The following is a 269,202-nucleotide window of genomic DNA, read 5'->3' on the forward strand; positions in this document are numbered from 1 at the left end:
AATGGATGTGCCAGTTGTTGGCAGTTGATGTCGCTGTCGCTGTCGCTGCTGATGTTGCTGTGTGGCAAGAGCGACCACAAAAATGGCAACTGTGTGTTTCGAGTGTTCGCTGTTCTGACTGTGTGTGTATGCGTGTGTGTGTGTGTTGTGTGGCTGCTGCCACTTGAAGGACAACACGCGACTCAGTTCAGCTACAACAGCAACAGCAATAGCAACAGCAACTGCCACTCGACGTGCATCCTTTACAAAATCAAAAGTGTGGAAATTTTTGACGAGTCGAGCAATAAACATTGAAATATGCTGCAGTTTACACTTGCCCCCACCTCTCCACTTCACTCGATACCACTTTCCCTACCCCCTTTTTTTTGCTGTAGCCTGTGGCAGTAGCAGCTGCTTCCATTGGAAGCTGCAACAACGCATTGGTCAGCTGCTGCTGCTGCTACAATACGCCTCAAATTTCGACCGTGGCGCCAGAATGTCAACATTTGTTTCAAATTCCACATTTTCCATATAATTTCCATGCATAATCTATTTACAGCTCTAATCTTATCAATCAGCACAACACCGCATCCTCGCTCTCTAATCACAGCAACCGAAACATGCCATGATTATAGGGCTTAGGTCGAGACCTCACTTTTAGTTTCAGTTCGAGTTCCAGTTCCAAGTTCATCATCATTGCGGAAACTGTTGCTCAGTTTATGTCCTTGGCCATTAATCAAACTATTAGCTGTAAATTGCACTGCACTCTGTGTGGACACACCCCTTTTTTTATGGGGGAGTTGTAGTTCGGAAAACCCCTGGCCAAAAGATTTTATTCAATTTTCTACGGCACTGACTGAACTTATTTATGGATGTGCTTCGATGTTCTGTGCCTGAGCTGCTAGCTGAGCGAACATACGCGATAATCACGATAATGCGTCCTGTAATCAACTAATAAGGCTCATGTCAAGGCAAGGACAACCCCACATTAAGCCCGAGAGACCCCTCCATAACAGCGTTTCCTTCTTTGGGGTGTTCTCAAAATTGAATTTAACGCGCAATATTTTGTGCATTTTCCATGTTGTTGTTTCGGGGTGTTGTCTCTGTTGTGTGTGTTGTGTGTTTTGCTGGGGTGTTGCCGAAAATGCAATTCATGTGTTTCGCGGCAAAGTTGCGAGTGAAATTTATGACTTTCATAGGCCTTGGCTATTGAGAGAGGTTTTTAGTATTCAGTGCCCTGCACTCTATATACCCGATGTATTTGGTTTTTGCCACTTCTCGAGGGGTGCAACGAACCAGAGTGAGTGGAGTGAGTTGGATGTATTTAGTATGCGGGGGTTACGCTATCAGCTCATAACACATGTCACGAAAAACAAGCCAGCATCGACTGCACGGTGTATTCCAAACACACACAAGCACACCCCACTCTCCACGCTCTCCTTTAGTTGGTAAGGACCATCAACATGCCTAAGTGAGTGTCAGCCATAAAGCTATAAGCTGTAATTAAGCCGTCCTTATCAATAGTGAAAATATTGTAGCATATTGGATTACACCATAGATAACATTGTCGAGGAGAAGAGCTTCTAGAGTTACGCCTGCAAATTTTGTATTATCACGTAAATATACCGAAAAAAATACAGTAATATACCGAAATGTAATCGAGGAGAAGAGCTTTTAGAGCCACGCATGTCATTTTTGTATTATCACTTAAATATACCGAAATAATATACCAACCAATACTGAAATATACCGAAATCTATATTTGATATTTGCATAAGAACAAAATCTGTATTCTTCATTTTATTCTAATTCAACTAATAAAAGTTAAAAAAGCTCTCAGACAAAAAAGCATTTCATTAGGTACAATTTGAATTTTAATATTTAGATGATTCAGATACTATAAAAATACGTTGTTTTATGATGTTTCCCCACAAGCCATAACTTTGATTAAAGCTGTGAGCATAGGTCAGTTTATCTATCATCTTGCTTTTTGATGAACATCTTAATTCAATTCATTAACTGCATTTAATTTTCTTTTCAACATTTTAATGATTCAAACATTTAAATAGCTATAATTCCTAAGCAACACAACGCAGCTTTCCATCAAAATCAAAATAATTCTTATAAAAGACACAAAAATTTATTACAACCAAAAAAAAAACGTTCTTTAATCTTTTGAAACGAAACAAAAGAATTTATTTTGTATTTATTTGATGTGAAATATATGTATGTATGCAAACGTACTACAATTAAGAACTGTCTGAAAGAATTCAATGACTTTCTATGTTTGGAAGACACATCACATCAACTTTCCATAGTTCCAAGTCATAAAAACAAATTATTCCTTTGTGTGTTGTACTCTGTATGTTGTGTGTTGTGTTGTGTTGTGTTGTGTTGTGTATGTGTGTGTCTGTCTGTAATACATTTACATGGGCTGACCACTGGAGTCGGGGTCTTATCAAAACGAAAATTTGTACACTGATAAGACGTACAAGCGAAGCGGCAGCAAACAGCGAGACAACAAATGGAACTTACAGGCACCAGAGGTAAAGACACGGTCATTGGAATACGCTCGTCTATTCAAATGAGCGCCAGCCGGCGGCTCGGGTCCGGCGCAGAAATTAGGAAAGGTATTAAGATAAAACAAAAAAGAAAAAGGAACCAAAAACAGAGAAGTGACTGACTGACTGGCGGCCGTAACAAAATGAGAGAAAGACTGAGAAAACACGCCTCGAAATGGCGACCTCGGCATTGGGTTTGGCTCCGAGAGAAGATACGTAAGTGTGTGTGTGTGTGTGTGTGTGTGTGTGGTGTGCTGGGCAGCTGTGTGTGCGCCGTCGATTGCATTGGCGCCATGTTTATCTAATTTGGGGACATTTATGCATAGCATTCCGCGCGGTTGTTTATAGGTTCGGTTAAACCTGCACTGATAACAGCCCCAGCCGCAGTCACAGTCCCTGACTCCGACTTCGACACCGACTCCGACTCTCTCATCAAGTCTTTTGGACTGGCCACAAACTATTGCGGACCGGTTGCCGCTGTCGCTGAGTCAGCAGACTTTGACTTCGATTTTAACTCTGCGTCGGCGCAACGTCCCAACAATAAAAAGACAAAAAAAAAAAAAACAAAAAAAACTGTAGCGTCGTTCGACAATTAAAGCGAACCGTCGGCATCGTCATTTTGGTATTGCTCTGGGTGTATTTTTAGTTCTCTTTTCTTTCTGTATCTGTATCTGTTGCTCTGTGTTTCGGTTGTTTCCACGTTTTTATTGAGGCATTTTTACCTAAAGTCCTGCGCCTTATCTTTGGAATGTAACTTAAACTTTAAGGATTATTGCCTACAATAAATTTGCGACTCGCAGTTTGCCTTTTAAATCTGTAAGTCAATACACCAGCCCCCTACCTCGGGTTCCTTTGGTTTTGGGGACACAGCTTGTCTTTCATCATTAGCGCTAATTAAAAGTGTATAAACTTTCACTGTGAAGCCTTCTAGGCTGTTTTGTGCCACGTGCCTGTTGCACGCTCACCTGGCGCCCCCCAAAAAAAAACACTAATGAGCAAGGATTCTCTTTCAATGAGGAGACTGTCAAACGATGCGTGATTTATGGCACACAATTGAGGGGTCAGAAGTCACAGCAACAACAACAACAACAACTAACAACAAAGCATCCAAGTGGAAGCTGGAGAGGATGTGCCCTGTGTGCACACACTTGACTGACCTACGCCCAGTCTCTGGTTAGAATCGCAACAGCCGCAGCGTGGCAACGCCTTCTCCCAGGCATTTGACCAGCAACCAGCAAGAAGTCGAAAGAGGCAGCGAGGCGTGCTTGATGCGATGACGCGACACAACGACACTTTTTCCTTCTTTTCTTTTTATGCGGTTGTCAAAAATATACTTTTATTGCCACCAAAATGACAACACTTAGAGCAAAGAGCCAAGAGCCAAAGCGCAAGTTCCACTCAACTGTGGGTGTTGACGGCAACGCTCGCTCATTCAAATCTTCCGCTTGATTAGGCGTCAATTCGCATAAAGCAGAAAAAAAAAGAGAAGATGAGAACCCCGCATATAAAGTGGGCGTTGCTGCGCCCTGCAATTATGTAATGTTTGACTGCGAATGCGATTGCGACTGCGAAAGAACTATTATGTATTATTTTGGGACCTAAGGGTTGCACATTGCCGCTTCAACGCATTCGCAAGTCACAATTGCTAAAAAGGATTCAAAGCATTTAAACGGCAACACGCGACGTGGAATCATGGATTTTTTTGCATTGAACTTCCAGTAAATTTGACAGAATTGTTACATTTGCCAGCCGCATTAAACTTAATGACAATATGCCACTGATAATTGAACGACCTGCAGCGACACATCCTTCTCCTTCCCTTCTGCTTGCCTTACATATGTATCTGGTTGTGGGCTAAGCCCAGGCAACAGTTCAGCCCTGGACTGGGTTGAAAAAAGGGTTGTCAAGTCGCCGGCTAAGCCCCAAGTTCGCAATCCTAAAAACCGAAATGATTTTGCTTCTGGCAAGCCAAACGGTTTATCTTTGGCATTATGTTTTATTATTACGCTCCTGCTACAGTTCTTCTCTTTCTCTCTTCCTCCTTCTCTGGCAGGCAGCTCAGCTCATTGCTGCCCGAGGGACAAAATTTCCCCCAATCGCCAACGTTTATGGTACGTTCAGCATCTTTTGCCTTTGCATACCCAACTTTTTCTTATTCCCATTTACTGTTTTTTCTTTCTTTTTTGCAAGCCACATTTCTGCTCTACACTCACAAAATTGTTGAAAACTAGCCGCATTAATAGAAGGAAGTTTTTGTCATGGTTTCAATGTTAGTTAACTTCGTTTTTCACAAAACAGAGACATTAAAATAAAAGATGGCTAGAAAAATTAATAATTACTATATTTCTTAATAATTCAAAGTGAATTTCTGAAATTTAAATTCTTAGGAAAATTGTAAAAATACTCGCTATCTTAAACTGTCTCTCGTTACGTTAAAAAGCGTTAATAATAAAATTAAATTTAGTTGTTGAACTGTATTCTCAATCAATATATCGATTCTTTAAAGAGAACTGTATTAACAAGAACGGTAAAAAGTAGAAGAAAATACTATCTGAATTTAATTAGCTGTTGAACTTTTTTAACAATCAATATATCTAATACTTAATTTACAAATAAGAAATTCAAATACAGATATTTTCACATTTCATTTCCCGCTCATCACTTGACTTCTATCGTTCTATTAATCTAATGCTATAGAAAGTGTGTTTTTAAAGTACAACAATCAATTAATCTTCAAAATACTGTACACAAAGAACTAGAATAGTTTCTCAAATCAAGTCTGCAAACTTTGCAGCGCATTAAAATAGTCGCTTAGGCCCAACAACGCCATTCTTGTTTCTGCATTGTTCTTATTTTAACAAATTGTTGTTGTTGTAGTTGCTATTGTTATTGTCGATGTTGTTGTTGTTATTTTTGTTGTAGCTGCGCACTTTTGTTCACCATTTTTGCTTTGGCCAACGCGTCGCTGCTTTTGCTTTTACTGCTCTGCATAAATTTCCCCTCAAGAATTGTCGTTGCTGCTGGGTTAGGGTTTGCTTCTGGGTCTTATGCTGAGTTTAGCTGGGGTTTGGGTGAAGCAACACACACACACACACACTTGTATAATAGCTCTGGGCGATGGCGCGTCGAGTCGCAGGTGCCAGCAACAGCAACAGCAACGTTAGCGACGGCTTCGAAAGGGTAGCAGCGACAAGTGCAATGGGGGCAGGTGGCCAAAAGGGTGATTCCCAGTAAAGAATAGAAGAATGGGAAAGAGAAGACTGCTGTTGCAACTTGTCTAGCAGCAACGTTTGTTGTGTGTTTTGCCTGACAACAACAACAAGCAAGCGCTTGCCGCCATTTTTAATATGGCGCACAGCAAACACACCACATCAACACACACACACACACAGAGTAACACCCACACAGTTGTAGAGTGTTATACCTCAACTTGAAGGTAGAAAAATGAGCTGCCCTTTGCCATCCGCCCGCTGCCTTTTCCTTTTATGGCTCCTCTGTTGGATTTGCATATAAAACATTTGCAAATGTATGCGCGCGCACACACACGCACACGCACACCCACATAAACCTACAAACACACTCACAGATATCGCATATGGTATTTGCATTTGCTTCGAGGGCTGCGGCTACTGTTGTAGGAATAGGGAGGGGAAAAGAGCTCTGTGTACGCTTTACCGTCATATAAATTTTCGATTGATATGCAAACTTAAAAGGAACCGCAAAAATTATGCTCCACTGAGCTGGTTGGACTACGGAGCTCCATCTGCCACACACACACACACACACACCCGTATATGGGTGTATGTTGGAGTGTGTCTGTGTGTGTGTATGAGTGTTAGTACAGAAAAACGCTACCGAGGGATGTTTAGCAAATACGTAAGTTAAATATTCTTTGAGAACCATACATTAAAAAAAATTGGAAGAGCAATTGCTTAAAATTGATCACAAATACAAATTCTTCTAAATTGTAAATATTTCAGAAATTGGAATTATCTTAAAACAAAGGTAATTTAATTTGCGAGCAACTACTGTATAATTATTATGCAGTAATAAATATTTTCATGAAGCCTGTTATTAAAATTCAGTACTTGTTTTTATACCCGCTACCCATAGGGTAAAAGGGTATTATAACTTTGTGCCGGCAGGAAATGTATGTAACAGGTAGAAGGAGGCATCTCCGACCCTATAAAGTATATATATTCTTGATCAGCGTCAACAGCCGAGACGATATAGCCATGTCCGTCTGTCCGTCTGTCCGTCTGTGTGTCTGTCCGTCTGTCCGTATGAAACACTGGATCTCAGAGACTATAAGAGATAGAGCTATAATTTATTTTCGACAGCATTTGTTATGTTTGCACGCAGATCAAGTTTGTTTCAAATTTCAGACCCCTAGTAAGTGGGCGTTTTTGCCCATACAAAAGTATTTCTTTAACTTCCACAATTTTTATCTGATCGCAACCAAATTTTCGGGAATAATAACTACTATAGTAGTTATTGTATATACCAACTCTAGCTTTAAAATTACGCTTGTTATTCGATTTTTTTGATTTGCGGGGGCGGAAGTGGGCGTGGCAAAAATTTGAAACAAACTTGATCTGCGTGCAAACATAACAAATGCTGTCGAAAATAAATTATAGCTCTATCTCTTATAGTCTCTGAGATCCAGTGCTTCATACGGACGGACGGACAGACTCACATGGCTAGATCGTCTCGGCTGTTGACGCTGATCAAGAATATATATACTTTATAGGATCGGAGATGCCTCGTTCTACCTGTTTCATACATTTCCTGCCGGCACAAAGTTATAATACCCTTCTACCCTATGGGTAGCGGGTATAAACAGTTGTAATCCTAAAAATATAGATAAGTTACATATTTAACTATTAATTAAGATTACCACTTTATATTATTATAACACATTAAAATATAATGACTACAAATTCAGCACTAAATATGTTGTTTCAGGATTACTAAACAAAGTATAAATTAGTATTAGCGAATTTGATTGCCCAAATACACGAGTCGGTAAAAACAATCAATTTAAAGTATTCAAAAAGTGAGATTAAGTGAATAATGAATTGGAAGAGGTTATGCAATGGCAAGTGCTGCCCTCGCATATAGACAAAACTTTAGCAAATAACTGTGTAATCCCGAGTATGTACGTGTATTAATGTGGGAGTAGTTGTCAGTGTATGTGTATTGTATGTGTGTATGTGTGTGTGTGTGGCCACGTTATAAAAATTCAACGAGCTGCTGCTAAGGCAGCCCGCCAATGGAGCAGCTTAGTCCAACGCTATACAAATAGCTCTCTGGTTGGGTTTTGAATGCTGCTGAATAAAATGTGGCCAAAGAGCGGGGATATTGAGCTGGGTGAGGAGGGGAGGCCAAGTGGAATACCGAAGCTCGCCCTAAAGCATCAATGGGAGCTGGAAACCAAAGCCCCGCTTAAACATTTAACAAACTGCAGGTCAAAAGCTGCACTGGCCGCGTTTGACTGACGTTTGACTGTTTTGCCATTTTTGTTGCAAATGTTGTTGCTGTAACAGTTATTGTTGCTGTTATAATAATTGTTGTTGTTGTTGCTGTTATTTTCTGGCCATGCATATTTCAATAGATTTGACGCATTGAACACAGAAACCAATGAAATATATTTCCAATCAAATTGAAATGCAAACATGTCAATGCTGTCGATGTTGCAGCAATGCATGTGGCAAGTGCCAATGTGGCAATGTGGAAATGTGGATGCCGCACATTCGTATGCTGCCAATGCCGAAAATTGGAATTGAAAAAGTCATGACAACCAAAATTGCATGCTCTGTGACTTTGAATGACAGATGAGCTGCTGCTGCTGCTGCCATTCGAGTTGCTGTTGCAGCAAGCATAGCAACAACTGCAACAATAACTACGACAACAACAGCAGCAACAAAAACAATGGGACGCAACTAAAACGACGATGGCAACAACAGCAAATGCAGCAAAGCGTCAACAATGAAAATGTCGCGTTCGCGTTTGCCAACAAGAAAGAAAAAAGATACGAAAACAATGACAGCTGCAAAATGGCAGTTCGCAATAACAACAACGCGAGCAACAACAACAACAACAGCAACATTGTGTGCGGGCGTTTGCTGGCTGGAAACTTAATTCAAAATCAACAATAACAACTGACAACAACAATGAAATGAAACAACTGCCAATCGCAAAGCCGAAATTTGCTTACACTGACCAAAATTGTGGATAACTTTTGCAATTTGAATCAAATCAAATCTAAATATTTGAGTGAAATGAATAACATGAATAATCTTTCATAGCAACTCTATTGGATGAGATGTAAATTAATGTTGTCTTGCAATACTGTATGTAATATATTGATGTAAAGTTCATTTTAATTCAACAAATTAATAAATTGTCTTAACAAATAAAAAAAATTAAATTAGTTAGAATGGAAAATGGAAATGGAATGGACAAATATTTTTTATAAATCTTGCTTAAATGATTTTGCTGTAAAATGAAAACTAGTTTTTATAGAATGCTGGTATGTGAAACATAATTTTAGATAAACGTAATCACTTTAGAAATAATATTTCCTAATTTTAACACACTTGTTTAATATTTCAATATTTGCTTAATATGAAAATATCCTTGTTGCGTTACAAGCTAAGCGTATTAGCTAATAGTGTCTAGGTGTTGTAAGTTGATACTCAACCTGTTCTGGCAGACGGAAACGGAAGTGGCAGCCAACGCCAAAGACGCTCGCGACAAATGGCGGTCGCAACAAACTGCGTACAAGAGGCAGCTGTATGAATGAATGAATGAGTGAGTGAGTGAATGAATGCATGACTAGATGACTGGCTAACGAACTGAGTGGTTGACAGAATGAATGAATGACGCTGTTGATGTTGTTGTCGGCCTTTTGGGCTGTTGCCTGCCTGCCTGCTTGCTGCCTTTGGCTCAACTGACTAACTAACTGACTGACTGCTGTTTCCGCTTTTTACGTTCATTGCCTCTGCCACAATTTTAATTTTCCTAATGGATATCGATCCCAGTCGTCGGTCGCCCAACAACAACAGCAACAACAACAACAGGCGGAACAACAATAACAGAGTCCTCGACGTCGTCGTCGACGTCGCTGGCAAAAAGGATAATAGACTTCTTTATTGTGCATGCGACTCTATAAAAGTCAACTCTGGACTTTGTTGTGTGTGGCGCTGCTCAGGTCTACGGACTGTGGACTATGGGGCGGACTGCCTACAACGAGACTGACACACAAACTGAAGCTTACACACAGACACACACACACAGAGTCAAGCACACCTCAACAACCTCACACAATAAATAAATGCTACGTCATGCAGCGAAAACAGTTGCCAACTCTCTCTCTCTCTCCCTATCTTTCTTCCTTAACTTTCTTAGTCTATTCATTTTTGAAGTCCTAGCTTTGCTCTTTAAAGCACACACATTGAAAATTAGATTTTGCAGCACGCCTATAAAAACCAAACTGACCATAAGAGTTCACATTAACCCACTCTCTTTCATTCTGCTCTACAATTTTCGAAGCTGTCCGCCCGACAAGTGCGAAAATTAAATGAACCGCAAGTCGAAGACCCAGAATTTCACATGCTGTTGATGAGCTCCAGCTAGAAGCATTCTCCTCTGCTCCTCGTCTCTTTTTGCCGCGTTTTCCCTCCGACTGACTTGCCATATTGCCTCATGTTTGCGTAGGTGTTTTGCGTGTTTCTATTTGCATAAATTTTCGCTATTTGCTTTGGCTTGGCAAACGTGACGGGGCCAAAAGATCCAAGCCAAGTGAGCTAGGGCCAGACCACGCTACTGCTGCTGCTGCCACAGCTGCCACAGTCAGAGATTGATACTAGGAAACTAACAGCGGTAGTAGAAGCTGCTGGGCAGAATGCCGACGACTCGTATTTGAAATTGAAATTGGAATTTGGAATTTGCATTTCGTTTGGTTCGGGTTAGACAACAAAATAAAACGGGTTTCAATGGTTGTTGTTGTTGTTTCTTTTGATAAACAGTCACATTTTATGCTAAATATTAGCAAACACTCACACTTACACCCGCACTAGCACTCACATTCATATTCGTATTCATTCTCCTACCCAATTCTATCTGCCACTTTGACGCTCTGTTTCAGTTAAGTATAATAAAGCATACCTCAAAATCACAACAGCTTTAAATTAACAGATCACTGGTAATCAAAGCAAAAACATTTAAACGATTCAACTAAAAGAATTCTAAACAATCGTTCCCTCAATTATAATTATAAATATACGCAATTTGCTTTAAAAAAATCTGTCAGCATTCTTAACAATTCAATAAGTATATCTAGAATATTATATAAATTTACTGGCAAATTGATATATTCGAGAAAAAAAAACATTTGTAGCTGATGTTTTCAGTTGACGGACTTTGGCTTAGACTTAACCTTATTTATTGACTGATTAGCAAGCTGTTTCCATTAAAACCCTTCATTTAAGATATCTGTAGAAAAACTTGCAATAAATTCAAAGATATATGCAGGTAATTATAAAGCTTTTAAATATGATTTAAATGGTTCACTTACCGGTGCAGTAAAGAATCTGGAAAAATAGAAGAAAAACATTTAATTGGAATAACAAGCAATTATAAGGAATTCGATCCCAAATCAGTTTGGCATTGAGCAAAGCTGTCCAAGTTTTAAAGAGAACGCTTTAACTATGCAGGAAGCACAACAAAACCTATACACACAGTACATCGTAGAGCAACGTCTTATCGGAAAGAGAGCAATATTGTATTGTATGTTGTCTAGAGTAACTGACAACCAACAGGACTGCCAAATTGACTACTGATTGGACGACGCCTCAGTTGTTGGGCAGCAAAGCAGCAAAGCAGCAGCTGCTAACCTTAAGCTGTCCATGCCACATGAGGCAACATGGAGGCAATCAATAGCTGAACCTGACTGTGGCAAACACACGAGAAGCAATCAAAGTGCAAGACAGTTCAGATTTACAATGGGCGCAAACAAAATGTTAGTTCTGTCCGACATTTCTAATTAACTAGTTAAGAGCAGAAGCTGTCAGTCAAGGGAGCAATTCAACTTGTTACAAAGTCAACTTGCAGCTGCAATTGATAGACGTTTCCATTTTTAAGTGCAACTTGAATATCGTTATATTGTTATAGTAGGGCAAAAAGAGACGTGATGCTACGCTCTTGGGGAAGGTGGAATACAAAAGCAGGTGGAGCTTACATTGTTTGATATTAAATTATATGAATAGAATTTGGCAATCTAAAATTTGATTCGAAATGTTTCTAATTAGAATTTAACCTTAAAATTCTTAAATATATTTATACTTTTTAAGATATTCAAGCAGATGTAAATATAATTTAAAATAAATGTTTTATGGTTTTTATAATAACTTAAAACTAAACAAAATAGAATTGAACATTCCGACTCTATATTAATAATATATATCTTAAATCGAAAGCCCTTCTCTATTAAATGTAGTATTAAATACTAGATTTTAAAATAAATAAGATATATCTTAAAAAATCTCAAAAATTTAGAAATTTCCAATGGAAAAAGTCTATTAGAAATAAGAAATTGATGTTCATTTTAAATTTATGAGTGACATTATTATTAATTCGATGGATTTGGAAAATATGAGCGGACTGAAAACAACAATAAATGTTTGCGAAGCTTTTTTAAAGTATACTTTAAATAATTCAAAAAGGTATTCTATGGAAAGAAAGCTTATCAAAAAATAAGCAATTCTTGTTTATTTAAAGGTTCCAGGGAAATAGAAAGCAGAAGTAAGAGTAACTTAAATCAAAGGCAACAGGGAGACAAAAGCAAAAGCGATAGATTCACCAACAAGTTGAAAACATTTCATTAAGTGACAAAATATAAGGGGAATATGCAGTGGGAGGAAGAGTGGGAGAGGAGAGGTTTGGATTGTGGCTACTATGGCTTGAGTGACATGTCCTAAATTTGAAAATGCGCTGCTTCCCATCATCATCGCCGCCAACGCTGTAGTCGACGTCGTTGTTGCTCGTCCAGACTTTTACCGGCATTTCAATTAACCCAATTAATGGACGGGACCTAATTAAATTTTGAAATCATGCTGCCTTCCACACACACACAGACACAACAGCAACAGCAACAGCAACATGGCCAGACATCAGTCAGCTGTTTTTGCTGTTGGCCAGCTGCGTGTGAGCGAGGGTGTGTGTGTGTGTGTGTGTGTAAAGGAGATGGCGCGAAAGCTTTTACAGTTGCGGCAACGATGCCTCACAGTGCGATACGTGTAGCTAGTGTATGTGTGAGCGACTGTGTGTGTGTGTGTGTGTGTAAGCATGTACTAATGTCAGCGTCTGGCTAACTGCGAATGCGACTACGACTGAAGCGAAGTGGCCCAAGCGGAGCTGATGACCTTGATTACAACATGACGAGCCCTTCACCTCCTGCCACACCTCCTCCCCCGCCTCCCATCGCATTTGACGACGTCTATTTCTTCTACATCTCTCTCACTCTCTGTCTGCTCTGCTCATCCACAGCGGAAGCAGCGGCAAATAAAAACGGTAAAAATAATGGCAACTGGGGAACAGCAGTCAGCAGTCGGCGAGCCAGACAACCAACTGCCAACTGGCAACTGGCAAACTGTAAGCGGGCAACTGGCATCGTCGCCACATACAACAAATCATGAGGCAAAGCTGGTGAACTGGGTGCCAAGTCAACGAACTGCTAACCGCAACAAAACACACACACACACACACGTGGTGTGCAGACATACACATTTTGTGGGCGGTGCGGCAGGCGTGGCAGATGTCATTAAAATTGCAACAGAGCCTTGAACGTAGACAACAAGCCTAAGCACAAGTACCCAAGTATACTACAAAATCAAAAGATCAATAATTATTATGATGTTGCTACGAGGCCAAAAGACGACGTTGCCACAGCAAAAGCAAAAGCAACTGCAGCAGTAGCAGCATCAGTTGAAGTTGTAGCTGTAGTTGTAGTTGTAGTTGTAGTCGTTGCCACAGCCGCAGCCAAGAGTCAAGACAAGGTGCGGCTGTGGCTGCCAAAAACTTCGACAAGCGCATTACACAGCCAACAATTGCAGCCAACAAGCAGTAGAAGCAACCAGAGTTGAGGGGAGGAGGAGTTGCGCACCCAGCACGAAAGGGGAGAGCGGAGCGGGTTGGCAGACGAGCGGCATTTGCTTACAAGTGCAACCATTTTGTAGTACAAACTTCGAAAACCAAAAGCGAAATTGGCAAAACAAAGGCAAAAGACAGCCAGGCAGGCAGGCAGCAGGCAGCAAAAGGATCGAAGAAAGCAAAAGGGGTGCAAAGAGGTGAGGGAGCAGCGACGGGGGACGCAGCAAGGCAAGGGTGCGCTGACTGCCTCCATTTGCCTGTGGATTGCCAAAACGTAGCGACGGCAAAATGTTGCAACACACACACACGCACACACACACACACACATCGAGTTTTACTACAGCTGGGCTGCCGCCACAGTGGGGCGACTCATGCGCAGTGGCGCCAACCGATTGGCCCGCTTGGACGCCATTTAGAAAACGTGTTGAGCGAGACGGCATGCGGCAAAGTGTGCGAGCAGTGCAGCCAAACACCTGTTCCTATATGCGCTACAAACTGCTGTGACTGTGGTTGCTGCTGCTGCTGTCGCTGCTGTTGCTGTCGCTGCTCGGCTGCTGCTTCTGATTCTGCTGCTGTTTTCGAAGCTCGAGACGCGCCCCAGACCCAACACAAAAAGGCCAAACCGGTTGCAACTGCTGCAGCGACGTCGCGAAGTCAAAGCACTAGCTGCACTGCTCACACACATCCGACTAGCCGGAGGCGTGTGAAGAGTGCAAAGCGTGGCCAACCAACGAGGGGGTAGCTGCGTTGACGTTGCGCGACGTCGACGTCGGCAGAGCGCACGACACGACACGAACGATGACGACGACAACGACGAGCGACGAGGCGTGTGCATGTGCATGTGTGTGTGTGTGAGTGTGTGCCTGTAAGTTTGCCTGTGAATCCGAAAGATACACACAGTCAGCCGGTTTAGTCGTTCAGCAGTCGCAGCGTCGTCAGCATCGCTAGATACGCGTTCCGTATATTATTGTAGTCGTCGTTGTCGTCGTCGTCGTCGTTGTTGTTGCTGCTGTTGTGCGTTACGTTAAGCAACAACAACATCAGCACACACACACACACACCCTAACAATTGTCGGTTGTCGTCATCGGTAACTGCCGTCGCATTCGCATTCGTCGTCGTCGCTGTCGTTTTGTTTGAGAATTGAGAAACCAAAACGGTTTTTTGGGCCGTCGCCTTTTTGGATACGAGATAACCGAGGAAACTCTGCGAAAACTCCCTACCTATGGCGTTAATACATTTACCTGTTCGCGTGTGTTCCCAACTGTGACAACAACAACAACAACCAACATCACCAACCAACAACAGCAACCAACAACAAGCCACATCCAGCAGCTGCAACCACAATCTCAACCACATCGTAGGCTCAGCTTAAGTCCCCCCCGACAAAAGAGTGCGTGCAAGAAAGTAAAGTAAAGCAACAAAAAAAGCTAACAAGAAAATAAGAAATATATCTCGCTATATACCGCAACAAGATACAAAAGTATCTCAAGCTAACTAAACTGTATCTGTACAAAAAGTGCCTTAAAGCCGTAGTCGCAAACGCAATCGCATTCACATTCGACGGAGTCGCAGCGTCGGATCCAAATTGTTGGGAGAACAGAAAACGTAGCAACAACACTTTTTTGCTCAAATGCACAAAAATCATTTGCGCGATTTTTGAGTTAACGACTTTTTTGAGTTTTTGTTCCGATTAATTTCTCAATTGTGTTTTGGGTGGTTGCCGGTCTATAAGCCAAATATATGGTAATGGCAGAGATTGGTGGCCATTTGGCTCACCAGCTACCATTGCACAATCATAATCACAATCACAATCAAACTGGATTACAGCCATCGCTGGTGATGAATCATCACCTGGATTTGGATTGTCACGGCCATGATGTGATAAGTAAGTACAACAACAACAAAAATTACTACCTTCTCCCCATATACGTGTATATATGTAGTATAGAGTATGGCAGATATAATCTCAAAGTGCCCATAAATCGGTTCATGCATCACATTCTAATTGCCCCCAGAACAGCCGTCGGTATTTCCCACGTCTCTTTCTCGGTTCAAATAAAAACCAGTTTACAAATCACAGAAGCCGGCACAAATATCGCAAAATCTAAATGAGAAACTATAGTAAAGATCAAGTGGAAGATACAATATATAATACTTGTTATAATACACTTAACAAAACTTTCTAATTAAAAACAATAGACACCACTTTGTTTTGAAAGACCAAACACTTTGAAAAACATTTTCAGTAAGTCCGAAATATCTTTAAACCTTTTCTGAATATTGTGTGGTTTTTAATACTTAATCAGATCACATATTTGTTTAAGTACCACTTATATTCACTCTCACCTAACGTTCAGATGATTACGACAATTATTTTGCGATAGAAAATCTTTGTAGTTTATCGAGGCGTATCTAAAAGCTAATCCGTAATTATAGCGATCATCACTGAACAATCGAATCATTTAACTGGGGCAAACGAACTCAATTACTCACATTACGGCTAACTATTATATATAGTCATAGAGATAGAACCTCCACTCATCACATCTCGTATCATATGCGACTAATAAAGCTATTTAAACGAGTTAATGACTTATTTATTGTCATTGTCGCGGTAAAAAACAAATTAGACAGAAAACAACGAAAATTTGCAAATTAAATTGCCATTAACCTTTCGAAAAATTAACAAAAAAAAAAGAGAGATCAAAGTTAAAAAAGTTAATATAATCAGAAAATTGACAAGTAAAAGCAATTCGTTCAACTGTAAAATAAAAAAGACTCATCCATATTTTGTGGAATTGTCACATAATCAAATACAGAAAAAAAACATAAATTTGTTGACATTAAAGGCTAATAAAATGACAAAAGGCGTTAAACATTTTGATTGCTTAGTTTGTCTAACAAATAGACAACTCAGTTTAAGTTGTTTTTTTTTGTTAGTTTGTTTATAAGGTGAAACACTTGTGGCATTTAGGAAGAAATCTTAGCAATTTAAAGTTGATAATTTAGGTCAAGGCTAGCATTGTAATCGAAGTTTAAGTTCTCTTTAAAGTAATCTACATTTAAATTGTACCTCATTATTGCTTTATCAATATTAAAAATACTAAAATGGATAATAATCAAAGCTTTAATCTGAATTTCTTCGAGGTTAAAACAATTATCTTGAATGCAATTTAAAGTCAAAAGTTAATTTTGTGAATTCACAATTTATTTCCAAGCTTGAGAGAATAATTAAGATTTATATTTAAATATACTTTATTTGCGTGCACTGATTAAAATTATAAAAGATAATTGGAACGTATTAAGAAACAAATTATTGTTGATTTATGCCATCTCCCAGGAAGCCATAACTCGCATAATGCATCTTAAAGATACAAATGCATAACCATATATCAGATATATTGAATTTTAAGTACTCGACGAGAACTTAAAGCCCTCGTATCTGACAATTACACTTGAGATGCAGTCGGAAGATTATATGGCAACAAAAAGCTGCTTTAATGGTTCCTTTTTTGGAAGGTCAACCAAAAAACCCTTAGACTTATTGTTTTGTTTTTGGGCATTGTGGCGGCATTAACGTTTTAAATTATAGCTGTATTTTATTTTAAAGTAGAATATAATTTTTGTGCCAGCCGCCCAATTAATGGTTGAATGACATTTTAATGCGCCCCGTGCAATTAAAGTGCGCGAATGCAAAAAGTAAATTTATCGCATGCGATAAATGCATCAATTTTGCAACTGACAAATTTTTTTTGGCTAGCCCGGAAAAATGTTGACCATATTTTCATACCACTGAATTTCTAAATTATTTTCATGCATTTTTAAATGCTTGCCAGCCAGTCCATGAGTTAACCAAAAGTGTCATTAAAAAATGTTCATGTGTGTGTTATGAATGCGGCAAAATATATTTTATTTAAATTTTATTTGACGCTAAATTGTGACAAATGTTAGCTGCCAATTTTCTAACCAGACAAAAGACCGCAAAAACATGCAGAAAAAAAAACAAGTAAAAATGTTGTACGTTAGACGAGAATACACGACTAACGTATACTCAGTGTCATTGCTATCAAATTCTACAAACAAGGCATTAACTTTGAGGAAACAGAAAGTAGACAACATTTGGTTGATTGATTTAAAAGCTAAAAGTTTATTATTTTCCCTCAAAATCTTAATATTTTAAAGTGTAGAAGCAACTGCAGAATACAGAAAGACAGTTGCACAAAAAACTAGAGAAAGACGAAAAATCATAATCATAAACACGTTGTTCATGCAGTACATACTGAATAATAAATGAGCCAAAAACACCAGCAACGACTCTAGTGAGTGCTGTAGATACATTTGTATCTAATAGACAGTGGCTGGATGTTAGCTGAAATTGTAACTGCAACTGTCCAAAATGCAGCCGCATTGTAATTTCAATTTTAATTAGTTTGCACTGCGCACACACTAAATATTTAATGCAACTAAATTTTAATTTAAAAACTTTGCCAAAAACTAAAAGTTTGTGCACGAAACCAAAAAAGAGGTTGCCGAGAGAGGGGAATAAATTGAAACTTGCGCACAGAAAACTAACAAAACTGAAGGCAAAAACTTATTGCTCGCTCGTCTCGAGTTGTGAGTATTTCAGATTTTGTTTTTTTTTTTTCTTTAGTTGAATAATATTTGAAATGAAAACAATTTCAGTTGCCGTATTTTATTTTCATTTTCAATTTTTGTTTTTCAACTCGTCTGTTTGTCTGTCTGTCCGAGTGTTGCTTTTGTTGGTTTGTTGATTTTGTGCGCCTGTAAACATTTTAATGAGTTTTTCATGTCACAGGCCCATTGGCTTTCCCCACAGCTAACCCCTCCCCCCTCTATGGTTAGCTCGCTCGCTCGCTCGCAATATAACCGGGCACACACACATGTCGTTGCTAACTTCTCAAGTAGTCGTTAAATTAATTAAATATAGTAGAAGGAAATACACAAAAGCCGCTCGAGTTGAAGTTTTGTTTACACAAAGCGACACTTTTTTTCGTCATTTGTTATTTTTTGCTCGGCTCGAGTGGAGTTTGCCAATCTTCAAATGAAGCAGAAAATAGTAAACCGAAATTAAGTGCGTTGTGATGATATCTATGTTATATATTGGATTTATGAAAGAATACTCTTCGAAGGGGATTTATGAAGGAATGAAAGTAGAAATATAAGTTTGACTGTATTAAATAACTTTTGTTGTACTTTTACAAGTTCTAAAATGATTTTAGTCACAAAAAATATGAGTTGAAACCTTTAACTTATTTCATTTTATTCTTTTGTTTATTTTGAAAAGAATTCTAATCACACAATTCTGGATTAATAACTAAAACAAGCGTTCAAATAACGTACAAATTTTGTTGCATACTTTGTGACAAAAAACAGTTTTGTTATTCGTTATGTTATTGGCAGATTTCCCCTCGTTCTTGCCACTCTTGATCTGGTTTTGCCGGACGTCTAATAAAATCCATGGTTTTTATGCCAAACTCGTTAAAAATTGACAATTATTTGCGGTCATAAAAATCAAAACGATTTTCATTTTATAGTTTGAGGCCAATTGGCCTCAAAAATCTGCATGCATCGCGATGCTGTGTGTGAGTGTGTGTGTGTGTGTGTAAATTTGTTTACCATAATTTAATTAAAATTAATTAGATTTAAATGATTCGCAAGCTAATTTAAATTTGTGAATTGTAAAAAAAACTTTGGCAGCAGCAACAACAAACAACAAAAACGTTAACAAGTTTTGAAAGTTAATTGTGAAAAATTGACTGGGCAAATGTGCAGACAACAACAAGAAGCAAGAAGAAGCAAAAGCTAAAATAATTTTACAAATAATCGGTTAAATGACAAAAACAACATCAGCAGAGCTAAAGAGAAATGTGACTTTAAATGTTTTGGCCATAAAAGGCAAAGTTGTTTTTTTTTCGGCGAAGCTGTTGGAGAATGGCACAAAGCTTACGGATGAGATTGCGAGATAGAAACGGACAGCTAGATGGATAGATTAACTACATATATAGTAGTAGTAGGGTGGCTGGTTATATTTATAAAGTGTCTGAGCGTGTGACAGTCATAAAGCTTCGTGAAAGGCGAATGGGTAACAGATTGCCTCTCGTGGCCATAAATGTTCTACACACATCATTAATCGTACATAATTTGATTTTGTTCAAGATACGAAAAAGTCTCTAAGAGCTACTTATAAAATACTAAATGCATACAAGCTTCTTGATTACCTCTTCTTCTTTTTTTGCTGAAATTCAAGTCACACTTTAATATGAGCTGCTGTGTGTTGAAGGCTAGTGGAGCAAAAGTGAAATAAATCGATTTGCATTCAAACAACTTATAGAGATTGTTGTTTAATTTTTCATTTCAACAATTTACTGCCTTTCGAATATTAGCAATCCATAATTAAATTTCTCTGCACTTTAAATTTAGTTTTGAAATTGTGCTTTTAAGCTTAAATTTAATTTTCTGTTTGCTCATCTACTTCGTAAACTCAATTTTCACATAGATTTCAAATTGTAATTCCAACTAATTTGCTTCCTCTCTGTATGCCAATTTTAGCCCCTTCCTTTTTTATTATCATTCGATAACTCATTATCATTTTTACGTTGGCTAATCAGTAAAGCAAATGGGCAAAAATGTTTGCTGCTGTTTTGATTTTGTTGTTTAATTTTGCTCATCTGTGAACGGAAATTCCAGGCATAATTTTCTAATTTCACAAGTCAAACGGACGCTCCAAGAGCTGTTAATTAAAGACAGGCTACAGACGGAGGAGCTACGAAAACAAACAAAACAAATCTCGAGCAGCATTTACCTGAAATCAAAATCAAATTCTACTTTTGCGTATCTCCTCCAACTGTCTCACTGTCTGACTGTCTGTCAGACGCCTGTTCGAAGTCCCTTTCAACACACAGACTGAGAAATACATGCGACAAATGCATTTCAAATGTGACAACAGGCGCAGGCGCACAGCTGTCTTTCGGGGTTCTCAAATTGTGGTTCGGAATCTGGGTCCGGTATTTATTTCGTTTTTGTTTTTGTTTTAGTCCCCCGTATCAAGCGCAGCCCGCACAGGTTTCAGGCTAACACACAAGTATATATATATATTGATCTAGTGCGGGACCCAAGTGCAAAATCAGATAAGCTTCGTTCAGGGTTCTCAGTGTGTTTTTTTGGAATTTATGATTTGCGCCTAAATAACTTTATCACCCTATGCAGACAGCCTGACAGCGGGAGCAGGAACACACAGAGCAACAGTAACAGCAACATGAACAGAAACTGGAGCGGGAACGGGAACGGGAGCGGGAATGGGAATGGGAAATACACAGTGGACAGTCGACAGTCGACATAGTCAGACACAGGACAAGAATACCTAATATCGGGCCGGAAACCCGAAAAAGCAAACCCATAAAATATAGACGAAATTTTTAGCGAGTGGCGCATAAATTTTGTCATGTGGGGTGTGCCAAAGGAGACCATTTCAATGCCCTATAATCAAAAAGGGTTAACGCTGCAAATATATTTCACACATTGTTTATATTTATGTCAGTCGAACATGACAAAATTAAAATGCCAGAAAAGTTAGCTTTAAATATATGGCTGTGCGATTAATTGAAGAATTTTTGGCAGGAACTTAGGAAAGTATAACAAACTTTATTAATGCAAGAATTTTTGCATAAACTAAGAAAAGTATAACGAACTTAAATGATGAAAAAAACATTTAGAAAATAAATGCAATGAAAGTGTTGGATTAGCTTTATTTGGAATATGAGCATTAATAAGAAGAACTTTTAAAGTCAAATTAAGTAAAGTTAAATATGAAATATAAATAAAATTAATAATATTCTCATGCAAGAATTTATAGCAAGACTTTTTAGTTTGAAGAAAGAACTGCAAAATTTAATAAAATTAACAAATATTCTTATTTACACATTAAAGAGTATCTCTTAGACGAATATTGAATTGTAAAGTCCCTTGTTGTTTGAATGTTGAATTCCAAGTTGTAAAATATTTAATGCATAAGCTCGAAAGCTGCAGTTTAACTCGCTGTATCCGACAGATAGTACGCAGCTTAAAGACCAAATGGTGTTGTGGCCTAATTACAGCGCGTGTGTTCAAGTGCGAGTTCGAGTGGAGTCGCTGTCTGACCTGGGGGCCCGGGCCTGGGCCACTGGGCATATTAAAGCAGACTAAAGCGGACTATTAAAGTGCAATTAAAAGTGTGAGCTCTTAAAGTTCAGTCAAGGTGTCAGCGCTTGTCAAGCGCGCTCAGCTACTGTTTACCAACCAGGCAAAACCGAATATTAAATTTCAAAAAGAATAAAGAGACAGAGACTGAAAGAAGAAAACAAAATTAAAGAGAGCGAGCGCAGGGCAGGGCAAGACTGAGACTGAGGAACTTGCAATTTGAGCGAGTTGCACATAAATCAACTGATAAATAATGCCAAAATTGGTTTTGCCTGGCCAGGGCTTGTTGCATGCCACGCCCGTTTATCGCGTGTGCTTTTTGAATGGCCAGCAACAGAAACAGAAACAGAACCGAATGAGAACCAGAGTCACAGTCACAGTCGCAGTCGCAGTCAGAGAATCAACCACCAAAGCGAAACTCCACAGAGCCGTTGCGTTGAGTCTCTCCAGGCGCTCATTAAACGGCGCCTTTTGGCGTCGCATTTCCCGCTGGGATTTTCGGGGGGCGCATGTTAGTTTTGGGCTGCCGTTTCAACTGGGCTTGGAACACCCGCTGCCCCATATCACACCTCTCTACTTCGTGTGTGTGTTGGTGTGTGTGTGTGTTGTGAGTGCTCAGGTGCATTCGTCTGACTGTCAGTTGGCCAGCAATGGAGCTCTGCGTCACTGTGTATTGCTGGCGTGTTGCATGCAACGCGCCACAACGCTTTAATGGCGTCGTTTTTAAAGCTCTTTTGGGGGGCGCCTCGCAGCACATATATCTGTCTCTCTCTCTCACACTTGCGCTCGCGCTCGCGTTCTCTTGCCTCACTTTTTACGAGTGTCATTTTTATAACCCGCTTTTAATGACTAATTAAGCATGAGACAATAAAAACAAAACAAAAAACAGTAACTGAAACAATAACAAGAGAGCAATAACTTCCAACAGGATGCAACTACAACGCATTCTCAATGTTAGATTCTTTCAAAACGAGAGCAAATTCCGAGATTTGGTTACATCAAATAAAAATAGAGCAAAAGTCGCCGACAAGTCGCCAATGTGACGATTGAGAGACGCCACCGGCTCAATTGATGGCGTCAGCTAAAGTACTCCAAATCGAAAGAAGAACTAAATTTGTAAGCGACACTTGTATGAAGTGGCAGCAGGACTTGCCTTATATAGGCATATAGAGCAGATATATCGCATTACACATCAACTACTTTTCCGCATCGAACGAGAGAGAGAGAGAGAGACATTTAGCATGTCGCTTGTTTGTATTGAGAGCTCTTAATCTCAAGTATCGTCTGGATATTCCAGCCAGCCAGACGAGAGGCTATCAACAGGTTGACCGCCCCTCACAAGCACTCTCTCTTTCTCTCTCACACACACTCTCGTTTCCTTACTCGCTCTCTCCGACCGCTTGCTGTGATGATGTCGAACATCGGAGGGTCGCGCCGCGGGGCAACTCATTCAAAAATTAGATGACGACGTTGCGGTCTGGAGACTGGAATTGAAGAACGAGCGTAGACCGTAGACCGTAGACCGTAGACAGAGGCTGGCAGACAGTAGCCTAGTCTGGCTAATTACCGTTACCTGCAAAATATTTTGACTTGCAGCGAGGATATGTATATCGTTATATGCCTGACTGCCTACCTGCAACTACTATAAATGTGGCTCATTATGTCAAATTGAAATGTTGCCAGACATCAAACTGGCCAAACAAGTTGCACATCTCAATGTTGCCAACTTTGGTTTATGTGACACTATTATTTCGACCATGGTTTATTACTGTTTCCCCTTCCCCTTCCCCAAAACAAGACAATAATTTGTTGTCATTTCGTACACAACACAAAAAACCAGAATTAATCAAATCAAATAATTTGTGAGCGAATAACGAAACAACGTCACAATTATGAAACATAAATCAATGCAAAAACAGAATGCTAAACTCTTTAAACTGGTTTCAACAAATTTACACAAAACTTGTTGTCAACTAGTTATGGCTATTGAGAGCTTGTCGAAATATGAATTCGTTTTAATAATATTTATGATATTGCCAGCGTACAGAATTTCCGAATATTGCAGCTAGTTAATAAAAGAAATAGTTATAAATATATCAGCAGATAAATCAACATCAAAGTTGAAGTTTATTATTCATCTGTGTAGATTTAACAGAATTAATTCAATTCAAAATTCAAGATTCTCCGTTCATACTCTTAGGAATTTAAAGCAAAACTTTTAATTTCATTTAAAAATTGAAATGGAAATACTTTTTATTGGCTTTAATATTTTATTAAAATATCAGAATATATGAATATTTTTGTTGGCAGAAATTTTAAAGTTATTTTAATGCAAATGGAAATTAATAACTTACGCATCAAATTTAAAAAAAGCCCTGTGAACATAATTTGTACACATGTTTTCTTCATATGTTGAGGCTGCTAAAATTCTAGTGTTGGCATTGGTAGCTTGACCATCTGTGGTTATGCCTACTGGTAACAAAATGTAGCTCATTATGTCAAATTGAAATGTTGCCAACGAAGTGTGAAACTCGCTGAACAAGTTGCAGTTGGTAGGATATATAGGGTAAAAAGGGGATTCGTCTTTAGTTTTCAGTCTTTAGTCGTGCCGAAGAAGTTCCCCCTCAGCAACGTTTTGTCGCCTAAGTGGGCAGCAATAAGTCTTCGAAGCCAAGGCAGAAGACAACGTTGTTGTCGATGATTACGACCACACAACGCCAATGAATCATAGCATCAGGTGTGAGTGTGTGCCTAGTGCACAACGCAGCAGAAGTGAGTGCAGTGTGGAGACCTCGAGCAGGACCATAAAGCAGGCCTACTTAAAACGCCATAAAACCAGCAATTTATATACCTTCATTGACCAGTTTGCCGGCATCACAGTCAGAGTCAGAGTGAGACTCAAACTCTGACTAAAACTGAGACTGAGACTGAGACAGAGACTTGCAGTTGGACTCGAGTTGCTGCTGTTGCTGCTAGCAATCAACGCCGCAGATCCGGGGACAGTTCAGGAACAGTTCGAACATGCCGCAGCGGTGCAATGCTCCTTTGAAATTCAAATTTTATGAAGCTCATTAAATATAAATTTGTCGTTCGTTCGTTCGTTTGGCGGTGTCCAAAGATGCAGATGCCAAGAGGGAGAGAGAGAGACAGAGAGGCAACGACAACAACAACGACGATTGCAGGCAGCCACAAGGCATGTCAACAGCAACAACAACAACAACAGCAACATCAACCGAGATCTGTGGCTCTCGCTTGTATACGACACCCAAATAAAATAATATAAATTAATTAACAAAACGAAGCCGAAATGAAGTTAAAATTTGCATGAACAACGCGCAGCCTTTGGCGGCCTTCCTTTATTTTGTGAGCCTGACTCCAAATGAATATTTTGATCGGCAACTTTAGACTTTAGACCATTTCTGCTGCTTCGTTGCGTTCCGTTCCGTTGCGTTGCGTGCGCGTAATCGACCAGCTTCAACTTTATGCACATATAAATATTCACAACATATATACGTATAGTATATATATATATATATTGTAGTTACTCTCAAGCCAAGGCATATAAAAGGACCACAACGAGATGCCAGAACTGAGAATGACTATAAGATGACGGCGTTAAATGGTCAGCGCGATCTTCACCAGCCATAAAGCAGCGGCGGCCTCTTTTAATGAGGTCTTAAGTTTTTATAACGGTGCACACACACACACACACACAGACAGTCGTACTCATACGCACTGCGCAATGTGCATAGGAATGTGGCTTTAAGGCACACCTCAACTCTCAATGCGAGGGCCAAGTGAGCAAAGCAAATGCTTAAAGGCATCTCTAGAGATGAGCACTCGAACGCATGCTTAAATTTAAGTATAAGCAAAAGTTCTTAAAAGCTTAACAAAGTTGGTAAAAAAAAAATGTTGAAAGTGTGAAAGAACAAATAAGGGCTTGTAAAAAAAAGAAAAAAAATATTTAAAGTTATGCTGAGGAGTTGTTGGTGTAAAATTTAAATAATCAGGAATATCTTACTTTAAATATTATATTATATTATATTATTATTTTCAATTATCATATAAGAATGATAAAGTTATGCAGAAAATAAATAACTCTAAAATCATTCACATTAAGCTTAAAGTTCTGTCTTTATAAGATGGTTTTTTTTATACTACTAAATTTGTATAAAAAGTTCAGCATTTTAAACACATTTCGAGTAAATATGTTCTTTAAATGAACAGAATATTTTTCAAGAAATTTACTTATATTATTGTTTACTAATTGAAACCAAAACTTAATAGGAAGTACTTTAAAAAAGAGAAATATGTATAATAATATTCAAGCCTATTCTAACGAAGTTAATCTTGAACTGCAGTCAATTTAAGCTTCCTTTGCTCCACACATTTCACATCATTAATTAAATCCCATCCTGCTGTTGATTTGCTCCTCTCTAGCTGCAGCTTTTTGTAGAATTTCCAGCATTCAAGTGATATTTTGCCGACTGCTGCAAGTATGTTGCTAACGCATGTTGCACGCTGCACGTGTAGTCGATGGAAGGGGGGATTGGGGGACTGGGGATAAGTGGGGGCTCTGAACAGGACAATGCAAGAACAGCAAAAGCAACACAAAGAAACAACAACAACAATCGCAAGTGCAAAAGGTGCGCGCATGCGCAACAAAAAACAACAACAACGACAACACAACTTGAACATCCCCGAAGCCCGAAATGCAAACAAGACAAACGTAGTTGCTGTTGTTGTTGTTGTTGTTGCTGCCACAGACAGCCAAGAGTTTGCTGGAAGGAAGGAGCTGCCCGAGAGAGAAGAGAGGAGAGCTAGGCTAGAGAGGGGCGGGGAGTGGGAACGAAAGGGAGCTGCTTCGCTTGCCTGGCCATGTTTGCGCAATATTTGCGACAAATAAAGCATAAAAACTGTTAAAGTTCACACGCGTCAGGTCAAATATTTACACAAGCCGCCTGCCATCGAGAGCAAAAACAACAATTGCAAACACACCAATAGCAACAACAACAGCAACAGCAACAACAGCAAACAAACTGTAATGCAACAATGTGCCACACGCAAATCCACACAACAAAATCTTAAACTCACATAATCTTGGCCAAAAAGCAAAACTGTTTTGCTAATTAGTCGAAAAAAAATGGAAAAAGAACACGGCAAATGCCAAACGCATTTATGATAACAGCAAAGCAAAAACTGCAAAACTAGTTGAATATGTAAATTCGTTTATATTTAGTTTTATTTCTTTTTTGTGGGGCGTCTGAGCTGTCAGCATTTGCAACATGTTGCATGCGGCCTTAAAAGGTTAAACTGCATTTTGATTTCCAATTTGGATATCGAATTTGTATTTGAATTTCAATTTGTTGTTTAGCTTTAATTGCTTTTCTTTATACACCGCGCAACATTCGCTGTGATGTGACGCGCGACTTTTTCGAGGCAAGTTTTCGACGTTCAACTTGAAGTTGAAGTTGAAGTCGAGTTGACGTTAATTTGACACTTTTTGACTCTTTACTGACGCTGAGCCGTCAGTCTACAAAAATTGGATTCGAATTGAATCGATGGCTTTCTCTCTGTGAACCTTTCTTGTAGCTTGTGTTTTATTGTTGACTGTCTTTTTTTGTTGTTGTTGTTAGGGATTCCGATCGTTGGTTTATTTCAAGGCGCCTTTTTTTTTGGCCATGGGCGACACTTGTGTTAAAACACCATAAATAAATGTCGCGCGCTTATCAAACAGAGACACACACACATACACACACACTCACAGAGTACACACCCAGTGGGATCCTTGCGTCGGCGGTTGGGCCAAGACAAATGCGTTGTCAACGCAACCTGCCTAATAACCCATCATGATCATCACTTAGCCCGCGTGTCCAAGATTCTCTCTCGCTCTCTACTTTGTTGCCGTACAATCGAGCCGGTTGTACAAGAAGCTCAGAGGAGCTCAGGCTCCGACACTATCGCGTCTTGTCATCTGTCTGCGCGCCAAGCAACACGCAACACGGCAACAGCCACAGCAACAACAACAGCAACAACAGCAACAACAGCAACAACAACAACAACGGCAACAATCTGTGGCAGCATTCTGAGCCGCAGTCGAGAAGAACTCGGTCGGTTGCAGTTGCCTCGTCTCGACTCGTCGGCATTTTGTTTCACACACACACACTCACAAAAAGGTCATTTCCGTTGCTGCTGCTGCTGCTTGCAACACCACTCAAATATCTCCCAGTGTATGTGTGTGTGTGTGTGTGTGTGTGTGTGTCTTTTGGCTGGCATAAATTGTGTTGCAGGCCCATGTCCATTTTGAGTCCAGGCACTCTTTGATGTCGCGGCATTGGCAGCTTCTGCCGCGCTGCTGCTTGCTGCATGTCTCGTATTCAAATTTGGCTTCAATAAAACGACAGCCAACAACTACAGCAACAACAGCAACCACAACAACAACAACGATCGGCCAATACGAAAATCAAACACTTCAAAGTGTCTACAGCCGGCGGCTTCTTTTGGTTTCTTCTCCGCTGCTTTTTTCATCTCCACTCTCTGTTTTTTTTTTTTTGGTTTTTTGTTTTATTATTTCTTTAGTTTTATTTTTTTTTTGATTTTGGAATCGATTGAATTGATCGAGCCGATTGATTCGAATTCGAAGCCAACTGTTCAGTTCTGTTATATTTATATTGACTGCGCTTGGGATTACACACATTCATTGGAGAGTTTGAACGCCACGCGCGTGACACGAACAAATCTGTCTATCAATCAAATTGGTATACAAATAAAGCTTAAAGTTAACTAAAAAGAGCAGAAAAGAGTCTCAATATTCGGCACACGAATAGCTATGCTCAAATTGTTGCAAAAATAGCTCAAGAGTTATGCGAAATTTAATATCTTAATAGCTAGAGGTTGAGGTTCAAATTGTGTCTAGCCCAAAAGAACAACAATAAGAAATAACATTTTGGATAATAACAATAAAAGAAAACAACAAAAAAGATATTTAAAATTTCAATAAATTCTGAGTTTCTCAAATTGCTTCCTTATTAGGCTTTAAATTTTAGCTTACATTCGCATCTCTGGCTTGTAATATCCCAATTAACAAACAAAACAATAACAAAAATTAAGAATCTTCTAATCATAAGAAATCATTTATTTTTTAATTGTCAATCCAATCACTTATTATTAAACCGTCGCTGTCATCTCTAGTTTCTAGATTCCAATATCAAACAAAATAAATCCTAATCTCATCACTTATATTTTCATTTTGAGATAAGTTTCAATAGAATAAAATCTCGAATTTTAAAAAAATTTTTAAAAAATTCTGAACATTTTTAAATGATTTCAAAATGAAGCTCACGTTGTCATCTCTAGTTTTACAATTTACTCTTTCGCTTCATCTGTTTCACGGCCTGTATTTGTTTTGTTATTGCTGTGTGTTCCCCCAACCGAAATGCTCTTTGGTGTTTTGTGTAATTAATTAGGCAAATTTATATGTACAAACATACATACATATTTATGTTGTATGTAGTATGTAGGTACAATGTATATTTATGGAGCGGTCTGTTGTTTTTGATGTGGCCCATAGCAAAATGAAGATTACGTTGTCATTGTCAAAGCAACTGCACTTAATTAAGCCAACTTAAGACACACAATCAGCACGATTGGGGACTGCAGAAACCCCAAAATTGCAATACACAGAAAGAGAGTGAAAGATAAGAGAGAGAGAGAGAGAGAGAGAGAGAGAGCGGGAGTGGAGGAGGCTTGGACACAGACAGATATAGAGGGACCACATAATTGATAGGATCCAGCAAGCAGAGACAGACAAACAAATCAAAAACCACAAAGCTTCCTTCCACACAAAAACCCAATGACCAGCTGGACAGACAGAGAGACAGATGAACACCGAAAGGGAAGTAACCCAAACCCAGCCCACGCAAGCACAGCAAAACAATGACCAACGAATGTTGCCTAATCAGTGGAGAACGTCCAAAAGGACCGAGCTGAATGGATGGACAGAGAGAGATAGAGGAAGAGAGAGAGAGACGGAAAGGGAGGAGGATGAAGGCTGCGTTCGCTTCGTACTATCTACAAAATTGATGAGTCTGTCAAAATGTGAATTCGAGAAATCGAAATCAGCGGTCGATTCCGTGCATTCGGCACGTGTTCCCAAGCGCTGCTTGCTTGTCATCATTAATTTTTTAAGCGTTTCGCTTTGCAGGCCAACTCAAAACGAAAAAAAAAAAACAAAAACAGGTAAACCATCAAGGAGAGGAAAAAATCGGTTCGTTTTATTCCTGGAAAAATGACAAATTTTCGTAGAAGTCACGCGGCAGCAATCACGAGAAATTTTGATAGTTTTGCCGTCGAATATATAGTGTGGGGGCGACTTGTTGTGTAGCTTGTATCTTCGGTGTCGCTCGTCGCATTTTTATGAGCATGTGAAATTCCTAGTTTTCGGCGGCGGCACTTGCTTTTCAACTGTCAGTGGCTGCGCTTTGTATTTCATTCAACAAATGCGCCATAAATCAAAAGGTAGCTGCTGCAGACTCCACACAAGTTACACACACATACACACAGACCCCAATCAGGCAGAAGACCCGAAGCAGACTTAAACAGTAGTTGCTTTTGAAATCGCGCGCATATCCGCAGAGCTTCCATAATTTTTTCATACCTCAACTGGGTGCTGCGTACTGAGTGCGCTGGTCTCTCCTCGTTTTCGTTTTCGCTCTCGCTCTGGCATTTGTATCTTATCGATGCTTTGCATTTTGCATGTTGCTGTTGTCGACAACAACAACATGGCTGCAAAAGCGATACTGCCAACAGAAAGCACAAGGAGCAAAGACTGAGCACAGCCATTGCCATTGCTGAAGACAACAAAAAAAAACTGGTTAGCTCTGCTTGCATTTACTCTTCGTTTTTTTGCGAGTTTCGATTTGGACCTTTTGAAAGATTGCCGACTGTGATAAGCCAGCTGCCGGTTAGCTGCACATCTCATACCATTTTGGCCACATTTTCGATGGGCGTTCATTATTTTGCCATGATATGTTTATTGCGAAATCCGTCAAGCTAGACACAGCACAGCTTATAACTATCCATCAAGCAAGCAAACACTTTCCTTTTTCCTCTCCAACTTCTTACACGAACGAAACGCGTGTAATTAGATAAAAACGCTTAAACGCGCCAGATACACGTTATCAAATCTATGTGCTGTTAGTTAGCAGCCAATCTTGAGATACTTTTAGCTTCATGTTGTCTATGTATTTACAACGACAAATTGCTACCTTAAGTAGAAATATCTTCTGGCTTTTTTTATCCAATTAAAAATTGGCAATAAGGAAAAAAAGGTTCAAGTATGGTACAACCATTAAACAATTTAATAACAAACCAAGCATAAAAATTCAACTTAAAGCCAAGATCACAGCGAGAGCAAACAGCAATGACATTGGACAAAAAACAAACACAACGTGTTGTCAGTTGTTGCTGTTGTCAGTTGTTTAATTGAAAAATTTATAGCCAAAAAATGGCAAAGACATGGAAAAATGACACGCAGCTTGCAAATGCTGCAAAATGTTGCAAAATGCTGTGCTGAAGCATTGCTCGTTAAAAGTGAAAAAGCCGCAACAGCCGCATGTGCCACACCTCATACACCCTCGCTTTGCCTCCTCCTCTGTCTCTTTCCCATTTTTGGATCTACACTCTCAGACGCACACACATACGCGTTGCCGCAGTGGCAAGGAAAAATTCATAGACGACAAACACGGAACGAAAATTGCATTTTTGCCGCCACCATCTGTCCATCCGTCCGTCTGTCTGTCTGTCCCAAAGTGTGCCGCAAAAAGCGCCGAAAAACGAAAAATCGCGCAAACCACGACGCGCCAAATGCCAAAGCCATCCCCCGCAGTAGCAACAACCCCCAAACAGTTTTTCGGGGGTCGGTTTTGGGACACACAACATGCAAAAGATACGCCGCAAAAGCGGAAAGACCCCCGAAAAACTCCCCAGCAAAAAAAAGATACAAACACAGCGGCAACGTTGGAGTTGCGCTTAAATTCCCATTACGACTCGTAATGGCTGCGGTGTGTGTGTGTATGGGTGTGGGTATTGGGGGTGTTGGAGAGGGGAGCAAAAGAAAAATGAAAACGCAGTGCGCAGGATCATTAAGGCAGACAAACACCAACACACACACATACAAGCGCACGCAGGCAACAAAACAATGAATGCGAAATGTTAGTCAGCAAAAGATACGCAGCCTGGAAATTTATACAAAAGAAGCTGTCCAAAAGCAACAACAACAACAACAACAATCAGAACAGTAAACAGTTCAAGCAATAACAACAACGAGGAAGAAGAAAAATGGTGGCCACGCACACACAACAATAACAAGAACAGAATCAGCAACAACAACACATGACTGACTATATAGGGTAGCTTTATAGGCAATGCGAAATGCGAGCGAAAGCGAGATCGCACTCATTTTGGCGCCTGAGTGTGAGCGCAACAGCAATGTGAACAGAAAAAAGCGCACATGCCACGCAAAAAGGCAAAGGCAAAGGCTGAGGCTGGAGAGCTTCAAGTATGAAGCTTTGAGCTTGAGGGCTGCTAACGAAGGCCGACTGCTATGGGAGTGTGAGACATGACAGAAGAGAGCGGAGGAGTGAGAGAGCGAAGAGCGAACGCAGTGTACATGGAAGTAAATGCTGGCGTCTGAAGTGCTTGGAAGCATGAAAGCAACAAATACACACAAGCAAAACGAGAAACACAGGCGAAAAAAAACTCGCCAAAAACGAAAAAAGAAAGAAGACAAAAACAACTATAACAACAACAACAGCGGAGGCAAAGAAAAAGGAACAACAACGAACAGCAGCAACTTGTCTGCTCCGCCTTTATAAATAATTCATGTGCAGAGGCTGCGAGTGCGAAAGATACGCAAGATACACACACACTATTACATTTATATGTATGTGCGTATACAGCAGCCGCTGGCTGATATACAAATACAACAAACTGCGATACGCAGCCACGTTTAAAGATACAAAGAGGAAACAGCCACAAAGCTTCGTGTGTGTTTCTCTCACTCCTCGTCTGTGTTTGTAAGTGTGCTGATGGGGCGGGGACGAGGGGCCTCAACGAAACATTTAAAACGTGCTAAACGCGCGTCAAAGTTTTTCTTAATTTTTCAACAGGCTAAAACTTTTTCCTGTTGCAAAAGTTCTTTTTACGTTTTTTTTTTTCTTGTTTCGTTTGCCCTGCCATGGATTACAGCCCCACACACAGACACACTCACATACATTCATACAGAGTACTACAAGGTGGAGGCTGTAAAGAGAAGGTAACGAGGAGGAAGCGAGAGGGCGCGAACTGGCTCTCGTACATAATGTGGCAATGATTGCATTGATTTTTTCTGCTATTCGCGAGAGAGGACAAGAGATTTGGAGACGGGGACGACGCTCGAAAACTTTTACCCCAAGTTGCAACTTAAATACTTGAAAACTGTGCGCGTCGCTTGGCAGATTTATGAATTTTTCAAATGTTTTTCGACAAAAGTTTTTGTTGTTCTTGGATCGACCCCCCTGCTGCCGTGGATTATTTGGTTTCAGTTTTGTTAATTAGCGCCATCTTTGTTTTCGTACTTACTTGTTTATATTTGCTTACAGTTATTTTCGGAGGCCGCATAATTGGCAAAGAAGAAAGAAAGTGCAGCGCCAGCTAAAATACACTTTAAGCGTTATGCAGACGCTTTGCATTTGCCGTCGGCAATAAAGCACATTATCACAATTCACAACACAAATCACTATATATTTAAACACATTATTTATAAAAGAAATTGGTTATTTTGCTACGTTTGCCGCGCGCGATCGCATTTTTTCACCTAACAGTGCGTGGAGCTGTCAACTTAACAGTGGTGTTAGAAAAAGCTTTACAGCTGATGTTTAAATGTAAAGCGAGTGCCATAGTAGCGAGCTTAACAACTGCAGTCATAGCAATGAGCTTATCAACGGTATTCAAGCAGCTGTAATTAAAATTTCAAATCTAAATGCATTTCTAACGGATATTTCCATTTTTATCATTGCAGAAAAACAACGTTTATCACATTGCGTGGGCTGTGGTGGGCAAATACACGATCAGTATATATTGCGAGTCGCACCCGATCTGGAATGGCATGCGGCGTGCTTAAAGTGCCAGGAATGCAGGCAATTTCTGGACGAAAGCTGTACGTGTTTTGTGCGCGATGGCAAAACCTATTGCAAGCGTGATTATGTTAGGTAAGTCCACAAGAAAATCAATTAAAAATTAAATTAAAATTGCCGCAAATACACTTCTCGACATTCCTAAGCATGTTGTAATCGGAATAATTAGTTGACACTGACAATTTCAAATACCCTGCTACACGCTCCATTGAGCTGCTGATCATGCGCTTGGCCTTTTTCAACACAAAACGCTTGTTGGCCATGTTAATTAGATGGAGCATGCCAACGGTTATTGTGCCAACCAGTTGTTGGGGGAGGCTGAGATTCTTGGCAACAGCTGTCGCTCTCACGGGTTTCATCATTTTTGCGCTAAACTGTGTCTATGACGCGCGCAATGAGGTTTGAATAGTCAGTTGACTCTATTGAAGTGGATATGCCAAGTCTAGCCAAACTACTTGTATTTTGTGGTATTTGCCAGGCAAATCTTTGAATAATTGATTAGCACGTGCATGGCTATAAATTAACACTTTACTTGCACAAATGATTGATGTTCGCAGCGCTGCGGCTGCTGCCGTCGTTCTTGCTGCTGCTGTTGATATTTTATTTTTATTTATTTTTGTATTTGTATTTGTATTGGTTTTTTTTATGTTATTCAATAGCCATAAACAAGAGGCGGTCAGCACTTGAACTTATTCAAGGCTATTTACAATACAATACATTCACATTGCCAGCTAATCATGAGACTAAAATTCACTCTCTATATACATATTTGTATTTATTGCAGGTTATTTGGTACAAAATGTGATAAATGCGGTAACTCCTTTAGCAAAAATGATTTTGTGATGCGAGCCAAAACGAAAATCTTTCACATCGAGTGTTTTCGTTGTTCAGCGTGTGCCCGACAATTGCTGCCAGGTAAATACTTCATCTCATCGCAATTTTTCCCTCTTTCCTTGGATAAACAATAATATTGATATTGGTTTCCCCTTTTTTTAGGTGATGAGTTCGCGTTACGCGACGCGGGCGCATTGTATTGCAAGGAGGATCACGATGTGCTGGAGAAATCATCGCAGAGTAGTCTAACATCATCATCGGTGGAGAGCAACAACAACATTAGCAGTAGTAACAACAATAATACAAATCTTAGCAATAATAACCATTCCAGCGAATTGGGTTCAATGTCAGGTGAGTGACATCAACATCTACTTTAAGCCAAGCTCACCTTACGACTACCAAATAACATGGCATACAAGGCCTATATTCATCTCTCATTTAATTGACTCAAGTGCCTTTTAAGTTGTCACTTGAGTTCGAGTTCGACTTCGACTTCGACTTCTCGTCTTGACATCGACTTGAAGAGCGTTTTATTATCCCATTGTTTATACTCTCAACTTTCGAGAATCTTGTAGGTTACCTTTAAGGGAGGATTTCTTAGGGATGTTTAGGTGATAAAGATTAAGAAACTCTTTACTTGACTTAAATGGAGTCTAACAATTTATTTGAACCTGAAACTTGATTATAGAAAATACTTGGAATTTCTTCAGAAAAGAATGAAAGAAATAATCACATTTTATTCATATTTATAGTTACAAATTAGCTATTTCTAAAGGATTGTTTAGCAAGGTTTCAAGATTTGCTTTAACATAACATAAATTTTCAATATTATTATTATTATTTCTTTTCTATCTTTCTTATAAATTCTATTCACTGAAAGTTATTCCGCTTTAGTTGAATCTTTTTTCTTCTCCTCAAAGTTGCAAGGACCTTCGCCAAAAAGTTCTTGCAACTTTATCAAAATACTATCCATAAACATTCAGTATTTTCAATCACCAGCAATAAGTTGCACCTGTCAAAAAACGCAGTCAACGCTGCTTGGCTAGTTTCCAAGACATAAAACTATTGCCAATTAGCGTTAATTGCGAAAAACGACGACGACGACGACGACGGTTAACAGTGCTCATTGTTGTGGCCTAGTTATTCGCATAGATTGCAATTGCATCCTAATTAGGCTAAATAGCTTTTCACTCAATGAGATAGTGAGATAAGGAGAGAGAGAGAGAGCATGAGAGAGTGGGTCGGCAGGTACAAAGGGTTGCGGTCGTGTTTTATTCTTAGAAAAACAGCGTTACATCCTTGTAAGCGATACGAGAGTCAATAGAAATCGGCAAACGTCAAACGTCAAACAATGTACGACAATTGTCAAACCATATCGTCAACATAATCTCATTGTTTAACCTGAAGAAGACGCAAGAGTGGAGAGGAGACGCTGCAGTCGTCGAACAAGCCAACAGACCTTATCAACATGCGGCGGTGTTGTCAAAGTCAATGAAGCTCGTGTGCGGGCTCCAAGCGAACACACCGATAGAGAACAACAAGTGTGTGTGTGGGGGGAGGTAGTGAGAAAGAGCGAGTGAGAGGGAGACTCTAGGTGCCTAATAGTTTGACGGCGAATTCGCAAAAAGGTGTCAGGGGAAGGGGCAGGGGCAGGGGCAAACAATATACTCGGCATTGCACTGAAGCATTCAAGCGGGCAAACATTGACAACTTCTTGGGAATTTTTCGTTTTCGTGCTTAGGAGTGAATCAAGTTTTGGGTTCTCTCCTCCGTCTCCGCCTCCGACTACGATCGGAGCGGATCTTCGATCTCTTGCAGCGCCTGATCAATCAGCTTCTTTCCGCCCGTGACTGCCATTCATAGGTTTTGCTTGCTGCCTGCCCACTTGTTGTTGTGCCTCTGTTTGCTCTCTACTCGAATGCGGCACGCAGCGATGCCTGCGTCAACCTCAACCTCAAGTGTGTTTGCCAAACTGCGGGCCTTTGAAGTCAAGTTCCCTCTGTGGAATCTCCATTCGCAGTTTCCCAACTAATTCTCTTGGTTGCTTCTTGACTTGAGAAGTTTCCTAAGTCATATTACAACTTCCTTTTCGCTTTTGAAATTCCTTTTAAAAATATGAACTAATATTAGTTCTTTCCTTTCCTTTGCCTTTATTAGTTCCTTGAGAAGTTATCGATCAGATAATTTCCCTAATTTACTAGTCAGTATTTCTCCTTCTAATTCTCTTCAAAATACTACCTTGATATTCTCCAAGCTCGCTGAGAAATTTCATAATCTTTGGAGATTAGATTCTCTTGTTTGTTTCCCAAGCGTGAAAATTTCTTACATATAGTTTTTTTTTATTATTTATTTATAACGAAATAATAAGCTAGTTATACATTCAATTATCCTTTGAAGGCTTTATTTTATTGATTTCGTCAGCACAATTTTCATACTTTGTACTTCTTTCTCTACTGGAAAAATAGGAAAAACAATGTTTACGTCAAGTTCGTGGCCTCTTTGATCTTTGCAAGCGCATCTCTTTAATTTGTATAAAAGTTTTTGGCAATTTGGCATGACTGACACAGCGACAGACACAACTGTTTACAATATGTTTTTGTCAATATTTTGGAAGGCGGCTGCACCTTCAAACGAAACACCGCACCTACGATGAAAGATATCGCGATCGAGATCGATCTGCTTATATATTTGTTGGTGACTGGCGCTGCTTTTCATTCATCGATGTGATCAAAAAAATTAGATAACGATAACAACTTGTCGCGAGTGTTGTGAAACACGACTTAATTACGAGCCCCAAAAAAAAAAACTAAAGACAAAAAACAAAAACAAGAACTTGAAGACTGGAATCACGCATGAATTTTACCCGTGCCGCCGTCGAACATTCCAATTACCGCCTCAGGGAGGCTGACAAAAGAAGGGGGAATCTATTTTTGGGGTGACATTGGAATTTTCAACTCATTGAGCGAAAATTTATCATTGCAACTTCAAAGCGTGTGCGAAAATAGCAAAAATGATTGCGAATCCATTGGCAACAATGCTTTAACTCTCAATTCTCTCTCTCTTGCAGATTCTGGCAGTGAATCGGGCTCACATAAAAGTATTAGGGAAAAGCGTCCCTCGGGTCCATCGGATGGCAAACCGACGCGAGTGCGCACCGTGCTCAATGAAAAGCAGCTGCATACACTGAGGTAAGTTTCTACTCTCCTCTGTTAAATAATGAAAAACTTAACAAGAATATATATGTATATTATAGAACCTGCTACAATGCTAATCCGCGACCTGATGCGCTCATGAAGGAGCAGCTGGTTGAGATGACAGGACTTTCGCCGCGTGTCATCCGCGTGTGGTTCCAGAACAAGCGCTGCAAGGACAAAAAGAAGACCATTCAAATGAAACTGCAAATGCAACAGGAGAAGGTATGCATAATTTATTAGACTGCATTAATAGTAGATATTAATATTTTTGTATATTTTTATATACTTCAGGAGGGTCGCAAGCTCGGCTATGGCGCCATGCAGGGCATCCCCATGATTGCCAGCTCGCCGGTGCGACATGATTCGCCTCTCAATCTGCAGGGTTTGGACGTGCAGACATATCAACCGCCATGGAAAGCCTTAAGCGATTTTGCCCTGCACGCCGATCTCGATAGCAATGGGGCCATCAATACGCATACGCCCGCATTTCAGCAACTGGTCAATCAGGTAAGAACAACAACTTCAAACACTTTTTGATAAGAAAGGGGGAATTCTAAGAGAACTTAATTATTTTATGAACGAGAGAGTCGATGGCCTTAGCAGCTAGCATTCCCTTCTTTTAGTTAATATATTTTTTGGTATAATAATTAACATGTAAATAAATAAATAATATAAACGAGAAATATCCTAGGTAAAGGCAATAACTACTTCAATATTAAACACAATAGGTATTTGAAGAGAACTTTGATTATTTTGTAATAAACAAAATACGTTTTAATATTCAACTATCCCAAAATGTGTTAAAACATTTGTGTAAGTGATTTAATATAAATACATTTATAATAATTGGAAATGTGCTAACATTCTCATTACCTCATTACGAACACAAAATTAACACTTGAAACGTTTTGAAAGCGAACACTGGCGCCATCTAGCGCTCATTGCTCAACAGCTGTTGCATTTTACACTCCAATCATTGATGAAAAGCTTCCTACAAAATGCAACAAATGTGGGAAGATAGATATGATCATAAATGTACATATATGTATATGTTAGGCTTATATAACAAGTATGTACTATTTAACATCATCATGGGAACTTTTTTTTAAATAACAAACTTATAGCGATTTAATTAAAAAGTTGTGTTGCTTGTTATCTTTGCATTACAGATGCATGGCTATGATTTGAATGGAATGCCGGTGCTGCCGCCGCATCCGCCGCAGGGACCACACCCACCACCGCCGGGTCAGCAAATGAATGGGCCGCCCGGGGGCAGCAGCATGGACTCGGGCATAACGTCGCACCATCATCCGGATAGCACAGACTCGTACGTGACCTACCTGGAGAGCGATGACAGTATGCAAGGCAGTCCATAGGCATAACATGTCTATGTCACGAAAACAAAACAGATCGAATCTAATCTCAGCTTCTTTTGTTGCTCCAGAATCCAAGCTGGCGCTGACGCCATCGTCCTCGTCATCGGCATCGGCAGCCACATCGATCTCATCGCCGCCATCATCAACAGCTGCTGCCGGTGGTGGTCTTGGCGGTGGTCTAGTGGGCGTGGGCGTGGGCATGGGCGTTGGAGTGGGCGTGGGTCTAGGTGTGGGAGGTAATGGCGGTGTTGGTGGTGGTGGCAATCAGTCGGCAACGGAGCAACTCATGCAAATGCTGCAAAAAGTAACCGGCTCGCCAGCCTCAGTGCTCTGAGCGCAAGCGAAACTTTGTCAGCTGACAGCAACAGCAGCAGCGACAGCGATACAGCTGCAGTTACAGTTACAGTTACAGATAGAGATACAAATGCAGATGCGGATGCAGATACATTTGTAGTTGCAGCTGCTGTAAAACAGCTTGCGGGCTTTTGTGCAATGTTGGCGCAATTTTACTCGTCTCGTTACGTTTTTAATTTTTTATTATGTTGTTGATTCGGTGCCAAAAATAGTCTGTAGGCCATTGGCTGGCTTTAAACTGGGTTCTCCTCCTCCTCCTACTTCTGCCCCTCCCTCTCCACCCGCCCTACACACAGCCCCACGGCGCCCTGCTCGGCAGCAGAAACGGAGACAGTTGCAAGTTTCATTTTTTTGCTGTTTCTTTGTTATGTAATATACACAATTTTTGTTGTTCATTTTTCGAATTAAATTAATTACACAAAACCAGAAGTAAAAACAACAAAAAAAAAATACAAAATGCTCATACACTTGAAAAGTTTTAACAATAATTTCGCATTAAAAAAAAAAAAAAAGAAAACAACAAAAAAGCTCGTCAAGTAGGGAATTTCATTAAACACACAAAAATTGTACATAACTTTTATATATATAGAAACAAAAACAAATCATATACATATATTTTCATTAAAAATGCAAACAAAAAAACCTAAATGAAAGCAACAAAAAAAAAAAGAAACACAAAATTCATATGCATACATAAAAAATGGAAATGAAAAAACGAGAAAATTGACTATAAAAACAAAATAAAAGAAAACGCAAAAAACCAGAACCTCGTGTGTATTATATGGTATATATATCCCTTTATATATATACGACAAAAGTAAACTATAAAACCGCACTTGGCAAAGAGTTGTAAATCGAATTAATACAAAACAAAAAAAGAAACTACGTTAAGTTCATTAAATTGTATTGTATTGCATTGCGAATGAAAAAGAAAAAAGAAAACATGGAAACTTATATAAGTGAGAAACTGTAACTAAATCTAGACTTATTTGTTAGTTTTTTAATATATATACAAATATATATGTGTATATATATATTTCCATTAACACAAACAAAAAAAAAAAAAATAGTAAATAAAACGAATGCAAACTGTAAGGCAGCGAACGTACCAAGGATGTTTATAAATTGTTTCGTGAAACAACTAATGTATTTTCAATAATATTTAACTAATATTAATAATAAACAGTGCATAAGTAATTTTAGTAACTATAGAAAATGTTTAAATGAAATTACAAACGAAAATAAATAACAAAAATCATCACACTCTGACGTTGTTTTTCTTATACACAATTTGAATCTGAAATTTTACGCGCGCAGCACATTATCCTTACACTTACCAGTGCTGCCATTTAGAAACCCTGCGTAAGCGCAGCCACCTTAAGTTGGTTCGCATTTGCATCAACAGCCTACTTCACGTGAGTCAAAAATTGCGCACAGCCTACTTTACACGAGTTAAAAATTGCGCAGTCTACTTTGAACATTTTGGAATCAATCAACATTATTTAATGCATTTTCTGTCATAATTTTTAACTATTATTTCGTAGAAATTCTAATTTTTTAACCAACCAAATTTTTTACAAATTTATAATAAGACCAATCAGAAGTCAATCTAGTATTATTTTCTGCGTGTAGTTGTATTTTTAAATTTGAGGATAACGGTCACACTGGTTATAGGCACGTAAATAAATTATAGTCTTGTTTTGGACTGTTTTTAAATTATTTTCAATTAAATTGAAAGAAACATGTCTATAGCTAAACGTGTGCAGGTATGTTTGCAAGCAAACATTTCATAAACAATATCAATAGAAATTAATTGATGTTTACCTACAGCAATGGGCCACATTTGCCAGACAATGGCACATTTACGATTGCACTTGGCAAAATCCTTTCGAGTCCGCTCGGCTGGTCAAGACACATTTGATGGGTCTGCACAAGCCCATCTATCATCCAATGAGTAAGTTGAACACAAAACCAAGTTTCATTATAATAGTTTTAAGTGAAAACGCGTGAAAATACGTTGTTCATTTTACGCGCGTTACGTCACGAGTGTCGCGTGTTTTTGTTGCTGTCATTGTGAAGCCGGTCGAAGTGAAATGCAAGTTGAGAAGATTTCCACAAGTTGCAGCAAGTCTAGGTTAGCTTTAAATAGCCATTGTTTTCCACAATCAAGTCTAAATCCCAAAACATAAATTGCAGATGATTGCGGCGATCATGTGGTGCTTATTAACACCAAGGAAATAGCGCTACCTGGCGACGAGTGGGTGAAGCGCGTCTATTTCCATCACACAGGCTATCCAGGTGGCGCTTCGTGGACACTTGCCTGGCAACTCCACGAAAAGGATCCCACTATGGTCATGAAGAAGGCCGTGTACAATTCAATGACTGGCAATCTGCAGCGTCGACACACAATGCAACGTTTGCATCTATTTGCCGATGATAAAGTGCCTGAGGAGATTTTGGCGAATGTCACTAATCAAATACGCACACCACGCACTGTGCCGCAACGACTAGATCATATTGATAAGGAAACGCTGGAGAACTTCCCCGCAATTATGGATTATCCCAAAGATTATGTGTTGCGTTAAAACTGTATTTATTAAGCAAAATATATAAATGGAAAAAATATTCATAAATCGTGAAGGCGCGATAATTACTTTCACAAAGCACAGGGTGTCTCCGATAGAAGTTTGGATTTACTGATAAAGCTATCGATATATTGTTTCAGCCGGCTTGTCAGTAGACAGTGTGACCAATGGTTGTATAAGTTTAGCTTTTAACAATATTTGCTTGAAAAATAGCGTTTGCGGTTGAATTCTTTCAAAAATAACGAATTTTGCTGAAAACCTGTTTACATTTGTATTGTGTGACAAATTGGTGTAGACGCGTTAATATCAGTAAGCTGTCTAAGGTTTACGGGTATATTTGGTATATTTTGCGATTTTTGATAAAAGTTGCGGTCACGCTCAATTTTTGCATCACTCACACAAACTTGAACTTGTGATTGTGTGTGATCTCATTACTTGCAGTTTTTAAGCGTTGTTCCGCGCCAAACAGCTGGTAACGTTGCATTAATTAATCTATTAACCACAAGCCTACATTATTGGTTGTGGGCAACGCCTTTTATCTTATCGCACCACTCGAAATAAAAAGCATAAACGTTTGCCTTTTGTTTGCAGTCTTTCGACGAAACTTGTGCACAACACAACAGCCGGCAATTCATCATAATAGTTTGTCATTAGTACCGATTTATACGCTACAACAACGCCGAAATATGGGACGTTTGGGTAAAGTTGATCCTAGCAGCTACTCGCAACCAGAGCTGATAACCACCGAGCACAGCGCCATCAATTGGCAGGTGGACTTTACTAACACTAAGTTGAGAGGCAGCGTTCTGCACAAATTCAATGTGCTGAGCAATGAGCTGGACAAGATCGTAAGTAGTTGAGCTAACACTTGAATGTCGATATCTCTATCTGCTTTATATCTGTTATCGTAAACAAATTGTATTTAATTGCACATTGCCGATTTTTGCCTGATTTGATTTTGTATTCTATTTAAGCTTCCATTAAAACTTCAATTAATTTTTTAGTTGTTGGATGTGCGCGATATTGAGGTGAAGAACGCCACGTTGTTAGCTGGCGGCACTGAAGTGCCCATCAGCTACTTCATCAGCGATCCCGTGGCCGATATCGGCCAAAAGCTGACGCTGGAGTTGCCAGCCGGCACAGCAAAGGGCAGGTGAGTGCGATAAGTAATCTTTATGATAATTGTAAATAATCCATGCTTATCCTTATCAGTTTAAGCGTACGCATTGATTACGAGACCGCAAACAATGCCAGTGCCCTGCAATGGCTGAGTCCCGCCCAGACGCTGGGTAAACAGCATCCCTATATGTTTTCCCAATGCCAATCGATACATGCGCGCTCTGTCATTCCTTGCCAGGATACGCCTGCTGTCAAGTTCAGCTACGATGCGGTTGTTGAGCATCCCAGCGAGCTGACGGCGCTGATGAGCGCCATCATTGACAAACAGGAGGCGGGCAAGACTCACTTTAAGCAAACGGTGCCTGTACCAGCATATTTGGTGGCCATTGCCATTGGAAAGCTGGTGTCACGTCCACTGGGCGAGAATTCAAATGTGTGGGCTGAGGAGGGCATTGTTGATGCTTGCGCCCAGGAGTTTTCGGAAACATCGACTATGTTAAAGACCGCCTCGGATTTGTGCGGTCCTTATGTGTGGAAACAATACGATTTGCTGGTGATGCCTCCGTCCTTTCCCTATGGTGGCATGGAGAATCCTTGCCTGACTTTTGTCACACCCACTTTGCTAGCTGGCGACAAGTCGCTGGCTGATGTGGTGGCCCATGAGATTGCGCACAGCTGGACGGGTAATCTGGTGACCAATAAGAATTTTGAGCACTTCTGGCTTAACGAGGGCTTCACGGTGTTTGTCGAGTCCAAGATTATGGGTCGTTTAGAGGGCGACAAGGAGCTGGACTTTAGGATGCTGAGCAATCTTATCGAACTGCAAGAGTGTGTAAGTACCTAATGATGTTTAAGCTACTTTTGTGTGAATTTAAATTCCATTTCGCTTGCAGTTGCGTTCACAACTCTCTGGTACACCCGAACTGACCAAATTGGTGGTCGATTTGAGTAACTGTGGACCCGATGATGCATTCTCGCAGGTGCCTTATTACAAGGGCTCCACATTCTTACGGTATTTGGAAGATCTGTTTGGCGGTCCTTCAGTTTTTGAACCTTTTCTACGAGACTATCTGAAGAAGTACGCTTACAAATCGATTGACACCAATGACTTTAAGGAAGCGATCTACGACTACTTCAAGGATTCAGAGCAAAAGGACAAGCTGAGCGTTGTCGACTGGGACTTGTGGTTAAAGGGCGAGGGCATGCCACCCATTATTCCCAAGTATGTGCAGCTTAGATCACATTTTATAGAACTGGAGAATTAATAATTACTTTATAGATTCGATGAAACGCTGGCAAATGTCATCAAGGATTTGTCGAATTTGTGGAGCACCCAGACCGTTGAGCAATTGGCCAACAACCCTGAACTGAAGAAACCTATTTCGGTGCATCAACAGATTGCTTTCTTGGGCAAACTGATTGAGAGCAAGGACATTGTTGAGCTAAACGCCCAAAAGATTGATCTGCTGGAGAGCACCTACAATCTGAAGCAATCGAAAAACGCAGAGTTGCGTTTCCGCATCAACCGTTTGATTATTCGTGCTCGTCTAATTGATCGCCTTAATGATATCATTGATTTCGCCAACTCCAATTATCGCATGAAGTTCTGTCGCCCCATCTATCGTGATTTGGCTGCTTGGCCTGAAGCTAAGCCCAAGGCTGTGGAGAACTTCCTGAAAGTAAAGGATGAAATGATGGCAATGTGCTCGTCGCAAGTCGAAAAAGACTTGGGCTTGAAATCGGCATAAAGTTAATGTTGTATAGACACGGATATCATTTTGAGAATAATACCTGCATTTTTGAGAATTTAAAATTAAAAGAGAAAGAAAATTTGTTAGTACTCGTATTTCATTCTTGAATTATTTGTTTTTATTAAAAAATAAGCAAAACTACGTTTATAACAAGTTGATTTCCATTTCCATGCTCATTGTATGCAACCCACTCTATTCCCCTCTGCTTTCTCTTGATGTGAAATTGCCTTCCGTTTGCTTGATTCGTTTTTTTTTTTTGGGTGTTTTTGAATTTTGCATTCGAATTGTCGAAAAATTTGTGAATCGCTTTTTGTGCAATTGGCCCAAAGCGTTGCCAATTATTTATAATTTCTTCATATTTTTTTAGCCCAGTTTCGTGGCCTTCTAACATTTATTATTTTTGTACAACTAACCAAATTGTTGTTTACGTTTTGTTTTGTTTTTTATGTTTGCTTCAATTTACGAGTCCTAGGCGACAATTTGTTGTTATACATTTAACTTAAAGGTTGTTTAATCTTCAACATTCTTCATCGCTTCTTTTTCTCTTGTCATACAATTTGTTCTTGTCTTGGTTTTAAATTCTTTAAATTTCTGCTCGTAATTTACGTTGTTTTTTTTTTTATACACACACACACAGATATTAAATTAATTATTGTTGTTGCTTGCGGTTTTTGTTTTCGTTTTCCAACTTTACGTTTTGCTTTGTTGTATTTTGTTTTTGTTTTTTTTTTTGTTTTTAAACTAATCAACAATTTGTTTTGTTTCTGCGATCCAAAATGCAACCTCAACTTTTTATCTATCGCTGACATTTATAGTGGACAAAAATGTGAGTTTTTTAGTTGTGGTTTTACTATCATCATATAAATTTCATTTTCTTGTTGCTTTTGTTCTTTTTGTTGCTGTTGTTGTTGTTGAGGAATAAAAAGTATCACGCACTAGAATTATCATTGGAACGGGACGTGGATGGACCGGCACCCAGATCATCGCCTACGACGAATGTGGGACTCTGGCGGGACGTTGACGCAACCGGTTGGTAATGATAGCCCTCGCGATAACGCTGATTCGGTTTAATGCGTGCGGTTTGTGTGTGACCCAATGTTGGACGCTGGTTCAGCTCATTGGGTCGTTTGGCTGCAAGTGGATGAAAGCAATAAGTTCATAGATATTCTGAACAATTTCATAACAATTTAACGGTTAACAAAGCTGTTATTTAAAAATAAAATTGGTCAAGGAAAAAAGAACTCTTTAAGTCGATCCGGGGTATCTATATAGTATATCTGCATAACTCACCAGGTATATAAGGCTTTTGATTATAGGACGATTGTTGTTGGTTATATGCATCGGCCGCCGTTGCATTGCCGTTGGTTTGGCTGCTGTGCTGATACTGCGCCAGGCTGTGATTCGACTCAGGCTGCAACTGCAGATCGGTGCTATTAATGGGACTCATCGGCGTCATCTCGCGATCCTCGATGAACAGCTCGCTGGCATCGTCGGGCACCTGTCGATACTGCGACCAGGGCCACGAGGCGATGCCCGACAGCAGTAGCGCCTCCAAGGCGCATATATAGCCAATCAGCTAAAAGATAATATATATAAATCCTAGAATATATATTTCACATATTTTATTTGCTTACGCCTGTCGCTAGGAGCGTGTCCCTGGAGTGCTTGGATACCCATGTGTACTCAGTCGCATACAGCACCATGTGGACGAGGAGCGTGGAGCTCAAAATAAATATTAAACCAATGCTCAGGTACATCCACGTATTCTAAGCAAAAATAATTAAATATTTTAATTCACTTATTGTTAAAGTAATTCAAAAAAAGGTTTCATATTTGGATACTAAGCATTGCATTATATTCTTAATTAAATAAAAATAAATATTCCAATTTATTTTTAGTGAGCTTATTAAAAGTTCTGACTTAATAAAATATATAGTATTATAAACCAAGTAAGTCAATGAAAAAACTAGATATCCAAATGTGATAAATAATAATAATATGTATGTATGTATATGTAATAATATATAATATAATAAATGAGCAAATTATAATAATTTTCACCTTTGTAATTGATTGTTTTATTTTCTTTTTTAAGAGTTTTTGAAGTTGGAATTATTTTATAAATTTCATTATTGTTAATAATATATAAGAGTATGTTTTGTATATTGCAAAAATACGTCAAAGTTAGTCCAATACTAATCAAACAGAATGATGGTCAAATCAGAGCAACATTTTTTTTAAGGTTTAAATGTCAATAAATAATGCTTTAGACATATTCCTAACTTGTTCATTCCATAAATTACAAAAAGAAAACATTCATCAGGAATTCTCATATTCAATTGAAATGAACAATAATCTAGTATAGACTATCTTTCTTTATTCCAGCTTACCACTTTCGTCCAGTTGAATGGGAACATTAGCGCTATATGCGATATATCGAGAAAGATCATGAGGCATGTGATGAGTAGCGAGAAGAGCGCACAGAAGACCATCAGCCTCAGGCGTCCGATGAGTGGCAGTAGAAAGAGGCCAACCTGGACTGTGCCCGCGGAGCATTCGCAGGCCAGGCAGACGGCCGAGGATAACTGCAAAAGTGTAAAAAAAAAGAATTTAATAATACCTTATATGTTATGTATACGAGTATAGTCCACAACAATGATTGACTCGAACGTACCACCAATAGTATGCGCACAATCCCTGTAGGCGTTTTCAAGTGTTGCGGATCACAGTGTAGGGCAACGCCCCATGGCAGCGGCGTTTGTTGTTGCTGTTTGTAGTTGGCATGGGAATCCCATGAGGTGCATGTGCCCAATGGCGATTCAAGGGATAGCGAGAGCTCGCCGGCCCTGCTGCCAGCTATTTCAAAGTCCTGCTCATCGTCCAGCTGACAGCAGACCGGCTCCAGCTCCAGCTCACGTATCTCGTCCAGCAGCAGTTCTATCTCGTCCGTGCCATATAGATCAGATACAGACGGTATATAACGTTGGGGTTGTTGCATCGCCCGTTGCGGGATGTGTCCCACATCACCGTTGCGTCTCCTGGGCGTGCAAAATTTGATGCCTCCAGCGGCGCTGACTCTTCTTTACGTCACCTTTATTTCACCTGCTCCGTTTTGCAATTTTCTCTATCTCTCACTCGTATATCTCTCCGTTTCGTTTTCGACTGCTTCTGCAATAGGTTAACAAGAAAAATATGCCATCAGTTAAGAGCAGTTAGTTCTCCCTTGTCGCTCATTAGTCGTTCCCATGTTCACATAACCATAATCGTAATTTGATATGAACTGTCACTCATACGCCGCGTATGCCAATCAGCTTTCACTTCATGGAAGTGTCAGGGCTTGTCAGCTATGACAACAAAGTTGCATAAATAAAAGCTGATTTAAGGCAAACATCAAAATTGGATTACAATTGTGAAAAACGAACAAAATCCGTGATTAGTTTTTTAAGAAATATTATGAAATATAATATTAAACATTTATTTACTCAACTGTCGTTTTTTACTTTTTATTATTATAATTTTAGGACACTTTAATACAAATCTACAACAAAATCCTGAAGTTTCAATTTATTGAAGTTTAATATTTATTTTTATGCACTAAAATAAGCTTTCAAGTAATAAGCAATACGAAGTAACTTTTATTGAGTACTGGACTCAATATAAACAAATATTAAGAGATTTTTTTTATGAAACTTGACGAGTTAAATGTCAAAACTCCATTAAAAGATCTTAAATTTAGAAATTAATTTACTTAATTGAATTGATTATTGACTGGAAGTTCGCTTAGTGATTATTGATTTAAACGTAAGCAAACAAAAAAAAAAAACATAACTGCAAAGCGACTGAGAACACAGCTACAATTAATTGCCACGACTTAACCAACATGGCGTATACTTAATGGCCATGCAAAGAGCATTTCGATGGCGGTCTGTGCACGTGCACGCCTTTTCCGAGCATTCAATTTAATTACGTGTGATTCGGAATGCGATATGCGAGTTGTCGTGAGTTGTGAGACGTGAATGTTGCTGCCAACTCGAAATGAAATCAATTTGATTTCCCCGACTGTAATTCGAATTGCCCCTGCGCGTATGCAATGCTTTTTTTAAGAATACGTTTTTTATGTCACACGCCCAGGCAATTAACACAGATACAAGAGCATGCCATATGAGAGTGTGTGTGTGTGTGTTTGAGATGCCTGCATGAAAGCGATTCCATGGAGAATATAGTGTACATATCGAAAGTCAGGCTGCATTTCCTTGAGTTGTCATAATCAGGACATACAAATGAAGGTGGCTGTCGTTGCTGCTGTTATTACAGTTACAGTTATTGTTCGTGTTGTTGTTGCTGTAGTTTGAGCAGGACAAGGACTCGTTTGCTAGCAGCAGGACAACAAACAGGCAGGCAACTGCAGCTGGCCAGTCAACCTGTGGATAGAAGACGCAAAGTGAAGATGCCACAGGCAGCTGTGTTCCTGCCTGACAGATTTCTGCCTCACTGCACATATGTCTACATGTAACTCGTTCTCTTTCTGTCTTTCTCTCTCTCTCCCTAAGTTTGCTGTCTCTCTCGTTGTCGACAGTCGACAGGCAATGTAACCATTTGTGCTCTCATTCGTGTTATTTTTATGTGAAGTTCTTGCTGCTATTGCTGCTGTTGCTGTTGCTGCTTCTGCTGTCGCCGTTGTCCTTGCTCCAGTTTGCGCGCGAGGTTGTCGCAGCTTCCCCGCTCTCTTCCCCTCTTTCTCTCTCTTTCTGTCCTTCTCTATATGCTTATCTAAGGCTGTTATCGCTGCACATCTGTAGCTGAACTGAGCTGAGCTGCAGCCAAAGCTTCAAGTGTCTAATGAGTGCGCTCTGGTTTCAGCACATCATCTTCATCCTCAACAAGCGGTTCTCCTCCTTTGCCTCCATCTCGACCTGGACGTGTGCTATCTATCGTGGCATCTGCTGCTTATGCCGTTAAGCTCTTCACTGTCAAACAATAGAACCAGCTCGCTCTTAGTCCTCTCAACCCTTCTTCTGGCTTCTTGTTACCCATTTGAAATCAATTATGCTCATCTGCATATAAACCGATTTGGACCTGGCTTCCAGTCGAAAAAGTTCCCCTTTCTCCTTCCATGCCCACGTAACGGAAGTGCTTCGCATGTAAATTTATTGTCAATCCCTTCTGCTTGTATTTGCTTCATAGTTGAAGCCTGTTACAGTCTTGTGTATGGGGCGTCGTCGTTGTCGTTGTCGTTGGGTTTGATGGAGGTGCCAACGTTTGCTGCATTTCCTATTTATGAACATGCATAGACAATGACCTGACACTCCTCTTGGCCTGCCTTAGAAGCACTCCTCGTGGCTTTATATTACATAAGCCTAGATATATTCATAACGGATACTTGGCTGCTCGAGCAGCTGCTGCTTTTTGTTGCACTCAATGGACTATGATGTGTGTGTGTGTGTGTATGTGTGGGTTTCAGTGTACTGCATTGGCAAATAACTTTTAATAGAATTTCTAATTGGCTGGACTTGGGCATGCTTCACACTTGTGTGTACATTGAAGCACTCAGTTGTTCGCATTAATAATACCTACATATGTATATTGCTTCTATGTGTATGTATTCTGTTTTAAATCAATGTTATTGAATGTGAATTCTATTGTACTTTAAGTGAATATTGTACACATTGAATTTCCACTTTTCCGCTTGAAGAACTTCATTTAAGGAAAACTATTGGGCCTTAAAATTAGTTTGGAAATTGATAATCACTGAGCAAAAAGCAATAGACAATTCACAGTTTTAAGTTTGTGAGTTATCGATGTATGTAAATATATTTTATTTGCTGTCAGTGATGTTTACCATCAATTACTTGAAACATACTTATAAGGAATATTAAAATGGGAAGCTAAATATGGAATCATTTAATGTGTTAATACCGAAGTTGTTTTCGATGTATGCCTTCTAATTACTAGAAGTAAATGCAACCGAATCCACTTCTTCTTCGAATATTGGAAGAATAGAATATTAGAATATTATTCTATTGGCTGATAAAATATTTACTGAACCAGAACTGATTTTCTACCAACATTTAAGATAAGATATATTTGACCATTGGCCATTACTCTCTACCAATGTAAACACCACTAGCTCCATTTTACAATTGAATGCAAATATGTGACACTAGTCCCTTTATATAAGTTATTATTATTATATTTTGTGCTTGAGATGTTTAAGAATACCGACTAGCCAGCATATGTATGTTCCTTAATATTGATTTTTGATTCGACCTTACAAATATTTAAAAAGAATCCTGCGTAAATATAAATTTAAAACATATATAATTTATTTTATTTAATTAAATAATTATTTATAAATACATGTTATTTTTGTAAATATAGATTTAAAACATATATAATTTATTTTATTTAATTAAATAATTATTGATAAATACATGTCTTCAATAAAAAAATATAACATCCTCATAACATACATCTTATCAATAATATCATTATTGAATTTCATTTAATTCGCAAGCATAAAGCGGTAAACTCGCGCTAACGATAAATTCGTTCTGCTTAAATCGATTGCCCATGCTTCGATGTTTGATCATTGTTATGATAAATGTTTATTTTATGCAATCGAGAATATAATATTCCACACACACAGACACAGACCGAGAGCAAAATTGCATTTTTCGAAAGGCGATTTAGACTTGAGTATCTGATTATGTTCTCGCTGATGCTGATGATGATAATGATGATGGCCTGACCGACCTGGGACAGCACCACTTATCATATATATAGACGCCTATATATAGAGCACTCATATCACCGTTGCGCCATGTGGCCAATGAGGCAGCATAAAATGTGCTGTCGAGCAAAATGCTGCTGCGATTTATGCCGGGCCAGGCGGCGACTTTTGCCCTGCAAGTTGCGTATATAAATTTGTGCTAAAATATTGGAATTTTATGTTGTTTTGGGCGAACTGTTGTTCGGTCTGGCCTGCAGACAACTTGACTCTCGTCCTCAATTCGATGGCCGTGCTCAATGGCGACACGCTCTATGCGGCAGTGAAGCAGTGGCAATGGAGCAGTGGCAGTGGCAGTTGCAGAAAGCTAAGCTGCCAGTTGCTGTTTCGGATTTTGCCTTTGGCTTTTGGCTTATTATGCCCGGCGCTGGCTGCCCTGGTGCGGAATTATCGATTACGAATGAATATTTCATTAGCAGACATGCAGAACAGGCTTTGGGGGCAAATCGTTTGCTACCTTAATACGCTCGGCTATGCTATGCTCTTTGCTATGCTCTTTGCTTATGCTGACTTCATTGGCTTCCATTTTCGGTGATGGTTCCGGGTCGAGACATTTCATGCCATTCAATTAAAACGCAGCGTACTTATGTACGTGTTTTTTGCGTCCATCTCCTCTTCGCATTTGCAAATGCATTTGCCAAGTTTTTACTTAATGCATAATTCCATTTTTTTCCGTTCCTTCTTTATAATAATTACCAGCAACTGGGTAATTAATGCGCCATCGCGTTGGATGGTGCCAAATGAGCAGCTAGGCGACCAACTACAGGTCAGTGAGAGGCAGGGGCAAAGTTGGAGCTCAAATCAGGTTAATAGGCGTATTCATTATAAAGCCATAGAAAAGCGGCGGGTTCTATTTGAATTTTGGTATTATATTGCCAGAGAATGAAGTTTTTGATTTTTAAGAAGTTTTGTGCCTACCGTAAGTATAGCAAACATTGCTAGCGAGCATTGTGAAAAACTTATGATTTATAATGGAATATTTTAAACAAAATAAAACAAGTCCAAGAATATGATATTATAAAGTATTTATATTATAATAGACTAAATTATGTAAAATATGTAGAAAATAAACATCTGCCTAACTCCAAATAAATAAAGGAAATTACAATTTATTAGTAATTTCTTAGTTTAAAACTTTAGAAACATTTGAAATCTGTACACGCAAAATTATACTATATTATTATTTATTGCCAAGTCTACTACTCACATAAATGGATTAAATTTTATGATAGCTCGAACAAGAGAATGTTAAACGTGGAATAATTTTTTCATAATACTTCTAAAGAACTTTTTATATCCACCTTTTTAAATTTTACAAAAACATTTTGATTAATGTAGTAAACTTTAAATGCGAATGCCATTGATTCATTTTTTAGTGCAATTTTTGTATCAAAAGAATTTTTGAAAGTGTTAGTGCTCGATACTGAAGGTAAGTTGTGGCTTGTTGTTCATCAAATAAATGTAAGATGCTAATAAGGTCTGCAATTTAATAGCGAGAGAGCCTTAAACTTAGTTCGTGTTGACGCAAAAAGTATCAAGTAAGTACTCCCAAGGCACATTGAACATCTAGCTTAATTACAAGTTTTCTCTCCCTTGTGTCGAATACGAAATTCAGGCATTTATTCGTGAAATTCTGGCCTGTTGTCTCCACAGATTTTCTGTATCGCAGGGAAGGGAATAATACTTATTAACAAACTCATGACAGATCTATTAGGGACTCATTACCCACTCACGCATGTTCACGCATTCTCACTCGTTGTGCCCAACCTCTCTCTTTCTCTCACACTCACACTCTCACTCTCTCTTTCTCTCTCGCTTCGCTCTCTCATTTCATCTGCTTGTTAAATCCCGTATAAAGGTGTTTAGAAATAATTATATAGGCAGCTTTCGGGCGCAGATGTTGGCGCTTACGTAAGCTCCTAAAGGGATATTTAGCCACTGGGTAAGCGACTGTATATATGAGTGTGTGTGTGTGTGTATGTGTGTGTGAGTGTTTTATGCATATCATTGTTTTATGTGTGTTTATGCGCGTCTCTCGTTCTCTGTCTGAAATAAACACCTCTGCGCCTCAGCAGTGGCGTAAAGGCCGAAGCTTGTCCGCTCTGCTTGCTCCCCAGACACGTGAGCTTCTCGCCCATAAGTTTATACTGTGTATACATATATACTATATATATGTATAAAGTAGACCTCGCCATGTCATGGACATGAATGCCGCGACACGCAATCCCCACAAGTCCCAGAACTGCCCCCCGCAACAAAACTCCACGGCCGCATCGCGTTTTCACTTTTGTTAGAAATCTTCGTTTTGGCCTTTTTGTTATTTTTTTTTATTTTACACTACATAAACAGGGGCATTAAATGTGAATGTGAGTTGTGAATTGTGGATTGGGAGTGAACGCAAATTATGGACACAGCTGCGAGAATTCCAGCAGCAAGCGTTTGACCACGTCGTGGTCCCAATTTGCACCCCTCTCAAAAGTGGGTGACGAAGGCGGTGCAACAACCTCGTTTGTAGCCATAGTATTTGATTGCTGCATGCAGCACGCGAATGACCTTGAACCAGTTTCATTTCTAATACGGGCTTGTTGTGTAGCACAGGGGGATGATGTAGCGTAGCAGGCCAACTTAAATGAGAGTATTAATAATGACCAAGAGCCTAAATGCAACTTAATTGCAGACACAAGTGGTCAGTGTAATTGTGTAAGTATTTTAGTGTGGGTGTGTGTCATCCGATTGTAGGAATGTGCGTGCGTTTGTGAGTGGGAGGAGAAAGTATATATATGTGTGTGTGTGTGTGTGGCAGCTACTATGACAGCAACTAAAAATAAACAAATGAGCCAGCGACTGTGAGTTGGAGTTGAATTTGTAAGCAAGTCTTCGCGAGCCTGTGAACTATGAGCTATGAACTGTGAACTGTGAACTGTGAACTGGAACTAACCAGCTAGCTCATGCGACTGCGTGGAGAGAGAGAAAAAGAGTACAATAAGAGCTAGAATGAGAAAGAGAGAGAGAGAGAGAGAGAGTGCGAGCTTAGCATACTAAGCGGAGAGCGAAAAGGCTGCAGCTGCTGCTTTTGCTCTGCTGTTGTTGTAAAGGATTTCAAGGAAGTAAAATTGCTGCAGACAGGAGTTTGCACAGTTTGCTCTCCTCCACCCCTTCTGCCTAATTCATCCCCCTCGCAGCCCGCCTGTAACTTCCTGTTCTTTTGTACGTCTGTATGGCTGTGTGTGTGTGTGTGTGTGTGTGTGTTCGAGCATTTTGTTTGTTAGAAAACACGTTGGGCCTGGCCTATGTACCACAACTGCCGCCTCGCTTCAGCGCTTCCCACTCTTTTATTTAACTTTTCATTTTGCTCCAGCCCTGCCATCGCTGCAGCCCTAAACCTACTGCCTGATCCCACTCCATCAATGCTTCCTCTGCTTTCTTTCTCCTATTCCTAACTCCTACTCCATGCTCTCCACTTCCTCCTTCCTTCCCGCTACTTCAAAGTGTTATATTGACATTTGGCTACAATTTGAGCTGTCCAAAACATAATGATTTATGCTGTTCTGCATATGTACACACACACACACACACATACATAGACACGCAAACACAACTAATGTATATATGTGTGTGCCATGTAATCGTTGCTCTATTTTTGGGCAACGCTGCAAACCATGCTATGCGTTTTTTTTTTTTTGTTGGATTGTGGGTGTTTCGTTCGCATTTCGTGTATATAACTAGTTAAAATAAATTTTTTGCGTTTTTTTTTCTGTTTTATTCGCATTGCTTTTTCATTTTCATTTTCATTTCGTTTTTCTTTTTGCACTTGACCCACCTTTTTTTTGCTTGTAGTTTTATTTTCAACTGCTGTGTGTGAGATTGTGGGTTTTTGTGTGTGTGTAAAATGCGCGGCACGTTCCAAAAATGACAAGTTTCTATTTCGGTTTCGATATTTCTATTGCTTTGACAAGGGCACAACGGGAAATCTATGAAAATGGCCTTTTTATATGCTTTTAAATGTTGACTGTGTGCGAGAGCTTGTGTGTTTAACGTGTATGTGTGTGTTTGTGTGTTGGTGTTGGTGTGGGTGTGCTTGCGTTAGCTATGCTCGTCAAGTTTTATGTCAGTTCATTCATCGGCCAAATTTCGGGCACAGGACGCAGGCTGTTGTCGCCTCTGCATGTGTGTGAATGTGTGTACTGTGAGTGTTCTATGTGTGTGTGTGTGTTTGTGTGTTTGTGTGCGTGCCTGCTGCTGCCAATGTCAGATTTGTATTTCAGCGTAGTCGCTTCGCCTGCCTGCATATTTTCATTTTCATTTCGAAGCTTTTCCTTTTCCCTTTTCGTTGTTGCTTTTAATTTGCATTAAGCACTTGCAATTATTGGATTTTCCTTTTGCTTTCGATTATTCAATTTGTAATTCGCATTTTCTCTTTAATTTCTTTTTTTCGTACTTTGTGCAGTGTTGTGTTGTGTGTTTTATTTGTATTTCGTATTTTTCACACACGCAGCGGGCACACAAAAATCATTATTCGGTGCGCCCAAAAGTATGCAACGTTTTTCAGTGCTGTCTTTTCGGGCCATGCTGCTTTCAACATTTGCTTACACACACATGCACATAACACATAGAAAGACGCACTCACGGACACAAGCACACAGGCTCACAGGCTGTGGCGCACACACATACACCCATATACACAATAGGCAGAGATAGCCTAGGCAGCAGACACACGCGTTCGTTCGCGGCACGTTCTGCCTTTTGGGTGTGAGGTCGGAGCGCGACAACGACGACAACAACGACAACAACGACGACGACGACGTGCAACGCAAAGTAGCAGCAGCAGCGGCAACAACAGCAGCAACAACAACAACAACAGCGACAACAAGCCACGGGCAGCGAGGAAAATTGCCTTAAAGAATTATCGAGTTGGCCACGAAAAATTGACGACAACCGACAACGTTGACAGCCAGCACAAGACTGAGAGCCAAATTACCAATGAACCGCTGTAGCTTGCAGCTGAGACCCAAAGCTAAAGAGAGTAGGAATGAATGATACTGAGAGAGAGCGCAATCCTTTGCAGAATTCGACTGGTTCCGGAACTTGGTAATCGTTTTGCTGTGCGGGCAAATTAAAAGACATGCATTGTGTCGATTTACTAATACTCTGCATATTTTTATGTATTCAGTTTTCATACAAACATTACTACCATACCAAACTTCATTTAAATTATATAGAGCTTGTCGATCTAACCCGCAGATTTGGCCGCGAATGTGTTATTATTGCAAGTCTATACCAAAACGCATTCTCATTTGTTACTATTTCTGAAGCTGACTACTACGAGCACTGGCTCTGTGATCTTTGACTATCTTGTTGAGATTTGCTTTAATAACTGACGTCTTTAACATTTAAACGTAGATCTATTGTTTGCTATTTTTACATTTAAACTCTTTGGATAGGTAATTTGTGGCCCTGAAAAGGGCCTTTTACTTTAGGTGTGTAGGTTGTGCAAAGAAATCGAATTACTTCGAGCTCGTGTACTTGGTGACAGCCTTGGTTCCCTCACTGACAGCGTGCTTGGCCAATTCTCCGGGCAGCAAGAGACGGACAGCGGTTTGGATTTCCCGACTGGTGATAGTCGACCGCTTGTTGTAGTGAGCCAAACGGGAGGCCTCGGCAGCAATGCGCTCGAAAATGTCGTTCACAAAGCTGTTCATGATGCTCATTGCCTTCGATGAGATACCGGTGTCAGGATGGACCTGCTTCAGCACTTTGTAGATGTAGATGGCATAGCTTTCCTTCCTCTTGCGCTTCTTCTTCTTGTCGTTCTTGGTGATATTCTTCTGCGCTTTGCCAGCCTTCTTGGCTGCCTTTCCACTAGTCTTGGGCGGCATTTTTCAAATTCACTTTAAAAATTCACTTCACTGATATTTTGCTAGAGATCCAAAACACGTCCAATTTATACTTTTATTGTAGCAACGCTTTCCGTTAGACGAGCTCTCAACGCGACCGGTTTTCAGCAGCAGCTGTCATCCCTTAACGGAACGAGTAGGTAGCTGGAAAAAGTATAAATAGCTGGCAATGGTTGCATGTGGCAACAATATTCGAGTTTTGTGTGTGAAACAGTGAAATAACAAATAATAATAAAAATGTCTGGTCGTGGTAAAGGTGGCAAAGTTAAGGGAAAGGCAAAGTCTCGTTCCAACCGCGCTGGTCTTCAGTTCCCCGTTGGCCGTATTCACCGTCTGCTTCGCAAGGGCAACTATGCCGAGCGTGTTGGTGCTGGTGCTCCTGTGTACTTGGCTGCTGTGATGGAGTACTTGGCCGCTGAAGTTTTGGAGTTGGCTGGTAACGCAGCCCGTGACAACAAGAAGACTAGGATTATCCCTCGTCATCTGCAATTGGCCATCCGCAACGATGAGGAGTTGAACAAACTGCTTTCGGGTGTCACCATTGCCCAGGGCGGTGTTTTGCCTAATATTCAGGCTGTTCTCTTGCCCAAGAAGACCGAAAAGAAGGCTTAAATTCAAATTCAAACTCGCATATAACACAAATCAACCAAAACCCAAAACGTCCTTTTCAGGACGACCACAAATTTACTAAAGAGAATAATTTTTCTAATATACAAAAATAATTGTATTTTTATTCATTCATTCAGAAATTAAATATTGAGTACTTCACTTGAGCAAAGTATATGCGTGGCACACGAGGTACAGTTGCGTCAAAAATGATTTTCAAATTTCGATCTTTACATGAGCAAAGTATCTGCTCTGTGCAAGAGGTACAGTTGTGTCAAAAAGTATTTCAATATTTTGATCTTCACATGGACAAAGTATCTGCAGTGTACTCGAGGTACAGTCGTGTCAAAAAGTATTTTACAACACGCTGCATCAGTAAATTATATTCTTATTTCAGCCGTTTTTTTTTAAATATTAACATCTCACAAATGAACAAATTTATTTATTTGTATCTTAGAATTAAATTCTACAGAATAACAGGGGCAATCTGGATGAATTTAAGGGAGTTATTCTCTAACGTTAATCAAAATATAGTCTTTCGTTCTTTATTTTTAACAATAAATACATATTGATTTTCTTCTCTTTTGGTTAATTTTTTGGTGGTCCTGAAAAGGACCGATTGATGTGGGTTTTAAGTTTGTATTTTGTAGTAGATACAAATTTTCTTAGCCGCCGAAACCGTACAGAGTGCGGCCTTGCCTCTTCAGAGCGTACAAACATCCATGGCTGTGACTGTCTTCCTCTTGGCGTGTTCGGTGTATGTGACTGCATCACGGATAACGTTTTCCAAGAAAACCTTCAGCACACCACGAGTTTCCTCATAAATAAGACCAGAGATGCGCTTCACACCGCCACGACGAGCTAGACGACGGATAGCTGGCTTCGTGATACCCTGGATGTTATCACGCAACACTTTGCGATGACGCTTGGCGCCACCTTTTCCCAAGCCCTTGCCACCTTTACCACGACCAGTCATTTTTCACTTTTAATATTTTACTTAACACTCACCGAAGTCAGAAAGATACTGTTGTTCGGTCCAACTCAAACGCCTCTATTTATACTCAAAGATACGAAAACCAGAAAGAGTCAGCAATATGTATCTACGTGCTGCTCGCACGCTGGCACGCTAGCACGCTGGCATGGCAACAGCCCGATCGCTCGTTCTCGTTCTCGCTCGGCAACCCACCACCAGTTTTACTATAAATACGAGAGCCGAATCGCTTCGTTCGATTATTGTGTTTTAACATTTGCTGTGTGAAGTAAAAATTGTGAAATAAAAATGGCTCGTACTAAGCAGACTGCTCGTAAATCGACCGGAGGCAAGGCGCCTCGTAAGCAGCTGGCAACTAAGGCCGCTCGTAAGAGTGCGCCAGCCACCGGCGGTGTGAAGAAGCCTCATCGTTATCGCCCCGGAACTGTTGCCCTGCGTGAGATCCGTCGTTACCAGAAGAGCACAGAGTTGCTGATCCGCAAGCTGCCTTTCCAGCGCTTGGTGCGTGAAATTGCTCAGGATTTCAAGACCGATCTGCGTTTCCAGAGCTCTGCTGTGATGGCACTGCAGGAAGCTAGTGAAGCCTACTTGGTTGGCCTGTTCGAAGATACTAACTTGTGCGCTATCCATGCCAAGCGTGTCACCATCATGCCGAAAGATATTCAGCTGGCCAGACGTATTCGTGGCGAACGTGCTTAAATTGTGACAACGTTGTGCGTTGTGCTTGTCAAGCATCAAATTATCAAACAATCGGTCCTTTTCAGGACCACAATTTTATTGAAAGAAGATTTACATTTTTCTTTAACTACTTTAGTATTATATTAAAATAATGTACAAATTAAAAATAAATAAATAAGGGCGTGCTTAGTGAATCTCAGATACTATTGTATCTACATTTATGTATATTAAATAAAATTTAGTTACAAAATATAGCTGTCGCTGTTATGCTGTCGAAATATGTTTTTATTTGCCAAACAATACTGCATAGAAAGATACACTTCAAACAAGTGACAATTTCTCTAGAAGATACATTTCACAAAATAATTTAATAACTTATTATAGATTAGTGTATATGAATAAAATAATACATTTAAATTAACAATATTAAGAATAATAATACGAGGATTTAAATATTTATTAAATTTCTTTTGCATTACACTCTTCATACGTTGAATGTTATGTGCATATGAATGTACTTACTTTGTACTCTCTAATGGTAAAGACGGTTTTATACGAATGAAATGCATATTTAAATGATAGAATTTTGTAGATATTGTACAAATCGTTAAGAAAATTATATTAAATAAGTAGTATATTTAAAAATTCTATTTTTTACATTTATTTAGATTTTTTCATGTCAATTTTCAATAGCTTCTAACTCTATGAGGTCGCTTGGTTTTCACTGTACATGGTCAAGTTTGAACCAAAATTAAAAATACGAGCAATAAATTATATTTATATTAAATAATACATTTAACAACATAATTGTCCAAAGAACTTGTTTTCAGATTCAAATATTGTATTTTTATTGTTTTTATATTTATAAATTGAGTTTTTAGAAGATAATTGTTTTTGTGTAGACACAAAGTTGAATTTAAGGTGAAATTTTAAACACAGTGAGTAATTGAAGTTGAATGCAATTAATTTTATTTGGTTGTTCGAATATTTAAGAAAATATTTCGATACATAATTATTAAAATATCAAACTATTAACTATAGTAAATATTAAATGAAGAATAGGTTAATGGCAAACTTGTTTGGCGGAAACGTTCACCGCTGTAAACATTCGCGTTGCGCCTTTCTACTCGATTCTCACAAAATCGGGTGACCAACCAAATTCAACCACCAACTGTAAATTCCGTTAAAATTGATTTTAGTGTGAAAGTAAAGCAAAACAAAGTGAAGTGAAATATGTCAGACTCCGCAGTTGCAACATCCGCATCTCCTGTGGCTGCCCCGCCAGCGACACCCGCAGCCGAGAAGAAGGTGGCTGCCAAGAAAGCAGCATCTGCATCGAAAGTGAAGAAGCCGGCAGTTCCTCCATCACATCCTCCAACTCAGCAAATGGTGGACGCATCAATCCTGAACCTAAAGGAGCGTGGTGGCTCGTCGCTTATGGCAATCAAGAAGTACATCAGTGCCACATACAAGTGCGACGCCCAGAAATTGGCACCATTCATTAAGAAGTACCTGAAGAGCGCTGTTGCCAGTGGAAAACTTATCCAAGCTAAAGGCAAGGGCGCATCTGGTTCATTCAAATTGTCTGCATCTGCCAAAAAGGAGCCGAAGCCAAAAGCCAAGTCTGCCTCAGCGGAGAAGAAACCGAAGAAGGTCGCTGCATCAGCAGCAGCAGCTAAGAAGAAGGCTGCCGGCACCAAGGCGAAGAAAGCAGCTGGGTCCGCTGAGAAGAAACCAAGCAAAGCTGTAGCAACCAAGAAGACCGCTGAAAAGAAGAAGGCTGAGAAAGCAAAGGCTAAGGAGGCCAAGAAGAGTGGTACAGTAAAAGCCAAGCCCACAACAGCAAAGGCGGCGGCCAAGTCGAGTGCTGCAAAGCCAAAAGCACCAAAGCCCAAGACTGCAACTGCCAAGCCGAAGCCAAAGAAGGCAGCAGCGGCAGCATCGCCAAAGAAAGCCGCAGTGGCTGCTAAGAAACCCAAGGCAAAAACTGCAGCTGCAGCCAAGAAATAAGAGAGCACTAGGACATTGAAGATTGTCGTGCACAAGTTTCAAGACTATGAAATTTGTTATTTAACAAAGCCCTTTTCAGGGCTACTAATTTTATATCAAAAGAGAAATGAGTTTTCAAGTTATGTAACATTACGAGATGACTTTTACGACTATAACAGAATCGTATTTTTAACACAAAGCATAATTTAAGCATGAGCCAGGTAGCTAAATCCATAAAGCAACAAAAGTAATATAAGAAACTCAACCTATCGACAACACGCAATACCTCTGTAGTGCCTCCACACTTATGAAGTTCTCTGTTCGCATTAAACCAAAAAAGTACAGTCCCGTCTCGGTTGAAAATTTGTAAATGCTGGTATAACGCCGTTTTTTTAGGTATACCTTCATTATTCACTATTATTTATATTAATATTTTTTTATATTTCAATTTCAACTCTTTGGATAGGTAATTTGTGGCCCTGAAAAGGGCCTTTTACTTTAGGTGTGTAGGTTGTGCAAAGAAATCGAATTACTTCGAGCTCGTGTACTTGGTGACAGCCTTGGTTCCCTCACTGACAGCGTGCTTGGCCAATTCTCCGGGCAGCAAGAGACGGACAGCGGTTTGGATTTCCCGACTGGTGATAGTCGACCGCTTGTTGTAGTGAGCCAAACGGGAGGCCTCGGCAGCAATGCGCTCGAAAATGTCGTTCACAAAGCTGTTCATGATGCTCATTGCCTTCGATGAGATACCGGTGTCAGGATGGACCTGCTTCAGCACTTTGTAGATGTAGATGGCATAGCTTTCCTTCCTCTTGCGCTTCTTCTTCTTGTCGTTCTTGGTGATATTCTTCTGCGCTTTGCCAGCCTTCTTGGCTGCCTTTCCACTAGTCTTGGGCGGCATTTTTCAAATTCACTTTAAAAATTCACTTCACTGATATTTTGCTAGAGATCCAAAACACGTCCAATTTATACTTTTATTGTAGCAACGCTTTCCGTTAGACGAGCTCTCAACGCGACCGGTTTTCAGCAGCAGCTGTCATCCCTTAACGGAACGAGTAGGTAGCTGGAAAAAGTATAAATAGCTGGCAATGGTTGCATGTGGCAACAATATTCGAGTTTTGTGTGTGAAACAGTGAAATAACAAATAATAATAAAAATGTCTGGTCGTGGTAAAGGTGGCAAAGTTAAGGGAAAGGCAAAGTCTCGTTCCAACCGCGCTGGTCTTCAGTTCCCCGTTGGCCGTATTCACCGTCTGCTTCGCAAGGGCAACTATGCCGAGCGTGTTGGTGCTGGTGCTCCTGTGTACTTGGCTGCTGTGATGGAGTACTTGGCCGCTGAAGTTTTGGAGTTGGCTGGTAACGCAGCCCGTGACAACAAGAAGACTAGGATTATCCCTCGTCATCTGCAATTGGCCATCCGCAACGATGAGGAGTTGAACAAACTGCTTTCGGGTGTCACCATTGCCCAGGGCGGTGTTTTGCCTAATATTCAGGCTGTTCTCTTGCCCAAGAAGACCGAAAAGAAGGCTTAAATTCAAATTCAAACTCGCATATAACACAAATCAACCAAAACCCAAAACGTCCTTTTCAGGACGACCACAAATTTACTAAAGAGAATAATTTTTCTAATATACAAAAATAATTGTATTTTTATTCATTCATTCAGAAATTAAATATTGAGTACTTCACTTGAGCAAAGTATATGCGTGGCACACGAGGTACAGTTGCGTCAAAAATGATTTTCAAATTTCGATCTTTACATGAGCAAAGTATCTGCTCTGTGCAAGAGGTACAGTTGTGTCAAAAAGTATTTCAATATTTTGATCTTCACATGGACAAAGTATCTGCAGTGTACTCGAGGTACAGTCGTGTCAAAAGTATTTTACAACACGCTGCATCAGTAAATTATATTCTTATTTCAGCCGTTTTTTAAATATTAACATCTCACAAATGAACAAATTTATTTATTTGTATCTTAGAATTAAATTCTACAGAATAACGGGCAATCTGGATGAATTTAAGGGAGTTATTCTCTAACGTTAATCAAAATATAGTCTTTCGTTCTTTATTTTTAACAATAAATACATATTGATTTTCTTCTCTTTTGGTTAATTTTTTGGTGGTCCTGAAAAGGACCGATTGATGTGGGTTTTAAGTTTGTATTTTGTAGTAGATACAAATTTTCTTAGCCGCCGAAACCGTACAGAGTGCGGCCTTGCCTCTTCAGAGCGTACACAACATCCATGGCTGTGACTGTCTTCCTCTTGGCGTGTTCGGTGTATGTGACTGCATCACGGATAACGTTTTCCAAGAAAACCTTCAGCACACCACGAGTTTCTTCATAAATAAGACCAGAGATACGCTTCACACCGCCACGACGAGCTAGACGACGGATAGCTGGCTTCGTGATACCCTGGATGTTATCACGCAACACTTTGCGATGACGCTTTGCGCCACCTTTTCCCAAGCCCTTGCCACCTTTACCACGACCAGTCATTTTTCACTTTTAATATTTTACTTAACACTCACCGAAGTCAGAAAGATACTGTTGTTCGGTCCAACTCAAACGCCTCTATTTATACTCAAAGATACGAAAACCAGAAAGAGTCAGCAATATGTATCTACGTGCTGCTCGCACGCTGGCACGCTAGCACGCTGGCATGGCAACAGCCCGATCGCTCGTTCTCGTTCTCGCTCGGCAACCCACCACCAGTTTTACTATAAATACGAGAGCCGAATCGCTTCGTTCGATTATTGTGTTTTAACATTTGCTGTGTGAAGTAAAAATTGTGAAATAAGAATGGCTCGTACTAAGCAGACTGCTCGTAAATCGACCGGAGGCAAGGCGCCTCGTAAGCAGCTGGCAACTAAGGCCGCTCGTAAGAGTGCGCCAGCCACCGGCGGTGTGAAGAAGCCTCATCGTTATCGCCCCGGAACTGTTGCCCTGCGTGAGATCCGTCGTTACCAGAAGAGCACAGAGTTGCTGATCCGCAAGCTGCCTTTCCAGCGCTTGGTGCGTGAAATTGCTCAGGATTTCAAGACCGATCTGCGTTTCCAGAGCTCTGCTGTGATGGCACTGCAGGAAGCTAGTGAAGCCTACTTGGTTGGCCTGTTCGAAGATACTAACTTGTGCGCTATCCATGCCAAGCGTGTCACCATCATGCCGAAAGATATTCAGCTGGCCAGACGTATTCGTGGCGAACGTGCTTAAATTGTGACAACGTTGTGCGTTGTGCTTGTCAAGCATCAAATTATCAAACAATCGGTCCTTTTCAGGACCACAATTTTATTGAAAGAAGATTTACATTTTTCTTTAACTACTTTAGTATTATATTAAAATAATGTACAAATTAAAAATAAATAAATAAGGGCGTGCTTAGTGAATCTCAGATACTATTGTATCTACATTTATGTATATTAAATAAAATTTAGTTACAAAATATAGCCGTCGCTGTTATGCTGTCGAAATGTGGTTTTATTTGCCAAACAATACTGCATAGAAAGATACACTTCAAACAAGTGACAATTTCTCTAGAAGATACATTTCACAAAATAATTTAATAACTTATTATAGATTAGTGTATATGAATAAAATAATACATTTAAATTAACAATATTAAGAATAATAATACGAGGACGTAAATATTTATTAAATTTCTTTTGCATTACACTCTTCATACGTTGAATGTTATGTGCATATGAATGTACTTACTTTGTACTCTCTAATGGTAAAGACGGTTTTATACGAATGAAATGCATATTTAAATGATAGAATTTTGTAGATATTGTACAAATCGTTAAGAAAATTATATTAAATAAGTAATATATTTAAAAATTCTATTTTTTACATTTATTTAGATTTTTTCATGTCAATTTTCAATAGCTTCTAACTCTATGAGGTCGCTTGGTTTTCACTGTACATGGTCAAGTTTGAACCAAAATTAAAAATATGAGCAATAAATTATATTTATATTAAATAATACATTTAACAACATAATTGTCCAAAGAACTTGTTTTCAGATTCAAATATTGTATTTTTATTGTTTTTATATTTATAAATTGAGTTTTTAGAAGATAATTGTTTTTGTGTAGACACAAAGTTGAATTTAAGGTGAAATTTTAAACACAGTGAGTAATTGAAGTTGAATGCAATTAATTTTATTTGGTTGTTCGAATATTTAAGAAAATATTTCGATACATAATTATTAAAATATCAAACTATTAACTATAGTAAATATTAAATGAAGAATAGGTTAATGGCAAACTTGTTTGGCGGAAACGTTCACCGCTGTAAACATTCGCGTTGCGCCTTTCTACTCGATTCTCACAAAATCGGGTGACCAACCAAATTCAACCACCAACTGTAAATTCCGTTAAAATTGATTTTAGTGTGAAAGTAAAGCAAAACAAAGTGAAGTGAAATATGTCAGACTCCGCAGTTGCAACATCCGCATCTCCTGTGGCTGCCCCGCCAGCGACACCCGCAGCCGAGAAGAAGGTGGCTGCCAAGAAAGCAGCATCTGCATCGAAAGTGAAGAAGCCGGCAGTTCCTCCATCACATCCTCCAACTCAGCAAATGGTGGACGCATCAATCCTGAACCTAAAGGAGCGTGGTGGCTCGTCGCTTATGGCAATCAAGAAGTACATCAGTGCCACATACAAGTGCGACGCCCAGAAATTGGCACCATTCATTAAGAAGTACCTGAAGAGCGCTGTTGCCAGTGGAAAACTTATCCAAGCTAAAGGCAAGGGCGCATCTGGTTCGTTCAAATTGTCTGCATCTGCCAAAAAGGAGCCGAAGCCAAAAGCCAAGGCTGCCTCAGTAGAGAAGAAACCGAAGAAGGTCACTGCATCAGCAGCAGCAGCTAAGAAGAAGACTGCCGGCACCAAGGCGAAGAAAGCAGCTGGGTCCGCTGAGAAGAAACCAAGCAAAGCTGTAGCAACCAAGAAGACCGCTGAAAAGAAGAAGGCTGAGAAAGCAAAGGCTAAGGAGGCCAAGAAGAGTGGTACAGTAAAAGCCAAGCCCACAACAGCAAAGGCGGCGGCCAAGTCGAGTGCTGCAAAGCCAAAAGCACCAAAGCCCAAGACTGCAACTGCCAAGCCGAAGCCAAAGAAGGCAGCAGCGGCAGCATCGCCAAAGAAAGCCGCAGTGGCTGCTAAGAAACCCAAGGCAAAACTGCAGCTGCAGCCAAGAAATAAGAGAGCACTAGGACATTGAAGATTGTCGTGCACAAGTTTCAAGACTATGAAATTTGTTATTTAACAAAGCCCTTTTCAGGGCTACTAATTTTATATCAAAAGAGAAATGAGTTTTCAAGTTATGTAACATTACGAGATGACTTTTACGACTATAACAGAATCGTATTTTTAACACAAAGCATAATTTAAACATGAGCCAGGTAGCTAAATCCATAAAGCAACAAAAGTAATATAAGAAACTCAACCTATCGACAACACGCAATACCTCTGTAGTGCCTCCACACTTATGAAGTTCTCTGTTCGCATTAAACCAAAAAAGTACAGTCCCGTCTCGGTTGAAAATTTGTAAATGCTGGTATAACGCCGTTTTTTTAGGTATACCTTCATTATTCACTATTATTTATATTAATATTTTTTATATTTAAATTTCAGCTCTTTGGATAGGTAATTTGTGGCCCTGAAAAGGGCCTTTTACTTTAGGTGTGTAGGTTGTGCAAAGAAATCGAATTACTTCGAGCTCGTGTACTTGGTGACAGCCTTGGTTCCCTCACTGACAGCGTGCTTGGCCAATTCTCCGGGCAGCAAGAGACGGACAGCGGTTTGGATTTCCCGACTGGTGATAGTCGACCGCTTGTTGTAGTGAGCCAAACGGGAGGCCTCGGCAGCAATGCGCTCGAAAATGTCGTTCACAAAGCTGTTCATGATGCTCATTGCCTTCGATGAGATACCGGTGTCAGGATGGACCTGCTTCAGCACTTTGTAGATGTAGATGGCATAGCTTTCCTTCCTCTTGCGCTTCTTCTTCTTGTCGTTCTTGGTGATATTCTTCTGCGCTTTGCCAGCCTTCTTGGCTGCCTTTCCACTAGTCTTGGGCGGCATTTTTCAAATTCACTTTAAAAATTCACTTCACTGATATTTTGCTAGAGATCCAAAACACGTCCAATTTATACTTTTATTGTAGCAACGCTTTCCGTTAGACGAGCTCTCAACGCGACCGGTTTTCAGCAGCAGCTGTCATCCCTTAACGGAACGAGTAGGTAGCTGGAAAAAGTATAAATAGCTGGCAATGGTTGCATGTGGCAACAATATTCGAGTTTTGTGTGTGAAACAGTGAAATAACAAATAATAATAAAAATGTCTGGTCGTGGTAAAGGTGGCAAAGTTAAGGGAAAGGCAAAGTCTCGTTCCAACCGCGCTGGTCTTCAGTTCCCCGTTGGCCGTATTCACCGTCTGCTTCGCAAGGGCAACTATGCCGAGCGTGTTGGTGCTGGTGCTCCTGTGTACTTGGCTGCTGTGATGGAGTACTTGGCCGCTGAAGTTTTGGAGTTGGCTGGTAACGCAGCCCGTGACAACAAGAAGACTAGGATTATCCCTCGTCATCTGCAATTGGCCATCCGCAACGATGAGGAGTTGAACAAACTGCTTTCGGGTGTCACCATTGCCCAGGGCGGTGTTTTGCCTAATATTCAGGCTGTTCTCTTGCCCAAGAAGACCGAAAAGAAGGCTTAAATTCAAATTCAAACTCGCATATAACACAAATCAACAAAACCCAAAACGTCCTTTTCAGGACGACCACAAATTTACTAAAGAGAATAATTTTTCTAATATACAAAAATAATTGTATTTTTATTCATTCATTCAGAAATTAAATATTGAGTACTTCACTTGAGCAAAGTATATGCGTGGCACACGAGGTACAGTTGCGTCAAAAATGATTTTCAAATTTCGATCTTTACATGAGCAAAGTATCTGCTCTGTGCAAGAGGTACAGTTGTGTCAAAAAGTATTTCAATATTTTGATCTTCACATGGACAAAGTATCTGCAGTGTACTCGAGGTACAGTCGTGTCAAAAGTATTTTACAACACGCTGCATCAGTAAATTATATTCTTATTTCAGCCGTTTTTTAAATATTAACATCTCACAAATGAACAAATTTATTTATTTGTATCTTAGAATTAAATTCTACAGAATAACAGGGGCAATCTGGATGAATTTAAGGGAGTTATTCTCTAACGTTAATCAAAATATAGTCTTTCGTTCTTTATTTTTAACAATAAATACATATTGATTTTCTTCTCTTTTGGTTAATTTTTTGGTGGTCCTGAAAAGGACCGATTGATGTGGGTTTTAAGTTTGTATTTTGTAGTAGATACAAATTTTCTTAGCCGCCGAAACCGTACAGAGTGCGGCCTTGCCTCTTCAGAGCGTACACAACATCCATGGCTGTGACTGTCTTCCTCTTGGCGTGTTCGGTGTATGTGACTGCATCACGGATAACGTTTTCCAAGAAAACCTTCAGCACACCACGAGTTTCTTCATAAATAAGACCAGAGATACGCTTCACACCGCCACGACGAGCTAGACGACGGATAGCTGGCTTCGTGATACCCTGGATGTTATCACGCAACACTTTGCGATGACGCTTTGCGCCACCTTTTCCCAAGCCCTTGCCACCTTTACCACGACCAGTCATTTTTCACTTTTAATATTTTACTTAACACTCACCGAAGTCAGAAAGATACTGTTGTTCGGTCCAACTCAAACGCCTCTATTTATACTCAAAGATACGAAAACCAGAAAGAGTCAGCAATATGTATCTACGTGCTGCTCGCACGCTGGCACGCTAGCACGCTGGCATGGCAACAGCCCGATCGCTCGTTCTCGTTCTCGCTCGGCAACCCACCACCAGTTTTACTATAAATACGAGAGCCGAATCGCTTCGTTCGATTATTGTGTTTTAACATTTGCTGTGTGAAGTAAAATTGTGAAATAAAATGGCTCGTACTAAGCAGACTGCTCGTAAATCGACCGGAGGCAAGGCGCCTCGTAAGCAGCTGGCAACTAAGGCCGCTCGTAAGAGTGCGCCAGCCACCGGCGGTGTGAAGAAGCCTCATCGTTATCGCCCCGGAACTGTTGCCCTGCGTGAGATCCGTCGTTACCAGAAGAGCACAGAGTTGCTGATCCGCAAGCTGCCTTTCCAGCGCTTGGTGCGTGAAATTGCTCAGGATTTCAAGACCGATCTGCGTTTCCAGAGCTCTGCTGTGATGGCACTGCAGGAAGCTAGTGAAGCCTACTTGGTTGGCCTGTTCGAAGATACTAACTTGTGCGCTATCCATGCCAAGCGTGTCACCATCATGCCGAAAGATATTCAGCTGGCCAGACGTATTCGTGGCGAACGTGCTTAAATTGTGACAACGTTGTGCGTTGTGCTTGTCAAGCATCAAATTATCAAACAATCGGTCCTTTTCAGGACCACAATTTTATTGAAAGAAGATTTACATTTTTCTTTAATTAGTTTAGTATTATATTAAAATGTACAAATTAAAAATAAATAAGGGCGTGCTTAGTGAATCTCAGATACTATTGTATCTACATTTATATTAAATAAAATTTAGTTAAAAATATAGCCGTCGCTGTTATGCTGTCGAAATGTGGTTTTATTTGCCAAACAATACTGCATAGAAAGATACACTTCAAACCAGTGACAATTTCTCTAGAAAATACATTTCACAAAATAATTTAATAACTTATTATAGATCAATGTACATGAATAAAAAAATACATTTAAATTAACAATATTAAGAATATTAATACGAGGACGTAAATATTTATTAAATTTCTTTTGCAATACACTCTTCACACGTTGAATGTTATGTACATATGAATGTACTTACTTTGTACTCTCTAATGGTAAAGACGGTTATATACGAATGAAATGCATATTTAAATGATAGAATTTTGTAGATATTGATTGTACAAATCGTTAAGAAAATTATATTAAATAAGTAATATATTTAAAAATTCCATTTTTTACATTTATTTAGATTTTTCCATATCAATTTTCAATAGCTTCTAACTCTATGAGGTCGCTTGGTTTTCACTGTACATGGTCAAGTTTGAACTAAAATTAAAAATATGAGCAATATATTATATTTATATTAAATAATACATTTAACAACATAATTGTTTAAAGAACTTGTTTTCAGATTCAAATATTGTATTTTTATTGTTTTTATATTTATAAATTGAGTTTTTAGATGATAATTGTTTTTGTGTAGACACAAAGTTGAATTTAAGGTGAAATTTTAAACACAGTGAGTAATTGTAGATGAATGCAATTAATTTTATTTGGTTGTTCGAATATTTAAGCAAATATTTCGATACATAACTTTTGAAATATCAAACTATTAACTATAGTAAATATTAAATGAAGAATAGGTTAATGGCAAACTTGTTTGACGGAAACGTTCACCGCTGTAAACATTCGCGTTGCGCCTTTCTACTCGATTCTCACAAAATCGGGTGACCAACCAAATTCATCCACCAACTGTAAATTCTGTTAAAATTGATTTTAGTGTGAAAGTAAAGCAAAACAAAGTGAAGTGAAATATGTCAGACTCCGCAGTTGCAACATCCGCATCTCCTGTGGCTGCCCCGCCAGCGACACCCGCAGCCGAGAAGAAGGTGGCTGCCAAGAAAGCAGCATCTGCATCGAAAGTGAAGAAGCCGGCAGTTCCTCCATCACATCCTCCAACTCAGCAAATGGTGGACGCATCAATCCTGAACCTAAAGGAGCGTGGTGGCTCGTCGCTTATGGCAATCAAGAAGTACATCAGTGCCACATACAAGTGCGACGCCCAGAAATTGGCACCATTCATTAAGAAGTACCTGAAGAGCGCTGTTGCCAGTGGAAAACTTATCCAAGCTAAAGGCAAGGGCGCATCTGGTTCGTTCAAATTGTCTGCATCTGCCAAAAAGGAGCCGAAGCCAAAAGCCAAGGCTGCCTCAGTAGAGAAGAAACCGAAGAAGGTCACTGCATCAGCAGCAGCAGCTAAGAAGAAGACTGCCGGCACCAAGGCGAAGAAAGCAGCTGGGTCCGCTGAGAAGAAACCAAGCAAAGCTGTAGCAACCAAGAAGACCGCTGAAAAGAAGAAGGCTGAGAAAGCAAAGGCTAAGGAGGCCAAGAAGAGTGGTACAGTAAAAGCCAAGCCCACAACAGCAAAGGCGGCGGCCAAGTCGAGTGCTGCAAAGCCAAAAGCACCAAAGCCCAAGACTGCAACTGCCAAGCCGAAGCCAAAGAAGGCAGCAGCGGCAGCATCGCCAAAGAAAGCCGCAGTGGCTGCTAAGAAACCCAAGGCAAAACTGCAGCTGCAGCCAAGAAATAAGAGAGCACTAGGACATTGAAGATTGTCGTGCACAAGTTTCAAGACTATGAAATTTGTTATTTAACAAAGCCCTTTTCAGGGCTACTAATTTTATATCAAAAGAGAAATGAGTTTTCAAGTTATGTAACATTACGAGATGACTTTTACGACTATAACAGAATCGTATTTTTAACACAAAGCATAATTTAAACATGAGCCAGGTAGCTAAATCCATAAAGCAACAAAAGTAATATAAGAAACTCAACCTTTCGACAACACGCAATACCTCTGTAGTGCTTCCTCATTTATGAAGTTCTCTGTTCGCATTAAACCAAAAAAGTACAGTCCCGTCTCGGTTGAAAATTTGTAAATGCTGGTATAACGCCGTATTTTTAGGTATACCTTCATTATTCACTATTATTAATATTAATATTTTTTATATTTAAATTTCAGCTCTTTGGATAGGTAATTTGTGGCCCTGAAAAGGGCCTTTTACTTTAGGTGTGTAGGTTGTGCAAAGAAATCGAATTACTTCGAGCTCGTGTACTTGGTGACAGCCTTGGTTCCCTCACTGACAGCGTGCTTGGCCAATTCTCCGGGCAGCAAGAGACGGACAGCGGTTTGGATTTCCCGACTGGTGATAGTCGACCGCTTGTTGTAGTGAGCCAAACGGGAGGCCTCGGCAGCAATGCGCTCGAAAATGTCGTTCACAAAGCTGTTCATGATGCTCATTGCCTTCGATGAGATACCGGTGTCAGGATGGACCTGCTTCAGCACTTTGTAGATGTAGATGGCATAGCTTTCCTTCCTCTTGCGCTTCTTCTTCTTGTCGTTCTTGGTGATATTCTTCTGCGCTTTGCCAGCCTTCTTGGCTGCCTTTCCACTAGTCTTGGGCGGCATTTTTCAAATTCACTTTAAAAATTCACTTCACTGATATTTTGCTAGAGATCCAAAACACGTCCAATTTATACTTTTATTGTAGCAACGCTTTCCGTTAGACGAGCTCTCAACGCGACCGGTTTTCAGCAGCAGCTGTCATCCCTTAACGGAACGAGTAGGTAGCTGGAAAAAGTATAAATAGCTGGCAATGGTTGCATGTGGCAACAATATTCGAGTTTTGTGTGTGAAACAGTGAAATAACAAATAATAATAAAAATGTCTGGTCGTGGTAAAGGTGGCAAAGTTAAGGGAAAGGCAAAGTCTCGTTCCAACCGCGCTGGTCTTCAGTTCCCCGTTGGCCGTATTCACCGTCTGCTTCGCAAGGGCAACTATGCCGAGCGTGTTGGTGCTGGTGCTCCTGTGTACTTGGCTGCTGTGATGGAGTACTTGGCCGCTGAAGTTTTGGAGTTGGCTGGTAACGCAGCCCGTGACAACAAGAAGACTAGGATTATCCCTCGTCATCTGCAATTGGCCATCCGCAACGATGAGGAGTTGAACAAACTGCTTTCGGGTGTCACCATTGCCCAGGGCGGTGTTTTGCCTAATATTCAGGCTGTTCTCTTGCCCAAGAAGACCGAAAAGAAGGCTTAAATTCAAATTCAAACTCGCATATAACACAAATCAACCAAAACCCAAAACGTCCTTTTCAGGACGACCACAAATTTACTAAAGAGAATAATTTTTCTAATATACAAAAATAATTGTATTTTTATTCATTCATTCAGAAATTAAATATTGAGTACTTCACTTGAGCAAAGTATATGCGTGGCACACGAGGTACAGTTGCGTCAAAAATGATTTTCAAATTTCGATCTTTACATGAGCAAAGTATCTGCTCTGTGCAAGAGGTACAGTTGTGTCAAAAAGTATTTCAATATTTTGATCTTCACATGGACAAAGTATCTGCAGTGTACTCGAGGTACAGTCGTGTCAAAAGTATTTTACAACACGCTGCATCAGTAAATTATATTCTTATTTCAGCCGTTTTTTAAATATTAACATCTCACAAATGAACAAATTTATTTATTTGTATCTTAGAATTAAATTCTACAGAATAACAGGGGCAATCTGGATGAATTTAAGGGAGTTATTCTCTAACGTTAATCAAAATATAGTCTTTCGTTCTTTATTTTTAACAATAAATACATATTGATTTTCTTCTCTTTTGGTTAATTTTTTGGTGGTCCTGAAAAGGACCGATTGATGTGGGTTTTAAGTTTGTATTTTGTAGTAGATACAAATTTTCTTAGCCGCCGAAACCGTACAGAGTGCGGCCTTGCCTCTTCAGAGCGTACACAACATCCATGGCTGTGACTGTCTTCCTCTTGGCGTGTTCGGTGTATGTGACTGCATCACGGATAACGTTTTCCAAGAAAACCTTCAGCACACCACGAGTTTCTTCATAAATAAGACCAGAGATACGCTTCACACCGCCACGACGAGCTAGACGACGGATAGCTGGCTTCGTGATACCCTGGATGTTATCACGCAACACTTTGCGATGACGCTTTGCGCCACCTTTTCCCAAGCCCTTGCCACCTTTACCACGACCAGTCATTTTTCACTTTTAATATTTTACTTAACACTCACCGAAGTCAGAAAGATACTGTTGTTCGGTCCAACTCAAACGCCTCTATTTATACTCAAAGATACGAAAACCAGAAAGAGTCAGCAATATGTATCTACGTGCTGCTCGCACGCTGGCACGCTAGCACGCTGGCATGGCAACAGCCCGATCGCTCGTTCTCGTTCTCGCTCGGCAACCCACCACCAGTTTTACTATAAATACGAGAGCCGAATCGCTTCGTTCGATTATTGTGTTTTAACATTTGCTGTGTGAAGTAAAATTGTGAAATAAAATGGCTCGTACTAAGCAGACTGCTCGTAAATCGACCGGAGGCAAGGCGCCTCGTAAGCAGCTGGCAACTAAGGCCGCTCGTAAGAGTGCGCCAGCCACCGGCGGTGTGAAGAAGCCTCATCGTTATCGCCCCGGAACTGTTGCCCTGCGTGAGATCCGTCGTTACCAGAAGAGCACAGAGTTGCTGATCCGCAAGCTGCCTTTCCAGCGCTTGGTGCGTGAAATTGCTCAGGATTTCAAGACCGATCTGCGTTTCCAGAGCTCTGCTGTGATGGCACTGCAGGAAGCTAGTGAAGCCTACTTGGTTGGCCTGTTCGAAGATACTAACTTGTGCGCTATCCATGCCAAGCGTGTCACCATCATGCCGAAAGATATTCAGCTGGCCAGACGTATTCGTGGCGAACGTGCTTAAATTGTGACAACGTTGTGCGTTGTGCTTGTCAAGCATCAAATTATCAAACAATCGGTCCTTTTCAGGACCACAATTTTATTGAAAGAAGATTTACATTTTTCTTTAACTACTTTAGTATTATATTAAAATAATGTACAAATTAAAAATAAATAAATAAGGGCGTGCTTAGTGAATCTCAGATACTATTGTATCTACATTTATGTATATTAAATAAAATTTAGTTACAAAATATAGCCGTCGCTGTTATGCTGTCGAAATGTGGTTTTATTTGCCAAACAATACTGCATAGAAAGATACACTTCAAACAAGTGACAATTTCTCTAGAAGATACATTTCACAAAATAATTTAATAACTTATTATAGATTAGTGTATATGAATAAAATAATACATTTAAATTAACAATATTAAGAATAATAATACGAGGACGTAAATATTTATTAAATTTCTTTTGCATTACACTCTTCATACGTTGAATGTTATGTGCATATGAATGTACTTACTTTGTACTCTCTAATGGTAAAGACGGTTTTATACGAATGAAATGCATATTTAAATGATAGAATTTTGTAGATATTGTACAAATCGTTAAGAAAATTATATTAAATAAGTAATATATTTAAAAATTCTATTTTTTACATTTATTTAGATTTTTTCATGTCAATTTTCAATAGCTTCTAACTCTATGAGGTCGCTTGGTTTTCACTGTACATGGTCAAGTTTGAACCAAAATTAAAAATATGAGCAATAAATTATATTTATATTAAATAATACATTTAACAACATAATTGTCCAAAGAACTTGTTTTCAGATTCAAATATTGTATTTTTATTGTTTTTATATTTATAAATTGAGTTTTTAGAAGATAATTGTTTTTGTGTAGACACAAAGTTGAATTTAAGGTGAAATTTTAAACACAGTGAGTAATTGAAGTTGAATGCAATTAATTTTATTTGGTTGTTCGAATATTTAAGAAAATATTTCGATACATAATTATTAAAATATCAAACTATTAACTATAGTAAATATTAAATGAAGAATAGGTTAATGGCAAACTTGTTTGGCGGAAACGTTCACCGCTGTAAACATTCGCGTTGCGCCTTTCTACTCGATTCTCACAAAATCGGGTGACCAACCAAATTCAACCACCAACTGTAAATTCTGTTAAAATTGATTTTAGTGTGAAAGTAAAGCAAAACAAAGTGAAGTGAAATATGTCAGACTCCGCAGTTGCAACATCCGCATCTCCTGTGGCTGCCCCGCCAGCGACACCCGCAGCCGAGAAGAAGGTGGCTGCCAAGAAAGCAGCATCTGCATCGAAAGTGAAGAAGCCGGCAGTTCCTCCATCACATCCTCCAACTCAGCAAATGGTGGACGCATCAATCCTGAACCTAAAGGAGCGTGGTGGCTCGTCGCTTATGGCAATCAAGAAGTACATCAGTGCCACATACAAGTGCGACGCCCAGAAATTGGCACCATTCATTAAGAAGTACCTGAAGAGCGCTGTTGCCAGTGGAAAACTTATCCAAGCTAAAGGCAAGGGCGCATCTGGTTCGTTCAAATTGTCTGCATCTGCCAAAAAGGAGCCGAAGCCAAAAGCCAAGGCTGCCTCAGTAGAGAAGAAACCGAAGAAGGTCACTGCATCAGCAGCAGCAGCTAAGAAGAAGACTGCCGGCACCAAGGCGAAGAAAGCAGCTGGGTCCGCTGAGAAGAAACCAAGCAAAGCTGTAGCAACCAAGAAGACCGCTGAAAAGAAGAAGGCTGAGAAAGCAAAGGCTAAGGAGGCCAAGAAGAGTGGTACAGTAAAAGCCAAGCCCACAACAGCAAAGGCGGCGGCCAAGTCGAGTGCTGCAAAGCCAAAAGCACCAAAGCCCAAGACTGCAACTGCCAAGCCGAAGCCAAAGAAGGCAGCAGCGGCAGCATCGCCAAAGAAAGCCGCAGTGGCTGCTAAGAAACCCAAGGCAAAACTGCAGCTGCAGCCAAGAAATAAGAGAGCACTAGGACATTGAAGATTGTCGTGCACAAGTTTCAAGACTATGAAATTTGTTATTTAACAAAGCCCTTTTCAGGGCTACTAATTTTATATCAAAAGAGAAATGAGTTTTCAAGTTATGTAACATTACGAGATGACTTTTACGACTATAACAGAATCGTATTTTTAACACAAAGCATAATTTAAGCATGAGCCAGGTAGCTAAATCCATAAAGCAACAAAAGTAATATAAGAAACTCAACCTTTCGACAACACGCAATACCTCTGTAGTGCTTCCTCATTTATGAAGTTCTCTGTTCGCATTAAACCAAAAAAGTACAGTCCCGTCTCGGTTGAAAATTTGTAAATGCTGGTATAACGCCGTTTTTTTAGGTATACCTTCATTATTCACTATTATTTATATTAATATTTTTTTATATTTAAATTTCAACTCTTTGGATAGGTAATTTGTGGCCCTGAAAAGGGCCTTTTACTTTAGGTGTGTAGGTTGTGCAAAGAAATCGAATTACTTCGAGCTCGTGTACTTGGTGACAGCCTTGGTTCCCTCACTGACAGCGTGCTTGGCCAATTCTCCGGGCAGCAAGAGACGGACAGCGGTTTGGATTTCCCGACTGGTGATAGTCGACCGCTTGTTGTAGTGAGCCAAACGGGAGGCCTCGGCAGCAATGCGCTCGAAAATGTCGTTCACAAAGCTGTTCATGATGCTCATTGCCTTCGATGAGATACCGGTGTCAGGATGGACCTGCTTCAGCACTTTGTAGATGTAGATGGCATAGCTTTCCTTCCTCTTGCGCTTCTTCTTCTTGTCGTTCTTGGTGATATTCTTCTGCGCTTTGCCAGCCTTCTTGGCTGCCTTTCCACTAGTCTTGGGCGGCATTTTTCAAATTCACTTTAAAAATTCACTTCACTGATATTTTGCTAGAGATCCAAAACACGTCCAATTTATACTTTTATTGTAGCAACGCTTTCCGTTAGACGAGCTCTCAACGCGACCGGTTTTCAGCAGCAGCTGTCATCCCTTAACGGAACGAGTAGGTAGCTGGAAAAAGTATAAATAGCTGGCAATGGTTGCATGTGGCAACAATATTCGAGTTTTGTGTGTGAAACAGTGAAATAACAAATAATAATAAAAATGTCTGGTCGTGGTAAAGGTGGCAAAGTTAAGGGAAAGGCAAAGTCTCGTTCCAACCGCGCTGGTCTTCAGTTCCCCGTTGGCCGTATTCACCGTCTGCTTCGCAAGGGCAACTATGCCGAGCGTGTTGGTGCTGGTGCTCCTGTGTACTTGGCTGCTGTGATGGAGTACTTGGCCGCTGAAGTTTTGGAGTTGGCTGGTAACGCAGCCCGTGACAACAAGAAGACTAGGATTATCCCTCGTCATCTGCAATTGGCCATCCGCAACGATGAGGAGTTGAACAAACTGCTTTCGGGTGTCACCATTGCCCAGGGCGGTGTTTTGCCTAATATTCAGGCTGTTCTCTTGCCCAAGAAGACCGAAAAGAAGGCTTAAATTCAAATTCAAACTCGCATATAACACAAATCAACAAAACCCAAAACGTCCTTTTCAGGACGACCACAAATTTACTAAAGAGAATAATTTTTCTAATATACAAAAATAATTGTATTTTTATTCATTCATTCAGAAATTAAATATTGAGTACTTCACTTGAGCAAAGTATATGCGTGGCACACGAGGTACAGTTGCGTCAAAATGATTTTCAAATTTCGATCTTTACATGAGCAAAGTATCTGCTCTGTGCAAGAGGTACAGTTGTGTCAAAAAGTATTTCAATATTTTGATCTTCACATGGACAAAGTATCTGCAGTGTACTCGAGGTACAGTCGTGTCAAAAGTATTTTACAACACGCTGCATCAGTAAATTATATTCTTATTTCAGCCGTTTTTTAAATATTAACATCTCACAAATGAACAAATTTATTTATTTGTATCTTAGAATTAAATTCTACAGAATAACAGGGGCAATCTGGATGAATTTAAGGGAGTTATTCTCTAACGTTAATCAAAATATAGTCTTTCGTTCTTTATTTTTAACAATAAATACATATTGATTTTCTTCTCTTTTGGTTAATTTTTTGGTGGTCCTGAAAAGGACCGATTGATGTGGGTTTTAAGTTTGTATTTTGTAGTAGATACAAATTTTCTTAGCCGCCGAAACCGTACAGAGTGCGGCCTTGCCTCTTCAGAGCGTACACAACATCCATGGCTGTGACTGTCTTCCTCTTGGCGTGTTCGGTGTATGTGACTGCATCACGGATAACGTTTTCCAAGAAAACCTTCAGCACACCACGAGTTTCTTCATAAATAAGACCAGAGATACGCTTCACACCGCCACGACGAGCTAGACGACGGATAGCTGGCTTCGTGATACCCTGGATGTTATCACGCAACACTTTGCGATGACGCTTTGCGCCACCTTTTCCCAAGCCCTTGCCACCTTTACCACGACCAGTCATTTTTCACTTTTAATATTTTACTTAACACTCACCGAAGTCAGAAAGATACTGTTGTTCGGTCCAACTCAAACGCCTCTATTTATACTCAAAGATACGAAAACCAGAAAGAGTCAGCAATATGTATCTACGTGCTGCTCGCACGCTGGCACGCTAGCACGCTGGCATGGCAACAGCCCGATCGCTCGTTCTCGTTCTCGCTCGGCAACCCACCACCAGTTTTACTATAAATACGAGAGCCGAATCGCTTCGTTCGATTATTGTGTTTTAACATTTGCTGTGTGAAGTAAAATTGTGAAATAAAATGGCTCGTACTAAGCAGACTGCTCGTAAATCGACCGGAGGCAAGGCGCCTCGTAAGCAGCTGGCAACTAAGGCCGCTCGTAAGAGTGCGCCAGCCACCGGCGGTGTGAAGAAGCCTCATCGTTATCGCCCCGGAACTGTTGCCCTGCGTGAGATCCGTCGTTACCAGAAGAGCACAGAGTTGCTGATCCGCAAGCTGCCTTTCCAGCGCTTGGTGCGTGAAATTGCTCAGGATTTCAAGACCGATCTGCGTTTCCAGAGCTCTGCTGTGATGGCACTGCAGGAAGCTAGTGAAGCCTACTTGGTTGGCCTGTTCGAAGATACTAACTTGTGCGCTATCCATGCCAAGCGTGTCACCATCATGCCGAAAGATATTCAGCTGGCCAGACGTATTCGTGGCGAACGTGCTTAAATTGTGACAACGTTGTGCGTTGTGCTTGTCAAGCATCAAATTATCAAACAATCGGTCCTTTTCAGGACCACAATTTTATTGAAAGAAGATTTACATTTTTCTTTAATTACTTTAGTATTATATTAAAATGTACAAATTAAAAATAAATAAGGGCGTGCTTAGTGAATCTCAGATACTATTGTATCTACATTTATATTAAATAAAATTTAGTTAAAAAATATAGCCGTCGCTGTTATGCTGTCGAAATGTGGTTTTATTTGCCAAACAATACTGCATAGAAAGATACACTTCAAACCAGTGACAATTTCTCTAGAAGATACATTTCACAAAATAATTTAATAACTTATTATAGATCAATGTATATGAATAAAATAATACATTTAAATTAACAATATTAAGAATAATAATACGAGGACGTAAATATTTATTAAATTTCTTTTGCAATACACTCTTCACACGTTGAATGTTATGTACATATGAATGTACTTACTTTGTACTCTCTAATGGTAAAGACGGTTTTATACGAATGAAATGCATATTTAAATGATAGAATTTTGTAGATATTATTGTACAAATCGTTAAGAAAATTATATTAAATAAGTAATATATTTAAAAATTCCATTTTTTACATTTATTTAGATTTTTCCATATCAATTTTCAATAGCTTCTAACTCTATGAGGTCGCTTGGTTTTCACTGTACATGGTCAAGTTTGAACTAAAATTAAAAATATGAGCAATATATTATATTTATATTAAATAATACATTTAACAACATAATTGTTTAAAGAACTTGTTTTCAGATTCAAATATTGTATTTTTATTGTTTTTATATTTATAAATTGAGTTTTTAGATGATAATTGTTTTTGTGTAGACACAAAGTTGAATTTAAGGTGAAATTTTAAACACAGTGAGTAATTGTAGATGAATGCAATTAATTTTATTTGGTTGTTCGAATATTTAAGCAAATATTTCGATACATAACTTTTGAAATATCAAACTATTAACTATAGTAAATATTAAATGAAGAATAGGTTAATGGCAAACTTGTTTGACGGAAACGTTCACCGCTGTAAACATTCGCGTTGCGCCTTTCTACTCGATTCTCACAAAATCGGGTGACCAACCAAATTCATCCACCAACTGTAAATTCTGTTAAAATTGATTTTAGTGTGAAAGTAAAGCAAAACAAAGTGAAGTGAAATATGTCAGACTCCGCAGTTGCAACATCCGCATCTCCTGTGGCTGCCCCGCCAGCGACACCCGCAGCCGAGAAGAAGGTGGCTGCCAAGAAAGCAGCATCTGCATCGAAAGTGAAGAAGCCGGCAGTTCCTCCATCACATCCTCCAACTCAGCAAATGGTGGACGCATCAATCCTGAACCTAAAGGAGCGTGGTGGCTCGTCGCTTATGGCAATCAAGAAGTACATCAGTGCCACATACAAGTGCGACGCCCAGAAATTGGCACCATTCATTAAGAAGTACCTGAAGAGCGCTGTTGCCAGTGGAAAACTTATCCAAGCTAAAGGCAAGGGCGCATCTGGTTCGTTCAAATTGTCTGCATCTGCCAAAAAGGAGCCGAAGCCAAAAGCCAAGGCTGCCTCAGTAGAGAAGAAACCGAAGAAGGTCACTGCATCAGCAGCAGCAGCTAAGAAGAAGACTGCCGGCACCAAGGCGAAGAAAGCAGCTGGGTCCGCTGAGAAGAAACCAAGCAAAGCTGTAGCAACCAAGAAGACCGCTGAAAAGAAGAAGGCTGAGAAAGCAAAGGCTAAGGAGGCCAAGAAGAGTGGTACAGTAAAAGCCAAGCCCACAACAGCAAAGGCGGCGGCCAAGTCGAGTGCTGCAAAGCCAAAAGCACCAAAGCCCAAGACTGCAACTGCCAAGCCGAAGCCAAAGAAGGCAGCAGCGGCAGCATCGCCAAAGAAAGCCGCAGTGGCTGCTAAGAAACCCAAGGCAAAACTGCAGCTGCAGCCAAGAAATAAGAGAGCACTAGGACATTGAAGATTGTCGTGCACAAGTTTCAAGACTATGAAATTTGTTATTTAACAAAGCCCTTTTCAGGGCTACTAATTTTATATCAAAAGAGAAATGAGTTTTCAAGTTATGTAACATTACGAGATGACTTTTACGACTATAACAGAATCGTATTTTTAACACAAAGCATAATTTAAAGCATGAGCCAGGTAGCTAAATCCATAAAGCAACAAAAGTAATATAAGAAACTCAACCTTTCGACAACACGCAATACCTCTGTAGTGCTTCCTCATTTATGAAGTTCTCTGTTCGCATTAAACCAAAAAAGTACAGTCCCGTCTCGGTTGAAAATTTGTAAATGCTGGTATAACGCCGTATTTTTAGGTATACCTTCATTATTCACTATTATTAATATTAATATTTTTTATATTTAAATTTCAGCTCTTTGGATAGGTAATTTGTGGCCCTGAAAAGGGCCTTTTACTTTAGGTGTGTAGGTTGTGCAAAGAAATCGAATTACTTCGAGCTCGTGTACTTGGTGACAGCCTTGGTTCCCTCACTGACAGCGTGCTTGGCCAATTCTCCGGGCAGCAAGAGACGGACAGCGGTTTGGATTTCCCGACTGGTGATAGTCGACCGCTTGTTGTAGTGAGCCAAACGGGAGGCCTCGGCAGCAATGCGCTCGAAAATGTCGTTCACAAAGCTGTTCATGATGCTCATTGCCTTCGATGAGATACCGGTGTCAGGATGGACCTGCTTCAGCACTTTGTAGATGTAGATGGCATAGCTTTCCTTCCTCTTGCGCTTCTTCTTCTTGTCGTTCTTGGTGATATTCTTCTGCGCTTTGCCAGCCTTCTTGGCTGCCTTTCCACTAGTCTTGGGCGGCATTTTTCAAATTCACTTTAAAAATTCACTTCACTGATATTTTGCTAGAGATCCAAAACACGTCCAATTTATACTTTTATTGTAGCAACGCTTTCCGTTAGACGAGCTCTCAACGCGACCGGTTTTCAGCAGCAGCTGTCATCCCTTAACGGAACGAGTAGGTAGCTGGAAAAAGTATAAATAGCTGGCAATGGTTGCATGTGGCAACAATATTCGAGTTTTGTGTGTGAAACAGTGAAATAACAAATAATAATAAAAATGTCTGGTCGTGGTAAAGGTGGCAAAGTTAAGGGAAAGGCAAAGTCTCGTTCCAACCGCGCTGGTCTTCAGTTCCCCGTTGGCCGTATTCACCGTCTGCTTCGCAAGGGCAACTATGCCGAGCGTGTTGGTGCTGGTGCTCCTGTGTACTTGGCTGCTGTGATGGAGTACTTGGCCGCTGAAGTTTTGGAGTTGGCTGGTAACGCAGCCCGTGACAACAAGAAGACTAGGATTATCCCTCGTCATCTGCAATTGGCCATCCGCAACGATGAGGAGTTGAACAAACTGCTTTCGGGTGTCACCATTGCCCAGGGCGGTGTTTTGCCTAATATTCAGGCTGTTCTCTTGCCCAAGAAGACCGAAAAGAAGGCTTAAATTCAAATTCAAACTCGCATATAACACAAATCAACCAAAACCCAAAACGTCCTTTTCAGGACGACCACAAATTTACTAAAGAGAATAATTTTTCTAATATACAAAAATAATTGTATTTTTATTCATTCATTCAGAAATTAAATATTGAGTACTTCACTTGAGCAAAGTATATGCGTGGCACACGAGGTACAGTTGCGTCAAAATGATTTTCAAATTTCGATCTTTACATGAGCAAAGTATCTGCTCTGTGCAAGAGGTACAGTTGTGTCAAAAAGTATTTCAATATTTTGATCTTCACATGGACAAAGTATCTGCAGTGTACTCGAGGTACAGTCGTGTCAAAAGTATTTTACAACACGCTGCATCAGTAAATTATATTCTTATTTCAGCCGTTTTTTAAATATTAACATCTCACAAATGAACAAATTTATTTATTTGTATCTTAGAATTAAATTCTACAGAATAACAGGGGCAATCTGGATGAATTTAAGGGAGTTATTCTCTAACGTTAATCAAAATATAGTCTTTCGTTCTTTATTTTTAACAATAAATACATATTGATTTTCTTCTCTTTTGGTTAATTTTTTGGTGGTCCTGAAAAGGACCGATTGATGTGGGTTTTAAGTTTGTATTTTGTAGTAGATACAAATTTTCTTAGCCGCCGAAACCGTACAGAGTGCGGCCTTGCCTCTTCAGAGCGTACACAACATCCATGGCTGTGACTGTCTTCCTCTTGGCGTGTTCGGTGTATGTGACTGCATCACGGATAACGTTTTCCAAGAAAACCTTCAGCACACCACGAGTTTCTTCATAAATAAGACCAGAGATACGCTTCACACCGCCACGACGAGCTAGACGACGGATAGCTGGCTTCGTGATACCCTGGATGTTATCACGCAACACTTTGCGATGACGCTTTGCGCCACCTTTTCCCAAGCCCTTGCCACCTTTACCACGACCAGTCATTTTTCACTTTTAATATTTTACTTAACACTCACCGAAGTCAGAAAGATACTGTTGTTCGGTCCAACTCAAACGCCTCTATTTATACTCAAAGATACGAAAACCAGAAAGAGTCAGCAATATGTATCTACGTGCTGCTCGCACGCTGGCACGCTAGCACGCTGGCATGGCAACAGCCCGATCGCTCGTTCTCGTTCTCGCTCGGCAACCCACCACCAGTTTTACTATAAATACGAGAGCCGAATCGCTTCGTTCGATTATTGTGTTTTAACATTTGCTGTGTGAAGTAAAAATTGTGAAATAAAAATGGCTCGTACTAAGCAGACTGCTCGTAAATCGACCGGAGGCAAGGCGCCTCGTAAGCAGCTGGCAACTAAGGCCGCTCGTAAGAGTGCGCCAGCCACCGGCGGTGTGAAGAAGCCTCATCGTTATCGCCCCGGAACTGTTGCCCTGCGTGAGATCCGTCGTTACCAGAAGAGCACAGAGTTGCTGATCCGCAAGCTGCCTTTCCAGCGCTTGGTGCGTGAAATTGCTCAGGATTTCAAGACCGATCTGCGTTTCCAGAGCTCTGCTGTGATGGCACTGCAGGAAGCTAGTGAAGCCTACTTGGTTGGCCTGTTCGAAGATACTAACTTGTGCGCTATCCATGCCAAGCGTGTCACCATCATGCCGAAAGATATTCAGCTGGCCAGACGTATTCGTGGCGAACGTGCTTAAATTGTGACAACGTTGTGCGTTGTGCTTGTCAAGCATCAAATTATCAAACAATCGGTCCTTTTCAGGACCACAATTTTATTGAAAGAAGATTTACATTTTTCTTTAATTAGTTTAGTATTATATTAAAATGTACAAATTAAAAATAAATAAGGGCGTGCTTAGTGAATCTCAGATACTATTGTATCTACATTTATATTAAATAAAATTTAGTTAAAAAATATAGCCGTCGCTGTTATGCTGTCGAAATGTGGTTTTATTTGCCAAACAATACTGCATAGAAAGATACACTTCAAACCAGTGACAATTTCTCTAGAAATACATTTCACAAAATAATTTAATAACTTATTATAGATCAATGTACATGAATAAAAAAATACATTTAAATTAACAATATTAAGAATATTAATACGAGGACGTAAATATTTATTAAATTTCTTTTGCAATACACTCTTCACACGTTGAATGTTATGTACATATGAATGTACTTACTTTGTACTCTCTAATGGTAAAGATGGTTATATACGAATGAAATGCATATTTAAATGATAGAATTTTGTAGATATTGATTGTACAAATCGTTAAGAAAATTATATTAAATAAGTAATATATTTAAAAATTCCATTTTTTACATTTATTTAGATTTTTCCATATCAATTTTCAATAGCTTCTAACTCTATGAGGTCGCTTGGTTTTCACTGTACATGGTCAAGTTTGAACTAAAATTAAAAATATGAGCAATATATTATATTTATATTAAATAATACATTTAACAACATAATTGTTTAAAGAACTTGTTTTCAGATTCAAATATTGTATTTTTATTGTTTTTATATTTATAAATTGAGTTTTTAGATGATAATTGTTTTTGTGTAGACACAAAGTTGAATTTAAGGTGAAATTTTAAACACAGTGAGTAATTGTAGATGAATGCAATTAATTTTATTTGGTTGTTCGAATATTTAAGCAAATATTTCGATACATAACTTTTGAAATATCAAACTATTAACTATAGTAAATATTAAATGAAGAATAGGTTAATGGCAAACTTGTTTGACGGAAACGTTCACCGCTGTAAACATTCGCGTTGCGCCTTTCTACTCGATTCTCACAAAATCGGGTGACCAACCAAATTCATCCACCAACTGTAAATTCTGTTAAAATTGATTTTAGTGTGAAAGTAAAGCAAAACAAAGTGAAGTGAAATATGTCAGACTCCGCAGTTGCAACATCCGCATCTCCTGTGGCTGCCCCGCCAGCGACACCCGCAGCCGAGAAGAAGGTGGCTGCCAAGAAAGCAGCATCTGCATCGAAAGTGAAGAAGCCGGCAGTTCCTCCATCACATCCTCCAACTCAGCAAATGGTGGACGCATCAATCCTGAACCTAAAGGAGCGTGGTGGCTCGTCGCTTATGGCAATCAAGAAGTACATCAGTGCCACATACAAGTGCGACGCCCAGAAATTGGCACCATTCATTAAGAAGTACCTGAAGAGCGCTGTTGCCAGTGGAAAACTTATCCAAGCTAAAGGCAAGGGCGCATCTGGTTCGTTCAAATTGTCTGCATCTGCCAAAAAGGAGCCGAAGCCAAAAGCCAAGGCTGCCTCAGTAGAGAAGAAACCGAAGAAGGTCACTGCATCAGCAGCAGCAGCTAAGAAGAAGACTGCCGGCACCAAGGCGAAGAAAGCAGCTGGGTCCGCTGAGAAGAAACCAAGCAAAGCTGTAGCAACCAAGAAGACCGCTGAAAAGAAGAAGGCTGAGAAAGCAAAGGCTAAGGAGGCCAAGAAGAGTGGTACAGTAAAAGCCAAGCCCACAACAGCAAAGGCGGCGGCCAAGTCGAGTGCTGCAAAGCCAAAAGCACCAAAGCCCAAGACTGCAACTGCCAAGCCGAAGCCAAAGAAGGCAGCAGCGGCAGCATCGCCAAAGAAAGCCGCAGTGGCTGCTAAGAAACCCAAGGCAAAACTGCAGCTGCAGCCAAGAAATAAGAGAGCACTAGGACATTGAAGATTGTCGTGCACAAGTTTCAAGACTATGAAATTTGTTATTTAACAAAGCCCTTTTCAGGGCTACTAATTTTATATCAAAAGAGAAATGAGTTTTCAAGTTATGTAACATTACGAGATGACTTTTACGACTATAACAGAATCGTATTTTTAACACAAAGCATAATTTAAACATGAGCCAGGTAGCTAAATCCATAAAGCAACAAAAGTAATATAAGAAACTCAACCTTTCGACAACACGCAATACCTCTGTAGTGCTTCCTCATTTATGAAGTTCTCTGTTCGCATTAAACCAAAAAAGTACAGTCCCGTCTCGGTTGAAAATTTGTAAATGCTGGTATAACGCCGTTTTTTTAGGTATACCTTCATTATTCACTATTATTTATATTAATATTTTTTATATTTAAATTTCAGCTCTTTGGATAGGTAATTTGTGGCCCTGAAAAGGGCCTTTTACTTTAGGTGTGTAGGTTGTGCAAAGAAATCGAATTACTTCGAGCTCGTGTACTTGGTGACAGCCTTGGTTCCCTCACTGACAGCGTGCTTGGCCAATTCTCCGGGCAGCAAGAGACGGACAGCGGTTTGGATTTCCCGACTGGTGATAGTCGACCGCTTGTTGTAGTGAGCCAAACGGGAGGCCTCGGCAGCAATGCGCTCGAAAATGTCGTTCACAAAGCTGTTCATGATGCTCATTGCCTTCGATGAGATACCGGTGTCAGGATGGACCTGCTTCAGCACTTTGTAGATGTAGATGGCATAGCTTTCCTTCCTCTTGCGCTTCTTCTTCTTGTCGTTCTTGGTGATATTCTTCTGCGCTTTGCCAGCCTTCTTGGCTGCCTTTCCACTAGTCTTGGGCGGCATTTTTCAAATTCACTTTAAAAATTCACTTCACTGATATTTTGCTAGAGATCCAAAACACGTCCAATTTATACTTTTATTGTAGCAACGCTTTCCGTTAGACGAGCTCTCAACGCGACCGGTTTTCAGCAGCAGCTGTCATCCCTTAACGGAACGAGTAGGTAGCTGGAAAAAGTATAAATAGCTGGCAATGGTTGCATGTGGCAACAATATTCGAGTTTTGTGTGTGAAACAGTGAAATAACAAATAATAATAAAATGTCTGGTCGTGGTAAAGGTGGCAAAGTTAAGGGAAAGGCAAAGTCTCGTTCCAACCGCGCTGGTCTTCAGTTCCCCGTTGGCCGTATTCACCGTCTGCTTCGCAAGGGCAACTATGCCGAGCGTGTTGGTGCTGGTGCTCCTGTGTACTTGGCTGCTGTGATGGAGTACTTGGCCGCTGAAGTTTTGGAGTTGGCTGGTAACGCAGCCCGTGACAACAAGAAGACTAGGATTATCCCTCGTCATCTGCAATTGGCCATCCGCAACGATGAGGAGTTGAACAAACTGCTTTCGGGTGTCACCATTGCCCAGGGCGGTGTTTTGCCTAATATTCAGGCTGTTCTCTTGCCCAAGAAGACCGAAAAGAAGGCTTAAATTCAAATTCAAACTCGCATATAACACAAATCAACCAAAACCCAAAACGTCCTTTTCAGGACGACCACAAATTTACTAAAGAGAATAATTTTTCTAATATACAAAAATAATTGTATTTTTATTCATTCATTCAGAAATTAAATATTGAGTACTTCACTTGAGCAAAGTATATGCGTGGCACACGAGGTACAGTTGCGTCAAAATGATTTTCAAATTTCGATCTTTACATGAGCAAAGTATCTGCTCTGTGCAAGAGGTACAGTTGTGTCAAAAAGTATTTCAATATTTTGATCTTCACATGGACAAAGTATCTGCAGTGTACTCGAGGTACAGTCGTGTCAAAAGTATTTTACAACACGCTGCATCAGTAAATTATATTCTTATTTCAGCCGTTTTTTAAATATTAACATCTCACAAATGAACAAATTTATTTATTTGTATCTTAGAATTAAATTCTACAGAATAACAGGGGCAATCTGGATGAATTTAAGGGAGTTATTCTCTAACGTTAATCAAAATATAGTCTTTCGTTCTTTATTTTTAACAATAAATACATATTGATTTTCTTCTCTTTTGGTTAATTTTTTGGTGGTCCTGAAAAGGACCGATTGATGTGGGTTTTAAGTTTGTATTTTGTAGTAGATACAAATTTTCTTAGCCGCCGAAACCGTACAGAGTGCGGCCTTGCCTCTTCAGAGCGTACACAACATCCATGGCTGTGACTGTCTTCCTCTTGGCGTGTTCGGTGTATGTGACTGCATCACGGATAACGTTTTCCAAGAAAACCTTCAGCACACCACGAGTTTCTTCATAAATAAGACCAGAGATACGCTTCACACCGCCACGACGAGCTAGACGACGGATAGCTGGCTTCGTGATACCCTGGATGTTATCACGCAACACTTTGCGATGACGCTTTGCGCCACCTTTTCCCAAGCCCTTGCCACCTTTACCACGACCAGTCATTTTTCACTTTTAATATTTTACTTAACACTCACCGAAGTCAGAAAGATACTGTTGTTCGGTCCAACTCAAACGCCTCTATTTATACTCAAAGATACGAAAACCAGAAAGAGTCAGCAATATGTATCTACGTGCTGCTCGCACGCTGGCACGCTAGCACGCTGGCATGGCAACAGCCCGATCGCTCGTTCTCGTTCTCGCTCGGCAACCCACCACCAGTTTTACTATAAATACGAGAGCCGAATCGCTTCGTTCGATTATTGTGTTTTAACATTTGCTGTGTGAAGTAAAATTGTGAAATAAAATGGCTCGTACTAAGCAGACTGCTCGTAAATCGACCGGAGGCAAGGCGCCTCGTAAGCAGCTGGCAACTAAGGCCGCTCGTAAGAGTGCGCCAGCCACCGGCGGTGTGAAGAAGCCTCATCGTTATCGCCCCGGAACTGTTGCCCTGCGTGAGATCCGTCGTTACCAGAAGAGCACAGAGTTGCTGATCCGCAAGCTGCCTTTCCAGCGCTTGGTGCGTGAAATTGCTCAGGATTTCAAGACCGATCTGCGTTTCCAGAGCTCTGCTGTGATGGCACTGCAGGAAGCTAGTGAAGCCTACTTGGTTGGCCTGTTCGAAGATACTAACTTGTGCGCTATCCATGCCAAGCGTGTCACCATCATGCCGAAAGATATTCAGCTGGCCAGACGTATTCGTGGCGAACGTGCTTAAATTGTGACAACGTTGTGCGTTGTGCTTGTCAAGCATCAAATTATCAAACAATCGGTCCTTTTCAGGACCACAATTTTATTGAAAGAAGATTTACATTTTTCTTTAATTAGTTTAGTATTATATTAAAATGTACAAATTAAAAATAAATAAGGGCGTGCTTAGTGAATCTCAGATACTATTGTATCTACATTTATATTAAATAAAATTTAGTTAAAAAATATAGCCGTCGCTGTTATGCTGTCGAAATGTGGTTTTATTTGCCAAACAATACTGCATAGAAAGATACACTTCAAACCAGTGACAATTTCTCTAGAAAATACATTTCACAAAATAATTTAATAACTTATTATAGATCAATGTACATGAATAAAAAATACATTTAAATTAACAATATTAAGAATATTAATACGAGGACGTAAATATTTATTAAATTTCTTTTGCAATACACTCTTCACACGTTGAATGTTATGTACATATGAATGTACTTACTTTGTACTCTCTAATGGTAAAGACGGTTATATACGAATGAAATGCATATTTAAATGATAGAATTTTGTAGATATTGATTGTACAAATCGTTAAGAAAATTATATTAAATAAGTAATATATTTAAAAATTCCATTTTTTACATTTATTTAGATTTTTCCATATCAATTTTCAATAGCTTCTAACTCTATGAGGTCGCTTGGTTTTCACTGTACATGGTCAAGTTTGAACTAAAATTAAAAATATGAGCAATATATTATATTTATATTAAATAATACATTTAACAACATAATTGTTTAAAGAACTTGTTTTCAGATTCAAATATTGTATTTTTATTGTTTTTATATTTATAAATTGAGTTTTTAGATGATAATTGTTTTTGTGTAGACACAAAGTTGAATTTAAGGTGAAATTTTAAACACAGTGAGTAATTGTAGATGAATGCAATTAATTTTATTTGGTTGTTCGAATATTTAAGCAAATATTTCGATACATAACTTTTGAAATATCAAACTATTAACTATAGTAAATATTAAATGAAGAATAGGTTAATGGCAAACTTGTTTGACGGAAACGTTCACCGCTGTAAACATTCGCGTTGCGCCTTTCTACTCGATTCTCACAAAATCGGGTGACCAACCAAATTCATCCACCAACTGTAAATTCTGTTAAAATTGATTTTAGTGTGAAAGTAAAGCAAAACAAAGTGAAGTGAAATATGTCAGACTCCGCAGTTGCAACATCCGCATCTCCTGTGGCTGCCCCGCCAGCGACACCCGCAGCCGAGAAGAAGGTGGCTGCCAAGAAAGCAGCATCTGCATCGAAAGTGAAGAAGCCGGCAGTTCCTCCATCACATCCTCCAACTCAGCAAATGGTGGACGCATCAATCCTGAACCTAAAGGAGCGTGGTGGCTCGTCGCTTATGGCAATCAAGAAGTACATCAGTGCCACATACAAGTGCGACGCCCAGAAATTGGCACCATTCATTAAGAAGTACCTGAAGAGCGCTGTTGCCAGTGGAAAACTTATCCAAGCTAAAGGCAAGGGCGCATCTGGTTCGTTCAAATTGTCTGCATCTGCCAAAAAAGGAGCCGAAGCCAAAAGCCAAGGCTGCCTCAGTAGAGAAGAAACCGAAGAAGGTCACTGCATCAGCAGCAGCAGCTAAGAAGAAGACTGCCGGCACCAAGGCGAAGAAAGCAGCTGGGTCCGCTGAGAAGAAACCAAGCAAAGCTGTAGCAACCAAGAAGACCGCTGAAAAGAAGAAGGCTGAGAAAGCAAAGGCTAAGGAGGCCAAGAAGAGTGGTACAGTAAAAGCCAAGCCCACAACAGCAAAGGCGGCGGCCAAGTCGAGTGCTGCAAAGCCAAAAGCACCAAAGCCCAAGACTGCAACTGCCAAGCCGAAGCCAAAGAAGGCAGCAGCGGCAGCATCGCCAAAGAAAGCCGCAGTGGCTGCTAAGAAACCCAAGGCAAAAACTGCAGCTGCAGCCAAGAAATAAGAGAGCACTAGGACATTGAAGATTGTCGTGCACAAGTTTCAAGACTATGAAATTTGTTATTTAACAAAGCCCTTTTCAGGGCTACTAATTTTATATCAAAAGAGAAATGAGTTTTCAAGTTATGTAACATTACGAGATGACTTTTACGACTATAACAGAATCGTATTTTTAACACAAAGCATAATTTAAACATGAGCCAGGTAGCTAAATCCATAAAGCAACAAAAGTAATATAAGAAACTCAACCTTTCGACAACACGCAATACCTCTGTAGTGCTTCCTCATTTATGAAGTTCTCTGTTCGCATTAAACCAAAAAAAGTACAGTCCCGTCTCGGTTGAAAATTTGTAAATGCTGGTATAACGCCGTATTTTTAGGTATACCTTCATTATTCACTATTATTAATATTAATATTTTTTATATTTAAATTTCAGCTCTTTGGATAGGTAATTTGTGGCCCTGAAAAGGGCCTTTTACTTTAGGTGTGTAGGTTGTGCAAAGAAATCGAATTACTTCGAGCTCGTGTACTTGGTGACAGCCTTGGTTCCCTCACTGACAGCGTGCTTGGCCAATTCTCCGGGCAGCAAGAGACGGACAGCGGTTTGGATTTCCCGACTGGTGATAGTCGACCGCTTGTTGTAGTGAGCCAAACGGGAGGCCTCGGCAGCAATGCGCTCGAAAATGTCGTTCACAAAGCTGTTCATGATGCTCATTGCCTTCGATGAGATACCGGTGTCAGGATGGACCTGCTTCAGCACTTTGTAGATGTAGATGGCATAGCTTTCCTTCCTCTTGCGCTTCTTCTTCTTGTCGTTCTTGGTGATATTCTTCTGCGCTTTGCCAGCCTTCTTGGCTGCCTTTCCACTAGTCTTGGGCGGCATTTTTCAAATTCACTTTAAAAATTCACTTCACTGATATTTTGCTAGAGATCCAAAACACGTCCAATTTATACTTTTATTGTAGCAACGCTTTCCGTTAGACGAGCTCTCAACGCGACCGGTTTTCAGCAGCAGCTGTCATCCCTTAACGGAACGAGTAGGTAGCTGGAAAAAGTATAAATAGCTGGCAATGGTTGCATGTGGCAACAATATTCGAGTTTTGTGTGTGAAACAGTGAAATAACAAATAATAATAAAATGTCTGGTCGTGGTAAAGGTGGCAAAGTTAAGGGAAAGGCAAAGTCTCGTTCCAACCGCGCTGGTCTTCAGTTCCCCGTTGGCCGTATTCACCGTCTGCTTCGCAAGGGCAACTATGCCGAGCGTGTTGGTGCTGGTGCTCCTGTGTACTTGGCTGCTGTGATGGAGTACTTGGCCGCTGAAGTTTTGGAGTTGGCTGGTAACGCAGCCCGTGACAACAAGAAGACTAGGATTATCCCTCGTCATCTGCAATTGGCCATCCGCAACGATGAGGAGTTGAACAAACTGCTTTCGGGTGTCACCATTGCCCAGGGCGGTGTTTTGCCTAATATTCAGGCTGTTCTCTTGCCCAAGAAGACCGAAAAGAAGGCTTAAATTCAAATTCAAACTCGCATATAACACAAATCAACAAAACCCAAAACGTCCTTTTCAGGACGACCACAAATTTACTAAAGAGAATAATTTTTCTAATATACAAAAATAATTGTATTTTTATTCATTCATTCAGAAATTAAATATTGAGTACTTCACTTGAGCAAAGTATATGCGTGGCACACGAGGTACAGTTGCGTCAAAATGATTTTCAAATTTCGATCTTTACATGAGCAAAGTATCTGCTCTGTGCAAGAGGTACAGTTGTGTCAAAAAGTATTTCAATATTTTGATCTTCACATGGACAAAGTATCTGCAGTGTACTCGAGGTACAGTCGTGTCAAAAGTATTTTACAACACGCTGCATCAGTAAATTATATTCTTATTTCAGCCGTTTTTTAAATATTAACATCTCACAAATGAACAAATTTATTTATTTGTATCTTAGAATTAAATTCTACAGAATAACAGGGGCAATCTGGATGAATTTAAGGGAGTTATTCTCTAACGTTAATCAAAATATAGTCTTTCGTTCTTTATTTTTAACAATAAATACATATTGATTTTCTTCTCTTTTGGTTAATTTTTTGGTGGTCCTGAAAAGGACCGATTGATGTGGGTTTTAAGTTTGTATTTTGTAGTAGATACAAATTTTCTTAGCCGCCGAAACCGTACAGAGTGCGGCCTTGCCTCTTCAGAGCGTACACAACATCCATGGCTGTGACTGTCTTCCTCTTGGCGTGTTCGGTGTATGTGACTGCATCACGGATAACGTTTTCCAAGAAAACCTTCAGCACACCACGAGTTTCTTCATAAATAAGACCAGAGATACGCTTCACACCGCCACGACGAGCTAGACGACGGATAGCTGGCTTCGTGATACCCTGGATGTTATCACGCAACACTTTGCGATGACGCTTTGCGCCACCTTTTCCCAAGCCCTTGCCACCTTTACCACGACCAGTCATTTTTCACTTTTAATATTTTACTTAACACTCACCGAAGTCAGAAAGATACTGTTGTTCGGTCCAACTCAAACGCCTCTATTTATACTCAAAGATACGAAAACCAGAAAGAGTCAGCAATATGTATCTACGTGCTGCTCGCACGCTGGCACGCTAGCACGCTGGCATGGCAACAGCCCGATCGCTCGTTCTCGTTCTCGCTCGGCAACCCACCACCAGTTTTACTATAAATACGAGAGCCGAATCGCTTCGTTCGATTATTGTGTTTTAACATTTGCTGTGTGAAGTAAAATTGTGAAATAAAATGGCTCGTACTAAGCAGACTGCTCGTAAATCGACCGGAGGCAAGGCGCCTCGTAAGCAGCTGGCAACTAAGGCCGCTCGTAAGAGTGCGCCAGCCACCGGCGGTGTGAAGAAGCCTCATCGTTATCGCCCCGGAACTGTTGCCCTGCGTGAGATCCGTCGTTACCAGAAGAGCACAGAGTTGCTGATCCGCAAGCTGCCTTTCCAGCGCTTGGTGCGTGAAATTGCTCAGGATTTCAAGACCGATCTGCGTTTCCAGAGCTCTGCTGTGATGGCACTGCAGGAAGCTAGTGAAGCCTACTTGGTTGGCCTGTTCGAAGATACTAACTTGTGCGCTATCCATGCCAAGCGTGTCACCATCATGCCGAAAGATATTCAGCTGGCCAGACGTATTCGTGGCGAACGTGCTTAAATTGTGACAACGTTGTGCGTTGTGCTTGTCAAGCATCAAATTATCAAACAATCGGTCCTTTTCAGGACCACAATTTTATTGAAAGAAGATTTACATTTTTCTTTAATTAGTTTAGTATTATATTAAAATGTACAAATTAAAAATAAATAAGGGCGTGCTTAGTGAATCTCAGATACTATTGTATCTACATTTATATTAAATAAAATTTAGTTAAAAAATATAGCCGTCGCTGTTATGCTGTCGAAATGTGGTTTTATTTGCCAAACAATACTGCATAGAAAGATACACTTCAAACCAGTGACAATTTCTCTAGAAAATACATTTCACAAAATAATTTAATAACTTATTATAGATCAATGTACATGAATAAAAAATACATTTAAATTAACAATATTAAGAATATTAATACGAGGACGTAAATATTTATTAAATTTCTTTTGCAATACACTCTTCACACGTTGAATGTTATGTACATATGAATGTACTTACTTTGTACTCTCTAATGGTAAAGACGGTTTTATACGAATGAAATGCATATTTAAATGATAGAATTTTGTAGATATTGATTGTACAAATCGTTAAGAAAATTATATTAAATAAGTAATATATTTAAAAATTCCATTTTTTACATTTATTTAGATTTTTCCATATCAATTTTCAATAGCTTCTAACTCTATGAGGTCGCTTGGTTTTCACTGTACATGGTCAAGTTTGAACTAAAATTAAAAATATGAGCAATATATTATATTTATATTAAATAATACATTTAACAACATAATTGTTTAAAGAACTTGTTTTCAGATTCAAATATTGTATTTTTATTGTTTTTATATTTATAAATTGAGTTTTTAGATGATAATTGTTTTTGTGTAGACACAAAGTTGAATTTAAGGTGAAATTTTAAACACAGTGAGTAATTGTAGATGAATGCAATTAATTTTATTTGGTTGTTCGAATATTTAAGCAAATATTTCGATACATAACTTTTGAAATATCAAACTATTAACTATAGTAAATATTAAATGAAGAATAGGTTAATGGCAAACTTGTTTGACGGAAACGTTCACCGCTGTAAACATTCGCGTTGCGCCTTTCTACTCGATTCTCACAAAATCGGGTGACCAACCAAATTCATCCACCAACTGTAAATTCTGTTAAAATTGATTTTAGTGTGAAAGTAAAGCAAAACAAAGTGAAGTGAAATATGTCAGACTCCGCAGTTGCAACATCCGCATCTCCTGTGGCTGCCCCGCCAGCGACACCCGCAGCCGAGAAGAAGGTGGCTGCCAAGAAAGCAGCATCTGCATCGAAAGTGAAGAAGCCGGCAGTTCCTCCATCACATCCTCCAACTCAGCAAATGGTGGACGCATCAATCCTGAACCTAAAGGAGCGTGGTGGCTCGTCGCTTATGGCAATCAAGAAGTACATCAGTGCCACATACAAGTGCGACGCCCAGAAATTGGCACCATTCATTAAGAAGTACCTGAAGAGCGCTGTTGCCAGTGGAAAACTTATCCAAGCTAAAGGCAAGGGCGCATCTGGTTCGTTCAAATTGTCTGCATCTGCCAAAAAGGAGCCGAAGCCAAAAGCCAAGGCTGCCTCAGTAGAGAAGAAACCGAAGAAGGTCACTGCATCAGCAGCAGCAGCTAAGAAGAAGACTGCCGGCACCAAGGCGAAGAAAGCAGCTGGGTCCGCTGAGAAGAAACCAAGCAAAGCTGTAGCAACCAAGAAGACCGCTGAAAAGAAGAAGGCTGAGAAAGCAAAGGCTAAGGAGGCCAAGAAGAGTGGTACAGTAAAAGCCAAGCCCACAACAGCAAAGGCGGCGGCCAAGTCGAGTGCTGCAAAGCCAAAAGCACCAAAGCCCAAGACTGCAACTGCCAAGCCGAAGCCAAAGAAGGCAGCAGCGGCAGCATCGCCAAAGAAAGCCGCAGTGGCTGCTAAGAAACCCAAGGCAAAACTGCAGCTGCAGCCAAGAAATAAGAGAGCACTAGGACATTGAAGATTGTCGTGCACAAGTTTCAAGACTATGAAATTTGTTATTTAACAAAGCCCTTTTCAGGGCTACTAATTTTATATCAAAAGAGAAATGAGTTTTCAAGTTATGTAACATTACGAGATGACTTTTACGACTATAACAGAATCGTATTTTTAACACAAAGCATAATTTAAACATGAGCCAGGTAGCTAAATCCATAAAGCAACAAAAGTAATATAAGAAACTCAACCTTTCGACAACACGCAATACCTCTGTAGTGCTTCCTCATTTATGAAGTTCTCTGTTCGCATTAAACCAAAAAAGTACAGTCCCGTCTCGGTTGAAAATTTGTAAATGCTGGTATAACGCCGTATTTTTAGGTATACCTTCATTATTCACTATTATTAATATTAATATTTTTTATATTTAAATTTCAGCTCTTTGGATAGGTAATTTGTGGCCCTGAAAAGGGCCTTTTACTTTAGGTGTGTAGGTTGTGCAAAGAAATCGAATTACTTCGAGCTCGTGTACTTGGTGACAGCCTTGGTTCCCTCACTGACAGCGTGCTTGGCCAATTCTCCGGGCAGCAAGAGACGGACAGCGGTTTGGATTTCCCGACTGGTGATAGTCGACCGCTTGTTGTAGTGAGCCAAACGGGAGGCCTCGGCAGCAATGCGCTCGAAAATGTCGTTCACAAAGCTGTTCATGATGCTCATTGCCTTCGATGAGATACCGGTGTCAGGATGGACCTGCTTCAGCACTTTGTAGATGTAGATGGCATAGCTTTCCTTCCTCTTGCGCTTCTTCTTCTTGTCGTTCTTGGTGATATTCTTCTGCGCTTTGCCAGCCTTCTTGGCTGCCTTTCCACTAGTCTTGGGCGGCATTTTTCAAATTCACTTTAAAAATTCACTTCACTGATATTTTGCTAGAGATCCAAAACACGTCCAATTTATACTTTTATTGTAGCAACGCTTTCCGTTAGACGAGCTCTCAACGCGACCGGTTTTCAGCAGCAGCTGTCATCCCTTAACGGAACGAGTAGGTAGCTGGAAAAAGTATAAATAGCTGGCAATGGTTGCATGTGGCAACAATATTCGAGTTTTGTGTGTGAAACAGTGAAATAACAAATAATAATAAAATGTCTGGTCGTGGTAAAGGTGGCAAAGTTAAGGGAAAGGCAAAGTCTCGTTCCAACCGCGCTGGTCTTCAGTTCCCCGTTGGCCGTATTCACCGTCTGCTTCGCAAGGGCAACTATGCCGAGCGTGTTGGTGCTGGTGCTCCTGTGTACTTGGCTGCTGTGATGGAGTACTTGGCCGCTGAAGTTTTGGAGTTGGCTGGTAACGCAGCCCGTGACAACAAGAAGACTAGGATTATCCCTCGTCATCTGCAATTGGCCATCCGCAACGATGAGGAGTTGAACAAACTGCTTTCGGGTGTCACCATTGCCCAGGGCGGTGTTTTGCCTAATATTCAGGCTGTTCTCTTGCCCAAGAAGACCGAAAAGAAGGCTTAAATTCAAATTCAAACTCGCATATAACACAAATCAACAAAACCCAAAACGTCCTTTTCAGGACGACCACAAATTTACTAAAGAGAATAATTTTTCTAATATACAAAAATAATTGTATTTTTATTCATTCATTCAGAAATTAAATATTGAGTACTTCACTTGAGCAAAGTATATGCGTGGCACACGAGGTACAGTTGCGTCAAAATGATTTTCAAATTTCGATCTTTACATGAGCAAAGTATCTGCTCTGTGCAAGAGGTACAGTTGTGTCAAAAAGTATTTCAATATTTTGATCTTCACATGGACAAAGTATCTGCAGTGTACTCGAGGTACAGTCGTGTCAAAAGTATTTTACAACACGCTGCATCAGTAAATTATATTCTTATTTCAGCCGTTTTTTTTTAAATATTAACATCTCACAAATGAACAAATTTATTTATTTGTATCTTAGAATTAAATTCTACAGAATAACAGGGGCAATCTGGATGAATTTAAGGGAGTTATTCTCTAACGTTAATCAAAATATAGTCTTTCGTTCTTTATTTTTAACAATAAATACATATTGATTTTCTTCTCTTTTGGTTAATTTTTTGGTGGTCCTGAAAAGGACCGATTGATGTGGGTTTTAAGTTTGTATTTTGTAGTAGATACAAATTTTCTTAGCCGCCGAAACCGTACAGAGTGCGGCCTTGCCTCTTCAGAGCGTACACAACATCCATGGCTGTGACTGTCTTCCTCTTGGCGTGTTCGGTGTATGTGACTGCATCACGGATAACGTTTTCCAAGAAAACCTTCAGCACACCACGAGTTTCTTCATAAATAAGACCAGAGATACGCTTCACACCGCCACGACGAGCTAGACGACGGATAGCTGGCTTCGTGATACCCTGGATGTTATCACGCAACACTTTGCGATGACGCTTTGCGCCACCTTTTCCCAAGCCCTTGCCACCTTTACCACGACCAGTCATTTTTCACTTTTAATATTTTACTTAACACTCACCGAAGTCAGAAAGATACTGTTGTTCGGTCCAACTCAAACGCCTCTATTTATACTCAAAGATACGAAAACCAGAAAGAGTCAGCAATATGTATCTACGTGCTGCTCGCACGCTGGCACGCTAGCACGCTGGCATGGCAACAGCCCGATCGCTCGTTCTCGTTCTCGCTCGGCAACCCACCACCAGTTTTACTATAAATACGAGAGCCGAATCGCTTCGTTCGATTATTGTGTTTTAACATTTGCTGTGTGAAGTAAAATTGTGAAATAAAATGGCTCGTACTAAGCAGACTGCTCGTAAATCGACCGGAGGCAAGGCGCCTCGTAAGCAGCTGGCAACTAAGGCCGCTCGTAAGAGTGCGCCAGCCACCGGCGGTGTGAAGAAGCCTCATCGTTATCGCCCCGGAACTGTTGCCCTGCGTGAGATCCGTCGTTACCAGAAGAGCACAGAGTTGCTGATCCGCAAGCTGCCTTTCCAGCGCTTGGTGCGTGAAATTGCTCAGGATTTCAAGACCGATCTGCGTTTCCAGAGCTCTGCTGTGATGGCACTGCAGGAAGCTAGTGAAGCCTACTTGGTTGGCCTGTTCGAAGATACTAACTTGTGCGCTATCCATGCCAAGCGTGTCACCATCATGCCGAAAGATATTCAGCTGGCCAGACGTATTCGTGGCGAACGTGCTTAAATTGTGACAACGTTGTGCGTTGTGCTTGTCAAGCATCAAATTATCAAACAATCGGTCCTTTTCAGGACCACAATTTTATTGAAAGAAGATTTACATTTTTCTTTAATTACTTTAGTATTATATTAAAATAATGTACAAATTAAAAAAAATAAATAAGGGCGTGCTTAGTGAATCTCAGATACTATTGTATCTACATTTTTATATTAAATAAAATTTAGTTACAAAATATAGCCGTCGCTGTTATGCTGTCGAAATGTGGTTTTATTTGCCAAACAATACTGCATAGAAAGATACACTTCAAACCAGTGACAATTTCTCTAGAAGATACATTTCACAAAATAATTTAATAACTTATTATAGATCAATGTATATGAATAAAATAATACATTTAAATTAACAATATTAAGAATAATAATACGAGGACGTAAATATTTATTAAATTTCTTTTGCATTACACTCTTCATACGTTGAATGTTATGTGCATATGAATGTACTTACTTTGTACTCTCTAATGGTAAAGACGGTTTTATACGAATGAAATGCATATTTAAATGATAGAATTTTGTAGATATTGTACAAATCGTTAAGAAAATTATATTAAATAAGTAATATATTTAAAAATTCCATTTTTACATTTATTTAGATTTTTCATATCAATTTTCAATAGCTTCTAACTCTATGAGGTCGCTTGGTTTTCACTGTACATGGTCAAGTTTGAACCAAAATTAAAAATATGAGCAATAAATTATATTTATATTAAATAATACATTTAACAACATAATTGTTTAAAGAACTTGTTTTCAGATTCAAATATTGTATTTTTATTGTTTTTATATTTATAAATTGAGTTTTTAGAAGATAATTGTTTTTGTGTAGACACAAAGTTGAATTTAAGGTGAAATTTTAAACACAGTGAGTAATTGAAGATGAATGCAATTAATTTTATTTGGTTGTTCGAATATTTAAGAAAATATTTCGATACATAATTATTAAAATATCAAACTATTAACTATAGTAAATATTAAATGAAGAATAGGTTAATGGCAAACTTGTTTGGCGGAAACGTTCACCGCTGTAAACATTCGCGTTGCGCCTTTCTACTCGATTCTCACAAAATCGGGTGACCAACCAAATTCAACCACCAACTGTAAATTCTGTTAAAATTGATTTTAGTGTGAAAGTAAAGCAAAACAAAGTGAAGTGAAATATGTCAGACTCCGCAGTTGCAACATCCGCATCTCCTGTGGCTGCCCCGCCAGCGACACCCGCAGCCGAGAAGAAGGTGGCTGCCAAGAAAGCAGCATCTGCATCGAAAGTGAAGAAGCCGGCAGTTCCTCCATCACATCCTCCAACTCAGCAAATGGTGGACGCATCAATCCTGAACCTAAAGGAGCGTGGTGGCTCGTCGCTTATGGCAATCAAGAAGTACATCAGTGCCACATACAAGTGCGACGCCCAGAAATTGGCACCATTCATTAAGAAGTACCTGAAGAGCGCTGTTGCCAGTGGAAAACTTATCCAAGCTAAAGGCAAGGGCGCATCTGGTTCGTTCAAATTGTCTGCATCTGCCAAAAAGGAGCCGAAGCCAAAAGCCAAGGCTGCCTCAGTAGAGAAGAAACCGAAGAAGGTCACTGCATCAGCAGCAGCAGCTAAGAAGAAGACTGCCGGCACCAAGGCGAAGAAAGCAGCTGGGTCCGCTGAGAAGAAACCAAGCAAAGCTGTAGCAACCAAGAAGACCGCTGAAAAGAAGAAGGCTGAGAAAGCAAAGGCTAAGGAGGCCAAGAAGAGTGGTACAGTAAAAGCCAAGCCCACAACAGCAAAGGCGGCGGCCAAGTCGAGTGCTGCAAAGCCAAAAGCACCAAAGCCCAAGACTGCAACTGCCAAGCCGAAGCCAAAGAAGGCAGCAGCGGCAGCATCGCCAAAGAAAGCCGCAGTGGCTGCTAAGAAACCCAAGGCAAAAACTGCAGCTGCAGCCAAGAAATAAGAGAGCACTAGGACATTGAAGATTGTCGTGCACAAGTTTCAAGACTATGAAATTTGTTATTTAACAAAGCCCTTTTCAGGGCTACTAATTTTATATCAAAAGAGAAATGAGTTTTCAAGTTATGTAACATTACGAGATGACTTTTACGACTATAACAGAATCGTATTTTTAACACAAAGCATAATTTAAGCATGAGCCAGGTAGCTAAATCCATAAAGCAACAAAAGTAATATAAGAAACTCAACCTATCGACAACACGCAATACCTCTGTAGTGCCTCCACACTTATGAAGTTCTCTGTTCGCATTAAACCAAAAAAGTACAGTCCCGTCTCGGTTGAAAATTTGTAAATGCTGGTATAACGCCGTTTTTTTAGGTATACCTTCATTATTCACTATTATTTATATTAATATTTTTTTATATTTCAATTTCAACTCTTTGGATAGGTAATTTGTGGCCCTGAAAAGGGCCTTTTACTTTAGGTGTGTAGGTTGTGCAAAGAAATCGAATTACTTCGAGCTCGTGTACTTGGTGACAGCCTTGGTTCCCTCACTGACAGCGTGCTTGGCCAATTCTCCGGGCAGCAAGAGACGGACAGCGGTTTGGATTTCCCGACTGGTGATAGTCGACCGCTTGTTGTAGTGAGCCAAACGGGAGGCCTCGGCAGCAATGCGCTCGAAAATGTCGTTCACAAAGCTGTTCATGATGCTCATTGCCTTCGATGAGATACCGGTGTCAGGATGGACCTGCTTCAGCACTTTGTAGATGTAGATGGCATAGCTTTCCTTCCTCTTGCGCTTCTTCTTCTTGTCGTTCTTGGTGATATTCTTCTGCGCTTTGCCAGCCTTCTTGGCTGCCTTTCCACTAGTCTTGGGCGGCATTTTTCAAATTCACTTTAAAAATTCACTTCACTGATATTTTGCTAGAGATCCAAAACACGTCCAATTTATACTTTTATTGTAGCAACGCTTTCCGTTAGACGAGCTCTCAACGCGACCGGTTTTCAGCAGCAGCTGTCATCCCTTAACGGAACGAGTAGGTAGCTGGAAAAAGTATAAATAGCTGGCAATGGTTGCATGTGGCAACAATATTCGAGTTTTGTGTGTGAAACAGTGAAATAACAAATAATAATAAAATGTCTGGTCGTGGTAAAGGTGGCAAAGTTAAGGGAAAGGCAAAGTCTCGTTCCAACCGCGCTGGTCTTCAGTTCCCCGTTGGCCGTATTCACCGTCTGCTTCGCAAGGGCAACTATGCCGAGCGTGTTGGTGCTGGTGCTCCTGTGTACTTGGCTGCTGTGATGGAGTACTTGGCCGCTGAAGTTTTGGAGTTGGCTGGTAACGCAGCCCGTGACAACAAGAAGACTAGGATTATCCCTCGTCATCTGCAATTGGCCATCCGCAACGATGAGGAGTTGAACAAACTGCTTTCGGGTGTCACCATTGCCCAGGGCGGTGTTTTGCCTAATATTCAGGCTGTTCTCTTGCCCAAGAAGACCGAAAAGAAGGCTTAAATTCAAATTCAAACTCGCATATAACACAAATCAACAAAACCCAAAACGTCCTTTTCAGGACGACCACAAATTACTAAAGAGAATAATTTTTCTAATATACAAAAATAATTGTATTTTTATTCATTCATTCAGAAATTAAATATTGAGTACTTCACTTGAGCAAAGTATATGCGTGGCACACGAGGTACAGTTGCGTCAAAATGATTTTCAAATTTCGATCTTTACATGAGCAAAGTATCTGCTCTGTGCAAGAGGTACAGTTGTGTCAAAAGTATTTCAATATTTTGATCTTCACATGGACAAAGTATCTGCAGTGTACTCGAGGTACAGTCGTGTCAAAAGTATTTTACAACACGCTGCATCAGTAAATTATATTCTTATTTCAGCCGTTTTTTTTTAAATATTAACATCTCACAAATGAACAAATTTATTTATTTGTATCTTAGAATTAAATTCTACAGAATAACAGGGGCAATCTGGATGAATTTAAGGGAGTTATTCTCTAACGTTAATCAAAATATAGTCTTTCGTTCTTTATTTTTAACAATAAATACATATTGATTTTCTTCTCTTTTGGTTAATTTTTTGGTGGTCCTGAAAAGGACCGATTGATGTGGGTTTTAAGTTTGTATTTTGTAGTAGATACAAATTTTCTTAGCCGCCGAAACCGTACAGAGTGCGGCCTTGCCTCTTCAGAGCGTACACAACATCCATGGCTGTGACTGTCTTCCTCTTGGCGTGTTCGGTGTATGTGACTGCATCACGGATAACGTTTTCCAAGAAAACCTTCAGCACACCACGAGTTTCTTCATAAATAAGACCAGAGATACGCTTCACACCGCCACGACGAGCTAGACGACGGATAGCTGGCTTCGTGATACCCTGGATGTTATCACGCAACACTTTGCGATGACGCTTTGCGCCACCTTTTCCCAAGCCCTTGCCACCTTTACCACGACCAGTCATTTTTCACTTTTAATATTTTACTTAACACTCACCGAAGTCAGAAAGATACTGTTGTTCGGTCCAACTCAAACGCCTCTATTTATACTCAAAGATACGAAAACCAGAAAGAGTCAGCAATATGTATCTACGTGCTGCTCGCACGCTGGCACGCTAGCACGCTGGCATGGCAACAGCCCGATCGCTCGTTCTCGTTCTCGCTCGGCAACCCACCACCAGTTTTACTATAAATACGAGAGCCGAATCGCTTCGTTCGATTATTGTGTTTTAACATTTGCTGTGTGAAGTAAAATTGTGAAATAAAAATGGCTCGTACTAAGCAGACTGCTCGTAAATCGACCGGAGGCAAGGCGCCTCGTAAGCAGCTGGCAACTAAGGCCGCTCGTAAGAGTGCGCCAGCCACCGGCGGTGTGAAGAAGCCTCATCGTTATCGCCCCGGAACTGTTGCCCTGCGTGAGATCCGTCGTTACCAGAAGAGCACAGAGTTGCTGATCCGCAAGCTGCCTTTCCAGCGCTTGGTGCGTGAAATTGCTCAGGATTTCAAGACCGATCTGCGTTTCCAGAGCTCTGCTGTGATGGCACTGCAGGAAGCTAGTGAAGCCTACTTGGTTGGCCTGTTCGAAGATACTAACTTGTGCGCTATCCATGCCAAGCGTGTCACCATCATGCCGAAAGATATTCAGCTGGCCAGACGTATTCGTGGCGAACGTGCTTAAATTGTGACAACGTTGTGCGTTGTGCTTGTCAAGCATCAAATTATCAAACAATCGGTCCTTTTCAGGACCACAATTTTATTGAAAGAAGATTTACATTTTTCTTTAATTAGTTTAGTATTATATTAAAATGTACAAATTAAAAATAAATAAGGGCGTGCTTAGTGAATCTCAGATACTATTGTATCTACATTTATATTAAATAAAATTTAGTTAAAAATATAGCCGTCGCTGTTATGCTGTCGAAATGTGGTTTTATTTGCCAAACAATACTGCATAGAAAGATACACTTCAAACCAGTGACAATTTCTCTAGAAAATACATTTCACAAAATAATTTAATAACTTATTATAGATCAATGTACATGAATAAAAAATACATTTAAATTAACAATATTAAGAATATTAATACGAGGACGTAAATATTTATTAAATTTCTTTTGCAATACACTCTTCACACGTTGAATGTTATGTACATATGAATGTACTTACTTTGTACTCTCTAATGGTAAAGACGGTTATATACGAATGAAATGCATATTTAAATGATAGAATTTTGTAGATATTGATTGTACAAATCGTTAAGAAAATTATATTAAATAAGTAATATATTTAAAAATTCCATTTTTTACATTTATTTAGATTTTTCCATATCAATTTTCAATAGCTTCTAACTCTATGAGGTCGCTTGGTTTTCACTGTACATGGTCAAGTTTGAACTAAAATTAAAAATATGAGCAATATATTATATTTATATTAAATAATACATTTAACAACATAATTGTTTAAAGAACTTGTTTTCAGATTCAAATATTGTATTTTTATTGTTTTTATATTTATAAATTGAGTTTTTAGATGATAATTGTTTTTGTGTAGACACAAAGTTGAATTTAAGGTGAAATTTTAAACACAGTGAGTAATTGTAGATGAATGCAATTAATTTTATTTGGTTGTTCGAATATTTAAGCAAATATTTCGATACATAACTTTTGAAATATCAAACTATTAACTATAGTAAATATTAAATGAAGAATAGGTTAATGGCAAACTTGTTTGACGGAAACGTTCACCGCTGTAAACATTCGCGTTGCGCCTTTCTACTCGATTCTCACAAAATCGGGTGACCAACCAAATTCATCCACCAACTGTAAATTCTGTTAAAATTGATTTTAGTGTGAAAGTAAAGCAAAACAAAGTGAAGTGAAATATGTCAGACTCCGCAGTTGCAACATCCGCATCTCCTGTGGCTGCCCCGCCAGCGACACCCGCAGCCGAGAAGAAGGTGGCTGCCAAGAAAGCAGCATCTGCATCGAAAGTGAAGAAGCCGGCAGTTCCTCCATCACATCCTCCAACTCAGCAAATGGTGGACGCATCAATCCTGAACCTAAAGGAGCGTGGTGGCTCGTCGCTTATGGCAATCAAGAAGTACATCAGTGCCACATACAAGTGCGACGCCCAGAAATTGGCACCATTCATTAAGAAGTACCTGAAGAGCGCTGTTGCCAGTGGAAAACTTATCCAAGCTAAAGGCAAGGGCGCATCTGGTTCGTTCAAATTGTCTGCATCTGCCAAAAAGGAGCCGAAGCCAAAAGCCAAGGCTGCCTCAGTAGAGAAGAAACCGAAGAAGGTCACTGCATCAGCAGCAGCAGCTAAGAAGAAGACTGCCGGCACCAAGGCGAAGAAAGCAGCTGGGTCCGCTGAGAAGAAACCAAGCAAAGCTGTAGCAACCAAGAAGACCGCTGAAAAGAAGAAGGCTGAGAAAGCAAAGGCTAAGGAGGCCAAGAAGAGTGGTACAGTAAAAGCCAAGCCCACAACAGCAAAGGCGGCGGCCAAGTCGAGTGCTGCAAAGCCAAAAGCACCAAAGCCCAAGACTGCAACTGCCAAGCCGAAGCCAAAGAAGGCAGCAGCGGCAGCATCGCCAAAGAAAGCCGCAGTGGCTGCTAAGAAACCCAAGGCAAAACTGCAGCTGCAGCCAAGAAATAAGAGAGCACTAGGACATTGAAGATTGTCGTGCACAAGTTTCAAGACTATGAAATTTGTTATTTAACAAAGCCCTTTTCAGGGCTACTAATTTTATATCAAAAGAGAAATGAGTTTTCAAGTTATGTAACATTACGAGATGACTTTTACGACTATAACAGAATCGTATTTTTAACACAAAGCATAATTTAAACATGAGCCAGGTAGCTAAATCCATAAAGCAACAAAAGTAATATAAGAAACTCAACCTTTCGACAACACGCAATACCTCTGTAGTGCTTCCTCATTTATGAAGTTCTCTGTTCGCATTAAACCAAAAAAGTACAGTCCCGTCTCGGTTGAAAATTTGTAAATGCTGGTATAACGCCGTATTTTTAGGTATACCTTCATTATTCACTATTATTAATATTAATATTTTTATATTTAAATTTCAGCTCTTTGGATAGGTAATTTGTGGCCCTGAAAAGGGCCTTTTACTTTAGGTGTGTAGGTTGTGCAAAGAAATCGAATTACTTCGAGCTCGTGTACTTGGTGACAGCCTTGGTTCCCTCACTGACAGCGTGCTTGGCCAATTCTCCGGGCAGCAAGAGACGGACAGCGGTTTGGATTTCCCGACTGGTGATAGTCGACCGCTTGTTGTAGTGAGCCAAACGGGAGGCCTCGGCAGCAATGCGCTCGAAAATGTCGTTCACAAAGCTGTTCATGATGCTCATTGCCTTCGATGAGATACCGGTGTCAGGATGGACCTGCTTCAGCACTTTGTAGATGTAGATGGCATAGCTTTCCTTCCTCTTGCGCTTCTTCTTCTTGTCATTCTTGGTGATATTCTTCTGCGCTTTGCCAGCCTTCTTGGCTGCCTTTCCACTAGTCTTGGGCGGCATTTTTCAAATTCACTTTAAAAATTCACTTCACTGATATTTTGCTAGAGATCCAAAACACGTCCAATTTATACTTTTATTGTAGCAACGCTTTCCGTTAGACGAGCTCTCAACGCGACCGGTTTTCAGCAGCAGCTGTCATCCCTTAACGGAACGAGTAGGTAGCTGGAAAAAGTATAAATAGCTGGCAATGGTTGCATGTGGCAACAATATTCGAGTTTTGTGTGTGAAACAGTGAAATAACAAATAATAATAAAAATGTCTGGTCGTGGTAAAGGTGGCAAAGTTAAGGGAAAGGCAAAGTCTCGTTCCAACCGCGCTGGTCTTCAGTTCCCCGTTGGCCGTATTCACCGTCTGCTTCGCAAGGGCAACTATGCCGAGCGTGTTGGTGCTGGTGCTCCTGTGTACTTGGCTGCTGTGATGGAGTACTTGGCCGCTGAAGTTTTGGAGTTGGCTGGTAACGCAGCCCGTGACAACAAGAAGACTAGGATTATCCCTCGTCATCTGCAATTGGCCATCCGCAACGATGAGGAGTTGAACAAACTGCTTTCGGGTGTCACCATTGCCCAGGGCGGTGTTTTGCCTAATATTCAGGCTGTTCTCTTGCCCAAGAAGACCGAAAAGAAGGCTTAAATTCAAATTCAAACTCGCATATAACACAAATCAACCAAAACCCAAAACGTCCTTTTCAGGACGACCACAAATTTACTAAAGAGAATAATTTTTCTAATATACAAAAATAATTGTATTTTTATTCATTCATTCAGAAATTAAATATTGAGTACTTCACTTGAGCAAAGTATATGCGTGGCACACGAGGTACAGTTGCGTCAAAAATGATTTTCAAATTTCGATCTTTACATGAGCAAAGTATCTGCTCTGTGCAAGAGGTACAGTTGTGTCAAAAAGTATTTCAATATTTTGATCTTCACATGGACAAAGTATCTGCAGTGTACTCGAGGTACAGTCGTGTCAAAAAGTATTTTACAACACGCTGCATCAGTAAATTATATTCTTATTTCAGCCGTTTTTTTTTAAATATTAACATCTCACAAATGAACAAATTTATTTATTTGTATCTTAGAATTAAATTCTACAGAATAACAGGGGCAATCTGGATGAATTTAAGGGAGTTATTCTCTAACGTTAATCAAAATATAGTCTTTCGTTCTTTATTTTTAACAATAAATACATATTGATTTTCTTCTCTTTTGGTTAATTTTTTGGTGGTCCTGAAAAGGACCGATTGATGTGGGTTTTAAGTTTGTATTTTGTAGTAGATACAAATTTTCTTAGCCGCCGAAACCGTACAGAGTGCGGCCTTGCCTCTTCAGAGCGTACACAACATCCATGGCTGTGACTGTCTTCCTCTTGGCGTGTTCGGTGTATGTGACTGCATCACGGATAACGTTTTCCAAGAAAACCTTCAGCACACCACGAGTTTCTTCATAAATAAGACCAGAGATACGCTTCACACCGCCACGACGAGCTAGACGACGGATAGCTGGCTTCGTGATACCCTGGATGTTATCACGCAACACTTTGCGATGACGCTTTGCGCCACCTTTTCCCAAGCCCTTGCCACCTTTACCACGACCAGTCATTTTTCACTTTTAATATTTTACTTAACACTCACCGAAGTCAGAAAGATACTGTTGTTCGGTCCAACTCAAACGCCTCTATTTATACTCAAAGATACGAAAACCAGAAAGAGTCAGCAATATGTATCTACGTGCTGCTCGCACGCTGGCACGCTAGCACGCTGGCATGGCAACAGCCCGATCGCTCGTTCTCGTTCTCGCTCGGCAACCCACCACCAGTTTTACTATAAATACGAGAGCCGAATCGCTTCGTTCGATTATTGTGTTTTAACATTTGCTGTGTGAAGTAAAATTGTGAAATAAAATGGCTCGTACTAAGCAGACTGCTCGTAAATCGACCGGAGGCAAGGCGCCTCGTAAGCAGCTGGCAACTAAGGCCGCTCGTAAGAGTGCGCCAGCCACCGGCGGTGTGAAGAAGCCTCATCGTTATCGCCCCGGAACTGTTGCCCTGCGTGAGATCCGTCGTTACCAGAAGAGCACAGAGTTGCTGATCCGCAAGCTGCCTTTCCAGCGCTTGGTGCGTGAAATTGCTCAGGATTTCAAGACCGATCTGCGTTTCCAGAGCTCTGCTGTGATGGCACTGCAGGAAGCTAGTGAAGCCTACTTGGTTGGCCTGTTCGAAGATACTAACTTGTGCGCTATCCATGCCAAGCGTGTCACCATCATGCCGAAAGATATTCAGCTGGCCAGACGTATTCGTGGCGAACGTGCTTAAATTGTGACAACGTTGTGCGTTGTGCTTGTCAAGCATCAAATTATCAAACAATCGGTCCTTTTCAGGACCACAATTTTATTGAAAGAAGATTTACATTTTTCTTTAACTACTTTAGTATTATATTAAAATAATGTACAAATTAAAAATAAATAAATAAGGGCGTGCTTAGTGAATCTCAGATACTATTGTATCTACATTTATGTATATTAAATAAAATTTAGTTACAAAATATAGCCGTCGCTGTTATGCTGTCGAAATGTGGTTTTATTTGCCAAACAATACTGCATAGAAAGATACACTTCAAACAAGTGACAATTTCTCTAGAAGATACATTTCACAAAATAATTTAATAACTTATTATAGATTAGTGTATATGAATAAAATAATACATTTAAATTAACAATATTAAGAATAATAATACGAGGACGTAAATATTTATTAAATTTCTTTTGCATTACACTCTTCATACGTTGAATGTTATGTGCATATGAATGTACTTACTTTGTACTCTCTAATGGTAAAGACGGTTTTATACGAATGAAATGCATATTTAAATGATAGAATTTTGTAGATATTGTACAAATCGTTAAGAAAATTATATTAAATAAGTAATATATTTAAAAATTCTATTTTTTACATTTATTTAGATTTTTTCATGTCAATTTTCAATAGCTTCTAACTCTATGAGGTCGCTTGGTTTTCACTGTACATGGTCAAGTTTGAACCAAAATTAAAAATATGAGCAATAAATTATATTTATATTAAATAATACATTTAACAACATAATTGTCCAAAGAACTTGTTTTCAGATTCAAATATTGTATTTTTATTGTTTTTATATTTATAAATTGAGTTTTTAGAAGATAATTGTTTTTGTGTAGACACAAAGTTGAATTTAAGGTGAAATTTTAAACACAGTGAGTAATTGAAGTTGAATGCAATTAATTTTATTTGGTTGTTCGAATATTTAAGAAAATATGTCGATACATAATTATTAAAATATCAAACTATTAACTATAGTAAATATTAAATGAAGAATAGGTTAATGGCAAACTTGTTTGGCGGAAACGTTCACCGCTGTAAACATTCGCGTTGCGCCTTTCTACTCGATTCTCACAAAATCGGGTGACCAACCAAATTCAACCACCAACTGTAAATTCCGTTAAAATTGATTTTAGTGTGAAAGTAAAGCAAAACAAAGTGAAGTGAAATATGTCAGACTCCGCAGTTGCAACATCCGCATCTCCTGTGGCTGCCCCGCCAGCGACACCCGCAGCCGAGAAGAAGGTGGCTGCCAAGAAAGCAGCATCTGCATCGAAAGTGAAGAAGCCGGCAGTTCCTCCATCACATCCTCCAACTCAGCAAATGGTGGACGCATCAATCCTGAACCTAAAGGAGCGTGGTGGCTCGTCGCTTATGGCAATCAAGAAGTACATCAGTGCCACATACAAGTGCGACGCCCAGAAATTGGCACCATTCATTAAGAAGTACCTGAAGAGCGCTGTTGCCAGTGGAAAACTTATCCAAGCTAAAGGCAAGGGCGCATCTGGTTCGTTCAAATTATCTGCATCTGCCAAAAAGGAGCCGAAGCCAAAAGCCAAGGCTGCCTCAGTAGAGAAGAAACCGAAGAAGGTCACTGCATCAGCAGCAGCAGCTAAGAAGAAGACTGCCGGCACCAAGGCGAAGAAAGCAGCTGGGTCCGCTGAGAAGAAACCAAGCAAAGCTGTAGCAACCAAGAAGACCGCTGAAAAGAAGAAGGCTGAGAAAGCAAAGGCTAAGGAGGCCAAGAAGAGTGGTACAGTAAAAGCCAAGCCCACAACAGCAAAGGCGGCGGCCAAGTCGAGTGCTGCAAAGCCAAAAGCACCAAAGCCCAAGACTGCAACTGCCAAGCCGAAGCCAAAGAAGGCAGCAGCGGCAGCATCGCCAAAGAAAGCCGCAGTGGCTGCTAAGAAACCCAAGGCAAAACTGCAGCTGCAGCCAAGAAATAAGAGAGCACTAGGACATTGAAGATTGTCGTGCACAAGTTTCAAGACTATGAAATTTGTTATTTAACAAAGCCCTTTTCAGGGCTACTAATTTTATATCAAAAGAGAAATGAGTTTTCAAGTTATGTAACATTACGAGATGACTTTTACGACTATAACAGAATCGTATTTTTAACACAAAGCATAATTTAAGCATGAGCCAGGTAGCTAAATCCATAAAGCAACAAAAGTAATATAAGAAACTCAACCTTTCGACAACACGCAATACCTCTGTAGTGCTTCCTCATTTATGAAGTTCTCTGTTCGCATTAAACCAAAAAAGTACAGTCCCGTCTCGGTTGAAAATTTGTAAATGCTGGTATAACGCCGTATTTTTAGGTATACCTTCATTATTCACTAATATTAATATTAATATTTTTATATTTAAATTTCAGCTCTTTGGATAGGTAATTTGTGGCCCTGAAAAGGGCCTTTTACTTTAGGTGTGTAGGTTGTGCAAAGAAATCGAATTACTTCGAGCTCGTGTACTTGGTGACAGCCTTGGTTCCCTCACTGACAGCGTGCTTGGCCAATTCTCCGGGCAGCAAGAGACGGACAGCGGTTTGGATTTCCCGACTGGTGATAGTCGACCGCTTGTTGTAGTGAGCCAAACGGGAGGCCTCGGCAGCAATGCGCTCGAAAATGTCGTTCACAAAGCTGTTCATGATGCTCATTGCCTTCGATGAGATACCGGTGTCAGGATGGACCTGCTTCAGCACTTTGTAGATGTAGATGGCATAGCTTTCCTTCCTCTTGCGCTTCTTCTTCTTGTCGTTCTTGGTGATATTCTTCTGCGCTTTGCCAGCCTTCTTGGCTGCCTTTCCACTAGTCTTGGGCGGCATTTTTCAAATTCACTTTAAAAATTCACTTCACTGATATTTTGCTAGAGATCCAAAACACGTCCAATTTATACTTTTATTGTAGCAACGCTTTCCGTTAGACGAGCTCTCAACGCGACCGGTTTTCAGCAGCAGCTGTCATCCCTTAACGGAACGAGTAGGTAGCTGGAAAAAGTATAAATAGCTGGCAATGGTTGCATGTGGCAACAATATTCGAGCTTTGTGTGTGAAACAGTGAAATAACAAATAATAATAAAATGTCTGGTCGTGGTAAAGGTGGCAAAGTTAAGGGAAAGGCAAAGTCTCGTTCCAACCGCGCTGGTCTTCAGTTCCCCGTTGGCCGTATTCACCGTCTGCTTCGCAAGGGCAACTATGCCGAGCGTGTTGGTGCTGGTGCTCCTGTGTACTTGGCTGCTGTGATGGAGTACTTGGCCGCTGAAGTTTTGGAGTTGGCTGGTAACGCAGCCCGTGACAACAAGAAGACTAGGATTATCCCTCGTCATCTGCAATTGGCCATCCGCAACGATGAGGAGTTGAACAAACTGCTTTCGGGTGTCACCATTGCCCAGGGCGGTGTTTTGCCTAATATTCAGGCTGTTCTCTTGCCCAAGAAGACCGAAAAGAAGGCTTAAATTCAAATTCAAACTCGCATATAACACAAATCAACCAAAACCCAAAACGTCCTTTTCAGGACGACCACAAATTACTAAAGAGAATAATTTTTCTAATATACAAAAATAATTGTATTTTTATTCATTCATTCAGAAATTAAATATTGAGTACTTCACTTGAGCAAAGTATATGCGTGGCACACGAGGTACAGTTGCGTCAAAAATGATTTTCAAATTTCGATCTTTACATGAGCAAAGTATCTGCTCTGTGCAAGAGGTACAGTTGTGTCAAAAGTATTTCAATATTTTGATCTTCACATGGACAAAGTATCTGCAGTGTACTCGAGGTACAGTCGTGTCAAAAGTATTTTACAACACGCTGCATCAGTAAATTATATTCTTATTTCAGCCGTTTTTTAAATATTAACATCTCACAAATGAACAAATTTATTTATTTGTATCTTAGAATTAAATTCTACAGAATAACAGGGGCAATCTGGATGAATTTAAGGGAGTTATTCTCTAACGTTAATCAAAATATAGTCTTTCGTTCTTTATTTTTAACAATAAATACATATTGATTTTCTTCTCTTTTGGTTAATTTTTTGGTGGTCCTGAAAAGGACCGATTGATGTGGGTTTTAAGTTTGTATTTTGTAGTAGATACAAATTTTCTTAGCCGCCGAAACCGTACAGAGTGCGGCCTTGCCTCTTCAGAGCGTACACAACATCCATGGCTGTGACTGTCTTCCTCTTGGCGTGTTCGGTGTATGTGACTGCATCACGGATAACGTTTTCCAAGAAAACCTTCAGCACACCACGAGTTTCTTCATAAATAAGACCAGAGATACGCTTCACACCGCCACGACGAGCTAGACGACGGATAGCTGGCTTCGTGATACCCTGGATGTTATCACGCAACACTTTGCGATGACGCTTTGCGCCACCTTTTCCCAAGCCCTTGCCACCTTTACCACGACCAGTCATTTTTCACTTTTAATATTTTACTTAACACTCACCGAAGTCAGAAAGATACTGTTGTTCGGTCCAACTCAAACGCCTCTATTTATACTCAAAGATACGAAAACCAGAAAGAGTCAGCAATATGTATCTACGTGCTGCTCGCACGCTGGCACGCTAGCACGCTGGCATGGCAACAGCCCGATCGCTCGTTCTCGTTCTCGCTCGGCAACCCACCACCAGTTTTACTATAAATACGAGAGCCGAATCGCTTCGTTCGATTATTGTGTTTTAACATTTGCTGTGTGAAGTAAAAATTGTGAAATAAAAATGGCTCGTACTAAGCAGACTGCTCGTAAATCGACCGGAGGCAAGGCGCCTCGTAAGCAGCTGGCAACTAAGGCCGCTCGTAAGAGTGCGCCAGCCACCGGCGGTGTGAAGAAGCCTCATCGTTATCGCCCCGGAACTGTTGCCCTGCGTGAGATCCGTCGTTACCAGAAGAGCACAGAGTTGCTGATCCGCAAGCTGCCTTTCCAGCGCTTGGTGCGTGAAATTGCTCAGGATTTCAAGACCGATCTGCGTTTCCAGAGCTCTGCTGTGATGGCACTGCAGGAAGCTAGTGAAGCCTACTTGGTTGGCCTGTTCGAAGATACTAACTTGTGCGCTATCCATGCCAAGCGTGTCACCATCATGCCGAAAGATATTCAGCTGGCCAGACGTATTCGTGGCGAACGTGCTTAAATTGTGACAACGTTGTGCGTTGTGCTTGTCAAGCATCAAATTATCAAACAATCGGTCCTTTTCAGGACCACAATTTTATTGAATGAAGATTTATGTTTTCTTATGTATACTGAACAAATTGAAAGTTTAGCAAAGATCAAAGTTCAATCAGGGGCCTCCTAAATTCAAGGATTCCATGAACTTGAGCTGAAAACAAAATTAATTTATGGTAAATATAAAATAAGCAATTGTTTCAGATGATTATTTTTTATAACGATTAGTGTATATTTAATTTCTTTACATTTATAAATTGAGTTTTATATGATAATAAGCTAATAATGTGTAAACTAAAGGAATTCCCCTCAGGAGCAAAGAAGAAGATGGCTATAAAATAATACATATGGAATAGACGCGGACACTTGAAGTAAAAACCATCAAATTGCGCGGCCAAGGCGCAAAGAAATCCATGTTGATAGAGAATGGTAAAGTGGCATTTATTCACATATTAGGCGACCTGCACCGCCTGCTTTTGCGAGGAGCTAATTTTATCGCCCAGGCTAAGTGCCATGCCCTAAATAAATGGTCAATAAAAATAAATTAGTATCCATAATAGCAAAAATTAGCAAATAAACCTACCTGACTCTTGGCACGAATTCGAATGTGACCGGTCACCTTTGAATCTGGATCATCGACTGGCTTCTCAATGCTGAGATTAGCTAATGCATTCTCCCCGAAAATGGATCTGCAAAGGGCAAATTTCACAATTATTAGTATAAGTCGAAGAGGAGTAAGAAGAGACACTCACTTGGCGTATATGTTGGCGGCCAAGAAGCCGCATTGACCTGATAACGCCTTCTCGGGCGTCAGGCATTTCATGTTCGTGCTCTTGAGCAGATGCTTCAGATACTCGTGCAGATCGGTGAAGCTGGTGTTGACAGTGACCTTGTTTTCCCACTCAAAGTCCTGCCACATCTGACGGAACTCGGTGTCTGTGCAGCTAGCCGGGATTATGTAATCCATGATGTCAATGTGTATGGTATTGAGTACGACCACATTTGTGTTCAGCGCTGTATCATAAACTGTAAGGACATAGAATTTTTACAATTTACTGATCAATTAGTGGGGCATTAATACAGCCTTACCTATGTTGCCGAATATGATACCGTTCTCGGTGGAGGAGACCTTCACATTGGCCTTAATGTTGCAGAAATCATGCGGAGCCAACACAACGGGTTGCGGACGCTCTACCAGCTTCAGGTCGCCTAACGTGGCCAATTCCAATGTGCAGCTTTGCAGTGTGTCATCTACGTAATTGAACAAGGAAAGAAACTCATTTAGGAGCATTTCAATTGATTGATTTCACTCACTTGTCTGGTTCACAATTAGCACATCCAAGACAATGTCATATTGATTGACATTGACATACGCTTCTGCATAGACGGGATCCGAGAAGCCCGTTAATTGTGTGACCTTGTTGAGCTTATTATTGGGCGAAGAAATGTCGTTGATCTGGGCGTTCTTGGTGCCAGCCAAAGCCTGATTCAGACTCGACTCGAACACATTCTCTCCCAGCTGATTGTCGCGTCCATTCGAGAGCTGTGCAAAGTTCACAGGCGAATCTGGTTGTACCTTAGCCGTGACGCGTTGTTTCTCCTTGAGCAGGCGCTGATCTTCCTCATGCTGGGCATCTAACATTTTGCCCAGAGCATCGCGACAATCATGCATAAATACAGCAACAGCTTCGGGCGTGCGCTCGCTCAAAGTGCGCAAACAAATCATGATGCGATCAGAATCATCGTGTGTTATGGGTTTCGTGGGGAAACCAGATTTGCCCAGATGCAAAATGGAGCTCATGATGAGCATCACCTGTGTTGTGAGACGATTCTGTGTGCGTGCATCCGGATGTAGTTCAGCATATCGTAGTGCCAACTTGGTCAAGGTCGCCGAGAGGGCGGCTCCAATGAAGAAATCACCATCCATTAAATACTGACGCAGTGGCGGACGCTTCTCCTTCTTGGCAACACTATAAAAATGAAGAGAGACATAATAGTTAAATTACTTGAGAGTTTTGGTTGTCACTGCTTACGGTGCCAAGCTGTAGGCGCTCTGTGTGGCATAAGTGCCATCGGAGGTGACCTTGCTGCTGCTATTGGTGGTGTTGTTGACAACGCCCTGTTGCTGCTGCTGCTGTTCCTCGCTCTGGTCACCGGCCAAACGCCGTTGCTCTGCATCCACCATGGGAATGTCACCCAGTGTTTGCTGAATGGCCGCAATCACCTCCAAGATTTGTGCGCCCTCCACATACTCTCCCAATATCCAAACAGCAGCGCGATGTATCTTTGAGGATTTGATTTGTTGAAAGGCTTCAATCAAATGCTTTATGATCAGAGGTTGCAATGCCGGAAACTTTTGTATGGCTTCGCGTATAAAGATCAGAACATCAACAGCAGCCAGTTCATTGGTGTCCGACAAGAACTCAACCAGCACGGGAATCACATGGCTGGCCACATCGGGGAATTTGATGGAGCACGTATGCAGGGTGCGCACCAGTAATTGACGATATTTGCCCGTATCCTCGTGCTCCACATTATGCGTCTTGGCCACCTCCTTCTGCAGAACCTGCACCATCTCGTTGATATTGCGCGAAGACACCAAATCCATGGCCAAAGCCAAAGTCTTGCGTCGCACCTCAATATCGGGTGCGGCAAGCACACGCAGCACATCCATCACCAGATCCTGCATCACCTTCTCCATATGCTCGTTCTCCTTCATTGCAATCAAACGATCCAGCACAATCAACTTCACATTATTGTCGCTCTCCTTCACGATCAACTCAATATAACAACCAGCGGCTGCCTTGATCGCCGTGGGCGCCAACGAGAGGGTGACAAGTGTGCCAGCGGATTCGTAGCGCACTGCATTAGATGAGGAGTTTAGGAGATTGTAGATGCAGCGTATAAAGCGTGAACGCTCGGCGGGATTGGCATGGCACACCTTATAGATGAGCTCCACAATCACCAACTGCAATATGTCACCAAAGCTCTGCACCTGATCAATACACGATGCCAAATAATTGAGGGCACGCTCCTGATCCGCATGGAGAAGCATGAGGAATGCGTTACGCTTGCACGACATATCCTGCTGTGTGTCCAGGAATGTGGCAATCAATTCGGGACCATCGGGCACCAGCCAATCAAAGTTCTTGTAGATGGTAAAGATCGCCAGCACTGCATTTCGGCGCACATACGAGTGACGATGATCAAGACAAGCACGTATAGCTGGCATTAGAGGTTCGAGGAGCTCAGGCTCCTTGAGCTTGCAGAGAAAACGCAGCGTGGAGCCGCGTAAAAACTCATTGGGATGTTGCAGATCCTAAACAATAAATAATGAATCGATAGCTGCGTTGATGATTTGCTAACTTACCTTGCGAAATGCATCGCACACAAGTATCATTTCTTGCAGCAATTTGCCATCGGATGATGTTTTGGGCACAATCTCCCAGAAAATGAGCAACAGCTTCTTAATCGTATGATTTTGCACCGGCAGCACAAAGCGTATGATGGTCATAATGAGACCAGGATAGCGTTCGCCATTTAGTAGCAGCTTAATCACTTTTTTCAGCGTCTCAATTTTTACATTCGTGTCGCCTTTTTCGAGGTCTTGCTTCAGTTGCATCTCGTTCGGCACCTCGAGATCCGGTGAGTTGATGATCGTGTAACACGGCACTTGACTCATTTTGACAATTGGTGTTAATCGGCAATGGTGTCCACGAATTTAACTAAGTTTGAAACAGTAATTTGTGCAATTTCGGGTTATTTAATTTACTATTTGTCTGGCACCAACATCCAATTCACTCGACGTGTCATTTGTTTTGGAGCTTATAATCGGTGTGACCAGACCGAATCGCGGTATGCCACAATTGGTTACACTGTAGTGCACAGCTGTGAGTAGTGTTAAAAAAATGTGAACGAAAAGTCGACAGATGGCGCCAGCAGGTCATTGGGGCTGCCACTGTGGTATATTGCAGCGTTGCCACATGTCAAGTTGCTATTTGAAATTTACTGAATATTTAATAAATGATGCAGATTTGTTGTACTAGTTTATTAATGGAGACATTTTGCTTTAATTATCAATTATTTATCTACTCGAAAATAAAAGATATTCCATCACTCCATGATGATTCTTAATTAACATCTCGATTGTGCCACCCAATAGCCCTCAACCCATAATGCTTCAAAATATCAATAAAATAAGTATGCTGTAGTGGAACATAATTTTTTAAGATAACTCCTAGAAATAGATAAAACCGAATAAGTATTCCAACAGAGGGTAAGAATAAGATAAGTAAGTAAAACACATAGAATTTATTTGAAATGACATACAGATTGATTAAAAGTGCCTCCAAATGGTGAAAAGGTTTGCAAAACATTTGCATTGTTACGACGTAGACGATCTCAGTGTGCGATGCTCAAATATTACATAAACCCATTCGTTTCCAAATACATATATCGTAACCTTTTCGGGTAATTATCGTTTTTTTCCATTATGGTATAAATTTATCAGATGGTTTATAAGTCAATTTAATAATTATGTATATGATTTTATGCCGTACGATAATTTCGCTCAAAATGGTTCGATATATTTGATGGTTCCTTAAAAACGCGGCTTGAAAGTGGCCGGATATTGTGTAAAACGAGGACGAAGGGCAGCATTTGACTTTTCAAACTTCTCGCCCGTATGTCCTAGTATGACACCATCGGCCAATTTGCCGCCATCCTTGGCGTTGGGACGCTCTGCATTGGCTTCGGCTACATCGATGATGCGTGGATTCTTGCGATACTTGTACCACCAGTATTCAAAGACGAGCGTAATGCAGGCCATACCGATGCCCACAAAGATGACGATGAATACGCCACCGATATTCTGTATGGATATGCCATCTGATTGATCCTCGGGCTTCTCGCATTTGGCCTGCGCCTCATCATTCTTCCACCACTTCTCCTTGAGTTTCTCCAGCTGTCGCTTGTTAAGCAATGTCAATATGCTAGCAAATTGAATATGAATTATTTTATTGACCCCATCAGTAAATCTAAATAGCTTACGCATTGTTGAATTGATCCTTCAGATGTGATCCCTGCTGCACAGCAATTGCATATGGTTTGCGGGAGAACTCCTCGCCAACCACCTGAAGATCACAATTGGTTAGCTGCAGATAGCGAATGTCGGTGGCATCGCCCAGAAAGGCAAAACCCGTCGCTGTGCTAGAGTTGCGGACACGCTTCACTGCCTCCTCCAATGTGGCTGGTAGTCCTGCCTCCTGCATGGCCTGCCACATTTTCGTATACTTATCACTAACTGGATAATCCCAGACAGCCAGCTTCGAACGCTCCAAGGGGGTGAGTGAATCGTTCAACGATAAATCCTTCCAGATCTCGTAAAACATTTGTTCAATGTTCGCCATACGCTCAAAGTATGTCATCGCTGCCGAGCCGTTCAATGGAGCATAAAGTATCTTATATTGCTTGGCCAGATCATCCAGTGACTCCACCGGTGTATCCAAACGAGAGACCGTCAAAAAGGCAGCCAAATTGGCCGTATACGAAGCAATGATAATGAAACTGTCGCAAAAAGAGAACAATTATAAATTACAAGTGCAAAGAAACGTTTAAAAGAAAACGTTACCCAAAGAGCCACCAAGTGGCTGCCACAAGACGACCAGAGAGATTCTTGGGTGCTTCACCGCCACCTTGCGGCGTTAGGGAAGTCATGCAAAACCACAAGCATTCCTTTAAATTAAATTCACGCTTCTCCTCATCGTCCTTGTACTTCTCCCGATTGTTCTGATAACTGTACGGACTCCAGCGATCGAAGATCCACATCAGGAAGCTGGTAAAGAAATATGCAGCCAATATGCAGAGCCAGACATTTGTCTCCAGCACAGTGAGGAACTTGAACAACGAACTCGGCGATGTCGGACGCTGCATCATAATAGTGATGCCCACAAGATCATAATACGGCACCGTGAAATCGATGACAATCTCACGTTCGGCCATCACGGACATACTGCCCAGTCCCAATGTCAGCTTTTTTGTCAATCAATTTCTTTACAATGCCATTCCATTCGCCCTTCTCATCCATGTTGCCGAACTTGCCATCCTCCACCTCCTGTATCTCATAGTCAAAGTGCACAATTGCCGCAATCTCATCAATCAAATCGATGCAGTAACCCTTGTAACCCTTTGGCGCTGTCTCATCGCGCATTATAAACGGTGCTTGCTGTCGGATTAGGAAACATATTAGCAGAAAAAGAAATTGTTAAACACTTGTTAACCAAATTATTTGCCAAATTAAAAAAAGTTTTAGGAATTCAGTACTTACCACCACTGTGTAGATGCGATAGACTGTGTCGGCAGTCAGATTCTTCATCTGTTCCTCATCTTTGACGACTAACGGCGAGTCGAGGCCAGCTGTCCAAACGCCAATCGATTTGCTGTTCACCGAACTGCCGCCACGTATCTGGAGCACATTGATGTCCATTTCAAATTTCATATAGCTGAAGCCGTTAAAGGGTTTCGTTCCTTGCGTGACCAGGTCAAAAGAGCCATAGGATGTCGGTTCGCTAACCTTTGTAAGCCAAACAGAAAAAACCCAAAAAAAATATGTCCAAAACCAAACTAATTGGGGCATATATCAAAGACACACCTGTGTGAAATATTGCCGGAGATCAATATTACGTTCAGGTGTGTTTCCGCCCTGAAAATCGTCACAGTTCAGATATTCCATGTCCTTTGGCCAGGCGCCTGACATCAGCATTTCTCTGGCAAATGAAAACAAAGACAAAACAAAGGAAGTAAATATTGACCAATTATCCAATTATAGATTATGGTTACTTAATGGCCAAAAAGCTGCGCAGCGCTAGATCAAAGTAGAAAGCGGATGCCAACTGCGGTTCCTCATTCAGATTGAATGTGGTGCGCAGCAGACCCAATCGATCACGATATTGCGTATACGCCATGGGCTTGAGGAACATTATGGTCGCATTATCACGCTGACTGCTGACCTCGCCTTCGCTCTGTGTGATCGCATGCCAGGCAAAGTTGCGCTCAAAATACGCCGGCTTCACAGACTCCAACACCATGCGTATGGACTGCAGATTGCCCAGAACGAAGAAGTTGTTAATGTCCAGATTGCGTAACTTTTCGATTTGTTCCTCTCGCTCCCGTTTACCATCCTTGGCAATGGCTGTAATCACATGACGTGTCTGTATATTTTGCAAAAGCGACTTGTACTTGTGATCCATCACAAAGGTGTCATCGTAAAGAATGGCAGCTGAAGTACAAGTTTACCCTTAAATTTGTGTAGTCTTTAGGAAGGGGATCGCTTACCATTGGTGATGTTGAGACGCTTGACAATGCTGCGCACTGCTTCCGGTATAATGTCGGCTGGTGGCATCACCTGCAACAAATACTTTTGTTTCGATTCATCCAAATCACGCCACTGTCGCAAATCACCCTCCTGGCCATAGGAGGCGCTTATTGTGGGCAAACCCAAGGCCTGCGTAAAACTCTTGACCGTCTCAGAGGCAACACCCGATTTGGTTGTGTCAAAGATCAAATGCGGCGTTTGTTTCTTTTCAATGCTTTCCGCATATTTGTTGCAAACTAGCAAATTAATGTGGCTCGAATCAGTTGATAGTATGGCCATTAAAGAGATAAAAACTCACTTGCTTCCAATAATATTTTGGCATCGGTTTTGTTAGCCTCAATTGATTCAATTTGGACAGACAAACCATAGCTGGGATTCTTTTTCAAATAGGTGAGTACCACATCAACGGCCTTGGTCGCTGGCTCATTGTCCACTTCATTGATGAAAACTAGTATAAACGGGTTACGTGGATCATTAAAGCAAGGACACGACAGTAATTCCATACTTATTGTTTATCTACACAAAGTCAACCCAACCACCCCAAATACTCAACCTCAGCTCAAAACCAAGCACTTAATTAGTGTTTACCCAAGACTTGTGAGAGATAGTATATATGCATATATAGTATATAAATCGATTTCATACTTACACACATTAATATTCTGACTCGTTTGTGCTGCAACTTTATCCAAAGGGATTGCAACAACTTGCAGCAACCACAAATACTTTAAAATCTTCAACCACTTGTCTATCATTGTTAAGGCGCATCCACAGTCACCACAACTTGCACCACTCGGCCCGAACTTCAAATGAGAACTGACTGAAACTTCTGACCAGCAATTGCTGGACAATTGAACGATTGCAATGTGTGGACATATGTGTATCCTTGGTGATAATCAATTGACCCGCCCCTCTAGCCATGGTCCTGACCGCACAATTTCGTTCGTGCCAACACTCAATGCGCTAATTGGTGACACCCCAGCACCGGAAATGACCCAACTGTTGGACTAATGAAATGTGGTTAGAAACCATATGATGATGTGTACAAAGTTTCAGCAAAAAAACCTTCAAAAGAACCCGGAGTACAGGCGAGCAGACGAGGAAGGCAATGATAACAATCTAGTTTGGGTGTTTTTTATATATCTGTCTTAATCTTAATGATATGCTTTACAATAATAAATTATATATGTACTTAGATAGAAAAAATCGATGGCTTACATTTTTATATTATAATAAAGAACATTACATTTTAAATCATAACGCACTTCGCTATACTACCAATTCCATATACATATGTACTTATAGATAGGATTGGCCCAAATAGCTTAGCCAACAAATCCGATATCATTTATGCAATTCATGCAGATGCAGCAATTATATGCCTATAAATAAAACCATTGCATTTGACGAAAATACAAAAAAACCAAATGTTTATTACAATTTGTCAGCCCCCCGCAAGTTTAACAAGAATTGTCGCAGGGGTCGCTTTGCTATAATCTTTAAATGAAACGCTATCAATTATGCATTAATTGGGCGTCGAAATACACGTAGTCTTATATAGAAACATTAGATAAGTATAGCAACTAGTTGTGGACAGCAATCCCACGCTGCTCGCTAGGCATTTGCCGGTTATTATTACTATTATTATGAGTAAACCTAAAGTATAAGTTTTTTCCTCCTCTTTTTTTTTGTTAAACATACACAGTTCTTGGATGTACATTAATATATATACAGAATAAAGCCTATGATATTTATATTATTGTTATCATTATTATTATTGGTACTTCTATATATATGCGATAAGTCTGTATAAGCAGTATAAAATCTCACAAGTTCCAGTCATCGGGTCCCGACTCCTCGCGTACCACAATCGGTGCTCGTGGCGCTCCAGGCACAGGCGTGGGCACCAGGGGTGTATTGCTACGCATTCCAGCAGCAGCCGCGCCTCCAAAGTACGGTGGTGCCCTATAATTTGTGCTGGGCGTGGCCGCATTAGAGCTGTGCGTTGACGACGCCGAAGAGTCACGCACTCGCGATGCATCAAACACCGGCGGCTGGGCATAACGATACGCCCCCTGACCAGGTGCCGCATTCTGCGGTGTCTGGGAACGCGAGTGCGGTTCGCGTCTGTGGTGCAGATCATGCTCACGCTGCTGTTGCATCAGATATTGCTGCTGTTTCTGCTTGAGCAGCGTCTCCTCGCGCTGTAGCATTCGCTGACGATGTTGCAATTCCAGCTGTTTGCGTTGCTGGGCCAACAGTCGATTGGCCTTGCTCCAGGGATTGCCACCAAAGCACATGTTAGATATGAATACCACCGGCGAAAACAAGCGCAGCGAGAATTCACTAAAGAAACTCAAATGAATGAAATAAGGTATTGGTAAATGTTGTGTCAATTGCTTACGTGGTATCCACAATTGGCTTTGCCTCATTGCCGCTCAGTATGAAAAGCGGAAAGAATATTGAAAATATGCAACTACTGACAATCACCGAGCTGGACATATTTGTGAGCACCGTGAGTGGTATGCCAAAGCCGAAGAAATACGGCCAATTCTTTTCGATGTAGGTGAGACGTCGATGCAGCTCCCAGCCCATGTTAAACCATTTGTACTCGAAGGAATACAGCGAATACAGCAAGCACAGGTGCACAAAGCATAGCGTGGATCCAACATATTTCACCGGCACCAAATTGACCAGCATGCTCTGCACCAAAAATAGCATTTGCACCACCATGCTGAAGAGGAAATCCGCCACCAGTTTACTAATGCTTGGTATCAGTTGTGGACGTCCCTTGCGAACACGATACGCAGCATTCGCGATGTCAGCGAACCACAGTGAACTGACAATTTTGGATAACATAAATATGGGCAGCACCCACATCATGCCAAATAGCAGCGACAGTATCGGATGCAGCCAACTCCAAACAAATGGCAGTGTATCGGACTGTGTGCCATAAAAGATGGTCAAACAAAACTTCAATGTTGGCAGCAGTACCGACTCGAACAGTACAATGCTTAGCCAGGTGAAGCCGCCATTGAGTATACAGCATTTAAACAGTTTCTTGGCGATTTTTTTCTCGCTGCAAATGCATAATAAATTAATATATTAGTCATTGGTTTGGCTATTAATATTATACGCCATAAACAGATTATGCTGTGTATAGTTGACATACATCTTGTTTTTGTTTTTGTTTACGTTGAGCATTAAACAGCTGTTTGAGTTATCGATAACATTTTTCAGTAGCATAATCAGCTTGGCATTGAACCTCTCCCACCATTTCATGCAGTTCGTACTTACGCCTGTGGCTCTGCCTTCTCAGCAGGTTTCTTTTTCAAAATCTTCTCCAGCGTTCGCTCGTCAGAATGTGCCTCCGCACGTTTGGCATACTCTTCGCGTATCATTGCGGCTGCTGAACTTGGAACTGGCGATGGCGTTCTTTGTGTGCGTTCCCTGTATTGTTCCCTGTCCATTCTGCGCAGTTGGCGCATTGTCTCGAGCTCAGCATTCTGGCGCGCCACCTCATTGTCAATGTGCAGCACCAGCGTCATGCCCCGTATGCTGTCCCACAGGCCATACAATATGCCCAGAGCGATGTTCTGCGTAAACATGCGAATCAACGTGTAAGAGTGTAAATTTACAACTCACTACAAAATAGTCACGTATTTATCAACTTACTTTTATCGCTGCCATCTCCTGACTGTCCGTCTGCCGCCTGTCTGTTTTGTTTGGTTACACGTTACAACAGCTGCTTTAGCCAACAACACTAAGTACAATTATTACGCCTGTTGTGAGCATTACAAAAATAGATGCGTGTATTACAGTTTGAAACGTTTTTGTTTCCCTGCAATATGCGCTGTTGTTGCGATGACATTATTTCATAGTAACACAAATTTCGGGTTTACACGATGAACACACAAAACACAAAGAATTATTGTGCGGTAAATTGTATAAACTACAGTTGTCTGCTGTTAACCTACTTGTTGCTTCGATTTAAGGGATTAACCTGTCCTGTGTGGTTCACCACATTTGAACTTTGTGTCGCAGTTAAATTTATTTATTTACGTGATCTGTGTGTGATCGCTTAGAGGTGGAGGTACATCGATAACACTATCGATAAGCCGATTATTTACAATCTAACATCAAAAAACCTAATGTAAATTTATTACTGAATTATTCTTTTAGAAGAAAATTGAAATATTCTTTATAAGAAATGGCTAATAAAGGTTTTTTTACCATCTGTATCGTTGAGATGTAATAAAATACCGCATGACTATTAATGGATATCTGGTTACACTTCAAGTGGTATATTGGTATATTTTCCATAAGGATGTCGGAAGGCGGCATTTTTAAAACAGCTTGCTAGTTACGTGTTTTACAAAAAAAACTTAGACGATGTCAATCCCTTTTTTCTCGCCAATCCAGTAAAATCGTGATCAAACTTGCGTTAATAAAAAGCAATTTTCAAAAAACTATTAATTTCCAGAGAGGGCTGCATAACGATAGACAAGTTATCGATAGAACGCAGCCGTCCCTATGCATGGAGTCAAGTGAAAAGTAAATATTTCAGTTCGGTTTTTCCGCTTGCGGAAAACAGGTAGGAAACGCTCCAAGCTGACAGGTGGACTTGCCACCAGGACATTTTACTGACTTGTTGAACATTTTTTCTTACATATTTACACTGTGCATATGTGAACGGATTGTGTTTGTTTTGGAAATGGAAGAATAACAAATGAACAAAATGTTGTTATCAGTGGGTTTAAGGCAGTGCTTTTGAATCAGGTGGCGCGCGCGCCTAAAATCTAATTTCAAAACAAACTCAATCATCACATTTAAAGTCGCTGATTAATTGTGTTGTGTGACGTGCGTAGTTGGCATTGATAAAAAGGTATTTTTTTACGTTAGTTGCCGTCGGTGTTGTCTCTTTGTATTCCACCTTTGTATAGATGTGTGTACATACGTTTGTATGTAAATGTTTACATAGTATATGTATATGTGTGTCTATTTAGGTGGCCTGCAAGAGCTTATTGAAATTTTAAACCAGGTGTCTATCACTTAATGCTTCACTAAAGCCGCGCACAATGCATGCACTTAATTGATTAGCAACGCATTTACCGTTAGTCCAACAAACTGACAAGATTTTTCCTCTTGTTTGTGTAACGGACTTGGAACGAGGTTCCATTCACTCGTCGATGGCGTGACTTTTAAATTTCTAACTATGTATTTCTAAATCCATTTTCTATGGCAGATTAACTACAAACCAACCTCCCTCTCACCAACCCCCGCCCAATAACATCAAGCAACTCGAACCAGAGTGACGACGCTAGAGGGCGCTTGCACTTGCAGTGAAATAATCAATAAAGCAACAACAACAACAATACAATACGATGTGGGCCAGTGATAAGCAGCAACAATAGAAGTCAGCCGCAGGCTGCAAAAAAGCACAAAAAAACAGGCGAACCCCAATCGAAGCCCTAACCTCATATTCGAACTCATCTAACCATCAGCATATATTTACATACGTACATTCCCATCCACACATCCGTAATTCATTACTTCCGGTCTTCGTTTATCTTTGCTGTGTACTAAGCAAGGAAAATGTCTCGCGAGGAGCGTCTGCCCATTGTGGATTGCTCGAGCAGCAGTGGCGATGATGAGGCGAAGCCTGTGGTGCGTAGACGCAGCACAAGGGATACGGTTTTGGCTGTGCCCAAGGATCCGGGATGCTGTGATCCTGACAGCACACCGCATCGATTTTTGGCCTTGGTCTTTATGTGTTTGCTGGGTTTTGGTGAGTCCACTAAATAGAATTTCAGAGTTTTAGAGTTTCACTTAATTACATATATTACCGATCCCTTCAACAGGTTCCTATTTTTGCTATGATAATCCGGGCGCATTGCAGGATGTATTTCAGAAGGAGCTAAATTTAAATGCCACCGAGTTCACATTCATTTATTCCATCTACTCCTGGCCAAATATCGTACTCTGCTTCGTTGGCGGCTTTTTGATCGATCGTGTCTTTGGCATACGCATGGGAACAATCATTTATATGCTAATCGTGCTATTGGGCCAACTGATATTCTCCACTGGAGCTCTATTTGGCCATTTCTGGCTAATGATTGTGGGTCGCTTCATCTTCGGCATTGGTGCCGAGTCATTGGCCGTGGCACAGAATAGCTATGCTGTGTTATGGTTCAAAGGCAAGGAGTTAAACATGGTCTTTGGTCTGCAATTGTCGGTGGCACGCTTTGGTAGCACTGTCAATTTTTGGATAATGCAACCACTCTACGGTTATGTGTCCAAATTGTATGCTGGCTATACTGGCTTGGGCGTGGCACTCTTCATTGCCTCGAGCACCTGTGTCATGTCATTGATATGTACTCTCATTTTGGGTAAGTCTATGTCTTATATATGCAATAAGCTCGCAAATAAAACCAAATATTTAATTCTAGGATGGATGGATAAGCGAGCGGAGCGCATACTTAAAAGGAATAACAATCCGGGTGGCGAGATTGCCAAACTGAGTGACATCGTCTCATTTAAAATGGACTTTTGGATGGTCTCCGTAGTCTGTGTGGCCTACTATGTGGCCATATTTCCATTTGTGGCGCTGGGACAAGCCTTCTTCATATCCAATTTCCAAATGACGCCCGAACAAGCGAACAATGTCAATTCGATTGTGTATTTGATCTCGGCGATAGCATCGCCGCTGTTTGGTTTTATCATCGATAAGGTGGGACGCAATGTTACCTGGGTGTTTGTGGCGACAATTGCCACGCTTGGCGCGCATATGTTGCTCACATTTACCCATTTAAATCCGTACATTAGCATGTGTATTATGGGACTATCGTACTCCATGTTGGCTGCCAGTCTCTGGCCGTTGGTGGCATTGATTGTGCCCGAGTATCAGCTGGGCACGGCCTATGGCTTGTAAGTAGAATTACGCGATTGCAATTATTGCATATATAAATTACTTCATTTTCGATTTATAGCTGTCAATCAGTGCAAAATTTGGGTCTGGCTGTGGTCACCATTGTCGCTGGCATGATCGTTGATAGCAGCGGTGGCAGTCACTTCTGGTTGCAGCTCTTTTTTATGCTGTTCCTTCTGAGTAAGTTAAATTTGATAAATTATAGAAGTAATATATTCATTCACATCCTTGCTTGCAGTTTCGCTGTTGGCTACGTGCATTATATGGGCCTACGATCGCAAACATCAGGGCAATTTGAATATGTCGCCATCACAGCGTGCCACATATCATACATCAATGTACGTGAATATTGAGTCTAGTTGATCGTGAACTTGCTATTGATGTTGTATTGGTTTTGGTGTATTGATTGTGTGTGTATTTTGTGTGCTGATGGCGCAGATTCAGCATTATGACTAACTTGAATCATTCTTTTCCCTAAAATGCCTGCATCTCTTGACTTTCTCTCACCGAAAAGCTCCACCCAACGTGGTACTACGGATCGACGGCCTTTATTGGGCAACTAAAAACTATATACACAGAAAAAACGAAAAAAAATATATATATATATATATTAAAATATCATATATAATATGCATATATGCACACATATATAGTACGATAACCAATGTGATGTTGTTTGCCATCTCTTTAGCTCCGTATTTGTCTCCTATTGCGTAACTTTGGCACATATAATATATATATATGTGTAGTATTATCGTATATCCTGGATAACCGCACAGTTTTCGGTTTTATATTGCTTAAGTTTCAAGCTTCAATATTTATAAATAATTGATCCTTTACATATCAAGATTGAAACTATTGTTATTGTGATTGTGTATTATTGTTGTTTATATTCAGTGCCAAAGATAAATGTTAAATAAAATAAACATATCTAGCAAATCGTTATCGCTGTATTATTTCGTGTTTTGTTGGAGAGTAAAATAAAAAACAAACAATGAATGAAATTAAATAAATTCACTGATATTTATTCAATTTATTTATATAGCATATGTGAACGGTTTCATTTTTGTTGTTGTTTAGAAAATATATAATTTATAATAAATTAATTAAATTAGCTAAAACATAAACAGAAATTCCAGAATTTTGGCTTTGTTAAATATAGAAAAAACTAAAGTTTCCATAACGCATTGGACTAGAGAAAATACAATTACAAATCTTTCAACCGATATTCATTGTACAAAAAGAATAAATCAAGTTAATCGAAAAATACAAAAGTAATTCGAAAACAAAAACATTAAATACATTTTTCATTTCTTCTTGAGAATTGGTTACGTACAAAAAAGAAAATAAAGATGAATTTGAGAGAATTATGAAATGTTGCTGAGAGAAAATTAAGATTTCGTTTACTATTGAATAAAAATGCAAATTTCCATTCATTTTGGCCGTTATTAAAGTTCGAACCGCGTTTTCGTAATTTGAGTAATGCCGTTACGTTTCGAGCGTTTCCATCAATTAGTTGCATTTTGTTATTTGTTTATCTCATAGTAAGTATATTAGTAAAATATATATTCATCGTTTCTATATACTTAACTAAGAGCATCGTTTGATCATCAAAGTCTAAGATGATTGATTTTCTTGAACATTTTCCATATAAATCGTCGTCGCTTTTCTATATGTAATAGCTCCTAACTTAGGTTAGTATTTAGAATTCATTTTGATTGATTTACTTTTTTTTGGTCGATTTTTTTAATATTAAGAAATGTAAGTGACATGCTAAAGCTAAAAAAATCATAGTACAAAAACAGAAAGATAGTTCGTGTGTGTTGGAAGCAAAAGTGTTGAAATATATAATCTCAATATACTTGGGAATTTAGATATCCCCACCCCCAATGAGTCAATAACTCTCAGACACACTCCTACACATAAAGATTAGCTATTGTCAGTTATTTAGTTTGATTTTTCATCATGCTCTTCGTGTTGGTTTTCCAATATCTATATCGTTTATAAGTTTTAAATGTTATACTCTTCTTTCATTGTTATTCATCCAAATTTTCAGTTTCGTCGGCGGCCACAATATTTCGTTTGGTAGCACTCTGAATGCTAGCTAGATATTTCTCACCATCGAACCGCTGGCTCTCATCCTGTAGATCCTGTGCAAACAAAACAAACATTTTAAGTCGAAGTGCAAAGGAAAACATTAATCTTATACCATCACTTATGGACATACATTCTTACCTTCAATGTGATATAGTGTGTGTATTATGTGTAAGCGTGCAGGTGTGAGTTTGTGGAAGTTATGGGCGTGTGAATTGGGTATGTCGAATTTGCAGTTAGATAAATCCCAAGCATTTTGACTTTGCAAGTCATTATTTTATTTTACATATGTATATATGTATGACTGGTATGAATCTATATAAATTTGATGGGAGTGTCTTAAAAAACGCTTACTTCTAGATTTATTACATTTAACCCTTGGTTTTCCAATTAGTCTTTTTAAACATTAATTACAGTGTGTGTGTGTATATATGTAAGTACGTTTGTTATTTGTAAGGGTGTGAGGTGTTTTGTGAATTCTGAATTTGCTTCGGGTTGACCGGCAACGTTTAGAATAACTCTAGCGAACACTAAAATCTGTTTCACAGCCAAAACACAGATTCCTTTTAAAGTTATACGTTAATTTCCTCTTTGCTTCCTCTTTCAATGCCAACTTTAATAATAATATATTTATATATGTATGTATATATATATATATAAGAGAATCATATTTGTTTCGAAGATAAAGCCTACGACTAGAAAAATTAAATGTTATTTGGATGAAACTTCTCCTTTTTTGGTTTTGTTCTTTGGATTCTATAATATAAGAATACTGAGCATAACTGTTATGAATTGGTATTCGATCAGTTTGTGAATTAAACTGCTTACTTCGAAATATTAAATTGTCCGTATATATTTGTAATGAGATTGTTATTAAAATGTCTTTTAGATAAGAGCACGATTATTGTTATTAAACTCCTCGCTGGAGTATGCATCACACATGGCCAGCGAAAACTCATCGTTCTCGCTATAGCGCTGGAATACGGTCTTAATTTGTGATTGCTGTTGCAGCGGCAACTGCAGCTGCTGCTGTTGGCTGCGGCATTTACTTGATGCACTTGATGCTGAGGCAGATGCCTCCATTGTATTTGTTATTATTTGTAATTGCTTGTTGTAGAGCTTGCGATCGCGTTCATAAGAGATCACCTTGCGTTCGGATGTGTTATCTAGCGTTACAGTTATGATCTTTGATTGCATTGGTGATTGCTTGTTAATTACATGGTTCTGATTGCTTGCATATTGATTATTGGGGACACAATTGATTGTGGTGTTATTTGGGAGTCCAGAAAGCTGATCAGCGTCTCCTATGGTGGTGGTTGTAGTAGTTGTTAATGGCGAACTATGTGCTAGAGTGATATCAGCGCTGAGCGATGCAAAAAGATGCACATCAGCGGGTTGAATTACCTTATTGCGTAGAATCGACGGCACAGTTTCCAGCATCTTTAGCCACTCTGTTGGCAGCGCCCAGGCGTGCGGACTCTTCGAGTAGTACATCAAATGTTCAATATCATAAGAGACGCGCGCTGCAATAAATATCAGTATATTTGACACTATTCGAGAACAATGGCAAACGAATTGAAGCCCGTTTTATGAAGCCTAGTTTCACCACTTACAGGTATTCGTCTTGAGAGAATTGACAGCCTGTTCATGCTCGAACTTTTCGCGAACCTTTGATTCTGGTGTAGACTCCTTACGTGAGAAATGACTGCGACGAGAGCGCGCGAGGCCATTTTGATTGCTGCCACCATTGGCGTTGACTGGTTCGGCAAAGACTTCGTCATCGCCATCACCATTGTTGTTGCCTTGTCCAGCCGCATAGTTGAGACCGATGCCGCTATCAGCCAACGGCAGTGGGTTGCCCATCATAAATTGCGGCGGTCCCGACCCAGGTAATGGTGTGGAAGGTGTTGTCACCGGACTGACCAGCGAAGTACCATCGAACGCAGCGCCCGCCTCTATGGAAGCCAAGAACTCTGAGCTGCTAAAATAGTCATCCAGCACCAGCTTTGCCACCTGTCAAACAACGTAATAAAAAATGCATTTACTTAAGTGTAGATTACAACAAATAGTTTGATACTTACGCGCACTAATTCGCAGCAGTCGCCGGTGATCTTGATGAGATGCTGGCCCACGTTCACCGTGAACTTGTATTCACCTACGGAAGCATCGTTTGTGGAATATGAATGCATAAGCAGCTGCTGATTGGGTCGCAAAACTTTACCGGCAGCAGCTGTTGCCGCCGCAGCCGCATTGGCAACCTGCTGCTGATGGTGATGATGCTGTTGCTGCTGCTGGTGTTGCTGTTGATGATGCTGCGAGATCTGCTGGGCCGCCGCAGTGGCGGTCATAAAATTCTGTGCCGAATTGAAGCTTAAACGATTGGCCAGACTGCTGCTCCCACCTGGAGTGCGGGGTTGTACGACCACGGCATCATCCGAGTTCGATGAGTTCAGCGACGAACAAGAGCCACCGGCACCGCCAGCCGATGGTGCAGGCTCCAGACGCACTGGTGAAGCGTTGCGACGAATGGTATCCTCCATCAGTTGTTTGGCATAACTGCAAGAGACGTCAAAATGTGAGAATTCAATTCAGTAATCTTATACGGTTAAGCTTAAAAGCTATTTCTTCTGTAATCACGGCTACAATATTTGGTATTTTTATAACTAAATTGGTATATCTTCTGACTGTTCATATATTAAATAGTTCCTACACGAAATTAACTTTTTATGGTTTGCGAATAATAATATTCTGAAATATAATGCTGCCACTAAAAATCTGACTTCATTTTAATTAGAATATTCAACTAATAAAAGGCTTTTCGTTTTCAGATTAATATCTAACTACATCCTTCCCTACAATTCTTAAATTCTGCTTACCGCTTTAAAGAAATATAATATTATTTAGTAACTTACTTGATTTTATCTTCGGCCGGTCCGGTAATCTGCACCAGACGTTCCTTAGCGCCAGGATTCACTGCGTTTGGAGTATATCACATTAATAGTAATCACAATTTTAATAGTTTGCAATAATAAGTGTTATATACAAATGCATTAATATGGTTTATTCAGAAATAACGAGCCGTGATCCAATTAGTGAAAAACAAAAATGCAACTAAAAATATATGGATTTCAGTGAAACGTGCTGTTTGTGAATGTGTGTGTTTGTGTAAGTTGTTCTTTAGATGCATTAGCAGGTAAAATAATATTTATAAAATGTGCGTTAACCCCATTGAAAGCAAGCCAATTTGCAAAACGAAACATAATGAATGTTTGTGGACTTTATGCTGTGTGCTTAAAGAGAAAGTAGCTGCTTTTTGGTTACCTCTTTGAAACGATATTATTGTTTCGCTAAGTTCCTCAATCATGTGAACACGACGCCCTTTAATGCCCATCACTTGTGGCCAATAGATAAGATAAAAATGTATAGGATAAATGTTGTAGTCAACAACCAAATAATACTTACCTTTGCCAGAGTCAGCATTGCGTATGACAACCTCATCCTTGCAGTACGTCTTGCCCGGAATTTTGGTGGGCTTTGGGAACTTGCCAGAGTTGCGGATGACTTCACCAGGCGGCAACAGCAGATGCTGTTGATTGGGTGAGCCGACCGCAGCAATGGCAGCTGCCTGGGCCGCAGCAGCAACTGTTGCTGCATTGAATGCAGCCGCAGCTGCTGCAGCAGCGCTGCCGCCGCCAAGAGCGCCCAAGCCGCCACCGACGCTGACACCAAATGTGGGGGAGGTGCTGAGAAAGGCTTGCTGGTTGCCCACGATGCCGGTGGCGTCGTGTTGATATTGTTCAGCGGGTAGCTACAATTAAAGAAAAGACAATTATACACTTACTACACTTTAGTCATTACAAACTCACCTCAACATTGGACACCTGCTGCTTGGACTTGTAGTAGGCAATTGTGTCTTTGTCTTCCCAGCTATTGGCACGTAATTCGATCAGTTCTAGCAGCTTGAGACGCGTCATTATGTTCAATCGTTCGTCCTGCGAAGCATTACGGAACACAACAAAAGCTCGATCCAGCGTATCCTTGGAAACCGCCTCCAGCTGCGGTCCATGGACACGTAAGTTGTGCAACAGAAGTGTTATTGATTCCGTGGTCGTATTGCACGACTGCAGTCCGACAGTCACATTATCGATCAGCTGTATCAGCTCCTCAATCACCAGGTAGCTGTTCTTCAGCGACGACCGCGACTGTGTCTTGAGCGGACGTGGCGCCTCAATGTTTTTCACAGCCCTGCCCAGATGTGTGTGTGCCATTCTGCCCCTGTTTTAGTTTCCGCCTATGACTCTCTTTTCCTCGTTCGATTGATTGTGTTTTGTTAGTTTAAGAAGCTCTGTTTTATTATCTCTCTCTGGTTTGTTGTTCGTTCGTTTGTTTTGCTGTGTTTTGTTGAATGTTGCGAAAGTTGAGTATGGAAGAAGAAGTCGTAGAAGCGATTCCGCACCTCCCCCTGTAAAGCAAATTAGGTCAAACTTTGCTGCAACTGTTTTTTAAATTTTGATCGTCTTAGACTAACGATAACGATAATGTAACAGCCATTGAAGTTATCGGTATCATTTACAAGACGTTTTGAATGTGCTTAAATTGCGCCGCAGCAAACGCGCTTATACGTACATATGTATGTAAGTATATATTGGGCTTATGTACATAATATATGCATTGTGTATATCGCATTTGCAACTGTATGATAAGCGCTAACTGATAAAATGAGATTTATTATAGTTCCAATGCCGGGGCTAGTCAAAAAGTATTAACGTACACTTAGCATAACCTCTTTGAAAAGAACTCTGTGATTCATTGCAAAATATGAATGACAATTGCGTACGAACATTCCAAAAAAAGGTTTGCACAAAAAATGGGCACAATGGCCGTTTGTTAGTATGAATATATGTAAGTGTGTGTGTACACGCCGTGCGGCATTTAAGTTTCATTAACAAAAATAAAGCGTGCGACGCTTAATTGTTGCTGGCTTTCGACTCTTTCGCTTGGTGATGTTGCTGCTACAGATACACATAGATTCTGATTTTAAATAGCATTTACACACACAGAAATATTACAAAAAACCGCCACAGCGAACAGCAATAGAAGAAGCAGTAGCAGCAACAACAACAGCGATCATGTCCACTTATTGAATCATATGTCGAGAATAGCAACAACAAATATGACTGTGACTCTAGACTGCGACTGCGACGCCATGATGTTGACGCAGGCAGAGACTGTGGCAGCGACCGCGCAGTTAACGTCGTCTTGGGCGTAGGGCAAGTGTGCCGTTAAAGATGATGCGTTACTTCACAAATGCAAACAATTCAAACCGACTTACATCAATTTTATTTGACTTGACGATTATTGACTTGAAATTTATGTGCCACCGTTTGGATATTCTTATAAAATTGAGTAATAAAATTATACGTGTGATGGAAGAAGAAACTACGCGTTGGCTGCGCAGGCAGCGCTTCACTTGCTGTTGTAACTTTTTTTTATTGTTCACCACTTTGCGAGCAAATGCCACGCTGAGCCACGACAAATAATTGTGGCCGATTAAAGTATTTAAATGACTACATGCGCTTTTTTGGAATTGTAATTTACACAATTAAACACTAAATACAAAATAATTCACTGAAAGCTTACCAAAAAATCTCTGCGACTACTAGATCTGCAATATCGTTATCGGTGCTATCGGTAGCAATGGTAATAACGATTAATCGCTTTATTTGAAATGGTAAAATACATTATTTGTAAATAATGCAGTTGGATAATTTTGTAGCTACTTATAAAAAAAAAGATGTTAAATTCACTAACTTTAAAAGTTTTATTTGGATTGTTATTGCTAAAATTAATCGATATGCTTCTTTAAAATATTTTTAGATTTTTAGCATTAACAGAAGCCATTCATAAGTACAACATATATTGAATCATATTAGCCTTGAAAAACTTATTATTAACATGCGAAAGTCATAACGTTTTTAATAATCTTGGCATTGTTATTGATAGAAACAGTCGTGTGGCAACCATAATCAGGAATGCAATGCAGCCCTGGACTATCGAGCACCTGCAATAATTTATCGGCCTGATTTCTAAGTTTTCACGACAACCACCCTTCGTCGTTGCGCCCGTTCTTAACATTTAACAAATAATAATTAAGTATAAGTGTAAAATATCTATTAAATGGCCGAAAATACGCTCACTGAAGGCGACAAACCGCCTTCGGAGGAGACGATGAAAAAAGAAGCTCAGGACGATGCAGCCGCCAAACCGCTGAAAATGTCGTTTGCAGATTGGAAAAAGTGCAAGGAGGCTGAAGCCAACAATGAGACGGAATGCGAGGCAGCAGCAACAACAACAACAGGACGCAATGGACGACAACAGAATCAAAACAAATATGACAAGCAACACAGCTTTAATGGCAACGGCAATCGCAATAACAACAATAACAATCATCATCACAACATCAACAATAATAATAACAATGGATTCTCACCCATGAATCGGCCGCCTCCGCTGCCTTTTCCCCTCATGTCCATGGGATTCAGCAACTTTGGACCCGGTCCCGGACCCTGTGGACCGCCCCCAATGATGCCACCTCAACACGGCAACATGATGGGTCCTTGTCCAGGCCCGCGCAAGAATCAAAGGCCGATGCAAGCGCCGCCTTTTTGGCAGGACATGATGTCGCCACAGCATCGCTCACCGCCCATTCAACCGCCCATGCCCAAGTGTCCCAGTTTGTGGAATCTCGTGCCCAAGGACAAGGGCAACAACAACAACGCTCAGCGACAGGGGAACAACAATAAGAACAAGCAACAGAATCAACCGAACAAAAAATACAAAACCAACAACACCCCAAATAGCACTTCAAAGGATGCAGCACTGATGCCGCCGCCTCCAGTACCAGGAACAACAGCAGGAAACAGCAATAGCAACAGCACCACGAGCAACCAAAATACAGCATCGCCCGCCAAAGCAGTGGTGAAGAAGAAAAAGAATGGGGGAACATTTGTACAAATCGATGGAAAGTGGATACAACGACCTGAGGCGCCACCACCACTCGAAGAGGCACCTCCCGGCACCAAGGAGGATCGACAGCGCCAGTGGCGCGAGTATCGACAGGCGATGAAACCGTTCAAGAATCGTGAATTTCACAACTGGAAACGCACCGTGCAACGGTTGAGCAAATTGCCGCGCAACGAACTCGACGAACGACAGCTGGAACGTTTGCAAAAGGCCGAGGACTACATTGGTGCCCACAAGGCGATGTTGACTGTGAAGCACGCCGAGCACTGGGTGCAGCAGAATACACATAAAACCGATGCCACTGGTGGGCAGGTTTATGTGCGCAAACAGGCGGTGACCAGCTGGGAGCGCAAGGATAACCCGAATACATTTCACCGCGGAGTGTTGCCGATGCGCAACAAACAGCAAACCTTTGGAACTGGACGTGCTATCAAAGGTGGCATTGGTGGGGAGCTGACAACAACGACATCAGGAACAACTGGTCAGCCAGCTGGCATCATTGGTGCGCCGCCACCGCCACCACCAATTGGACAGTTTCCCGATATAACTGCTGGTTATTTTGGCCAATCTCAGGGGTATAACAGCAATGTGTATGGTGGCCAGGATGTCGCCATCACTGCCGCAGGCTCAGGAAGCAGTAGCGGCAACAACGGCAGTAGTAATCCATTTTATGCTAGCTACAACACCAATTTCGTTAAGGGTGGCACTTTGCTGCCTCCCTAGAACGTGGCTTGGAGTGAACGTTATACTTAGTTTGTAAGATGGACGTCGTTTCATCACTTTTTAGCCTGATATCTACAATACATGTAACATATAATAAATGTAATAACTTATTCCAAGATGTAATCAAGTAGTTTGTCATTCAGCAAGGGATGAATTGCTCTTGAAACATCATAGAAATAGCGTACGTCGGTTTTCTTTTTTACATATTTTTATTAACAATTTAATGGTTACAATAGTAAAGCATCATTTCTTTTAGTTCTTAACAAAACTGCGACTGCGTCGATCCTTGGATGACGATCCTTCCTCTAGTGGCGGTAGCCCCAGAAGTTCGCGGCGCTTTCGCTTGCCACGCCATATTGCCTCCTTGAACAGATTGCAGTAGAGCTCGACGGCAGCAGGTGAATCGTCATTACCGGGTACCGGATACGTGATTAAATTGGGATTGCAATTGCTGTCCACAATGCCAATTGTGGGTATGGCCATTTTGGCAGAGTCCCGCACAGCCGTATGCTGGGTGAGCACATTGTTTTGTGTGTTGAGGAAAATACATAAATCAGGCAGCCGAGTCACTGCATCGAACTGTACATTGGCGTTTGTAAAGATGCCGCCACGCCAGAAGCGTGTGTGCGAGAATTCTCCCGCCTCCCTCGCTTTCTGCTCCACCAACTGAGCGTTGAGGGCGTTGCGATTGAAGAACAAGATGATGCCATCCCGAAAGGCAATGTGTGCCGCAACATTGAGAGCATCACGCAAATGGGCGGCCGTTTTGTCCAAATCGAAGATCAGGTGCCCCAGGCGACTGCCATAGAGATATGGACGCATGCGATCGTCAAGAGAGCCCTCTTTGTGGCCATAGTGGACGCGTGCGTTAAACAGATCGCGCACTGTGAACAGATTGTGTACCTGGAAGTAGTCGGCATGTTTTAAAATGCGCTCCTCAACGTTGGAAATGTCCTCGGGTTCGACGTCATTTGTGGCCCCGGCGGCTGCAACTTGTGTGCTTTGTGGACGTACTTGGCGTGCGCACAGTTGGCCAAAGCGAGGCACTGCAATGTGCAAGAAACAATTGTAATAATTATATGCAGTTTAATTCAATTTAACTTACAATTATTGAAAGTTTTCCTCAACATTGTTTTACGCGTGCTGCAGCCGCTGTTTTCATAACATGAAAGCAGTGTGGACGCGTTTAATAAGACTGTGGTCAATTGTTTATATGGGATATTTTTTCAATAACTACATGTGGTCCGACTGTTCGCGAAGAATATAATTATATGGTATTTTTTATCGAATTGCAACTTGTGGTCACACTTATTTCGCGAGAGTGCCAAGAAACGCAAATAATGTTTACGTTTTGTTTGCAAATTTAACAATTTAATCATGGAAATTGACCAAACGCCCCCAAATGCCGCCACATCCGACACGAATTCAGCGTGTGGTGAGTTCATGGATGCGGAGGGTGAGCCAGAGCAAGACGAACGCGAGCTCAGCGCTGGTGATTTCTACCAGGAGGCGGAACTCGAAGCAGAGGCTGAGCAACAGCGTCATAGTATTATCTCGGAGCTGCGTGATGAGCTGGGCACGCGTTCGCGACCACGTTCGGCGCTCAGCCCAGACGGCGATGGCCCAGCGGCAGCTGCGGGACAATCTAGAGATTTAGCTGCCTCCGTAGAATCGCTGGCGCTGAGCACTTCAACGAGCGCCAGGACCGAGGATAGTGGCTCGTCAAATGCATTGGACGAAGATGCCTTTGATTATCAGCATGACAGCGTGTGGCGTGGTCAAAAAAAGCACATATTTATATTAAGCGAGGCGGGCAAACCAATTTATTCGCTGCATGGAAACGAGGATAAGCTTGTCACATTATTTGGCGTCATACAGGCGCTGGTAAGTTTTGTACAGCTTGGTCAAGATGCCATAACATCTATACATGCGGGCGGCATTAAGTTTGCCTTCATGCAGCGCAATTCTCTGATTCTTGTGGCTGCCTCGCGCACCAATATGAGCATTCAACAGTTGCAACTTCAACTTAGGTGAGTAATCAAATTAATTGTGACTAATCACAGCTCATGCTTTTTGTTGGTCATGTTTCTTTTCCAGCGACGTATACTATCAAATACTCTCCACCCTCACCTATTCACACATTTCCAAAATTTTCGAGAAGCGCAAGAACTTTGATTTAAGGCGACATCTAACCGGTAGTGAACGTTTAATCTACAATCTGCTGGCGAACGATAGCAGCAATGCCAGGGGTAAGTCCTTAATTATATGGTTGTAATATCTGATATATCTTATGTACTTGTTTGTTCGCAGTCAGCAACAATATCTTCACATTTCTGACCAACTCTATACGCGTCTTTCCACTGCCAACTACTGTGCGTTCGACCATTGTGAGCGCCATACAAAGCAATTGCTCAAAGATCAAGAAACTGGTGTTTGCCGTGCTGATAGCCAACAATAAATTAATTGCTTTGGTGCGGATGAAGAACCATTCCATTCATCCGGCGGACTTGCGTTTGATCTTCAATCTTATCGAGTGTTCGGAGTCGTTCAAGAACTCCGAAAATTGGACTCCGATCTGTTTGCCCAAATTCGATATGAATGGTTATTTGCATGCGCATGTTTCTTATCTCACAGATGATTGTCCCGCCTGCCTGCTGCTCATGTCGGTAGATCGCGATGCATTCCACACATTGTCCGAAGCCAAGGAGCGCATCACGGAAAAGCTGCGCCGCAGTCTTTGTCTTCAGGCCATCAAGGATGAGCTACAGCAGCCGTACAATGCGAAGCTATATCAGCAGGTGGTCAACATACCCGATTTGCGGCATTTTCTGTACAAACCAAAGGCAACGGCTCAATTGCTGTGCCCCATGCTAAGGCATCCATACAAATCTCTTCAAGAATTTGAGCGCCTCGAGGCCATCTATTGCAACGTGTTGCATCGCATACACAACACTGCAAGGCCACTGAAATTAATCTATGAGGTGAAGGAGCGAGAAGTCGTGCTTGCTTGGGTAACAGCCACCTATGAACTGTATGCCGTGTTTGATTCGATTGTGGACAAGGCAACAGTCATTAAGAATGTAGACAAGCTAATCAAATGGATCGAAAAGGAATACGATGTGTATTTCATACGTAACCATGCGACCTTCTAAATGATTTGTATAATATTCGAAGCAATTATGACATGTGAATGTATATGCGAATGTCTGCTTAATTGTTTAGCAATACGAAACTGATGTTGTTGTGTTTGCAGTTGAAACTACTATACTACAATATAGTATATATTATGAATGATTTTTTATACATAAGTCTATATGTATGCCATTTAATAAGCATGTACATTTGAAATTTAAATCATTAAGTAAACTGAACAAAGCTCTAATGTGTTTTTTTTTTTCATTTATTCATTTTTCAATAATCGGAAGTGTTAGTTACGATCAGTTTAAATAACGGCTAATATGCGAATAAACATTGGAACAGTTGTGAAAGTGTGGTGAAATTGGCAAATAACAGGAAGTTGGGTCACGCAAATTAAAAATACTATACTCTAGAATTGTTTTAATAGAAATCTGATTAGTGGAATTAGAATACACTTTTGAATAGCACGACAACAACAAAAGCTTTTAAATCATGCGCCTATTTTTACGTTGTTCAGATATTTATCGGAATTGTATTATCGCGGTTTGAATGTTGGTATATCTTGTTATCGGTGTTAAAACGTATATTTGAGGAAATGTACATGTGGTCACACCTCGATACAGGAGCTTTGCAACAGCTTTTTTTAAGGAAACAAAAAGTCTGAATTCATCATAAAAAAGGCTTCCTTCAGTTGAGTACAGGATATAAGCGTGAGCGGTACAAAAGCGCGCTACAGAAATCGAAGCTCGGAAAAATAAGACACACATACACAAGTATGCAAGTAAAATAGGAAAAAAATTAACTAGTGCTCTCAAAATAAAATGAAATATTCAAATTTAATTTGCAATTGTGAATGTGAAATAAGTGATTGGAAAAATGAGAATATGAATGCAACTGTAGAATATCCAGTTATTTGGAAGTTGCTGTTGTCACTGCCTGATTTACTCCCTTTTTAACATGCGCCACGCAATTTTGGGTGTTAAATGCTCGTGTATCTGTCGGTTTTTGCGCGCTAAGCTACGTCGGGCAGCAGCAGCAGCAGCGCAGCGGCGGCATTAATACACGTCGTCTACTCCGCTTCTTTACCCGCACCCACTCCCACACCCACGCGTACATTCGCAGTCGAAGTCGAAGTCGAAGTCGCCGTCGCAGTCGCACACACACAGACAGAGACAGGCAACGGCGCCCACTGTGCACGAAAATAGGCAGAAATCAAGCAACGAATATACTACTATTTATGTATTTATGTTCATGTCCTTTTGCTCTATGTGTGTGTGTGTGTTTTATGCTGTCACTGCTCCGCTTCGTTAGTTTTGCGCGCGTGTACGTGTGTGTGTGCGTGTGTGTTTGGGGTTAGTGTGCAAATCATTTAATTTATTACTAAATGTATTTTTATACACATTTCTCGTGCACTTGCGTTTCGCTTTCATTCCTTTTGCTCAGCCATTCGTCGTTAATTTGTCGTTCGCTTTTTAAGCCAAATTCGTACACTCTCATGATTATATCAACAGCCAGTCAGTCAGCAAAGAACAATAACAGCAACAACAAGCCGTCCTGGCAGTCAAAGTTTTACCTTTGTGCTTAGCAGACGCACACACACACATACATACAAACACTCATACGTACACGCAAACCAATACTAACACGAACCAAGAGCAACACGGACACGGCGTGTCTTTTTGTGTATCCTAGAGTTATTTTTTGAAAGCAGCAAACTGGCGAAACGCGCGCGTGTTTTGCGAGCGACAGCAGAACGCTCTGTCGTCGTCGTTGGCTTGGTTTTTCTTAAAAGAGAGAGGATAACACAAAAGTGTAGGAATCTATTTTTTGCGGCTAAAGTTTTGTGTCGTCTTTTTGCTTTTATGCTTTTATGGCATCGCGTCATATTTGTGTGCGTGCGTGTTTATGTGTTAAGAAAATTTTCGGGAATTTTTCAACAATTCTAACAAGAAAGAAAGAAAGAGTTGTTCCAATAACAGGAATATTTGTGTGCAATAATTTAATATATTGATATGGTAAAAATCGTTGCATACTTTTGGGCCTATTCACAAAAAATCCAAAGTTGAATAGTTGAAGCATACTTTCGGGCTGCATTACACATATCTAGTATGTATAGCCGCCAAGCAAGACAAAATAAAATGTCGATGCCGTTCTTCAAATCTAATTCATTTCACAATTTGATTTAAAACCCACAAAAAGAATTCAACACTCATATAAATAATTTAATTTAAAAATAACATCAAAAGCTAAATACTATCTATCAACCGCTGCAACAACTAAAAGCCCTCGAAACAAAAATAATACAATACAAATAAAAATAGAGAAAAAAAAAGCAATCTCCCCTAACAACTGCAACAATCGAAATACAACAATAAACGCAACAACAACATCTACTCAACAGCAACAACTACAACCACTATCACCGAAAAAAGAAAATACAAACGGCAATTTCGTATTAATTTTATTTGCGCATACATTTTGCCGCGTGCTTATAAAAATTTACATAGAAACCAACACCAAAGGAAGCAACTACAACAGGAACAACAACTACAACAGGAACAACAACAACAACTGCTGGATGGCAAAGTGGAGTACAAGAAGAGGGTCCTGGTTAACTGCTGACCCAGCCAGCCTACGACTTTAGGTTAGTATGTCTTCCTCGTTGCGACTTATTTCAAAGCGCAAAACCAACTGAACAACACAAGCGATGGCTACGATTAACTATGTATGTCACGACTAGCAGATACCCTGTCCAGTTTAGTTAAATGGCATAAGGCATCATTAGCCTTAACTGCTGCACAGATCAACAGATGGAGTAGCCAGATGCCTCTGATGTGCTGTATCCTCCTTCTTGTGTTATCTATGACACTTATTTACTCAGCGTTATTCAAGCCAGTGCTTGGCAATTGCCGTCTACAGGGTACTCAAAATGTCCCTTTTCTCTTTTTCCCTTTTGCATTCGTTGAACTTGTGCTTCAGCTTCAGAGCGTATTCTTCTTTTTGTTGCTTGGCGCTTATCCTTTTGCCCGGCTGCTGATCAAATAGGCATCATTTGCCTGGCAGGCAACACAAAAAGGTCGCCAGCAATTTCAAACGACAGTCAGTTGATGACTGTGTTGACATCAAATTGAAGACTAGATGCGAAGAGATGGAAAAAACAGCATCTCTATATTTATCTATGTATAAGTGTGTGTGCGAGTGTATGTGTGTGCTACATTAACCCTATTTTTGACGTCAATTAATGACTCGGCACTCGCAGACGTTTCGGATGAAATTTAATTTTTTTTTTTGCGCCATATTTCTTGGGGTCGACAGCGACTTCCGGTCACATTTCGTGCCCTTTGCCGTTTGCGTGGCCGTTGCCTATTTTTAGGCGCTCTATAAGAAATTGAAAAAATGAAAACGAAAACGAACGTAAATTAAGCGTATGTATATGTGTGCGTGTGCGTGTGAGTGTGAGTGCTGCGAGTGTGGCTGTGAGTGTGTGCATGTTGTGAAAATAAAAGCATCATGGCAAAATCGTGTCTGTGTGGCTGCTGCTGTTGCTGCCAAGCTCGTTTAACCCCACGTGCAGAGAGTCAGAGTCAGAGTCAGAGCTCTCTGCTGTTCGTTTTATCATGCACGCACATACACAGGCGCACCCACTCACCCATACACACACACACACACACACATACACCGGGGCAACATTACGAGCATTGTGCGGAATTTATTGAATTTTTATTGGATTTCTCTCTTGCGTAGCAGCAGTAGAAGGCAGTCAGGCAGCATTTCTAGCGCCATGCTGGCTGCTGCTGTGTTGTCTCGTTAGGCGTGGCATAATTCATTATGTTGACTCACCCACCCACCCGCCCACCCGCCACCCAACCACTCACCGCCCACTCATCACCCACTTTGACAGCAGCAGAGAGGGGCAACTGACTGGCGTGCTTTGCATATTAATATGCATTCCTGTGGGCTCAATTTATGATTTAAAGAGCTGTCGACTGGCGCTTTCCAGCTCTCCTCCAGTTTCGCGCTCTGCTACTGTGGACTCCTCCAGCCTGTTGCCTAATCACTACGCACTTTTTGCTAACTCATTTCAGATTTTGCGCTACATTATAATAAATATAACAAAGCCAACGCCTTGTGATTAGCCAGCCACGCGACTCACAAAAATTCAAAACGATTTTAAAGAAATAATTACGCTGCAAAGATCAAAACCAAACGCTTGAGGCCCATGACCCATAATCTTACCTTTCTCTCAGGTTCTCGTTTCAAGAGTGCTGCGTTTGCTGCTTTGCCTATTGGCCAATTGTCACGAGACGAAGGCTTCCTGCTTCATTGCCTGCCAGCAAATTGTTTGTCAGTCTTATGATTGCGGCAGAGAAGGCTTTAAAAACTTTTGCACATATTTTTTTGACAGCAGCAGCAAAGTTAAAAGAACTTCTTTGACAGCTGAGATTTGGCACAATCAGCAACTATTTTCAACTTTAAGTATGCTAAATAGCTTAAATATCAAATAAGAGAAATGTTTAAAACAAAAACCATTTATTGTGGACTTTGACTAATGCATTTATTTTAACAAAATTTCCATTTTCGATACGCATATATCATTTTTCAACATTACCATATTAAGTGGGGCTTAAATAATTCATAAATTTCAATATAACCAAAGAAACATTTTGCAAAGAAAATGCAATAAAACACTGTTGAAATTTCAAAATTTAATTATTGAATCAATATGGTCTCACATTTTAGATTTCGAAATATATCAGAGAAAATATATTATTTTCAATTTTAATATTTTAAATAGTTTTCGAGAGAATGCAATAAATACTGTGGAAGTTTTGATGTGTATTTCTTTTGAGCAAAATTCACTTTTCAGAGATTTGCCCGAACAAAATATTTTCATATTTGACACTTGAAATGATTCTTAAGAATTCAATATAACCCGAGAAACATATTGCAAAGATAATGGAATAAATTACTGTGCATATTTAGTTGTGCATTTCTTTCGCCAAAAAATCATTTTTGAATATATCTGTTTTCACTTTTTCACAGTTCTGAGTAATCTATATAAGTGTTCTCGCTTCCTGAGCTGCTGCACAATAAAGTTGTGCTCAAGCATTCATACTTCATACACATTTTCGAAACTTTTGCTTAAAGTTCTTCATCAAAAGTTTTCAATATCGTTGCGTTGCGTTGCGTTGCGTTGTGGTTGCGTAAGGGATGCTATCGTCTGACCCCTGACTCCTATCCCCTGTTGTCCTCTGCACCCATTTGGTGTGGCAAAGCAAACGTTTAATATTCACGCTTGAGCGCACTTTCAGCGAATGAAGTGAGGGACAGAGAGAACAGAACAGAGTAGAGTTTCCACAGAGTGAGAGGGGGGGGAGATGGGGGTGGCGGTGGCGGTGGCGGAACTCGGAAACTGACAGGCCCAGTAAAATGTGTGAACTGTTTGACGCTTATCTATGCTTCTGCTTTTGACCAAATTTTATTGCCTCTTTCCAGGCCAAGTGTTTCGTTCCGTTACTTTACCCATTCTCCTCCCATTCGCATTCGCATTCTTTCATTTCTCCTCCTTCTGTTTGTCTATGTGTGTGTGTATAGCAAAGCAAAAAAGATGTCAGACAGAGAACAGCTGCTACGCTGTGGCACTGGCAATTAGTGACTTGGGGTAAACCAATGTTGGCTGTTCATTACTTGCAACTGTAATTATATTAATCATACGCCATGTTGTGCGCACAACTTGTCCACTAATGAAGCAGCGAGCGATGCGACGCGATGTCGCAACCTCATCGCAAAATGCAGCGAGCATCGTCCGGCTAAATGCAAAGCATTTGAAGCACTTTAAATGCAATTTGAAATGACGCTTGTTTACATAGCCAGCCATGTCCTTCCCTGTGTCTGTGTCTGTGTTTGTGTCTGTCGACTGAGACACGGGCAAACACAGTGCCAACGTAACGCCAAAGCAAACGTGATGGCCCAACGAACGATTGCAAAGTGTCTTTTGCTTATATTCTTGTTGCTGATGTTGTCGACGCCGTTGTCCGGGTTCGTGATTTCAGCTGCTGGCGCTTGCAACTATCATTCAACTTTTATGTGAGCCACTGTCTATCTGTGTGTGTGTGTGTGTGTGTGCTTGTGGCAGGCACAAAACAAGCCCTGCCATGCCACTGTAATAGTAGCAACAGCAGTCTGTGGGTCTCTCATTCACTGTGCTAGTCAGTTTCTAGTCCAGGCCATCAACGGAAGTGCTCGTCGCCATTTTTAGTGCACTTCTTGAAAGTGCGCACATTTCCGTTTGGCATCAATGATTCGCCCACTGCCCCAAGGCATACGACACGCCTCCTTCCATCGCCCATCGCCCACCGACCAGCGCCCACTAGCAAATGCTATACAACAACCACACACACACACACTCTCCCTCTCCCTCTCTCCATCTGGTTGTCTCTCTCTCTGCTACAGCTCGGCTCTTCGTTTTTATGTTTCGCCTCTGGCTGTTGGCTTTTTACTTTTGCTGATTTTAATTTTGGTAAAAGTTGTCACATTTGATTTTTAGCAATTGTTTGGTTTTATGTATCCGCCTCGTTCGCAGTTGTTGTCTTAACTTACTTCGCTTTTTCGTTTCGATTCTTTTTTCTTTCTTTATTTTTTTTTTTATTGCCTTCTTTTTTATGTGCTGGCAAGGCATTCTTAATGCCGCTTTCAACTGGCGCTAGTCCAGATTGGCTTTAATCGAGACTCTGTCCTGTCTCTGCTTTAGTCCCTTTGCCTTTGCCTGTTGCTTATGACTGCAAAAATTGCGGTTAAAGCAAAGATTTTCGAGTGGATTAAAATACGACTGTGTGAAGTCGAGTTGTGACTGCGAATTGAAGTAATTTCAGAGGTTGAAAGGAGTCGACTGATTAAAAGCAATTACCATGGAAAAAAAAGAAGAGGAAATGAATAGGAAAAGTGACTGCGAGCAGCTTTGAGAACTTTGGGTAATCACTGCTCTACGATGTTATCGCAGACATTGAGACATTGGACACAATTCAGATACACAAGCTGGATAAGTCAATGGGAGAAATGACAACTAAGACAGAGTCCATTTAAAAACGCGTCGCAATGATGGCGAAATAAAAAAGTGTGTTCTATTTGGCTGACTTATTTAAAGTCATTTTAAAAAGATTGATGCAAAGATTTCAACTGAAATAAGAAATGAATACATTTATATTTATAGCTGTTTAAACTATCTCATTTTTAAATACTAATAATATCAGACTATATAGATTTACATTTAAGTAATAAATATATTTATATTTTATTCAATTGGTTTCTATCAATAAATACAAAACCATCAAATTGTCTCTTCAAGATATTTTGATCTTTAATTTTGTATTTGCAAATCGGATTGAAATCATTCAATCAAGATTTAGATATTCGAAGATTTAAACTGAAATAATAAATAAAATCATTTATTTTTACAGCTGTTTAAATTGCATCAATTACTTATTTAGAATCCTTTTAAATTGCTAACTTACACAGAAGTTATAAACACATTTATATGTTATCTATGGCTGCTTAAATTGTATCAATTACCTCAGGCTATTTATTTAATCCACAATTAATACATGCTGTCGAACTCTTAATTATTAATATAGACACAGATAAATTACACATTTTAATCAACTAGAAAAGCATTTAATTAAGCAACTATAATCGACTGCACTAAAGTAATTTATTAATAATGCATTTAATGTGTGTGTGTTTTATCATGGCATAATTAATTGGCTCTTTTCGGTCAGAGTTCATTGTTCATTTAAGTTTTATATGAATGCAATCTATTTTGCGCCCCAAAGCGGCATTTAGCTAAGCCAACTTCGTAAATTATGCATTGCTTGGTAATTTGATGCCAAAGGTTTAGTTTTAGTTGAATGCAATACAAGTGTACTTAAAGTGATTGTTTTGTGCATTTCGCCCCTGGGTTGCTTAGCTGCTTAGCTGCTGTGCTCTGTGTCTGGACATGGATATGGCTTAATATTGAAGGCAAGCGTCGCTTTCTCTCTCTCTCTCTCTGTTTAGTGATTATACAACCAAAATGTTGCCCACTCTGTCGTGTCACTCTCGATGCCAGCCTCTGTCTCTATCCTTCGTTGTGACATTGCCGCCTGGCTGCATTTTGTACGATGTACGACACACGAGATGCATGTTTCCGCTACAGCTACACACGCCCAGGCAGAGACACAGTCAGAGACCCAGACTCTGACATAGAGAGCGCACATGCTGTGACAGCAGCGCCAAAAAAGCAAAACATTGAACTGAATGTGCCACGAATATATACACTTTATTTCATAGAACATTTTTAAAATATATTTATTTAAATTTAACAGATTAAATCTGTATCTAAAGTGTGTTTAAAATTGAATTTATTGATTTTGAAAAAGACTTAAAAGTGTGTACAGCTTGTGTTTAACCCATTTTGCAGGGTATATGCGTTAGAGAAAGCGAAATTTGGAACATTGTTAAGCAGAACGCTACAAATTTTCGTTAGCATAGAATTTGGAGCGACATTTTTACGCTCTTTCAAGCGAAATAAACATGAAAATGTTTGCGACTATTTTATGCGATATATTTATGCCCAACTCGCTGTGTGTGTGTGTGTGTGTGTGGGAGTGTATTTATGTGCTTGTGTGTGTGTGTGTGTGTGTGCGTGCTATAGACCCACAACAAAGCCAATAAAATGCTGTAACCTCGAAAAGTTCAATTTTGCTTTTTTTTCCAGTATACATTAACATTGAGATGTGCTTGACAATTTTTCACTTCAAGCAACAAATTATGCCGTAGCACAACATTGGGGCGCACTCATCTAAGCTTCGTTGGGGTTTCAAGGATGCCACGCCCCCGTCCCGCGCCTTTTCCCATCATCTTGGCCGCCGTCGCCGCTCATGTCCGCTTTGGATGTAATGCGTGCCTTGCCGCCTCGCCAGCGACTTTTATCTAAAAGCGCACTTAGCCCAAGTAGGCCAAGTAGATTACGGCCAAAGCGCTGCTGCTGCCTTCTTTACGTGCGTATGTGTGTGTGTGTGTGTATGTGTGTATGTGTGTGTATACACACGTCTAGATGTTGCACGTATTTTCATCTAATATAGGAACAATAATTGGGTTTAATAATCTATTAATTTTTTACCTTTCGTCATTGAATTTCAATTTGCAAAATGTCATTACTTTATTCCAGACTTTGGCAAATTCAATTTTGCTATTAACTTGCATTTAATTCTTTCTTAATCACAAATGGTCTATAGACAAAAATCTACATAATAATCTAATATTTGTCACATTCAATTTACTACACTAAAACTATAAATACAAAAAGTATCTTTTGTCTCTTAAAGATCTTTTAGAAATTAATCACATATTAGATTAGAGTTCATAGATTATAGCTTAGATAGCTATTTAAGTACATATGAATCTCAATCTGCTGTACTTATTTTATATTATTCAATTGGTTTCTATCATAAATACAACAAGCAGCTAATTGTCTCTTCTTTGATCTTTCGAAGTTTATTTACTAATCAGATTAAGATGCGAAGATTCTAGATAACATATATTTAAATAGTATTCCAAATGTCATGTAGTCTTTACATTATATTAAGTTCACTCAATAAATATGAGTATTACAATCTGGTCTTAAAATCTTGCAAACATTATTCGCCAATCAGTAAAGAAGCTTTGATATTGTGATACAAAGATTCTAGATTAGATATCTATTGAATTTGCCTGCATCTTAAGTTGACTCTTTAAGTACATGCATTCGTCTAATTATTCATTTAGAATTAATCGCAAATCAGCTCAGAAGAGTTAAGATTAAGGTTCCATAGATTATAGTCTAAGAGCTGCTGGAAAATATGTATGTGGGAGGCTTCTTTATGTGCTGTTAAAAGATTGTTCAAGTTCATAAGCTATGGGCCCATTATCTACATTGCTTATTTACCCAAAGGCTGTGCCATCATCAAGTTGTGCTTATGTTGTCTTGGGCAACTTTATAGACAATGCATCCTGCGATGTTTTAATGATATAAACAGCAAACACTTGAGCAAATTGCGCATGTAAACAGCCCAAAGAAGCGCTTCCAAGTGGGTTAAGCAACAGCAACAACGACAGCAACAGCAGTCGAGGCAGCAACAGCAACAACAACTCGAATACCGGGTGCTAGACCCTGAAAAGTGATTAAAAAAAAATTGGAAGCAACAAAAAATAAAAGGAAGGAATGAAGAAAACTTGTTGTACAACAACGGGAACACAGCATCGGCATTCGGCAGCGGAAGCGGTGTTGACAGCGTTTCTGGTTATGTCCTTGGAAGATGTTTTCAAGCGAAGCGAATCAAGCGAGCGAGCGAAGCCAAGTCGAGACCAGACGAGACCAGACGAGACGAGTTGAGTTGAGTTGCGTCGAGCCGAAAAAAGCCTTTTGGCGCAATAACGGCACAACCGTTACAGTTTTTCATTATAGAAAACCCTAATTGGAAAAGTGTTTTGGGCTGCCACTCGAAGCTTTTAGCTCAAATGTCAGACAATGGCACAGGAGATGAGCGGCGGCGAGATGGGAGATGGGAGGATGTGAGGCAATGTTGTCCGATTTGTTGGCTTTTGAGGGTCGCTCTAGGGGGTAGACCTAAGTAGGGTAGAAGAAGGGTTCCCTCTTCTCCTTTTTTTTTGGGTGTTGGCATTAGGTCTTGCGCTTGTCTCTCCGCTGAAGCGCAGCTGCTTCAAATTATTTAAGCACAAAAAGAGAGGGAGAGAGAGCGAGAGAGGGCAGTACTGAGGCACAAAGGATACGCCATAAAGGATAACAAAGCGTCGAGAGGCGACTGTGGCAGCCGGCACACAATTTGTCCTCAACGTGTGTTGTGTTGTGTGTCGCAAGCACTGCAATCGCTTTGCTTGTTGCTTCACCCATTGTCTAATTGTTAACCATTTTTAGTAGTAGCTCTGTCTCTACAGAAGTGTGTGTGTGTGTGTCGGTGTGCTTGCATTTTGTTGCATTGTGTGATTGTCACACGGCTGCAACATTGTCTTTGCTGGCAGCTGGACAAAATATCATTTGTCTAAAGCTGCACAAAACGTTTTTACCTGTAAATTATTTTATTGTTGACAATATAATAAAATAATTGAGATTGAAATCTATAAACAGCTGCAGGAATTACAAAAGTGTCTGTCCTTATTGAATAGCACAAAGATGGATTGAAATTGCATAATACACATATTTGTTGCTTATAATTCATGCATGACTACTTGCTAAATGTATTGTGCAATCAAATGTATATATTTTTGGTGTCTGTAAGCTGCTTATTAAATTCATGAGACTATTGCAATTTTCGTACGTCAGTCCTGTGGTCAATTACAAGATGACAGACAGACAAACAGAGAGACAAGAGAGCATGAACTGGAAATTCTAATCAGCAACAACTGATGTATGTACATGCATCGCACAGAGCTGGCAAACAAATTGTGATTTGCTCGTTGAGCAAGCCGCAAAAATTGCAATTACTTGTGTGAGTTGAGTTGTGGTGCTGTTCTGCAATCTGTGCAACAGACACGCAGAGGCAAACAGACAGACTGACAGACAGACAGACAGCGAGAGAACAGAGAACAGACTGAACAGACAGGGCATGTTGTTGAACATGTTTCCAAATCGAAGCGAACCAATGCAATGCAATGCGATGCGGAAAACTATGCTACAATAATTTCGCAACACAACAACAAGCTCGATGTTAATTGAAAACTTTAGCTGTGTGTGTTTGTGTTTGTTCATTGGTTTTTCTGCAGTTGCTGCTGATAGACTCGCAACACACAAGCAACCACATTAGCTGCAGTTGAACGAGTGTCAAGGTGAGGCCAGGTGCGCCCAGCGAGCCAGAAAACAGCCAACAACTTGTCAGCAGCAGCAGCAACAGCGACAGCGACAGCAGCAACAACAATTGCAAAATACATATATCTGCTGCATTCTTTAGTCATATCTGGCACGCTGGCATCTGGCCAAATCACGTAATCATTAATTTGTTTATAGCGCATGTGCCAACTTGCCAACTCGCCTCGCATGCATTGGCTACATTTCGAATAAAAAATAATAATGCAAAATTAATTTCAATTAGCGTCAATTTGTTCAACACCTGTTTAAGTCATTGTTTGCATTTAATGTTGATTTCTACAGCGCATATATAAATCACACTTTATGCAATTAAATGTTGACTGTTTTCTTTTTTTTTTGCTCTTTATTGCCAATTGCCAACCAATTTCATTCACTTTGGCAAATGCAAAAATTATAGCATACAGCTGAGCGCCACTTAAAAAACCTTTTTTCCGTTTTCCATTTGCCACATGCCACGCCCAGCTGCACTGCATTTGCATTCACATTCGCGTTCTCGTCCACTGGGACACTTCTTACATTATTTGCATTTGTTGTGTTCTCTCTTTATACCAACGACCCAAAGGGCAGCGTATGAACACCTAAAAATAGCGAATAGCAGGAGGAATGTCTCGATATAAGTCAAATACAAATCGCAGATGATATTCAAGTTATCATTTTATACTGAAAAGACCGTTAACAGATGTTGGTATATTTTTGACTTAATGTTATATTTTTAATGTTGTAGTATATAAATATACTGAATATATCCTAGGGTATATTTATTCAGTTACAAATCGTAGAAGATAATCAATAATAATTTTATACTGAAAAAAATTTAACAGCTGTTGGTATATTTTTTACTTAATGTGATATTTTGAATATATGTAGTATATCAATATACTGAATATAGCCTACGGTATATTTATTCAAGTTATAATTTTATACAGCAAAAATCTGTATCCGTCTGTAAATGTTGTACTCAATGGTGTATTTTTAATGTGATAGTATATCAATATACTAAATATGGCCTTTGGTATATTTCTGTATATGCTTGGTAAATAATAACTAATAACTAATGGGTATTTCACTGTTGGGTTCACGCGTCTGTGTTTTTTTGTTTGTTTTCTTTACTCAACTGCATTTGCCTTTTGCTTTTTTTGTCATCCTCGCATTCGTATCTGGTTGCCCATTACGTGCTCGGTTGACACTCGCTTTGGAGAGTATTCAAGTCCCCAGCGCGATGACAGTTGCTGCCCCACGGCACTGGCAATATGAGCAATCGTTCTAATTAACATATGACTGCAAGGTAATAGGGTAGAGCTTAAGCGTGATTCATCTTATTGCTGCTGTTGCTGTTGCTGTGCAGTTAATTCCGATTTCTATCAATTTCAATTTATTGCTGGTAAATGCATAACCTCTGGTGTGTACTTCAAAACTATATATAAACTGCACTATTCACTATGTTTATGACAGGTTCTTTATGACTCGCCATTAAACTGCAATTTGCGTTCGTATCAAATTGCAATTGCTGTAATGGGTAATTGCTTGTGAGTATTTGAGTGTCTATTTAATCTGTTGGCGGGCATAATCGTAAGTTGTTTGCAATTGAAAAGGTAAAATAATAAACGTTTTTATAAACATTTGCCAAACAAGCTGTATCAACTTGGATGTAACTTTCATAAGTCATATTCAAAGTACAGCTTATCTTTCGTGGCGTTGCATAGTCCAACCTTTGTCTCTGATGATACTCGCTACCCATAATGTAAAATGGTTTTATGTTCTTGTGGCAAACGTATAGAACATGCAGATAAGTTGCTTTGGTTGACACATTTGGTATATTTTGTTCTCTATGGTATATTTTGAATGTAGTACTGTATCGATATACTAGGTATATCATTCGGTATATCAATTCGGTATATTTCAACAATAAAACGTATGGAAATTGAAGATTCGTTGCTTTGGCTGACACATTTGGTATATTTTGTTCTCTATGGTATATTTTGAATAGAGTACTATATACTAGATACATCATTTAGTATATCAATTCGGTATATTTCAACAATAAAACGTATGGAAATTGTAGATTCGTTGCTTTGGTTGACACTTTTGGTATATTTTGTTCTCTATGGTATATTTTGAATGTAGTACTGTAGTAGGACGAGTGCCTTCACTCACACACACACACATATAACATATTAACTTGACGCACTCTCGGCTATGCGAACTCTCTCGATATTGGCTCTCCTTATCGATTCTCTCATTATATGTCACATTCTTTGTTATACATAATTTAAGAAGGCGGTCAGTCTTGATCGAGAAGCATTATAAAACGGACGCTACATCACAATTTGTATTGTTTTCTTACGTGTGTATAACTACTAACTGTATCGATATACTAAATATATCATTTAGTATATCAATTCGGTATATTTTAACAATACCACCAAACTGTTTTGCTTTTGCTAAAAATGCTTAGCGGGTATATCAAAGTGAAGTACATTCGCTTGTTTTAAAAGCACTTAAATTGCAAATGCGCATGGCACGGCAATCAGCACAGTTTTTACGATAAAAACCAGTTGAAGTTAATTGGTTGTAAAAGCTGCGGCGGTGTCAGCGGCCCATCGGTAATTACATATAAATAAGCAATTATCAATGCAGATATGCAGATGAGCTGCCATAAAATCAGATAAAACTCTCGTATTCACAATGTGCCACACAAATTAATCAACAACGAACTATGTGAGGATTAACTCACTTAAAATTAAACTGTATGTGGTTTACAGTCATAATGCTGATGATATTTGAATTAAACTAAGTAATTTGTACAACGATTTGCATAATGCAATAGGTGGAAGCTGTAAACTACATTTCTGATTAGCAAAGTTACAAAATTACAAGTGGCATTAATATATATTTTATATTTTAACAAAGTTTTAAGTGAAGAGACCAAAAAACTTGGTCTGCCTTCGCGTTAAGTTGCATTTTTAATAATGTTCATAAATCAGGCAAACACACTTGCCGACAGCTAAAACTAAATTTAAATATTTGAAGTTGCTTGAATTCAATTTCGTATGCGAAAATCCGAAATGAAAGTAGCAATAGCAACAACAACAACAACAAAAAAAAGTCTCATGTGTGTTTCGACTAAAATTGAAAAAACTTTTCTCATTTTCAGATGAGCTCTTTGTGTGACACATTAAATTTAAATCCGCCACGCCCACAACGAGAACGGAGAACGAAAAGTGCTGCAACTAAAAAACATTTTTATACAAAAACCCGAAAAGCAAACACTAAATGAACAGCAGCAACAAGCACAAAAGGAACAACTTTAGTGATATGGAACTGTGCATAGCAATAAAGTCAAAAGCTCAAAGTTCAATGCAAAAATGCCACCAAAATCAAATGAATCAACTGAATACTCAACTAAGCCGCCAGCAGCACAGAAGCCACATCAACCACAGAGATCGAGACCACCTGAAAAAGCAACAAGAAAACCAACGACAAACTCCACAAGAAAATCAACAACACATCAACAGAAGCAACAGAAGCAAAACTAGCATCACTAGCATCATCATCGAACTCATCCAAAACTATTGCCAGAGACTTTGCCAGCTGCTGCTGCCGCTGCTAATGTTGCTGTTGCTCCTGGGCCTCGCCCAGCCATCAGCTGCATCGCCAGGCAGCAGCAGCAGCAGCAGACGCGATGCTCTCCTCGCCTACTACAAACGTGCCCAGCTGCGACAGAGCGACTCCTACGGCATTCCAGAGTATCAACAGCAGCAGCAGCAGCAGCAAACGCTGCGCGAAGCTGCCGCCTTTGACTTTGAGGATCTAACGCCCACGGGCAATGTGGTCTCGGTGCTCAGCAACGCGGATCGGCTGCGCAAACGTAGTGCCACCTCAACCACTGCCCAAACTGCAGCGCCAACAACAACAACAACTGCAGCCCCAGTGACAACAACTGTTGCAGCAACAGCAGCCGAGGCGGCTGCTAGCAGCAAAGCAACTGAGAAATGCGAGCCAAAAGTGTTGGAAACGCTGCCGGATGAGCCTGTGAGTATTAACTTTATGCATATAATATCATTAACAGATTTAATAACATGAAAAACTTCAAATTTAACCAAACTTCGTCTCAGACTTTAAATTCATTTTGCCAAGGGTTTATATTAAGCACTTGTTATCCAAGTTCTACAAGAGAAACTTAAAAATGTATAAATTTCTATTTAAAGTTATATGTTAGTATGTTGTGCGACTAAGGAATAGTTCTGAACTGTACAAGCGAGTCGTAAAATCTTCGTCTCAGATAAATTGTGATTTCTACAAAAACTTCATATTCTTAAACCCTATGGATTAAGCAATGATCTATTCAAACGTAGTTTTCATCTGATAAAAATCTGAGGTCAAAACAGGTACAACAAATGTAAAAAAAAGAAGAAAAAAAACTGATCTCCAAAGCAGACTTCTGTTGATGTGCTTTACTTACGACAAACTTAAAAGAATATTGATATAATGATATACAAATATTCACCTTAGCATCTTGAAAAATCTCTTGGATTATTTTATTTAAAGAATATTTATTAGATTTATGGGAGAAACTTGAAAATAATATGACCTCTATTTCAGATAAAGGATTTAGGAAAGCAATTTTTGATTCATTGTCTGAAATGTTTATCAACCGAATTTTCTTGAATTATTAATATTAATAAATTTGAGAAAATTTGGTTTGAATTTTACAATTAGAATAGTCAAATAAATGATGCACAATGTTTATTTAACTAGGATTCTCGTTAACGTCTCATTAAAACTGTAAAAAAGCTCTTTGCCATAAAAATAATGAGACAGATAAAATTTCAAAAGTGCTATGAACAGATGGCGATTAAAAACTCTGACTTAATATATTTTGCGGTAATTAACTATTTATTTATACACATTGAGTATCTGATTGCCGCCTAAAAAATAATCACAATTGACAAGTAGTTATTTTTCTTCCTAAAATAGCAGCTGACTGCTGACATTTAAAGCCATCCACCCTTGTTGACAATTCACCCAACTTTCGAGGTCGGCACTTTAAAAATAAAAGTATTAACTCAACTTGAGACAAACAATAGAAGGAAATGCTTTCGTCCAACGAAATCTCATCCCAGATTTATATACAACAAAAAAATAGAAAAACCTTTACATAACTCGATGGCAATCGTGTGTTTGCGTTTTGTGAGAAAAAATGCAGCTTGCAATCGACCCAAAGGCGGACAATTAACATGAATATTTAAAATTGCTAACTTGACAGTTGATAAAGTACTTCACGGTCGTCGCTGACAAAATGCTGAGGGCCAAAAAAGCAAAAAGAGAAAGAAAAAAAACGTGAAGAGGAGGCGGACTTGCTTTCCGTGTCTAATCAATAAAGTTGCTGAGGCAGCAGCAGCAGCACCCATTCCTCCCTCCTCTCTCTGTGCGTCCTACTGCCACCCTTCATAAGTTGGTTGCAGACTTCCAGAGTTTCATGCTGACAAAAATCTTTTTGCGGAAATCTGCGCGCATGAAATTGCTGAGGAAAACCGCTCTCGTTTCCCCTCCGCCCCCCGCCGTTGCCACAATGTTGATGGTCGTAAAAAATATTACGCATACGCCATGTCTGACGTAGAATCGCATACGCACATAGTAATATCTCTAGACCGCGCGTGGGCGTGGCCAGAGGGAGGAGATGCAGGTATTATATGGGATTTGCAAGCAGTTGCCTGTTTGACAGCATGTCACGCGTTTTGCTGCTGCAAGTTAATTAAAAGATACTAAAGAAGTCAGACACAGCCACAGGCAGCGAGAGCGAAAACGACTGAGGCTGATACGGAGACTGAGGCTTTAGCTTTTTCTGACTCTGGCCCGTATCTGGTTGCGAGCCATCAACGATATTTTAATTGAATTTGCATGACAATTGAAACGAGAACTTGAAATTTAAAGATAGTCCCCATTCGTAGCCACAAGCTCATCAGCCAGTCAGTCAGTCAGCCAGACAACCAGTCAACGAGTCTCGAGTCAGTTCAGTGAGAGCTGCTTTTGCAGCTATTTTTAGCCAACTGCGCGATTTGTATAAATGTTCAATAAGACGGTGTGTAAACAATGCGCCACGTAGCTATCTATGTTTTGCTGACTTCTTCTCGTTCTCCTTTTTGCTCATGACGTACAACAACAGGAAAACAGGCGATCGATGGCGTTAGCCGCTTTCTGCTTTCTACTTTCCGTTTGCCGTTTTCCTTGACGCAAGCACGCAGCTGTGTGTGTGTGTGTGTGTGTGTGCCATAATTAAAAGATACAATTTCAATGTGCTCTGCATGAAAATGGCAAGCAAATTTGTAAATTGCCATTAGAGCGATTTGGATCTCTCTCTTCACTCGAGTGTGTGCTCCTTAGACACGTACATGCAACCAACAAAATGTGTGCTGTATAAAATAATAAATAAAGTGGCGCACATGGAACAACAGCTGGACAGTAGACCAATAACGATGCCCGTGCCCCAAACCTGCTGCTCTTCCTGTTCCTATTCCTGCTATGTTACTGCTTCTGCTTTTGCTCCCGCTGCCTTTTCCCTTGACGGCTTTTTGTTTTCTCTGTGGCGACGCCGGCTTTTGGTCAACAGCAGCGGACGCGTTGTCGAATGCCTGTCAAGCATTATTGTTGCTTGTTGTTCTTATTGTTATTGTTATTGTTACTGCTGGTCGTGGTCCTGGTCCCGGTCCCGCTGCTCTTCGTTCTGGCCTCACGGTTGTTCGCTTTTGTTGCGCTTCAACAACAGGCGAAATTTGTATTCCTGCAGCGGGTGTGTGGCGGGCCTATTTGTGTTTGCCTTTGTCTCTCTGAACAGCAGCAGCAGCAGCGGCAGCAACAACAACATCAAATGGGCACAATGGCAACAGTTACAACAGCTGGAATGTAACAACAACAATTACTAATATTAGACAATGCAAGGCCAAAAAATATTTAAGTAATTGCACCCCAATGATTTTCAGCTAACTTTGCACATCGCATTGTCTCGAATACATCGATGCATTCCTCTAGTCATAACTAAAAGTTGCATGCATCGAAATGTGGCACATTGCATGAATTATTCGTTAATGGATTATAACATTGCTCCCCAATCAATAAATCACAATAAAAAGCTTTCAGCTTGCACGCAATACGCCATAATAAATAATTAGACACTTTGCTAAAATCGATTGTGCACTGAAAACTGTAGCAACCTGGACCTGGCAACAAATAAATATTAATAAAATCTTGGTTTATCATGAATAATACACTAAACAATAAATAAAGATTTTAAAATGTATTGAGTTTGGTTTTTCTAATTTACCTACTATTCTTTTCGATTGAACTGAAAGATATTCTTAAAGATTTATATTCAAGTTTATAGCATTATAAGCTATAACAATAATATTATTTGAATTATGTACTATAAATTCATCCAAAGCTCTTTGCTGCACAATTATTATTTTATTTTCCCATTTAGACGTCTTAAATAGTTGTTGTCTTTTCTGTTCCGCATCATTTGCTGTTTTTGCAGTGTTACAAAAAGTGTTGCATAAGCAAAAGGCGCTAACCGGAAACGCTTTCTTGAGGCGCGACGGTGAATTATTTGCAAGTTTTATGCAATTTACTAAACTACCATTACATTAACATTTCGAGTACTAAACAACAAAAAGAATATGAATGAATGGGAATGTGAATGGTGAATGTGAATGCGAAAACAACGGAAGGAAGAAAGCAGCACTCAAGCAGGCCGACAGAGATGCTTTGCATAATGAAAGATGTGTAAAGATGTGTAGTACATACTTGAGAGCTGCCCAGATGAGATTTGCAAGTGTCAACAACAACAACAAGAACAACAAGGGAAGCAAAACAGCAGCAGCAGAAAAGCAACAAAGCAGCTGACATATTTTATTCATTAAGCACAAAGCGAATAACACGATGACAAACATGCAAATGACAACAGCAACAACAACAGCGGCAGTGAACGACAACAACTAAATGCCATATGGGCATGTAAATATTTTTTATGGTCATAAGTAAGAATTTTGTATACACACACATGCACATAAGCATGTGAGCATGTGTGTGTGTGTGTGTGTGTGTATGTGTGTGTGGCAAATGCCGGCATATCCGAGTGCGCGACGAGATGTCGAGCATGAGACATTAAAAAGCCAGTAAAACGCGCTTTACGGATTTCATTTCAACTGCTTGGGGTGCGCTTTTCTGTATGTGTGTCTGTGTGTGTGTGTATGCTGCAGCACTTGGCATAGTTGCTGTGTGTGTTTGTGTGTGTGCTTGCAAATATATGCATGTTTTATTGCACAGTCGCTTCTGTTTGTGGTTTTTTGCTATTTACAAGTGTTTCACATTTTTGTTGTTGCTGCCGCTGCTGCTGCTGGATTTGTTTGTTTCTTTGTCGGAGACCGCAACACGCCTGAATGATTCCACTGTGTGTGTGTGTGCGAGTTATTTGTGTACAAATATGTTTGTTTCTTGTTAATAATTCATTTGGCTTTTCATCTGGCACATAACGTATACGCAATGTGGTCGCCCCAGCGTTGAGCATTGCTAATGGGAAATATTTGTTGGCAAAGCCAAAAGGTGACTCACCCACACACACACACACAGATGCTCACGCACACGCACACGCAGAGACTGTGAAACGCTCCCTTCAACCCCGTCAGCTGGCTGCCTCCCCTGACCCGTGCTGCGGTTACCTTTTGTTTCCAAAAAGCCATAATGATGTCATCAGAGTTTTGCTGACTGCCACAACGTATCCTCGGCGTATCCTGTGCTCATTGTAACGTGTTAATTTTATACAAACAAGAGAGACACACACAGCGAGAGAGAGAGACAACAAGACAGAGCGAGAGCGAGAAAGAAGAAAGTCTGAGTCGAAGCGGTATTAAAAACATTTTGCAACCCAGCTCGGACATTAAATCCTATTATTTTCAACAACAGCACATAGCTGGCCAAAAAAGGTGTTGGACCATGCAAAACGTGCGCCATGTGCATAATTAATAGCTAGTCACAAGTCCAACTCCGACTCCGACTGCATGACTAGGCTGAGGCCTGGGCATCTTATTCACGTATCCTTAATTTTCTTCGCGTTCACACCAATTATGGGCGCTCGCTTTACCTCTCGTCTCTCCTCTCTTCGCCTCTTCTTGGAATATTCCGTTGTGTTACAATTTATATTGGGGCTTAGCTGTTGGCTCAAGTATACAAATACTTTTGATGGCCACAATAAGGCCAAGCCTGAGTGTGCAACGCATGAAATATGTTTATTTGGGGCAGAGATAAGCATAATAAGCTTCTTTAGACTCGCCTCTTTGCCTTAGTTTATTCTAATGCAATCTGATTTTCGCTCAACAAATGGCAAACTATAACGATTGTAGAGCGACTGAAACCCAGAAAAATATAGAGAAATGAAACATAAATTATATGAGTAGGTTGAGATTGGACTATTTTGGATATAGATCGGTGGTAGTTTCAAATTAAAAGAGAATTCTTAAACTATTGGAAAATGTTTTCACAGAGAACGATTTTTTTATGTATAATAAACAAGTAAGAAAGCGACAGTCAAGTGTGCTCGACTGTGAGATACCCGCTAACTATTTTTAATGGAAGCAAAACAGAGCGATAATTGTTTTAAAAAATACCGAATTAATATACCGCAAAAATATAATACTACAGTCATACTGATATAATACTACATTCACTACATACCATAGAGTTCAAACTCTATCTACAGCTGTGAACTTTGAAATAGCAGCGCGACAGAAGAAAATCTAAATAACGGATTTTGTGCATATTCCCTTTTTGTTAGTTGATCCCTGGCACATTATTTTTGTAAAATGAAACATAGAGAAAGGAAACAACCAAAAAACCCCGTTAGATTTGTTCAGTTTTCCTGAAATTTTGATATTTTTACATAGATTGTCAGCCAAGACAAATGAAGAATCGACAAAAATTGTAAAAATAAATAATCCAAATATACAAAATATATAATATACCAAACAATATAAGTAGAAATCCCACCGAATAAAACTTGAATCAATTCAATCAATAACTACCTCTAAACGCCGCTGATAAATCTCTTTTCTTGTTGATTGCAGTTCTACGACTTTAGCGAACTAGCTGCGGATGCAGCACGCCAATTCACAGAATTCCTCACGTATAAATATGCCAACACGCCCATTCCCAACGATGAGCAGACACGCTCGGAGGTTAGTCGACGAGCGAACGCCATTGCCAGCTATGCACTCAACGAGGATGAGAATCTGTTGGCGTTTGCCATCGCAGCGCCCAGCATACACACCGTTGTCGTTAAATTCAGGGACAATGTGACGGTCAGTGTGTGGCAGCATAATAATTGAAAACGAATTTGCAATAGCAAAATGCATTAACTGCTCTCTGGTCTCTGGCTTTTTCAGATACCACCGGATCAGGTGCATAACAAGGCATATTTGGGCTCATATTGGCGTGAGTTGGGGTAAGTTTGCCAATCGAAATTGATTGCTTTCGGCCAGGCAAATACAAATGTTGGCAGCACATACACGTTTTTGTGCTGGCCAACTCGCGTGTTTTGGTGGCAAACAGCTAATTGGTTTGATCCCCCATCGAATTTGATTGCAGAGCCGCGTGGAACAGCAGCGATGGAACGAGGGAGTGGGGCGCACCATTTCGTGACTGCAACCTGTTGACGGGTCGCTGGTTGTGGCCATTTCGCATATCATTCACCGAGCAGCCAATCAAGTTAGTAAATTCGTTTATATTTTTTGTTTTCTTTTTGTGAACACATGGCTAATGCACTCTTTTCGTTCAGAATTGTTGCAGCCGCATTTGTGGCCGCCGATGAGGATGTGTGCAACGATGGCCTCGAAGAGGTCTTTGGACGACGCCACGGGTGAGTTGCCACTGAATCTGTTATGTCTGTTTTGTTCCAAGCTGAATTCTATGCATTGCAGCTGCGATCGGAATACCACATTCTGTCTGCTAACTGAGAACAAACCGATGGCCACGCGCGATGTTTACACGTGTCTGTGCCGCGAATCCTTTTACCTGCCAAACTCAACACTTCAGGGCTTTCGGGGCGATCTCGTTGAGATGAGCGAGGGCTACGACAACTTTTCGTGTGTGCCGTGTCCGGGTGGCTGCACCAACTGTGATCTGCACGGCGTTTGCCTCAACTTTCAGGAGGAGGATGCCATTAATCTGGATGCCTGTCTGCGGCTGCTCGTTGCCATTGTGCTTGGCGCTTGCATTCTCTGCTGCGTTGTGCTCAGCGTCATTGTCTTCAGGCAGCGTAAATGCAAGGTAGTTGAGAGCTTTTAAATATCTCTCTCATAGTTAGCTGTTATAATCGTGTGTTCTATTGCAGGCCATTGCCTCGGGAATGTGGACTGTGCTGGAGACCATACTGCTCGGCATTGTTTTACTTTATGCATCGGCAAGTTAGAAATTTGCAAATTTAAAGAATACTTTAATAATTGCGTGACGTTTAGGTTGCCGTCCATTTCTTTCCCGCCTCCACCGAACGCTGCCTGCTGGAGCCTTGGCTGCGCGAGATCGGCTTCATCACCTGCTACGGTGCCATAATTTTGAAGCTGTATCGCCATCTCGTTGACTTTCGCACACGCAAAGCGCATCGTTGGGTGCTCCGCGACGTTGATCTGCTCAAGTATCTGGGCACAATGGTGTTTGCCGTTGTCTGCTACATGGCTGCGTTTACGGCCTCATCGTTGGATCTCCTGGAGAGTGCGCAGCTGAAGAGTCTACGAGAGGCGAGCACCAACACTTGCCATCCACTCAAATGGGAGCTGGTGACGCAGACAAGCGAGATGCTCATACTGTGCTTTGGTCTCCACTTGGCCATCGCCAGTCGTAATGCCAACACTCAGTTTCGGGTAATGCAGTTTGCTTTTCAGTATTATTGTCTACTTTCTCATTCACCTCACCTTTTAGGAGCGACAATTTCTGGTCACCACGCTGACGTTGGAGTTTCTGGTGTCGTCCAGTTTCTATTTTCTGCGATTCGTTTATCTGCCGGAAATGAGTCCGGGTGCCATTTTGCTGGCGCTCTTTATACGCTCGCAGCTAACGAATAGCTTTGCGTTGGGTTTGATATTTGTGCCAAAATTGTGGTATCAGCACAAGCAGGTAACAACAACCGTTAACAGTTTTTGACAGTTTTGCATTTTGCGTTTTTTGTACTTTATTTTTTTTAATTAACATGCATTATTTTCACAATTAACTTTTCTGTTGGAATCATTGCGATTTATTTCTGGTTGCTAACAAAGTGCGTCCAAAGTTTGTTCGAGTAACGAGCGAGTATCATGAAAAATAACATACATTAATTGTATAGTATTAGAAAGTTGAGACAATTGTATTTTAGGCTCAATTTTGTGCTCATTTGTCCGCCGTCATCGTCGTCGTCGTCGTCTTCGTACTCACATTTGTATTTGGTATTGACATTTGGTTTGAGGAAACGATTTTTGTAAACAAACAATGATAAAATAATGTAAAAACAGTTGACAACAAAACAAAAAAAAAAAGAATGTATAAAAAATCCACAACAAATTTAAATAATCAAATTGCCGAAGAAAGCTTTTTGCTAAACAAAAATGATTTAATTTCATTTTACGATTTTCGTTTGTGACGTTGATTTTTGTGTTTTTTCGTTTGTTTGGATCGAAATCCAAATTTTAGAATTAAGCTAACATTTCATGAATTTTAGTCAAGCTATGAAGTTGCTGCAAGTGTCATAAATTGTTGTTAATTATTCAGAATGTGTTGTCTATATTGTGTATTGTACTATTTCGATATGATTTCATTTCATCTCTCAACTCCATTCCATTCTATCCATACTTAGTATTCAGCTAACCGCACCCAACTTTAAGTTGCACAAAGTAGCGTCGTTAATCAACACTGTCCAAAAGCATGTTTGGCACACTTTTCATTTCTAACACTTTTCCTTTGTAATTTTGCATGTACAATTTTTGTTAATCATTTCACAACAGCTGAAAACATGACAAGATGATGACAAAAATCGGTTTCCTTACAATCCCCAACATGCATACCAAAACTATATAGAGTATTTCTTTTAGCCACACTATTTACTACTACAACAAATATGTATGTAACATAACTCCCTCTCTCTTTGTCTCTGTCTCCTCCCACCCAAGTACTCTAAAATTAGTCTCTCTGTCTTTAAAACTATTACAAGTAGTTGTAGCCCAACAACTTTTGGTCGTCGTTACTTTGACCTATGTTTATCTCATTTACAGCACCACAAAAGACACAATCACGCCCCATAGGCGTGGCACAATTACAATGACATCAACACATCAACTCGAATACCAACAAATACATCACATAAACATAAATATATACGATAGTAATTAACAGTCTCCAAATCCAAATACACAAGAAAAAGCGCACAGATCTACTTAAACTTTGAATTCTCTTAACCTTGACTCCACGCTCTCTCTCTCTCTCTATATATCGCTGTCTCTCCTGAGTTTGATTTCCATTTCTTATGTTACTTCTTTGGTTTTCTGTATCGATTTCCGTTTCCGTTTCCGTTTGGCTTTTGTGTTACTTCCTGAGTGTGGTTTGCGGTGTTTGTTGCATCTTCATAGCTTGCAGGTTCGTTCACTTGCGTACGATCTATCAATGCGTTTACCTGTGGATGCTTTCAAGGGTACGTCACACGATGCCGGTCAACGCTTGGGCGGCGGCTATGCGGGTTTATGCCTGGGTGATCCCGACATTGGTGAACTGACCATATCCGAAATGAGTCCCGAGGATATACGTGCCGAACTCAAAAGGTTTGTCCCAAAAAACCAAATAGTATAAGAGACAATTCTTCATACACTTTATTCTCAATTGTATACAGACTGTACACGCAATTGGAGATTCTGAAGAACAAAACACTGCGTCAGGATAATCCGCATATTAGCAAAAGGCGCGGCGGTCGCAAGGCGGGCCATCGTCGCTTCTCATTGCAAGTAAGTGACTGAGGATTGACTGCCAGCCTAGTCTTAGTCCTCTCTGTGAAATACATGTTCATCATGGGCCAGTCTAGCCAGTGAAATGAATAGTCTTACTCTTCCAAAGCAAGCCTAGTTGATTCAATGATCCTTTGTGCCCCCTTAAAAACAGTAAAAAAAAAGAAAGCCTCTCTTTCTCGTTTAACTGTTTAACTCTCTCCTACTACTTCTATAACTTTCTTAAATTCTCTATCCCATTTGTTAAATCATTCTGTGTGAACATACGTATTAATCTGAAATATATCTATATATATATATATCATTGTTCTTGTCATGACTTGTACTATATACAAACAAAAAAACAAACAACCAAAAAAAAAAAAAACTCAAACCCACCAACAAAAACCAATATCTAAATGTAGAAAAAGGGCAGCAAAGATAAGGTAAGAATTGTCAGTCTCTCAATGTAACATACTCGTAATCTCGTAAATCAAAACTAAAACCTTAAACAAATCCTAACTTTGTGTTGTGGCTAACCAAAAAGCAAAAACAAAACTAAATGCGCACGTTTGTGTATAGCGCCTAACTCTACGTAACATATCAATAGAGGTCTATAAAATCTAAATCACTTAGCATGCAGTCCTAAGCTATCCAAAAAAAAGTCCAACTAAAAAACAACAATACTAAATACACAACTTGATTGTACTGTTTCCATTAACGAGTCTGTTCTGCGCGTCCCCCCAACTAAACTAAACTAAATGCATGTCCTCAATATAACATAATAGCACTATCATACTTTCAACTAAAAACTAAAACTTCTCAAAACTTAACAACAACAACAAACAAAACAAAACAAATGCACTTCAATTGCAAATTTACGAAACGAAACTATTGAAATATCAATTTTAATGCAAACAAAACCAACTTTCGCAGGCTTTAAGTGCCAAACATCGCAGCAATAAGCATCATCAGGATATTGAAATAACCGAGGCAGAACCTTCACGTACACCCGAGGATTCAGTCTGCAGTGGGGAGGGACCGACCGATACCTATGCCGAAATATCCGGTATATCGCATTCAATGCTATCACATTCGATGGTCTCACATTCTGTTGTATCGCATTCCAAGTAAAAATTGAAGAAAAGTAAAAGTCAAAGTAGAAAAGCAAAAGCAAAAGCAAGAGCAAACGTAAAAGCAAATCAATGATGATATGTGGCTAATTGCCAAATTGTATATAAACTTTATGAAAACCAAATCAGAAAACATTAACAATACGATATATATATTATATATACTATTATTATACATATACACATATTTATACATAAAATAAATGAAAACAAATGAATGTATGTAACTGAGAATTAGGTGCAGCATTATAAACAAATAGCGCAACAACACAAACAATAAAAGAATTACTTTAATTTTTGCAATGATGCTAAATCATGATCAAAAGCAAATGTTGACAAATGAAATGAAAAGATGAGCAAAATATACAAACAATAAAAAACATTACTTTATTTTACCAAAATGGAATAGAACGTGTTGAGTAACATACTTACAACAAATGAAAATGTAAATGAAAATGAAAATGTGCATGAAAGCAAAAACATTTTTGTACAATTTTGATAAATTTTTAGAGCTGTTTTTTGTGCGTGTGGTCTAAGTTTTGTTTTTCAAAAAATAGAGCAAACGAGTTGTGTGACAAGAGCAAAATGAAAATGAGACAAACAAAACAAAACAAAAACAAATGCGAATGCAAAATGTTAAAATGAAAACGAGAAAAATTCAAAAACAGAGCCCACCTGTGTAGGTAACGTTAAAATAACTGAATGTATAAAGCAAATAAGACATCTATCACTTATTTGTTATTGCTAAACATTTTCTTGTTCATAATTAATCTCAGTATCTAACTTAACTATTTCCGTTGATGCCAACTAAGTTCCTTGAAAGTAACTATACACAACAGACAGACAGACTTGTTAACAATTCAAACTCTGCGCTAAAAACTATGCTACATTTTTTTGGCCAAGCGAGAAATTGCGAACAAGTCTGACTGACAATAATTTGCCCTTAATTTGTATCCAAATAACGTAACGTAATGCAAAGAGAATTCCTAATGGTCGATTGATGGCTAGCTAAATCATTTAATCAGCGATTAATCAGTTGTAAATTTGAGCTTATAGGCATTAAAACGTACTAGAGAATTTCCTCCCCCCCCAACATAACACTACACAATCGACGCCTAGATTTTAACTATGTATGTACTTTAATAACTTTAATAATTGTATTGTAAATCCACAGCAACTATTATTTGTATATATACTCAAATATATAGATATATATGTATACATATATACAGATTTGCATATCTGAAGTATGCGCAAAAATAAAATATACTCGTACATTGTGAGAGCAAAGCCACAAAATACCAAAGAGAGGCACTTGTTAACTTTGTGACAGAGCGAATAAACAAAATAAAACAAAACACAAAAAAAAACGTGAAACAGAAAAAAAACAAAAATAAATATTGTTGTATAATTTTACAGAAAACAAAAAAAAAGAAACGAGAAAACAGAAAAATAGGTAAACAGTGTAAGGATCGTTCAGAATGTTAGTCTGTAGTCAATAGTTATGAATAATATTTAGTCAAGTAGCTGAAAAATTTGTCCAAAAACATTTTTCACAATTCCAATTCCAACAAATTGAAATCATGTTTAACAGTTTTTGTGTAGGCTATTTTTGAAAATTCTAGTAATTTACCTATTTACGACATACATTTGAAATGTATTCGGATAATTACTCGTATGCGATTCCATTCTGAATTCCGTTTTCGAAACAATTAAGCAGAAAGCTATGGAAAAACGAAAGTATCTCTTTTCTGCAGTGGAGTTCAGAGTAGATCGGTTAATATAGATATATGTATAGTTAAGTAAAATGTTTTGACGCTTGTTAAACAAAATGAGAATGAGAAAGCGTAAAAATTCTGAATATAAAAAAGTCCAGACAAATATGAAAGCTAAATGAACATAAAGTACATAGGCATTTATATGTGGTAAATTCAAACACACACATACACAGGTTGACATACACACACTCACATATATGCATGCAACAAGTTGAGCATTTAAAACAAAAACAAAGACAACTTTTTGATTGCGTTTGATCAAAAAGGATTGTGTAAAAAATACAAAATATTGATAATTCGATGAAATGTAAAAGCAAAAGCAAAAATCAGATGGCATATACAAGTACATATAAATATACATATATAACTAATTATATTATATATATAGTATATATAAATATACATATTTATTATATGTGTGTATCGGCATTGCAATAAACAATAAAACCAAAGGAAGAATCAGAATTAAAAACAAAATAGTTGCTCATTGCTAACGAAAGGAAATCCAAACCCAAAAACAAAACAAATTTGCAAGTGTGATAGTGTTCATAATAATCGTTCATTGTAATAAACGTAAAGTAAACTAAAGAGATGATCTGATGAAAATGTGTCAGCAATTAAATGCATTAAGCGTTGCGTTGTCTATATATACAAATACATTCACACACACACACACATACACATACACATATTGTACGTGTTGTATTCCCGATTAGGGTAAGGGGGGTTCAAGGCCTGCGATTAACTACAAAATAATGCAAATTCAAACGCAACATTGTAACGCAAATACTTTCAAATGAATTACAAAAACAACAACAAAAAATCATGGAAGATCAAAAACAAAACAAACAAAAAATGGTACTAAATAAATATAAATAATGATTAAATCAACAAAATTGCTGTTTTTATTGTATTTGAATATTTCAGGGAAAAGATATATACTTGCCTAGTTTTCCAGCAACCTGAAAAAAAGGAATATAGTTGATCGCTCCACTTTGATACTTTTATAGCTACGCTGCTCTGTTGAAACTCTCTCTCTCTCTCTCTTTCTCCACTACTCTCATTTATACATTCATATTTATATAATATTGCTACAAGTCGGACCTTTATTCGCATCTAAATTTGTATATATACTATATCTCTTGTTTTTAAATATATAATTGAAATATATTGCTCGAAGAGTTGAAATCATTTTACCGTACTTTCTTGTTTTTTGTTTTTTTATGCTGTTAGATCGCAATTACATACACAGTTATTAATTTTGTTTTTAATTACATTTACATTTACAGTTATAGTTACAGTTACAGTTATCGTTACAAGTATAGTTACAGTTTTAATCACTATTTACTCACTTTGCTTGCTTTCATCTCATATCTCCATCATTTCGCAGTTTAGTTTTAGTTTTTTGTTTAGTTAGGATCTAGCATTTAGTACGTATCGTATTCATTAGCAACAATTGTAGTTTGGTTTCATTTCTGACTTCAATCGCTTGTGTTATTCATTTTTTTCGCTTTTTTATTAGAATTGATTTATGTAGTTGCTGTTAGAGAGAAGCGAAGTTTTCCATTGGGTTTCGTTTTTTTTTTTGTTTTCGTTATCGTTTTTTTTTTTGGTTGCTTTTTGATCGTCAACTTGGTTTATTAAAACTTAAAAAATTACAATAATTAGTTATTACTTAGAATTTATTTTGGTTTTACATGCGCTGCGCATTTTGTTGCTGTGCTATGTGCCATTTTAGGTAGACTTTTTGTTTGAGTGTATTATGCATTAAGATTAGTTGTAAATTATACATTATACATTTATATAACACTAAGTATATTTGTTTTCGTTTTCTTTCTTTTTTTCATATTCTCTTCTTCTCATGTTACGGTAAAAATGTACAATTTTATCGTTTTGGTATTGCTACAGTTAAGTTTTTTTTTTTTTTGTTTAGTACATACAACTTGCAAGTCAATTAATTGATTAAATGTTCATTTAAAAAACGTTTCATTATTATATTACAAAAACAATTATAATTATTATTAATATTTATATTAATATTATTATGCATAAGCTTGTTACGTTACGACTGGTTTTTTTTTCACTTTCACTTTTTTGTTCATTTCTTTTGTTTTGTTTAAAAGCTTAGTTTATAAAAAATTGTTAATAATATATTTATGTATATATATATATATTGTATATGTTTGTTGTTTTTTAAACTAGTTTGGCGCGTAAAGCTGTGTTGCGTTTTGCATAGATTTCGTTCAATTTCAATTTGCTCTTAAATACTTTTTGTCTTGCGTTCAAATGCGCTTAAGAAACTTAAATAATTTAAAAACAATGGTTAACATTTAGAATGTAAGAACCGTTAAAACCGATCAAACAAACAAACAAAAACTAAAAACAAATTAAAATCAAATAAAGCACTAAGTTAATTAGTTAATAAACAATTTTTGTTTTCTTTAATTTAACGTAAATAAATTTAAAGCCAAAACAAACGAGATCCTGCTCGTATGCAAATTAAGCAAAGCGTTTTCTTTTTCATCTTTGAAAGTTTTGAGTAAAATTTTGAAAAACTTCTTTGTTCAGTTTTCAATCTTGAGAATAAATAGAACTTGTTCTGTGTTCGAATAAGTGTGTGCGTATCATGTTAATTTGTTTTTTTTTCCTCTTTCTTCAACTTTTCACTTCTATAAAATAATTTAAGTTTTGCGCGTAGAGTTTGTTTTGTTTTTGTTTTTTTGGTTACCTTGAATCAAGTTTAAGAAATAATATTTCCACAACAGTAATAAAAAATATTTCTCTTTATATGTATAAATAATATAGATGTGTGTCTGTGTGTGGGTGTGAGTGTAAGTGTAAGTGTGAGACGGCGCAGTGTGTGAGTGTGCGCGTTTAAGGTCGCTATAAAAAAGGGATTATCCGTTAAGATATAAAAATAAAATATATATATATGTATGCAATAAAATCTCAGGGAATAACAAAATAAGTATGACATACAAATAGAAAATCGCAAAAATAATCTGAAATAATAACCATAATAATGACAATAATAATCATTGATTCAATTGCAAAACATTTACATTTAACCAAATCATAATAAAAAATCGATTGCACTTATTTAAAAAAAAAATAAAAACAATTAAATGGTACGCCATTGCTGTAGTACAATTTGTTACTATATATCTTTAGTTAGCAAAAATTCTAATTTAGAGTCTAGCAGCACTTTGAAGATTTGCCAGTCGTTGGTTGCTTGCTTGCTTGCGTTTTTGTTTGTTTAGATTTGTTTTGGGGCTTGCTTCTTCTTTCCTTTTTGGGCCATTTCTTTTTGTTGGTTGCCCCCAATTATTGTAATTTTTTATATATTTTTTTGTTGTGTTTTGTTTTAACAGTTTCGTCTTTGAAAACGTCTTTCATTTACTTTCCATTCTTCTCCTCGATCATCCGCCATCCGCCATCTGCTGCTTTTGCTACCGCTGCTGCTGCTTCTGCTGCTCCTCCTCCTGCATCCGCTCCTCCTCCTCTTCGTTCTGCATTCAATCCTCAATTAAGCCAGGTCGCTGCTTGGTTTCTTTGGGTCAACTATGGTGCGCCCCCCACTGGGCCTATCCTAGAGCGGATGCAGCTTTGTCGTGTGCACGGTGAGTGCGCTGCGTTGCGTGAATCGTTTATCACAATACGGACAGGTGTACGGCTTTTCGCCGGTGTGTGTGCGTATGTGTTTCGTGAGATAGTCCTTCACGCTAAAGGACTTCTCACAGTACCCACAATGAAATGGCTTTTCACCTGCAATACGGAAGAGAGAGGCGAAAAGAGATATGGCCAAACATTAGATTAGCATTACGCCTGCCAAATTGCTGCGTGATGTTTGGTTTTTCTGGATGCCGTGCAGTACCAAAACTTTGTTTGATATTATAGGTACAGTATTTATATGATTTGCACGTAAAAATCAAACTAATTTATTATATAGTATATATATATATATTGATATATGTGTGTACATATTTTGATTGTTGTTGGTGTGTTAAAATGCGTACGAGACATATTATTATTACGTAATGAGATGAGGCGGGCGATACGTTTAAGGTTTCTGGTTTACTTTTTTAATTTTTTGTTTAATCACATTTTCCATAAATTGCTCTACGCTCTCTTGCAGATTGCAGTTAGCAAAACTTTGTATTTCAAATTAATATTAAATGCGAAAAATATAATTACAAAATTTTTGTTCGCTTCTATAATCAATTATATTTCAGATCAAATTACTCTCATATAAATTGAATTTTAATGACACTTTAAAAAGTATGTCTACTATAATATTCAAATTCAAAAAGCTACTTTAATTATTTATTTACGCTCTGCAAGATGGTAAAGCTTTTATATTTTGTTTTCAAGTTGTTCATATTTGAATTTTGTATTCAATTTCAGTGAGGCGCTTTTCTAGCTGAACGAAGACTATGGCAAAAAAGAAAGAACGACAAGAATGTCGAAAGATTAAATCGAGATGCAAAGTGGAGAATAATTTTCTTTGGTAGGCGTGAAATTTCGAAAACATGCGACCCCCAATAAAAACGCCAAACGCCACACAGATCAAAACTGTACATTTTTAGATCATGTGTGTTTTTTGTCGTCGTTCCATTGGGGGGTGCTCTCAATAATATAGTTCAGTTCTCTTTGCCATATTCTTCAGCGAGTGAGCTGCTGCTGAGCGAGTGAGAGAGCGCGGTGAGAGCGAGTTTTGAGTATACTGAGAGTATGATTGAATATGTGAGAATGTATGGAGGGCATTTTGCATAAAACAATTATTTTTTTACTTTTTTGTTTCATTTTCTTTTTTTGTATTGTTTTTTTTTTTTTTTTTTTTTTTTTTGTTCTTACAATCATTAAGTGAGTGTGTGTGTTTTGCACTTGAACGAGACGAGAGTTGATTGATCGATTGATTGATTGATTGACTGAGTTGAGTTGAGAGTTGATTGACTGACTGAATTGATTTGATTTGAAAATAGATTGCTTCTCACCCGTGTGAGTCGTTAAATGTTTGTTCAGGTAATCCTTAACAGTGAACGCCCTGCCACAATAGCCACATCTAAATGGTTTCTCACCTGTATGAATGCGAGTGTGCTGTTTTAGTGTATTCGATTGAGTGAAGGACTTGCCGCAGTAGGAGCACGTGTAGGGGCGTTCTTTGGGCGTGGCGCTGTTTTTTTAGGTTGTTGTTGTTGTTGATGATGTTGTAGTTGTTGTTGTTGGTGGTGGCGGTGGCGGAGTGAATTATTTATTTATTGCAGTGCGGGGTAAAAATAAAAATAAAAACAAAAGAAGAGAGAAAGAGAGAGAGAGAAGAAAGAAGAGAGAAAGAAAAATGAGAATTATATGATTAGTAATATTCGTAATTCGTAATTAATCAATTTTGCTAAAATTTGCATTATAGCAAAGCAAAAAACACTTAATGAGAGAACACAAACAGTTTTGCAACGCATGGACCACGCCCCCATGGCACATTGAGGACGCGCCCATGCGCTCCGCCTCGCGGTTACACTGATCTTAAGGAAAACAAACAAAAATATAAATATATATATATATGTAGATCAAAATTGGTTAATTGGTCAAAACAGTTATTCAACAACAACGACTGTAACTGCAACGATCTCTGCTCTTGCTACAATTGCAGTCACAGTTGTGTCTTTAAGTGTGTGTTTTTTTCTGTGTAGCATGTTTAGAGGAGTAACTTAGATATGAAATTGAAAAATTTACTCTGCTTCGCCCGTGTGAATCTTGCGGTGCATGGCCAGCGTGCCGGGTGTCTTGAACGTTTTAGGGCAATCGGGGCATTTGTGTCGTATCTTGTGGGCCAAATCCGCTGGCACCGTTTGTGTGCTAACCAGCACACTGCTCGTCGCACCCGCTGCTGCGCCTGACTGTTGTTGTCCCACTGGATTCGCTTGGATGGCATAGACAGGCACCGCATTGACCACATCGCCGCTATCGCTCAAACTGAGCGGCTCCTCCTTGATGATCACCTGCGTGAGGGGAAACTATTGATATATTATAAATGCAATTAAATTCTGCACTCAAAACTCGTATCTCAATATTTCAATTCTACCTGTGGATGTGTTACTGTCGCACCATTGCCATTCTTTAGCAGCTTCACCGTCAGTGGCGGCACTTTTTGCGTCCCCGGATTACTTAGATCGTCTTGATGCTGCTGCTCTTGCAGTTCCCTTTGTCGTTGTTGCTGCTCCTGTTGCTGCTGCTGCTCAAGTTGCTGGTGATGGTGTTGTTCCTGTTGCTGTTGTTGTTGCTGCTGCTGCAACTGTTGCTCCTGCTGCAACTGTTGCTGCTGCTGGTGTTGCTGCTCTTCGGGCGTCAGTCTCATATCACGCGGCGCTATGGCTGGCAGATCATCTGGTGTCACCGGCGCCTCCTGGTGCTCCATAAACGTTTGCTGGCCAGCAGCCAACATCGCTGCCGTACAAACAGCGCCGCAATGCGTGCATTTGTATTCGTTGGGATTCTGCGTTATCGAATTGACGCCATAAATGCTACAGACCATACAACGGGCCAAAAATGCCGTTGCCTGGTGCGTCAATCGATGGTGTTCATCCACCTCCAGTGCGCTCCCAAACTTGTCATCACAGTTGGCACACGGATAGCTAAGTGACTTCAATTGTTGCTGCTGCTGCTGTTGATGCTGTTGCTGCTGCTGTTGCTCCAGTGTTGTGATTGTTTCGTGCGTTTGCAACGAGATGCCGTGACAGAGCTGCATATGATCAGCGGCATGCTGGGCTCTCTCAAACTGCTGATGGCACATGGGGCAGTAATGACTGATCACGTTCTGATCCATGCTGAGATTAGGCAGAAAAGCTGTCTTAAGCGTATCCATGTTGAGGCTGCTGGCTGCTGCAGCTGTTCCTGTCGCTGTCGCTGTTCCTGTTGCGGGTGCTGCTGCTGTTGTTCTTTCACTTGCAGCTGTTGAATTGTTACTTGTTGTGTTGTGTGCTATCACAGCGGCCACTTGATGCGTCGGTTGCTCCTGCTGCTGTAGGTGTTGCTGCTGGTGTTGTTGGTGTTGGTGTTCCTCTGGACGTGGCAGACGCAGTTCCTGTGTATTGAGGCTAGACTTTAACATTTCTCTCAACAGCTAGCAGGGCAGAGGCAGGCAGAGCAAGCAGGCGGATGAGCGGATGAGCAGGCAGGCGGGCGGTTCGCGAATCGCGAGGCAGTCTGGCAGGCTTTGAGAAGCGCTTTCTTTACTCGACTCTTGCTTAAGCGGGTTAGTGCAACAAAAGAATGGCCCCTTCTCTCCCTCTCTGTAAGAAGCAAAGCCACAATGCCACATTGTAAGCTCTCAAAATTAGTGATTTTAGGCAAAACAAAGCAGAGTTTTCGATATTTACTTTTAAAGGTATAAAAGACAATTATTAGCTGTTTGTTTTTTAAATAATTTGCGAATATATATTAAATAAATATAATAATCGTCATGGAAGTCGAAACAGACTGCAGAATCTAGAATCTTTAGTTTTAATTATCTTAATTTGTTGTTTATGGATCTTAAAATCATTCAGTTCAAAGTTATTATTATGTACAGCATTTTACATTTTTAACTTTAGGTGTTCATGCTGATTTCTTGGAGTAATCATTCAGTTTAAAGCCCTATGGTGAGTATATAGTTTACATTATAAAGTAATAGTCAGTCAATATGAAATAAATAAGTACAAATCTCGCTCCTCTATCTCTTATAATATCAAAGATCTAGCTGATCCTACTGATTGTTGCTTTGAAGTTTACCAAACAGTCGTAATAAAGCTATATTGCTATAGTACTTAATGCTAAGATCTATAGTTGCTATAATCTCAGAGATCTTGGCGATCGTACTGATTGAGAATGAATATTAAATAATACAAAATAAAAATATTTGTGTTTGGCTATAACTTCATGCTATAACACTTGCTTTTGCGCGGTTATCAACAACCTCTCTACGATTTCAGTTAACGGGTATAACCCAACGTTAAGCTCGCGCCCTTTGCTCCTTAGCTAAAGCGAGATGAATTAGTTGGCAAATGATTCAATTACCCCATCAGAAAGGACAATTCTTAGTCAACTCGTTGCAAGCAGATACCCGGCAAGTGGTGAGATCGTGGCACACTTGAAATATACCCCGCATACGAAAATGACGCCACAAGTCCTGAGCTGACTCAGAGTTGTTGAATCTCAAGAGAATTGTTTAGTGCGGCGCATGAAGCAAAGTGTGAGCGCGAGTGTTTCACGAGATAACGCAAATGAAAAGCTTTAGCTGTGTGTGTGTTTGTGTGGCGTGCTTGTCCTTTCGCAGCAAGTGCAAGTGGCAAGTGTAAATCACAATAATTACACCACAAAACACATCAAGAATAATGCAGAACTCTGAGCACAGCAATATGGCAATCAGCAAAAGGCGGCGCAAATTAAGCGTAAATTAGCACAGAAAATCAGAAATGTTTTACGGCAACGGCAACGACGTCGACGACGGCGGCAACTGCGGTGGCGATGGCGGTGGCCGCTTCTCGCCTCGCGCGCAAAAACGAAACGAAATTGGAAATCAGTTGGCACTGCTGTTGCTGCTTCTACCGATCTCTGTTTTCTGTGTTTCTCGTGTGTTTCTCTACTTCTGTGTTCCCCCAAGTTTGACCCCCAAGTCTCCCCCTCATACACACACACACACATTCACTCTCACACACACACACACACATGGGAGGACAGGCAGGCAATGCGTTCGAATCGAAAAAAAAATTTTTTTTCGGTCCGTCACTGTCATATTCTAAATTCGGAATTCTATTTTGATTTTTTTTGTATGTGCTTCTGCTGCGTTTGCTGCGCGTTTTTTTAGATGAGCTCGCTTACCAGCGTATCCACGTATTGCACTTGTATTATTACGGCCGTTTTTAATGGCGAAATTGCCAATCAATCCAACAACATTTTTCTTTGTATTTGTACAACAAAAATACATTAACTTTTCACTTTTATTATTATTTTTGGCGAAAAATGTACAAGTACAACAAAAAGTATCGACGACATCGATACTTTTGCGTATTTCACTTTACACAAATATTCTACTATCGATAACAGAGCTTTGGCGTTGCCACATGGCCGCTCTGCTATTTAACATTTTGTCGAGAGCTATCAACGATATTGGGTTGGGTATTGTAGTGTGAAATGATAATTCATTTGCACTAAGTTAAAAAAATATATGCACAGACTATTATAATTATGTAATATTATAATAATTATAACACGAAAGGCTGACATTCTGCAATGCAATTTGGCGCCAGCCACTGCAACATTGCTCCACACTTAACAGAATTACTCCACCGCTTAAAAACTAAACATGATTTTTTCTCAGCAAATGTGTATATTTAAGTCAAATCTGTAAAATCGCAATTATTATTTATTTGTAAAGAAAATATTATTCTAAAGAGTGTTTCTTCATCGTTTTAATTCCCATACATGCGTTGCAAGTAATTCAAAATGTTAAATGGAGTGTTACCAACTTACAACTATTGGTGTCTCTCTTAAAAAGTATATTTTTGAGATTTTGCACACGGTTACACTACAACACAGGTGGTAAAGAAACAGCTTTAAAGCTCTTCACTTTATTTAGAAGAAGTTGTGAAATCACAACAAACTTGAGGTGTTTGCCAAAACAAATAAATTTCGTATATCTAGTAATTGTTTTTATCGTATATTACACGGTCAAGCAGCCAACTTGGTGGCCAGACCAACCGATAGTATAGAATACTCAACAACAGCTGCTCATCGTCGAATTCAGTGCCAAATAAAGTTTGTTTATCCATGCTTTTAAAATTTAGAAGTTTACATTAAACGTGTTTTTTCTTGATTGTTTGCAGCATGTCGTCGCCATGGTCCAAAGTGGCCAATGAGCCTGTGCAGACGGCAAGTCTGGCCGATATTATGTCCGAGCAATACGCACATCAACTGCATGACAAAGAACTCCAACAACAGCAAAAGAAACAAACCCAAAATCAGCCACAGCAATCTCCAACTCCAGCGAGTTACTCCGATGTGGCAGGCACATCTCACAGTGCAACAGCGGCGGCGGCCAACGATGCTGATGAATGGGAGGATTATTCCATGCTACTTTCTGGTGGCATGGACAAAGAGACGCTGCCTCCCGAGGTGTTGAAGCTGCTGGAGGATGAAGAAGAGTCGGATGCAGTCATAGCACAGATGCTGCAGTCTCAGTTCGATCACGAGTACAACGAGGAGCTGCGTCGCATAGAGCGCCAGCAAAATAAACAATCCAAAGTCACTGTGACCCTCAACAAATTTCTGCGTAGCGGCGATGCGGAATTTCTGCACGACACAGAGGCGGACGAGGACGACGAAGAGGATGAGTTGTATCGTCAAAAGCGGGATTGGGATCGCTTTGAGACAAATGAAAAGATGTTGGACGCCATACCCAAGTGTGGCTTCAAAGTAGACAAGGAGGGCGAAATGATAACCAAACATGATCCACAGCTATGCGGTGTGCGTAATGCCCAGAGAGTGATGTCGTTTCCACCTGAGTTTCCCACCGGCGATGGCGCCTGCTTCGACATGAAGCTGTCCAACAAAGTGAGTAGCTTACTCGGCGATCATGAATGTCCAGTAAAGCATGTCTTTTGATAGGTCTTCAATCAGCTGAAGGCGTATTCGCGACGTGGACGCGCCGATCGTAAGGAGAAAGTAGCCACCGCCGAGATGGGAGTCGATGCTGCCACACGTCTGCTGCTCTACAAGCTGATCAACAATCAGATACTCGAACAGATCAATGGTATCATCTCCACCGGCAAAGAGGCAGTCATCCTGCATGCCAATTCAGATGCCAGCTACACAGGCACCAATGAGCATGGACATGGCAATGGTGTGTTGATGCCGCCCGAGCTGTTGCCCAGGGAGTGCGCCATCAAGATATTCAAGACAACACTGAATGAGTTCAAGCAGCGGGATCGTTACATTAAGGATGACTACAGGTTTAAGGATCGTTTTAGCAAACAGAATCATCGTGTCATCATCAACATGTGGGCCGAGAAGGAAATGCACAATTTGATGCGCATGCAAAGCATTGGACTCAATGTGCCCGATGTTGTCGTTCTGAAGAAGCATGTGCTTGTCATGCGCTTCATAGGTGACAATCACAATGCGGCGCCCAAGCTTAAGGATGCTCGTCTCACGGTCGCCGAGCTTAGTTGCGCATACGAGGAGATTGTGGCAGCCATGCACAAGTTGTACAATGAGGCCAAGTTGGTGCATGCCGATCTCAGTGAATACAACATATTGTGGTACGAGGACAAATGCTGGTTTATCGACGTCGCTCAAAGTGTGGAGCCCGAACATCCCAGCGCCTTGGAGTTCCTAATGCGTGACTGCGGCAACATTGTCAACTTCTTTGAGAAGCGTGGACTCTCCAACATCTACACGAAGGAGCAGCTCTTTGAGTCGATTACCGCGCTCAATGCGGAAAAGCATAATACAGCGATGCTGGAGCGCATTCACACAAAAGGCGCGTCCATCAATCAGGCAACTGTTCCAAATCAACAGGAGTGTCCCGATGAACTGAAGCCTCTGGACTATCCCTTCGAATTGGCCTGGGAGAAGTCACAGCAGGAGCGCGAAGCTGCCGCAGCTCTGCAAGAATTGAAGCTGGAAGCTGAAGCCGAGAAGTTGAAGGATAAGGATGAGGATGAGAAATTGCAGGACAACGATAACAACACTGCCAAGCAAGAACAACAGTGACAATCTTTAAGAAGTTAATTAACACAACACTAGACTTTGGGTGTCTCCTAACAGTTTTTGAATTTGTAAAATTCATATTGCATATTAAAAAATGTATAAACCCAAGAAGGCAAATGTATTTATTACGAGGGTTCGTAATCAAAGAATACGAAATTTGAAACTTCAATTTTTATTTATGAATTATACAATAATTAATGCTATATTTGTCGGAAATAAAAACTGTACAATTGTCTTTAAAATTGTATTCCATTAATATTCACAAGATGTAAAGTAATGCGACACATTTTGAAAATGATATTACTATAGTTTTTAAATAAATATTGAAGTTGAATTATATATATATTTATATACATATTTCATTTCCATTTCAGTTGCTAGGGTGCTTAACAGCTCTGAACTTGAAGTATGGTCAAGTGAATAGTAATTAATCAATTAATGCAAATAAATGTCAAAACAGAATTCTAAATTCTGTTGCACGCGCCACGCCTTTGTCTTGCCTTGGGACTTTGCTGTTGCTGTTGCTAATGCGGTGGCCGCTTGTTGTCTGTGTTGTCTCTGATGCCTTCGTCCGGGTTTAGCCTGACAATTGAACCCATTTGAGCTGCGCATTTTGCCGTTAATTGAGAGATTTCAGTGTTGGGCCAAGCATTCAATTGATTAAATCATTTCCATGCGCATTCGAATTGCACTCGTTTTGATCATCGTCATCATGATCATCATGATCATCATGATCATGGGGCATGCGTCTTCCCGATCAGCAGTTTTTCATTTATTTTCTTCTTTCATCGTAATGTCCATCAGCTGTAGTGGACTTTAGTAAATACACAAATAAGTAGATCGATCGGATCGGATTAATTTAGTTTGATACGTCAGTGTTTAATAAATAAACAAATATTAGATGCGAATCCACGACATTCGCAAATGGAAATCAGTTTTGATTTACTCTATTTAAGCGTAATTCCAATGACGCTACGTCCATTAGCATCTCGGCCCGATGTCTGCTATGGAATAATCCTTATCGATGGAAATTTCTACCCCTACAAGGTAAATATTATTTAACTGTTAGCGTCGTCTTGCTAATTTATTTAAATTTCATAATAAAAACTATAACTATAACTTAAGTAAGGCTAATATTCACTTATTTATTATTCAATTTTATATTTGATTACTCTAGATTACTGCAACCTTTTTTAAAAATATAATTAAATAAAAAACGCTCTATGAAAGTAATTTAAATTACATTAAATACATTATGCAAATGAGTATTTCGTTTTGACAATAATATCTAAATTTAAAATATTTGTAATTTCTTTTTTTAATTTTCATATTCACACTTTTCTAGTTTTCAGTCCTAATTATTATTTCGAATAATTACATACCAGCGTATTTAGCATTCGTCTATTGCACATTAATTTATTGTGACAGATTCGTTAAGTTTTATATTATTTGTTTTGTAACAAGACATCAATCAAAATTGAACTCACAACAATCAGCAGACGCTGAACTGCAAAGTATTATTATTATTATGGATTTATATGGCTTGTGCAGCTTTTATTAGTACATTTTGTTTTTCTTTTTTTGCGATGAGGCGACTTGCAATTTTATTACTTTTTGCCATTTTTTATTGCATTATTATTTATTTATTTTTACCTTTGACGTTGCATTTCATGTTGCCAACAGGCAGCGCCAGCAGCAACAACAACTATAGCAGCGACATCTATTAGCGTGTGTTGAAACCACGAGAACACACACACGCATAGTCCACGTTGGGTTTGTGTGTGCATATGTACGTATATGGGTCCCAGCATTAGGGGGGCCCGACTGAACGCGTTGCTGGTGACGCAAAGCAGCGACGGAAATCAAAATAAAAGAATTGTGCGGCGTCCGTCTCGAGTGTACGCACACGCGTTTATATATTTATGTATATATGTTTGTATGTATATCAGCTGAAAATAGACAAACAGCGGCATTAGAATCAAATGCGCCTAAGAAAATGATACGTATTTAAAAATGAATAAGTGATGATGAAAATATTTGTACCCTGCGATCGACAGTTAAGCAGGCACAACAAAGCAGTTTACTGCTTGTTCTACTCCTTGTTGCAAGCAGTTAGGCTTAGCATCAAACAGAGCAATTGTATAAACATTTATACAGGGTGCCCACTAGGCGAACCGCCCTCAACTTTGTCTACTCTTGTTTGTATAAATAAATGTGTCATTTTTGAATTGATGCGAACAAAAAAAAAGATGAAATAAATGTATTTCACAATTGTGTGATGCTTAATTTTAAAATGAACTTATTAAAATGCACTTAACAAGAAATTAAGTATACATTATAATGGAGCAAGTGTTTTTGTGTCTGGCTGAAAACAATTTCAATAATAACAACAAATAGCCGCTTAATCAAAGAAAACAAAAAAGCTCAAATTGCGGTCGCGACCATGATAAGGTCAAATCGATGAGACAATCGTTGGACACTCTTCTTTGCTGTTGAATTCGAATACACATAACCAAAGATGAGTCAAGGCAACGTGACAGTTCATTTAAGTAGATAGAAAATTCTACACTGAACTGAATTCTTTTGATAGACTCGTAATTTGATTATGCTCTTTGCTAGGGCATTTCATTAATGACGCCCAAACAATTAATGCTTGCGAGCTGATAAACCAGCCTTAATTACGAATAACAACTCGCAGAGCAATAATCATAAAGACAGCAGCAGAAATGCGGCCCAAAAGAATTGCACAGCATGCATTGCAGTGCCATCAATTAAAATGTCTTTAGGCCTGTAATCAAAGCAACAGTTTTCTATCTCTTTCTGGCCACAGTAGATGCAGCCTAGGAAAAAAGCTACAAGTTAAATGCACACATTTTTTCGAGTGTAGAAAAAGACACAACAACAAGAAACACGTACATATACTCCACTCTCACACATACACATAAACGCATGACTGGCTGCCCACTTGACAGCAAAGCAAAGCGAAGGAGGCTCGTCGCACTCAGATGCTGCGCCGCGACTGCGCAGTCAGCTTTATGCTGACCGAATACAATGTGAAATCGTGACCGAAATGGCCTCCTCAAGTGGCCCGCGTCGCAGTCGCAGTCGCTATCGCTGCTACAGCGCCGCTGCTGTCAATCGTTGAGCATACTCACACACACACACATACATACACTTTGGAATTTGCGCGTTAACAATTTATTTGCATTTTTAATTTTCATGTTCCTGTGCTGTCGCATGTTTGTGTGTGTGTGTGTGAGATGTGCAAGAGAGTTGGTCAAGCTGCGTGGCATGCGTACAGATTGCGATTCAGATTCAGATTCAACGTGTGTCCACATGGCTTCTATTTTAGGTCTAACTTGTTGCACGGCCAGTCGACTACTTTTAGCCTGGCCAAGTTGCAGTCGCATCGTTGTAATTCAAGTTAGCTACAAAAATAGAACCTTAATTTATTGTTGCCGCCGCCTGCTGCCCTTACATGGTCATATCATTTTCATTTTTCATGCTCGCTCGCTCGCTCCCTCGCTCACTGACGTTGTCTATAGTCTATAACCAGCTATTGGCCATGTACTCGCCGGCGTCCGAGTATCAAAAACGTTTTTTAAACGAAAGTGAAATGTGTGCTCTTGCGGCATTCTAGCGTAGTCAACTACAGTAAGCACTAACTACGGTGATCCCATAAATTCAGTTAATGAACTATATTTTGCCTTACCAAATGAAGTCCAATCAATTAGGCGAAGAGACTGCTCTTCGAACTTTTATTTCCGGTTGGATTTGCGTAGAACTCTATTAACTTTGATCTGAAAGTTGATCTTCCGGCTTGCAAAATAAAGTCTAATCATTAAGTCAACTACAGTATGCACTTCTGATAGTAGTCCTGTAGGAGTAAATTTACATTACATTTTATTTAAGGTAACGATTTATTTGATATCATAAAAAAACACAAGTGAGTTGGTAACAAATTTAATCTTTGACCCCAAGCACTAAATATATTATTAATCACCCAGCTACCGGCTGGAGCTACCAAATTTACTGAGGAGGTTTATCTGTTCTGCAATTTTTTGTTTCAGTTAAAAGTACAAACATCCTTAAAACTATAAAAACCAGAACTATCAAATTTGAAAAACATTTATCTGTTCTGCTGTTTTTTATTCCAGTTAAAAGTTCAAACATAATTGAAGCACAAGAACCAATTCAATTTATTAACACAAAATTGTATTGTATGTTTATTCCAATTCGTTACATGGAGTCCCCACTGTACTGCCCTGCTTGCTGCACTATATTTAGAAACTGTAGTTATGTGCCATAATTGTTAACCGCTTGGGGTTAGCTTGGGGGCTGCAACTAGGAGACTGTTGTTAATTATGGAGCCGCCGGTGGAGACCGAAACAACGTCGTCTGCTGTTAGTTTGGTATGCAGCATGATCCATGTAATTTATAAGGCAAACTGATATAATGATATATGCAAGTAGAGCTTGGCCACAGTCTGAGCACGCGATGATACATCGATGATGCTGCTGTTCGACTTAATAGCCAGACTCGCAATTAAAAATTGTGCTAAGTCTATTTACAAACAATAAACACCCGAAAAAAACAGACTCATAAATGTGAACTACTCGACTAATTCCACTGTGTTATTAAAATTTCACGCGAAATTGTTGCACAAAAAAAAAATTGACAACCACATGTTAATGGCTATACAGCAATAACAATAACAATAACCGCAAAAAAGATTCATTTAGCTGAAGTGGTTTATAAGGCATTTGCTTGATTGCAAACAAAAAAGGAAATAAATAAATAAAAGAATATGCAAATAAACGTTAAATAAAAAAAACGTGTTTTTGCAAATAACCCCCGAAAGCTGAAAGCGTCACGTGTGGCCATCAAAGGGGGGAGATCAGAGTGTGGGAAGACGAAATTTGAAATTGATTGTTGTTGTTGTGCTTGTTGAGAGTTGATGACTCAGCCAAGGCAGTTGCCCCAAAGCGATCTCGACGCAAACACGCTACAATAACAAGGCAGACGGACAGACGGACGGACGGACAGACAGACAGACAGACAGACGGACGACATTGCCCTTGACCATGTTTGGACAGACCGCAAGGCAGAGATATACCGTTAAGAGCCGAACTGTAAACAATTCAAACTATTGCCTCACTACCTGGCCAATAACTCAACTTCGTGTGTCTTTTTTTTGTTGTTGTGGCAAAACCAATCCTGATTGACAGTGTCGGAGCAAATGAGGCAGATGTTCTTTAACCTCTGGAAATACTCGGCTCGGAACTAGCTGCTTAGAATTATTTACCTGGTCCCGTTCTCTCTGCTTGCATTCGGATTTTGCTAGTTTCGAGCGGTTTCTTTTGTCATTTGTTGTTTACGAAACAGCAACACAAAGCGTAATTGCGATTGAAACTTGAGAAACATCGATCACGCTCAATCACGATCCTAACTGATCGGAACCGATCGATGCTGAAATCTTAAAGCGTAGTTTACCTATAAATACTTTGTATAACAGTCAGCTATATAACATGTAGTAAACATATGTATATAGTAAGCTGGGGCTCAGTCAGTGAGTCAGTTACAGACACAGACACAAAATCTATATTTATATTTTATAGCTGCCAGTTTAACTGTTTCAATTGTTTTGAGAAATTTTTAAAGTTCGCTAATCAAAATGCCGTATCTTTACGGCATAGCGGACACCAAGTTTCTGGTCAAGAAGAGCAGCAAGGTCGAGACGGCAAATGTTAGCAAAACTTTTATGCCACCCGTGAAGTTCCGACGCAATCATGTCATTCCCGAACGCATCAAGTTCAATCCACATGAGTGGCCCATTCAGTTTCGCATCAGTGCAGCGACTCTCGTCGAGCTGTGCGTCAATGTTGTGGACAAACTGCCAATATCATCGGTCTATGAATGGGATGACATGGACGTAAGACGTTGGATCTGCCGCTATGGCTATCCGCAGTACATGGTGAGTTAGAGTCCAGAATTTATTGAAGATATTTCAGAGAACTCTCTCATTAGTGAAATATACTCGTACAAGTAAGATCAGCGAAAATTCCTTTGAAATCCTGGAGGTTTTAATAATGTTTTTGAGGGTTTAAAAATATATGAGTACCTCAGGGCTTAATCTTATAATCCATAGAACACGTTCCGGGTCAACATGATCAGCGGCAGAAAACTGTTGCTGCTGGACGCCGATGCCTTGCAAGCGATGAATATCAAGGATTTCGATCACATTCGCCACATCACCTATGGCATTCGAATGCTCTTCCACTTTGAGTTGACCAAGTTCTCGCACAGCATTTCGTTGCCCGATGAGAAGCCCAACGAACTCTATTTGCTGTGGCATACACAAACGGGTGTGGGTTACGATAAAGTGCGCCGATCGGATTTATATAGACGCATGAAGCTAATACGTGAGCGTGCCCTCAATCTCGATCACTGGGACATGCTCGAAATGTGGCTGCGACGTGAACGTGAACGCAAATACAGTGAATTGATTGCGTTGGTGCCGCGTGTCAATCTGTTCGGGTGCCCCAAGGATGAGACGATCCCGAAGCATGTGATACCCGAGAGTCTGTCGGAGCGTTTGTGTGATCTCTGCATTCCACCCTGCGACTGCAACTGGACAGCGAAGGATACCTTGCTGCCTTGGCGTTTGAGTTGCCTGCGGAAGGGATTGCCGCCTTCGCACAGTCGTTGGGTGGCCAACGAGCGGAAGTGCAAGCTCTGCATACCGCCCTGCGAATGCAGTTGGCCATCGCGTTATTATCTCACCGGTACAGTCATCAAGTGTCTGCAGCACAATTTCCCCGAGAAGTTTTCGCCTATCTTCGATGAGCGCATCACGACGGTGGTGCGTCCCAGCTTGATAGAACGTTGGACTCGTTTCTCATTTTAGTTGATATCTGGAGTATATTGGCAAAATACCCACGACATACGACGCATTAAATCTATTTTATAATTATAATTGCTTCAATTTTATCTAAGCATCGAACAGTCACAGCACAAGTGTTATACTGGCATACTGTGCGCGTGTATGTGGGTGGGGAAAACACACACAAGATAAACTATGTACGTTGGGTGAGCAAAGCACTATTCGACTGTAAAATACCCTGTCTTGAAATGCGGAATAAACAAAAATTAGTTTTAAATGTGCCACTGCCTAAATTTTAGTTACACGTCGAACAGCTGGTATCCGTTATACTACACGTGAAGATAAACTTCGAACATATTCGACTTTGAAATACTCTGTATTGAAGAATAATCATAATATTCATTTTATCAGCGTATTAAAAAGAAAGCGCAAAGTTCTTATACTGCTTTTATGTTGGTGATAGAATACCCTGCCTTAAACAGATCAGCCAAATATGCATTTTATAACTGTAATTGCTTCAATTATAGCTTAACAGTTATACTTCAAGTATATAGGTGGAAAGAAGTCGACAATTATGCTGTATGCGACTTCCAAATACCCTGAGATCACTGTAAATAACCAAACAATAAACTTATATAAGAATAGAAAATAATTAATTAGTAATTCTGTATTTCCGTATATAGTTTCTTGCCCTTACTCATTTTACTTGGAAGATCTGTTGTGGTTGTGGCAAATGTTGTAATTACTAGTATGTAGCATACCCTTTGTGCCTGCGTAATCAGGGCAAACCCAAAGGTACTGTACAAAAATAAAACAAACGACAAGAGAAACAAAATAAAATTTGAATTTTGCATCCCACGACGTCGACAGCAAAACCAACAACAACAACAAACAACTGCGAAAGCAACAGCGAGAGCAAGAAGAGTCATAACACTAATACTCGCGCATTCGTGCGATCCATTGCATTGTAAAAACGGCCCCATTGAACCGAACGCCGGCAAGTCAGCGGCAGCCAGCCATTGCTGCTGTCAGCGCCAGCGTCGGCGCTCGCGATACGAACGTCAACGCGTGCGTCGGCTCCGGCATCGGCATCGACATCGACAACGGCAGTGAAGTCAGCGTCGACGCAACGTTGCGACGTCAACATAGCTGGCTCGAAGCAAAGAAAAAGCGGTTGTAGCGCAGGCAAAATTTTCAGTTCAGTTCCAACAATCGGAGTGTAAGGCAGCAAACTAAACGCAGCAAGCAGCAGGCAACAGCATTCGGTAGCAGGCGAGAGCACAAGTATACGGCAAAGAGCCAGCAACCAACTGTTTCTAAAACTGTTGAAATAGAATCAAGAAAATAGCTACAAAAGAAAACAAAAACAAACAATTGCCTGCGCATGCGCTGCTCTCCAACATTTTGAACACAGCAAAAAAGTGTTTTCTGTCAAACAGCTGCCGCATAAAAGTTTCGAAAACAATTTCCCAAAAAAAAAATAAGAGAAATAGAGACAATATTGTGAATCGCGTGTGTTAGTTACGTGTGTTTACAGTGTGCATTTTACACCAAAAATACTTGTGTGTGTGTGTGACTGTGACAAATATTATTTTCATTCAGTTCAAAAATCCTTTTCGCGCGTGCATTTTGTTGTTTTTGGCGTCTTGCGCGTTTTGTTTTTGCTTTTTGCCGCCTTTTGCAACGTTAAATACTAGTAATCAAAAGTTGTTCTATATCAGAGGCGTGTGTCGACGTGCAAATTACATAATTTGCTTTTGAGTAATTTGCGTTCTCAGGCGTCGTCAAGTTCAAGGTGAGTGCTAAATAGATCGCATATAATTCGAAATGTCATATGAAACCACAAGTATTCTCGTGTACAAAATGTGGCCAGGCAAATAATATTTAAATGTCGCGTTCGATTTCATTTTAAGGAAGTCACGTATAGCACAATTGATATAAAATATAATAATTTGCATTTCTTTAAATAAAATTCCCGGTTTTTATGTAATATTATATGCAATAAATTTAATTTGCATTTTTTAAGGTGTCAAGTTGTGTTACAAACGGCAAATTATATTTATTTGTGTGTTTTAAAAAATTTGAACATGTAAATCAAAATATTTAAAATAATCAAAATATGTGTATTTAAATAATAAAATAATGAAATTCCATTAAATTTTATCGAGTGTACAGCAATGCAATGGCTGCTAAATTATTAATTCTATAATTAAAGTCTTGTAATTTTCGCTGTTACAAGCAATTTGATTAAAAAACCGAGTGCAATGCATTCGAGAGAGAAATGCGTTGATGGGATGACGACCTGCGACATTTTCGGCAAAAAAGCAAATACACCCAAATAATTATAATATGTACATATATGTATGTAGAGTAAAGTATATATTTGATATATGCTCGAGATAGCCTTGTTAGTCAGCAAATGACGTACGAAAAGAAATGGGAGAGTGAATGCCTCAATGTGTTGCATGCGTCTCAACCGCGTCAACAATAGTCGCTCACTCTATGTACATACGTACTATATCGTATATAGCCAATGCCCAAGACACATAAATATATTTACTCGCCATTAAATAGAAACAGACGCCGCCGCCTTTTTTTTTTTTTTTTTTGGCCAGAATATGTCTCATAACATGACAACAACACGACGCTGCCGATGCTAATCATCAAACAAGGACAACAAACATGAATACACACATAGATTTATGTATGAACAGACATGTAGTTGTAGTTGTAAACCACCCCCACACATGAACAATTGAGTTGGGGTTTGTTGCCAGGAGGAGCTTGCCAAATATTTGCATACTTCAATACTTAGTTGCTTTTTTTTTACAATGGCCTAATGAATGCTTGTTGCTGTTGTTGTTGCTCTGATAACAAGTGACTCTGTGTTTTATGGGGTTGCTATGTCTGGCTGATTATAAATAATTATTATGCAGTCTGGACACAACATGTGCAGTTTGATATTAGCATATTGGTGCACTGAGCGAAATCGAAACGCAATTAAAGAATCTGAACTGATGGCGTAATTTATTGTTGTCATTAGATCATTTCAGTTCAAATTTAACATGCGAAACCAGAACTAAATATGCAGTATATATCATTTAAATTAATTGGTATAGATTATACAAAAATTGATAAAAATATTAAACTGAATTAGCAATGAAAATAACATATTATATTAATGAATACTAAATCAGGGCTTTCAGAAATATAATTTCCAATTTTGCAAACCAGAGCCGATAATCTTACTCTGTATATTGTAGAATTGAAAAAGTTTCAGCTAAAAACCACATGAGTAACTTAAAATGATAATGTTTATAATATAATGTACTTTACATTCCATAATTCATAATCTAAACTATTTCACAATTTCAGACTCAATTCCATTAGAGAATTTCGTATTGCGAAATATGTCAATTCGATAAAAAAATTGCAAGATATATGAAATTTAAAATGAAAACTTTCCACACGATAAGTTGAACTTCCTCAAGGTTAGATGATAAAACTATACTTTTAATATTTTTGGAAATACGAAATTTCCCTCCTTGCCCCCTCTGAATTTAATATTGCACGCAATGATTTAGCCATAGTATATTCAACTGCATAGACATCAGGTGTCTGTTATCGATGGCGCCAGTAAATTTTCCCTACTCACTTTAATCTATAGCGACACTTGCCCTGGAGAACTTACGAAGATAACCATTAATATAGCAGAGGGAGCCACAATATTTTATTTATAGTAACCCTATGTATGTGATTTCTTGGCGGTGGCAATTGAAGCAAGTTCCCAAGATAAGAAAATGCTATCACATCATATCTTAACTGTTTAGTTTCGTTATGAATGAGTCTGGTCGTGCATTAGCCCCAACTTCCTTTCCAGTGTCTGACTCACTGATGATAATCATAATGATGATGATGATGATGAGGTACATGCCCACTTTTTCTTTTCTTTTTCGTTTTTTTTTCGTTATCTGTGCGTCTGTTTAAAGTAGAATTTTTAACTTATCGGTGGCATTCATTTAAAGTGGGCTCGCTTCAGGACGCGGTGCGAGCACGAGACGATCGGACTGATAAGTGTGATAAGATACATACAACGTGCGGCATTACCCAAGAAAAAAAAAAGTCTTTTCATTAACTATGAACTCTATAAAGTTGATGCATATCACGCACTTGCACATTTATCATTTTATGTCACATGACTCTTGATATCATATACAATGTATCTAGCTGCGTATTTCACTTTCAATTTGAATATTTCTTTTATCTTCAAGTGTGTAGTTTCATTTTTTTTTTGCGTAATTGAAATTTTAATTAAAATTCCTCCCTATTTTTTTTTCAGTTTTAAACGGGCGATATGTCGAACACGGAGAAACGAGGTCTTCACAGAGTGCGAAGTAAGTATCCTACACAAAATTATATGCAGTGCTCAACTTGTTTACACTATGACAACTGTACACCAAGAGACGAGCCCCCTTTTTTGCTTTATTATTGTTTAGCTAGTGTTGAATGTTTGCTTTTTTTGCTGACATACAAATTAAGTATCACGCCCCTGGCAACTTAATTCCCAGCTTGGCTTCAGTTATAAACAAATTGATTGGGATCGGACCGGCCCTCGATGCCACTCAGAATTCAGAATTCTCTTGCGATTGATGTCAAATGCTACAAACGTTAATTGAGGCTACAAATCAATTGAATGCGTTTCAGTTCAATAAACACCAAGTGGTGGGGTGTGTTCTCAAATTAAAAAGTTTTCTTCCTTTTGTTATCAATTGATCTGGATTTCATTGCTAGAGGCCTAGAGCTTAAATTAAGGCTGAGATCAAGGCGATGGGTATCGATTTATAGGGATTATCCATTTACGATTTTCAACCTCCTAGCTATTACTTTTTTTATAGTCTCTTAATTCTTGAAATGTTATGCAACCTTCTTAGGTTTTACATTTTTCCAAACATTCAGCTCTCGCTTTTTGCAATCTCTTAGCTCTTACTTTTATAGCAACCTCTTAACTCGTATCTATTTGTTTGCAACCTTTTAGCTCTTACCGTTGAGTGTCAGTTAGTCAGTTTTATATTTATATGGAGCTTATTGTCCAAGCTGTCAAGTTGTGATTACGATTATTATCCTTGACAAACACTCGCCATATTAGCAGTGTCATCAACTGGCTCTAGAGCGGGAAGTCTTTATTCAGGGCGTTGTCATGACCCCGACGTGTCAAAATGTGGATGATACAACTATGTGTGTGTGTGTTAGTGTGTGTGTGTGTGTGGGTGGCCCTTATGACGCCATTGTTGTGACATTTCGAGGATTACTCATAAATAGATAAACTATTCAAACAAATTAGCGCAGTCACGCCAGCTGGGCACGTTGTTGTCGTCGCTTGACTAACTCTTCTCGATTCTCGATTCCAATGTGGGTGGCCTGGCTGGCTCAGGGACTATATTGAAAAGAAAAAAATGCCGCATTGTTGTCGAAGGTGCAATTAAAGCAGCTGTTGTTGCTGGATTCTAAATTGCGCGTTAACAACAAAAAGAATGAAAAAAAAAAACAAAAGTAGAACCCAATAGCCATATCAGCGTCGGTTATTTGAGTATATTTGAGCTATTTAGCACTTTAGTCGCAGACAAACAGAGGGACAACAGACAGATAGACAGACAGATAGACAGATAGTGGCATAGTGGCATTCTCATAGCGTGAATTGGCAGACAGGCGTCATAAACGAGTGCACATGATATGACACTTGGATATACCGTCGACATTATTAGATTATGCGGATGTGCTAACTGAAAATTAAAGTTGGCAATTAGCACATACGAGAATAGACATTTATTTACGTGCTATCAAGAGGTGCAACAAGTGTGTGGGGGGAAAGCAGACAGAGACTAAATATCGAAAAGTCACACGACTCGAGAGAGTTGTAGTCACATTCATTGACGTCCTTGTCCCCTGGCGCGTGATTCATGTCAATAACACGAACCGACAGTCAGTCAGTCAGTCAGTGAGTCAGACAATGCAAAACGTCAATTAATTGTGTTAATTGAAATGCTTTTTCCATTCACAACTGAAACGCCAGCATAATCAAATAGAATAAAAAGGTAGTAAACAAATGCATTTTGTATGCAGTCAACACCCACTGACGAGCTGAGCGACTAACCCACTAATCAAAATGCACCACAATAATAAGACTTTGCCATGACGTGTTTGTCCCTGCACTTGACTAAGCAACCAAGCAATCGAGTCTCTAACTGCCTGCTCTGAAGGTGGCAAGCGAAAAACAACAACAACATTGAAAAACCACATTGTACAATTGCAGCAGTTGCAGCTCTGCTCTGAAGGTCAACTGTATCCAAGATTGACTATGAATACAAATATAATACTACACATAAATACATCAATCGACTATTGTTCAACAATAATGTTGTTTTTACGAGTGCAATTTCCTAAAAGAGGCTTACACATTTTTATTTTTATTTTTATTGTAGCATATTCTGGCAAATTCGAAATTCTGTTTCCGTTCCAAATTTGCGGAAACGTTTAAAATAAATGGCTCAATTAAATATTGTGACATAATTCTCATTGAAATAGTATTTAGTCTTTGTCAAGTGTATATGGAATTATCTAGAATTTTTGGTAATAGATAAATAATACAAAAAAATTTACTATCTACGAGGAAAAATTTCACTTTTTATAGTTTCGTTATATATTTATGATTGTAGCTCTGTTCTGCAATTATTTTACTGCTATAAAATATATTTATTAAATGAATTTATAAAGATAATTAAACTATTCAAATTCCCTCACATTTTTGCAGTTTATATTCTTTTTTAAATGCCACTACTTATTAGAATTAGAAATAACCAGAAAAACGATAAGATCTCATTCCTTTAAAGATCTTTCAATGCCCATTCATTAAAAACGTTGAAATTTATGTGCTGATTAAAACAATAGAAAGTGTGAGTAATACTTTTACTTACAATCAATTTACTTGAATTTAATTGCCTCGCTTATTAATAACTTTTTAAGCGCCTCGTGCATTGTTTAATGACAATTGTAGTGGGGAGGGGGACTTTTTTTTCTCACTTACGATTTTTTAATATGCATTAATTAACTCAAGTCTTGATGTTTGATGTATGCGTTTTAAGCACGTTGAGTGAGACACAGAAAGAGAGATAGAAAAAAAATATGTGTTTTTTTTTTATTTTAAATTGACGTTAATTAATTTCTTGGAACTTGAAGTTGTTTACCCAATTGAGCACGTTATTGTCTCCGACTTCAAGTAGTTATTTTTATTAAATTTGCCGCGGTTGCTGTGCAGTAAATGAACTCATAATTACAACGTAAATCGATGTCGAAAACCTGTCAGCAACACAGACACGATAAGACAGCGATTTGTGTGCTCATAATTTCATGTTAGTTATTTCCGCTCCATGGCACACTTTTGTTGAACGCAATTACAATAGACAACAAAAAACACTGCGCATTAAAAAATAACACACAACAATAACAACACGAAAACTGAAAGTTCAAGAATGCCTGCGTCCAATGATCGTTTAATTTAATCAAATCACATCAACTAAAACTAGAATATATAGTAAAATAATGAAGACGCGCATGCCGCGACTTTGAACCCATTCGAAATTCGATGTCAATCGCTGTCTGTCTGTCGCTGAGCTGAGACCGATAAGCCAAGTTCTGCCTCCCCATTGCTGGGCGACTAGAAAAATCTAGTATAGCTTGGCGGGCCCCCTGTCTGGCCTTAGACCAGAGCATTGGCATTATTAGAATACCCTCGAAATGGGCTCGTTCAACTAGACAGCTGAAAACAAGTGAGAAAGCTACAGTCGAGTGTGCTCGACTGTAAGATACTCTAAAACCCATTTTGAATAAGACCAAAACAGTGTGATATTATTCTTAAAAATACCAATTTACTATAGTGCAAATATACTAAAATATACGCATTGTTATATTTGGTATAATTATATAGTACTACATTCCAAATATACCATAGATTACTTAAATATAACAGATTGTCATTATTGATATATCTACTTTATTGGGTCGGAGATGCCTCCCTCTGCCTGCTACCTACATATTTGGTATATTGATATAGTACTGCATACTAAGCATACCATTTAGTACTTAAATATACCAGAATGCCATTATATATATTATCTTTATAAATTCGGAGTTGCTATCTGCAGGTATAAAGTTATAATACCCTTCTACCTTAGGGATAGCTGGTAGAATAACGTAATACAAATGACATATTACAGGGTACAATCGAGTTCATCTCAGTCCGAATTTCATTGATTTTTGAGTGCTGTTACTATGAGTAGTGCAATTAAATTTGGTCGTAGAATCTGTTTTGCCATTCTTTTTTATGGGTTTCTATACTAAAAATATATATTTTTATTTACTTATTGTCAAGTGGAAAAAATATAAAATCTCTCGCTATGAAAATGATGAACAATTAAAAAAATGTTTATGTGTGTACAGATGTGTTTTAAATTACCCGACTCACACGCTGTAAATGTGAGTGAGTTCAACTCGTGGACGAGCCCCTCGCAATTACTTACTTATAGTATAATAACAAATAAACAAACAAAATTTAAACAGCGCGTGGCATAGACTTGCTTACAATTTGCCGACTTAATGATGAGTTGTTAATTATTATAAACTTAGAGGGAATTTCATGATCAGCTGATTTACTAGACAAATGCAGCTTATCAGCCGCAATATATTATATGTAAATTGAGCTTGTCTCCGTCCGTATCATTGTTGTAATCAACGACGACGCCATCAGCAGAATTTTCCTTGTTGCACTTTGTACTAAAGCGCAACAAGTGCAGCACAACAACACAACAAAGTGTCCCCCAATCGCGAGACAGATTCCCAATCCCAATCTCAATGCCAATTGTGAATCTGCAATCTGCAATCTCAGCAAGTTGCAAAAAGTTTTCCACGATTCGAACGTCATGGAAATTGCCCGCAGGAAACTAGGACAATGCTGAAGAGGCGCAACAAGATGCAGCTTGAGACTTCACTCAGACACCCATTCAGCATTCAGCATTCAACATTCATTTCATTCGCTTGAACTGAAGTGAATGTGATAAGAGAGAAGCTGTGATTGGCATTGTTATGCGGATTCCATTGATATGAATGAAATCTTTCTCTGCCTATTATTGTCAAACATAAATTGAATTACTACAACAAAAACCAGTTATATAAGTAGCAATAATTATAAAAATCACACAACAATCTGAATGCAAAACAAGGCCAGTTCCGTAAAAATGTGCATTGGAAAACAGTTGGCAACACAGGAAATGTAGCTAGAAATGTTACCGACTTCTGACAAGCTAATAATTGTAGCTGGAAGGCGAGCTCACACAATGCCATCGATTGACGGCAATCTTTTTGTTTTGTCGGATATACTTACTTACATTGTAGTTATTCAGGCAGTCTCGAGTGCAAACAAAACCCACAACACAATTGACTTGTAAACTACATACACATGGATACATATTTCTAGAAAACCATCCCACTATGTAGGTGTTATATATATCTGGAAAATAGACTCATGATTTTTTGTATTTTTTGGGCGCGCCTTCGACGCACAAGCATAAATACATAGATAGGAAAATTATTGGCAAGTGGTCAAATTGAAAGAATACCAAAGCGTATGACGTCGATGGGGGACAAAACTGATTCTAGAGGAAAATCACCGATCACATGGCCTTTGGATATATGCCACACGTTTCTACATACGTACATACATTTATCTATAACATATTTGGAACAACAAATAATCGGTCGAGGAGACGACACATAAATGCAAAAAGTATAAAAGAGTATATTAACCTGCTAAAAGCATCCTACGTAACACATTTGCCATTTTGAAGGTCAGGAAACGTACCTAAAGTATTGTTAAATATTCAGCGAACAACTAACATGTATATTTCAGATAATAATTTATCTGTGCTCGCATTTGTCGGGTGTAACGGCCCGACACAGAAGCAGCGAGTGACTAAAAATAGACGAGCAATTGTATAAGTGGCATTAAATGTGCTCACACACATGTATTTAAAAGTGCTACAGAAATAACTACGACTTGGAGATACCCTGCAGTTAATTAGATAAAAAAAAAACAATTAAATCACAATAATATAACTAATCGACAATCATATTCTTTAAGCTTTTTCATTCGTCTGCAACATTTGCACTTGAAAAGTTGAACTACCTTCAGAAAAATTTGTTAATTTCTGTACAGCGCATTTCAAAATGTTTTGTACGTCAAATATATTAAGCAAACAGAAAAACGGCAACAAAAACAAGCTGCCGGAAATACGTCTTTTCAAATACATATTAAATTTAAATTTTCTTAATTACTTTACACTTTTTTCCTCGGTCAAACAACAAGTGCAATGCAATAACAAACAAAAGTGTAAATCTTGCAGTCATATTTACATATGTAAATTCTTATCAGAAATCAACGAACTCACCTCAGCGAAAAAAAAAACAGCAAATGACTCAAATCCTAACTCGAAACTCGATTCGCAGATGTAGATTTAAAGACACAGAGATTTCGTTGGCAATTCCAATTTCAAATCCAGATTCCGATTCAGATTCACATGCTGCTGGGTCTGGTGTCTGAAAATTAGCATAAAAAAATAATTTTAGTATCACGTTTGCCCCCAAAACTTTGTTTCTTCTCCAACAACTTCATCATCTGCTTCAATACTTTTTGTTGCTGTTGTTGTTGTTGTTGTTTTCTTCTTCGAACTTTTGCCGCTTTTTAATGAGCTTTGCTTTTTTGTGAGGTTGCTATTTTTAAACATTTTTATGGACGTTTTATGCTCGCTGAGCCCAAGTTTTCGGTTACTTAAGATTGAAAACTTGTTTAATTATTTGCTCAGAAGCGCAAATTAAATTGTTTCAATATTCGTCTGGCTAAAAAAAAACAAAATAAAATAATAAACTTAAAATCGAAAGCCAATAAATGCTAAAGTGCATTTCTATATTTTGTTTACGACTGTGCAAAAAATAATAATTTATTGTGTAAATGTTGAATTTTTAATTAATCACGAGACATCTCATTTCTTAAGCAGAAAGTTTGCTAACCGCGGGGATTTTTTTTTATTATTGTAATTCGTTATATTTTTTTTACATATCACATGGTTCAGCCTTCAAACAATTTGTTTTCGAATATGTAAGGCGCAAAAAATGTTAGTTCTGACCGGTATATGGCTGTTGTTTTGAAAAAACATAAAAGCGCGTTTCGAGCGACAATTAATCAAAAAATAAAGCAAAAGCAAAACAAAACTTGCTCAAAGGCGGACAACTTTGAGAATTCTTGGAAAGCGTAAACATTTCTGGGATGAGTCAAAGCAAAAGCAGTCAGTGTACCCTTGGATCAAATACAAAATATAAATGCACAGATACAGATGTGGAGAAGTTCAAGTTAACGTGATGAACTCGAGAGGTTTCAATATACAAAACAACAAAAGAATAAGAATATTAAATTGCAATAAAATTACTTTAGTATTTGAATTTGAATTGAATTGATAATGAAGTCGAAACTAGTTGATTGGCAGCCCACGTATTTGAAGTTGGCAGCACTCTTCACCGTCTTGCAACACTGTTCATTGGCAAACACATTCGTTTTACAACACCGTCTCTGTGTTCTTATCATTGAATTTTTGAGTTGAAATTCCACATTTAATTGGGTTATTTCCTGTGATGAGTCTAGACTTTCTGTAGTACTTAACCTGTATGTTATTTATAGATCTTGTAAATCAGCGCAAAAAACAGATTGCTATAAATAACATCATTTGCCTGCCTGTGTGTCGAAAGTTCTTATCAAAAGTCTAATCATGTGGAGGCACACGTTCGTTTAGCATCGATTTAAAGTGGCATTTTTTGTGAATTATTTATATGGCAGAAATTATCGATTTCGGATTTGTCGTGCCAAATAATCCAAAGTTTTCCATGACGTATTAACTCTACGAGCACTGACAATGCATGCAATGCCAATTAAAACCTGACTCCATTTTAAATATTTATATTTACTCCCTCCCAAAAAAAAAAAACAAAGACAAGATTGAATCAGGAACGTCTAGAAACATAGAGATTAAAAACAATGTATATAAAAACAGGTTGCAATTTTGAAACATTAAAAATGTGATACTTATTATGTATTTTTGAAATTTATTTCAAAACGTAAATTCGTGCACGTTTTACTGGTTTGCTTAGGATAAGAAACTACCGCTAGGCGGTCAACGGACAGTTCGTTGTTGTCTGGGAATTGGAATTAGAATTAGAATTGGGATTGGGCCAGTTTTATATTTTGTTGCTGTGCTTATTTGAATACCAAGTGCAAATTGTTGTTTCTGATGATGGGATATCTTAGACAGGTCTGTTCGCCGTCTTAGCATGTCATTAGCATTCAACACTAAACTGTCGCCCCCCCTCCTCGACCCTCCTTCACAGCTCTTAACGGGTATTCCACAGGTGGGCGTGTCACCAGCTAGACTGTCGCTAGACTAATCAGACGATTATCTACATTTCTGGTCTTGATAAGCCGAGCAACTTGCTATACGAATGGATTTTTATAAGTAAGCAGCTTTCTCAACCGCCGACTGCAGTTCACAAAAGATACGCTTCGAGTTGAATGCAGGCTAAAAGCAGCTTTAATCAGAGAGCCAGCTTATACAAATTTATGCACACGCGCAAATGTCGCAAATTGAAGTTGATGTTGAAGTTGGCACCACGACAAAGGTTCAATGGCATGCCAAAATTAATGCAACGCTTTACTTTTTTGTTAAAGTATCATTTGCGGTTGATGCACTTTAGTAACTAACCGAACTGAAGAAGATGGTCATAATGAAGAAGTTATTATTATCGACTTAAGTTCTTTTTGGTGGACAATCTTGTAATTTAATAGCAACTTCTGCTGCACCCAAAATGATTCTCAAATCAAATTAATGTGGCGCATTATTGAGGTCAAATATTGACAGTTGAGTTGTTCAGTTAATGGCTTTTATCGCATCATTAATAAACGATAATAAATACACCTTATCTTCTCACTTGAGAGCCGTGTAATAAAAACAACGTATTACATCAGTTTTTACAACAAATATCCAATAATGCGTTTCGTTTCGCTTTGATTAGTTATTGGTTAAGTTATCAGTTTGTTGTCTCTCCTCTCTCTCAATTGGGTTGACAATCCGGTTCCGGACTTTATTGCGAATTGGTTTCAAGCGGTTACGATTTCGGTTTTTTGGTTTTTGGTTGTTTATTATTTATTGTTTTAGTGCTAAATGCGAACTTCCGATTCTAGATCACAAAATATATACTCATCGAATGATTACTACGGCTCTAGAGTCTAGAGCCTAGGAATATTCCACACGCGCGCTTTTAGATGTCCGCTCACGATCTTTAAATTAATTCATTATTCACATTTTGATAACAATTAGAACATGTGAGCAAGATCATCTTCTTTTCTTCTTTTTGATAATCGCGCCAGACGTCTCGCAAATTAGTATCAGCATTTAGCATTAGTTAAAATAAATTTGAACGATTCTTAATTAAGCTAAATTAAAGTATTTCACATGTCATCATTATATCGCCATATAATGACAATTATAATAATGATTAGAGTGCAGTTTTTGAATAGATAAATATTTCGCACATTTTCGACAACGTCAGAAAAGTCTAGTAAATTGGTATACAAAATAAAAGTAAAAAGAAAAGGAAGAGGAGGAAAAGAATATAATTTATAAATTGATGAGATAATTAAGCAAAAAATGTTACAATTTGAAGTAGATCATCAAGTTATTCAACACAAATATTGCATTTTTGCTTTGGTGGCCAATTTCTTGAATCTAATCTTATGATATTTTTCTCTGTCTTATTTACAGACATGCTCTCATGTCGCCAAGTACTCAATCTGCTGACCATGCTCGGCTTTATGCTGAACTATGCACTGAGAGGTAAGTTAAGAATCTTTTGCGAATAATCAATTCAGCGAACTCTTCTCTAATTGTATCTTGGAATTTGCAGTAAATCTGACGATTGCCATTGTGGACATGGTCGTGCCCACTGCCTCAACAAACACAACTGCCAGTGGCAACAATACGCTGACGGGGAATCTCACGGACACCAGCAGCAACATCAACGTCAACAACACATCCACTGATGGAGTGGAAGTGCTTGAGGAGCGCTTCAACTGGGATGAATACCAGACCAACTTTGTCCTGGGTTCGTTCTTCTGGGGCTATGTGCTCACCGAGTTGCCTGGCGGTCGTCTCGCTGAATTGATTGGCGGAGTTCGCGTCTTTGGACATTCCATGTTGTGGGCCAGTTTGCTGACATTGGTGACGCCGCTGGCGGCGCATCTCAACTATGTTGCATTGATTGTGGTCCGTGTGGCACTTGGCTTCATGTTGGGCGCCACCTGGCCAGCCATTCATCCCGTTGCCGCTGTCTGGATTCCACCAATGGATCGCTCCAAGTTCATGTCCAACATGATGGGTAAGTAAATGAGTTCATTTCCACTTTGTACAGCAATTAATAATTTGATTTCGCTTGCAGCTTCTTCGCTGGGTGCTGCCATCACAATGCCTGTTTGTGGCTATCTCATCTCGGTTGCCGGCTGGGCTAGTGTCTTCTATTTGACCGGTGGCATTGGACTGTTGTGGTCGCTGTGCTGGTTCTCGTTTGTCTATGAAACTCCAGCCACCCATCCACGCATTTCCGCCGAGGAGCGTCGCGAAATTGAGGAAGCCATTGGCACATCCACATCCAAGAAGCGACCCAGCTATGTGCCTTGGTCTGACCTACTCTGTTCGCCTGCCGTTTGGGCCATCATCGTCACACACGGTCTGTCGGTGTTTGGCTTCTTCACGGTCATCAATCAGCTGCCCACGTTCATGTCCAAGATGCTGCACTTTGACATCAAGAAGGTGAGTTCAACGAATCATCTATTCAGTTGAAATATTTCTAACTAACTGCTTTGTGCACTCTACAGAATGGTTTGTTCTCGTCGTTGCCTTATCTGGGCAAGTATGTGATGGCTGTAGCTTCCTCCTATCTGGCCGATCATCTGCGTCACAAGGGCACTCTGAGCACCACAGCAACCCGCAAACTCTTCACCAGTTTCGGTAAGTTAACTTGATCGATGATGCCCTTGAAACACTTTTAATTACTGATGCACTTTTATAGCTTTGGTTACCCCTGGTCTGCTGATGACTGCTCAAGTCTTTCTGGGCATGGATCCCACCTGGTCGGTGACGCTCTTTACGCTGGCCTTGTTCGCACATGGCGCTGTCACTGCCGGCTATCTGGGCAATGGTCTGGACATTGCACCCAACTTCAGTGGCACCATCTTTGGCATGGCCAATTCGCTGTCCTCGTTTGGCGGCTTCTTGTCCACCTGGATGGTCGGTGTCTTGACCTTCCACAACGTAAGTGCCGAGCTCTAAGCATCCTTCAGAAATTGTATTACAAAATTTATTTTCTTGCCACACAGCAAACGTTCCATCAATGGCAGATTGTCTTCTCGATTCTGGCGGCCACCTACATATCGGCTGCCGTTGTCTTCGTGGTTCTTGGCACCGGTGAACTGCAGTCGTGGAACAATCCGCCAGAGCGCAAGAAGATCGGCGATGTCGCACAGGAAGAGGGCATGCCTCTCAAGACTGAGAAGTAATTTTGGCGTTCATTGCGGAAGTTTCAAAACTCAATTCAATATTAATTGACAACAGACAAAAAACCCACCACATCCGCACAAGTTATATTAGTTTCTATTGCACATTTTGAGATTTTTTTTTAAAGTACCGGCTCTAACTCTGATACTTTAAATAATATTTCCATTTCATTCGTGAAAACTTGCAACACACACACACACATGCATACACATAATAGAAGACATTAGTTTTAGTAAAAGTTGTAAAGTTTCTACATCTGTATACCTACTAATGATGAACGACTATTTAGCCTCGGATAAGTAATATTTACTTTATGAATGCTTAATTATAAAAGTGTGGCCATGTAGCAAGTTATTTTATGCTATCGAGAGCCGCCTCTACAGTTTATATAATATTAATAATTTTATGTATATAGCTTAGTAGATTGATTATGTCTCTATGTCCATGAAGTGCACAGAAATCGAATCGAATGTTAATGTTTGTACAAAATGAAAAGGGATAGATTTTTGTGCACGAAATGTTCTGTTTAATTAAGTAGACTCTTAATACATCCCTATGTACTCGTATTAGCTAAATATATAAATGCATAGCTTAGTTAAGTATAATAACACTTGTATACTTCATTATTTATGCAATTTATTTATAGATTCTTTTCTAAATTCATAATAAAGTTTAACACTGACAAGAAAAAAATATTTGAATCTTGTGGCATCGATTTTTTTACTTGCAGCGAGCTTTCGATATATCGCTGGAATATGCTCACGCCAAATATTATCGATAAGCGTGAACGCGTCGCAGCTTTTGAATTTTTCTCAAAGCTTTCAAACGCAAGTAACAATCGTAAATTCTTTACGCTTAACGTCTTTTAGCATTTTTTAATTTGGCTTTAAATACTAAATTGGTTGTTCCAAAAAATGCAAGCATGCGCGAAAGGAATTGTAATTGTAATTTTAATGTAATGTATTTGCAATCAATAATTAAATAATAAAAATATCTTGTACTCTAATTTTTTGTTCTCTTCGGTTTCTTTTTAAATTTGATTTGCGGACAAAAGCTCAATGCTACAAATGCCTGCTTCTTGATCAAGCTACACAACTGCGAATGACAGGGTCACTAGTGACGTCATAATTTGTATACGATTCTCTCTCGCTCTCTTGGTTCTTTGATGGTCGCTCAGCTGGTTTGACGGCCCCTCTCTCTTTCTCACCCACACTACTGCCATTTGCCGCCTCTTGTTTTGTCGTTTTGAACAACAATCATCATCTACATATCAGACCACAAATTCAAGCCGACCGAAAAGCAAATCATCGCAAGCCGATAGCAAAAATTAACAACGATGAAGGGATGACGTGCCTCTAAAAAAACCAAAACTAAAACCAGCGACTATTAAAACATGTAAGTTTGATGGGGGAGAGCCGGGAAAGTTTGTGTAGTAAAATGTAATAGAAAGCCACGCTGTCTGTATTGTTGTTTGAGTGTCGTGTGTGGGTGCAGCAAGCAGCGCAGCAAAGCGCCAAAGCGCGTCGCGACTTGACATTGAAAAGTTAATTGCATTAGGCGTCTACATAAATGTTTATTGGGTTGCCATTTATGCAAGCCACGCACAAACAACAAACACAAGCGACAGAGAGACAGAGAGTCGGGAGAGAAAAGCAGCACGCCAGCATCCCAGGTCTAAAGCGTTGTGGATTTTGTAGTTGGCGTAAAAGCGCTTACAACAGCAACAATTTCACACGCACACATGCAAATACATCAATACGTGTACGTGTGCACGAGTGTGTATGGCACGTTCTCTCATTGCCTGTGTGTTTGTGAGCGCAGTGTGTCTCTCTATCGCTTGCGCTTGTTTTGTCAATTCTCCAAAAACGCGTCGCGTGCTCCAACAACAAACACCACCCCAACCTGCGCCTGCCGCCTGTCGCCGCTGCTACTGCTGCTGCCGACGTCGTTGTCGTCGCTGCCGTCGTCCACTGCTGGTGAATTGTAGTACAAAGCAGCAGCCCCATTCATCGTTCGACACTCACTGCTGCTGTTTTGTTGCCCAGAGTCCGGATCATATAGTTTTTGATTCCCATTTTGCTCTGGCGTCACACAAGAGGATTCCGTTCATTTTGTTGATTTCCCCCCTCTCACCACCTCACCATCACACTCGGCAGCAGCAAGGAAAAACAAGAAACAACACGGTAGCTCAATGTTCGCGTTCACATTTTGCATAATTGTTTAAAAAAGGAAAATTGTGACTCCAAGTAAGTTGTAAAATTATGATACATTGTTCAAAACGATTTTCGCGTGCAGCACGCATTCAAATGCAAAAGTGTATGTGTGTGTGTGTGTGTATGTGTGCAGTTGCAAAACGAAAAAAAATTGTAAAAGAAATCCTTGCGAAGTTGCAAGCCAAAGTGCTAAATTTAGACCTGAAACCAACAAGGCTGCAGCACGCAGTCGCTGCTTGTGCTGCTGCTTCTTCCTTCTGCTGGCCCCCCCCACAGCCAAAACACCCACACCACAAACTGTATGCATAAGCACACACATACAAAGAAATATACTTACACGTATGTATGTATGTACATACTTCAGTTGCTGGCGCTCTCGCTTACTCTCTGCGTGAGGCTCTGTGCAAATGCACTTATGCATGTGCCTATGTGTGTGTATGTGTAGTATGAATGGAACAAAAGTACTTAGCGCTGCCAACAGCGACGCAACTACAACAGCTACATCAATGCGGAATCGATAGTCAGACGACGTCAACGTGGACGACGCTGTGGAGGAGAAGAGAGCGACAGCGAAAGAGAAAGAGAGAGGAGGTCTGCTCCGGATAAAACAACGCTGCAAAGTCGTTTACGTTTTACTGTCGTCGTGTTCTCCCCGTTCTTCTGTGTACGTGTGAGTGGATGTGTATGTTTGTGCTTGTGGGGCACGTAGTTGTCGTCGTAGTATTTTCCGCGTAAATTGAAAGCAAATTGAATGTGATTGAAACTGGCAGCAATACTTTCAAATTGCATTCAATTTTGCACACACAAACCAGACAAACTTGCTAACCATATTTCGAGACATATCTCTGTTTTCTATGTCAATTTTCCACACATTTTTCTGAATTCATTTTTCATATCAATAACGCAACGACTTTCGCACGCTTTGGTATTTTTTCTTCTTTTTTTGTTGCATTGCTTGCACTGCTGGTTGTCGGCGTCCATTACTAGCGCTGCTGCTGCTCGTGCTGCTTCTTCTGCCCATACAAAATACTATGTACTACGACGCAGGCAGCACGCTGCATTTCTACCGAAAAATCCCGAAGCCTCGTCGAAGGCACACGAATCATCGGCACGAGTTGTGCGCGCATGTTTGGCCCCTAGTCTACTGTACCCTCCCCTCACCAACATGCCGCCCTTCGCGCGCCCACTATTCACACACAGTCCAGACCAGCCCAGCCAGTCAGTCAACCAGTGCAAAAAGCTCCCACACACATACACGCATGCACACACGTACAGAAACTGCAAGTGAGAGAACAGCAACAACAACAACAACAGTAGACAGCAGAAGCAGTAGTCGCAGAGCTCCAGCGCCAGCGCAGAGATTTTTTGGCCATAATTTTTCAGTTTGAGCGCAGCGCTAGCCGGTGACGGGTGATGATAGTAATACGTACATAGTAGTAATAAGTCGGCGAGCCGAAAAGTCTGCCACACACAGAGAGCAAGTAAAGCATTGCAGTGCAGCCCCCAAGTGCAATTGCAGTTTTGCAAAAAGTTTTTCGTGATTAAACCGGGTTATAAGATACATAGACATACGGCAAATATTAAAAACATTTACTACTCTATGCAAAAAAATATAAAGCACCTACTACTTATTCTAATTTTGCTGCTGCTGCTAATGCTGCTCCTGTCTGGCCGTGGGGTCCTGTTGAGGCAGAACTTTTTTTGCTTCCGCAATACGACGGACGACGACGAGACTGAAAATCGATAATTTCGTGCTGTATAAGTTACGGCGAAAGGTGCGCGCTCACTCGTCTCAGTTGTGTGTGTTCGGCTCTCTGCGGTTCGGCTTTTCGGTGTTCGGATTCAACGACGAAAGCAGCATTCTTATTGTTGTTGTTGGTGTTGGTGGCGTAGGGTGCAGATTACAACAAGAAAACGCCGCGCATGAAACGTGATTGAAATTATTGCACAAAAAGGAAACGGCGCTTACACGCGCCATACAGGCGTGCGTAGGCGGCAACAGTGCAAAAGAGTAATACATTGCAAGTGTGTGTGTGTCGGTGAGAGAGGGCGCTTAAGAATAGACTGAGCGCGCACTGGAGCTCGCTCTCTCGCGTAAATCAGGAAGCAAAAGTAAAGCAAAAAATAACAAACAAAAATACACACACACCGATGGCTGCTGGCTGGCGAATAAATAGAAACCGTAAAGGCAAAAATTTGTACTAGCATGTAGTAATAGTAGTAGAGAAACGTGTGCAAGTGCGAGAGCGAGAGCAAGAGGACCCCACGGACATCCAAAAACACCCATACACGAAACGGGTGGCTTGACGGGGACGTCGCAGCCGCCGTCGCGTTCGCAGTCACCGTCTCCGTCGACGTCGTCGCCGTCGTCGTAGTAAGTTTTTCTGTGTTGTGGGTGCAGCGTCGCGTAAACACGAACGTGTGTGCTTGTGCGAATGTGTGTCTGCGTGTGGAATGTGTAATACATATAAATAAAGGAAAAAAATAAAGCACACACAGCAACAAAATCATGATAAAGTTTGTCAGGCACAAAAGTCGCGAGAATTCATTAAAGGCATCGAAAAATTTTCTGCGTAAAAAGGTAGCACTAAACAAAATTACTCTAAGTGTAGTTGCTATATCAATAAAATACGGTATTTGTAATAACACAACACTTTGTTTTTTATTTTTGTTTGCAGCGTGAATCGAATGACTCTGGTACCGAATCTGATGGTGAACTTCTCGATGTGGAAAACAAACGTCACTTAGACGTGGATATGGAAACTAGTAAGTAACGCCTCGACCTTTTGAGCAGCCATTTTTTTCCATTGTTGTCGCACCAAAGTAACGATCTCAAATCGATAATGATAAATTTAAAAATGAGCATTTTTTTTTTATTTCCCTGTCATTTCTGAAGGACTGCTTTAAGCTAGTATGATATCGAAATCGATAACCATGTCTTAAAAGCTTTCAAACTAAATAGTTTTTGCAAATATTAAATACCATTTTATTTGTGTATCCTCGTAACAGGTTTGAGTTCCTGGACGGATGCAAACTCACCTACAACCGATACTGCATGCTCATCCGAGTCTTCTGCCACTGCTGCTGCTGCAATGATGTGTCACCATCAAACGTCGTCGTCCTCATCCTGCGCCCATCTCATGTACGATCAACACAGTTCTGAGGAGGAGCTCGAGGTGATTAATGGGCCCTCAGCCGTGGCTGCGGCCGAAGCAGCTGCTGCTGCTGCTGCGGCGCATACAACCACAACAGCAACCACCAGCGGTGGCACAGTGGCATCTTCGTCGTCGTGTGCATCGCGTCTATCGAACCGAGGATGCACCTCATCGCTGGATACGGAGGCGCCATACGATGAGCAGCGCGCCACAACATCAGCGAACTCAAAGCGTTCCAGCTCAACGCTAATGGTTGAGAATCGAAAGCGTTCTTTGGCCCACAGCTCGGATGATGAGGTGAGTAATGACCAAAGTATCCAAGTACAGATTAATTAGTGATGGTGATTAGTAAGCAATTTAAACTTGATGATAATGATGTGATTCGGTTGTTCACAGTTGCGCAACTCGTTGGAGCCGATATTGACGCCCGTGAATTTTCGTACATCGCCGCCATTGGAGGCATTTAAGCCAAATCGTAGCCATATGATGTTCCGCTCCACAACGCCACTGATATTATCGGAGGCCAGATGTGGCATCGAAAATATTAAATTATGTGATAATAGTGTAAATGAGGAGAACGGTGACGGCAACGGCAGCAACAATAGCAACAGTAACAATAGCAGCAACAACAACAGCAGCAGCAACAAATGCCCCAAACTTGGAGCGGCAGGAGGAGGAGGAAGCAACGAGAACGAGCCGAGTGTTATTAAGGCATGCAGCAGCAGCTTAAAGATGAGCAACAGTTCGCATCACATTTATCAGCCGCAGCCCAAGTATAGTTTCCATTACAATAGCTCTAGAAGTAGTCCGGCCTCCACCACAGGATTGGACATGGAGGTGCGTTCGGTTAGTCCGCCCGCGAAATTATTTCATTGCGCCATCTCGCCGCGACGTCGACCCAGCAACAATGTTGCTGGAGGAGCAGCTGGAACTGCTGGAGCAGCAGCTGGAGCTGGAGGAGCTGTTGCAGGAGCTATAGGTGAAACAGCGAATGCTGCCGTTGCCGTTGCCGCTGCCGCTACACAGAGACTGCAGCGACCGCATCGGCCGTGTTTAGATTTTGATAAGATGCAGCAGGTGAGTCTCTAATGCAGAGCGCGCTAACAGCGAATGAAACGGAAAAGGCAAATCAAAGACTTTTTATACAAACAACAACAAAACAACATCAACAACAACAATACTGCAAACTGTAAGAGAGCATAAATAGAGAGACAGAGGTAGAGAGAACGAAAGAGTACCTAAGCAACCAGTGTTGAACAACACTGGCCTCACAATTAGGCGCACACTACACGATCAAACGGCATGACGGGACATCATGACGGTCGATCGTCAGGCATAAAAACGACTCAAACACAGGCATACAATAAACAAAACAACAGCAACAAAAGATATCATCAAATCAAATTATGTAAAGCTAAAAAATAATTGAGAAATTTTAAACAGAAAATACGCTAACAACAAAAGCAACAACTAACAATAGAAGCAGCTATTTTTTCACAATTTTAAACCAAAAAAAAAAAAAAAAAAAATGGAAAAGAAAAGAAAAACAGAAACCATGACAAGTTTGACAGCATAAACAGTAACGGTGTTTAGATATATGTATGTATATGGATAAATGTATGTAGTAACTACAGAATTGTAAATAATGAATTTGTGTGCGTTGACAGAGAAAAAAAGATAACCATAAAACACAGAAAAAAGCCGAAACCGAGACCCAAATTGAAATGGAAACCAAAATCTTTTTGAAAATTGGCATAGGGCTACGTTGTTAGCGAATGTTTTAATTTTTTTAATCGTCAAACATGCAAGCAAAAGAAACTTAAAATTAAATATTTAAAAAAAATTGAAAAAAAATAAAAAAAAAAAAAACAGAAATAACAAAATGTGGTGTGATGTAGAACGAAGACTCGAAAACTTTAAAGAGCAAAATTATATTTCTATAAATTGTGTAATGTGCAAAGCAAAAAATAATAATATTGAGGAGAGAATAAGCGAAATGTGAGCGGTTAGTGGGAGCAGCAAGATATCGAAGGAAATAGCGTAGCAAACACTGGGGACAAACACAACAAACAACAAAATAGCAACAGGCAACAATGTGAAGCAAACAATAGTAAATAAAATTAAAAACCAAAAACCAACATAAACTTTTGTAAGCAAGCAAATACAACAAGAAATTAACCTAAGTTGGGCAGTTGAAAAAAAATAAACAACAACCAGTTGATTATGTGTTTAATGTACAACAAGATGAAATAGTAAGCTATTTTATAAACAATCTTTAAATTTATCCACAAACTAAACAAAAATTATAGAAACGACGAACGAAAAAAAAAAACCAAAATGCTGCCATCAGTTAAAACAATTCATATGTGTATATGTTAAATGAAAGATCTGATCCTTTATTTACAATATGATTGATGAGATTGATGATGGAACAATAAACGCAACAAAATAAAACAAAATTGGACAAAACAATTGCAGGCGCATATTATGTGTATTAGTGAAACAGAATTCATTTTTCTTTGTCAAACTTAAGTAAACAAAAACAAAACAAAAATACAAAAAAAAAAACCAAAACAACCAATAATAAGCCCATATTAAATTAAAAAAAAAAAAAAGAAACAAAAAAGAATGAAGAAAAAGCAACCAGTCGATATGAGAAACCAAATGAAAAGCAACAAAAAAGTAAAAATAAAATAAAAACCGTAATTGTGTGCAACCATAGCAAACAAAACAGGCAACATACATTTTTAAGTATATATATTATAAACGATATTCAAAGTAATGCTAATTTTAAATCATATTTAATGTGAGAAGCAAACAACAAGATTTCTGTTAACTCCAAAAGTAGTTGAAGAATTTCGTAATCCATATTTTCAATAACCATACCCAACCAAACATTATGACGATTTTCACACAGATTCAACACACACACACACCCACACACACACAGTAACCACACCACACCACAATACACCACAACCTACCAAGACAGCATAATCCACACCACCAACGAAACTAAAAACAAAACAAACATGAAAAACAAAAACAAAAACTATATCCATCAATGATCAGGCAAGTAGTCGAGAGCTAGCTGGAGGAGAGAAGGGAAGTGCTAGGTACTAGGCATGCAGTTTTCATCATTTTTAAACAAAAATTAATTAACGAAACAAACAAAATGATAAGAAAAAGAAATTATATTATATATACATATATATTATTATAAATGGAGAACGGAAGATATCATGGACTGAGCGTATGTTAGAGAGCAAGTGTGGAAACCACTACTAGGTTCTAGATTTTAAGTTGCAAAGTGAAAGATAAATTGTGAAAAAGGCCATAGAAAGGCTACAAAAAACGGTAAAGCACACAAAAAAAGAAAAAAAAAAACAGGAGGCATCTTCAAAGAAAATTTATGTTGAATATTTTTGAGACACAAAACTAAAAAACAATGGAAAAAAGATGAGAAAGAAATGATGAAAAACCAGTTAAGTTGTAAACAAATACAAAGATTTCATTGCGGTTTGGGCCTGCAGACAGTGCCCACGCCACTTGTGTTGTACATAGTTACATTAATATTTATGATATATATTTAATATATATATATATATCGAAATATATATATATTACTCATTAAAAAGATGGATGAAAAAAATGAAACCTTAAGAATTAAGACGATGAACGGTACAAGTGCAAAAAGAATGAAAGAATTATAAAAAGAAAAACAAAACGAAAAAAAAAACAACCAAAACAAAGAAAATGAAAATAATAAAGAAATGCTCTGCAATAGAAAGCAAAAACTCTCAACATTTTTAAATATCCCTTTCCAATTTAGCAACTGACGATAAGCGAATCGCAATGGAGATATTATCGTCTATCGGCAGAGTGGAAATCGATGGCGTTTTACATATTTAAAATTTTATTCGTTACTTTTATGCTTAAAACGCTTATAAACAATTGCTATTCTAGACAGTGTGGTCAGTTCGATGCTTCAACGACGTTTCAGGGAGCTGATGTATGTACATATCAATTACAGGCATTCTTTATATACTATATCTATATATACAAATTGTTTAATACTATTATTTTGGAGAAACCTTGGCACATGGCTATAAGCCCAAAATTTCCTGCTCATTGTCGCCGCAAACGGCATCAGACTTGTTATTCAAATTCATCTCATCATCGTCCTCATCTTCGATTTGCTTCAATTTTTTGCTGGTGCCACGCGTACGTTGTGCTCCTCTGCCAGGTTCGTGGATGCGAGCGTGCCGCTTCAGATCGCCATTTACGCGGAACTTCTTATCGCAAAGGGTGCAAGCATATGGCTTCTCACCAGTGTGTATCTTAACGTGGGCAACCAAATAGGAGCTGGCCCGAAACGTTTTCTCGCAGTACTGGCAGGCATAATTACGCTCACAAGTGTGTATCCTTCGATGCACCACCAGCGAGTATTTACGAGAGAAATTCTTGCCGCAGAATTCACACATGTGCGGCTTGAGTTTGCTGTGCTTCGAGTCCGTGTGATACTTGAGATCGCCCCACTGGCGGAACCTCGTGTCGCACTGCTCGCACTTGTATGGCTTCAAACCGGAATCTGCAAAGAGGGTAACAGATTAACCAATGCTTTAAAGAATGCTACTGTGACTTACGCGTCCTGGCGTGTGCCTTCAAGGCCCCTTGAGTGTAGAAGGCGCGATCGCAGGTAATGCAGACAAAAGCTCGCTCCTTCGTATGTGTAAACTGGTGATACTTAAGCGCATTGTACGAGTTGAAATCCCGTGAACATTTGGCACAACGAAACTTGCGTTTGAGCTCACTTCCTTCACCATTGTCGTTATCGCCCGGTTGCTTGGTGGCCTCCTCCATGTCCAGCAGATACAACTCAGCATTATCATCAATCACTGAGGCAGCTGGCGAAGATGGCATGCTATCCGTTGGGTCCGCATTGGACTCTTCCAGTTTGAACGTATCGTTGATTATCAGAGGCGAACGTTGCAACTGCTCAATGGTCGATCCAGCAGCGCTGGGCGTTGGAGTTCGCACCGGCAGCTCATGCTCTTTGTCCAGCTCACCGACCTCATTTGCCTGTGTTGTCTCAATGTAGTGTTTTTTGTGGCACATGTCCAGCTTGGACTGGTGATGTTGTTGCTGCTGCGTTGTTGGTTGCTCTGCTGGCGGATGTTGTTGAAAATGTAGTGCCATTTGCTCATTTTCGATTTCGGTGGACTTCAATAGCGGCGGTGTCGTGGGTGGCGGTGGCTCACCGGGCAGCAGCAAGCCGGAGAATGCAATGTCGGAGAAATTATTGTTAAACCAAGGCGCACGCATGCCACTTGAGGTCAGCTCCAGATCGACCAGTTCGTCACAAGTGTCTTCAATGGATACTTTATCCACCACATTGCGTATGCCCTCCAACATATCCTCAGTATCGCTGAATTCCACATCGTCCACCACATTGGCCACATCATTGGATGTAGATGGATTTGTGGAGCCAACGTTGGGCGTCAATTTATCGTCAGCCTTATGCAGGGACAAGGCATCTGAATGTATGACCATATTGACGCCCACATCATCCACTACATCGTCATCCACATGGCTAATATTGTGAAAGTTGTCAAAATTCAGCTGCACATCGTGGAATACTTGATCCAGCTTCTCCTGCTCCTGTTGCAGCTGCAAATAAGTGGGAGTAAGGTAAGTGTTTTCTTCATACATTCTTATTCAGTAAGAGTAATCATAGAATTGCTATTTGGAAGAACAAAAATTACAATGGTTGGTCCTACCTTATCTTCTGCTGAAAGTCCGCACATGTCCAGTGGCTCCTTTTGCTGCTGCTGTCGTTGCTGCTGTTGATGTTGCTGTTGGGGTTGATCTATGCTGGTGGGGTCGTAGTGCTCCTTGAGATGCGCATAGAATTCAATTTGTGTGTGTACAGCATAGCCACAGATCTCACAACTGTATGGGGCCACCACAGGCACCTGATGCTTGTGCTGCTCCAGTTCCATTTCTATGCCACCCAACGAACCCTTCAGCTTACGCGAAATGCGCTTCTTGTGTGGTAACACTTTGCGGGCATTTGTCGTGGACACACTGTGCGCATAGAGCAGTTCATCGTCTTGCAGTGCCGGACATGCCACATCAATGGGCACAGTAGGCTCTATGGCTAGCGCTGGGAAGGTTGGTTGGGAGCCTTGTTGGGGCACCACATCGTTGAGCGTTAGAAATTCCACATCTGTTTCCTTAGGATAGTTGTTGCTGTTGCGTGTGCGTTCTTCGCTTGAAGCGGGCACATCATTCGAGTTTGTTGCATTTGGTTCATCCACAACATGTTTGTTCACAAATTGGAATATGGAATTGTGAAAATTAAGCTCTGGCGGAGTCAGCGTGTGATGCTTTTCCCCATAGTCGACACCCACGTTGCCAGTTCCTGTGCTGCTATTGGTTGTGCTTAGATTTCTAGGGCCTTCGGCTTTGGGAAACACTCCAGATTGGTCCATTAAATCCATCATAAAGTTGTTGTGCATCAACTCTGTCGCCAGCAGCGTCTGAATGGATAAACATATGAAATACAGTTGCATTGGGTGAATTAATATAGCCATTCACTTACGTGATCGATGAACTGTTGTGTATCCACTTCTTTGCGCTCCATTTTGTTCGTTTCACACAAAAATTCATTAAAAATAAAAGATCAACTTTGAACTCGACAAGTACAAATCTAAATTGCAGAAATTCCTACAGCTGTTCAGGCTGACCAAAAGTGGGATTTCAGAAAATAGGTTTCTCATGTTGAAAACTACTATAATAACACCTTAAATTCGTAGCTTGGTCACACTTTATGTGAAAGACTATCGACGCAGGAAGCGTGAAGTCGAAATCGACTATTTGGTATTATCGATAAGTTTCAGTAGCACTCGCTAAAAATTTATGGGCAGCACTTTACCATGGCGCTAAATTCAAATGTTTTGTGTGGCAAACGAAGGCAAACATTTTTCAGAATATATTTAGTTCTGAACTTAAATGTCAGTGAGAAAACGTTTCGCTGGGACAATAGCACTAATGATGCTTGTAATTAATACAAGAGTCATGCCTCAGTCATCAGCAGCATCAACTTAATGCAGATCAAAGCGATTGCGACTTGCATATACAATCTCCACTTCAATTGTTGCCCGGAATTGCATGTCAAACACATTCGAACGGCATCTTTAAGGTGTTACCGCCTCGGCACTGTGGTGGCAATGATGGATTTGGATCTGTTATTGTTATGATTCGTATGAATTTGGTGCGTAATTGCTTGGCACAACAACACTACTAAGTAGAAGCTACAAATGTTCATCTAAACAAAATGAAAAGAGAAAAAAGATGTTGTCTCGCCGTGTGGTTTATTTATTTTTATATCCACACTGTGTAATGCAGGCGAAAGGCAGATCAAAAGATTTACCAAAAGCCACACAAAATATATTGTCTAATAATTGTTTATTAAACATTAAAAGACTTATGCCAAATATTAAACAGCCGCCAGCCATCACATAAAGTGTCAGAGAGAAGAATAAAAGTACATAAAATTTTATTGCGACCAGTTCAGTTCAGTTCAGGCTGTTCTCAATTCCTCTCTCCCCCCCAAAATATCGTGCAACATATGGCAACCACTGAGACTTGCTGGATTGCTGACTGTCTCGTCTCTCTGAGCGCACAATTTGTGCGCTAAGCCCTCTGATCCATTTACCATAAATATGTTGATATATCACAGCGCAGGATTAGCTTCCTGTTTGCAACCATATGGAGTTCCGACAATTTTTTGTTCTTGGGCACACTCGAGATGCAGAGAGCGAGGGAGTCGAAGGGGATCATCATCTGCGGTGGCTGCCACTTGAGCGTGTTAAATATATGAAGTGTTAATTTGTAAATGCATGTAAATTGGAATGTTTATTGTTATGTTTGTGCTTCAGTTTTATGTGGCCACCAATTGGTTGGATCCGCTCTTGAGCTCCCTGAGAAAGGGTATCTCTTAGTCATTCATTTTCTTTTATTTTCCCCATTTTTATGAGCATTTCTTTTTGTAGTAGATATCTACTTGCATACACCTTTTGCTTAATACTTTAATCCAAACAAATTCGCAGATGTTTTTGTCGCTGTTTTGAATTTGTTTTTATTGATTATTGCTTTTGTTGTTTGGTCTTTATATTCATATATATTTTTCTGATATTTTGAAGCGCACAAATATTATTTTTTCATTAGTCGAATGCAAATAGATTTTACTGCCTTGGCGGCAGAATATTGTGAACGCCCTCAGCTCTCATTGCTACCTGATCGCAAGCTGATCTCTTGACCAGCTCGCAGTATTTCCTCTTTTCCACTTTTCTACTTTTCCATTTCCCATTCTGCAGTTTGTTTATTTTGCTTTGCTTTCTTTGCTGCCCACATTTTTATTTTTTTGGGAAAGGTGTTTGTTGGCAATTCAGTTTGTTTTTGGTTTAGCTCGATTCAATTTAATATAAATAAATAAAATGCTTACAAATATTTTCGACAAATATGCAAAGTCAATATTTGTTATAGGGCTTCCTTAGCTGACTGAGCAAATTAAAAAAAAATGGAAAACCTGCTCGAAAGATTTTCGAAATGAGATTTGTGATCTTTTGTGGGTTTGCTAAAAGAAACCATCTACAGAGGCATCTGCATGATTTTTAATAGAAATTCCTTTTCTCATTTAAAAGGAATGCTAAAATGATCGTACAATATGAGAAAAAGAATGATATAAAGAAAAATACGTCGAAGAGGATAAAAATTATTAAAATATTTCTTTGATAGTTAAAAAATAATGTAATCCTAAAAATGTAATAATGTTTATATTTTCAATATTTCTGTAAGATCTTAACTATATACTCGTATTGCTTCACATATTGTTGTCGTTTTCTTTCTTGTTTATTTATAATTCGCGATTGGTTTATGTGCAAACGTGACCAAAGTTAAATATCATTAGTTGCAACATTTGCTGAAGCCCAATATGCGAATCTTTGCTAACCAAACTGAGGCAGCAACTTGACAAACTGACAGCTTGCCATGTGTGGCAAGTGTGCTGTACATTTCGGTGGCTGTTGCCACATGCTCGTTAGAAAGTTTGTGCAACAAAAAAAAGAAAGAGGCTGTTTTTTTTCGTTTTGTTCGTTTTTTATTATCGCTGCTTTTACAATACATAATGACATTATTATTATAAGCGTGCTTTTTTGTGGATACAACAAAAGCAGAGCAGAGCACGGAAATGAGGGGAAGGAGAGGGTGGGAGAGAGGCACAAGGACTCGGACCGCCAAAGGAGCGAAGCGAAGCGATAGTTGGGAGTGTGAGAGAACAGGAAGTATGGAAGTGGGCAAGTGCCTTCTTTTGTTCTTCGTCACGTTCTGCGGTGCGCACTCGGGAGCCAGAACAGTAACAATCCACCTTGCCCCAGCTGGAGGAGGAAGCGGAAACAGCCGCAGTAACACAGCAACACAGCAATAGCAGCAACAACAACTAGAGGGGGTTGCGTTTCAAGAGCTGTTCGATCGTTGGAGAGTTTATGCCAAAGACTTTTGCAAAACAAAAGCTGTGAAAGCGATGTGGCACGGGCTGTTGGTGCTGCTGCTGCATAAATATTGTCGACAACAACAACAACAGCAGCAGCAGCAGCAGCAGTGAGTGACAGTGGCAAGTTCCACCTCACTCCCTCTTACTGCCCCCTTTTTCTGTGTGGCCCCGAGGGCCATTGCTGCCGCTTTTTGTGGCGCACGTTTTTCATAATTTTGTGCGCATCTCAGCGAAAAATCTGTTGACGCAATTGTCACGTGCTGCTGTGTGTTGTTACTTTGTTTTTTCTCTCGTTTTTTATTTTTTATTTTTTGTTGCCTTGTTGTTGTGTTGTTATCGTTGTCGTTTTTCACTTGTCCAAAAGGATGTGCCACCCGATGAGGCACGCGCGTATGGCGCATAGTTTTACCCACATGCTTGCCCCACGTGCCACTTTCCATGTGGCCCAGACAAAGTGCTCGACGCTCTTTTTAATCAGATCGAGCTGGAAAAGAACATCTATATAGAGGAATGTTTATAAAAGACTGCATTCCCAAAAGCGAAAAGTTGTGTTAAGAAATTTGGCATAACTTGGATCAATTTAAGATTGAATTTGTTTGCATAATTATTATACAAAATAATATAATAACTAAAAGAAGGGAGTGCTAGCAACTAAGGTCATCGACTCGACAGTTAATTTATATGTTGTTATGTTTGTATTTTAGTAAATTATTGTTCTACAGAGCGAACCTCAAATTTTGAGATCAATTAATATACTAAAAACAACAACTGAAACAAAAATTTAAATTATTTTATTTCGGCATTCTTTCAAATTCAAAATTGTTTATAATTTATGTTTTCTTTTCTTTATGAAATGACATTTAACAACCTTGTTTTAAAAAGCGTGCAATTTGTTTAATGATCTTAATTGTATCGAATTAACAAAAGGAAATGTTGTTACGCTATTGCATTGAATTGAAGCAAAAACATTTTTATAAATTCGTTTAGTTAATTGAATTTGATTTATTTGTGCAACATTTTGAGGGGACTGCTGCAGCCTTGTCCTTGAAAGTATCATTGTATATCAGAAAGCAACATATTTCTATTTAAAAAAGTGTTCTTTCTATAAAGGATGTGCTTGCATATATTATGTATTTTGTAGCAAATATTTTATGTAAACTGAGTAAGCAAATCATGTTACTTGATTTAAGACAAGAAAAGTCTTATTTCAAGAGTTGTTTTTGAGATCAAAAAGTTGTCAAACTTCTGGTTTGTTATTCTTGATTTAGAATCTCATATTTCCCTCTTTAAAGTACAATATGAATTGTGCAATTTTGCAAACCAAATTGATTGAAATAATTTTCTCAATTGAGAAAAATATGTGAAAATTGTATTTAAAATATAATCACATAAAAAACACTCAGCAGTGTTTTATGTGTTAAAATTCAGACGCGTTTCTTGCAAATGCCAAGTGCACGAGCTCAATAGCTATGCATGGCATTGTTTTGGGATCATTAAACTCTGGAAGTAGGCATATCTAACATGTAGGGTCTACCATATAGGGTCGCCGTTGTCGTTGTTGTTGCTTTTGGATGCCCGCTAAGCGAAACCACACGCCCAGCTTTGGCTCTACCTTTTTGCCAATATTGTTTGACGTTACGTCAATCTGAAAACACCCCGAAAGAAAAAAAAAAAAAAACGGAATTGAGATGAAAGGAGAGACTTCTTCGGCAAAGCTCTTGATTGGGATCGATGTCGTTATGTTCGGTTGGCAGCAATTGCTGCGATTGCTGTGATTGCCACAGCGATAGTTTTCACATGTTTTGTTCAAGCATTAATTCCGTTTAAATGATTTCCACTTTATTTTCGATTTTTATTTTTATTTGTTCTTGTTGCGCACACATTTTCGCTTTGCGCGTAATCAACTGGAAATGAATTTGACCAACACAAGAGGTTCTCTTACACGAATATATTTATAATATAAATACATATTTTGCAGTTTTTATATAGTATTTGATTTGTGTGGTGGCCCATTAAAATGATGATTGTCAGGGCCATTGAGCCGTGAAAATCACGGCAATAGCACACACAAAGAGCAGAGCACATTACAAATGTATTTGATCATTTTCGATTCGCATTTGATCAGCAAGGTCAAACGATGGCCACGACTCAATGCCAAACAAGCTGAGCTTGGCGTTCTCTCTGTGTGTGTGTGTGTGTGTACGGTTAACCAGCAAATGGCCAAAATATGCCATTTACATTGGCCACATCGCAGACAGCGCTGGGCCAAGCCAAGGACAGCACTCGATTCCAAGGACAAACTGAACTCGGACAGCTGAGTTTTCCTCTCGGGCAACAGGCAGAAGGCATCAGGCAGAAGACATCAGGCATCATGCCTGTCAACAGCATCATCAACAGTGCAGTCCACAGCGGGTGCAATGTCCTTTCACGACTCATCAGCGTCCTGTTGCGTGTTGTCTCTCGCTGTGGATCTGTCGCTCTCTGTTCTGTTCTGTTCTGTTCTGTTCCTCTCTGCCTCCTCTGGTGCGCTGCTGGTGCAAATCGCTGGCATTTAACACTAACTTCAGTTGTAGCTGCTGCTGCTGTTGTTGCTGCTCCCGCTGTCCCTGCCAAACAATTGTCACTGCCAAAACACCTGAAGTCGTAAGTTGCAACTGCAAACTGCAACAACTACAACAAGAACTCTGACATCTCTGCTTTCTATTCCCAAATTTTTGTGGAGCAATACAAATGTGCAACAAGTCTCTTGTTTGGTTTTCCTTTGATCTGCTGCCGTCGTCTGTAATTCGAGTCATCGCATCACACTTTCAACAGTGTCTCCTCTCCCGCTCAAGTGTTTCGGAGGTTTTGTAATTAACCGACATTCGAACAGCGACATCTCCAGTTGCCAAGTCGCAAGTTGCCAGTTCCCAATTCGAGAACTATGTCCACGCCTAAACACTTCACTTAACGCATGTGTGTTTCATCTAAGTCTTCGTCTTCGTCTTTGTCCCTGGTGTCGCATTTCCACATTAGCTGCAGGCGGCGCCGCCAACGTCATCGTCACCGTCACCGTCACCGTCACCGTCACCGTCACCGCCTGCCGCTTCGCTCCCCCCCACACTTCAGCTGACCGCCCCAAAACAGCGCCAAGGCGTTAATGAGAAAGTGTCACTGATTTGACGTCTGTCGTCAGTGCCCGCGGCAAAAGACCAAAGATTTATCAACTTGTCAGCATCTGAGACAAAGCAGAGGCAGAAAGAGCAGGAAAGGGCAGGAAGACAGTCAGGAACGTGTGGATCCCCTTTGCCGAGAGGCTGGAGACGTTGTTTAGGAAGTTCCTCAATTAAAGATCAATGAATTGTTGCCATATACAATTCAAATAACTGACACAATTACAAAGTGATTAAACATTGCGGCAGAGTATTGAACAAAACTTGTTATAAATACGAAGAATTATCATATGAGAATGATGTAAATTGAAAATTAAAAACAATATATTGATAACTAAGCTAGGCTACTACAGGTGTTTAAACATATTATTTGGTTACGATTGGATTAAAAATTGAAGTTATTTAAGAAATACTTTTGTATGACTAAAAACGGTTCCAAGTTGCTTTGGCTGATAATCTGGTATTTTTTTGTGCTCTGTGGTATGTTTATCGATATGCCAAATGTAACATTCGGTATATTTTTGCATTTTTCGGTATATATCCGGTATTTTTGTGCTATGTGGTATATTTATCGACATGCCAAATGCAACCTTCGGTATATTTTTGTATATTTCGGTATATATCTGGTATATATTGTGCTCTGTGGTATATTTATCGACATACCAAATATTACCTTTGGTATATTTTAGTATTTTTCTGTATATTAATTTGGTACATTTTTAGAATATGTTATTTTCTTACTTGTTTTTTTTTCCAATGCATTTAAATATAACATCTGGCATATTTCTTTGATTCGGAAATACATTGACCGAACAATTACTTTACAATTCTTTTCAACTTTTCTCTGGCAACTTTAGCATATTTCTTAAATACGATATAATATTATTGTAGTTTCTTAATCTACTTCACTTCTATTCGCATCAGTTGATCCTAATTATTATATGCATTCTTTATCGGTATGCTAAGCCGTTGATCTTGATTATTACTATATAATCTGTACCATCGCCCATCTATTGACCTATTGACAACAGTTGGAGGCATCGTAAAACCTGCCAGCCCATTAGCAGCTGTTATCCTGTTGCTATTGCTGTTGCTGTTCGATCCTTGGTTCGATCCTGTCGCTGCATAAATCAAAACACAGAGCATTTCCCTATTTTTGTTGGACAGTAAAAGTTAATTGCTGTGTTAACACGTCCACACACAAAAGCGGACAACAATACAAAAGGAGAGGGAGAAGTCAAGGGAGAGAAAGAAGAGCACTGCTCATTTCAATGCGACCAAAAAAAGAATTCAAATTGAAATTCTTTAAGACTATTAAAAAACCGAAAGGCAAATGCAAACAATCCGCTTATGACGTCGTCGGAGTTCGTTTGTTGTTGGCTTATGGATCAGTCAGTGGCCGATGGATTGGAATTGAAATTGTTGCAGTCAACTGAATTGGCCAGCTGACTTTTGATTCTTTTGATCCTGTGCTCTAACATTTTGCACGCGCTGCAATGATTTGTGTTTGATTTTCCTCCCTCACTCTCTGTCTCCCTCTTTGATTGCGTGTGCTATGCCCGCTAGGAGGATCAAGGATCACCGTCACATAAATCAAGGACTCCCGCTGCGTCGCAACGTGCACAATTCGGCATTCATTTGGTTTAGTCATCTTGTGATTCTTCGCGTCATTGCTGAGGTTGGAGAACAGAAATAAAGACATCGATGAGCGAGCGGAATACAAGAGACTTCAAGGCGTTGACTCAGTTGCCAGTTGCTGGTTGCCAGTTGATCCTGCACATAATTGAGACATTTCGCTTGCGGCTTGCCTCGGTCCATGCCTCAGATCTTTCTGGCGGCTGCTTTCTTGTTGCCACCGACAATGTGATAACGTGTTTCTAAAACAATGCCATCAAAGTCAACCGATCTAGCCATGTGGCTTCAGTTCTCAATGTCCTTTTCCCTCTATTGTCTTCGCTCTTGCTCTTTTTTTCATTTCGATTTTATTCTCTTTTTTTCCGTTTTGTGTTTTGTTCTCGAACGGCTGCATTTTTGTGTCAGGTGACATTTTTGCTTTTATTGCGTTAACAGCTTTGTTGGCCATCTTTCGGCACGTTGGCAACAATGTAACTCATTTGCCCCCGCTCTCCTCGCTTTGATCTGCTTGTCCCACTGTGCGGCTGTTGTCATCTTTTGCCGCCTGCTAATGCTTGATAATGTTGTCATCTTGGTGTTGAAATCTAAAGATTAGCCCAAAATCACGCGACCTGCAACTCAAAGCAACTTATTGAGGTAATTGAGTTTGTTCATCGAAGCTTAGGTTGTCCTTAAAACTATTCAGAGAGTAGGGAAAGGGGATATACTTGGGAAATGGATAATACTTTAATGTTTTTTCAAAGTGTGAAATATGGATTACTATGTGAAATAAAAACCTAATTCGCTAAATGAAGATTTAGTAAACAAATTTCTAAATGCTTTTCATAGAATATAATTCATAAAATGTTAATATATATGTGGGTTACTGTGTGAAATAATATCTTTATATACAAAATCATTATATATTTTTTAACAACATTTCTAAATGCTTTTTAGAAAATGCTTTACTGATAGGATATTAAAACTATTAATATACTCCCATATTCATTAAAATTCCATCTTATTGAAATTTCAATTAAAGTACATTCAATATTTTCTTGAACGAAGCGAGTTCATTATTGATATTGGGAGATTAAAAGTGTAATCTGCAATATGTTTTTCCTTAAACATAAAAAACGAAGTAGTATAAAGTGTGTCAGCTGTACAACAGTCTAGAACACATGATTACATTTGCAGCTTGTTCAATCTAAAAACAGCTGCTTACCATATCTAACTAGGTCTAACTACTCTATATGGTGTGCCTATAAATTGGTTACTAAACACTTTATGGCTGCTTGAACAATGCGGTCTAACAACCACATTAGGGTGGCTCATAAAATACCCAGCGGACAATTCAGATCGTAAGCGTCACTGTCGTAAAACTGACAACACCCACTGCAACTGATCTGTTCCACAAAAAAAAAGAAACAACGACGAAAAAAAAAGGACAACTGAAACTTATTGATTAAGTTGTCGGTGCGGTTGGACAGGACCACAATCCGTTGCAGGAGGGGAATGGGAATGGGAATGGAAATGGGAATGAGAACATATGCCAGACAGGATACATGGCCATGGACAAGATAGCGAGAGTTGATCGAATTATAAAGGCAACTGGTTGCAGATTCCCAACAAAGAGCAAGAGCGAGCGAGCGAACGAACGTTCAATTGATTCGTCACACAGATTTGGATACATTAAATGCAATCATTTGACAACAGGACGAAAATATTTTCATCCATTGTGTCCTAACAATACAACAGCAACAACGTTTGTTCGTCTGTATTCGTTTTCGTATTCGTATTCGGACTCCCCCCCAAAGCGTAGCGAATTCCCTTTTTGAGGACGAGTACAGGATGCCTCCTTATCCCACACGCTGACAGCAAGACTGTGTATGTGTGTTAGTGTATGCCTGTGTGTGTGTATGAGTGTATTGTCTGTATGTGCTTGGAACAACGCCTGGGAGCCGGCGATAATTGCTCGTTAGTAGCAAACATTTCCATTGCCCCTGTGGAGTAAGATATCTCTGTCCGATGAGATGATCTGAAAATTGAGATTTTCTCGCTTCGTGTTGCGAGTTGGAGCTGAGAATTGTATGGCTGATAGATAGCTAATGAATTCCCAGCTTGACTAAGCAAAGCACTTCAGTTAAAGAAGACTTTTTTGAGGTCGCTAGCGAGTGTGGATTGCAAGTGGATGCTAAATGTGGAATGTGCTTTAAATAAGGAAATCGTTTTGAATTGTAATTTAAGATATTTTAAAATATGTAGTAAGATAAAAAAAAAATAAACACATAAAAGAAAGGAAATTAAATTAATTTATGTAAAATATGTGTTTGATTCGTAATGAAATAAAAAATTTTTTAAAATACGAAAATGAGAAATGAGAAATAGATCCTTGCATATATAAAATATAATAAAATACAAATATATATATACATAGATTGTAGTTCTACAATTTTTATTTTTTTTTTTGTGAACATTTTATAGTCCTTATTAAAATGTGGAATCAACTCCAAAATAAAAATTAAAAAATCTGTAAGATATACTTTTCTATTTATGGGATGTGGCTGTATTTTTACAATTTCTACAATTAATTTTTTTTGTAGGTATTTCATACTCGTTATTATTTGTCTTTGCGGAATTGCATGATAGTTGAAATAATGTCAGAAAATAATGTGGAACTGTTGAAAAAACATATGCAGCTCATGTGGAAGGCCGGGAGATCAAACGAAGCGAGCGAAACTAGCAAAAACAAGAGAAATCGAAAGAAAAACAACGAATAACAGAAGGAAATACTTGGACAAATGGCCTTTGTTTTGAACACTTGCTCGACAAATCAAATTTGAGAGTAGACTATATACTACACGGTACATATATGGTTGGATGATTGGATGGTTGTATGAATATTTGTAGTGGCCGTATGCTCTGTTTTTGTTGGAACAATTGTGAAAATAAATCGACCGAAAGTCAAGTAGAGACAATGAAGACGTCAGCGCTGTGGGTTATTAGAAGACGACGTCTTCATTTGGCGGCGTCGGTGAAGCGCTTTGATATCTTAGACAACTTGACAAAACAATCAAAGCAACGCCAGCACGTATAGACAACAAGCAGCAACCGACCAGCAAAACAACCAACAATTGACAACAACAACACATGTTCAAATGACTGTCTATTAATTTGCGCCATAGTTTACTACTGTTATTGAAGTTGCTCATGTTCTTCTCCGTCTCCGTCTCTTTTTTTTTTGCCCAAATATTTTGTACGTGTGCAACAACAATAGATCGGGGAGTAAAAAAAAAAACAAAATAAAGAGCGAGAGAGATGAAAAAGTAGGCAGCGCACTTTGACGCAGTAGTCCAATTGCCGATGATAATGATGCACTCAGTCGGCAAAGTTGAAAGTAACCTCCGTCTTCCCATCTTCGTCGCCGTCTACATCTTCGACTCCGTCTCAATCCCAAGTCCAAGTAGAGAGGCTGAGGGATAAATGTAGATTTGAACGCCTCGAATTTTCATTTCTCTTTTGTGGCTAAGCGGCTTCTCTTTTCTTGCCTTAACAATTCATTTTGTGTTTTGTTCTTTTTTCCATTTTTTTTTTAATGCTCGGCGTGGGCAGAGTTCAACTAATTGAGTTGGAAATATGTTTTTTTGCAAATGCCATGACCAAACTAGAGAGTAGAGAGTAGAGAGTGGGACCTGCTTCAAAGGACCTGCCGCCATTGCCAGCTAGCATGACTTTTCGACTTTTACCTACTAGCTGGACATGGCTTCTTCGGTGAGTGATCCTCTGTGATCCTGGCGCATTTTGACAGCCGCGACAAAACTAATTGATTTCAAAACGGCGCAAAGTCGACAGATCCTTAAAATGCTCGCCCACACATGTGCACAACAGTTGCGAAATGCAGATAAAACCAAAAGCAAGCCGACAAATTTTGTGTCGAAAAGTCTGAATCTTGATAGTTAAAAAGTTGTATTTTTTACTGATGTGAATACAGATAAGGATATAGGCGTCAACTTTTTTTTTGTTTGTCGAAATCGTATATTTTGGCGTTAAACAAAATATTTTATTGGTAAAGAATTAATTGAAGCATTCAGAAATCTCTTTCTGAAGCAATTTATTTTCATATTTTTAGCATTAGTTGTTTTATCGAATTATTTATTTACCTATCACCATGTTTATTTGATGAGAATTTAATCATTAATTTACCACAAGTACTAAAAATTTTTCTTTATAAAATACTGAAGCATTTCAATAATTTTATTTTTTATTTTAACGAATTATTTATTTAATTTTTAATTATTGACAAAAATTTATTCATTGGTGTGTTAAAAAAAAAAATGTAAATACTCACATATATTGTAATCATTTTTAATATTTTCATTGCCAAGTTTTTGGGGTTGAATATTCGGTTGAAGATAATTTCAAATTTATTCGTGTTAAATTGCGGAAAAGTTTTATTTGGATTTTCAATATTGTGATTAATTTTTTTGATAGTATTAGTTAGATTATGCCATTATTTTTTGAAAGGGACAAGTATATCCTTTTTTCTTTTCTTTAATTGAAAAAATGATGCTCTCTTGCATTACAATAGCAACGTGTTAAACCAAATAAGTAACCATAATGTGGAGTGCTCATCGCTCAGTGCGATTCTCTAGAAAAGTATTGCAAGTTATGCATGCATATTTAGCCGTGACTTTCGAGTGCAAAATGAGCAAAAAAGGTTGTAAGCGAGAGAGTAACTGATGCATTAGAGTCACTGATCGATGATCAGTGGCAGCTCCATGGTGTCAGGCCATGGATCAGACCGCCTGTTGGCTGACATTATGGTTTCATTGCCAGACCACACTTAGGTGAGAGCTTCACGCTTCGTCCTCGCTCTTGGTCCTGGTTCAGTCTTCGCCTTGTCACGCCTGGCATATTACCAAAACGAAAAGAAAAAGGAAAAATACATTGACTTGGCGAATTTCCAAGTAGACTCCGTGGCCACGGCACAATGTCCATGTAATTTTGAATTAATGCCACAAACATTTTTGGGTGACAGGGGGAAAGTTTCATCCTCATTTCGTTACGCCGCTGGTGTTCCATTGAGTCTCATAATTGATCGTAATGTGCGATATACTACGTTCCACAGCCTGTCAACAGACATTCGTAGTGCTGTCAACAGCAGGACACTCACTGTGTCTGCGTCTGCGTCTGTGTGTGTGTGTGTGTGTGATAAAAAGGACATTCTTCGTTGCATTTGTCGCGCTCGACAGACGCTCGCTGTGCGATCGTTCGCTCGGCCCACACACTTTGGACTTTGCACTCAGTCGAGGCACATCCTTGCCGATTTCACGGACACACAATGCACATGATCGATCGCCAGTGTTCAGTGTTGTCGCCATTTGCCTGCAATTGGCATGCAAGGATCCCTATCTGAATCTCTCTTCCTGATCCCCACCCCAATTGATAAATCGCGGTGAAGATTTGAATGAATGATCCGCGTTCTTAACTTCTAGGTAGCCCAGATTTATGCTATTTTATTGCTGGCTTTATGACCCGGCTTTATAGCGCAGGTACAATCTAAATTTACGATTTATTCTTCACTCTTTTCACAAAATTTATTTGAATTGTTTTGCTAAATATCGTATCGAATTGTAATATTATTCATAAATCAACAAATGATATGCATCAAATGTTTATTATCAGCCATAAATTTTTTTATTAAGTTCTCCCTTCAATAACTTTTACGGCTTAACATTATTTAGCTATGTTTTGTCATCTTAAAAATAATATATTCAAAAAATGGGAATATTTATTTTCAACGATATGAGAACTAATTTAATAATTTGCCACAATTTTTCATCTTACTTTTGGTTTATTCAAAATATTATTATTTATAGCACATTTATAAAATTCAAAAGTATTTTTTTTTTCAATTTTTTGCAGTCCCTTTGTTGCGATATTTCAAATTGTTTGTTACAATTTTGTTGACTTAATTAAAATTAAAATATAAATTTAAATTACCAAACCATAATTTTTAACAGTTTTTCTCTTTCAGCAGATCTATAGCCTATGTTTGATTTATGTGCTTAATCATTTTACCAAAATATTATTTAGCAAATCCATTTCTTAACATTTATCCATGCTTAACATATGTTTATCTGGGTGATTTCTGCATCAAACCCTCACAAAATCTTCTAGAAGTCGCTTAAAACCGACTCACTAACAAAATGTTTACTAGGATCCATGTTGTATATCCACAGTTGTATATCAAAAGGCAGCGTTGCAAGGCCAAAGTGGTAGGATTTTCTTAAGAAGAGCGATTTAATTAATCTGTCGCGAAACTAGAACAAATCCCGCCAACTGCCTGAACATGATTAACCCTTTTGCTTGGCCAGGGCAAAAAGGGATTACCTGCTACTTGAGCTCCATTGAGCTGTTGAAAATCAGCGTAAATCAGCGTGGCAGAATGTTAAGCCAACGTGGATTTCAAGTAATCCCACGCTGAAAGAAAATCCTGAAACTGAAGCTGAAACTGGAAAACTGAACTAATTTCTGGAGTGGATTAGAGAAGCGCAAAAACATTCCACGAATCTGGAATTTTTGATAGCAGTGCAATACAGAAAATATTTTGCGTTTGTCGTACTCGATATGTGTATTTATTTATTTATTTATCTATTATTGTTGTTGCAATTAACTGTGCAATATGCTGACATCACAACAAGCAACAATATGGAATGATAGAGCGAGAGAGAAAGAAGAGACAGAGCAATGTCAGTATACAACTGGTATAGAACGCCTACAAGCAGGAGAGACGGGGCCGAGCATCCCCTATTTGGATTGGATGTAATGGATATTTTGACGCCGAAGCATGCAAAGGGCTGCAAATAAACATCCACAAGTTCCAAAACAAACGACGACAACAGCAACAAATAAATACTGGCCAGCTGTGGATGGCAAGTGGAACAAAATGGTCTGCCAAACCGGTTTTCAGTATGAAGAGATTAAGAGGCGGAGCCTGCTTGCTTGCTTGCGCTTGTGCGTTGTATTGTTCTGTCTACCTAACCATGCGCTCTCTCTTTGGGGTGGGTGCGAGTGCAAGCGTATGCGTGTGTGTGTGTGTCTATTGAGTGAGAGCATGCGCAAGGCGCGCTCACTGAGCCGAGGGGTATAAATAGCGCGGTCAGCAGCCGAAGAGAGTCAGTATTGAGTTACGCAGCGCAACGTGCACATCAGCAACAGTTACTCTCGTGTGTGTCAAGAAGAAGATAAGAATTTGAAACACAAATTTAAAAGACCAAAAAGAAAATATTTACAAAAATGGTGAAAAGTGTCTGCGAAATGGAATTCAAAAGCAATTTCTCCATCGATGCCATTTTGGCCAAGAAACCCACAACAACAACATCAGTCACAGCTGCAGTGATCAAGCATGAACCAACAACAGCACCAACAATGGCAATGCCATATCATCAACATCATCATCATCGCCATCCCATGCCATATGCCAACTCCGATGGCGAACTCTCCGCCTCCGAGGACTTTGACAGCCCCTCTCGCACCAGCACTCCGATGAGCAGCGCCGCTGAGTCGTTGTCGTCGCAGCACAATGATAAGCTCGATGTGGAGGAGTTCGATGATGATGGCGACATTGAACTGGATGGCGAAGATGACAGCGATGGCAGCGACAATGCCAGCAGTAATCCCAGCAAGAAGCAGAAGATCAGCGCCAGCAGCAACGACAACAAGAAGCCACCGTATAGCTACAATGCTCTGATCATGATGGCCATTCAGGACAGCGCCGAACAGCGTTTGACCCTCAACGGCATCTATCAGTATCTGATCAATCGCTTCCCCTACTTCAAGGCCAACAAGCGCGGATGGCAAAACTCCATTCGCCACAATCTCAGCCTGAACAAATGCTTTACGAAGATTCCACGCAGCTACGATGATCCCGGCAAGGGCAACTACTGGATCCTGGACCCCTCGGCCGAGGAAGTCTTCATTGGCGAAACCACCGGCAAGCTGCGTCGCAAGAATCCCGGCGCCAGTCGCACTCGCCTCGCCGCTTACCGCCAGGCCATCTTCTCGCCCATGCTCGGCGGTGGTTATGCCGCTCCAGCTGCTGCCGCTGGTTATGGCTACCCTGGTATGCCATTTGCTGGCGCCGCCGCCGCTGCTGCCGCCGCTGCCCTCTATCAACGCATGAATCCCGCTGCCTATCAGGCTGCTGCTGCTGCCGCCGCTGCGGCTGCTGCTGCTGGCTATGGACAACCGCAAATGCAGTACCAACCGACATCGGCTCCACCACCACCGCCACCGCAAGCAGCGCATCCCCAGCTGCAGGGTTATCCGGGTGCGCACATGAATGCCGAGCTCTTCCAGCGCATGCAGTTCTTTGGCAAGTTCCCCGCCAGCTAAGCGATGTCAGCGACAGCCCAGCGCTCAGCGTTTTGGTTAAAGTCAGTCGACAGTCGTCAGTCAGTCAGTCGAGACTGTCAATCCGGCAGTCCGTCGGTCAGTCAGTCAGTCAGTCAATCAGTCGGTCAGCAGGACAAGCATAAGCACTTTGATGTCTAGCAATCGCATTCATTTGTGACCGTCGCCGGCCTGGACAGCCGGCAATTCTTTTTGGAGGAGCAGCGCCCCCACCTCACCTCCGCTCCCTTGAGCACTCCAGTTACGCCACAGACTGGTGGCAACCCTAGCATTAATTAGCAACAAATTAAAAGCAAGCAATTAAATAAAAATGCATTTCAAATGGAAAAAACAAACGAATTTTTTTATATTTTCAACATCTTTTTGAATTTCAGCTTTTTTGTAGCTACTTTAGCCGTATATGGCTAAATGCTTAGCTACCTTTTTAGCTGCTTTTAGCTGGCTGATGACTTAATTAGCTGGCGGCAAACATGAAATCCGTTTGAAGCTCACAAAACACATACGAACAACGAGGAGGAAAAAAAGAGCGTTCGCCCTTTGTTGTTGTTGTCTCAATTTCTTGGCTCTTTACATGCCCAGTGACAACTCCAGCTGTGCCCAGCACCGCAGGTAACCCAACAGCGATCGGAATCGGAATCGGGACTGCGACTGAGACTGGGATGAAGACTCCTTGCCGGGGTCCAGTTCCAGCCGAGCCTTTGTCTAAGGGAAGCAAGCAAGCAGCACACTTCTATTTGCTTAAACTACACTTGGTAGTTTTTCTTTAACTTTTGTTATACAATTTCTCAACTAATATGCGATGGGTAAAAGTGAAAGATGAGAACCCTAGAAAGGGGCACCGACAGCAACCCAGGGGCCACTTTTCCAACAGGCAAGCGGCGAAGGCGAAGGCAAAGATCATGATGAAGATGAAGATGGTAAAGGCGAGGGCGTTCTTCACAATTTCTCAAATTGTTGTTGTTGATGTCTTCATTTTCGAATTTTCAAAATTTCTGTTAGAATCCGACTCAAAAAAAGCGGCATAAATCTTTGATCACTAGTCATCTGTGTATGTGTGTTTGTATGTTTGTAAATGTGGCGGCTTAAGTGCGCATTTGAGTGAAACATGTGAGAAAAACAGAGCATCAACAGCAACATCATTATCATCATCATCATCATCATCATCATCATCATCATCATCATCATCAGCTGCTTCAACTAGTTCTTTGCGCCCCCAAAAACTCCAAAAACATTGGTAACAAGGCACGGTCATATCATAAATACTGCTTTACTCCATCTCTCTCACTCTCTATCGAAGCGATTTGTAAATGAAAATGATAATTAATATGATCGTTAGTAAGCTGTGTGTAAGCCTTTGGGATCGGTAGCAATTATCATACTCGTATTTTCTTTCTCGCTTTTCTTCATCTTTTTCTATTCTATTTTTTTTGTTGTCCTATCCATTTTCAATAATTGTAAATTATTGCCGCACTGTCTCTTCGACTGTGTTTGTTGTGTTTGGTGTTGGTAAATCATGTTATTGAAACGATTAGCTGGCACTTTTATAGGGTGCCAAGCAGCTCTACACAACTGTGTGGAAAATGTGGAGATGTGGAGATATCTGGGGAATGGAAAACTAGTTTCTCACAAGGAAACTGAAGTTGACTTTGGCATTTAGAGTAATGAGATCATTTAGAGAGGTTTTGTTGTAGTAGTGAATTTGGGTTTCAACACGAATAAAATGAATCAATTCATGAGATATTCTGAAGTTTTAGGAACAACATTTATTTCAGCATACCTATTTTCGAGGAGTTTTATAATGCGTTTCATATTAAGAAATTGTTCAGGAAACCCTTGTTCGTTGTGTTTACTGAGATATAAATTATATTATAAAAATATTTGGCAAAAACAGATCAAGTCTTCCAAAGTTTAAACATCAGTGTTAAATTTATACAAGAAGGTTCGGAAAATCAAGAAAGTAAACTTTTATAATAAAATCTATTATTTAATTAGTTGAACCTTAAAATAATTTGTTTTTTTGTCAACTTTTCATTTCAGAATTGTGAATTGCCACAGCTAATATCATAAAATTTTCAAAGTGAGTACGATTTTCTGTAACTTATGAATCTTTTCTTTTGTTCTTTAACGTGTCAATGATATATCTTTATTTTGTTGTTTTCCTTTATTATTCTAATCGTAATCCTTCGATCCTCATATGTTCACTTTACTGGCTAGGCAAATCCTTTAGTTTGATCCTTTTGCCAGTTGTGTTTAATCATTTGAGCATATGTGTAGATATTTTGGGGCTTAGATTCAGCTTAAGGCGAGGGCAAGAGTTAAATCGGCTTTCGGGCCCACACATAAACCCATCGATGCCATCCAATATTTTGCATGTAGAAACCAAGCTTAGCTAGCGACTTAAGATATGCAACTTTGTGTACGATTAAACAAAGGGTCGAACGAGTCTGAGACAGAATAGATACTGAAAATGTGAACTATATACGAATAGTTGGCGATGTTGAAAGAAAATCCTAGCAAACGGAATCAGGTCATTGTTTGATTGGGAATTTGTTGGTTGTTGGTTGAGGTGCCCAGCTTAAGTAGTTGCTTGTTATTGAAATATTGTAGTTCGGATGAGCGCATTATATACTTAACACATTTCTTCAATTATGTTCGACGGTGAATTGGATTCGCATTGAATCCACTTACCTAAGCCAGGATTGAGAGTTCGAGACGAGAGTTCGAGCGTTTAAGTCGCTAAAGCAGATTGCAGTTTGCAGTTTGCCAGGACCAAAAGAAGTTTGCGGGTTGATTGTCCTTCTGTGTGTGTCCTGTATGTGTGTTGAGGGCATTGTGGCCTTATTATTTGGTTCAGAAGCCGCTTGGATTTATTTAACTGTATCAGAATGTTGAGGGATCGTTTTGAGTTTCGAGCACGCGTAGAAATGATCTTAACCAGTTTTCGGTTTCTGGTTTCTGGTTTTTGCCCTGAATTGGCTTAAGTGCTCGACGTGCAATTTACAAAGATAACAAGCAGCAAAAGTAGAAGCAGAAGCAGAGGATCTGCCTTACTTATCTTATTACTCGGGTTAAGTGCAGGGATTACGATGTCGAAAGAGCAGCAGAAAGAGTAGTTGCAGTAGTTCTAACCTGGTTTCCTGCTGCACAATAGTTGCAATAGTTGCCAACCAAGCTAGTCCAGATGCCCAAGCTGATTAGCTTCTCTCACTCTCGCAGTCGACTCTTTCTCTACCTCCCTGTTTGCTTACTTCCCTTTGCTCTTCCTGCCCAGCATGCAGTATCCTGCGTGTGCCGTTTGTTACACTTTTTCTGCATTTAGACTGCCCAGGAAGCAGCAGCATCGTTTCTTCATCTTATGTGTTATCCTTCTTCTTATCCCTTCAGCAGTTTCGCCGACATCTTCATCTGTTGTCTGATAATCTAAGCCCAGTTTCATTAATGATTCAAGCCCATCTCGCCTACGAGTTGAGCTCTTGCTTTCTCCCTCTAAACACCAGTTGTTGTCTCTGTCTTTTTGGTTCACTCTTTCAGTGCATAAATATTTTTATATTGTATATTGTTTATAGATCAGTTATTTTGGTCGCTTTGTTTTCTACAGTCCGCTTTAGGACTCGTCTTAGGTTCTTAAGGCGTTGTATAGAGATCACATAGCATTGATAGCATCTTGGTTTTAGTTTTTAGCTGCTACAACACAACTTTGTTGCCACTAAGTGGAAGTAGATGTGTTGAGCATTAGTATAAGCTGATGGATAGATACGATGGAGTCCTTGATATGGCAGATTGAACTACACTTTGCAGGGTTTATCATAAGTTCAATAAACCATTTCAAGAGTCAGTCGAATCAATAATTCAATCTTATACTTACTTTTAATTCAAGTGTAGCTTTTCTTCGATAGTGGATTGTTTTCTCTATGCTATCTCGTTATTATATTCTTGATCAGCGTTAATAGCCGAGTCGATCTAGCCATGTCCGTCTGTCTGTCTGTCCGTCTGTCCGTATAAAACACTGGATCTCAGAGTCTATAAGAAATAGAGCTATAATTTTTTTTTTTACATCATTTGTTATGTTTGCACGCAGATCAAGTTTGTTCCAAATTCTTGCCACGCCCACTTCCGCCCTCGCAAATCAACAATCTTATCTGATGTTATTTATATTTTGCTCAGTTAATAATTTTATTATACATTATCTTTGCAATGAAGATTCCTTAAATACAAAACTTGTTGAGCTTACTCATATTTTCAATTATCTAGAGAATCTTTTTCTATTACTTTATATTCAAGCTGGAAAAAAAAAACAAGAAATACAAATATTCATGAATTTGTTATTCATTCAATTCAATTCAATTCAATTTGAATTGATGAAATAAATAAAATAATATATTGTAAATAATGAAATGTAATTTAAATTATTGAACTAAGCTCATATTCTAGATTCTGCAATATTTCCATTTTATTCCATAAACAAAATCAAGACAAATCTAATTATAACTCAAGCAGGCTAGAACAATGTTGCCTCCGTCACCAGTTGGGAGACAAGGTTTAATGATTTGATTTACGAGCGTATTTTCAATTGTTATACGAGTACACGACCTACAAACTGACACTAAGTAGTTGAGTTACGTATAGTACGAGTAGAATATTTAAATTGAGACTATCGATCAGCAGTCGATGGTTATTAGAGGGGAAACCCTCCCTTGTTGTGGAAGCCTTGCAAGTTGCACAGTTTGTGCAAGTCGGGTGTGTCAGCTATATAGCTTGAAATAGCCTTGCTTCCCCCTCTAGTTGTAGAGTGACCACAGAATGTGTTTTTAATTGAAAGTGATGTGTGGTCATAGCTAAATGCAATGGTTCAGATGAGGGCAACACGACAAAAACAACAACAACAACAACAACAGCAACAACAACATTCTAAGCACATTCAAATATTGTGTATGTGTGATTATTAATAAAATAATTGTTAACCCAGGGCGCACAAATAATCAAATAACAACAACAATATCAATCATCAAATTGCTGCCGAACAACGATGAAAATATTTGAAAAAACATATATAAATACAGCGCTGCAACCCACATGCTAGAATGAGAACCCAAGAGAGTAACTGCTCTTTAATTAGTTTCTTTCATTAACTTGGCCTCTCTGTTGACCCGAATTTCAATTAAGTTAATTTACGCGCCACACATCGAGGGCAGCTTCGGGGGCACTCAAACTCGGACTCTGTATTGGACTCAGACTTTGACTGCGACTGTGACTGTGACCAGTGGCAGAACCTCTGGACCTCTCTGCAGTAATAAATGAATAAATATACTCGTATGTATTGTATGGTATGAATGAATGCATAAATGAATGAATAGTACTCGCGTACTCACTGCGAACTTCTGCTGGCCAATTGTCATCGTAGCTCTAAGAAACGAACAATTAAACGAAGAGATGCTGAATGAGCTGAGTTGAAGTAATGCGCTCATCTCAGTTGATTGGGGAAACTTGGGGAAGTCTTGGAACTGAACGGAAGTGAGTTCAACCGGGTTGACAAGCAGCAAAACATTACTATTATGCTCCCTCTGATGAACTCGGCATATTCTTAAGATGAGAATTTGCAAATCTGAATAATATTCGCTTTGAATCATTTTTGGGGATATTTCGACATCATTAAAGAAGTCAAAACTGCAGAGATTATATCATTGAATGTATACTAGATTATATTGAATTACAAAATTGTACAAAAGATTGAAGTTCTTAAACGTTTATCTATTTGTTAGTTCTGTAATCTTTTTGTAGTTCCCAACTATACAAACTTTTATAATGAGAGAGCTAAAACTTCTTGAAGTTGTTTAAATAACTAATCAACAACAATCGACTCAAATACTAAAATAGTATTTGTAACACTTAAATACATATCTTAAAACTATCTCTTAAATTAGAAATACTTCAGATCGAAATGATAGTAATATAGAACATACTTTCCAGATATATTTACCCGTTTACGTTTATAATACATAGGCTAGTTTTTTGCTTTATTTGTACTCCCTACAATTAGTAAGTTTTAATTGATTTGATCAGTTGACACCACATCCTTTCAATTGCTCTCGCTAACCTCACTTCCTTTTGCGGCAGATCTTGCAAGATAGTGTTCATGTCTTTGGTCAGATTTCACACTGATATAGCTGCTACATAAGGGTCGGAGTCTCTTGCTCTGTCTTTCTCACAACCAGCGACAAATTAAGCCGGGCCAAAGAGGCCAGCGTTAGCACTGAGAGACTGGACCTCAATTAAATTGATTTGGATCAGTGCCAAGTGAGGAGGAACAGTTGAACAGTTGAATAGTTGACCAGGCACCAGCATAACACCCATTGACTTTGCTTTCTCACTCTTTTGCTGCTCTTGGGCTGCTGTCCGATTATGTAGCAATAAATCCGCAAATGAACCCGCAGCTTGTTGGATGCTGGACAAACAGTGGCCACTGACTTTGAGATGCCAGTTGCCAGTTGCCGGTTCCCTGTTCTCCTTTCTCCGTTTCCCTTGTTGCGCTTTATTTGTGCTCGTTGTTGCCGTTAATTGTTACGCAGTTCATTAACACACAAAAACACAACACCACAAGAGAACACCACAAACTCGTGCAGTCGCATGTGCAGCATGTGCCCCTTTAAGTTGCCACCCTCGCGTGGCACACGCGACCACTTCCCATTTTCTCCACTTCTACTTCCACTTCCCTTTCTCATACCCCTTACCAGTTCATCAGCAGCAGCAGCTAACGATGACATCTAAACGCTTGCCGGCGACGCTGCTAACGACGCGACTTTATTGTTGTTGTTGTTGTCAGTTTGTTGTTGCTATTTTGGCTTGTTGTTGTTGTTGGTGTTGGCGCTGCGTGAGTTTTGGCAGTGTTTCTTTTCGTTAAATGCGTGCAAATCAGTTTATAACACATTGTCAACAATTATCAAAAAAAGGGTGCTTTAACCATTGCTTAGACGATGAGGGCAAAAAAAGTGTGTGTAAACGCGAGATAAAAGCAAAAGTGTATATTGGGGTAGCAATTTTTTATCTAAGTACCGCAATTTGTTGCAGTTAGACAACATTATTTATATATTAATCTTATTTAATGAATCTTAAGAATACTCTTTTAAAATAAGGAACACAACTATTTGTATTTAGAATTATTTGCAACCATCTTCTTAGTATGCTTGTCTTTATAATAATTTTCAACAATATTTCTTTTGTCATTTTCACCTTGATTTAAATTATGTAGAAAAGATTATTGATGAATGTATTTTTTACTTTTTCATCTATAATCAATTCTAATAAAAGGAATATTATAAAAAAGTATTTAATTTAAATTTGAATGGAAAATATTACATAGACTCTTAAGATATTCCAGCTAAAAGTTAACGTATTGAAGTATATTTAATAAAATAATTTCTAAAATAAATAGTAAAATTTCTAGTAGAGTATTTAATAGTGAGCTTACTTATCTTTGTCCCTGCCTAAGCTCAGATTCCCTGTCGCCTGCTTTGCCTTGCATCCCCCGCTGTTAACCATACGCTTTTGCAACAACCATCCTGCCCCTGCCACACATACTTGCCACACTTGTAGCACACTCGTTTGGCTGTTTATTTGCAAAACGAAACACACGATAATAACAACAATAACAAGTTGATGCCAATGTCCAGGCCGTGTCCTTTTGTCCTGGACCCCATAGACCGGAAAAGCTGCTGAGCGTGATTTCCACAAAATTTGGCCAATTTGCAGTGTCGACTGGACCGGGACACAAAACCTCGCTACGCCTAGTATCCCCTCTCCCACCCTTTCTCTCTCTCGACCAACCCCCGCAGGAAAGAGGCCAAACAAATGTAACTGTAACAGTTGTGAGCAGTTTAAACGCGGTTTTCGCCAGCGCCTTAAATGAAATCAGATGTCGGCGTAGAAGAGGGCTTAACCTTAACCCTTGACACTCAACATTCAACACTTAACCTTAACCCGTTCGTGACGTGGCATGGCTTTAATCGAGACAAATCCGCGTGGCCGCCGCTCAAGTTGGAAAATATTTGCGTGGCTAAGCGACGGCGATTAAGGTGAAAAATACTCCACAGAAGTCTGCGAAATAAGATTAATACGCGCTAAGCTAAGTCCGCTAAATCCTCGACGAACTGCCGGACGGACAGACAGCCAGACAGACATATCTAATCCTTGCTTAACTCTTTCGGGGAGGTCTGAGCGGACAGAGGCGAGTGCTGGGCGTAGGTAAGACCAATTTGCAAGCAATTTTGGCTACTGTGCCGCGTCTGTCCGCATGTAAACAGACAATATAAACAACGGAAGCACAATGCTACTTAACCCGTTCCCAGTTTCCCGATCTCCGATCTTCGATCCCGAGCTGAGTCCATAGTAGTAGGTAGTAGTCCATACACCCGCATTTAGGTAGCTGTTTGTCCTGTTTGCATGCACCGCGCTGATCCGTTGGACAAACAAGCTAATCCTGCGGTTAAACTGCCATTGAGATGTATCAAAATAAATGCCAGCCGGGCATTTGACGTCTACTCGTATGTTAGATGCTACCCGGAAGAGCATTCGCGACATTGGCGATGTAGCGAGATAGCGATCAGAAGCCAGGGGCGTGGCAACTTTGTCGAACGGGTTGAGCTCGGATCACAGGTCAAGCGTAAAAGGGTTAAGACGCTCGATACACACATGGATCCGGTTCAGTTTCGTTTGGTTTGGTTTCGTTGCAGTCCCGGTCACGGATTTGTTTGCCCCTTACGGCTTCATATCAAAAGTGTCTGCCACAAAACTAACAAAACTAAATGCCAGCTATAAATCTGGCTGATTAGTAAAATATCCTCGCCCTCACTTTGCCAACGCAAGGCCATAAAACCCTGCTTACCCCGACCACTCACCCCTTGGTCCATATCCATATCTCTCGCTTTAAGTCCTGTCGAAATTCCCGTTGCACTTCTTTGAACCAAGCCGCGACATTTGTTTGTCATATTTGTCCTTTTTATCAATGGACAACACTTCCGTTGGGCTTCTTGTTGTTATTTACGCTTATAAATTGTCAAATAAAAATGTAAATTGCTGCCTATATAGTTTTGAGTTTTATTCTTGTATATTTTATTTTATAAAAAAAAGTTTATGCATACATATAAATGTATATCTTACTTACAAAAGTATTCGTAAATATATTTACTTAAAAAAGTTTATGGTTTTTCGATATTCGTTAAAAGGAAGGTGACCTATTGAAAATATCGAACTCTATTAATGAATTATATAAAGACAAAAGTACTTTGTTAAATTTGACGTTGTAATAATAGCTATATTAAAAAATGGAATACTCTAGAGTCTAGACTATTTTAATACTTACATTTTGAATTCATAAAGTTTATGTTTCATACGTATGCATGATTGAATATTCAGATCTGGACTTTTAATAGATATATAGATATAATAGGATATAGTTCACATGTGCAATATTTATCGTTATTAGACATTTTTTAGTTGCAGTGTACGAAGCTCATAATAGTTGTATGCAGCAAATAACGAAAACAATTGCAAAACAATGGCAATAATTGAAATGAGCGCATACAATGAGGCGACTGCCGTTACTTGCGCCATTTTGTTTTGACCTGAAGCCCCCTTGAGCGGCTGCTTACAAAGGCAGAGAGCAGAGGGGAAAGGCCAAAAGAGAGGTGGAGAGAGCAGGCTTGCTGAGTATGGGGAGAGTATGGAGCTTGTGTCTGTGTGTGTGTGTGTGCTTTTGTGTGTGGAAGCTTTGGCGCGCATGTCTCCACTCTCCAAGCAAAGCGCACGTCCAATAACAACACACAACACGCACACACTCACACTCACACAGACAGTTACGCTCATTCGGCATTCGAGCCGACCGCATTCCATTGTTGTGTGCGCATCAGCAATAAAAACAACAACAATGTGTAGATTACAGTTGCTGTTGCTGTTGTTGTTGTTGTTGTTATTGTTGCGCTGTTTGCACACACAATACAAAGCCAGCAACAACAACTACGGCAAACATGGCGTCCGACATTTATTTAGTTGTTGCTTTTTTCTCGTTCCTTTTTTTTTTGGTTTTTGCTGCCGCTGCATTTTTATTTTAGTTTTTTTTTTTCTGCTGCTGCTGCTTGTGCACAGGTAAAACATGTTTCACCTTTTGCATTCGGTGGTTTCTTGGCTCCAATCAGAGCACGTTCTTCCTTTTTACAAATACACACTCACTGTGTGTGTGTGTGTGTGTGTAATAATCCGAGTACACGCCCCCAATAAGCGAAAACAATTATTATGATTACACAATAATTTTGATATTAAGTTGAAACTGACATGCGGTCGATGTCTTGAGATTCGTTGCAGCTGTTGCAGTTTCCTTAGAAAATTCTTAGAAGAACATTAACTACAGCAAATATATTTAATAGCTCTTTGTCTCAATAATTATTTATTTAAAATCGAAATTTGTTGCAAGTATTTTACATGCAAGAATTTTATGCGATATTCTCTTTTACATTAAATTGTTTGCAATCGCTGTTGTAGAAAATATAAGCCTTATAGTTATTTATTAAAAAATTGTCTTTCAGAATTAGGTGGAAATGTTTTAATATTAAAAACTTTTCTGTCATTTTGTTGTTGTAATTTGTGAGCTTTTTTTCTGTGTCAGCTAGACAGACATTGTAAACTTAAAAGATTGATTTTCTTGGAAATATTATCCACAAATTTTTAACGTTAAAATTAATTATTTAATTTTATTTAAGGTTTGAATTATTTTCTTGAAAAATGTTGGTATCCTATATGCTAAAGATAATCTTTGTTTTTAATATAATTTAATATATTATATTTAAATGTAATTACATAGTAATAGAAGCAAAACTTGCATAAAATTTCAATAAAAATGAGATGTGATTATTTCAATTATGAAAAGTTTCATCAACTCAATAAATATGGTATATGAACATGCCAAGTACAAACAAATCGAGAACAGCTACACAATTAGTGATGGCAACTATAGTTGTGTGTGTGTGAGTAAATAAACGAAATCCATTAACTGAGTCCCTTGCTGCAAAACAGTAACAAAGGCAACATCAACGACAACAACAACAACAACAGCAGCAGCAGCTGCTCGCAAAAGAGCAACCGAACAAAACCTGGCGTATCAAAATGCAACCCACAATATCCCAAAGAGATTGTGTGTTTGTTTGCATGTGCCCCAGTGGCTGTTGGCTTCTCTTTTTCTCCCCCTCTCTCACTCTCTTGCTCTGCTCCCCTTCCACCCTAAACGCTAAATGCAACAACAAAGCGTCGTTCGCAGACGTTGTCGTTGTCGTCGTTGTTGTTAACCGGCGTGTTCGTGTCATGTCAGCAGCAATTAGCAATGAATGGTAAAAATCTGTACACACACGCACACAAACACAAAAGACAAGCACAGGCGGAGAACGAGCAAGCGCACGAGAGCAAAAGCGAGAGAGGTATATGCAGCGTAGCGTGAGAGCAAGCAAGCCAATGCGTTCCACAGCTGCCATTGGCCGGTTGGCCGCTAGGTGGATGTAGACGCAAAACGAAGGCAAAAGCCAGCCAAATGCATTGAGATTTTGAAATTCTTCGTATTTAGTCTACACAAAACGCCACAGCGCAGCGGACGTGCGAACGAAAGCAGCGTGAAAAGAAAACGTGCAAACGGCAGCGGCAAAACGGTAAACGAAACAAACGATAAACGACTTGCGATCAACGATAAACGATAAATGTAATATCCAATTTGAATATATATATTACATACATATTGAATACAATATTGACGCGTGTGGGCGTTTTTAGCTGTTGTGTGATATCAATTGAATTAAATGACAAATAGAAAAAAAAGTAAATAATGCATCGTTAGCATAGCAAAGAAAACATCAAATTGGAGCAAACAGCAAATTGAGAGTGCAAAAATGGTGAAGATCGTTGACGAGCTCAATGCGCATCATCCACACAATCACACACCACACACACACACGCACACACACACACACCATCCACATCCACTTCCGCATCCGCATCCGCACCTGAACACCGTCGGCGCTTTGAATCTGAATTTGAATCTGACGCCGGCAACGTTGCTCATGAAAATGGCACGAACGCCGCATCTCAAGTCGAGCTTCTCGATCAATGCCATTCTACCCGAGACCGTGGAACAGGACGAACAGGAGCAGGAACAGCTGGAGACGCAACAGCATGCGCAGCAGGCTCAAAAGTTCAACAACAACAACAACAACAACAGTAGCAACAACAACAACAACAACAACAATTCACCGCTTGGCTCGGAGCCGGAAAGCGATGTGGAATCGGATCTCGATGTGACTTCCATGTCACCGGCGCCAGTCGCTGATGTCGATGTCGATGAACCCGATGAAGATGATGTCGATGCCGATCAGGATGCCGATGCCGATGGCGATGAAGATGTGGAATGTGATAACGATGGCGATTCAGAGACCAAATCAACGGATGGCAAACCCATCAAAGATAAAAAGGGCAACGAGAAGCCACCTTACAGTTACAATGCGCTCATCATGATGGCCATACGCCAGAGCCAGGAGAAGCGTCTGACCCTCAATGGCATCTACGAGTACATAATGACGAATCATCCGTATTATCGGGACAACAAACAGGGCTGGCAGAACTCCATACGCCACAATCTCAGCCTGAACAAGTGCTTTGTGAAGGTGCCCAGGCACTACGATGATCCCGGCAAGGGCAACTATTGGATGTTGGATCCCTCCGCCGAGGATGTCTTCATTGGCGGCTCCACGGGCAAACTGCGACGTCGCACCACAGCCGCAAGTCGATCCCGATTGGCAGCCTTCAAGCGTTCGCTGATTGGTCCCATGTTCCCAGGTCTGGCGGCGTATCCACAGTTCGGACAGTTCCTCACGTATCCACAGGCGGCGCCCAGTTTGCTGGCCAGCATGTATCAACGCTACAATCCCTTTGCCCCAAAGAGTCCGTTGCCCGGCATGGTGCATCCAGGACATCCAGGTGGCCATCCGGCCGCAGCGCCACCGGCTGCGCATCCCGCCTCGTTCGTTAGTCCCGCCAGCAGCCAGGAGCTGTATCAGCGTCTGCAGTATCAGCAGTTGTTGCATCAACATGCCGCCGCCGCCGCTCTGGCGGCACATCAAAGGCAGCTCAGCGCTGCGTTGCCCACGGCGCCGGCGCCACAGCCTCACATGACACATCTGGGACAGCCGCCGTCGTCACCAGGCAGCCAACAACAACAGCAGCAGCAGTCGGGGAGTGCTGGAAGTGGAGCTGAGTCGAGCTCCCGTTCGCCTGGACCGCTGATGAAGCCCGTTACAGTTGTCAGCCGCAACAGCTGAACGGGCGGGGAGTTAGTCAATAAGTATTCACTGTACATAGAACAGCCGCGACTGAGGCGCTAGACGCTTGTATATATAAACTATATAGAGAGAGAGAGACCGAGAGAGATAGAGAGGAGAGAGAAAGGCAGCTAAAGAGCTTCTACTTCGGCTAGCCGAAGATCAAATACTCTTGCAACAAAAGCTTCAAGAAATGTCCTTTTTAAATAACTAACTTCACGAATCTAAACTAAAGTCTAAAAATCAAATCTATCAATTTTCTAAAATTACAACTAAAATCTTTAAAAGAGTAATTACACAAATATGATAAATTAATTTATGGTTTGTCTGTTAAACCTAATTAGTTTATTCTATTTTGTATTTGAAAAACAATTCTTAATTTGTACAAATTTGCTATAACTTCAAAAACTATTTGAATTAAACAAAATTTATCATTACATGGAATGATCTAAAAAGTTTTATTTGAAATGTATTCAAATTTGATTGCTTTTAATTTTCTGAAGATCCACAAATTTCTAACAAAGGTACCAATTAAAGTATTAAATATTTCTTTAGATTAAATGTGAGCATTTGCAAGAGTATTTCTTTAGCTGGAAGTTCGCGATGTTGACGATACTTAAGCGCAGCAGGCAAATTGAAATTAAGCACTATTTAATTTATATTATTATTATTATTACTATTATTATAATGCAGATGATGATTGTAATTATTAATGTGTACTTTAGAAGGCCGACATAAATCAATTGAGATTCTATTGAAATAAAAATTGGAAATGAACACAATTAGCTTTCAATTTCAATTTCAATTTCGTTTTCAATCCTCACTGCCCCAGACATGTTCAACTAAATTGAACTGCAGTGCGTTAAATTAATCTGTTGTCGCGACAAAAAGATGCTGACGGCCAACAGGAAGTCCTTAATAAAACCCACACACACATACTGACGCGTAAAACACACACAAACACACACACACACTTTTACGATAGCTGTGTAAAGAGTGCGCTAAAAGCCACTGCTAAGTGTCAAATCAAATAAAATTTTAGCGCATGTCCCACACACGCCAACGAAATGAGGGGCGCGTGGAGCAAACGACGGCAGCGGGAGGGGCAACGGGGACTGATTAAATTGTTTTACTGACTTTGCTAGTCATTATGTTGTTGTTGTTGTGGTTGCCCGACTCACACACAGTCAATAAGTATGTCTGGAATGGGAATGGGAATGGAAACGGGAATTGTATTTGGTATACAGGAAAATGCGGGCCAGACATTCGGCGTTGGCGTTGGTGTTGATCTGTGAAGATGCAACCACATGGAATGAAGTGGCATTTGAATTACATTCAACTTACACCAACATAAGACTCGACCACTTGAATTTGATGTAGCTACAATAGTCAAAATAAGAAAACTTGAATAAAAAACAAAGCTCAATGCTTACATTTAAATTTTGATAGCTGCAATTTCTGCAAATGCCCAAAACAGTTTAATTTAAAATTTAAATAAATTTAATAATGAAAAACTTCTTGAACAAATAAACTACACTTTGTTTCCTCAAGGAATTATGAAATAATTTGTACAAGGAAAAATCTCTTGAAATTATTCACCAATATAAATAAAGTAAAGACAAATACAAGCAATGTTTGTGAACTTAGACGACATATTCAAATTAATTATTAGGTTAATCGCAGAAACAAAATCTTTATTTCCATTTCATTTTTATTTTATAATCAAAAAATCTAACATATTTATACGCTTCTGAGTTCAAAACTCAATTTCATTTCTCTGCACTGTAATAAGTTTTTTCTAAGCTGAAGAATATTTGTTCATAACATAATTTATTTTCAACAAATTTGTTCTTTCTGCATGTTTTTTGTAAACTCCTTAAGTATCAATTATTTACTAAAAGAATATATTTCAAAAATCTAAAATTATAGAAGCTAAATTAAAGTAGTAGACAAGCAAACTCCTTTTACAACACAATTTGCTAAGGTGCTAACAGTAATGTTGCAGCAAAGGCAATCGCACGATTCGCATCCACCATTAACCATGTTATCTGCAGGTTTTTCATCTCGGCCTCAAGCTGATTCACTTGCCACAAGGCATGAATCATTGTGCAGTATGTCAGGTTAATAAACTGCAGCTCAGCCAGAGAATCAGACGCGAGAGCATCACTTGTGTGTGGAATGACAACGGGGCGTATGTGGAATGGAATGGAATATCGCATCCATCTAGCTGACAATTGCTGGCTGACATTTAACAGTTGCACATTTCAATTGAGGAGAATCTTAGACAACAATTGGCGACATTGCGACGCCACAAAGTATTGCCACATTGACTCAGTTCGAGTCTGAGACTGGGAATCAGAATCAGAATGAGAATGAGAATGAGATTATCCAATTCAGTTAGTTAATGCGCGAATGCATAGATATGATGATGTGGATGATGTGGATGATTGTTGTTATCGCTGCCTTCTGTGTGTTGTTACAATTTCAATTGAGTTTGGAGCATCTGTTTTGCCTGCTACTCAATTCCATTCAAGTTGCCAATTATGCGACCATTATTCAATCAAAGTAAATTTATTTGTTTGTCTCATTTCCACGTAAAACTGACGAACAGCTCGAAATCATCATCGTCTCATCATCTGCTGCAGCAGCAACGTAAAATTTCTTTCAATTTATTCGCCTTACGCGACGGATTATTGTCTGTGTAAACATTTCGAGTGAATTATCCTATATATGATGTCACTTCTAGTTGACTCAATTGCCAGTCAAGCTGTGTCAAGCTGCGCAAGTTCAAGAAACTCTCCATGGATTCGAGTTACGAGAACCGAGAGAGAGATCTACAGATTTACTCAGATTTACATAGATTGCATCTGGCGCCAAGATTTTCCTTTTTTTCTCCATTTCGTTCTCTCTCATTCTTTAATTTGTTGTGATTTATCAACTGTGGCTACTTGTAATGAAGATTCATAGTATGATAAACTTGCTTTGACTTTTGTGGGTTATTGAGCGTTGACAGCGATTTGTGGTTTTGTTAATAAATAAAATTACTCGGCAACTATCAAAAATATAATTAAGTAGACTAGTAAATATTTATTTGGAATTAAGTCCTTCTAATATCAAAACAATTATATAAAAGTACTTTAAATAAAGTGCAATTTGTTGTGGCATTAATATAAGACAATATTTTGGATAGTTTTTGGGTTAGTTTTCAAATTATTATTTAATAATCAACTGAAAATTGCAAATTGGAAAATTTCATAATTTACAGAAAGTGGAAAAAACAGTTTGAACAATATTACTTTTAAAATACTGATTTCATTAAGCAGTGATAATAAAATGCTGTTAAAATTATTTAACCAAAATATTTTTAAATAATCAATATCATTGTGCAATGCCCATTAGAAAAAAATAGTTTCTTTTCACAATTATTTTGAAATATTTATTTTTAAAAAATATTTGAAATGTTGAAAGTATTCAAAGCATTTACCCATTAAGAAAATATTAATTACATGGACTGACTTTAAACTGTTTCTCCCTTTGGTGACCCATAAAAAAGTGAATATAAATTATTAAAATGAATGCCCTGAAACAGTTTTATGAGTTGGCAAATTGTTTCTAAGAGAATAGTTCAGCTGAACTGCAATTAAAATCGAAGCGAAAAGAAATGAGTGGATTTTGTTGTATGGAATGTTGTTGCTGAAAAGGCTGCACGCTTAAGCACCAAGTCACGCCTTCATCGAGGGCCACACCCACAACAATGAACAACGTTCGTCATCGTCAACTGGACGCCAAGTTGACTTGGCCTAAAGGCGGCAGCAACTCGATGTTGAACCCAGTCAACATGAAACCACATGAAAAGGCAGCGAAACTTAGCGTGTTTTTTTTGTATTTTTTGGCTGTCATGAATTACAATGTTTAAAATCGCTCATTAGGAGCTAAATTTGTAAACTTAACGCGATAAAGATCGGACACAAATGGCGCCCCCTGGCGGACAAAAGCCGCAGCGACCAATGGCTGCAACCGCGAACAATGGAGGATGAAGAAGAAGAAGACGGAGAAGAAGACGAGGAAAAAAAAGCGTGTGGAAATAATTTGGTTACAAATTAAATAACAAAAGAATTTGTTTGGCAACTCTAGTGCGCATTTTGGCCAACAACTGTGGCAGGTGGCAAGTGGCAACATGTCGGCGCATTACAAAGCAAAAATACCAAACTCCCCTCTCCTCCCTATCCACTCTCTCCACCTTCTCAGCCGTGTCCATTGTTGGGTGCATTGTGTCCAGTTTGGCGGGTGAATTGTCCATTGTCAGCTGCCACGCCAGTTACCGCTCCAGATTAAGTCTCGGGGCTTTATAATTAAGCAACGGGGCAACGCTTGAAAAACTGACTGTTTACCATAACAATGAGGTGCGCGGCAGGGAAAACACCTTTTGCAGCTTCGTCTCAGCAGGCGGAGAGTGAGAGATCAGGTGTTAATGTCTGTGTTTATGGCCTAAGTGAATAGCCCAGGCTCAGGCCAACACAACACAAATAACAACAATGAAAGCGAATGATAGAGAGAGAGAGAGAGAGAGAGAGAGAGAGCGAGAGCGAGAAAGAAAAAAGCATAGCCGACTTATATGAGGCGCGCAATTATCGTCATTAGTCGACGTTGGTCCCAAGTTCCAAGTTTCAAGTCCGTCCCCTGCTCCCTTTCATTGTTCGCTTTGCCGCTTTAGTTGCGGCTTGTTGTATATCGATGTGCATGCTATAATTTTAAAAAATGATTTCTTCATGCCAGTCACAAACACACACACACACATCCATACACTTCCATACACACAATGTGTCCCGTCCGTCACAGTCATCATAATACATAATCATCATCATCACCTTCTCATCATCAATGCTCGCCTCAACTCAACTCGACTCGGCTCGCCTCATCCAATTATTACAGTTTAGCCATGCCACAAGTCAAACAAAAGATACCCCCGCACTTTCCCCTCTGAGGGGTTAACTTCTCACTGCTTCTTTAACGCTTCTGCGGCCTACAATTTTGACCAAAATTTTAATTATATTATGCACTTTTGAATTACAGTTTAGTCAGCTGCTGAAAATGTATGTCTAATAATACGTGGGACTTAAATCCTTTAGGCTATTTCTCATTTTTATAAAATACATTCCTCATAGCCTATTATAAAATTAGTATATGGTATATCGTTTACAAGTAATAATTGAGTATTTGCATTAAATATTACATTTTAATCAATTTTGTTTTAATTAAAGACTATCTAAAATAAGAAAAGAAAAGAAAATATATATATTAAAATAAGAAAAGGTAAATAAAATAGAAGAAATAAGAATACCATCCATAAGTTGAAGAATTCTGTATATTTTTCACATGAATACATTTTAAATTCTAACGATTTCTAATTTACAAATATGGGAAAATAAAAAAATTATTTTGTTTTTTCAAGAATACTGAACGTTCAACAAAATTGCAATATTTATATAAATATAAATAATCCGCAGTAAGTAAGCATATAACATATTTGTTCTACAACATTATTTTAAACTGTTCGTTATTTATAATCTTGATTAGTTACTGTATCTGAATACTTATTCTACAATTTGAGTAACTTTAAAAATGCAATATAAAATACTACACAAAATTTGCACATAATTATGACGAAGCCATTACAAATTGGTTATACAATCTGTTGTAACAATTAGGATATCATTTGCGAATAGCTCTGGGCTCAATCCTTGAGATTTCCTTTGTTCAACTCGTGTCAAATGACAGCTGATACTTCCTTTTGATTCTGTGGCCTGATTAAGTCCTTCAACCAGCTCATATTAGCACAAAATCCTTTTTCCCATTGTTGTGTGTGTGTAGAATGTGCAATATCATTTTGGGTTATAAATTGCAATGTATCATTTTGGGTAACTCACTCCTCTGCTACATAGCTAGGATTAGACCAATTGCAAAATGGCCCTGCCAATTGTTTTATCTTGTATTTTCTTTTCAATTGTCTATTGCTCAATATCTTGTAAGCAGTTGAAGTTATCTAAACATCTGCTCGGAGGAAAGGTCAAAAGATCGTCTGCGGTAAGCCTACACCTTCGACCAGATAAAGATTAAGATTTGTGGGCAACGGGCAGCTGTAAGATAAGTAAGGCTATTTTGTCTATTGGGTAATACGAGCAATAATATTTTCATAGATCAAATTGGCTTTGGTTTTGAGGCTGAGAATTGTTGACTTTGTGGCAGCCACAGCCACAGCCACAGCACTTGCAGCTGTTTGTAATTTCCTGGGAAAGCTTTGGTAAAAAAAAAAATGTATAAAAACACTTGAGCACTTAAAAAGGCGCATGAACATGAGCCAAAGGACTTTCGTACTGACTGCTTCCTGCTTCCCGAATCTGTGTGTTCCTCTCTGTCTATTTATCCGCTTTACTCTCTCTCTCTCTCTCTGTCTCTCTTGCACTCGCTGTGTGAACGGTTTTTGTGTGTGCGGCAAACAAACTGATTGTTTCAATACGTTGCATTGGTCGTTTTGTATTGTTGGGAAACAGTCGAAACAGAAATGAACTCATTGATTCCAATTGACTGATTCCCATTGCAGTTAAGTGTCTGAGCGCGCGTCCTTGCAACGAGCGTCGTTGCCTTGTTGACTTCTCGTTCTGTTTTTTTACACGCTGACAGCTGAACGTCGCTCGCTCCGTGACTTGGGGGTGACTCCGTGACTCCTGCCCAAGCTCTGGCTGGGTTTCCAACTTTCGAGTGCCTTGTTAGCTGCCGGCAAATGTGCCACACAAGTGGGTCACATCAGCGGGGGCAACAACAAGAGCAATCGAAGCAATCGCCGCTCGCCGCTTGCCGCTTACCGCGCCCAAAAAAGTTCCCAAGAAATCCAAGTGCAATCCAAGAACTAGACTAGATCCAAGTCCGATGTCAGGCAGGCAAAGTTCAAAGTTGCTGACGTTGCTTCCGTTCAATTGACAATTGAACTCCTGCCCAGCTAAGTCAAGTCATCCACAAGACACAGACACAGACAGAGACAACCACAAGTTGTACTTAATTTCCCGCTTAAAACGCCATTCATTCAATTAAGCCAATGAATTTGAGTCACGTCAAACGGCAGTCCGAATATGCTCCACAGAGACATTCAAGAGAATATTTTTGGGGGAGAAAGGGCAACCTCAGCGGCAGCATCTCTCAACTGATCTTCACGTTGTCGTCTTCCACTTTTACTAATCAGACGCGGGTCAAAATATTTACCACTTGACCCTATTGATTTAATTAAATAGTTGCAAGACATTCAACCATTTGTTGTACGCACAAAAGCAGCCCCAAACCTCTCATCGTCATGCCACACAACTACTTATATATATGTATGTACATTTTAGCATACAGTTGTGTCGCCAGTTCTCTGTCGATCTCTCGATCTCTCGATCTCCACACCGAGTTGCTCCGATCTTTTTTTTTTTCTGCGGTCAACGTCATCGGCTGTCAACACAGATTTCGCGTTCGCTGCCCACTAAAGACGTGTTAATTAACGAGAGTTAACTAATTGTTGTTAGCAAAATATTTTCGTAATTTGATACTAAATTAATGTTCCGCTCAACTGGCTGCCTGGTTGTGGGCTTTTGTGTTATACCGAAACGATCACGTGCACAGTGCCGCCAAAGCTAACTAGAATTTATTGAATTATAGACAATTATAATATATGTACATATGTATTTATAATTTGGAATGGAATTCTAGGATTAAAAAAAAACCAAGTTAGAGTACCTCAATTGTGACGATTTTAGAAAATATATTGTATTAAACAAAATAAACATTCCTTATAAAAGTTACGAAAAGTTGACGAATTATTTTTGTTTAGAAATCAGGCACACTTTTAAGCAACCTTTTTATACTTAAAATTTCCATTTAACAATTTGTAATTAGTCTAATAAAATAATATACATTTATTACTACAGAAAAATAAAATGAGAATTAATTAATGAGATTTTTTGATAAGAAAAACTATGTCAGATTCTAATATCTTGTAACAGAAAACGAAGCTAATTTTTTTTGAGTTGATATTTTTATGATTAATGAATGAAACATTATTTTCAATCACTTTTACAGAAATACAATAACACTAGAAATATAAAATAAATAATAATCATAACGCTAACTAAAAAAAGGAACTTTTTGGCATCAAACATTTTCATTTAAATATTAAGTAGAACTTATTTTTTTTATTCCAAAAACACCTTTCATCATTTATATTTACAAATATATATCTTTCAATTAAAAGTTGCAAATTCGATGGTCCATATATTAGCTCCACTGTGCAGAGTTGTATGCTGTCGCAGCAAACAACGTTGTCTTAGTCGATGTTGATGTTGATGTTATCGTTGTTGTTGTCGTTGTTGTTGTGGTTGTTGTTTTTGCTGCTGCTCATGTCGTGGAACTGGGGAATCGGATACCTGACTGCCGTCCAATGGTCCAATGGCCAAACAGAACAGAAATTTGTTGTGTTTGCATTTCGCGCGCGCTTGCCTCATGCGTCTGAGCTTTGCCTCTAGCCTCAGGCTGAGGCTGAGACTGAGGCTGAAGCTGAGGCTGGAGAGGATGAGCAGCGAGGCAAGACAGCAATGGATCGTTTGGGCAACGCCTCAAATGTTTTATTGTTTTCCTTTTATTAAGTTTTTGTTGGCAATGGGCAGAAGAGGACGGCGCCGGTTCGGTTCGGTTGTATGTAGTTGCCAGTTGCCAGGACAGTTGGAAGTTTCATAAATCAAAACCTATAACGTTTAAATATTCATGAGGAACGTGTGAACAAGAGGCAAAGCAAATGGCAAGACAAGAGAGCTGCGTAATGTATTAATTTCATTTATTGCCATATTTATTCTCATGACAAGAGGCAAGCAGAGAGCGAGGAGGGGAAGGGAGGGTGCAACGCGCGCAATTTAACGGCATTGATGGCAGAAACGGGAGCAGACATTGCGACATATAAATGACAAGGACACTCCCATATTTAGCACGTTTTAACACACACACACACACACTCACACACAGAGGGACAATGGCAACTGTGGCCAGGATCGGGCGACTGTAGGATGCGAAACTGCTGCTGATAATACGAGTAGTTATGATGGTGGTGGTTCGTCCTGTGGCACCCTGAAATCAGAATCATTGCCCGGGTTAAATGAAATGGAGAATGCCATTCCTAATTATGTGTTCCTGTCTCGCTTGCTGTCTCTCTCACGCTTCTTGTCGCCATCTCGCTCTTTTGCCTGCGTTATCCTGGCACCCTTTTTTCCAATTTTCATATGTGTGTGTGCGGCATTTAGCTTGAGCTGTCGTCGCAGCCATTGTTGCTGCCAGCCGCAGGATGAAAGATTTCGCTTTACGCATTTTCTGTGTTTCAGTTGCTCTGCCTCGGTTGCTTTCATTCGTGCATCCTGCCGCAGCCGTCGTCGCTGCCTCGGCTGCTGCTGTTGCTGCCCCAGGACTTTTTGTCGGCCAGCCGCTTTTATTTATTTGTGTTTATAATACAACAAAATCAGTTACGCTTGCACCCGGTCCTCCTGCTCGGACTTTGACATGGCTGCTGTGCTCTGCTGTGCTGTGCTGTGCTGTGCTCAACACCAAAACTGGTTGCCAGCCACCCCTTGCTCCCCTCCCCTCTTCCCTCCTCAGCAAACTTGCTTTCGCCTCGCTTGTTCGCCTTGTTGTTGATTATGACGGCAATGTCGACGTGATGTTTACATTTATGCATTATTGTTTCCGTATGTTGTGTCCTGGTTGCCTTGCTCCTGCTCCTGCTTCTGCTCCTGCTCATAAGTTCCGCACCATCATGCTCATCAGCATCGGCACAGTGGGCAAATTGTAGCAACTAGCACAGTTTGTGGTTACTCTCAAGTGCGAGACACTTCAATCTTAACCACTGAGTTGCTTAAAACTTAAACTTTCAGTGGTTGATGATGATTTATGCCAATTCCCCGTTAATATTACGAATCACAAATGAATTTCTAATGTTTTAGTGGGAAAGCTTATTGGTTTATTGCTGCGCCTAGTGAAATTTTTAAGCATTTTTCTTTTAATTTATATTTAATAAATTCAATTTATTTTATCAGCATTCTATTTGACGTTAAGTATGAAATATTAAAAGTCCTTGCCTAGTTCGTAGCCCAAATTGTAACTTAAAAATTTAATGCTGTCTTAATATTACTTGTTAGAAATCTTCTTTGTGCTTCTTAGATATATCCAAGCAAAACTTTGATTCATCTTTTTTATTATTTACTTAAATTTACCCATTAGATGTATTCTTTAATTTTTCTTCTTGAAGCTATTCGCGGCGTTTTTCAGTTTTCTTTAGTGAAGCTTAGCTAACGTTTAAAACTCTAAATATAACTGTGTTATTAGTTATCATTATTTGTTTAAAACAGTTTGAATACCTTTAAAAGAAGGGAGTGCTAGCTACTAAGGCCATCGATTCAAATTGTGTTATCACCATTTTCAATTCCTTTATAGATCTTCAGTTTCGGTCTTCGTTTATCGATTTGAAACTTGATCATTTTCTTTTTTCATTCTATAGCTTGCATAAATTTGCTTGTGGATCGTGGATCGCATTCAATTGACATCTAGTTTAATCTCTTTTTCACCACTGTGCGAGCACTATTTCCGTGTTCTGCTCTACCTTTTAGCGTTTGCGTTTTCCACTTGAATTGCATTTGACGGCTGCTTATGAAATTTCTTTCCTACGATCACACACACACACACACACACACACACACATTTGAATGTCTTTGTAGTTGAATATTTGTTTCATTCCGCATTGAGATTCAAATAAATAAAATAATATTTGGAATTTCGCACCCTAAATACTGAGGCAAAACATCAGTCAGCAATTGTTTGTTCCTGCGTCTCCCTCTCTCCCTCTGCTGATTACACCTCTTCTCTTTACTCCTGCTTCTTTATTTCTCTCCCCCTTCCTCGCCTCCCTTGCCGGGCATTAGTTCGGCTTTATAACTGTTAAAGAGACGCTGACGTTGAGGCTGTGTTGTTAATACATATTTCTTGATATTAATTTTTTTATGATTGTTGTTGCTGTTATGATTCGCTACGACATTACACACACATACACGCATATGGTATGTGTGTGTGTAGAGTTCTATATGGCATTTTGGGCCCGCTGTGCTGAGGTCTTAATCTGACCAAAAGTGTAAACCAGCAAAGCAACCCCGAGGGGGTTTCTGCAAGTCTCAAGTCCCCGAGCAGCGCATATGCTGCATTGCATCGCTCTCTCTCTCTATCTCTTTCTCTCTCTCTCACACACTCTGTGGCGCATTACACGGATTTATATTACGCTCTATTGACTTTTGCTATCGTTGCTGTTGCTGCTGCTGCTAATGCGGCCAAGTGGCCTTTGGTAACGAGTGGGCTTAGTTGGGAATTGCGATTGCGATTGGGATTGGGATCGGGCATTACCATGCTTATGTAGAGGGTATGTTCCCTGTGTGTGTGTGTATGTGTATTTAGTTTTTCGGGGTGTTTGCCATAAACGCAGATTAAGACATTAATTTAATTGCCTGACATAGACATAGAGAGGTGCGAATCATGCGACGGCAGAACTTGGGTATCTAAATTTCTGGCTTGTTATTTGCGCATTTGATTAGAGACTCCTGTCATTGTCACTCTCAGCATTTCACTGTTTTGTTCTTGGGGCAAACTCTGTTGATTTATGTACTGTTAGTAAATGTTGATTTCTGTTGATTTTTCCCATGGCAAAATGTTGACCGAGACGGAGTCTGCAGCAGGTTTTACTTGCTGATACTTTCTTTTCAAGCAGAGATTGTCGGAGATAAATAAATACAAATTTAGCTAAAAAGTGACGGGAAAATTCATAAAGAAGTTGGCATATTATTAAGACATGTTGAAGCTTATCTTATCTAAAGCTTTCAGTGATGAATTATTTTGTTTAAATGATCGATTCACAAATGTATTAAGTGTATTCCGTATAATGAACATTTCTATCCCATGAAAAAAAAAATCATTTTATTGGCATCGTCCTTTCAATCCTGGAATTAACAAAGCCACATAGTATTCTTAAAAATATTATATTAGGTTAACAAATTTATATGATTTAACTAGATGTTCTAGAGTTTTAAAATTTTTTTTAATAGTTTTAATTTCATTCTTGAAAGTTTACAAATTAAGAATATTTTATGATACAAAGCAAGTATTTATACCCGCTACCCATAGGGTAGAAGGGTATTATAACTTTGTGCCCGCAGGAAATGCATGTAACAGGTAGAAGGAGGCATCTCCAACCCTATAAAGTATATATATTCTTGATCAACGAGAAGATCTAGCCATGTCCGTCTGTCTGTCCGTCTGGCCGTAAGAAACACTGGATCTCAGAGACTATAAGAGATAGAGCTATAATTTTTTTTTTGACAGTATTTGTTATGTTTGCACGCAGATCAAGTTTGTTTCAAATGTTTGCCACGCCCACTACCGCTCCCCCAAAATCAAAACAAATCGTAGCGTGTCACTCACACCCCAGCACACTCGACTGTAGCTTTCTTACTTGTCTCAGTTGTTAGTAAGAGTATTAAAATATTAAATAATCTGTAATGTTGCTAAGTATCAACAACTGCTGCTCTGTAGAAAAGTTCTTAGCAATGCTCATAGGCCACAAATTGAGACATTTACTTGGCGCACGATTAAATGGTCAACTGTCTGTTGTAGCATTATATTGATAGTATTGGTAGCCAGTCAGCATTTGGTAGTCGGGATGCGAGTTAAGTGCCTGGCCACAAAAATATTATCAATAATAATTTTCACATTTTCAAACAGCAAAATTCGCACACAACGGCGACGGCAATGGCGTGGAGTGTGTAGACTTGATTTCAATATGGCTAAGCAGCTAGCTTGGCCAGCAGCAGCAGCACCAAAAGCAGCAGCAACAGCAAACGTCGACTGCAACTGCTTCTCGTAAATCGCCGCGGCGAGGCAATAAGAGATCTGAGACTTGAGCTTGCGGGTTGCGAGTTGCTGCGAGTTGCGAGTTGGAGTCCGAGTCTAAAGTGGTGAACGCTTTTTTTGTGGCTGGGCAAAAAAATGTTAATTAACTTTTCAATCCTTAAATAATGAATGATCAACGCATCCGCGGCGACACGCTGAGTTCCTTTTTATCACTGAGGCAAACAACACAAACCGAGAGAATGTGTGTGTGAGTGTGTGTGTGTGTGTAAGTTGTTGTTGTTGTTGTCGCTGCTCTGCTGATCTGGTGATATTGCCTTATATATAATTTATATGCAATGCGATAAATTTATGCGCAGTGCGCGCGCATGCGCCCCCCTGCAACTGTGAGGCAGCGACTACCGTCGGCTGTGGCAACAACGGCCAGTTACTTGCCACGTCGCGTTGCAACGCAAGGCAGCAAAAACTGAACGTCTCTACTAAGCGCAATGTCAGCGGGTGAGCCGAGTGTTTACACGCAAATTTACACTCTCATTTGTTGGCCAACGAAATTGTCTTGTTGCAAAGTCAGCAAATCGGTGGCTGCTGCTGCTGCCGCTCCTGCTGCAAGTTGCGCGTTATCCCAGCCGCCGTTTGCCATAAATAAAGTTTTGTATTATGCGCACTCGCATTTGGCAGCGCATCCCACAACAGCCAAACACTACACACAGAGTGCACTACTCACTTACTCTCTATCTTTCTCTCTCTTTCTGAAAGCTGCAAGTTACATGCTGCAAGTTGCAAGATTGCTGCAGTTCAGCAATTATCGCTCACTGTGCTAAGAAATTGGTTTTTGCCACTTCGCACTTTCATGATTTTCAATCACGTTCAATTTTAATTGAAAATATTTTCAAATGCTTTTGCGCTACAAAAATTGTTTTGCAACATTGTTGTCGCCAGTAGCCAGCTGGTCAAAAGTCGCACATCCATTGTTTATTGCTAACAAATATGCCATATACTACATACCATATATTCCCACATATACTGTCACTAAATAAAATATGTGTGCTCGACTACATTTTTAGGAAAAGCCAAGGAATACCATATTGTATACCATATTAATATACCGCAAAAATACTGAAACACATCAAAAGTTATATTTTGTTTATATTAATATACCACGACAAATTACAAAATTACTCAAATTTGTCTATCAAATATACCAAATGATTATACCGAAAAAATACTGAAATATATGAAAATTTATATATTGTTTATATTAATATACCACGACATTCATACCTATATATTTTTCACAAAAGCCCAAGAGTTCGGTATTTTGATCAAAAATGACATATTAATATACCAAAAAAATACTGAAATATATTAAAAGCTATATATTGTTTATATTAATATACTACGGCATTCATACCAGCTATACCAAAGAGTGTGGTATTATCAATCAAATATACCAAATGAATATACCGAAAAAGTACTGAAATATATCAAAAGCTATATATTGTTTATATTAATATACTACGACATTCATACCACCTGTACATTTTTAGTAAAAGTCAAAGAGTGTGGTATTATCAATTAAATATACCTTATAAGTACACCGAAAAAATACTGAAATATACATATAAAAAGTTATATATTGTTTATATTAATATACTACGACATTCATACCACCTGTACATTTTTAGTAAAAGTCAAAGTGTGTGGTATTATCAATTAAATATACCATATAAATACACCGAAAAAATACTGAATTATATAAAAAGTTATATATTGTTTATATAAATATACTACGACATTAAAAAACACTTAACATATATGAATATATGTAAATATGAATTTAATGAGATTTATTGAAGATTAAAATTAATTATAAAGACATCACTATACACAGTATTTGTAGAAGTAAGCATACCTATGTGATTAAATGTATAACTTCCAGTTAGCAAAGTATCCTTTTTGGTGCAATGGATACTTTGGTATAAGATAGTCCATTCGCATATTACGGAATAAAGCGCATTCCATATACTTCGACCACACACTATACTTGACATCATGGCACTCCTCTGAACGTCCATAGTGATATATTTGATATCTGAGGACATCGTAGAATGCGCGATGATTAAAAAGTTGGACTTGGACACTTTTCTTTAAATAATAATGAGGGAATGGCCAAATGTATTGTGTCGACCTTGCATAGCACACAGTTGAATGTTTCCTTCTAAATAAATCAAGAGTATTAGTTAGAGAAATGAATTATCGTAGGAGTAGCAGAGTAGATGGTAGTTACCCAGGCCTATAGTTGATAACAAAAACATCTTTCGTTTGCAGAAGCCAGTCAAGGCCCGTCGCATGCAAGCGTGTATCCTCCCAAATATTGTTTGGAGTTGGTCGCCAATTGATTGCGATCCAATTTCCATCCGCATCTCTTGTATATTTCGGTATGTAAATGGTTAATTCTCTAGCATAGTTTTCGACTCGTTTCTGTTTGTCCCTCACAATTTTGGACCAATAATTTATAAACTTTGTTGTTGTGGTATCTGATTGATGAACTTTACTCATATTTCGTGACTGGGGTACAAATATTGGCTTTTTAGTTAGCGAAATTAACTTCATCGGAACTTCATCTGCTTCCGATTCGTAAATGTTCGATTCATCGATTGCCGCTGCATCGGATCTGTTTAGTGAGCTACAAAACTGCATTGGGACTTTAATATATCAATTGTCTATAGCACAGGTAAATCAATGAACTCAGAACTTACGCTTATTATGGAAAGCAAAACAAGTGTATTTATACACAACATTTTGAATATTCTTACTACGAATTTCTGTGAACTTCTGAGAACAATTTATTGATTCGTGTGACATAAAATGAAAATAAAATTAGAAGCAAAAACGACATGGCAATTGATATTTAATAAGGATATATGTATGTATATTTTTAAATTACAGAAATCAAAATGGTTATACTTATATAGTAAGTAATATTTGCTATAAAATCAATCCAAACATTGGAATACTTGCAAATAAAGTTAAATTCGAGTGGTATTCGACTATGAAATACCCGATAGCAAATTTCAATAACATGCAAAAGTGGAATTAGTTTTGAAATATGCCAAAATAATACCTACACGAAATAATGAAATGTACCAAATGCTATATTTAGTATATTTTATAGCATATACCATCCGTTTACACTAACGGGTATAAAATGCTTAAAGATACCGTTGTATATAGTATTATAAGTAACTTTGTTTGAGACAATTGAATCTATTCAAATAGTTGTTTTAATACTACGCATTGCGTAGTACGCAATGAAAATATGTGTATCTGCATATATACTATCAGTATTATATTATATTTCTATCGATTTTCCTATGTTGACCCTTCCGTCAATATGTCGCTATAATTCATTGTATGCGATTAACTAATTTACATAGTTTTGCCTACAACAATTAAATAGCTGACCACATTTTGCCAGCACGTTATACGAGAAAATTTTACATGCATGAGTGTAATGAGTGTATTCGAACAATACTCGTAGTTTCCCTCTCTGGAAACATTCGCAAAACAATCGAAGAGGCGATTATAAAATATAATACTCGTACTCTATCCATGTCTGGCACCTTTTCATGTGAGCTTGTTCACTCGAGGCGACCCTTTTGGCTAGCTGCGAAGATGATGATTATGATGACGATGATGACGATGATTATGATGGTGGATGGGGATGGGGTCGCTTGGCTTCTTGGCCCGGTTAGTTGCATAACGTGTACAGCATGTAAAATGTATCGAGTTACGATCAAAGATAAGCTGCTGTGCAAATACACATATAATATTTATACGCAAACTTGCTCAAACAACAAGCGACGACTGACAGACGCACAGACGGACGGACAGACAGACGGATAGAGCAGACAAATGTGCTGCGTGCCTCATGCGGCATGCTGCAAAACAATAAAACAAACAGCGAATGTGAATTTGTAACGATTTTCTAATATGCAACAAACAACCCTCGATTATTATTATTGTTGTTGTTGTTGCTGTTGTTGTTGTGCGTATCTGTTGAAATCGCTGCAACAAACACGGCAACAATGAAACGAGAGTGAAATGTAACAAAATGCGGATTACGCCGAGATGATGGCAAGCACCAAAAACGAATACGAATACGAATCCGAATGTGAATGCGAATAACGAATCGTAGTATTGAGTTCTCGTGTCCTTCGTCCTGTGTACACATTAATGAGAATATTGTTAAATTAGTAGGCTTTGAAATGTGATACGCCCAACCACAGGAACATCGAGAGTCCTGTCCTGCATGGACTGCTTGACTTTAGCCAAGCGAGCAGCGAGCAGCTGTGCGGCAAGAGGAAGCAACAACAGTGGCAGAGAGTGGAAGATAAGGGGAAGGGAAAAGAACATTTCATTGGCACATGCTGATTGTAAATGTCATAAAAATGGGTTATTTCTATAGCTTCACATTTATACTGTATATCACTCCCACAACGGACACTCAAATGCCAGATCCTTTGGGCCAAAAGCTCCCTTAATAGGCTTATGATAAACATGACACTTGACTTTTGTGTGCCTTGTCCAAATTGCCAGTTGACACTCAATTTGACACACGAGTCCCGCAAAATGTCGCCAAGCCGCGTCTCGAGTCAACCATCCACAATGTTGCCGTGCCACATGAGGCAACTTCAAGTGTGCTCCATGGTTACTTACTTGCTTAGGCTAATGATGTGCGCCGTTTGCTTTGGCCTCTCTCTTGCTTACGGCTACGATTTCAGCCCCAGACATATGAATAGCTAAACATTCGTCATTATGTGCAAAGTCTCAATCTCCGTCTCCGTCTTCGTCTCCAACTTCAACTCAACGCTCAACAGCAGTTACAATTACACTTACAGCAACTGGGATAGAACTTTGTCTTTTGATGGGTTTGGCTTTCAGTTGTGTGGCCCAAGAATACTTCATAAACTGTTCATCAAGTGTGTGCAAAATCTAACCAATTAGAAGTGAAACTATTGTGAAACCATTTGAAAACAGGGCAACAACTAAGTTAGTAATAAGGCAGTTATTGAGGCAATAATTTCGGCTTAAGCTTCAAGGCTTTTTAGAATAATCACCTTGTATTGCTAAGAATCTAAATAATAATAGTAATAAGAATAATTTTAACAATTGACATACATTTTCAAATAAAAACTACTTAACTATCAAACAAAATAAGATTTTATTGTAAATAAAAATAATAAATAAAATAATAATACTTACTTACAATCTTACAAAAAAAGTATAAAATATTTTTCTAACATTTTTAAAATTGTGTAAACATTTTATAAAATAAGAGCTTATGGTGAGAACAATAGTAAAAGGGACAATTGGAATATTTAAAATATGATAATAATATGTATTCAGAAACAATTCCAGTCCATAAAAATGTTGACAAAATACTGAAAATTGCTGAACACGAAAGAATATTAAGAAACTCCATTGACTGCCCACTGAACCTTTGACAATACAAATACTCGATCTATTTCACCTGCGCTTAACTTTTCTATTTTGAATACTTCCCATTCATTATCAAATTTGAAGCTAACTTGTAGCTTATGCTGTTCCTATTATGCTCGAATCCAAATCGTATGTTTTATGGGAAACGATTTAGGCCTAAAGAGGGGCTGTCATCAGGCAAATCGAAATCGAATATTAAATCGATCCACATTGGGCATCGGAACTGAACTAAGCGGCACCTCATCAACACATCAGCATTATCATCATCATCGTCTGTCTGTTTAGTTCCATATAGCATATAATTTAACCAAATGCCAGTTGAGTATGGGACTCTACAGGCATCAGCATAATGATAGCAATAATAATAATAAAAAATTTCAAACCATTGGCTGCATTTGTGGCATTAAAACTCGTCCCATGCATTGAGGTACAAAAATATTTATGATTATGAGAGAAATACACGGCAGGCTTATTATAAAATATACAACAACTTTTCCGAAATCAAAAGAAAAATCAAGCAAAGCCGACGACTACGACGACGACGACAAACACACAACAGAGACAGAGACAACGACAACGAAGCATTCAGGTGAACGAACAGCGAACAACGATCTGAGTTTATTTAAATATGTGTCCCAGGTCTCTTAAGTAGCCTCCAAAACCTGAGCGAACGCTCAGCTTGTCTGCTTTGGGGCATATCGACAGGTAGCCCAAATATTTATAGTGTTCAATAATTGAGATACACATTAATGAGTCCGATGCCGAACTGATGCTGACTATGGTGTTGGGATTGGGATTGGAATTGGAATTGAGTTTGAGTTTGGGATCAACTCAGAATAGTAGTAGCACCCATTATTTTATATTGAATAGACCAAGCAATGCTCTGTATTGAGTTGAGGAGTATTCGCATTCAAAGATGCTTGGTGACGGATTAAATAATTTGGGAGGAAAACATATTAATATTTATAATGAAAGAAGGTTTAAGATATATGGTGAGTTTTATAGGCAAAGAGATTTAAAAATATAGAGAATTTAGAGATATGGAATTTAGGAATGTAGAGTTGTAGAGTTAAAGAATTTTGGAGTCATCGTAAACATCGTTGAGATACTTTTTGTAGAGCATCTGCAGTTCGATGTTTTCTATTTGCCTCATTCCGTTTTTGTTTGTTGTTGTCACTGTTAATTTAAATAATAATTTCTTGTATTTTACTATGTATGCAGTCAGCTCTTTTGGTCGCTTTTCTCACTTGGCTAGAAACGTGGGCTTCACTCACTCAGTTAGCATTTGTATCTTTGGGTTTGTTGTATTGTATCTCTGTCGCGGTTCCTTTTGTCGGCGTGCAAACGCTTTGATTGCGATGCAACTTATTAGTTGTTGTTATTTGTTTGACTAGACACAGTCATATATATCTGACTGGGGGCATTATTATAATGTTGTTGTTATATCGATTCGAATCGAATCGAACTGAACCGAAGGGGAAGTTGCCAGTTGCCAGTTGCCAGTTGGAAGCCGCCGCTGTCTGTGGTGATAATGGGACAAATGTCGAGAGAAATAACCTGGCTTAATCTTCAGGTGCGTAAGTGTGTGTGTGTGTGTGTGTGTGAATGTGTGTGTGTGTATGCGTGTGTGTAATCATTTGTGCCCTTTTCTTTGCGTTGTCAACATAGCTGGCTTATGTGAGTCAGAATTATGTGACGATCGTTCGCTTGGTCGGCCTTT

The 269,202-nt window shown here is 39.6% G+C and overlaps 67 protein-coding genes, 1 long non-coding RNA gene and 1 pseudogene across 94 annotated transcripts; 35 read left to right on the forward strand and 34 right to left on the reverse strand.

The window, feature by feature from the left end:
• Positions 1-14,599: 14,599 nt before the first annotated feature.
• LOC133835313 (insulin gene enhancer protein isl-1) lies at positions 14,600-40,701 on the forward strand. 2 transcript variants are annotated; one of them, XM_062265318.1, is made up of 9 exons: positions 14,600-15,577; positions 33,947-34,136; positions 34,846-34,976; positions 35,058-35,246; positions 37,963-38,083; positions 38,149-38,311; positions 38,381-38,596; positions 39,259-39,445; positions 39,534-40,701. In XM_062265318.1, the coding sequence occupies exons 1-9, from the start codon at positions 15,433-15,435 to the stop codon at positions 39,797-39,799; spliced, it is 1,608 nt and encodes a 535-aa protein (XP_062121302.1). In that variant the 5' UTR covers positions 14,600-15,432; the 3' UTR covers positions 39,800-40,701. The 2 variants fall into 2 exon arrangements, with proteins under 2 accessions (XP_062121302.1, XP_062121303.1); XM_062265319.1 differs by lacking the exon at positions 14,600-15,577 and adding an exon at positions 33,723-33,871.
• A 633-nt stretch (positions 40,702-41,334) lies between these two features.
• LOC133835311 (large ribosomal subunit protein uL13m) lies at positions 41,335-45,369 on the forward strand. 3 transcript variants are annotated; one of them, XM_062265315.1, is made up of 7 exons: positions 41,369-41,585; positions 41,650-41,773; positions 42,996-43,252; positions 43,409-43,557; positions 43,617-44,355; positions 44,417-44,745; positions 44,803-45,369. In XM_062265315.1, exons 1-7 carry the CDS (start codon positions 41,562-41,564, stop codon positions 45,269-45,271), a joined length of 2,091 nt encoding a protein of 696 aa, XP_062121299.1. In that variant the 5' UTR covers positions 41,369-41,561; the 3' UTR covers positions 45,272-45,369. The 3 variants fall into 3 exon arrangements, with proteins under 3 accessions (XP_062121301.1, XP_062121299.1, XP_062121300.1); XM_062265316.1 differs by lacking the exons at positions 41,369-41,585; positions 41,650-41,773 and adding an exon at positions 42,816-42,925; XM_062265317.1 differs by lacking the exons at positions 42,996-43,252; positions 43,409-43,557; positions 43,617-44,355; positions 44,417-44,745; positions 44,803-45,369 and adding an exon at positions 42,016-42,452 and having other exon boundaries at positions 41,335-41,585.
• Positions 45,370-45,881: 512 nt separating this feature from the next.
• On the reverse strand, positions 45,882-48,347 carry LOC133835314 (uncharacterized). The gene is made up of 5 exons (XM_062265320.1): positions 47,949-48,347; positions 47,665-47,859; positions 46,909-47,040; positions 46,565-46,850; positions 45,882-46,405 (listed from the first exon to the last, which is right to left on the reverse strand). Exons 1-5 carry the CDS (start codon positions 48,270-48,272, stop codon positions 46,203-46,205), a joined length of 1,140 nt encoding a protein of 379 aa, XP_062121304.1. The 5' UTR covers positions 48,273-48,347; the 3' UTR covers positions 45,882-46,202.
• Positions 48,348-57,515: 9,168 nt separating this feature from the next.
• LOC133835316 (histone H2B) lies at positions 57,516-57,973 on the reverse strand. The gene has a single exon (XM_062265323.1). It carries the CDS (start codon positions 57,935-57,937, stop codon positions 57,566-57,568), a length of 372 nt encoding a protein of 123 aa, XP_062121307.1. The 5' UTR covers positions 57,938-57,973; the 3' UTR covers positions 57,516-57,565.
• A 165-nt stretch (positions 57,974-58,138) lies between these two features.
• On the forward strand, positions 58,139-58,638 carry LOC133835315 (histone H2A). Its single transcript, XM_062265322.1, has one exon. It carries the CDS (start codon positions 58,193-58,195, stop codon positions 58,565-58,567), a length of 375 nt encoding a protein of 124 aa, XP_062121306.1. The 5' UTR covers positions 58,139-58,192; the 3' UTR covers positions 58,568-58,638.
• A 278-nt stretch (positions 58,639-58,916) lies between these two features.
• On the reverse strand, positions 58,917-59,573 carry LOC133835317 (histone H4-like). The gene has a single exon (XM_062265324.1). It carries the CDS (start codon positions 59,535-59,537, stop codon positions 59,265-59,267), a length of 273 nt encoding a protein of 90 aa, XP_062121308.1. The 5' UTR covers positions 59,538-59,573; the 3' UTR covers positions 58,917-59,264.
• A 1,818-nt stretch (positions 59,574-61,391) lies between these two features.
• Positions 61,392-62,242, forward strand: LOC133838227 (histone H1-like). Its single transcript, XM_062269293.1, has one exon. It carries the CDS (start codon positions 61,464-61,466, stop codon positions 62,238-62,240), a length of 777 nt encoding a protein of 258 aa, XP_062125277.1. The 5' UTR covers positions 61,392-61,463; the 3' UTR covers positions 62,241-62,242.
• Positions 62,243-62,698: 456 nt separating this feature from the next.
• On the reverse strand, positions 62,699-63,155 carry LOC133838475 (histone H2B). The gene has a single exon (XM_062269631.1). It carries the CDS (start codon positions 63,118-63,120, stop codon positions 62,749-62,751), a length of 372 nt encoding a protein of 123 aa, XP_062125615.1. The 5' UTR covers positions 63,121-63,155; the 3' UTR covers positions 62,699-62,748.
• A 166-nt stretch (positions 63,156-63,321) lies between these two features.
• LOC133838302 (histone H2A) lies at positions 63,322-63,821 on the forward strand. The gene has a single exon (XM_062269407.1). It carries the CDS (start codon positions 63,376-63,378, stop codon positions 63,748-63,750), a length of 375 nt encoding a protein of 124 aa, XP_062125391.1. The 5' UTR covers positions 63,322-63,375; the 3' UTR covers positions 63,751-63,821.
• Positions 63,822-64,320: 499 nt separating this feature from the next.
• On the reverse strand, positions 64,321-64,752 carry LOC133838725 (histone H4). The gene has a single exon (XM_062269978.1). It carries the CDS (start codon positions 64,713-64,715, stop codon positions 64,404-64,406), a length of 312 nt encoding a protein of 103 aa, XP_062125962.1. The 5' UTR covers positions 64,716-64,752; the 3' UTR covers positions 64,321-64,403.
• Positions 64,753-66,568: 1,816 nt separating this feature from the next.
• Positions 66,569-67,451, forward strand: LOC133838146 (histone H1-like). Its single transcript, XM_062269169.1, has one exon. It carries the CDS (start codon positions 66,642-66,644, stop codon positions 67,434-67,436), a length of 795 nt encoding a protein of 264 aa, XP_062125153.1. The 5' UTR covers positions 66,569-66,641; the 3' UTR covers positions 67,437-67,451.
• A 423-nt stretch (positions 67,452-67,874) lies between these two features.
• On the reverse strand, positions 67,875-68,331 carry LOC133838564 (histone H2B). The gene has a single exon (XM_062269748.1). It carries the CDS (start codon positions 68,294-68,296, stop codon positions 67,925-67,927), a length of 372 nt encoding a protein of 123 aa, XP_062125732.1. The 5' UTR covers positions 68,297-68,331; the 3' UTR covers positions 67,875-67,924.
• Positions 68,332-68,496: 165 nt separating this feature from the next.
• LOC133838396 (histone H2A) lies at positions 68,497-68,970 on the forward strand. The gene has a single exon (XM_062269515.1). It carries the CDS (start codon positions 68,552-68,554, stop codon positions 68,924-68,926), a length of 375 nt encoding a protein of 124 aa, XP_062125499.1. The 5' UTR covers positions 68,497-68,551; the 3' UTR covers positions 68,927-68,970.
• Positions 68,971-69,497: 527 nt separating this feature from the next.
• LOC133838653 (histone H4) lies at positions 69,498-69,929 on the reverse strand. The gene has a single exon (XM_062269861.1). The coding sequence runs from the start codon at positions 69,890-69,892 to the stop codon at positions 69,581-69,583; it is 312 nt and encodes a 103-aa protein (XP_062125845.1). The 5' UTR covers positions 69,893-69,929; the 3' UTR covers positions 69,498-69,580.
• A 1,834-nt stretch (positions 69,930-71,763) lies between these two features.
• Positions 71,764-72,618, forward strand: LOC133839969 (histone H1-like). The gene has a single exon (XM_062271655.1). It carries the CDS (start codon positions 71,809-71,811, stop codon positions 72,601-72,603), a length of 795 nt encoding a protein of 264 aa, XP_062127639.1. The 5' UTR covers positions 71,764-71,808; the 3' UTR covers positions 72,604-72,618.
• Positions 72,619-73,041: 423 nt separating this feature from the next.
• LOC133840390 (histone H2B) lies at positions 73,042-73,498 on the reverse strand. The gene has a single exon (XM_062272233.1). The coding sequence runs from the start codon at positions 73,461-73,463 to the stop codon at positions 73,092-73,094; it is 372 nt and encodes a 123-aa protein (XP_062128217.1). The 5' UTR covers positions 73,464-73,498; the 3' UTR covers positions 73,042-73,091.
• Positions 73,499-73,664: 166 nt separating this feature from the next.
• On the forward strand, positions 73,665-74,164 carry LOC133840156 (histone H2A). Its single transcript, XM_062271873.1, has one exon. The coding sequence runs from the start codon at positions 73,719-73,721 to the stop codon at positions 74,091-74,093; it is 375 nt and encodes a 124-aa protein (XP_062127857.1). The 5' UTR covers positions 73,665-73,718; the 3' UTR covers positions 74,094-74,164.
• Positions 74,165-74,665: 501 nt separating this feature from the next.
• LOC133840551 (histone H4) lies at positions 74,666-75,097 on the reverse strand. Its single transcript, XM_062272481.1, has one exon. The coding sequence runs from the start codon at positions 75,058-75,060 to the stop codon at positions 74,749-74,751; it is 312 nt and encodes a 103-aa protein (XP_062128465.1). The 5' UTR covers positions 75,061-75,097; the 3' UTR covers positions 74,666-74,748.
• A 1,842-nt stretch (positions 75,098-76,939) lies between these two features.
• LOC133840071 (histone H1-like) lies at positions 76,940-77,794 on the forward strand. The gene has a single exon (XM_062271758.1). The coding sequence runs from the start codon at positions 76,985-76,987 to the stop codon at positions 77,777-77,779; it is 795 nt and encodes a 264-aa protein (XP_062127742.1). The 5' UTR covers positions 76,940-76,984; the 3' UTR covers positions 77,780-77,794.
• A 424-nt stretch (positions 77,795-78,218) lies between these two features.
• On the reverse strand, positions 78,219-78,675 carry LOC133840310 (histone H2B). Its single transcript, XM_062272115.1, has one exon. It carries the CDS (start codon positions 78,638-78,640, stop codon positions 78,269-78,271), a length of 372 nt encoding a protein of 123 aa, XP_062128099.1. The 5' UTR covers positions 78,641-78,675; the 3' UTR covers positions 78,219-78,268.
• Positions 78,676-78,840: 165 nt separating this feature from the next.
• Positions 78,841-79,309, forward strand: LOC133840237 (histone H2A). Its single transcript, XM_062271995.1, has one exon. The coding sequence runs from the start codon at positions 78,896-78,898 to the stop codon at positions 79,268-79,270; it is 375 nt and encodes a 124-aa protein (XP_062127979.1). The 5' UTR covers positions 78,841-78,895; the 3' UTR covers positions 79,271-79,309.
• A 531-nt stretch (positions 79,310-79,840) lies between these two features.
• Positions 79,841-80,272, reverse strand: LOC133840472 (histone H4). Its single transcript, XM_062272360.1, has one exon. It carries the CDS (start codon positions 80,233-80,235, stop codon positions 79,924-79,926), a length of 312 nt encoding a protein of 103 aa, XP_062128344.1. The 5' UTR covers positions 80,236-80,272; the 3' UTR covers positions 79,841-79,923.
• Positions 80,273-82,106: 1,834 nt separating this feature from the next.
• On the forward strand, positions 82,107-83,138 carry LOC133840628 (histone H1-like). Its single transcript, XM_062272604.1, has one exon. It carries the CDS (start codon positions 82,152-82,154, stop codon positions 82,944-82,946), a length of 795 nt encoding a protein of 264 aa, XP_062128588.1. The 5' UTR covers positions 82,107-82,151; the 3' UTR covers positions 82,947-83,138.
• Positions 83,139-83,385: 247 nt separating this feature from the next.
• LOC133840905 (histone H2B) lies at positions 83,386-83,842 on the reverse strand. The gene has a single exon (XM_062273124.1). The coding sequence runs from the start codon at positions 83,805-83,807 to the stop codon at positions 83,436-83,438; it is 372 nt and encodes a 123-aa protein (XP_062129108.1). The 5' UTR covers positions 83,808-83,842; the 3' UTR covers positions 83,386-83,435.
• Positions 83,843-84,008: 166 nt separating this feature from the next.
• On the forward strand, positions 84,009-84,508 carry LOC133840773 (histone H2A). The gene has a single exon (XM_062272863.1). It carries the CDS (start codon positions 84,063-84,065, stop codon positions 84,435-84,437), a length of 375 nt encoding a protein of 124 aa, XP_062128847.1. The 5' UTR covers positions 84,009-84,062; the 3' UTR covers positions 84,438-84,508.
• Positions 84,509-85,008: 500 nt separating this feature from the next.
• On the reverse strand, positions 85,009-85,440 carry LOC133841135 (histone H4). Its single transcript, XM_062273474.1, has one exon. It carries the CDS (start codon positions 85,401-85,403, stop codon positions 85,092-85,094), a length of 312 nt encoding a protein of 103 aa, XP_062129458.1. The 5' UTR covers positions 85,404-85,440; the 3' UTR covers positions 85,009-85,091.
• Positions 85,441-87,276: 1,836 nt separating this feature from the next.
• LOC133840708 (histone H1-like) lies at positions 87,277-88,131 on the forward strand. Its single transcript, XM_062272734.1, has one exon. The coding sequence runs from the start codon at positions 87,322-87,324 to the stop codon at positions 88,114-88,116; it is 795 nt and encodes a 264-aa protein (XP_062128718.1). The 5' UTR covers positions 87,277-87,321; the 3' UTR covers positions 88,117-88,131.
• A 423-nt stretch (positions 88,132-88,554) lies between these two features.
• Positions 88,555-89,011, reverse strand: LOC133840975 (histone H2B). Its single transcript, XM_062273242.1, has one exon. The coding sequence runs from the start codon at positions 88,974-88,976 to the stop codon at positions 88,605-88,607; it is 372 nt and encodes a 123-aa protein (XP_062129226.1). The 5' UTR covers positions 88,977-89,011; the 3' UTR covers positions 88,555-88,604.
• Positions 89,012-89,210: 199 nt separating this feature from the next.
• On the forward strand, positions 89,211-89,676 carry LOC133840840 (histone H2A). Its single transcript, XM_062272992.1, has one exon. It carries the CDS (start codon positions 89,231-89,233, stop codon positions 89,603-89,605), a length of 375 nt encoding a protein of 124 aa, XP_062128976.1. The 5' UTR covers positions 89,211-89,230; the 3' UTR covers positions 89,606-89,676.
• A 500-nt stretch (positions 89,677-90,176) lies between these two features.
• Positions 90,177-90,608, reverse strand: LOC133841059 (histone H4). The gene has a single exon (XM_062273359.1). The coding sequence runs from the start codon at positions 90,569-90,571 to the stop codon at positions 90,260-90,262; it is 312 nt and encodes a 103-aa protein (XP_062129343.1). The 5' UTR covers positions 90,572-90,608; the 3' UTR covers positions 90,177-90,259.
• A 1,834-nt stretch (positions 90,609-92,442) lies between these two features.
• Positions 92,443-93,267, forward strand: LOC133846082 (histone H1-like; annotated as a pseudogene).
• Positions 93,268-93,723: 456 nt separating this feature from the next.
• LOC133846369 (histone H2B) lies at positions 93,724-94,180 on the reverse strand. Its single transcript, XM_062281364.1, has one exon. It carries the CDS (start codon positions 94,143-94,145, stop codon positions 93,774-93,776), a length of 372 nt encoding a protein of 123 aa, XP_062137348.1. The 5' UTR covers positions 94,146-94,180; the 3' UTR covers positions 93,724-93,773.
• Positions 94,181-94,379: 199 nt separating this feature from the next.
• On the forward strand, positions 94,380-94,816 carry LOC133846239 (histone H2A). The gene has a single exon (XM_062281114.1). The coding sequence runs from the start codon at positions 94,400-94,402 to the stop codon at positions 94,772-94,774; it is 375 nt and encodes a 124-aa protein (XP_062137098.1). The 5' UTR covers positions 94,380-94,399; the 3' UTR covers positions 94,775-94,816.
• A 528-nt stretch (positions 94,817-95,344) lies between these two features.
• Positions 95,345-95,776, reverse strand: LOC133846543 (histone H4). The gene has a single exon (XM_062281559.1). It carries the CDS (start codon positions 95,737-95,739, stop codon positions 95,428-95,430), a length of 312 nt encoding a protein of 103 aa, XP_062137543.1. The 5' UTR covers positions 95,740-95,776; the 3' UTR covers positions 95,345-95,427.
• Positions 95,777-97,610: 1,834 nt separating this feature from the next.
• Positions 97,611-98,465, forward strand: LOC133846001 (histone H1-like). Its single transcript, XM_062280738.1, has one exon. It carries the CDS (start codon positions 97,656-97,658, stop codon positions 98,448-98,450), a length of 795 nt encoding a protein of 264 aa, XP_062136722.1. The 5' UTR covers positions 97,611-97,655; the 3' UTR covers positions 98,451-98,465.
• A 423-nt stretch (positions 98,466-98,888) lies between these two features.
• LOC133846301 (histone H2B) lies at positions 98,889-99,345 on the reverse strand. Its single transcript, XM_062281237.1, has one exon. It carries the CDS (start codon positions 99,308-99,310, stop codon positions 98,939-98,941), a length of 372 nt encoding a protein of 123 aa, XP_062137221.1. The 5' UTR covers positions 99,311-99,345; the 3' UTR covers positions 98,889-98,938.
• Positions 99,346-99,544: 199 nt separating this feature from the next.
• Positions 99,545-99,981, forward strand: LOC133846158 (histone H2A). The gene has a single exon (XM_062280990.1). The coding sequence runs from the start codon at positions 99,565-99,567 to the stop codon at positions 99,937-99,939; it is 375 nt and encodes a 124-aa protein (XP_062136974.1). The 5' UTR covers positions 99,545-99,564; the 3' UTR covers positions 99,940-99,981.
• Positions 99,982-100,285: 304 nt separating this feature from the next.
• On the reverse strand, positions 100,286-100,944 carry LOC133846453 (histone H4). The gene has a single exon (XM_062281485.1). The coding sequence runs from the start codon at positions 100,905-100,907 to the stop codon at positions 100,596-100,598; it is 312 nt and encodes a 103-aa protein (XP_062137469.1). The 5' UTR covers positions 100,908-100,944; the 3' UTR covers positions 100,286-100,595.
• A 1,837-nt stretch (positions 100,945-102,781) lies between these two features.
• Positions 102,782-103,605, forward strand: LOC133840909 (histone H1-like). Its single transcript, XM_062273093.1, has one exon. The coding sequence runs from the start codon at positions 102,827-102,829 to the stop codon at positions 103,601-103,603; it is 777 nt and encodes a 258-aa protein (XP_062129077.1). The 5' UTR covers positions 102,782-102,826; the 3' UTR covers positions 103,604-103,605.
• A 456-nt stretch (positions 103,606-104,061) lies between these two features.
• Positions 104,062-104,519, reverse strand: LOC133840941 (histone H2B). Its single transcript, XM_062273159.1, has one exon. It carries the CDS (start codon positions 104,481-104,483, stop codon positions 104,112-104,114), a length of 372 nt encoding a protein of 123 aa, XP_062129143.1. The 5' UTR covers positions 104,484-104,519; the 3' UTR covers positions 104,062-104,111.
• A 198-nt stretch (positions 104,520-104,717) lies between these two features.
• Positions 104,718-105,149, forward strand: LOC133840931 (histone H2A). Its single transcript, XM_062273131.1, has one exon. It carries the CDS (start codon positions 104,738-104,740, stop codon positions 105,110-105,112), a length of 375 nt encoding a protein of 124 aa, XP_062129115.1. The 5' UTR covers positions 104,718-104,737; the 3' UTR covers positions 105,113-105,149.
• Positions 105,150-105,456: 307 nt separating this feature from the next.
• LOC133840963 (histone H4) lies at positions 105,457-106,115 on the reverse strand. The gene has a single exon (XM_062273193.1). It carries the CDS (start codon positions 106,076-106,078, stop codon positions 105,767-105,769), a length of 312 nt encoding a protein of 103 aa, XP_062129177.1. The 5' UTR covers positions 106,079-106,115; the 3' UTR covers positions 105,457-105,766.
• Positions 106,116-107,949: 1,834 nt separating this feature from the next.
• On the forward strand, positions 107,950-108,804 carry LOC133840896 (histone H1-like). The gene has a single exon (XM_062273067.1). It carries the CDS (start codon positions 107,995-107,997, stop codon positions 108,787-108,789), a length of 795 nt encoding a protein of 264 aa, XP_062129051.1. The 5' UTR covers positions 107,950-107,994; the 3' UTR covers positions 108,790-108,804.
• Positions 108,805-109,226: 422 nt separating this feature from the next.
• LOC133840939 (histone H2B) lies at positions 109,227-109,693 on the reverse strand. The gene has a single exon (XM_062273143.1). It carries the CDS (start codon positions 109,646-109,648, stop codon positions 109,277-109,279), a length of 372 nt encoding a protein of 123 aa, XP_062129127.1. The 5' UTR covers positions 109,649-109,693; the 3' UTR covers positions 109,227-109,276.
• A 156-nt stretch (positions 109,694-109,849) lies between these two features.
• Positions 109,850-110,349, forward strand: LOC133840916 (histone H2A). Its single transcript, XM_062273106.1, has one exon. It carries the CDS (start codon positions 109,904-109,906, stop codon positions 110,276-110,278), a length of 375 nt encoding a protein of 124 aa, XP_062129090.1. The 5' UTR covers positions 109,850-109,903; the 3' UTR covers positions 110,279-110,349.
• Positions 110,350-110,627: 278 nt separating this feature from the next.
• LOC133840954 (histone H4) lies at positions 110,628-111,286 on the reverse strand. The gene has a single exon (XM_062273180.1). It carries the CDS (start codon positions 111,247-111,249, stop codon positions 110,938-110,940), a length of 312 nt encoding a protein of 103 aa, XP_062129164.1. The 5' UTR covers positions 111,250-111,286; the 3' UTR covers positions 110,628-110,937.
• Positions 111,287-113,100: 1,814 nt separating this feature from the next.
• Positions 113,101-113,983, forward strand: LOC133840902 (histone H1-like). The gene has a single exon (XM_062273080.1). The coding sequence runs from the start codon at positions 113,174-113,176 to the stop codon at positions 113,966-113,968; it is 795 nt and encodes a 264-aa protein (XP_062129064.1). The 5' UTR covers positions 113,101-113,173; the 3' UTR covers positions 113,969-113,983.
• Positions 113,984-114,405: 422 nt separating this feature from the next.
• Positions 114,406-114,863, reverse strand: LOC133840945 (histone H2B). The gene has a single exon (XM_062273172.1). It carries the CDS (start codon positions 114,825-114,827, stop codon positions 114,456-114,458), a length of 372 nt encoding a protein of 123 aa, XP_062129156.1. The 5' UTR covers positions 114,828-114,863; the 3' UTR covers positions 114,406-114,455.
• Positions 114,864-115,049: 186 nt separating this feature from the next.
• On the forward strand, positions 115,050-115,527 carry LOC133840925 (histone H2A). The gene has a single exon (XM_062273119.1). The coding sequence runs from the start codon at positions 115,082-115,084 to the stop codon at positions 115,454-115,456; it is 375 nt and encodes a 124-aa protein (XP_062129103.1). The 5' UTR covers positions 115,050-115,081; the 3' UTR covers positions 115,457-115,527.
• A 499-nt stretch (positions 115,528-116,026) lies between these two features.
• LOC133840972 (histone H4) lies at positions 116,027-116,458 on the reverse strand. Its single transcript, XM_062273203.1, has one exon. The coding sequence runs from the start codon at positions 116,419-116,421 to the stop codon at positions 116,110-116,112; it is 312 nt and encodes a 103-aa protein (XP_062129187.1). The 5' UTR covers positions 116,422-116,458; the 3' UTR covers positions 116,027-116,109.
• Positions 116,459-117,375: 917 nt separating this feature from the next.
• LOC133840100 (coatomer subunit beta-like) lies at positions 117,376-121,001 on the reverse strand. Its single transcript, XM_062271764.1, has 7 exons — positions 120,538-121,001; positions 119,201-120,486; positions 118,482-119,137; positions 118,257-118,418; positions 117,920-118,193; positions 117,751-117,856; positions 117,376-117,685 (listed from the first exon to the last, which is right to left on the reverse strand). Exons 1-7 carry the CDS (start codon positions 120,847-120,849, stop codon positions 117,620-117,622), a joined length of 2,862 nt encoding a protein of 953 aa, XP_062127748.1. The 5' UTR covers positions 120,850-121,001; the 3' UTR covers positions 117,376-117,619.
• A 766-nt stretch (positions 121,002-121,767) lies between these two features.
• LOC133840819 (ionotropic receptor 25a) lies at positions 121,768-125,341 on the reverse strand. The gene is given in 10 exon segments (XM_062272912.1): positions 121,768-122,158; positions 122,217-122,732; positions 122,797-123,188; positions 123,190-123,390; positions 123,493-123,738; positions 123,817-123,931; positions 124,005-124,443; positions 124,500-124,775; positions 124,838-124,987; positions 125,189-125,341. Coding segments are annotated over 10 exon segments (2,832 nt in total). The 5' UTR covers positions 125,295-125,341.
• Positions 125,342-125,941: 600 nt separating this feature from the next.
• LOC133840867 (etoposide-induced protein 2.4 homolog) lies at positions 125,942-128,619 on the reverse strand. Of its 3 annotated transcripts, none has more exons than XM_062273007.1 (5): positions 128,517-128,619; positions 128,215-128,392; positions 127,837-128,135; positions 126,944-127,618; positions 125,942-126,885 (listed from the first exon to the last, which is right to left on the reverse strand). In XM_062273007.1, the coding sequence occupies exons 2-5, from the start codon at positions 128,227-128,229 to the stop codon at positions 126,366-126,368; spliced, it is 1,509 nt and encodes a 502-aa protein (XP_062128991.1). In that variant the 5' UTR covers positions 128,230-128,392; positions 128,517-128,619; the 3' UTR covers positions 125,942-126,365. The 3 variants fall into 3 exon arrangements, with proteins under 3 accessions (XP_062128991.1, XP_062129001.1, XP_062128982.1); XM_062273017.1 differs by having other exon boundaries at positions 128,215-128,380; positions 128,517-128,602; XM_062272998.1 differs by lacking the exon at positions 128,517-128,619 and having other exon boundaries at positions 128,215-128,485.
• A 392-nt stretch (positions 128,620-129,011) lies between these two features.
• On the forward strand, positions 129,012-134,502 carry LOC133840877 (major facilitator superfamily domain-containing protein 1). Of its 2 annotated transcripts, none has more exons than XM_062273032.1 (7): positions 129,012-129,133; positions 129,785-130,327; positions 130,401-130,928; positions 130,989-131,466; positions 131,529-131,647; positions 131,706-131,805; positions 131,982-134,502. In XM_062273032.1, exons 2-7 carry the CDS (start codon positions 130,135-130,137, stop codon positions 132,028-132,030), a joined length of 1,467 nt encoding a protein of 488 aa, XP_062129016.1. In that variant the 5' UTR covers positions 129,012-129,133; positions 129,785-130,134; the 3' UTR covers positions 132,031-134,502. The 2 variants fall into 2 exon arrangements, with proteins under 2 accessions (XP_062129016.1, XP_062129025.1); XM_062273041.1 differs by lacking the exon at positions 129,012-129,133 and adding an exon at positions 129,286-129,424.
• LOC133840828 (eukaryotic translation initiation factor 4E-binding protein Mextli) lies at positions 132,778-139,350 on the reverse strand. Of its 5 annotated transcripts, XM_062272954.1 has the most exons (10): positions 139,202-139,350; positions 137,428-138,023; positions 137,024-137,369; positions 136,883-136,954; positions 136,474-136,534; positions 135,783-136,117; positions 135,643-135,716; positions 135,175-135,574; positions 134,966-135,084; positions 132,778-133,617 (listed from the first exon to the last, which is right to left on the reverse strand). In XM_062272954.1, the coding sequence occupies exons 2-10, from the start codon at positions 137,827-137,829 to the stop codon at positions 133,504-133,506; spliced, it is 1,923 nt and encodes a 640-aa protein (XP_062128938.1). In that variant the 5' UTR covers positions 137,830-138,023; positions 139,202-139,350; the 3' UTR covers positions 132,778-133,503. The 5 variants fall into 5 exon arrangements, with proteins under 5 accessions (XP_062128938.1, XP_062128910.1, XP_062128920.1 ...); XM_062272926.1 differs by having other exon boundaries at positions 135,643-136,117; XM_062272936.1 differs by lacking the exon at positions 139,202-139,350 and adding an exon at positions 138,894-139,144 and having other exon boundaries at positions 135,643-136,117.
• Positions 139,351-139,539: 189 nt separating this feature from the next.
• LOC133840858 (probable serine/threonine-protein kinase ndrD) lies at positions 139,540-141,430 on the forward strand. Its single transcript, XM_062272987.1, has one exon. It carries the CDS (start codon positions 139,739-139,741, stop codon positions 141,305-141,307), a length of 1,569 nt encoding a protein of 522 aa, XP_062128971.1. The 5' UTR covers positions 139,540-139,738; the 3' UTR covers positions 141,308-141,430.
• Positions 141,431-141,497: 67 nt separating this feature from the next.
• Positions 141,498-142,546, reverse strand: LOC133840891 (small ribosomal subunit protein uS2m). Its single transcript, XM_062273051.1, has 2 exons — positions 142,413-142,546; positions 141,498-142,353 (listed from the first exon to the last, which is right to left on the reverse strand). Exons 1-2 carry the CDS (start codon positions 142,435-142,437, stop codon positions 141,560-141,562), a joined length of 819 nt encoding a protein of 272 aa, XP_062129035.1. The 5' UTR covers positions 142,438-142,546; the 3' UTR covers positions 141,498-141,559.
• Positions 142,547-142,597: 51 nt separating this feature from the next.
• On the forward strand, positions 142,598-144,698 carry LOC133840849 (vacuolar fusion protein MON1 homolog A). The gene is made up of 3 exons (XM_062272975.1): positions 142,598-143,337; positions 143,405-143,556; positions 143,618-144,698. Exons 1-3 carry the CDS (start codon positions 142,685-142,687, stop codon positions 144,457-144,459), a joined length of 1,647 nt encoding a protein of 548 aa, XP_062128959.1. The 5' UTR covers positions 142,598-142,684; the 3' UTR covers positions 144,460-144,698.
• Positions 144,699-145,126: 428 nt separating this feature from the next.
• LOC133840032 (metabotropic glycine receptor) lies at positions 145,127-172,730 on the forward strand. 10 transcript variants are annotated; one of them, XM_062271694.1, is made up of 15 exons: positions 145,127-145,218; positions 146,645-147,089; positions 159,499-160,376; positions 166,460-166,693; positions 166,778-166,836; positions 166,980-167,099; positions 167,170-167,250; positions 167,312-167,660; positions 167,725-167,793; positions 167,849-168,250; positions 168,309-168,503; positions 169,992-170,173; positions 170,242-170,353; positions 170,758-170,778; positions 171,269-172,730. In XM_062271694.1, the coding sequence occupies exons 3-15, from the start codon at positions 159,618-159,620 to the stop codon at positions 171,464-171,466; spliced, it is 2,781 nt and encodes a 926-aa protein (XP_062127678.1). In that variant the 5' UTR covers positions 145,127-145,218; positions 146,645-147,089; positions 159,499-159,617; the 3' UTR covers positions 171,467-172,730. The 10 variants fall into 10 exon arrangements, with proteins under 10 accessions (XP_062127678.1, XP_062127693.1, XP_062127685.1 ...); XM_062271709.1 differs by having other exon boundaries at positions 145,128-145,218; positions 146,847-147,089; XM_062271701.1 differs by having other exon boundaries at positions 145,138-145,218; positions 146,692-147,089.
• On the reverse strand, positions 167,956-168,946 carry LOC133840097 (uncharacterized). The gene is made up of 2 exons (XR_009894166.1): positions 168,798-168,946; positions 167,956-168,634 (listed from the first exon to the last, which is right to left on the reverse strand). It is a non-coding gene; the product is annotated as an uncharacterized LOC133840097 (long non-coding RNA).
• Positions 172,731-174,683: 1,953 nt separating the features above from the next.
• Positions 174,684-182,271, reverse strand: LOC133835348 (chorion transcription factor Cf2). 5 transcript variants are annotated; one of them, XM_062265358.1, is made up of 5 exons: positions 182,097-182,271; positions 179,323-180,529; positions 178,974-179,254; positions 178,238-178,416; positions 174,684-177,008 (listed from the first exon to the last, which is right to left on the reverse strand). In XM_062265358.1, exons 2-5 carry the CDS (start codon positions 180,346-180,348, stop codon positions 176,833-176,835), a joined length of 1,662 nt encoding a protein of 553 aa, XP_062121342.1. In that variant the 5' UTR covers positions 180,349-180,529; positions 182,097-182,271; the 3' UTR covers positions 174,684-176,832. The 5 variants fall into 5 exon arrangements, with proteins under 5 accessions (XP_062121342.1, XP_062121347.1, XP_062121343.1 ...); XM_062265363.1 differs by having other exon boundaries at positions 179,323-180,321; positions 182,097-182,270; XM_062265359.1 differs by having other exon boundaries at positions 178,974-179,239; positions 182,097-182,270.
• A 533-nt stretch (positions 182,272-182,804) lies between these two features.
• LOC133835346 (serine/threonine-protein kinase RIO3) lies at positions 182,805-185,198 on the forward strand. Its single transcript, XM_062265357.1, has 3 exons — positions 182,805-183,032; positions 183,101-183,827; positions 183,882-185,198. The coding sequence occupies exons 2-3, from the start codon at positions 183,102-183,104 to the stop codon at positions 184,986-184,988; spliced, it is 1,833 nt and encodes a 610-aa protein (XP_062121341.1). The 5' UTR covers positions 182,805-183,032; position 183,101; the 3' UTR covers positions 184,989-185,198.
• A 5,349-nt stretch (positions 185,199-190,547) lies between these two features.
• Positions 190,548-192,143, forward strand: LOC133835349 (uncharacterized). The gene is made up of 2 exons (XM_062265364.1): positions 190,548-190,959; positions 191,134-192,143. Exons 1-2 carry the CDS (start codon positions 190,660-190,662, stop codon positions 191,890-191,892), a joined length of 1,059 nt encoding a protein of 352 aa, XP_062121348.1. The 5' UTR covers positions 190,548-190,659; the 3' UTR covers positions 191,893-192,143.
• Positions 192,144-193,055: 912 nt separating this feature from the next.
• On the forward strand, positions 193,056-208,262 carry LOC133835292 (sialin). Its single transcript, XM_062265287.1, has 8 exons — positions 193,056-193,663; positions 196,208-196,262; positions 205,782-205,853; positions 205,924-206,394; positions 206,455-206,825; positions 206,891-207,023; positions 207,085-207,326; positions 207,392-208,262. Exons 2-8 carry the CDS (start codon positions 196,223-196,225, stop codon positions 207,569-207,571), a joined length of 1,509 nt encoding a protein of 502 aa, XP_062121271.1. The 5' UTR covers positions 193,056-193,663; positions 196,208-196,222; the 3' UTR covers positions 207,572-208,262.
• A 570-nt stretch (positions 208,263-208,832) lies between these two features.
• LOC133850173 (homeobox protein 5) lies at positions 208,833-215,576 on the forward strand. 3 transcript variants are annotated; one of them, XM_062286192.1, is made up of 4 exons: positions 208,833-208,964; positions 212,461-212,548; positions 212,792-213,234; positions 213,334-215,576. In XM_062286192.1, exons 2-4 carry the CDS (start codon positions 212,539-212,541, stop codon positions 214,024-214,026), a joined length of 1,146 nt encoding a protein of 381 aa, XP_062142176.1. In that variant the 5' UTR covers positions 208,833-208,964; positions 212,461-212,538; the 3' UTR covers positions 214,027-215,576. The 3 variants fall into 3 exon arrangements, with proteins under 3 accessions (XP_062142176.1, XP_062142165.1, XP_062142156.1); XM_062286181.1 differs by lacking the exon at positions 208,833-208,964 and adding an exon at positions 209,570-209,815; XM_062286172.1 differs by lacking the exon at positions 208,833-208,964 and adding an exon at positions 211,166-212,363.
• A 1,262-nt stretch (positions 215,577-216,838) lies between these two features.
• On the reverse strand, positions 216,839-219,701 carry LOC133850161 (serendipity locus protein H-1). Its single transcript, XM_062286163.1, has 4 exons — positions 219,542-219,701; positions 218,718-219,479; positions 217,584-218,607; positions 216,839-217,528 (listed from the first exon to the last, which is right to left on the reverse strand). Exons 1-4 carry the CDS (start codon positions 219,581-219,583, stop codon positions 217,044-217,046), a joined length of 2,313 nt encoding a protein of 770 aa, XP_062142147.1. The 5' UTR covers positions 219,584-219,701; the 3' UTR covers positions 216,839-217,043.
• Positions 219,702-233,935: 14,234 nt separating this feature from the next.
• Positions 233,936-235,996, forward strand: LOC133850532 (fork head domain transcription factor slp1). Its single transcript, XM_062286655.1, has one exon. The coding sequence runs from the start codon at positions 234,559-234,561 to the stop codon at positions 235,654-235,656; it is 1,098 nt and encodes a 365-aa protein (XP_062142639.1). The 5' UTR covers positions 233,936-234,558; the 3' UTR covers positions 235,657-235,996.
• An 11,292-nt stretch (positions 235,997-247,288) lies between these two features.
• Positions 247,289-249,192, forward strand: LOC133850530 (fork head domain transcription factor slp2). Its single transcript, XM_062286652.1, has one exon. The coding sequence runs from the start codon at positions 247,596-247,598 to the stop codon at positions 249,018-249,020; it is 1,425 nt and encodes a 474-aa protein (XP_062142636.1). The 5' UTR covers positions 247,289-247,595; the 3' UTR covers positions 249,021-249,192.
• A 14,608-nt stretch (positions 249,193-263,800) lies between these two features.
• Positions 263,801-264,884, reverse strand: LOC133850623 (uncharacterized). Of its 2 annotated transcripts, none has more exons than XR_009895672.1 (3): positions 264,740-264,856; positions 264,268-264,685; positions 263,801-264,198 (listed from the first exon to the last, which is right to left on the reverse strand). XR_009895672.1 is itself a non-coding variant. In XM_062286748.1 (3 exons), the coding sequence occupies exons 1-3, from the start codon at positions 264,779-264,781 to the stop codon at positions 263,901-263,903; spliced, it is 747 nt and encodes a 248-aa protein (XP_062142732.1). In that variant the 5' UTR covers positions 264,782-264,884; the 3' UTR covers positions 263,801-263,900. The 2 variants fall into 2 exon arrangements, 1 of the variants encoding a protein (XP_062142732.1); XM_062286748.1 differs by having other exon boundaries at positions 264,268-264,674; positions 264,740-264,884.
• Between the last annotated feature and the right edge of the window lie 4,318 nt (positions 264,885-269,202).

Source organism: Drosophila sulfurigaster, chromosome 2L, assembly GCF_023558435.1.
Source record: "Drosophila sulfurigaster albostrigata strain 15112-1811.04 chromosome 2L, ASM2355843v2, whole genome shotgun sequence".
NCBI lineage: Eukaryota > Metazoa > Arthropoda > Insecta > Diptera > Drosophilidae > Drosophila > Drosophila sulfurigaster.

What these genes read in the sequence shown, in the direction of transcription:
- LOC133838302 (XM_062269407.1), top strand. Translation starts at nt 63,376, where the DNA reads ATGTCTGGTCGTGGTAAAGGTGGCAAAGTTAAGGGAAAGGCAAAGTCT.
- LOC133850161 (XM_062286163.1), bottom strand. Translation starts at nt 219,583, where the DNA reads ATGGAGCGCAAAGAAGTGGATACACAACAGTTCATCGATCAC. An exon ending in CACAACAGTTCATCGATCAC is followed by an intron (nt 219,480 to 219,541) that starts GTAAGTGAATGG and finishes TTATCCATTCAG; the next exon opens with ACGCTGCTGGCGACAGAGTT. An exon ending in GACTTTCAGCAGAAGATAAG is followed by an intron (nt 218,608 to 218,717) that starts GTAGGACCAACC and finishes ACTTATTTGCAG; the next exon opens with CTGCAACAGGAGCAGGAGAA.
- LOC133835315 (XM_062265322.1), top strand. Translation starts at nt 58,193, where the DNA reads ATGTCTGGTCGTGGTAAAGGTGGCAAAGTTAAGGGAAAGGCAAAGTCT.
- LOC133846001 (XM_062280738.1), top strand. Translation starts at nt 97,656, where the DNA reads ATGTCAGACTCCGCAGTTGCAACATCCGCATCTCCTGTGGCTGCCCCG.
- LOC133839969 (XM_062271655.1), top strand. Translation starts at nt 71,809, where the DNA reads ATGTCAGACTCCGCAGTTGCAACATCCGCATCTCCTGTGGCTGCCCCG.
- LOC133840963 (XM_062273193.1), bottom strand. Translation starts at nt 106,078, where the DNA reads ATGACTGGTCGTGGTAAAGGTGGCAAGGGCTTGGGAAAAGGTGGCGCA.
- LOC133840628 (XM_062272604.1), top strand. Translation starts at nt 82,152, where the DNA reads ATGTCAGACTCCGCAGTTGCAACATCCGCATCTCCTGTGGCTGCCCCG.
- LOC133840867 (XM_062273007.1), bottom strand. An exon ending in GAGAAGGCAGAGCCACAGGC is followed by an intron (nt 127,619 to 127,836) that starts GTAAGTACGAAC and finishes ATGCATTTGCAG; the next exon opens with CGAGAAAAAAATCGCCAAGA. An exon ending in AAGCCAATTGTGGATACCAC is followed by an intron (nt 126,886 to 126,943) that starts GTAAGCAATTGA and finishes GAGTTTCTTTAG; the next exon opens with TGAATTCTCGCTGCGCTTGT.
- LOC133840858 (XM_062272987.1), top strand. Translation starts at nt 139,739, where the DNA reads ATGGCCGAAAATACGCTCACTGAAGGCGACAAACCGCCTTCGGAGGAG.
- LOC133846369 (XM_062281364.1), bottom strand. Translation starts at nt 94,145, where the DNA reads ATGCCGCCCAAGACTAGTGGAAAGGCAGCCAAGAAGGCTGGCAAAGCG.
- LOC133846453 (XM_062281485.1), bottom strand. Translation starts at nt 100,907, where the DNA reads ATGACTGGTCGTGGTAAAGGTGGCAAGGGCTTGGGAAAAGGTGGCGCA.
- LOC133840975 (XM_062273242.1), bottom strand. Translation starts at nt 88,976, where the DNA reads ATGCCGCCCAAGACTAGTGGAAAGGCAGCCAAGAAGGCTGGCAAAGCG.
- LOC133840945 (XM_062273172.1), bottom strand. Translation starts at nt 114,827, where the DNA reads ATGCCGCCCAAGACTAGTGGAAAGGCAGCCAAGAAGGCTGGCAAAGCG.
- LOC133840877 (XM_062273032.1), top strand. Translation starts at nt 130,135, where the DNA reads ATGTCTCGCGAGGAGCGTCTGCCCATTGTGGATTGCTCGAGCAGCAGT. An exon ending in TTTTATGCTGTTCCTTCTGA is followed by an intron (nt 131,648 to 131,705) that starts GTAAGTTAAATT and finishes CCTTGCTTGCAG; the next exon opens with TTTCGCTGTTGGCTACGTGC. An exon ending in GCCACATATCATACATCAAT is followed by an intron (nt 131,806 to 131,981) that starts GTACGTGAATAT and finishes CTCACCGAAAAG; the next exon opens with CTCCACCCAACGTGGTACTA.
- LOC133838146 (XM_062269169.1), top strand. Translation starts at nt 66,642, where the DNA reads ATGTCAGACTCCGCAGTTGCAACATCCGCATCTCCTGTGGCTGCCCCG.
- LOC133840941 (XM_062273159.1), bottom strand. Translation starts at nt 104,483, where the DNA reads ATGCCGCCCAAGACTAGTGGAAAGGCAGCCAAGAAGGCTGGCAAAGCG.
- LOC133835313 (XM_062265318.1), top strand. Translation starts at nt 15,433, where the DNA reads ATGGTAATGGCAGAGATTGGTGGCCATTTGGCTCACCAGCTACCATTG. An exon ending in TGCCCGACAATTGCTGCCAG is followed by an intron (nt 34,977 to 35,057) that starts GTAAATACTTCA and finishes CCCTTTTTTTAG; the next exon opens with GTGATGAGTTCGCGTTACGC. An exon ending in TTCAGCAACTGGTCAATCAG is followed by an intron (nt 38,597 to 39,258) that starts GTAAGAACAACA and finishes TTTGCATTACAG; the next exon opens with ATGCATGGCTATGATTTGAA.
- LOC133841135 (XM_062273474.1), bottom strand. Translation starts at nt 85,403, where the DNA reads ATGACTGGTCGTGGTAAAGGTGGCAAGGGCTTGGGAAAAGGTGGCGCA.
- LOC133835316 (XM_062265323.1), bottom strand. Translation starts at nt 57,937, where the DNA reads ATGCCGCCCAAGACTAGTGGAAAGGCAGCCAAGAAGGCTGGCAAAGCG.
- LOC133840849 (XM_062272975.1), top strand. Translation starts at nt 142,685, where the DNA reads ATGGAAATTGACCAAACGCCCCCAAATGCCGCCACATCCGACACGAAT. An exon ending in CAGTTGCAACTTCAACTTAG is followed by an intron (nt 143,338 to 143,404) that starts GTGAGTAATCAA and finishes TTTCTTTTCCAG; the next exon opens with CGACGTATACTATCAAATAC. An exon ending in CGATAGCAGCAATGCCAGGG is followed by an intron (nt 143,557 to 143,617) that starts GTAAGTCCTTAA and finishes GTTTGTTCGCAG; the next exon opens with TCAGCAACAATATCTTCACA.
- LOC133841059 (XM_062273359.1), bottom strand. Translation starts at nt 90,571, where the DNA reads ATGACTGGTCGTGGTAAAGGTGGCAAGGGCTTGGGAAAAGGTGGCGCA.
- LOC133840390 (XM_062272233.1), bottom strand. Translation starts at nt 73,463, where the DNA reads ATGCCGCCCAAGACTAGTGGAAAGGCAGCCAAGAAGGCTGGCAAAGCG.
- LOC133850173 (XM_062286172.1), top strand. Translation starts at nt 212,292, where the DNA reads ATGATAAAGTTTGTCAGGCACAAAAGTCGCGAGAATTCATTAAAGGCA. An exon ending in AGACGTGGATATGGAAACTA is followed by an intron (nt 212,549 to 212,791) that starts GTAAGTAACGCC and finishes TCCTCGTAACAG; the next exon opens with GTTTGAGTTCCTGGACGGAT. An exon ending in CCCACAGCTCGGATGATGAG is followed by an intron (nt 213,235 to 213,333) that starts GTGAGTAATGAC and finishes GGTTGTTCACAG; the next exon opens with TTGCGCAACTCGTTGGAGCC.
- LOC133835314 (XM_062265320.1), bottom strand. Translation starts at nt 48,272, where the DNA reads ATGCAACAACCCCAACGTTATATACCGTCTGTATCTGATCTATATGGC. An exon ending in CATTCAACTGGACGAAAGTG is followed by an intron (nt 47,041 to 47,664) that starts GTAAGCTGGAAT and finishes ATTTTTGCTTAG; the next exon opens with AATACGTGGATGTACCTGAG. An exon ending in TCAAAAGCCTTATATACCTG is followed by an intron (nt 46,406 to 46,564) that starts GTGAGTTATGCA and finishes ATCCACTTGCAG; the next exon opens with CCAAACGACCCAATGAGCTG.
- LOC133838564 (XM_062269748.1), bottom strand. Translation starts at nt 68,296, where the DNA reads ATGCCGCCCAAGACTAGTGGAAAGGCAGCCAAGAAGGCTGGCAAAGCG.
- LOC133840100 (XM_062271764.1), bottom strand. Translation starts at nt 120,849, where the DNA reads ATGAGTCAAGTGCCGTGTTACACGATCATCAACTCACCGGATCTCGAG. An exon ending in GCTAATTGTGAACCAGACAA is followed by an intron (nt 118,419 to 118,481) that starts GTGAGTGAAATC and finishes TCAATTACGTAG; the next exon opens with ATGACACACTGCAAAGCTGC. An exon ending in GAATTCGTGCCAAGAGTCAG is followed by an intron (nt 117,686 to 117,750) that starts GTAGGTTTATTT and finishes CCATTTATTTAG; the next exon opens with GGCATGGCACTTAGCCTGGG.
- LOC133840916 (XM_062273106.1), top strand. Translation starts at nt 109,904, where the DNA reads ATGTCTGGTCGTGGTAAAGGTGGCAAAGTTAAGGGAAAGGCAAAGTCT.
- LOC133850623 (XM_062286748.1), bottom strand. Translation starts at nt 264,781, where the DNA reads ATGTTGTGTATAAATACACTTGTTTTGCTTTCCATAATAAGC. An exon ending in TTTTGCTTTCCATAATAAGC is followed by an intron (nt 264,675 to 264,739) that starts GTAAGTTCTGAG and finishes GTCCCAATGCAG; the next exon opens with TTTTGTAGCTCACTAAACAG. An exon ending in GTTATCAACTATAGGCCTGG is followed by an intron (nt 264,199 to 264,267) that starts GTAACTACCATC and finishes TGATTTATTTAG; the next exon opens with AAGGAAACATTCAACTGTGT.
- LOC133840902 (XM_062273080.1), top strand. Translation starts at nt 113,174, where the DNA reads ATGTCAGACTCCGCAGTTGCAACATCCGCATCTCCTGTGGCTGCCCCG.
- LOC133838653 (XM_062269861.1), bottom strand. Translation starts at nt 69,892, where the DNA reads ATGACTGGTCGTGGTAAAGGTGGCAAGGGCTTGGGAAAAGGTGGCGCA.
- LOC133840071 (XM_062271758.1), top strand. Translation starts at nt 76,985, where the DNA reads ATGTCAGACTCCGCAGTTGCAACATCCGCATCTCCTGTGGCTGCCCCG.
- LOC133838396 (XM_062269515.1), top strand. Translation starts at nt 68,552, where the DNA reads ATGTCTGGTCGTGGTAAAGGTGGCAAAGTTAAGGGAAAGGCAAAGTCT.
- LOC133835317 (XM_062265324.1), bottom strand. Translation starts at nt 59,537, where the DNA reads ATGACTGGTCGTGGTAAAGGTGGCAAGGGCTTGGGAAAAGGTGGCGCC.
- LOC133835348 (XM_062265358.1), bottom strand. Translation starts at nt 180,348, where the DNA reads ATGTTAAAGTCTAGCCTCAATACACAGGAACTGCGTCTGCCACGTCCA. An exon ending in CGACAGTAACACATCCACAG is followed by an intron (nt 179,255 to 179,322) that starts GTAGAATTGAAA and finishes ATATATCAATAG; the next exon opens with TTTCCCCTCACGCAGGTGAT. An exon ending in ATTCACACGGGCGAAGCAGA is followed by an intron (nt 178,417 to 178,973) that starts GTAAATTTTTCA and finishes CTAAAAAAACAG; the next exon opens with CGCCACGCCCAAAGAACGCC.
- LOC133846543 (XM_062281559.1), bottom strand. Translation starts at nt 95,739, where the DNA reads ATGACTGGTCGTGGTAAAGGTGGCAAGGGCTTGGGAAAAGGTGGCGCA.
- LOC133846239 (XM_062281114.1), top strand. Translation starts at nt 94,400, where the DNA reads ATGTCTGGTCGTGGTAAAGGTGGCAAAGTTAAGGGAAAGGCAAAGTCT.
- LOC133846301 (XM_062281237.1), bottom strand. Translation starts at nt 99,310, where the DNA reads ATGCCGCCCAAGACTAGTGGAAAGGCAGCCAAGAAGGCTGGCAAAGCG.
- LOC133840237 (XM_062271995.1), top strand. Translation starts at nt 78,896, where the DNA reads ATGTCTGGTCGTGGTAAAGGTGGCAAAGTTAAGGGAAAGGCAAAGTCT.
- LOC133840905 (XM_062273124.1), bottom strand. Translation starts at nt 83,807, where the DNA reads ATGCCGCCCAAGACTAGTGGAAAGGCAGCCAAGAAGGCTGGCAAAGCG.
- LOC133840156 (XM_062271873.1), top strand. Translation starts at nt 73,719, where the DNA reads ATGTCTGGTCGTGGTAAAGGTGGCAAAGTTAAGGGAAAGGCAAAGTCT.
- LOC133840909 (XM_062273093.1), top strand. Translation starts at nt 102,827, where the DNA reads ATGTCAGACTCCGCAGTTGCAACATCCGCATCTCCTGTGGCTGCCCCG.
- LOC133840972 (XM_062273203.1), bottom strand. Translation starts at nt 116,421, where the DNA reads ATGACTGGTCGTGGTAAAGGTGGCAAGGGCTTGGGAAAAGGTGGCGCA.
- LOC133840931 (XM_062273131.1), top strand. Translation starts at nt 104,738, where the DNA reads ATGTCTGGTCGTGGTAAAGGTGGCAAAGTTAAGGGAAAGGCAAAGTCT.
- LOC133840896 (XM_062273067.1), top strand. Translation starts at nt 107,995, where the DNA reads ATGTCAGACTCCGCAGTTGCAACATCCGCATCTCCTGTGGCTGCCCCG.
- LOC133850530 (XM_062286652.1), top strand. Translation starts at nt 247,596, where the DNA reads ATGGTGAAGATCGTTGACGAGCTCAATGCGCATCATCCACACAATCAC.
- LOC133850532 (XM_062286655.1), top strand. Translation starts at nt 234,559, where the DNA reads ATGGTGAAAAGTGTCTGCGAAATGGAATTCAAAAGCAATTTCTCCATC.
- LOC133840925 (XM_062273119.1), top strand. Translation starts at nt 115,082, where the DNA reads ATGTCTGGTCGTGGTAAAGGTGGCAAAGTTAAGGGAAAGGCAAAGTCT.
- LOC133840828 (XM_062272926.1), bottom strand. Translation starts at nt 137,829, where the DNA reads ATGGCACACACACATCTGGGCAGGGCTGTGAAAAACATTGAGGCGCCA. An exon ending in CAATGCTGACTCTGGCAAAG is followed by an intron (nt 136,955 to 137,023) that starts GTAAGTATTATT and finishes ATTGGCCACAAG; the next exon opens with TGATGGGCATTAAAGGGCGT. An exon ending in CGTCGATTCTACGCAATAAG is followed by an intron (nt 133,618 to 134,965) that starts GTAATTCAACCC and finishes TTGTTTGCACAG; the next exon opens with GATCTACAGGATGAGAGCCA.
- LOC133840032 (XM_062271694.1), top strand. Translation starts at nt 159,618, where the DNA reads ATGAACAGCAGCAACAAGCACAAAAGGAACAACTTTAGTGATATGGAA. An exon ending in ATCGTCGCTTCTCATTGCAA is followed by an intron (nt 170,354 to 170,757) that starts GTAAGTGACTGA and finishes ATCTAAATGTAG; the next exon opens with AAAAAGGGCAGCAAAGATAA. An exon ending in AAAAGGGCAGCAAAGATAAG is followed by an intron (nt 170,779 to 171,268) that starts GTAAGAATTGTC and finishes CAACTTTCGCAG; the next exon opens with GCTTTAAGTGCCAAACATCG.
- LOC133840891 (XM_062273051.1), bottom strand. Translation starts at nt 142,437, where the DNA reads ATGTTGAGGAAAACTTTCAATAATT. An exon ending in GAGGAAAACTTTCAATAATT is followed by an intron (nt 142,354 to 142,412) that starts GTAAGTTAAATT and finishes TGCACATTGCAG; the next exon opens with TGCCTCGCTTTGGCCAACTG.
- LOC133846158 (XM_062280990.1), top strand. Translation starts at nt 99,565, where the DNA reads ATGTCTGGTCGTGGTAAAGGTGGCAAAGTTAAGGGAAAGGCAAAGTCT.
- LOC133840954 (XM_062273180.1), bottom strand. Translation starts at nt 111,249, where the DNA reads ATGACTGGTCGTGGTAAAGGTGGCAAGGGCTTGGGAAAAGGTGGCGCA.
- LOC133835311 (XM_062265315.1), top strand. Translation starts at nt 41,562, where the DNA reads ATGTCTATAGCTAAACGTGTGCAG. An exon ending in CTATAGCTAAACGTGTGCAG is followed by an intron (nt 41,586 to 41,649) that starts GTATGTTTGCAA and finishes GTTTACCTACAG; the next exon opens with CAATGGGCCACATTTGCCAG. An exon ending in ATGCCACCCATTATTCCCAA is followed by an intron (nt 44,746 to 44,802) that starts GTATGTGCAGCT and finishes ATTACTTTATAG; the next exon opens with ATTCGATGAAACGCTGGCAA.
- LOC133840310 (XM_062272115.1), bottom strand. Translation starts at nt 78,640, where the DNA reads ATGCCGCCCAAGACTAGTGGAAAGGCAGCCAAGAAGGCTGGCAAAGCG.
- LOC133838725 (XM_062269978.1), bottom strand. Translation starts at nt 64,715, where the DNA reads ATGACTGGTCGTGGTAAAGGTGGCAAGGGCTTGGGAAAAGGTGGCGCA.
- LOC133840840 (XM_062272992.1), top strand. Translation starts at nt 89,231, where the DNA reads ATGTCTGGTCGTGGTAAAGGTGGCAAAGTTAAGGGAAAGGCAAAGTCT.
- LOC133838475 (XM_062269631.1), bottom strand. Translation starts at nt 63,120, where the DNA reads ATGCCGCCCAAGACTAGTGGAAAGGCAGCCAAGAAGGCTGGCAAAGCG.
- LOC133835346 (XM_062265357.1), top strand. Translation starts at nt 183,102, where the DNA reads ATGTCGTCGCCATGGTCCAAAGTGGCCAATGAGCCTGTGCAGACGGCA. An exon ending in ACATGAAGCTGTCCAACAAA is followed by an intron (nt 183,828 to 183,881) that starts GTGAGTAGCTTA and finishes GTCTTTTGATAG; the next exon opens with GTCTTCAATCAGCTGAAGGC.
- LOC133840773 (XM_062272863.1), top strand. Translation starts at nt 84,063, where the DNA reads ATGTCTGGTCGTGGTAAAGGTGGCAAAGTTAAGGGAAAGGCAAAGTCT.
- LOC133835349 (XM_062265364.1), top strand. Translation starts at nt 190,660, where the DNA reads ATGCCGTATCTTTACGGCATAGCGGACACCAAGTTTCTGGTCAAGAAG. An exon ending in ATGGCTATCCGCAGTACATG is followed by an intron (nt 190,960 to 191,133) that starts GTGAGTTAGAGT and finishes TATAATCCATAG; the next exon opens with AACACGTTCCGGGTCAACAT.
- LOC133840472 (XM_062272360.1), bottom strand. Translation starts at nt 80,235, where the DNA reads ATGACTGGTCGTGGTAAAGGTGGCAAGGGCTTGGGAAAAGGTGGCGCA.
- LOC133835292 (XM_062265287.1), top strand. Translation starts at nt 196,223, where the DNA reads ATGTCGAACACGGAGAAACGAGGTCTTCACAGAGTGCGAA. An exon ending in TGCACTTTGACATCAAGAAG is followed by an intron (nt 206,826 to 206,890) that starts GTGAGTTCAACG and finishes TGCACTCTACAG; the next exon opens with AATGGTTTGTTCTCGTCGTT. An exon ending in GTGTCTTGACCTTCCACAAC is followed by an intron (nt 207,327 to 207,391) that starts GTAAGTGCCGAG and finishes CTTGCCACACAG; the next exon opens with CAAACGTTCCATCAATGGCA.
- LOC133838227 (XM_062269293.1), top strand. Translation starts at nt 61,464, where the DNA reads ATGTCAGACTCCGCAGTTGCAACATCCGCATCTCCTGTGGCTGCCCCG.
- LOC133840939 (XM_062273143.1), bottom strand. Translation starts at nt 109,648, where the DNA reads ATGCCGCCCAAGACTAGTGGAAAGGCAGCCAAGAAGGCTGGCAAAGCG.
- LOC133840708 (XM_062272734.1), top strand. Translation starts at nt 87,322, where the DNA reads ATGTCAGACTCCGCAGTTGCAACATCCGCATCTCCTGTGGCTGCCCCG.
- LOC133840551 (XM_062272481.1), bottom strand. Translation starts at nt 75,060, where the DNA reads ATGACTGGTCGTGGTAAAGGTGGCAAGGGCTTGGGAAAAGGTGGCGCA.